General features: G+C 40.2%; 1 protein-coding gene across 2 annotated transcripts; it reads right to left on the bottom strand.

Annotated features, from left to right (window-relative positions):
- Window positions 1-140,480: 140,480 nt before the first annotated feature.
- On the bottom strand, window positions 140,481-257,278 carry ARPP21 (cAMP regulated phosphoprotein 21). Of its 2 annotated transcripts, XM_022553908.3 has the most exons (19): window positions 256,690-257,278; window positions 255,665-255,706; window positions 254,611-254,700; window positions 250,545-250,689; window positions 249,009-249,087; window positions 248,288-248,347; window positions 247,422-247,562; window positions 234,811-234,919; window positions 232,844-232,945; window positions 226,815-226,852; window positions 224,853-224,912; window positions 220,392-220,624; window positions 210,439-210,672; window positions 203,228-203,409; window positions 202,116-202,220; window positions 200,925-201,185; window positions 197,419-197,545; window positions 142,454-142,602; window positions 140,481-141,288 (listed from the first exon to the last, which is right to left on the bottom strand). In XM_022553908.3, the coding sequence occupies exons 1-19, from the start codon at window positions 256,816-256,818 to the stop codon at window positions 141,031-141,033; spliced, it is 2,544 nt and encodes an 847-aa protein (XP_022409616.1). In that variant the 5' UTR covers window positions 256,819-257,278; the 3' UTR covers window positions 140,481-141,030. The 2 variants fall into 2 exon arrangements, with proteins under 2 accessions (XP_022409616.1, XP_089775135.1); XM_089919009.1 differs by lacking the exon at window positions 202,116-202,220 and having other exon boundaries at window positions 220,395-220,624; window positions 256,690-257,276.
- Between the last annotated feature and the right edge of the window lie 31,080 nt (window positions 257,279-288,358).

Here is a 288,358-nt window from a genome sequence, read left to right as displayed (position 1 = left end):
GTCTTAAGGTTTCAGGTCTTACATTTAAGTTTTTAATCTTTTTTTTTTTTGCGGTACGCAGGCCTCTCACTGCTGTGGCCTCTCCTGCCACGGAGCACAGGCTCTGGATGCGCAGGCTCAGCGGCCATGGCTCATGGGCCCAGCCACTCCGCGGCATGTGGGATTCTCCCGGACTGGGGCACGAACCCGTGTCCCCTGCATCGGAAGGCAGACTCCCAACCACTGCGCCACCAGCGAAGCCCTTTAATCTATTCTGAGTTGACTTATGTATGGTGTAAGATAAAGGTCCGGTTCCATTCTTTTGCATGTAGATATCCAGTTTTCCAAACACCATTTATTGAAGAGACTATGTATTCTTGGTACCTTTGTCAAAGATTAGTTGATCATATATGAAAGAAGTTATTTCTATGCTCTCTATTCTCTTCCACTGGTCTATATGTCTGTGTTTATACCAGTACCATGCTGTTTTAATCACTATAGCTTTGTAATACAATTTGAAATCATGAAGTCTGATGCCTTCAGCTTCGTTCTTTGCGCTCAAGATTGCTTTAGTTATCTGGAGTCTTTTGTGGTTCCCATAAGAACTTTAGAATTGTTTTTTCTATTTCTGTGAAGAATGATATTGGAATTTTGATGGGGACTATACTGAAGGAGTATATCTCTTTGGGTAGCATTCACTAGGAACAGCATGCTGTCTTTCTGTCTACTAGGGTCATGACTGTTCTGAGAGTTTACAAATCATCTTTTGTGCCTTGTACAGTTTATTGGACTTGGTTTAAATTTCTAAGCATAAATAACTACAATGTTCAATTGAATCTGGCTTTTTTTCTTATTAACTTCATGAGTATCAACAGCCCTAGCCCACTATGTTGAGCCTTAATTAAGTATGAAGTGTGACATTTTAAATAAAAATAAAATCCATTTTTTATTAACCACAGCATTAAGAACATCCTTGAGATTAGTTCAAGATGGCGGAGTAGATAGACGTGCTCTCACTCTCTCTTGTGAGAGCACCAGAATCACAACTAACTGCTGAACAATCATCGACAGGAAGACACTGAACTCACCAAAAAAGATACCCCACATCCAAAGACAAAGGAGAATCCACAATGAAACATTAGGAGGGGCGCAATCACAATAAAATAAAACCCCATACCTGCTGGGTGGATGACTCACAAACTGGAGACCACTTATACCATAGAAGTCCACCCACTGGAGGGAAGGTCCTGAGCCCCATGTCAGGCTTCCCAACCCGGGGGTCTGGCAAAGGGAGGAGGAATTCCTAGAGAACCACACTTTGAAGGCTAGTGGGATTTGATTGCAGGACTTCGACAGGACTGGGGGAAACAGACTCCACTCTTGGAAGGCACACACAAAGTAGTGTGCGCATCAGGATCCCGGGGGAAGGAGCAGTGACCCCATAGGATACTGAACCAGACCTACCTGCTAATGTTGGAGGGTCTCCTGCAAAGGCGGGGGGTGGCTGTGTCTCACCGTGAGGAGAAGGACACTGGCAGTAGAAGCTATGGGAAGTACTCCTTGGCATGAGCCCTACCAGAGTCCACCATTATCCCCAAAAAGAGCCCGGGAAGGCTCCAGTGTTGGGTCACTTCAGGCCAACAACCAACAAGGAGGGAACCTAGCCCCACCCATCAGCAGAAAAGAGGATTAAAGTTTTACTGAGCTCTGCCCACCAGAGCAACAGCCAGCTCTACCCACCAACAGTCCCTCCCACGAGGAAACTTGCACAAGCCTCTTAGATAGCCTCATCCACCAGAAGGGAGACAGCAGAAGCAAGAAGGCCTACAATCCTGCAGCCTGTGGAACAAAAACCACATTCACAGAAAAATAGACAAAATGAAAAGGCACAGGGCTATGTACCAGATGAAGGAACAAGATAAAATGCCAGAAAAACAACTAAATGAAGTGGAGATAGGCAATCTTCCAGAAAAAGATTTTCAGAATAATGATAGTGAAAATGAACTAGGACCTTGGAAAAAGAATGGAGGCAAAGATCGAGAAGATGCAATAAATGTTTAATAAAGACCTAGAAGAATTAAAGAACAAACAAACAGAGATGAACAATACAATAACTGAAATGAAAAATACACTAGAAGGAATCAATAGCAGAATAACTGAGGTAGAAGAACGGATAAGTGACCTGGAAGACAAAATGGTGGAATTCACTGCTCAGAACAGAATAAAGAAAAAAGAATGAAAAGAAATGAAGACAGCCTAAGAGACCTCTGGGACAACATTAAACACAACAACATTCACATTATAGGGGTCCCAGAAGGAGAAGAGAGAGAGAAACGATCCGAGAAAATATCTGAAGAGATTATAGTCAAAAACTTCCCTAACATGGGAAAGGAAATAGCCACCCAAGTCCAGGAAGCACAGAGAGTCCTATATAGATTTAACCCAAGGAGAAACATGCCGAGACACATAGTAATCAAATTGGCAAAAATTAAAAACAAAGAAAAATTATCGAAAGCAGCAAGGGAAAAACAACAAATAACATAAAAGGGAACTCCCATAAGGCTAACAGCTAATTTCTCAGCAGAAACTCTACAAGCCAGAAGGGAGTGGCAGGACATATTTAAAGTGATGAGAGAGAAGACCCTACAACCAAGATTACTCTACCCAGCAAGGACCTCATTCAGATTTGATGGAGAAATCAAAAGCTTTAAGGACAAGCGAAAGCTAAGAGAATTCAGCACCACCAAACCAGCCCTACAACAAATTCTAAAGGAACTTCTCTAAGTGGGAAACACAAGGGAAGAAAAGGACCAACAAAAACAAACCCAAAACAGTTAAGAAAATGGTAATAGGAACATATATATCGATAATTACCTTAAACGAGAATGGATTAAATGCTCCAACAAAAAGACACCAACCAAAAGGGTTTGCGGAATGGATACAGAAAAAAGACCCATATATATGCTGTCTACAAGAGACCCATTTCAGACCTAGGGACACATACAGACTGGAGTGAGGGGATGGAAAAAGATATTCCATGCAAATGGAAATCAAAAGAAAGCTGGAGTCACAATACTCATATCAGATAATATAGACTTTAAAATAAAGAATGTTACAAGAGACAAGGAAGGACACTACATAATGATCAAGGGATCAATCCAAGAAGAAGATACAACAATTATAAATATGTATGTGCCCAACATAGGAGCACCTCAATACATAAGGCAACTGCTAACAACTATAAAAGAGGAATTCGCCAGTAACACAATGATAGTGGTGGATTTTAACACCTCACTTACACCAACGGACAGATGATACAAACAGGAATTTAATAGGGAAACACAAGCTTTAAATGACACAATAGACCAGATAGATTTAATTGATCTTTATAGGACATTCCGTCAAAAAACAGCAGATTACACTTGCTTCTCAAGTGCGCACAGAACATTCTCCAGGATAGACCACATCTTGGGTCACAAATCAAGCCTCAGTAAATTTAGGAAAACTGAAATCATATCAAGCATCTTTTCTGACCACAATGCTACGAGATCAGAAATCAATTAGAGGGAAAAAAATGTAAAAAACACAAACACATGAAAGCTAAACAATATGTTACTAAATAACCAAGAGATCACTGGAGAAATCAAACAGGAAATCAAAAAATACCTAGAGACAAATGACAATGAAAACATGATGATCCAAAACCTATAGGATGCAGCAAAAGCAGTTCGAAGAAGAAAGTTTATAGCAATACAATCCTACCTCAAGAAACAACAAACATCTCAAATAAACACTCTAATCGTACACCTAAAGGAACTACAAAAGAACAAACAAAACCCGAAGTTAGTAGAAGGAAAGAAACCATAAAAATCAGAGCAGAAACAAATGAAATAGAAACAAAGAAAACAATAGCAAAGATCAGTAAATCTAGAAGCTGGTTCTTTGAGAGGGTAAACAAAATTGATAAACCATTAACCAGACTTATCAAGAAAAAGAGGGAGAGGACTCAAATTAATAAAATTAGAAATGAAAAAGGAGAAGTTACAACAGACACCGCAGAAATACAAAGTATCCTAAGAGACCACTACAAGCAACTCTATGCCAATAAAATGGACAACCTGGAAGAAATGGACAAATTCTCAGAAAGGTACAACCTTCCCAGACTGAACCAGGAAGAAACTGAAAATGTGAACAGACCACAGGTAATCACAAGTAATGATATTGAAACTGTGATTAAAAATCTTCCAACAGACAAAAGTCCAGGACGTGATGGCTTCACAGGTGAATTCTATCAAACATTTAGAGAAGAGCTAACATCCATCCTTCTCAAACTCTTCCAAAAAATTGTAGAGGAAGGAACACTCCCAAACTCATTCTACAAGGCCACCATCACCCTGATACCAATATCAGACAAAGATACTACAAAAAAAAATTACAGACCAATGTCACTGATGAATAAATGCAAAAATCCTCAAAAAAATACTAGCAAACAGAATCCAACAACACATTAAAAGGATCATACACCATGATCAAGTGGGATTTATCCCAGGGATGCAAGAATTCTTCAATATATGGGAATCAATCAATGTGATTACACCAAATTAACAAATTGATAATAAAAACCATATGACCATCTCAATAGATGCAGAAAACGCTTTTAAAAAAATTCAACACCCATTTATGATAAAAACTCTCCAGAAAGTGGGCATAGAGGGAACCTACCTCAACATAATAAAGGCTACATACGACAAACCCACTGCAAACATCATTCTCAATGGTGAAAATCTGAAAGCATTTTGTCTAAGTCAGGAACAAGACAAGGATGTCTACTCTCACCACTATTATTCAACATAGTTTGGGAAGCCCTAGCCACAGCAATCAAAGAAGAAAAAGAAATAAAAGGAATACAAATTGGAAAAGAAGAAGTAAAACTGTCACTGTTTGCAAATGACATGATACTATACATAGAGAATCCTAAAGATACCACCAGAAAACTACTAGAGCTAATCAATGAATTTGGTAAATTGCAGGATACAAAATTAATGCACAGAAATCTCTTGCATTCCAATACACTAATGATGAAAAATCTGAAAGAGAAATTAAGGAAACACTCATATTTACCACTGCAACAAAAAGAATAAAATACCCAGGAATAAACCTACCTAGGGAGACAAAACACCTGTACGCAAAAAACTATGACACTGATGAAAGAAATTAAAGATGATACCAACAGATGGAGAGACATACCATGTTCTGGGAATGGAAGAATCAATATTGTGAAAATGACTATACTACCCAAAGCAATGTACAGACTCAGTGCAATCCCTATCAAATTACCAATGGCATTTTTTACAGAACTAGAACAAAAAATCTTAAAATTTTTACACAAAAGACCCCGAATAGCCAAGGCGGGCTTGAGGGAAAAAAATGGAGGTGGAAGAGTCAGACTCCCAGGCTTCAGACTACACTACAAAGCTACAGTAATCAAGACAATATGGTACTGGCACAAAAACAGAAATATAGATCAATGGAACAGGATAGAAAGCCCAGAGATAAACCCACACACCTATGGTAAACTAATCTATGACAAAGGAGGCAAGGGTATATAATGGAGAAAAGACAGTCTCTTCAATAAGTGGTGCTGGGAAAACTGGACAGCTACATGTAAAAGAATGAAATTAGAACACTCCCTAACACCACACACAAAAATAAACTCAAAATGGATTGCAGACCTAAATGTAAGACCGGACACTATAAAACTCTTAGGGGAAAACATTGCAAGAACACTCTTTGACATGAATCACAGCAAGATCTTTTTTGATCCACCTCTTACAGAGTAATGGAAATAAAAACAAAAATAAACAAATGGGACCTAATGAAACTTGAAAGCTTTTGCAAAGCAAAGGAAACTACAAACAAGACGAAAAGACAACCCTCAAAATGGGAGAAAATATTTGCAAATGAATGAACAGATAAAGGATTAATCTCTAAAATATATAAACAGCTCATGCAGCTCAATATTCAAAAAACAAACAACCCAAGCAAACAATGGGCAGAAGACCTAAATAGATAGTTCTCCAAAGAAGACATACAGATGGCCAAGAAGCACATGAAAAGCTTCTCAACATCACTAATTATTAGAGAAATGCAAATCAAAACTACAATGAGGTATCACCTCACACCAGTTAGAATGGGCACCATCAGAAAATCTACAAACAACAAATGCTGGAGAGGGTGTGGAGAAAAGGGAACCCTCTTGCACTGTTGGTGGGAATGTAAACTGATACAACCACTATGGAGAACAGTATGGAGGTTCCTTAAAAAACTAAAAACAGGGGCTTCCCTGGTGGCGCAGTGGTTGAGTCTGCCTGCCAATGCAGGGGACACAGGTTCGTGCCCCGGTCCGGGAAGATCCCACATGCCGCAGAGCGGCTGGGCCCGTGAGCCATGGCCCCTGGGCCTGCACATCCAGAGCCAGTGCTCCGCAACAGGAGATGCCACAACAGTGAGAGGCCCACGTACCGCAAAAACAAAAACAAAAAAAACACTAAAAATAGAATTATCATATGATCCAGCAATCCCACTACTGGGCATATGCCCAGAGAAAACCATAATTCAAAAAGACACATGGCACCCCAATGTTCACTGCAGCACTATTTACAATAGTCAAGTCATGGAAGCAACTTAAATGCCCATTGACAGATGAATAGATAAAGAAGATGTGGTACATATATACACTGGAATATTACTCAGCCATAATAAGGAACGAATTTGGGTCATTTGTAGAGACGTGGATGGATTTAGAGACTGTCATACAGAGTGAAGTAAGTCAGAAAGAGAAAAACAAGTATCGTATATTAACACACATATGTGGAATCTAGAAAAATGGTACAGATGAACCAGTTTGCAGAGCAGAAACTGAGACACAGATGTAGAGAACAAATGTATGGACACCAAGGGGGGAAAGTGGCAGGGGTGGTGGTGGTGGGATGAATTGGGAGATTGGGATTGACATATATACACTAATACGTATAAAATGGATAACTAATAAGAATCTGCTGTATAAAAAAACAAATAAAATAAAATTTAAAAAAACATTTTGGGAAGGGCAGCTTTTAAAGTATTCTGATAATTTTTCAATTGTTCAACTAACTACCTAAAAAGGAAAATTAGTACTTATATCTGTGTCATCTAGGTACAGACTATAATGATTTCAGACTTTTCAATTTACTTCTCTGAATATTCTCAGGAAGAAGAATAAGGAGAAAACTGAAAGAGGTTAGAAAAATTCAAAATAAAGGAAATATTTATTTTCATATGATATCTGACTTTTCTAAGATATTTCAATTGCTACTGACAGATAACAGTCAAGCAGAGAAGACAAACATTTGAAGCTACTGTTAGTGACATTAAGAATAAACTGCCACCTCTGTGTGCAAAGGTACTTTCATATATAAAAACTTACTCAATATTCAAGGCAGCTCCATGAGGTCAGTAGGGCAAGAGAAATCTCCAAAAATGAGTCTTAGTCTTTCCTTTCACTTTTTTTCAGTGTGTTCAGACATTTAGTATCAGTTGTGGGAATCGCTGCTGTCTTGGTTACTCTTGATTGAGATTATCTTCATTGGGCATTAATCAATACATGAAGAGTCTAAATAAAACTTATTACCAAATCAATTAAAGATAGAAAATCCTCAAAGAATTTCTAGAAAAGCTTCTGCTCAATGAGCAAATGGGAGCCAGGAGCTGGCTGAATAGCCAGAAGAGCAATTTGGGGGTTCCCACTCCATAGAAGCTCGAGAACACCAAAAGAAATAAACTTAGGTTTCCAATCAGAATTCTAAGTAACTAGAAAAATATAATCTGGGCCTGGTTCTACTGAAGTAAACAGAATCCCAGAGTATGAATTAAAAAGGAAAAATCCTACAGTATGAATTACAAAGGAAAAATCTTGCTAGCAATAGTCAATTTCTGGAGAGGAATTTTACATCAGTACAGCACCACCAGTGCAAGCAGCCCTTCAACTATCACTTGAATTCAGTACTCATAACACACAGATACCCTAAAACCACATGGCTTCTTGCATACTGTGGTGATATTTTCAGGGAAAAAAAAAGTTTATGTTAATATGCAAATTTTTAACTTGATTCCCAAATTGATGGCTGGTTTGAAAAATCACTAAAAAAAGTGAGGAAGAACAGATCTTCAGAACCACAGTTTCCAGTGTGAAAGCCAGAAAGAAACGTTAAAATAAAATTTTAACATGATTTTAATAATTATTAAGTTAACTTTGTTTTGGCTGATTGTGAAAGAACAACACTATCTAAATACAAATGGTGGGTGAAAAAAAGTGAAATGAAAGACAAATACAAATGTTAAAAAATGTTTTATATCTAACGCATGTAAAACTCCCTTATTTTTGACAGAAAGGAAAGAAGTATACAATTTTTGTTAATATAAAATCAGATATTTTTACTGTAGTTGATTTACAATATTGTGTTAATTACTGCTGTACAGCAAAGAGATTCAGTTATACATGTATATTCTTTTTTTAATATATTCTTTTCCATTATGGTTTACCATAGGGTATTGAATACAGCTCCCTGTGCGATACAGTAGGACCTTGTTGTTTATCCATTCTATACATATAAGTTTACATCTGCTAACCCTAACCTCCCACTCCATCCATCCCCCCAACCCCCTCCCTCTCAGCAACCACCAGTCTGTCCTCTATGTCTGGGATTCTGATTCCGTTTCATAGATAGGTTCATTGTGTCATATTTTAGATTCCACATAGAAGTGATATCATATGGTATTTGTCTTTCTCTTTTTGACTTACTTCACTTAGTATGATACTCTCTAGGTCCATCCATGTTGCTGCAAATGGCATTATTTCCTTCTTTTTATGGCTGAGTAGTATTCCACTGTATACATGTACCACATCTTCTTTACCCATTCATCTGTCAATGGACATTTAGGTTGTTTCCATGTCTTAGCAATTGTGAATAGTGCTATGAACATAGGGGTGCATGTATCTTTTTGAATTATAGTTTTTTTCCAGATATATACCCAGGAGTAGGATTGCTGGATCGTATGGTAATTCTACTATTAGTTTTCTGAGGAACCTCCATACTGTTTTCCACAGTGGCTGTACCAACTTACATTCCCACCAACAGTGTAGGAGGGTTCTCTTTTCTCCACACCCTCTCCAGCATTAGTTATTTATAGACTTTTTAATAATGGCCATCCTGACTGGTGTGAGGTGGTACCTCATAGTTTTGATTAGCATTTCTCTAATAATTAGCAATGTTGAGCATCTTTTCATGTGTCTATTGGCCATCTGTATAAAATCAGATTCTTAATAACATCTTCATGTAAATGCTAAACAAATATCCAAAGATTATTGGGTTTTAAATGATTACTTAACTTGCTTGGATTACTTTCATTGTCATCAGCTCCATATATTAAGGTTAACTTTGTCCTAGCTCAGTATAGCAGGTTCCTTATCAATGGAGGAAGCACTGATGGAACACATCATCCAGAAAACAGCACTATAATCACTATAGTGAATCTCACTGAAGTTCAAAATAAGCATCACCCAAGGCTTATAGGAATGTTATATAACTGAGAAGAGATTCAACTGTAAAAGTTTCTGCAAGATCAGTTTTCTGAATTATTTTCATAAGAACTTACTTAAAACATGAAAGGTAACCCTTTCATGGCTAGCTGGGACAACACTGTAACAGGCCCTCTCCTGGGTGAGGAATGATCCCTTGCTTGGTCCTGACTTTTCTCTTGGGAAAATCTTCCTTGTCCATTGTTCTTTGTGATCCCTGGCCCCACTCTGTGGGGTTCTTCCTTTACCTTTCTCTTCCTTGGCCATCTCTGAAGTGGGTATTGGGGAACACACTCTGCTTACAGGTGCACAACTTTCCCAGTCCAAATTCTGCTCATGATGGGTAGGTGTCCAAGACTCAGTTACAGGACATTTAAATATAGCCTCATAATATATTTGACAATAGACTCTCAAAACGTAACAGATTTCTTGTGCATTCCGTCACAGCAAGTTTCACGTGCCAGAGATTTTTTTTTAACAGATCTTTATTGGAGTATAATTGTTTCACAATATTGTGCTAGTTTCTGTTGTACAACAAAGTGAATCAGCCATATACATACACATGTCCCCATATCCCCTCCCTCTTGAGCCTCCCTCTTATCCTCCCTATCCCACCCCTCTAGTCATCTCAAAGCACCAAGCTGATCTCCCTGTGCTATGCTGCTGCTTCCCACTAGCTAACTATTTTACATTTGGTAGTGTATAAGAGAGATCTTTTTTCTTAAGAACATGTTTTTCATGTAAATTGTATTTCTTTGCTTCTTTTGTCCTCATATCTTTTTAGTTTTAAATTAGATTACCTTAGAGCTAGCAAGCTATTCCGAAAATGCTATACCCTTATTCTTATTTTTGCTTTGAGGCTTCTTAATTCACTTTGCTATTTTAACTTTACCTTCAGAGGTGATGGCCATACCTTTAATTTGGTCTATTCCAACAGATTAAGTTTTAATGGATCTTAAGACTTTTTCAATTTAATCTTTTACATTTTCAGTCTAAAAGAAATCAGCTATTCTAACTCTACATTGTCCCAAATTTCTGATACCAATTTATCTCTTTTCATTTCCACTTTCAAACTGGCCAATTATTTTAACTAGCTCATATCACTCTTTTTTTTTTTTTTTTCGTGGTACATGGGCCTCTCACTGTTGTGGCCTCTCCCGTTGTGGAGCACAGGCTCCGGATGTGCAGGCTCAGCGGCCATAGCTCACGGGCTTAGTTGCTCCGTGGCATGTGGGATCTTCCTGGACCGGAGCACAAACCCGTGTCCCCTGCATCTGCAGGTGGACTCTCAACCACTATGCCACCAGGGAAGCCCAAATCACTCTTTCAATTCCTTGCCAAATGCACCCAATTGCTTTTAGTTCAGTACCTACATGGTCCCATCCACCAAGTTACTGCAGGTTACTATTTATGAGATACCTTTCACTACAACATGGGTTTCCATTTTTCCATTTTCTAATAACAGTTTCCTTACCACTCTCGAGCCAGCAGCTAAACCAGTACCACATATTTTATATTGATATGAGATGCCATACTTCTGCTACTACCTGAATTAGACAAGGCTAGGCTACGTTTAGATTTCAGGACCAGGATGAGCTGCAAATTGTGTAGCCTTGAATTAGATATGTTGGTGTTTTCACCTCAGGGAATATTTCACAGAAATTTTTGGTATGGTTTAGGGTTTGTGGGTTGGGTGGTGGCCATTTCCTTATTTCTTTAAAATTGTATGCAATATTTAAATTTTTTAGTGGATTTAAGGACTGAGGATTAGAGCAAAAATAGTTTCACTTAGTCATATTTAAGCAGGTCTCAAAGTAATAAAAACTTAAAGACATGGGCATGTATTATGTCTCTTATCTTCCCCTAATTAGTAGAAAAGGAAGCTCCTTCCAGTCAGGCCATGGCTCTTACCTTAATTTAAATAGAATTTCAAGAATTAACTCAGCGTTTTTATATTATATCTCTCTAAAATCCCATTAAAACATTAGTAATGTAATAAAAATACATAAATAGTGAGAGCAGAGGTAACAGGCAATGCAGCAGCAGTGGATTGGAGATTTCAACATCTTTTGGGGAGATGGAATGCAGATTGGAGAGTGGAGATTCTCTACTTGAGAAAACTAGACTAGATAAACTAAATGCTTAAAGAGGAAGATCTTCCTAGTCAGAATTAGACCTGAGATGCCCTACCCATTTTCAGGATTTAGAGTCAACTGGTGTTATAGAAGTTGGAAATGGCACATGGGCTGAAAATATGGAGAGAGCTTCAAAGTTTACAAACAGAGAGCTTATATGTCCAAGTATCCTCTGCCACTCCACATGGCTAATTGATTACTACCTTCCCCCCCTCCCAACCAAAGCCAGAGAAGGTGAATGAAGAGAATCCACTGACTGAAGAACACAAAGAACAGTGGAGAAGGCTGAAATGGCATTAAGTGAAAGCCTGACCTCTTCCTCTCGCTTCCCAGCAACCAAGTATACACTTCAGACAAAATATTAGAGGATCTTCTTGTAGAGATGACAACCCAACACAAAAAGACCAACAGAGATTAATATACTCTTTCAAAACCCAACTGCTCTACAGTGAATTCTATCAGTAGATAAATCTTTTCCAGGTATGCAGAGTTTTAAAATCACCTATTTAATATCTCACTCTTAAATACAAATGGACATCCAGGGAGAATCAAGTTGAGAAGCGTTTCCAACTTGATAAACAGTCTAAACAAATGAAAAAGAACTCAGAGGAAACAAAGACTATAAAGGGGACAGAGGAAAAGAAAGATTATGATGACAACAAGAACAATAATACCTCTAGAATCCTCAAAGGGATAAGAAAGGATATTGCATCCATGAAACAAAAATATAATACAATTTTTATAAGAGCTTTAGAGAAAGAAAAATGAATTTTGAACAATAAAAAATAATAGAAATTGCTAAAATAAAATTGAGGCAATTCCAGAAACATGACCAAAAGGCCAAAAATGGAAAACAGAAAATAAATTATAAAAAATCTAGAAGATGAAAAATATAGTAGAACTATTAGAAAGACAGAATGGGTTAAAAGTGGGGGAGGAATTAAAGAAATAACAAAATCTCTCAAGATTGACAGGGATCATTTCTGCCTGTCTGCCACAATGAACAGAAAAACAACCTTCCCCAAGCCATATTATATGACATTGCAGAACATTAGGAACTAAGTAAAAATAAATAAACAAAACTGTCATAGATAAAAATATGTAAAATACAAAAGATCAGAAGTAATAAGTTTTCAGGGATTTCCCTGGTGGTGCAGTGGTTAAGAATCTGCCTGCCAATTCAGGGGACACAGGTTCGATCCCTGGTCTAGGAGGATCCCACATGCCACAGAGCAACTAAGCCTGTGCACCACAACTACTGAGCCTGTGCTCTAGAGCCCACAAGCCACAACTACTGAGCCCACGTGGCAGAAGCCCACACGCCTAGAGCCTATGCTCTGCAACAAGAGAAGCCACGGCAATGAGAAGCCTGTGCATTGCAATGAAGAGTAGTCCCCACTCACCACAACTAGAGAAAGCCCGTGTGCAGCAACGAAGACCCAATGCAGGCAAAAATAAATAAAATAAAATAAATTAATTTAAAAAAAGAGGTTATCTCTGGATGATGATATTGGGAATGTTTATTAAAAAAAAAAAAGAAGTAATAAGTTTTCAGACTTAGCAGCAGTACTGAAAAGTAAAAGAAAATACATCCAAAATTCTGAAGAAAAACCGTTTCCATCCTAGAATTCTATACCCAGCCAAACTACTCAAACTTAAGGTTAAAATAAATAGAATGACAGACAGGTGGAATCAATTTACCTAAGTACCTTTCTTCTTAGAAAACTTTTGAAGGATGTACTTTACTAAGAGGTAGAATAAACCAAGAAATGGGTAAACAGGAGCTCAACACTGGGTAATGTAGGACCGTTCTGGAACAATGTGTGCCCAAATGCCTAAAGAACAACCAGTTTAAATTAGAGAGGGAACACAAAGAAAGTCTCTAGGAAAAATAAAATGCACTGATGAATTGTTTGATGTCTTTGATTAGAAATAAAATGAAAGCATTCTGGATGAATTTGTAATAAATACATAGAAAAGAAAAAAATTGTTTTGTAATGTACAAAACATAACCATATTTCACTAACTGGAATTGACTCTTTGAGAGTGTATTTCAGCAAGGTCAGTTACTTACAGCCATAAACATAAATACTGAATATTGATTTAACCATAGTATATGAAATAACTGTATTGGCAATATAGAGAAGAAATGGTGGGGGTGGGCATTCTTTCTGGCTAAACCCTCATCAACCATAGGAATAAATCAATAAGTAACATCTGAATGGCTAACTCCACAAACCGCAATGTAAACATAGTATTTAGAAATATTAATATAAATATTATAGTATAAATAGCTAACAGAGTTGAATATTTTTGCTTCTGGCCAGTGGGACTCAGGTATAAAAAAGAGCAATTAGACTAGCATCTTTTTCACTTTCAGCCATTTAGAACAATTTAATTTTTAAGCACATTTTTAAATAAAATGTGAGGAAAGTAGCAAACAAAGAAACAAAATCCATACTTTTGCTATTAGGAGTTTGGGATTTGTTTTATAATAGCCACCTGAGAAACTAGTTTCACTTTTGCACAGGATTTTGTCAGAAGTTTAGCACTTATACTAAAGCTGCCATTTATAATTTTAAGCACAAAGGCAATGATACTCATCACAGGAAGAGTGTATCTGTTTTTGATGAGCTTAAATAAGTTGCGAATTTGTGCCAGAAGCAATGGTATGGGCATTGACAATCATAAATATTAATGTCCCGGGAGACCAGGCCTCAGCCTCAGAATGAAAATCACCGGGAGTAACAAGAAATAACACTGATAATTTAACATGGAGAAAATTAGGCAAAGGGTTTTATATGCGAGGCTGAAGAGTTGACTTTGATCAGCAAATCAACATCATCTTAAAATACTTGATATCAATTTCAAAAACTCTCTGCCCTTCTTGAATGGATTACAGTCCTCTTAGAGAGTCATGCTAAATTTCAGAAATAGAACAGAAGTCAAAGTTCCCTCTTTTATTTTTCTAAGCTCTAAACACTAAGGCCAACCTTTATTTTTTCTTCTCTTAGAACAGAAGTCAAAGTTCCTTCTTTTATTTTTCTAAGCTCTAAACACTAAGGCCAACCTTTATTTTTTCTTCTCTGAAGATCCTTCTCTTACATATGACATAATCTTCAAATAGTCTCTATTCAAGAATAATCTGCCATTAACCTACTAGGCCGTAGCCTTACTTTGTGACGACAACAGGTCAACCATCTTAAAAGGCAAGGATGCTGACATCCACATCAAACATAAACATACAGTTGTGAAGGAAGGGCAGTGTCATGAATCGTAAATGCTGTAAAACCATCTTTTTTTGGGATGCTTCTGTACACAAGGGATCACTTAGCTCCTTACCTCTCTTCTCTCAGTCTCCATCTTCAAGGAAATGACAGAATCACTGGCAAAAAGAAAACGAATCCATTCAAGAAGATATTTAAGCAAACAATGTTTCTCAATTTTCAACATTATTAGCCTTAGTAGCAGAGAGGGAACGTGGACCTTCAGGTTAGCTTTGGGGGCTAGCCTGATGTGGGCTTCTAAAATCACAGTGTCCTTGAACTTGTGTTTTGTCTTTTAAAATGATGGACATTTAATTGCATGACATGCACCATTAATGTATCCCTTTTTAATTTAATTTAAAAACAATTTATATTATTCACCAGTAAAACTGTACACCCAAATTTCTCTTAACATTTTCTAGAAAGCTTGACAACTCACTAAAAATGTCCTGTTACTACTATGACTATAGTTATCCCGCAGCTGATACAGTAGTCTCCCCCCTTAACCATGGTTTTGCTTTCTGAGGTTTCAGTTACCCGTGGTCAAACACTGTCCAAAAATATTAAATGGATAATTCCAGAAATAAACAATTCATAAGTTTTAAACTGCATGCCATGCTGGGTAATGTAGTGAAATCTTGCACTGCCCTGCTACATCCAGTCCAGGATATGAATCATGCCTTTTGCCAGAGTGTCCTGCCCCTTAGTCACTTAGTAGCCATCTCAGTTATCAGACTGGCTGTTTTGGTATCACAGTGCTTGTGCTTAAGTAACCCTTCTTTTACTTAATAATGGCCCAAAGCACAAGGGTACTGATACTCACAATTCAGATATGCCAATGAGAACCTGTAAAGTGCTTCCTTTAGGTGAAAAGGGGAAAATTCTCAGTAAGGAAAAAAAAATTGTATGCTAAGTTGCTAAGATCTACAGTAAAAACCAATCTTCTTTCTGTGAGATTGTGAAGAAGGAAGAAGAAATTTCTGCTAGCTTTGCTGTTGCACCTTAAACTGCAAAAGTTATGGCCACAAAGTATGATGATAAGTGCTTAGTTAAGGTAGAAAAGGCAGGGACTTCCCTGGTGGGGCAGTGGTTAAGAATCCACCTGCCAATGCAGGGAACACGGGTTCAATCTCTGGTCCAGGAAGATCCCACATGCCGAGGAGGAACTAAGCCTGTGCGCCACAACTATTGAGCCTCTGCTCTAGAGCTCTCGAGCCACAACTACTGAGCCCGCATGCCACAACTACTGAAGCCTGCGCGCCTAGAGCCTGTGTTCCGCAACAAAAGAAGCCACTGCAATAAGAAGCCCATGCACCGCAACAAAGAGTGGCCCCTGCTCACCGCAACTAGAGAAAGCCCGCGCAGAAACGAAGACCCAACACAGCCAAAGATAAATAAACAAATAAATAAATAAAGGTAGAAAAGGCACTGAATTTGTACAGTAAGACACTCTGAGAGACCACATTCACATAACTTTTATTACAGTATATTATAATTGTTCTATTTTATTATTAGTTTTTGTTGTTAATCTCTTACTACGCCTAATTTATAAATTAAACTTTATCCATGGATATGTATGTGTAGGAAAAACATAGTATCTATAGGGTTTGGTTCTATTTGAAGTTTCAGGCATCCACTGGAGTCTTGAAATGTATCCCCCATGCATAAGGGGGAACTACTGTACTACAGATGGCCTCTGAGAGGACTAGAGGAGCACAGTGAGCAAGCACAGATGCTGGTCCTAGTGAAGATCTGAAGTCCTTAAACTGTGGGATATTGGTGAAAACACAGATTTGGACCTCAAAAATAATGTGTTCTAACTCAGCCACTCACTTGACACATGACCTTGGAAAGTGTCTCATGTCTCTGATCCTCAGTTTCCTCTCTGAGACACCAATGCTAAGTCACTGGTAGGACTAAGTGGGTGTTAAATGAGATAATGTACCTGAAAGACACCATAAGCAAGGCCAGTGGTGGTCGTCAGGGATGGTCCTCTTCCGTGTGCTGGGCCCACTTCTCCTCCTCTTGAGCTTCCTTTCTCCAGGGTGCCTGCGGGTGTAGAATATAGATTCTCATCACATGGGAGGCAACTGGAAAGATTTCTGTAGAAGAGTGGGGTTGGACTATCACTCCTGGACAAGAGAATCCAGAACACACAGTGACATGTAATCAGGGAAAAAAAAATCTTTCTTGGGATCGGCAGTGTGACAGAATAAAATAATAATTACACTTGCATGTATAATTTTAAACATTTATCAGCATCCCTATTTCTTTAAATAGTAATTAAAGTGCTCAAATTCTTTTTGGCTAGTGGATATATTCAGAAAATAGAATGAAAAAGCTTTGAAAGAAGACATGTTTAAAAAGATGAAAAGTGAGATTAAGGCAAGTGGTCCCTCCATGGGAAAAAGTGTTGACATTTAAAGCTGCAGTATCTCAGTCCTAGAAAACCAGACACTGGGCAACACAGGCAATGAAATTTAATACCCAGCTCTCAACAGGTGGACAGACTGAAGCTATGATAAACTGTTTCAACTCTGGTGTTTAGCCCAGGAACTGGAGCAGCAAGCACCAATAGATGGAGACATTCAAAAACTATCTTTATGGAGATGAGAGAGAAAGCTGTGGAGATGGAGATGGGAGAGAAAAAGGCAGGGCAAATGAGGTTCTGAAACATAGCAAATGCCATCTCCAGATGACCCAAGATCCAAACGGGAAAACTGCGAATGGCTCTCTGAAGAAAAGTTAGCCTAATATAAAAGTCAAGCAGAACGAAACAAAACGAAAAACACTCAATACTGTTCCTCACACCAAACTGAGGCCTTCCCTACTGATTATGAGTTCCATGTGGAAAAATGACTTCAGATAATATTCTGGACCAGGGGATTCGTAGTTTGGCTTCCTGCTGCAAAATCTGCCTCTGGCCGCCACACAACGTTTTTGTTTTTCTCTCCATTCAAGCCCAAATTCTGCAGAGCAGAGTCTTATCCTATTTGGGACCCAAAGTGGGTCCCCATCTCGCAACATTCTTGAAATAATGGGGCTGAAATCCTCCCCTTGCTCTTGGTTTGCTCTCTTTTTTTTTGCGGTACTTGGGCCTCTCACTGCTGTGGCCTCTCCAGCCGCGGAGCACAGGTTCCGGACGCGCAGGCTCAGTGGCCATGGCTCACGGGCCTAGCCGCTCCGCGGCATGTGGGATCTTCCCAGACCAGGGCACAAACCTGCGTCCCCTGCATCGGCAAGCGGACTCTCAACCACTGCGCCACCAGGGAAGCCCTGGTTTGCTTCTTGATACATATTCTTGGCGTCTCTTTTTCCCCTATAAATGTTTATTTAGTGCAGCCTCTGCCAGTTTTCCATCTCTTCCACTCCTTCCACGCCCTCATCTTACCCCCTCAGATTGTCTTCCCGCCTCAGCTTCAGATCTCGCTAAACCTCTTCCGCCCCGGGGTCCTTCCTACTTCAATACTAGCAGCCATTCTATTTATCAGCTCCCCGGCCCCTGCCCCCACCCCACACACTCACAGACACCATTTGGTCTCTCTCCGTAGACCCGGAATTCAGTCCCTCACAGGCCGAGAATCGGAGAATGAGAACCCGGGGTGCTACGCTGGTTAAGTGAACTCGCAACGCGCCTGAGGGATATCACGTGACTCACCTCTGAGGTAAGAGTTCCAGCGAGATGGCTCGTCTGGTGTGGGCACCAGCCGCAGCACGAACACCCAAGAAGCCCGGACCTGACCTTCCACTGAGCTGCTACCTTTGCCCTCCGTCCAGCCTTATGATTGGACGAGCCATTCTCGCACGACCTGTAGTAGATTTCGTAAAAAGAAGAAACTATCGCGAGACGTAGAATCTGCGGCTCCTTCTTCCGGAAGGAGGGGGCGTGGAAGCAAGCAGAGCCCTTTCGTCAAGGACACCTGCATTTAAATCTGTTAGGGACCTTGTTATTTAAAAATGTAGATTAAAAAAATATATGTTGCCTTCAGGCCCCACTCCAGATTTACTAAATCACATTCGCTGGGGTTGGGCGGGGAATATAAGGATGGCTGCAGCAGTGTGGGGTGCTTTGGGGTTAGATGGTGGGCAATTATGCTTTATTCTGAAAAACAAAACGTGTTTAGTGCTTGTATTTCTGTCTTTAAAAAATATTTATTTATTAATTTGGTTGCACCAGGTGTTAGTTGCGGCAGGCGGGCTCCTTAGTTGTAGCATGCAAACTCTGAGTTGTGGCATGCAAACTCAGTTGCAGCATGCACAAGGGATCTAGTTCCCTGACCAGGGGTTGAACCCAGGCCCCTTGCATTGGGAGCGTGGAGTCATATACACTGTGCCACCAGGGAAGTCCCTGTATTTCTGTTCTTATGCAGATATAATAATAAACATATAAATGTTTACATGTATCAAAGCATCACTGTTGTATACCTTAAACTTAGGCAATGTTATATGGCAATTGTATCTCAAGCAGCTAAAATGATCTTACAGTACAAATATGACTATGTCAGTTTCCCAATTAAACATTGAGTGGTTTCCCATGGCTCATAGGATAAGACTCCAAAAATCCATACCATATCAGGATGGGGTGGTGGTTAAGAGTGGGGGCTTTGTACCCAGACAAAGCCTTCAGTCAATGCTGTGCTCCATCACTCACTGCTGTGCTCCTTAGTTAAGGCTCAAGGTCCTCATCTAATCTCTCTACATCTTTTCTTATGAGGACTAATTAAGACAATATATGAGAAGCACTTGGCAAAGTGTCTGGCGCATAGAAAATGCTTTGTAAATGTTAACTGCAGTTATTTTTAGCCATTAGAATCACCCTTCTGACCCCAGCCTACCTTTCAACTTTCACTTGGCACCATTATTTACCTTGCACTTGATGCTCTGGCCATATTACTCTTCAGTCAGTTCTTCAATAAACTATAACCTTTTTTCGCTTTAGAACCTTCATATACGATTCTCCCTTTGCCTAGAAATCCACCTCTTTTACCCAATTAACATCTCCTCAGACTTAAGATTTAGCCTCCATTTTTCTTTCTTTGTACAAAGCTTTCCTGAGACCTGATAGAAATCATCAATCTCCTTCACCAGGCTTGTGCCCCCATCTTGCAGCTGCTGTGAGTGATGACCCCGTTCTTCAGGGAACTGACGTAAAAGAGTGGATCTCAAATAATATTATGATTCATAATCACCTGGCGGGTTTGTTGACCCTCAGAGTTCAGGGCCCCATTTCCAGAGTTTCTGATTTAGTAGATCTGAGGAGATCCCTGAGAATTGACAGGTCTAACAAATTCCCAGGTGATGGAGCATCAACATCGTGATGACCATGGTTGCCCTTCCACCGAGCTAAATCCTTCTTGCCCGAGAGTTACAGCAAACCCTGCCCATCCCTCCTCCACATCAAGGACTATGACTCACTGACAGAGGGCCAAGAGAATGGCTTCCTTACCACAAGGTGCAACCAACTCTGGGGTATAACTCATCCTCCACGGTCCCTGTGGGATCAAGCTGAGGCCACTGCTTTGCTCAGCTCCTTTCTCTGCCCCACCCTGCTCCCCCCACTTTCATTTTCCTCAGTAAACCATGTGCATAAGAATCCCTGTCTCAGCCTCCACTTCTGAGGAGCCCAAAAAAACCCACACATATGTGTGGAAATACAGGCAAGTACAAAAAGCAAAATTGATAAGAAAGGAATATGAATTTGCTCAGAAAAGGATATGCAGGAGTTTTGTGGGGTGAAGCAAGCATATTTTTCCTTGAAAGCCTGAGCATAGGAAAAGATGAATCTCATAAAAATCTTAAAAGTTTATCAGCATCATTTTTAACAAGCCTCAAAAGCCCAGTTGTACCTGAGGCCCGTGAGTACTTGGAATTACCCTATCTCTGAGGTGCTAGGTTGTCATTTCATATAATGAGACGATCTGTACTTTGCAGGACCTTACACTGGGAGGCTCTATAAATTCTGCACCAGGAAGAGTGTGGAAGTATCTTTTAATGACCCCAACAACTACCATTTCACTGTCTGGGATCTGCCGATATGAGATAATGTTGATAAACTGCACTGCTTTCTGCCAGCAATAAAGCTAGAGAGCAAACAGAGTTTAAAGGCTGCAAGTAACTTTGTGTTACAAGCAAGGCCAGAGGGCAGGGAAGTGGATGGATGAGGAGACCTCAGTGACTGGTTTCTAAAAATGGGCTATGGGGCCCCACCTGGCCAACACTCTGGAATCCGTGTCATCTTTGTAAATCAGAATTAATGGGCTCAGCCGTCTTCCTTGAGCAGGTGTCAGTGCCCTCCTTCCCAAGCTGGCATGCCTGCAGTAGAGGCTGCAGCCATCTGGACTGTTGTCAGGGAATCACAGTGATGCTGAGTTTGGACCACAGGGCAATTAGCAGGGCTCTCCACGGCAGCTTTGTGTACGCTGGAGCCCTCCTGACTAGTCCGTTCCTCATACTTGACATGACAATATCCACTTGGCTACAATAATAATGAAGGCATGGACTGACTGGGCCATCTGGTAGGTTGGTGAAAGTAATAAGAAGCTCTCTGCATGGGTAACGGCCCCAATCACAAGTCAAAAGAGGAGTACCTGGTGCTGAGTCTAGCTGGATGTATTTCCAGATTTATACATTTTTAACAATAGGGGGCGAGAGGTGTCTATGTTGTCTGTAGTTTTCAGTTTGCTTGCTAAAACCCTGATCCCTTTCCTGGTTTCACCAGGTAGTTCTACCAGCAAGATTTGCAGGTGGGTGCTGTTACCAGTACCTTTACTACTCCTTGAGTAAGTTCAATAAAGACAACTCTGGGGACTTCCCTGGTGGCGCAGTGGTTAAGAATCCGCCTGCCAATGCAGGGGACATGGGTTCGAGCCCTGGTCTGGGAAGATTCCACATGCCGCAGAGCAACTAGGCCCGTGCACCGCAACTACTGAGCCTGTGCTCTAGAGCCTGCGAGCCACAACTACTGAGCCCATGTGCCACAACTACTGAAGCCCATGCACCTAGAGCACGTGCTCCACAACAAGAGAAGCCACTGCAATGCGAAGCCCGTGTACCGCAATGAAGAGTAACCCTTGCTCGCCACAACTAGAGAAAGCCTGTGTGCAGCAACAAAGACACAATGCAGCCAAAAATAAATAAATAAATTTACTTGAAAAAAAAAAGACAACTCTGGCTGACAAAATCACAAGAGATTTCATGGCTATGATAGTTCTCACAACACTGTGAGAGCAAATGCAGGCAGGATTCAGGTTTATCTTTTAATAAAGATCCCGAGCAAAGCTATAACAAGGAAAGGAAATGCCCTTTCCGTTCCTCTGAAGCATTTCACATTCCTTCCCAATTTCATCATTTTCTGAAAATAAGAAAAACTTTTGTATTCTGCTTGACAATGGGAGGAAGGAACTTTAACTGAAAGTTGATGGAACCCAACTTTTCACTGTGGCCTTTCCTCTCAGAGTTATTTATCCAGAGGGATTTCCTGCTCCTTATCTTCCAAGTATAACATCTGTTCCACGAAATACTCTAAATTAATCTTACATCTATATTGGGCAAGAGAAACATAATTCCACACAATGGAAACATTATCACTGGATAAGAAATGTAGAGTGGAACATTGTTACACTACTAAGTCCTGGAGATTTTTGACTGATACTTGAATATTGAATTCAGAAAATCCTCAGGAAACATGCAAGAAGCCATAAGAGGCTCATCTTGAAAAAAGTTTCATATGTATTAAGCATCTCCTATCTTAACCTGTTAGCAGCTGATATGTAATAGAAACTTGGGAAAAGATACATAACATGAAAAACATAGTTCACCTCTTTTCACATTATGATGTAAATGACCAATAATTTTTAATTTATTTTTAATTAAAAAAATTTTATGTTTATTTTTAAAAAATTATTTATTTTATTTATTTATTTTTGGCTGTATTGGGTCTTTGTTGCTGTGCGCGGGCTTTCTCTAGTTGTGGCAAGTGGGTGCTACTCTTCATTGCAGTGCTCGGGCTTCTCATTGCAGTGGCTTCCCTTGTTGTGAAGCACGGGCTCTAGGCCCACAGGCTTCAGTAGTTGCGGCACGTGGGCTCAATAGTTGTGGCGCACGGGCTTAGTTGCGCCGCGGCATGTGGGATCTTCCCGGACCAGGGCTCGAACCCATGTCCCCTGCATTGGCAGGTGGATTCTTAACCACTGCGCCACCAGGGAAGTCCCCCGATAATTTTTTAAAGACTGTAACATTGAATATCATGGGCTCAAGCTCTAATAATGGCTCCATCAAAGGAGGAAGCATTAGTTTACTGGGATCTTGTTTCAAAAAAAATCACATGTAGTCTTTTTTGTAAAAGACAGTTTTGCCTCAAGACTACTTAGTGACAAAGGGAAAAAAGAGAAGCTACTCATCTTAAACTGTAGTTTTCCTTCCCCACCTACCTCTTCAAAATGAAACCCCAATCTTTTTTTTTCCAACTTTTTAGCTGACAGAACAGAGACCCAAGAAATGGCATGGCAAGTTTGGGTAGCTTTCTGATTCTCACAGGCAGATGAGCAGAGCAGCTGGAATGCTTACCTGTGAGGATGCTGAGGAGGAAGTGGTCCATGAAGCTCATGTCTGGAGTGACTTACTGAGAATGTTATCCCCTCAAGTGGGTGACTGTGACCTATGGTTCTTACCAAAGAGAGGGCTGTCAGCACCAGCTCTTGACCTGTCCCTCCCCTCACATTTTTTTTCTGCTCTCTGGATCCTCCTATTCAAGGGTTTTTACTTAATCTTACAGATAACTTTCTCTCGGGGTACTCTCTCTTCAGTGCCCTGGTTATGATTAAAATGTTTACTCTGTTCAAATAGTAATTTTTCTATCATCATTTTATGCAGTTTATAGAGGCTGACTTCTGTTTTATATAGTATGTTATGTATTTGCTATCAGCCCAACAAATTACATTCTAATTAAAAAAATTTATACACAGCAATGCAGAATAATAAACAATTTCCTGCCTCTAAACAGGAAGTAGAGTCATTATAAAAACTCATCTAGGGCTTCCCTGGTGGCGCAGTGGTTGAGAGTCCGCCTGCCAATGCAGGGGACACAGGTTCGTGCCCCGGTCCGGGAAGATCCCACATGCCGCGGAGCGGCTAGGCCCGTGAGCCATGGCTGCTGAGTCTGCGCGTCCGGAGCCTGTGCTCTGCAACGGGAGAGGCCACAACAGTGAGAGGCCCGCGTACTGAAAAAAACAAAACAAAAAAACAAAAAAACTCATCTAAAAAAGAGGAGAGGCTTCTAGAATGTCAAAGATTTTCTCTAAGTATCTTCCCTCAAATAAGTGGTGGTAGTACATGCCATGTACAAGAATATGCAGTTTGCTTTTGGGAATCCATTTAGGTTATTTTTCTCCAAATGATTTTTTCATGCCCTTTTTATTGTAAGGAAGTGCCTTTTCAGAAATGGCTCTTTGGGCTTCCCTGGTGGCGCAGTGGTTGAGAATCTGCCTGCCAATGCAGGGGATGGGAGTTTGATCCCTGGTCCGGGAAGATCCCACATGCCGCGGGGTAACTGGGCCCATGAGCCACAACTACTGAGCCTGCGCGTCTGGAGCCTGTGCTCCACAACAAGAGAGGCCGCGACAGTGAGAGGCCCGTGCACCGCGATGAAGAGTGGCCCCCACTCGCTGCAACTAGAGAAAGCCCTCGCACAGAAACGAAGACCCAACACAGCCAAAACTAAAATAAATAAATTAATTAATTAAAAAAAAAAAAGAAAGAAATGGCTCTTTGTCGAAGGAGGAGCACTTCCCTTCCCATCTCTGTTAATGGAAGATCTTGCTGTCAGCTTGGAAACCACCAAGCATGTGGTGATTTGTGGAGGGCAACGTAAATGCTCCTCATTTACATCCCTTCCCCACCTGTGAGTGGGGCTAGTGAAAGGACCTGCCACTGTTTTCATCATTTGCAAGGTTCTCTTTATTGGAAAATAGAGAGCTGGTAGGATTTGTGTTGGAGGTGATTCTTCTTTCTTGAGAGGATGATAGCATGCCTAAAATTATGGAAGCATAAAAGCTGCAGGTTTTCTATAATGGGCACTGCTCAGTATTATTAATAACTGTGCACAAGGCACTTTTATGTTGGCAAGTGGCTTCAATCATTTTTATCATGTAATAGCTGCAGAGGTTCAGCGAGCTTTCCAATCTCTTCACAAGATTGGGTTCCAGTAATATGTAGTGTTTTAAGGCTAGGTGGAAATTCCGTAGGCTCACTGAAGGAATATTTTTGAATTATTAATTCAAGAAATATTTTATATACACACATACACACACATCAATATTTATCAGGAGGGACATGCCAGTGAAATAAATGAAGTCCCTGCATTATCTCATTTAATCCTTACAATAACCCTTGGAGGAAAATACTATTATTGTGCCCTTTTCACAGATGAGGAAAATGAAGTTTAAAGAAGTAAAGGAATTTTTCACAAAGATAATAAGTAGCAGAGTCTGGACTCAAATCTAGGTCTCTGATTTCAAACCACGCATTCTTATGCGAGAACTGTCTAATGAGAGACCACACATGACAGACGAGAGGATGCTCTGTGCCTCTGCCACACAACCACTCTCCCACATGATGCTTGAGCCAGAGGCCCAGAGTCTACACTAGGGTTGCAAACAGAGCCAGCCACTCTCCCACATAATGCTTGAGCCAGAGGCCCAGAGTCTACACTAGGGTTGGAGACAGAGCCAACCACTCTCCCACATGATGCTTGAGCCAGAGGCCCAGAGTCTACACTAGGGTTGGAGACAGAGCCAGCCACTCTCCCACATGATGCTTGAGCCAGAGGCCCAGAGTCTACACTAGGGTTGGAGACAGAGCCAGCCTCATATCAACATTAGCTGCAGATGTTGACCCATGTCTCCTCTCCAGGCCCCAACCCCCTCCCTGCCACTGTGCATCCTCAGCCAGGCAGAGACCATGCATTCCAGAAAATAAAAATCAAAAGGAGAGAAAGAAATCAATAAAGATAGAAATCAATAAATTAGAAAGCCAAAAGAAGAAAAACCAAGTGTCTAATTCAAGAGCTGGTCTTGGGAAACACTGATAAACAGACAAATTTATGACAGTGTTGAAGAAGAAAAAATTATTAGGAGAGAGAAATGGGATATAGCCTGAATTGAGAGGGGATGAAGCAGCTAATTATATATTTAAAAACCTATGTAGGAGACTTTCAAGATGGCAGAGCAGTAAGATGTGGAGATCACCTTCCTCCCCACAAATACATCACAAATACATCTACATGTGGAACAACTCTTACAGAACACCTATTGAACACTGGCAGAAGACCTCAGACTTCCCAAAAGGCAAGAAACTCCCCATGTACCTGGCCGTGTGGTTGACAGGGTCTTGGTACTCCGGCTGGATGTCAGGCTTGTGCCTCTGAGGTGGGAGAGCCGAGTACAGAACATTGGTCCACCAGAGACCTCCCAGCTCCATGCAATATCAAATGGTGAAAGCTCTTGCAGAGGTCTCCATCTCAACATTAAGACCCAGCTCCACTCAACGACCAGCAAGATAGAGTGCTGGACACCCTATGTCAAACAACTAGCAAGACAGGAACACAACCTCACCCATTAGCAGAGAGGCTGCCTAAAATCATAATAAGGTCACGTTCACCCCAAAACCCACCACCAGACACGGTCCTGCCCACCAGAAAGACAAGATCCAGCCTCATCCACCAGAACACAGGCACTAGTCCCTCCACTAGGAAGCCTACACAACCCACTGAACCAACTGCAACTGGGGGCAGACACCAAAAACAACGGGAACTACGAACTTGCAGCCTGCAAAAAGGAGATCCCAAACAGAGAAAGTTAAGCAAAATGAAAAGACAGAGAAACACACAGCAGAGGGAGTAGCAAGGTAAAACCCACCAGACCAATCAAATTAAGAGGAAATAGGCAGTCTACCTGAAAAGGAATTCAGAGAAATAATAGTAAAGATGATACAAAATCTTGGAAATAGAATGGAGAAAATACAAGAAACAATTAACAAGGATCTAGAAGAACTAAAGAGCTAACAAACAATGATGAATAACACAATAAATGAAATTAAAAATTCTCTAGAAGGAATCAATAGCAGAATAACGGAGGCAGAAGAATGGATAAGTGACCTGGAAGATAAAAGAGTGGAAATAACTACCACAGAGCAGAATAAAGAAAAGAGAATGAAAAGAATTGAGGACAGTCTCAGAGACCTCTGGGACAACATTAAACACACCAATATTTGAATTACAGGGGTCCCAGAAGAAGAAGAGAAAAAGAAAGGGACTGAGAAAGTGTTTGAAGAGATTATAGTTGAAAACCTCACTAATATGGGAAAGGAAATAGTCAATCAAGTCCAGGAAGCACAGAGAGTCCCATACAGGATAAATCCAAAGAGAAACACCCCAAGACACATATTAATCAAACTATCAAAATTTAAATACAAAGAAAATATATTAAAAGCAGCAAGGGAAAAACAACAAATAACATACAAGGGAATCCCCATAAGGGTCACAGCTGATCTTTCAGCAGAAACTCTGCAAGCCAGAAGGGAGTGGCAGGACTTATTTAAACTAATGAAAGGGGAAAACCTACAACCAATATTACTCTACCGAGCAAGGATCTCATTCAGATTTGATGGAGAAATGAAAACCTTTACAGACAAGCAAAACCTAAGAGAAATCAGCACCACCAAATCAGCTTTACAATAAATGCTAAAGGAACTTCTCTAGGCAGGAAACACAAGAGAAGGAAAAGACCTACAATAACAAACCCAAAACAATTAAGAAAATGGCAATACGAACATACATATTGATAACTACCTTAAATGTAAATGCATTAAATGCTCCAAGCAAAAGACATAGGCTGCTGAATGGATACAAAAACAAGACCCATATATATGCTGTCTATAAGAGACCCCCTTCAGACCTAGGGACACATACAGACTGAAAGTGAGGGGATGGAAAAAGATACTCCATGCAAATGGAAATCAAAAGAAAGCTGGAGTAGCAATTCTCATATCAGATAAAATAGACTTTAAAATAAAGAAGGACACTACATAATGATCAAGGGATCAATCCAAGAAGAAGATGTAACAATTGTAAGTATTTATGCACCCAACATAGGAGCACCTCAATGCATAAGACAAATACTAACAGTCATAAAAGGGGAAATCGACAGTAACAATCATAGTAGGGGACTTTAACACCCAACTTTCACCAATGGACAGATCATCCAAAATGAAAATAAATAAGGAAACACAAGCTTTAAATGATACATTAAAGAGGATAGACTTAATTGATATTTATAGAACATTCCATCCAAAACCAACAAAATACACTGTCTTCTCAAGTGCTCATGGAACATTCTCCAGGATAGATCATATCTTGGGTCACAAATCAAGCCTTGGTAAATTTACGAAAATTGAAATCATATCAAGTATCTTTTCTGACCACAACTCTATGAGACTAGACATCAACTTCAGGAAAAAGTCTGTAAAAATTACAAACACATGGAGGCTAAGCAATACACTACTAAATAACCAAGAGATCACTGAAGAAATCAAAGAGGAAATCAAAAAATGCCTAGAGATGGGCTTCCCTGGTGGTGCAGTGGTTGAGAATCCGCCTGCCGATGCAGGGAACACGGGTTCATGCCCTGGTCCGGGAAGATCCCACATGCCGCAGAGCGGCTGGGCCCGTGAGCCATGGCTGCTGAGCCTGTGCATCCGGAGCCTGTGCTGCACAACGGGAGAGGCCACAACAGTGAGAGGCCTGCATACCGCAAAAAGAAAAAAAATACCTAGAGACAAATGACAATGAAAACACGATGACCCAAAACGTATGGGATGCAGCAAAAGCAGATCTAAGAGGGAAGTTTATAGCAATACAATCCTACCTCAAGAAGAAGAAACAACTCAAATAAACAACCTAACCATACACCTAAAGCAAATAGAGAAAAAAGAACAAAAAACCCCCAAAGCTAGCAGAAGGAAAGAAATCATAAAGATCAGGTCAGAAATAAATGAAAAAAAATGAAGGAAACGATAGCAAAGATCAATAAAACTAAAATCTGGTCCTTTGAGAAGATAAACAAAATTGATAAACCATTAGCCAGACTCATCCAGAAAAAAACAGCGAGAAGACTCAAATCAATAGAATTAGAAACGAAAAAGGAAAAGTAAAAACTGCCACTGCAGAAGTACAAATGATAATGAGGGAATACTATAAGCAACTATATGCCAATAAAATGGACAAACTGGAAGAAATGTACAAATTCTTAGAAAAGCACAACCTTCCGAGAGTGAACCAGGAAGAAATAGAAAACATAAACAGACAAATCACAAGCACTGAAATTGAGACTGTGATTAAAAATCTTCCAACAAACAAAAGCCCAGGACCAGATAGCTTCACAGGTGAATTCTATCAAACATTTAGAGAAGAGCTAACACCTATCCTTCTCAGACTCTTCCAAAATATAGCAGAGGGAGGAACACTCCCAAACCCATTCTACGAGGTCACCATCACCCTGATACCAAAACCAGACAAAGATGTCAAAAAGAAAGGAAACTACAGGACAATATTACTGATGAACATAGATGTAAAAATCCTCAACAAAATACTAGCAAACAGAATCCAACAGCACATTAAAAGGATCATACACCATGATTAAGTAGGGTTTATCCCAGGAATGCAAGGATTCTTCAGTATATGCAAATCAATCAATGCGATACACGATATTAACAAATTGAAGGAGAAAAACCATATCATCATCTCAATAGATGCAGAAAAAGCTTTCAACAAAATTCAACACCCATTTATGATAAAAACCCTCTAGAAAGTAGGCATAGAGGGAAATTACCTCAACATAATAAAGGCCATATATGAAAAACCCACAGCTAACATCGTCCTCAATGGTGAAATACTGAAAGCATTTCCTCTAAGGTCAGGAACAAGACAAGGTTGTCCACTCTCACCAGAATTATTCAACATAGTTTTGGAAGTTTTAGCCATGGCAATCAGTGATGAAAAAAGAGATAAAGGGAATCCAAATCGGAAAAGAAGTAAAGCTGTCACTCTTTGCAGATGACATGATACTACACACAAAGAATCCTAAAGATACTACCAGAAAACTACTAGAGCTAATCAATGAATTTGGTAAAGTTGCAGGATACAAAATTAATGCACAGAAATCTCTTGCATTCCTATGCACTAATGATGAAAAAATCTGAAAGAGAATTTAAGCAAACACTCCCATTTACCACTGCAACAAAAAGAATAAAATACCTAGGAATAAGCCTACCTAAGGAGACAAAAGACCTGTATGCAGAAAACTATAAGAAACTGATGAAAGAAATTAAAGATGATACAAACAGATGCAGAGATATACTATGTTCCTGGATTGGAAGAATCAACATTGTGAAAATGACTCTACTACCCAAAGCAATCTACAGATTCAATGCAATCCCTATCAAACTACCAATGGCATTTTTCACAAGACTAGAACAAAAAATTTCACAATTTGTATGGAAACAAAAAAGACCCTGAATAGACAAAGCACTCTTGAGAAAGAAAAGTGGAGCTGGTGGAATCAGGCTCCCTGACTTCAGACTCTACTACAAAGCTACAGTAATCAAGACTTTATGGTACTGGCACAAAAACAGAAATACAGATCTATGGAACAGGATAGAAATCCCAGAGATAAACTCACACACATATGGTCACCTTATCTTTGATAAAGGAGGCAAGAATATACAATGGAGAAAAGACAGTGTCTTCAATAAGTGGTGCTGGGAAAACAGGACAGCTACCTGTAAAAGAATGAAATTAGAACACTCCCTAACACCGTACACAAAAATAAACTCAAAATGGATTAAAGACCTAAATGTAAGGCCAGACACTATAAAACCCTTAGAGGAAAACAGAGTCAGAACACTCTATGACATAAATCACAGTAAGATCCTTTTTGACACACCTCCTAGAGAAATAGAAATAAACAAATGAGACCTAATGAAACTTAAAAGCTTTTGCACAGCAAAGGAAACCATAAACAAGACGAAAGACAACCCTTAGAATGGGAGAAAATATTTGCAAATGAAGCAACTGACAAAGGATTAAACTCCAAAATTTACAAGCAGCTCAATATCAAAAAAAAAGCAAACAACCCAATCCAACACTGGGCGGAATACCTAAATAGACACTTCTCCAAAGAAGATATATAGATTGCCAACAAACACATGAAAGGATGCTCAACATCACTAATCATTAGAGAAATGCAAATCAAAACCACAATGACATATCACCTCACACTGATCAGAAGGGCTGTCATCAAAAAATCTACAAACAATAAATGCTGGAGAGGGTGTGGAGAGACGGGAACACTCTTGCACTGTTGGTGGGAATGTAAATTGATATAGCCACTATGGAGAACAGTAAGGAGGTTCCTTTAAAAACTAAGAATAGAACTACCATACGACCCAGCAATCCCACTAATGGGCATATATCCTGAGAAAACCATAATTCAAAAAGAGTCATGTAGCACAACGTTCATTGCAGCTCTATTTACAATAGCCAGGACATGGAAGCAACCTAAGTGTCCATCAACAGATGAATGGATAAAAAAGATGTTGCACATATATACAATGGAATATTACTCAGCCATAAAAGGAAACGAAATTGAGTTATTTGTAGTGAGGTGGATGGACCTATAGTTTGTCATACAGAGTGAAGTAAGTCAGAAAGAGAAAAACGAATACCATATGCTAACACATATATACAGAATCTAAAAAAAAAAAGTCCTGAAAAACTTAGGGCAGGACAGGAATAAAGATACAGATGTAGAGAATGGACTTGAGGACACGGGGAGGGGGAAGGGTAAGCTGGGACGAAGTGAGAGAGTGGCATGGACATATACACACTACCAAATGTAAAATAGCTAGAGGGAAGCAGCCACAGAGCACAGGGAGATCAGCTCGGTGCTTTGTGACCACCTAGAAGGGTGGGATAGGGAGGGTGGGATGGAGACGCAAGAGGGAGGAGATATGGGGATATATGTATATATATATATAGCTGATTCACTTTATTATACAGCAGAAACTAACACACCATTGTAATGCAATTATACTCCAATAAAGATGTAAAGAAAAAAAAAACTATGTATAACTCACCAACACGTTTTCAGAATCTCACTGAAATAGTTGCTATCTGGGCTAATACAAATTAAATGTAAAAAAGACAAAAGAGGCAGAGAGCCTTGAAAAGGAAACACATAGGAGAAAGAGAGGAGAGGTTTCAAAGAATTAAGCGTCCAAGAGGCATTAGGTTGTCACTAATTTACTGGCAAATTTTATGAAGCTTTTAAAATATAATACATTCTCAAGTTTTATGTTTCTTTGAGTGTGCCTATGTGTATGTGTTTGTATAGCTATTGAGTACTTATTACTTGCCACAAATCCTGGTAAGTACTTGGTGTGAACTATCATTTAATATTCACAATCTTATGAGGTAGATACAATTGTTATCTCTTTTCTTACAAATGGGGAACACTAGCAAGTAATGAAACTGGATTTCTAACCCCAATAGCTCACAACTGAGAGCTTAGATTCTTTTTTTAAATTTTATTGAGATATACCTGGCATATAACATTGTATTATATGATTTGATATATGTGTATATTGCAAAACAAGTTTAGTTAAGATCCATCACCACACATAGTTACAATTTTTTTTCTTCTAATGAGAATTTTTTAAGATCTATTCTCTCAGCAACTTTCAAATATACAATACAGTATTGTTAATTATAGTCACCATGCTGTATGTTACATCCTGAGGACTTGTTTATCAAATAACTGGATGTTTATACCTTTTGACCACCTTTACCCATTTTGCCCACCCCCTACTCCCCATATCTGGCAACTACCAATCTCTTCTCTGAATCTATCAGTTCGGGTGTGTTTTAGATTCCACATATAAGTGAGATTGTACAGTATTTTTCTTTGTCTGAGTTATTTCACTTAGAATAATGCCTTCAAAGTCCATCCATGTTGTTGCAAATGGCAGGACTTTTTTTTCTTTTTATGGCTGAATAATATTCCATGCTTTCTTTATCCATTCATTCATCATGTACACTTAAGTTGTATCCATGTCCTGGCTATTTTAAACAATGCTGTAATAAACATAGGGGCACAGACGTCATTTCAAGATAGTGATTTCTCTTGCTTCAGATAAATACCAGAGTGGGATTGCCGGATTGCTATTTCAGTTTTGGGCGGAAGCTTCAAACTGCTTTCCATTGTGGCGGCACCAATTTATGTTCCCACCAACAGTGCACGAGGTTCCCCTTCCCCCACATCCTCGTCAACACTTGCTATTTCTTATCTTTCCGATAATAACCATTCTAACAGGTGTGAAGTGGTATCTCATTGTGGTTTTGATTAGTATTTCCCTGATGATTAGTTATGCTGAACGCCTTTTCATGTACCTGTTGGCCATCTTGTCTTTCTTCTTTGGAAAAATGTCTGTTCAGCTTCCCTGCCCATTTTTTTTTTTTTTTTTTGCAGTACGCGGGCCTCTCACCATTGTGGCCTCTCCCGTTGCGGAGCACAGGCTCCGGACGTGCAGGCCCAGCGGCCACGGCTCACGGGCCCAGCCGCTCTGCGGCACGCGGGATCCTCCTGGACCGGGGCACGAACCCGCGTCCCCTGTATCGGCAGGCGGACTCTCAACCACTGCGCCACCAGGGAAGCCCCCTCTGCCCATTTTTATATTGGATTGTTTGGGGGTTTTGTTTTTGTTTTGCTATTGAGTTGTTAAGCTCTTTATATATGTTGGGTATTAACCCTTTATCAGATATGACTTGCAAGTATTTTCTTCTACCCTATAGGTTGCCATTTCATTTTGTTGATGGTTTCCCTTGCTGTACAGAAGTTTTTTAGTCTGAAGTAATCTTATTTGTTTATTTTTGCTTTTGTTGCCTTTGCTATTGGCGTCAAATCCAAAAAATCATTGCCATGACTGATATCGAGTAACTTACCCCTATGCTTTCTTCTAGGATTCTGATGATTTTAGATCTTACATTCAAGACTTTAATCCATTTTGAGTTGATTTTTCTGTATGGTGTAAGATAGTGGTCCAGTTTCACTTTTTTTGTATGTGGCGCTCTAGTTTCCCAACATTTATTGAAGAAACTATTCTTCCCCCATTGTATATTCTGGGCTCCTTTGTCCTAAATTAATTGACTGCATAAGTGTGGGTTTATTTCTGGGCTCTCTATTCTGTTCTATTGATCTATGTGTCTCTTTATGCCAGTACCATACTGTTTTGATTTGTGGGAGCCTAGATTCTTAACCACTACCTTAAAGTTGCTCCCAGAACATAAATTGCAACAAAGTACAGAATTTTATTAAACAAGCATAGTGTTGACACAATAATCTTACCAATAGTTATACATAAGAAAAAAATATTTGGGCAATTCTCATTTTTCAAACATTGAAACAAAAATCTTAAAATAAAATATTGGTATATTAATCATTGGAGCATGAATAATACAACATAATCAAGTATGTTTATTTCATCAATATTGGGAAATATATTACATAATAATTCAAAGGTGAAAAAATCATATGAATCATATCAATTCATGTCAGAAAAATTATTTATAAAATGTAAATTCTATTTTGATTAAAAAAACCCTTATTGTAATCTCTGACTCTCAATGGTAAAATATTAAAATACTTTCATTCAAGGTAAGAACAGAAAAATGATGTACACTCCCTCCTTCATTATTTTTATTTTTAAAGAACTTCTAGTCAATGCAATAAGAAAAAAATATTTAGATATTTGGAAGTTGCAATGGAATTTGTTATAATTACCAGCAGATTCTCCATGTGAAAATCTGAGAGGGTCAGGGTAGCAATGATGAGAAATTTAGAGGACAATTCAGCAAGTAAGCTAAATATAAAGGACTATTGAAACAATCAATATGTGCTTGGGCTTATTACCCAAATTTATTTTGAGGTCATTTTTCTTATTGATTTACTAGTACTTTGACTATTATTTTTAATTTCACAAGCCTTTTTAATACTGGATAGTGTTTTTTGCCATTCTTTAAAATCTTGTTTTAAATCCCCTGTTTGGTGTTTTGATTAAATTCTCTCATATTAGAAACACCACTCAAGGCTCTGGCTATATTAAATGAGCTTGGGCAGAAATAACCATGTGTCCAAATGCCATTTCCTCCTTCTGAACATGTGACAGATGCCGTTAATCATTTCTTCCCCAGCCCAAATGTGGTCTCCAAATCTTTCTCCATATAGCTACTACCAACTGATTGGCACTGGTTTATGCAATATAAGTGACTTTTCCTCCCCAGTCTAATAAATTTGTATCAGTCCACCCAGTGAATTTCCAACTGGGAAAGGACAGTCTTCTAGTATTCTATACAACCTCTAACTTGCTACAAATTCAACTTTATTCAGTCCTCTCAGAAAGGTCAAGGGCTATAGTATGTAATCCGTTAGAAAGTAAACCCTTTTGGAAATGGGATTAGCAGAGGATGTGACAAATTGATTCAAAGGGAACACCAAACTTTATTTCTGAATTTTCTGTAACCTGTAGCCTTAGAGTGAAAAGCTTGACAGTTCTTTTACACTTAGACTGTCAAAGCCATCATTGCTCCCAACATTCGTAGTTCATGGTCATTTTTAGCTAGCAACAATATCATGAGCTCAAGTCAGCTATTAGGGAAGGTTCAAACTTGATTAAAAATGATTAAAGAAATATCACCTGGGGGGAAAAATGGTGCAGAATTTCACACATATTCTCCAGTGAGAGCTGGTGTAAGTCATTTTGAGTGGCCTCAGCCTGCAGAGGTTTGAAGCAGGATTTTGGTTCCCCAGCCAGAGACTGAAGTCAGGCTGTAGCAGTGAGAACGCTGAATCCTGACCACTAGACCAGTGGCCAGTGACAAGGCCCTGGCCCATCGGCTTTGTAGAACTGAATTCCCTCAAAAGGACAGAAAGTAGTGAAACAAGTAAAGTGTTTACTAGGAGGAAAAAAGACATGTGTGAATAGACTCACACATGCAGGCTCAGAGAGTCACGCCCTCATAGTAGTTTGAATCACTTATATGGGGCATTTGTTCCAGGTTTCCTCTGGCCAATCATATTGCTTTGCCTGGTTCTAAGTCCATATTTGGTTTATCTCAGGGTCCTCCCATTGTGTGCATGCACATCTCTTAGCCAAGATGGATTCTAGTGAAGAGGCCTATGGGTAGGTTGACATCACCTACTATGGGGTGGTGCCCCCCGCCCTTTGACCTCCAAGGAGGCTTTCTGCACATGTGTAGTAGGGAAGGTCTCCTTGACTTTGAGAATGAGGAATATGTGGTCTCTTTATCTCTTATCTGGGCAGGGCCCAGCCTTCTCCTTGCTCCTGCTATCATCTTCATCTTGGAGTATCTGTCCACAGGGGACAGACTCCAGCTGCTCAGCCTGGGGCCCATCTATCTCCTGTCTCATAAGGATATAAGAAAATAGCCATAATGACAATGCCTATATGAAGATAGAAACGCTAACTCATTTTATCTCAGGAAATAAGCATTAAACAACTGATATTCTCAAATAATTATTTAGGCACTGTGGAGTTAAAGACATATTAAAGATAAAAGGTATGCATTGATGTATCAACCCACATCTGAAATTGGATTATAGCAATCACTGGTTAAATCTTGTAAGAGACTTCCCTTTGCACTTAAAGTAGATGTGAACTCTTTAGCAGACTGTTGAATGATGTGGTCCTGCCTCCCTTTCCACACGGATGCAGTTATACTTTTCCAGTCCATTGGTTCACTCTCAAGGCATTTTGACCTCAGGGCACCACTGCAAAACCCTGTGGGGCTCCATTCACACAGACAATGGCACAGCTTTTTACTGCATCCTTGAATGAGCTTCTTTTAATTCTTGGAAAATAGTCTTTTTTTGCTTCAAAACATTTGCCTGTGATTTTCCTCCTGCTTAGAATGTTGTTCCTCTACATTCCCATTCTTTACTTGGCAATTTCTTTTCATCTTGATGTCTTGGCTGACAGTTTATTTCCTCACCAAGGCCAACTCTGAATAATCTTCACCCCCTCCACCCCGCCCACATACACAATATGATCCTTCTTTATTTTCTCCTGTACTCCATGCTTTTGCTTCACAGAACTAGTTAAAATGTATAAGTATATATTTATTTTGAGTTTTCTTAACACAAGTAAATTGTATGTTTTTTGAGAGCAAGGATCATGTTTACTTTGTTTTATAGTCCAGATGCCTAGCAAAGTCCTTGCCATTTACTAGGCCCAGACTTAATAAAATATTAATTATAAAATATTGAATGGATAAAAAATTGAAAAAAGACATATTACCTGTAAGGCCAACTGGCCCGAGGCAGGGGAACACAATCAGATTCACAGGTTGCATCAGACCGAAATTCTCCGGACCACCCAGTTCCAGGAACTGACCTGGGGACTTTGAACCCGGCCCAGCCTTCCTGCCTTTTGAGGGGCGGGACTAACGGTCCCCCAGGATACCTGAAAAGACCACCAAATAAGGAATACCCTGCGCCCTCCCAGATTCACCACACCCCTTTCCCTTCTTCCCCTATAAAATCTTGCCCAACCCTCGCCGGGGTGCGACTTCTCTGGCCCCCTTTCTCTCGGACCGGTGAACCTCGCCCTGGAGCGCTCCCTAATAAAGCTCACTTGAAGCTTACCTCTGTTTTGCCGTGCCGTTTGTTAAGATCCGACCTTACATTACCTAGATAAATGAAGAGGAAACATAATCAGTGATGAGCTAGAGATACAGAGTAAGATTTACAGGAACTTGGAAGAGTGAGAAATCACTTCTAACTGGAATGAGGGAAAGGACTTCATGAATTTGGTGATAACTGTGATTAAAAAACTAGTTGGGAATTCCCTGGCAGTCTGGTGAGCCAGGGGCAGTGAGATCCCTGGTTGGGGAACTAAGGTCCTGTAAGATGCGTGGTGTGGCCCCCCCCCAAAAAGAAAAATCAACCAAAAAACAAAACCAAAAACCAAGTAGTATTGGGATGATGGAATATACTGAAGTTTAACAAGAACTCTGGAGTCGAAGAGAGCTCTAAATTTAAGCAAGTTGTGTGAATTTGGACAAGTCACTGAAGTCATCACAGTTGTTTTGAATGTGAAATAGAGGCTGTGATGATTAAAGCACATGAGATAACATTTGGAAACACTCAGTTCCAGGCATAAAGCAGATAGTTGATTTATCTTGACAACTATTATCACTACATAGACATCATGGGGCTTTCTAGATCAACTAGTCAACTAGACAGAGTCAGTCAAGGAAGTAGGTGGAAAAGTGAAGGGTATGGGGAGCTGGGGATTTGGATTTAACTGGAAATGGAGTTGCCTGAAAGGAAGGAGAAAATAAGATTTGAAAAAATTGTCTTCAGATATTCTTACTCTGAGGTTAGTCGGGAGTCATGAAAGGCTTCTGGTTGAGAGGGCGAAATGATCAGAATCAGGTTTCAGGAGTGTTGATTTGGTAGCTGGGTTGGGGAGAACCGAAAGAAGGGAGAAACCACTTTGAGTTGCTATAGCAATGGTGGAAGGAAGATTCTATGAGTGGCATTAATTTGAGGGAATTCAGAGTAGAGAGAGAGAAACATTTGGAAGCAGTTTGCTGGAATGCTATTTGTTGAGTGAATTTTTAAGTATTAAATGACCTGAGAATTTGAGGACCTAGAGGCAGGTTGGAATTTCCTCCAGGGCTAGATCATACTGGAGCAGTTTGACAATATCAATTAAAATATATTAAAAACTTAAGAATTTCTTTTGATGTCTCTGTTTTGGGAAATACGTGCAAAAATCATATTCAAATTAGATAACTGGCAGTGATATTCAGATATTTACATATATTTTAGATAAATAGGTTACTACTAAAGCGGAATTGGGATGAAAAGAGAAGAATGAGAGATGTTCACACATGCATCATAATGCTACCTTCCTCTCCAAGACAAATTCACATCTACATATCCATATACAGTATCTGTATGTCTGTATCTATAACTGTATCTGTGTCTATATTTTTAATATATTTCTACAACTGCCATTGGAGTTTAATTACGATAATCTATAGCACTAATTTGGACCACGCTTTTAACGGAAAGCAATTTGTCTCTATACATCCATAGCCTTAAAAATCTGATAGCATGTCCTTTAAGACAGGATCCATGGCTGAATCCCATTAGCTCCCAGCCCTAGCACCACACATAGCACTGATACCCAGATAAAAGTGTGTAAGTATCTGTTGAATAAATAAGTGAATTAGGACTTCCCTGGTGGCACAATGGTTAAGAATCTGCCTGCCACTGCAGGGGACACAGGTTTGCTCCCTGCTGGGGGAAGACCCCACATGCCGCAGAGCAACTAAGTCCGTGTGCCACAACTACTGAGCCTGTGCTCTAGAGCCCACAAGCCACAACTACTGAAGCCCGTGTGTCTAGAGCCTGTGCTCTGCAACAAGCCACGGCAATGAGAAGCGTGCGCACCACAATGAAGAGTAGCCCCCGCTCGCTGCAACTAGAGAAAGCCTGCATGCAGCAATGAAGACCCAACGCAGCCAAAAATAAATAAATAAAATAAAATAAATTATTTTAAAAAGTGAATTAGTAAATACAACTCTGATACTTTAACCCCAGTTCTCAGATTTCACTGTGAATAAGTAGTTCAAAATATGGGGAAGAGAACTTTAGAATTTAAAAATTTTAGAATTTTTGGAGAGTTTAACACTAGTTTGTAAGAATGACAACTTGGTAAAAGCATAAATACATTATCATCAATTAATGGTTAGGTAACTTATGGCATGGCAACTCATTTGAAAACAATAGAATATTTTACCAACAAAATCTATGAAGTTTAGAACAACTTGTTAAAATGTTAAGTGGAAAAGCTACATACCAGGTTTTAGATGCAGAATGAGTCTAAGTAAGACATACGAATAAAAACCGAATAAAAAAACGAAGAAAAAATAGGGAAAGTCATGCAACTCAGGTTAACAATGCTTTTTTCTTTCTTTCCTGCAGAGGGCGCTGCACTGGGACCAGCTGCCCTCACTCCGCCGGGTCAGCCCCCCGACCCAGCACAACTCCGCTCGCGCCCATGGCGGCCCCCGAAGGCCCGGCGACGGCCGCTGCTCCTGCTGCTGCTCGGTGAGTGGACTGGCCGGGGGCTGAACTCTGGGGGGCTGGGGAATTGAGTGGCCGGGCCGGGCTTGGGTGAGGTGCTGCGCGGGTCCCAAGGGATGCGGGGCAGCTTGACCGGCCGGCGGGCGCCGCGCGCGGCCCGGGAGCTGCAGGCTGGAGCCTGGCCGGGCCCGGGGGCTCCCGGGGACGGCGGCCCGCGGGTCGTCCTGCACCGGCCTAGTCGGTTGCCGGGGGGAGGTAGACGGTGGACGAGGGCGGGCCCGGCGAGGCCCTGAGGTCCCGGCACTCGTGTTCTGGGGTCAGTGGCAGTGATTTGGTGGTTTCTGAGCGGCGTGCTTCGCGCCTTGACCTTGGGGCCCCGGTAGCGGCGAAGGGCGGCGTGCGGCCGTGTAGCCACGGACACGGGAGCCGGTGGGGAGACCAGAGCGGCGCGGCCCTTCGTGCTTTAACCTTCGCCCCTTGCAGAATGGCATGGCGCTCGGATGCGTGTGTTTCTGTTGCTGTGAATTGTAATGAGATTATAATAACTTAAAGTTACCCTTAAGAGTTTTGGGCTGCCCACAGTGGACAAAAGGAGAGGCAGGCTGGGCCTGGCCTTGCAATGGCCCTGTTCATTTCTAGTGAGTCGTCGTAAGGAGCGACGCCCCTGTTCTGTGGCTGCTGGGCCGCGGGAGTCTAAGGAGTGCTCCATCAGCCCACAGAACTCGGGAGGAGGCCGTGGGTGCAGGTGTTTCACCCATTGAGGAATTCTGCTCTCAGGTGTTTGTCCTAATGAGAAAGAAACACGTGCTGACCTAAGCGGGAATCACTGCATGGTTTGATCCTAGGGCTTTTTAGAGCTCTCCCTGGCACTCTTTCTCACCCGGTCCCCAGAGATACGGGAAGATTAAGTGCCAGGATCTGAAAAGTCATACCGGAGAAAACTCGTAGGAGCTCACTCGAGTTCAGTAGACACAGAAACACGTGCCCACACGCGCCTGCCGCGAATTCTCTAAACATCTCTAAGTTTCATCCTGCTCTGAAGTTCTGTCATGGTGACAGAATGGATTTTGGTTTCAGGTTTTTGTTTTGCCTGTTGTGTAAAATGAGTTCTTGAGCTGCAAGAACAGCCACAAGGGGTGACCTTATTCCAGCGGCAACCTTGCTCTTCCTCAGCAGGTGTAATTAGTTAGGAGAGGAGCTGCTAGAACAAGTCTTGTTGCGTCAGAAGGACTCATTGTTCTTTTTTTTAATTAAAAAAAATTTTTAAAAATTGAAGTATAGTTGATTTAGAATCTTGTGTTAATTACTGCTGTACAGCAAAGTGATTCAGTTATACATATACATACATTCTTTTTTTAATATATTCTTTTCCATTGTGGTTTATCACAGGATACTGAATACAGTTCCCTGTGTTATACAGGAGGACCTTGTCATTTATCCATTCCATACATAAAAGCTTACATCTGCTAACCCCAACCTCCCTCTTCATCCCTCCCCCACCCCCCTTCCTCTTGGCAACCACCAGTCTGTCCTCTATGTCTTGGATTCCGATTCTGTTTCATAGATAGGTTCACTGTGTCATAGTTTAGATTCCACATAGAAGTGATATCATATGGTATTTGTCTTTCTCTTTTTGGCTTACTTCACTTAGTATGATCATCTCTAGTTGCATCCATGTTGCTGCAAATGGCATTATTTTGTTTTTTTTTATGGCTGAGTAGTATTCCATTGTATATATATACCACATCTTCTTTATCCATTCATCTGTCGATGGACATTTAGGTTGTTTCCATGTCTTGGTAATTGTGAATAGTGCTGCTATGAACATAGGGGTGCATGTATCTTTTTGAATTATAGTTTTGTCCGGATATATGCCCAGGAGTGGGTTTGCTGGATCATATGGTAATTCTATTTTTAGTTTTCTGAGGAATTTCCATACTGTTTTCCACCCTGGCCGCACCAACTTACATTCCCACCAACAGTGTAGGAAGCTTCCCTTTTCTCCACACCCTCTCCAGCACTTATTATTTGTAGGCTTTTTAATGATGGCCATTCTGACTGGTGTGAGGTGGTACCTCATTGTAGTTTTGATTTGCATTTCTCTAATAATTAGCTATGTTGAGCATCTTTTCATGTGCCTGTTGGCCGTCTGTATTTCTTCTTTGGAGAACTGTCTATTTAGGTCTTCAGCCCATTTTTTGATTGCGTTCTTTTTTTTTTTTTTTTTGCTGTTGATCATTGTTCTTTATTAGAAGAGCTCACATGCATTAGAACTTTCATATTTTGTTTCATGTTTTAAAAACTCAGCTGAATGAAGTGAAAAATCTGTAACTTCCCTACACTGATAGCTTGGGGTATTGTGCATGTAATAAGCTTTTAATGTACATTCCACCATATCTTTTAAGTTTTATATTCAGTTAAAAATCCAACTTAAAAAAAAACAATAATGCTTTTTCTGGGAGGGTGGGAGATGAGCCTAGGTGTAATTAATCATTATATTTTATATTTTTAATTTTCCAAAACTTCAGTAATAACTGTGCATTCCTTTGTTATAAAAAAAATACCTTACTTTAAAAGCCAACATCATCAGGAAAACCAACACATTTCTCAAATATAAATCCCACCAAGGAACGGCTTGATATTGGGGTACTTATCACTATTCTGATTTCTGTAGGATGTTCACGTCAAAGTTTTAGGGTGTTGTGTTAGAGGACCTGTCCTTGGTAAACAACATTGAAAAATGCTGGGTTAATTAAAGCTTGGGAGCATTCTTCAGTGTAGCACTTTTCCGAGCATTCAGTATGCTTGTGTGTATTTTGCACTTATTTGATTATAATCACTCTGGAAAATGTTTCCAAATCTTTCTTACCCTAGCCAACTTTCTCATATGTAATAACTGTAATGCAATTAATAATGACAATTTTTGAGTCCATACTACCTTACTACACGTCAGGTAAAATGGTAAGGATATTTACACATATAATGACACTTAATACTTGCAACAATTCTATTAGTCAGGCATCACTATCACACCTGCTTCCCATATTATACAAAAGTGAGCTTGCTGTATTCAAGACACACGAATACAAGTACCCTAAAAAAAATATCAAGTACTCAAGATGAAGAGTCCAAAACTGATTTTTCTTTTTATGGACTCACACTGCTGCAATGCGCCAAAGAACAGAATGTGTCTGACTTTCACTAACAATAGAGTCAGGTCATATCTTTAATCTTCAAAACAAATGTTTAAGCCAAAGTGTATTTTTGACATTTTAATTTATTATCTGTGTTTCAAATGGAAAAGGGATTTGAGTGCTGTTAGAGATAACTTGATTTGTGCTTTGGATAGCAAATGCAGTATCAGTCATTTAAACATTTTCCTATAGCTCTTTCCTAAATATTTGCTGTCAGGATGAAATGAATAAACAAAAGTGCAATTTGAATATAATAACACTTATATCATGGTGAAAGACATATGGTCATATGTGAGAGAAAAAAGATGTACTTTTACCTTTCCAAAGCAGCTGAGAAAAACCTGCTGGCTCTAAATGTTTGTCATTTCTGTGATATTTCACTTTGTGGGTGTGTATGTCCTTAATCGTAACCTGTTGGAGTTTAGCATAGTATCATGGCAAATTTAAAAAAAAATCTTCCATTTCAATGAAGCTTTATTTTAACTCCCATAAATAGTTTGTGTCCAATATATGCACAGCTACGAAGAAAAAGGCACAGTTTAAGCCTTCAGACTCTTACTGAAAGGAATTTATTCTGAAACCAGAAGAAAGAAATGGTACAGTAGAATATGTTCTGTGGAAGACTGGCGTCTTGCCACAGTTCAGATTGTGGGGAGGCCTGAGTAATAGCTAAGGTTTCCGTAAGTATTCTCTTCATGGAATATAAACTTGAGGTATGGAATCCAGTTCAATCAGAATTTATTTAGGGATGACCACATGGCCAGAGGCAGTGAGGGGATGAGGGAAACAGCTTTGCACAGGCTGGAGCCAGGTAGACCTGGGTCATCCCTATTCCATGGCCTTTAGTAGCCCTCAAAGCTTCTGTTTCTTCATCTGTCTGATGTAGAAGTTGTGTTATCTGTATCTAATGTCATAATGTGTCTGAGATGGATGGCACAGTGTTTGCTGTAGCGTAAATAATTTTGATGCCTCCTCCCAAATGCCTTGAACCCTCCACACTGTGGGATGGGTTTTGTGGGTGACATAGAGAAAACTGTCAGATGCAGTCACTGGGTTGTCAGTTCTTCCAGAGTAAGGCTCAGCATTGTATTTAATCTTGACAACTCTCAAGGCACAGCAAGACTTAAAAGCCCTTAATCAGACTTAATCAGAGACAGTGGATACCACTAGCAGGTTTCTAGATAGAGAAAAGGAAAGGAAGGGAGATAATGTGGTAATAACATACATATTTAAATTTTATTTAAATTCAAAATGTAAATAATGGATTGTTGATAATAAATGTAAATAACAGACTCTGAGGCAAGCAGTCTGGGTTCATACCCAGAGCTACCATATACATGCTGTGTGACCTTGGGCAACTCACTTGACCTCCCTGTGCCTCACCTTTCCAGAGTTACATAGAATATAAATATAAGTTCAAAAACATTAAGGAATGATGTAAAATATTTCACATCAATACCCAAATAAGAGTTTGGGTATTTGTCTAAATAAATAAATATGGGCATCAAATAGATTGAGGGTTTAGATTCTATTAGATGCAATTAAAGAATTTTATTTTAAAATGTCTATTTATGATATGCTAGAAATTACATATTTTACAACTAATTAGATTTATAATAAAAAGTTTTATACATCAACTCTAAATATGTAAAGAGGTACATAGTTTTTCAACATATTTTTAGGGGTAAAGCACAAATTTTAAAGATCATGGATGTAGATTTCTCACTTCCTAAAATAGTTATAAAAATGAAAATTAGCTTTTGGTGTATAGCTATTGTGGTTATATAAAACATAAAAATATATTATCTTTATTAATAATTAAGATAAAGATTCTTAGAATCTGTAAGTAGAAATTTTCAATTAAGATTTGATACAAAATTTTATGAAATCCCAAATAAACTAGTGGCTGTTTTCCATCACAGTACCTCTAGAGTAGTAAGAAACATCTGAAATGTAAAATTCAAAAACATCTCAAAAAAGTTTGACAAGAAATTGTATATTCAACAGATCTAAGGTATCATTTTGGCATTATATTCCACTGAAAATAGCAGAGCAATCAAATTATGCAGCATTTTTAAGATCCACATTAGTGATTTGGTGCTATTTTCCTGTCAGTTTGATTCTCAAACGTTCATGTTACTAACAGCCTAAAATTGATGAATCATGGGATCTTTTCACTGAAAAAAAAAAAAAACCCTCTAACATTTCGAACACCAAGCTTTTGGGGTGGGGGGATGTTAATGATTCAGTTTGTCATCACCTGAATCCAGAAGGTGATTTCTATTTTTTCACATCTAAAAGATCCACACATTCCAAGCAGGAAAAATGACAAAGAAGGTCACACAGAGGTGAAACCACAGCACCTTCCCACATCTGTCTCAAATGTAACAACAGCAGATTGAATGCATAAAGAAAGAAGAAAATATATTTTCAACTATTAAGAATGGTTTACATTGAGGGGGAAAAAACCTAAACAAGTTCATTAGAAAAAAATGTTCTCATTTTTCTCCATATACTTGTGAATCTTTTACAATAAGTTATTCATGTATTGTGTGAATAAAATAATATGAAAAAATACCCTTAACTCAAAATAAGAGAGGGAACTTATCCAAATTTCCTTTATGGTGATTTTACTTCCTTCTTTTAAAATCAATCACAATATTACTTAATTTGCTGTGCTGTTTTATGGTTTAAAAAGGTTTTCACTTATGCTTTCTCAATTGATCTGTATAACACTCTTATAGGCAGGTGTTAATATCTCTACTTAACAGATGAGAAAACAGAGGATTAGAGAGGCAGATTGATTTTCCCGTGGATATATAGCTAGTAGTTATTAACCTAATCTATCATTACCAAATTCAGAACTTTTTTCTCTAACAGAATAGAGTATCCATCTTCAAAATGGAAGAAAGCCTAACTCATAAAACAGAGAGTGAAACAGGGGTTATCAGTGTCTGGGGGTGGGGGGATTTGGGGAGATGTGGTTTAAGGGTACAAACTTGCAACTAGTAGATAAATAAATTCTGGAGATCTAATGCACAGAATAATGATTATAGTAAAAAATGCTGTATTATAAACTTCAAAGTTGCTAAGAGACTAGATCTTAATTGGGCTCACCATAAAAAAGATATAATAATTATGTGAAAGGATAGCAGTGTTAGCTAATGCTACGGTGGTAATCATATTGCAATATATAAATGTATCAAACTAACATGTTGTACACTTTAAACTTACATAATGTTCTATGTCACTTATGTCTCAATAAAAACTTTTTTTTTTTTTTTTTTGGCGTATGCGGGCCCTCACTGTTGTGGCCTCTCCCGTAGCGGAGCACAGGCTCTGGACGCGCAGGCTGAGCGGCCGTGGCTCACGGGCCCAGCCGCTCCGCGGCATGTGGGATCTTCCCGGACCGGGGCATGAACCCGTGTCCCCTGCATCGGCAGGCGGACTCTCAACCACTGAGCCACCAGGGAAGCCCTAAAAACATTTTTTTAATGGAAAAATAAAAAAGGAAAAATAGAGCTATTGCCCACAATTCCAGTTTCTCCACAGGATTTTTCAAACTAATTTTCAGTCTCTCATAGTCTGGTTCAATATTCAAGTGTCAGTCATGTTAAGGCATCTGGATAAGAGTGTAAAAGGAAAGTAAGATCTCATCTGTACTTAAATTTTAAGAACTAGAGAAATATTATAAGAATGACTTCAGCATTTGTTCGATATTTCAGAAGGTACTTGGAATTTTGCTGTGAAGTCAATATGTTAAAATACAACAAGCAAAGTCTTTAGGAAATTAGCTTGACTGGTGTCATGTTTAAAAAAAATAACAGTATTGAGCAATAGTTAGGATTTTGTTTTAAGCTCAGGGCCTTCAACTTTCCTGTTATTTTTAGTGACTTCAGTACCTGAAATATTCAATGAATTATTCATAGCTATAAGGAAATGGCTGTACCTTCTGGTTGGTGTTTTAAAATAATGACAGATTCTAGAATGTTTGCTACAGCTGAGAATGTCGGCTATGGATAGGGCAGCAGTAATGCCACCAATTTCCAGCTCTTCTCTCAATAACTGGGAAGCAAGCATGTCATTTTGTCAGGGAGGCATTTCTAACCACCAATACAAGTGGCACTAAAAACACAAGGGAGGGACTTCCCTGGCAGTCCAGTGGTTAAGACTTAGCCTTCCAATGCAGGGGGTGCGGGTTCGATCCCCGGTCGGGGAGCTAAGATCCTGCATGCCTCAGGGCCAAAAAACCAAAACATAAAACATAAGCAATATTGTAACAAATTCAATGAAGACTTTAAAAATGGTTCATGTAAAAAAAAAAAAAGGAGAAAACACAAGGGAGCTAATAGTTGAGAGGTGGGATAGTTATCATCATCATTTCAATTTTTGGGCTCCCTCTTTTAGCACTGATTTTTGGATCTGGTCATTTTAAGTCTCCTGATCTCGCAATTTTTAAATTTGAAAGATGAATATACCTGTCAGAGAATGTTGCTGTGAGAAAGTGATCAGGATTGAAAGATGGTTCTCAAAATTATATGACACCCATCTTGCTAATTACTAGCAAGCACCTGTAATTATGGTATTGAGAGAAACTCAACACCCCACCAATGTGGCTTCTGTTCCACGTATAGGCAGAGTCCTACACTCTAATGAGCTCTATTATGAGACAAGAAAGTCAGAATAAAGGAGATAGAGTTGGGATACATTCCAATACATTATTAATATAGCCAAGGGATGACCAATATTCAAAAATTTGAAAATGCTTGGATATTATTCTGTATATGCATGAGAATTTATGCAAAAATATTTGGAGAGAGTATCTTTTGTTACTACCCAATGTAGAGAATAGAATATAATTACATATATTATTAATTTTGGTAACCATTTATTTCTGTCCTACTTTTTAATAATTGGGAGCTCAGTGTCAACAAGAAGTAAGGTTAATTGAAACAGATATTTAACTTCTAGGGAGACTTATTAGTATAAGGAAGAGAGAAAAGAACTATATGGGAAGAAAGAATAGGTATTTTCAGATTATTTTAATAGTTTTTTAATATTCAGAAATATTTTCAAAAGACCCATTAATTCTAACACTTAACATTTCTTTTAGGGAACCCTGATTAAATCTTGACTTATTTGCCTTAGATGTTTGTAACAAAAGGATCATTATGTTCTTTCCTTCTGTGTCACAATTTCTACATAATGGCTGTTTTATTTTGAATGAATAAGGTGGCTTTCACAGGATTATCACTAATATACTTAAAAGCACCTTTCACAGCATCAGAACAATGCCTCCAATTCAGTTCGTAATTGTCGTCCCCACCCCTCTGCATCCCACCCGCTTCAACTTTCACTCTTACAATTCCTAATGGTAGTTTTCCTGAACACTGCCTGTGAACTTAAGTGAAAGAAAATTTATGTCAGGATGTTCTGCTGACATAATATATGCCCAGGAGAGATGCAATCTACCAGGTGGGAAAGGCGTGCAAGAAGTTAAGTGAAGAACAGGGCTGCTGACATTCTGAGTTTCATAAGCCAAGTTACAACTTCTTGAACTCACCTTAATAAGTTTACATGTCAATCTTCTTCCTTCTAGATTTTATACCAGTTCAGCCAGCTTCCAACACATACACTCAAGAAAGATTCCTGTATATTCCAACCTACCCTGTGAACAATCTACAATCCAGGTTGTCATTAATGTGTGTGAATAAGATTTCAGAATTACAGGTGATGAAATGGTGGTCGCAGTAATAGATGCTTTGTAGAAGCTTGAAAGTAGGGAGCCTTCGATGGTGAGGGAGCAGGAGAAAGAATTACCATTGCACACTAATTTAATGAAGCCGGAGTTATCTTTAATGTCCCCCTACCAAAATACAAACAACAAATGATCCTAGATATATACTTAAAATGTTTAAAACTTACATGAGAAAACCTTTAAAATAATTATTCATTATGAAAATTTGACCTCAGCAGATAGAAAAGTAATATGTTCATGGTTAGAGAGTCTAAGGAATATTGGTGAGATGTCAGTTCTTGCTAAGTAAATTCATAAACTTGTGGCATTACAATAAAATACATACATTGTTTTTGTAACTAAACAATCTGAAAACAACACTGTTCTCTAAGACAAAATTAGTTAGAAAAATCCTTAAAGAGAAGAGCAATTTGGGGAACAGCCCTTCCAAATTGTAATGCCTCTATAATTAAAACAGTATGGTATTGGCTATATGGGAATGTTCCTACAGACTAATTGGACAAAAGGTAAATCTCTGAAATATATACGGGGTATATGGAATCTTAACATATGACAAAGAAGTTATCTCAAGTTAGTGAGGAATGGATGGACTTTTTGATAAATGGTATTGGAAAATTGGATAGCCATTTGAAAAAAGATAAAAATTTGTACAACACTCCAAACACAAACACCAAATAGTTGACAGACCTAAATATTTTTTTAAAAGGTTATAAAGATACTAGAAAAGACTGGATGGATTTCATTCTAAAATGGAGTGGAAAATTTCTCTATGATTCAAAATTTAAAAGCAAAGAAAATATTGGTGATTTCATTTACATTACAAAGCATTTATAACTAAAAAAAGCTTTGACAACCCACATCCAAATGAAAATATTGGGAAAATCTACATGGAAATGTATAACAGAAAAATGTTTGAAAATCTCTAATATATAAAGAACTCCTAAAAATTAAGAAGTGGAAGACTAACAGCAAAATGGACAAAATACATGAGTAAACAGTTTAGAGAAAAATAATTTAAGATGGCCCTTAACTGTATGAAAAGATATTTGCTCTTACTGATCAGAGAAGTACAAACTTTAATGTTCTTAATATATTTCAGAAAACATGATTTTCAATTAAAAAAAGTTAACAAATATGAAATCAAATTAGGTCAAAACTTGTTCATTTGAAATTTTAACTGAAAATATTGTGACTCCTGACTTTTTTCTTTTAAAAAAATACATATTTCTTCTATGCACTTATCCACATAACTTCAAAATATATGATACAAAAACAGATAGATCTTCAAGGAGAAATAGAAAAATCTGCAATTATAGTTGGAGATTTCAATACTTCTCTCTCAAGTATTGATAGAACAAATAAGCAGAAAAACACTAAGGTTATAGATGGCCAGAACTTGCAACCAACTAGACCCAATTAAAATTTAAAGAACACTCCACCAAACTTTCTTCTCAAATGTGCATGGAACAGTCAGTGACCTAGACCACATTCTGAGTCATAAAATAAATCTTAAAAAATTAAATATGTATACATATTAAACAATTATATACATATATATTTCTTCTTTGACCATCACAAAATTACACCAGAAATCAATAACAAAAGATATCTTGAAACATTCTCAAATATTTGGAAATTAAACACATACTTCTAAGTAACCCAAACAGAAATCAGAAGGAAAAATTGTAAAATATTGATTTAAATAACAATGAAAGCACAGCATATCAAAATTTGTGAGAAGCAGCTAAAGCGGGAAAGATACACCATGCTCATGGATTGGAAGAATTAACGTTAAAAAATATCCATACTGGGCTTCCCTGGTGGCGCAGTGGTTGAGAGTCTGCCTGCAGATGAAGGGGACGCGGGTTCGTGCCCCGGTCCGGGAGGATCCCACATGGCGCGGAGCGGCTGGGCCCGTGAGCCATGGCCGCTGAGCCTGCGCGTCTGGAGCCTGTGCTCCGCAGCGGGAGAGGCCACAACAGTGAGAGGCAAAAAAATATATATATATCCATACTACCCAAGTCAATTTACAGATTCAACACAATCCTTATCGAGATACCGATGGTAATTTTTGTAGAACTAGAACAAGTAATCTTAAAATTTGTATGGAATCACAGACGACCCCGAATAATCAAAACAATCTTAAAGAAGAACAAAGCTGGAAATATCATGCTTCCTGATTTCAAACTGTATTACAAAGCTATAGTAATCATAGTAGTATGGTATTGGCATTAAAAACACACACACATAGATCAGTGAATAGAATAGAGAGCTCAGCAATAAACTGAAGCTTATATGTCAATCTATGACAAAGGAGGCAAGAATATGCCATGGGAAAAAGTCTGCCTTTTCAGTAAATGGTGTTTGGGAAAACTGGACAGCAACATACAAAAGAATGAAACTGGGCCACTTTCTTACACCATATACAAAAATAAACTCAAAATAGGTTAAAGACTTAAATAAATGTAAGACTTAAAACCAAAACTCTAGAAGAAAACATTGACAATATATTCTTTGACATCAGCCTTAGCAATGTACATATGTTTTGATCTGTCTCTTCTGGCAAGGGAAACAAAAGCAAAAATAAATGGGACTACATCAAACTAAAAGCTTATGTACAGTGAATATATACAATATATAATATATATTCTTTTTCAGATTCTTTTTTAAAAATATTTATTTACTTATTTGTGCTGGGTCTTAGATGTGGCTTGCTGGCTCCTTAGTTGTAGCACGTGGGCTCCTTAGTTGCGGCAGGCAGGCTCCTTAGTTGCAGCTCCAGGGCTCCTTAGTTGTGGCATGCAAACTCTTAGTTGCAGCATGCCTGTCGGATCTAGTTCCCTGACCAGGGATCGAACCCTGGCCCCCTGCCTTGGGAGCGTGGAGTTTTATCCACTGCACCACCAGGGAAGTCCCTCTTTTTCAGATTCTTTTCCACTATAGATCATTACAAGATATTGAATATAGTTCCCTGTGCTATACAGTAGGACCTTGCTGTTTATCTATTTTATATATAGTAGTGTGTATTTCCCAGTTTCTTGTGCAGTGTGAATTTTTAAAATAAGTCCAAGCAGAATGATAATGATACACAAACTGGGCTGCACCTTGTGTTTTCTCATACACACACACACACACACACACACACACACACAGTATTTAATGTGATATGCTATTTTGTTGACGTACCACACTTTCTTTTACCAACCCTCATTAATGAGTTTTTCTGTGGTTTCTGCTTGGTGCTACAAATGATATTGCAATTGAAATCATTCTGTTTTTTCATATATATGTAGGTATATATTTTGCTCAACAAAATATATGATATATTTTATGTTCCTTGATATTTTGAAAATCACTCATGAACATAGAGAATCCAGGGTTGAAAATATTGCTAAAAATATTTTCTGAACAGTCCAAAATATTTTAACTAAATTGTGTTTTCTTAGCTATTCCATTTCTTCATATTTACTTAACCATTAAGTTCACTTCAGTGAACTAAACACGTGATGGGTCCCTCCATGTGCCAAGCATCGTACTAGATGCTCTAAGCAATGCTGCTTAGAAAAAGACACAAACCCTGGAATCAAATGTCCTGGAATCCAAGAAGAGTGAACAAATTAATAAATACAATATGTCTAAAATACCTCTGTAGAATTTATAATTCCCTTAATGTCTTGAGAAGTTTCTTTGAAGGTGATAACAGGGCTATGCTAAGTTTGAGTAACGGTGGGACATCCAAATGGTGATTCCTACATTCAACTGATTAGAGAGAATGCTTAAAGATCTGCGAATTGTCATTAGACATCCTGTTTGAAGTATTGAGAGTATTTTCAGCTAATTAGAAAGAGGGAGAGTATTAGAGAAAACCAGAGGGCTAATGACTGTGCTTTAGAGATCCACAATTACAATGACAGACTGAAAACGCAGAGAAGGAACAATACCAGTGGTAAGAAGAGAATCCAAGGGGATTCTCTTGGAAAGTCATGGAAAATGATGACTATTCATGTTACCACCAATAGGTTCTCCTTTGAACCAAGCCAGCCGTGCCAGGTAATTCCTCCAATTGATTATCAAGCCTACTCCAGGCAGGTGCCAGGATGCTGTTGGCTAATTGTGAGCTTTGTGCTTCTGGTACTTAAAATAGTGCCTAACAATGTGGAGCTGTGAATAAGTGTTAGCTGTGTTTCCTCTTCCTTCCTCTCCTTTCTACTTCTTCCCCCGCCACCGACCCCCATTTCTCCTGGCTGTGGACCTCAGATATCTGTCCCTTTTCTGGCTTCTCCATTTGGTTAGCCCAGTTAGACTCCAAATCGCCAGATTTAGTTTGTACACTTGGATGAGCTCTGCCCATATCCATGATTTCAGTGTCCACCGTGGTTTCACCTGAGGCATTTCCTACTTTAGGCTCTGCTGGAACACTCCTATCCCTGCCGGAGAGAGAAGATCAACAGCAACCTAGAGCAATTGTGACCAAAGGAGAAAAGTGAGAAAAGAGATGTTGGACATGAAAAAATAGAGCAGGAAAAATATCTTTAGTTCATTTTCTTGACCTACCTCTGATTTTTAATAGCTTGACTTTTATGAGGGGATTTTATTTCCAACTTAATTCGATCATTGAATCATATGGAAGATCATTTATTTTTCCTATATAATATTTAGGCACATATTAATTTCATATATTTAATACTCTATGTTAAATTTAGACTTTGACCCTAAGTAAAGGGCAATATTTAAAGAAAAACTTTACTCTGAAATGTCTTTCATTTCCTTCCCATCCAGCCCTGAGCACATAAGGGTTGGCCCATTCTATAGATTTGCAAACCAATGATCAGATATAAGAAGTGTTTGAAATGGCTTACTGGTAGTGTCAAGTACAGTTTCCAGCTCTAAATCACAATTGCTCTAAAAGTTTCACGTAGGTGATAATTTTCTTTGCAGAGCATTAAAAACTGCTTTATAATAGCAACTCCCACAAAGCCTCTTCAGTTTTATGGGCCTGTTAGCATTTTATTTTAAACACCATTTTGACAGGTGTATTATGTAGTTATTATATTTTCCATGCATAGAACATTCTTGACATTTACTTCACTTGCCGTTTTCTCTTAGAAAAAGAAAAAGAAAAAAAACTGTCTTCTTGGCTGAATGAGAATGAAAGAGGAGTCCGTTTTGTGATGACTCTTTGTGTTATTGACCCAAAGTAAAACAAACCCCAAATTCATTCAGACAACTTTTCATTCATGTAGGCACTCACAAGCTCATTCACTTATTCATGTGCATTATTATTATTATTTTACCATGCATGGGGCCTTGTGCTAACCATACGGAATCTAAAAGAGCTAGTTTGTGACTGCACAAAGTTCATATTTTTATGCAGAGAATTAATTACCCCAAAGCAGCTATCAGATATGCTAGAAATAGAAGCGGTATAGACAAGGGTGGTTTCCTGTGTGAGCCAGGAAAAGCCTCACATCAAAGGTGTTTTTTCTCAGAAAGGTCATAATTCACCAGATCAATATGGAGAAAACCTTTCGAGGCTGAGGAAATTGCCTGTGCAGAGGCAGAGAGGCCAGGAAGGCTGTGGGGAGCTGGGTGGGTGAGATAGCTCGGGACAACTGAAGAGAAGCCTGAACATGAGCCAGGGGTCAGGGCTGGGAGCTGAGTAGTGAGTGGCGTCCAGATCATCAAAGACGGTGGGTGCCCCATGAAGGAATTCAGAGAAGTGGGGAGAAACCAGTGATTTCCATGGTGATGTCTTTTCATGGTGTTTCAGGCTCTGTCTATCTGATTTCTAAAGGACTTTCTTTCCACTTCCCCTTTCCCTCCCTCACTCCAGCCACAAGTACTGTTGCTTAAAGAGGCCAAGCAAATTTCACCACCTCCCCGATCCCTCCCACCTCCCCCTTACCCAGACCTTTGTACTTACTCTTTCCTCTGTTTGGTTTGTTTTTCTTCCAGTCAACCATGGTCTTGCCCCCTTATTTTATTCAAACTCAGCTGAAAGACACCTCCTCGGAGGGTTTTACCTGACTATCCCATGCAAAATAGAAGCATCTGATCATGTCTGTATGATGCTTTTAAAACTTTCTCTCGTTGTGCTATGTAATACTTTGAATTATTCATTTATTTATTTATTTTTAATTTTTGGCTGTGCTGGGTCTTCATTGCTGCAAGCAGTTTTTCTCTAGTTGGGGTGAGCGGGGGCTACTCTTCGTTGCAATGCATGTGCTTCTTATTGCGGTGGCTTCCCTTGTTGCAGAGCATGGGCTCTAGGCATGCCGGCTTCTGTAATTGTGGCACGTTGGCTCAGTAGTTGTGGCGCACGGGCTTAGTTGCTCCGCGGCATGCAGGATCTTCCCGGACCAGGGCTCAAACCCGTGTTCCTTGCATTGGCAGGTGGATTCTTAACCACTGCGCCACCAGGGAAGTCCCAATACTTTGAATTATATTAGATACGATTTGTTATTGTCTGTATCTCTTACTAAAATATAAGCCCTCCAGAGTACATGGTGCTTTCATTACCACAGCAGTAACCAAAATAGCCCCTGGGATGTAGGTGATGGTCTGTGAACATTGGCTGAGTGGTGAATGCATCAAAGAGATGTATTTTTGTGTGCACTGCACACATGTACAGTTGTTGTAGCCCCACCAGAAACACAAACATATTATACAAAAACGGAGAGGGAAATTTGGTGAAAGTTGTCCCAGATCTCATCTCATTCTAGTTTCAGTTTCTGAAAGAGCTTCGGGAAGGGCTCTTTACTAGCATGAAGTAATAAAGTCTTGAGAAAGAACCTTCTGTGCCTCAGAAACTTCTGTGCTGGGAAGTGGTACCTTTTCACCCATTATTTTCTCTCAAAGGGTGACAGCCTTTGAGAGAAAAAGAAACGATTTGATAAGCAATGGGTTTGCCAACTAATTTCTTTTCCTGAGGTACTTTGTGGAGTTTGGCATGAAGCTGACAAAAGGATGGCTATCTGAAGATCTCACTGTGGCTACCCCAGAACAACACCCATTTCCTATCACTAGGCAATCTTAACTCTCAGGGCTGAGAAAAATCCTTTGCCCCAATCACACATCAATTTTACTAGGAGTCTTCCTTAATCAAATTGTCCATCACAGGGGAAGAAATGGTTCTTCAGAGCCTGAGAAGAAGGAAAAAGAGGATTTCCTTCTTAGACTCTTTCAGCACATGTGGTACAGTCCCCGTTAATTATAAATAGTATCTTTTAGGACATCTTGGACTTTAGTGGGGTCTGAAGTTAGAAGTAGATGAAGGGTATGAAAAAGTTATGTCGGCTGACAATGATTGCCTCTAAAGTGTGGCAATATGGGTGATTGATACTTCGTTTTTTTTCTTTTAGGTTATACTCCATTTATAGTTATAAAATATTGGCTCTATTCCCCCACGTTGTACAATATATCCTTGTAGCTTATTTTATACCCAATAGCTTGTACCTTTTACTCCCCTGCATATTTCTTTATATACTTTTGCAAATTTCATTTTTTTCCAGGATAAAGATGTATTCATTTTATAATCAGTAAATAAAACAAAGCCCATCTATGCTTTTTCCTAGCCAACAAATTTAAGAATCCAGCCCTTGTGCCTCCAGGATCCGTTGATTAAAGTAGTTCTTCATTTGGGCAGAAAGGGAGCAGGAGTGACTTCTATAACTACTGGGCCCTGACTAGCTAGCTTTCTTTAGCAATAGAATTCCAGTTTTACATGGGCGCACGCCACCTAGCCAAGGTTTTCTTTTGATGTCCCCAGGATGTCATTTCTGAGAAGGGTCAGTTACCACTCTGCATTGGAAAATCAATCAAATTCTAGCTATTCCCTTTCTCCCTGTTGTCCCCCACTTACTGAATAGAGAGAGGAAAACCTGTGCGAAGAAGTGCTGGGTTTCTTGTTCTGATTCAAGCTGACTTTCCATTGCATTATTATGTCTCAGACACAAGGAAAGTTGAAGTGGTGTCCCTGGTCCTTATCTATACCCTCGATTAGTTCCAGTTGCTTCATGCTGGGTTTTCTGTAATCTCTCCAGGCTCTAACCCTCTAACCTCAGGCACATACTGCTCTGCTTCTCCTAATCTCAACCTGCTGCTTACTTTGCTGACTTGTATATTATCTTCTTTACCCGGGATGAATATGTAAAGACTATGATCCTGACTTTTCATGTTTTGGAGGGTAGCTGTCAAATGCAACAGCTTTGCAGTTAAGCAGCCTTGTTTTTACTACTGGCACGGCTGCATACTAGCTGTAGGACCTTTTGCTTGGTCCTTCTTTTCTCATGTGTGAAATGGAAGGGGGTCTGGGTAACAATAATACCTAACATATGGAATTACTTTGGAGATTTGATGACACGGCACCATTGAAGTTTTAGGATTGTGCCTGACACATAGCTGAGATTATGACATTACTAGATTTCTTCTCCAGAGTCATTACCAGGGGAATCATTGCCCCTTGTTAAGGAAATAACTACACGGAACTGCTCACCTTGCAGTACCTGTTATGTTGCTGTTCCAGCAAGGAACAACTCTGTTGCAAACCTGCTGCTGTAGAGGATGGTGGTCCAGCCTTGTGAGGTGTCATCCGCCCCCAGTCACCAAGTGAATTCCATATATGCCACATAGTCTATATTTTAAGGAAGTCTACTTAAAACGTTAACTACTATGTATAAAATAGATAAGCAACAAGGATATACTGTATAGCACAGGGAATCATAGCCATTGCCTTGTAATAACTTTTGATGGAGTATGAGCTGTAAAATACCAAATCACTACGCTGTACACCTGAAACAAATATAATGCTGTAAATCAACTCTACTTCTCTTTAAAAAACTTCTTTTTCTCCAGCCATTTTGCCATGTGATTCGGTAGCTGAAAATTTGCCATGAATTTATGTACACACAGATGATAATTTCCTGCAGTCTGTTCCCATGTGTAGATAGAAGACTCTTTCAGGTTCCTTACCTGACTCAGAGTCTGAAGATCAGTTTCTACATATTTCCTGTTACAAGAACTTGAACAGATCTTGTGGTGAAATGTATCACAAGTTCTTTCAATTATTTGGGGTAAAGGATGCTTCCGGCAGTAACAGTGGTAGAATCAGTGTTGAGCTAACTCTGTAAACACAGGTTTAGAGTGGAAATAAACTAGTGCACTGTATAAATGATAGATGCTACTTTCTGGATCCCCTGAACTAGTTCCCACCAAATGCTGAGTATGAAATTTCCATTTCAGAGGATTTCCTAAACTCAGTGTGCCTCTTATCGCCTCCTTCTGTGCCCGTTATAGAGGGAGAAGGGAAGGGAAGAGCCTGAGACAGCTAATACCCAACCCTGGAGCTGTCAGTGATGACATTCCCATTGTGTCTCCTGAAGCACCAAAGCCCATAGTCTGGCCGGCCCCTGTCTCCTATCTTCTGTGACACCCATAGAGAAGGATGTGATGATCCAAGGGAGAAGTGGCGCCTCCTCTCCTGTTAAAGCAATCAGTGAAATGGATGAGTAATGAGTGAGAGAGCATTAGCGACGTTGCTGCTTAATAAGCTCAGTCGTCTTTGCTGCATATCCCTAATTTCCACAGCTTGCTAAATAAAAGTTTAATTATGTTCTTTAGTGTAAGATAATTTCCACAAGATGAGCTTTAATAAAGTGAAAAGAGGTTCAGGGAGAAGCACTACAGGAAACTAATGAAGGCAAAAATGAAGAAGAGAAAAAATAATACATTTTTATTAGGGATCCCTGCCAAGAAACCCCCCTGTGTAAGAACAAATTATGAGAAGAGATATTTCTTTACATTTATGTGTTCTTTCTTGAACAAGGGAGGTGGGTACCCTAGCTACAGGACACTTTAAAGCACACTCCAATTCTAGCCATTCATCTTTTGTCACTCTGCCTTACCCTGCAGCTACAAATTGGTCTAAGATCACAAAAGCAGACTCGCAAGTTATTTAAGCGCCTGAAGGAATTTCACTACTCTCCAGTCCATTAATTACAGAGGCTTCGGTGTTGCCTCTGGATTACCCTCTCACAAGCCTGAGATCCTCACATCTTAAGGGGGAATCTTTTCTTTGATGCATCGGAGGACCACTGTGAGCATTCTGGGCCATGTGATCCAGATCTATACAGAGCATCCCTAATAGGACACAGGAAAGTCTTTGGGCAAGAGTGGGTTTGTTCCTGGTGGAGGGCATAAGAGTCCTGAAGACGGTACTGAGAAGGAGGCCATGGACAGGTTATTGAAGGAAGATAAATATCTGTGACTTTGATTTCACTTTGAAAATCCCTGGGGATTTCGGGGAATAGGGAAAAAATAACAAAGAAACCTGAGAAGGAGCAACCAATGGAATAAGAGGAAAACCTAGACTGGAGGCCAGGTCATGATTTTGTTTCTAGGAGGAAGGAGGGACCCACCATAAAAACTGCTACTCTAATGAGATAGGGACTGAGATTTGAACATTGGATTTAATAACATGAAGGCTATTTATAATAGTATTTCAGTGGAATAATGGGGGAAAATCACTGATTAGCCTGAGTATAAGACAAAATGAAAAGAGATGAAATGGAGACAATCACTACAGTCACCAATTTGAAGTACTGTTGATAAGGGGAACAAATAAATGGGTGGCAGTTTGAAAGGAATGTGTGTTCAAGATACTAGATTTTTAATGCAGAAGAAATAGCAGTATGTTCATATGCTAGTATGAATAATCCAGTTGAGGGAGGAAACTGATAATATTCGAGGGAATGGTATATTACTGGAGTGTTGTCCTTGTGTAAACGAGAGAGGAGGGGGGAGGATGCTTTACAAAGGAAGGCAGATGGTTATTGTATCACTAGGGAAGGCAGAGCATATGAATACAGATGTTAGATATATAGGTGAGTATTAAGAGTCATGAGAAATTATCTTCTGATTGCTTCAGTTTTTCAGTGAATTAAGAAGCAAGATCATCAACGGAGGCTAAAAAATACTGTGAACCTCAAATTGCTCTAAAAACATGAGGCCAATTTAAAAAAAAGTGAACCTAAGCCTCCCATCATATACCCAAATTCACTCAAAATGAATTACAGATTTAAATATAAAACTTTTAGAAGCAGGTATAGGAGAAATTCGGTGAGACCAAGGGTTTGGGGAAAATTCTTAATCATGATACCAAACTCATGATTCACTAAAAAAAGTCAAGGGAGTAGAGGCAGTAGTTAAATAGATAGTAAAGTTAACTCTGAAGAAGAAAGATCAGGGTCTCTAGACTGAACATATTCAGAGTTCCATCTAAATTAATCAGAAAAGGCACAGCCTCCCAGCCATACCTGGTAAAACCCGTGCTCTCTAAGGATAAAAATGATATAAACTTGCAGGCCAAAAGAAGGTACCTACAAAAAATACACAGAATTTGACTGCTATCAGATTCCTCAATTGCAAAGTTTGCATTTAGAAGTCAGAGGAAAAGTATTTATATATCATTAAAAACAAACAATTGAAACAAAAGTGTCTTAAATTTAGGAAAGATATTATTTGACAAATATATCTCTATTCTGTTTATATCTCTATCTATCTAATTTTTGAGGAATTTTAAGAACTCTTAGAATAATCCACATAGTTTATTCTCTCCTAAGAAATATATTTGAATCATGCTTCTAATAAACAAATAGAACAGAGACCTCATGGAGAAAAGAACTAGTAAATATGGGATGTAGAGATGTAGATATAGACAAAGCTGATAGTGAACTTGCTTGCATGAGTATAGCTGTAGTGGTTGTTTAAAATTATTGAAACACTTCTGTACCGCTTGGTAGCTAGCTACTAACCTGATCCCTGAACTCTCCTCCACACCTCTGACCCTTGCTACCTGGTCTCTTTCCCAAAGATCCACTGGACCATCTTATAGTCCAGCAACTAAAGGCTTAATGTCTGGACTATCAGGAGACCACTCAGGTTTATAAATTTGTTGCCATACAGCTATATAGAGAGCTGTACCTCATGTAATTCTCCTACTCTTTCGTGCCTCTCTCTCTTTCCCCTTGGTTAGATTCAATATGGGTTAATCTATTTTTTCAGTCTTCTTAAATAAACAGTGCTTGCATAATGTAACTGGAATTGATTTCTGTGCTTGCCAACAGATTCCCTAATTGATATGCTCATAATTTCATCACCCATAGATGAGCCCTGCTGCTTCTCTGACTTATTTGCTTCTAGATACAGAGACTGATAAACATAGACACAGAGAGTTCAAAAATGAAATCACATTTTCGAATGTTATGCAACCCACTTTTTGCCTTTACTAACAAACAATAAACATATTTTAAGTTTAAGTAAATATTAAAATACACTATAATTCTACCAATACAACGGTGTAATTTATTTCACTAGTCTTGTATTTTCGAATATTTAATTTACTACCAGTGTTTTGTTATTGTAAACACAGTAGTGAGCACACTTATGTTCATTTTAAATCATTTTTGTAGGGCCGTTTCCTACAAGGGCAATTTCTGAATCAACTAAAAGCATAATTTTAAATTATTTGCTATGCACAGCCAATTTTCCCCCAGAAACCAGATTCTTTGATAATTCAATCAGCAGTGTCTTAAAAATCAAGTTCCCAAGTTCATCCATCTATTAGTGAACCATCTGTTTAATAATGGGTAATATATTTTTGAATTTTATTTTATTTATTTTTTTATACAGCAGGTTCTTATTAGTTACCCCTTTTAGACATATTAGTGTATATATGTCAATCCCAATCTCCCAATTCATCACTCCCCCCAGCCCCCGCTACCGCTTTTCCCCCTTGGTGTCCAAACGTTTGTTCTCTACATCTGTGACTCAGTTTCTGCCCTGCAAACCAGTTCACCTGTACCATTTTTCTAGGTTCCACATATATGCTTTAATATATGATATTTGTTTTTCTCTTTCTGACTTACATGACTCTGTATGACAGTCTCTGGATCCATCCATGTCTCTACAAATGACCCAATTTCGTTCCTTTTTATGGCTGAGTAATATTCCAGTGTATATATGTACCACATCTTCTTTATCTATTAGTCTGTCGATGGGCATTTAGGTTGCTTCTATGACCTAGCTATTGTAAATAGTGTTGCAGTGAACATTGGGGTACATGTGTCTTTTTGAATTATGGTTTTCTCTGGGTATATGCCCAGTAGTGGGATTGCTGTGTCGTATGGTAGTTCTATTTTTAGTTTTTAAGGAAACTCCATACTGTTCTCCATAGTGGCTGTATCAGTTTACATTCCTACCAACAGTGCAAGAGGGTTCTCTTTTCTCCACACCCTCTCCAGCATTTGTTGTTTGTAGTTTTCTGATGACGCCCATTCTAACTGGTGTGAGGTGATACCTCATTGTAGTTTTGATTTCATTTCTCTAATAATTAGAGCTGTTGAGCAGCTTTTCATATGCTTCTTGGCCATCAGTATGTTTTCTTTGGAGAAATGTCTATTTAGGTCTTCTGCCCATTTTTGGACTGGGTTTGTTTTTTAATATTGAGCTGCATGAGCTGTTTACATATCTTAGAGCTTAATCCTTTGTCTGTTGATTCGTTTGCAAATATTTTCTCCCATTCTGAGGGCTGTCTTTTCGTTTTGTTTATGGTTTCCTTAGCTGTGCAAAAGCTTTTAAGTTTCGTTAGGTCCCATTTGTTTATTTTTGTTTTTATTTCCATTACTCTAAGAGGTGGATCAAAAAAGATCTTCCTGTGATGTATGTCAAAGAGTGTTCTTCCAATGTTTTCCTCTAAGAGTTTTATAGTGTCCAGTCTTACATTGAGGTCTCTAATCCATTTTGAGTTTATTTTTGTGTATGGTGTTAGGGAGTGTTCTAATTTCATTCTTTTACACGTAGCTGTCCAGTTTTCCCAGCACCACTTATTGAAGAGACTGTGCTTTCTCCATTGTATATCCTTGCCTCCTTTGTCATAGATTAGTTGACAATAGGTGCATGGGTTTATCTCTGGGCTTTCTATCCTGTTCCATTGATAGGTATTTCTGTTTTTGTGCCAGTACCATATTGTCTTGATTACTGTAGCTTTGTAGTATAGTCTGAAGTCAGGGAGTCTGATTCCTCCAGCTCCACTTTTTTCCCTCAAGACTGCTTTGGCTATGCGGGGTCTTTTGTGTCTCCATACAAATTTTAAGATTTTTTTGTTCTAGTTCTGTAAAAAATGCCATTGGTAATTTTTATAGGGATTGCACTGAATCTGTAGATTGCTTTGGTTAGTATAGTAATTTTCACAATATTGATTCTTCCAATCCAAGAACATAGTATATTGCTGTATCTGTTTGTATCATCTTTAATTTCTTTCATCAGTGTCTTATAGTTTTCTGCATACAGGTCTTTTGTCTCCCTAGGTAGGTTTATTCCTAGGTATTTTATTCTTTTTGTTGCAATGTTAAATGGGAGTGTTTCCTTAATTTCTCTTTCAGATTTTTCATCATTAGTGTATAGGAATGCAAGAGATTTCTGTGCATTAATTTTGTATCCTGCAACTTTACCAAATTCATTGAGTAGCTCTAGTAGTTTTCTGGTGGCATCTTTAGGATTCTCTATGTATATAGTATCATGTCATCTGCAAACAGTGACAGTTTTACTTCTTCTTTTCCAATTTGTATTTCTCTTATTTCTTTTTCTTCTTTGATTGCTGTGGCTAGGACTTCCAAAACTATGTTGAATAATATTGGTGAGAGTGGACATCCTTTTGTTGTTCCTGATCTTAGAGGAAGTGCTTTCAGTTTTTCACCATTGAGAATGATGTTTGCTGTGGGTTTGTCATATATGGCCTTTATTATATTGAGGTAGGTTCCCTCTATGCCCACTTTCTGGAGAGTTTTTATCATAAATGAGTGTTGAATTTTGTCAAAAGCTTTTTCTGCATCTATTGAGGTGATCATATGGTTTTTATTATTCAGTTAGTTAATATGGTGTATCACATTGATTGATATGCATATATTGAATCCTTGCATCCCTGGGATAGATCCTACTTGATCATGGTGTATGATCCTTTTAATGTGTTGTTGGATTCTGTTTGCTAGTATTTTATTGAGGATTTTTGCGTCTGTATTCATCAGTGATATTGGTCTGTAATTTTCTTTTTTTGTACTATCTTTGTCTGGTTTTGGTATCAGGGTGATGGTGGCCTCTTAGAATGAGTTTGGGAATGTTCCTTCAACTGAAGTTTTTTAGAAGAGTTTGAGAAGGATGGGTGTTAGCTTTTCTCTAAATGTTTGATAGAATTCACCTGTGCAGCCATCTGGTTGTGGACTTTTGTTTGTTGGAAGATTTTTAATCACAGTTTCAATTCATTACTTGTGATTGGTCTGTTCATATTTTCAATTTCTTCCTGGTTCAGTCTTGGAAGTTTATACCTTTCTAAGAATTTGTCCATTTCGTCCAGTTTGTCCATTTTATTGGCATAGAGTTGCTTGTAGTGGTCTCTTAGGATGCTTTGTATATCTGTGGTGTCTGTTGTAACTTCTTCTTCATTTCTAATTTTATTGATTTGAGTCCTCTCCCTCTTTTTCTTGATGAGTCTGGCTAATGGTTTATCAATTTTGTTTATCTTCTCAAAGAACCAGCTTTTAGATTTATTGATCTTTGCTATTGTTTTCTTTGTTTCTATTTCATTTATTTCTGCTCTGATCTTTATGATTTCTTTCCTTCTGCTAACTTTGGGTTTAGTTTGTTCTTCTTTCTCTAGTTCCTTTAGGTGTTACATTAGATTGTTTATTTGAGATTTTTCTTGTTTCTTGAGGTAGGTTTGTATAGCTATAAACTTCTCTCTTAGAACTGCTTTTGCTGCATCCCATAGGTTTTGGATCATCGTGTTGTCATTGTCATTTGTTTCTAGGTATTTTTTGATTTCATCTTTGATTTCTTAAGTGATGTCTTGGTTATTTAGTAGCGTATTGTTTAGCCTCCATGTGTTTGTGTTTTTTACGTTTTTTCCCTGTAATTGATTTTTAATCTCATAGCGTTGTGGTCAGAAAAGATGCTTGATATGATTTCAGTTTTCTTAAATTTACTGAGGCTTTATTTGTGACTCAAGATGTGATCTATCCTGGAGAAGGTTCCGTGTGCACTTGAGAAGAAAGTGTAATCTGCTGTTTTTGGATGGAATGTCCTGTAAATATCAATTAATCTGGTCTATTGTGTCATTTAAAGCTTGTGTTTCCTTATTAATTTTCTGTTTGGATGATCTGTCCGTTGATGTAAGTGAGGTGTTAAAGTCCCCCGCTATTATTGTGACTGTCGATTTCCCGTTTTATAGCTGTTAGCAGTTGCCTTATGTATTGAGGTGCTCCTATGTTGGGCGCATATATATTTATAATTGTTATATCTTCTTCTTGGATTGATCCCTTGATCATTATGTAGTGTCCTTCCTTGTCTCTTGTAACATTCTTTATTTTAACGTCTATTTTATCTGATATGAGTATTGCACTCCTGCTTTCTTTTGATTTCCATTTGCATGGAATATCTTTTTCCATCCCCTCACTTGCAGTCTGTATGTGTCCCTAGGTCTGAAGTGGGTCTCTTGTAGACAGCATATATATGGGTTTTGTTTTTGTATCCATTCAGCAAGCCTGTGTGTTTTGGTTGGAGCATTTAATCCATTCACGTTTAAGGTAATTATCAATATGTATGTTCCTATCACCATTTTCTTAATTGTTTTGGGTTTGTTTTTGTAGGTCCTTTTCTTCTCTTGTGTTTCCCACTTAGAGAAATTCCTTTAGCATTTCTTGTAGAGCTGGTTTGGTGGTGCTGAATTCTCTTGGCTTTTGCCTGTCTGTAAAGCTTTTGATTTCTCCATCCAATCTGAATGAGATCCTTGCCAGGTAGAGTAATATTGGTTGTAGCTTCTTCCCTTTCATCACTTTAAATATGTTATGCCCCTCCCTTCTGGCTTGTAGAGTTTCTGCTGAGAAATCAGCTGTTAACCTTATGGGAGTTCCCTTGTATGTTATTTGTTGTTTTTCCCTTGCTGCTTTCAATAATTTTTCTTTGTCTTTAGTTTTTGCCAATTTGATTACTGTGTGTCTTGGTGTGTTTCTCCTTGGGTTTATCCTATACGGGTCTCTCTGCGCTTCCTGGACTTGGGTGGCTATATCCTATATGGGTCTCTCTGCGCTTCCTGGACTTGGGTGGCTATTTCCTTTCCCATGTTAGGGAAGTTTTGAACTATAATATCTTCAAGTATTTTCTCTGGTCCTTTCTCTCTTCTCCTTCTGGGACCCCTGTAATACGAACGTCGTTGCGTTTAATGTTGTCCCAGAGGTGTCTTAGGCTGTCTTCATTTCTTTTCATTCTTTTTTCTTTATTCTGTCTCACAGCAGTGAATTCCACCATTCTGTCTTCCAGGTCACTTATCCGTTCTTCTGCCTCAGTTATTCTGCTATTGATTCCTTCTAGTGTAGTTTTCATTTCAGTTATTGTATTGTTCATCTCTGTTTGTTCTTTAATTCTTCTAGGTCTTTGTTAAACATTTCTTGCATATTGTCGATCCTTGCCTCCATTCCTTTTCTGAGGTCCTGGATTATCTTCACTATCATTATTCTGAATTCTTTTTCTGGAAGGTTGCCTATCTCCACTTCATTTAGTTGTTTTTCTGGGGTTTTATCTTGTTCCTTCATCTGGTACATAGTCCTCTGCCTTTTCATTTTGCCTGTCTTTCTTTGAAAGTGGTTTTTGTTCCAGAGGCTGCAGGATTGTAGCTCTTCTTGCTTCTGCTGTCTGCCCTCTGGTGGATGAGGCTATCTAAGAGGTTTGTGCAAGTTTCCTGATGGGAGGGACTGGTGTTGCTCTGGTGGGAAAAGCTCAGTAAAACTTAAATCCACTTTTCTGCTGTTGGGTGGGGCTGGGTTCCCTCCTTGTTGGTTGTTGGCCTGAGGTGACCCAACGCTGGAGCCTACCTGGTCTCTTTGGTGGGGCTAATGGTGGTCTCTGAGAGGGCTCTCGCCAAGGAGTACTTCCCAGAACTTCTGCTGCCAGTGTCCTTGTCCTCATGGTGAGCCACAGCCACCCCCCGCCTCTGCAGGAGGCCCTCCAACACTAACAGGTAGGTCTGGTTCAGTCTCATGTTGGGTCATTGCTCCTTCCCCTGGGTCCTGATGCGCACACTACTTTGTGTGTGCCCTCCAAGACTGGAGTCTCTGTTTCCCCCAGTCCTGTCCAAGTCCTGTAATCAAATCCCGCCAGCCTTCGAAGTCTGAATCTCTAGGAATTCCTCCTCCCGTTGCCAGACCCCCACGTTGGGAAGCCTGATGTGGGGCTCAGAACCTTCACTCCAGTGGGTGGACTTCTGTGGTATAAGTGTTCTCCAGTTTGTGAGTCACTCACCCAGCAGTTATGGGATTTTATTTTACTGTGATTGTTCCCCTCCTACCATCTCATTGTGGCTTCTCCTTTGTCTTTGGATGTGGGGTATCTTTTTTGTGAGTTCCAGTGTCTTCCTCTCGATGACTGTTCAGCAATTAGTTGTGATTCCCGTGCTCTCACAAGAGGGAGTGAGATCACCTCCTTCTACTCTGCCATCTTGAACCAATCTCAATAATGGGTAATATATTTTTCTTTTGCCAGGTTAATTGGGTAAAAATAGTGTCACGTTAGCTTAATTTGGATTTCTTGAATTGGAAACCTTAAAAATGTATTCCACGTTATCCATTCCTTTCCCATTGTTTTGAATTGGCCACTTTTCATAAACAAAATTATGTATATATTTGGGCTCTTTCTAGACTTGTACTATCACTACATATCACTATATAGTGTGTTATAAAGTAGCCACTAGTCAAAAATAGTTTTTTAACTTTACCTTTAAATTAATTACAATGAAATAAATAAAAAATTCCATTTCGCAGTCACACTAGCCATATTTCAAGAACTCAAAAGCTACATGCAAATAGGAGCCAACATACTGGGCTGCACAGCTATAGATTTCCATCACTGCAAAAGGTTATATTGGGCAATACTGCTCTTAAATTTCTGTTATACAATACTTTAAAAAGTTACTAGATTTTTATAATACTTTCAAAAATTAATATCTATTAATTTAAAATCTTTTAAGTAAGGCGTATCTTAATATCTTCAGATTCATTTGGTATCCAGTTATGTAGATTGGGTCTTTGCTTTTGAATTGTTATATATATTTTTTATGGGTTATGTGAATTTGTTACAGCGTTATTTGGGTATAAGTTATATACCGTAATATAATATGCTATATAACTTGTAAATATTCAGTTCAGTTAGTTTCAGTATATTTATGGAGTTGTGCACCCATAACCCACTCCAATGTTAGATTATTTGCTCCACCTCAGAATACCTCCTTGAGTCTCTTTGCAATCAACCCTCCAGTTGTGCGGGTCTGTGCCCTGCACCTGCAAAACCTCCAGTTCACCCACGATGAGTGGAGAGATTACAGGCCCCTGTGGCTCTCTTGTCTCCCAGAATTCACTGTTAAACCCCTGGCTAGTCTGCTGATTCATTCCCAGTCCCAAACAGGACTATTACAAGGTTAGTGGAGCTAGCTGCTGGTTTTGTTTCCTTGCCACTGAGGTCACCATTTAATTGACAGTGTTCTATTTAAGGGTTCTCTGTCAGCAGTGGAAGGAAAGCTGCTGGTGTCCACTGCCTGCTCTGCCCTGGTTGAAAGACCACACTAAGTGGGGAGTGGGGAGTGCTGGGCAAGGATGCTCTGTTCTTAGCAGAAGTTCAACAGTTTCACGAATGAATGCATCTCAGTTTGTCTTTCATCTTCTGACAATTTCCAGAACACTGAAATGGCTGTTTTTGATAGTTTTACCCAAGCTCTTTTGTTGCTTTTGGGAAAGGATGTGTTGCCCCCCTCACTCCATCATGCTGGAGCTATGTGATTTTTGTCACACTGTTTACACTTCCAGAGGGAGAGAGGTCTTGCTTAGTTTGGGGAGTTGCTCTTTGTGGGTCCTTCTGAATATTACAGATCCAGATAAGATGAGAAAAGAAATGTTTGGTTTACCAGAGTTTTGTTTTGAAATTTCAGAGATGCAGCACCTTGGCTGGGCAGGTATGGAAGGAAGTAGATATGGAAACAGGCACGACATGGGCCTTCTCTTCTGGGCTGAAGAGTTTATTTGGGGCACTTATTGTGGTAGCCAAATGCTAGCTCAGGAAGGTACCTCCTTTAGTTTCCTTGAATAAGATGTCTTCTTGCAGTTTCTTTTCCTCAGCATAAAGATTAGAGAAAAGCTGAGCAATGTGGGCATTTCCCAAATAGAATTTGTGAAACAGTCTCTTGTTCCTTTGCTGGTGGCTTATTTACATTATCATGTTTGGGAATTTGTATTGAAATGTTATATAATAGATTCATGGAACACTGTGTGGCAAATTGGAAATTTGAGAAGGTTGCTATCATCCCAGAAGCAAATACATTTCTATGAAGTGTTTCTTCATGTCTTTATGAAGGAAAGGTGGATAACCTAAGACTTAACCCACTGGGGAGTCAGTAAGAGAGTCCACAGTATGATCCTAAAAATTCCCCTGCCTGGAACCAGCAATGATGGCAGACAAGGGCAGACTATAGCAAACAGTGGACCTGGGAAGACTGGATCCTAAGATTACTTCTGGGAATCCTCAGATTACAACAGGCCAGAGGCTACAGATATAGGAAATTCTGTGGTAATTCTTACTCCTTGCTTACATTAGTGTGGAGGACTTTCTTTGTAATGAGTAGAAGAATTCTCCCCAGGTAATGCCCCCCTAATTCTGAACTTTCCCATTGCTTACTCAGAAATGTGTATACCCAGCAGCTCGTATTATTCAGGTGTAAATACAAAAAACGTGCTCACAACTGTGATGTTACATTCTATCTCATGGGTATGCACTGTCTTCCTATAAGATGGTAAACTCATTGTAGCCAGGATTGCCAGATAAAATTCAGAGATCCTGGTTGGATTTGAATCTTGGATACACAAGAAGTACATTGTTAGTATGAGTAGACCCCAGGTATTGCAATGGGCATACTTATATTGAAGGATAATTTGTTGTTTATCTGAGATTCTGATTTTACTGGACTTCTTATATTTTTATTTGCTAAATATGGCAACGTTAATTCTAGTATATTGGTCACTCATTCCCCTGGCTTCCAGACTTTTCCTAACCTAGTCATCTTTCTCTAGAAATCCCCACGTCTGTTAATAATCTTCCTAAAAAATATGATGCTTCTAAGTAAATGCAAGTGTCTTGGTGTCCAGATGCCTTGACATCATGGTAGTGTCCTCTGGGCATGGTTCCCTTTATGTGAGACCACTCCAGGTGAAGGACTGAGATCTGAGCCAGTGGTGCAGAGATGAGGTGAATCCCTCCCTCATTCTGGGACTGTATGTATGCTTCCCTAGGCAGTACAGGTTGTGTTTACTCCTTTGTTTAAGTTCTACCCTGGAAAGAAATAGCTGTGTATTTCCCTGAGAAAACAAAAGGGAACAAAATAATTTTCCAGGTCTTTCCATGTATGAGGCACCATCCTAAACACTGTTTCTGCAGTATCTCATATAAGCATCACAGCAGCCCTTTAAGGGTGAGGTATTATTATTTCCCTTTTTACAGTCTCAGCATTATTAAGTAGCTTGCTTGTACAAGGTTACAGAGTGTTAGGGACTGAATATGTCCCCCAAAATACGTACGTTGAAAGCCTAAACCCCAGTATGATGGTATTAGAAGGTGAGGTCATGAGAGTGGAGTCCGCATGGTAGGATAAGCACCCTTATAAGAAGGAAGAGACCCTAGAAAAAATTGGAAATAAATTAAAAATTTAACAAGAGTAGAGAAATTCCACATGGGATCCTGGGTTTCCTTCCCATTGCTTCTTGCCAGAGTTCACCTGCCCTGCCCAGCTTCCACCTCAGAATTTATGACTCAGGTAGACTCTCTCTGCTTGGATGTCCTTTGCTCTCTGTTTCATTGATGCTTCTGACATAACTCCATGAACTCTGGGCAAGTTCAGGCCCACCCCAGCTGTCTGAAATCTCAAGCTACCCTACTGGGTTCCTGACTCAGTGCTCTGTGCTCTTGTTTGGAAGGAGATAATTAGATGAGGGTAGAAAGAGACAGCAAGACTTTGAATCCAGGATGAAACTGGTAATGTGGAGAATGAGTTAAGAGGTGGCTTATTGTTTGGCTATGTAAAACGAAACTCGATGATTCTTAGCAGGAACAGAAGAGTCAATGTTGTTTTGGGCTGTTTCATTGCTCTTGGTGTTGCCTTAAAGGTAAAAGGGGCTATATGGGTGTAATGGCTGAAGGGGCCCATAGAGAGTTGATGTCTGACATTACAGTTTCTGAAAAGACTGATTAACTCACCACATTGAAGGGGTTAAATACATTTGCAGTATCTCATATAACAAATTGGAGCCAAGGCAGCTTGGGTATCACAAAGTTCTTGTGTTTTCTTACCTCCAAATGATAAAGACAATGACAGCATTTATTTCCATTTTAGGCTCTAGGGACAATTTCACTAAGTAAAACCCATGATGCAGAATAAAGCATAAACCCTTGAAGGATGCTCACTCCTCCTTATTGCCAAAAGAGGAGCCATGTTTGTCTGAGACACTATCACAGAGGGTCAGTCTATTCCGTGATTTCGTTTTTTGTTTTGACTTCTGCCTTCTGCTGAGTCTCTTATTCTCCTCTTTCAAAGAATCTTTCTAGCCTCCTGTGTACCCACAGAGTCTCTACCCCCGGTAAGATTCACCGAGTGATGTCAGTACCTTGGTCACCTACACTGTTGAGAGCAAACAGCAGCAAAATCATTTTAAGTTCACTTGTTGATAAATGCACTGTTAATGGACCAGGAAGACAAATGGACTCAAGCTGCAAATCCATGTGATTTCATGAGTTTATTGTAAGGGTAAGGTTAGGTCAATTTCAACGTGATATATTGAGAGCATAATTTTTATGACACCAACATTTGTACACCATACAATTGAGTTGCAGTAACACACATCCAGGGGTAATGAGGTGATTCTCCCATTTTGTGAGTTGAAATTTCAGAGAAAATGTTGTCCTCTATTTGCTGTGGCAGCCACTCAACACACTGTGAGCTGCCTTCACCTCTCCTTCAGGGCATGGCCTTCTGTCCAAGACAGAGTTTCTGGGGAACCAGAAAGCTCACAGCTGAACCTGCTCATTTGTTTCCTATAGTACATAGTACATTCCTGACTAAAACAATGGCTCTCAAAGTCCATGTTCTGTGAAGTACCTGTATTCCAAAATATGTGCAAGAGCACCTTGTATTTGAAGAAGAGAAAGTGGGGCTTCTGATTTAGGCCTTCACTTAAAAATGGATTCCAGGGCGTCCCTGGTGGCGCAGTGGTTGAGAGTCCGCCTGCCGATGAAGGGGACGCAGGTTCGTGGCCCGGTCCAGGAGGATCCCACGTGCCGTGGAGCGGCTGGGCCCCTGAGCCATGGCCGCTGAGCCTGCGCGTCTGGAGCCTGTGCTCCGCAACGGGAGAGGCCACAACAGTGAGAGGCCTGCATACCGCAAAAAAAAAAAAAAAATGGATTCCACTAATTTAAGAAAAATTTGAAAACCACTGATTTGTGGTTTAATTAGAATTTGAGCAGAAAATCCACTGAAGACAAGTGGATGATCAGATGGCATAGGAAAGAAAAAAGTAAATGACACATTGTCTGGGGCCTACAGATAACACTGAATTATTGACCCAAAAGCTCTGTGTAGTTGTCATAACAACAAACTGTGTGTGTGTGTCTGTGTGTGTGATCACTACAGGAAACCACGGAAAATCAGCCCAACAAATGGGATTTGGATTCAGACAAGACTGCCTTTTACCAGTGATGGCACCTTGGGCCACTTATTTAATGATTCTCCCTTTTCTAGTTTTCAAAGAGGGCCAGTAATCCAGTAATACTGGATAGGGGTATTGTAGGAAGAGATGATGTCACAGTTGTGAGCAGATGTTCACAAAAATAGTCACTTTGCCTTTTTCATCCCAGTTCTCAACTAAATAATAATCAAAGACCAATTTCTCCTGATTGGTTGTTAACAAATCAAGTTTCCAGGCTTCTGTGTATTCAACACCTTAAAGAAAAAAGAACACCAGTATTTTAAGTCTCAACTCAGTCATTGTGAAACCAAGAGTTCATGAGTAAAGAAGATGTGCATGGAGAAGGCAGGCAGAATTTCTAATGGGTTGCTTCAAGTCTCATCCCAGGTTGTCAGGTGATATGAGTGTGCTGGGCTTCATCTCCCAGAGGGAAGAGCTGTGCACAGACTCAATTCCTACAGGACCATAGCGCCCAAGCTCTCCACGTGATGTGCTGGGAGTCTGGCATTTCTCAGCACTGCACCAAATCATTGGTGTCCAATCTCAGACCGCTTAATATCCAAGTCCAAATGTTTATGGCAACCACTCAGTGTTGCTACCATGCCTGATGCATGAAAAAGAAGAGTCTAGGTCCCTTGGCTGGAGCTCAGCCCCACACCATATCCAGCTATCCCTCAGCCCAAGGACGACTCTCCAAAAGATGCTGGGGGAATGGGGACCAAGATACTTGTTGGCCTTTTGCCCAGAGTCCATACTGGACCCGGTAACCTTCACTGGTGTTTTTCCTGGGAACTTTGCTCAAAAACCACAGCTGTGACAATAATGCTAAAAACTTCCCTGTCTTCAAAGAGCTTCCAATTTAAAAAAGAGATGTAACAAATATCTTCTCATAGGAAAATGTGTAGGGTGTGTGGAAATTGTTCAATCAACACTAGGACTGTATTAATTGAATAAAATGTAGCTGGTGGTGTGTTAGAGGCTTAAATATATTTAAATGCCCCAACTGACATCCTTTTGATTGGAATTGGTGAAATTTGAGTAAAATATTTTTATTTTGTGCTTAATTTGTTTGTGTTATTTAGTTTAAAACTACTTGATAGTCAAATGAAAACACTGATCATATTTTAGGGAGATATGTTTAATCTAATTGGTAACACTGCTTTAAATGCTTTAGCAAAAATTTATATGTATATAAATAATTTAATATAATAATAATTTATATGTATATAAATAATTTAATATAAATTATTCTTATTGTAGCCATTAAACACAGCAGTCCCAAAGGACACTAACATGTCAGAGTCTATGAATTTAAAATAAATAGAACTTCATAATAGCATATAATTCAGAGACTTTTAAAAAATGAAAACATGCCTTTCTCCAGTGAGTTTAAAATTTTCCCAAATTCTGATTCTTCATGAAGATACATTCCTTTGGATAAGTCATTTAGTGGAGAAAATGATGGCACCTTAGCAATTTTAATGATGTTATCAGTGCAGTTTTATTTTATTTATTATAATTAATAATATTTAAGGTAATTTTATTCTTTTAAATGTTACATATATTTATTTATATCATTATTGTCTTTAGGCAGCTTGAAGTCTTCCAACAAGTGAATAGCTACCTAGTTCCAGACAAGTTCAGATAATTTCCAGGCAAAGTGAAGACGAAGTTACTATCCCTGACTTCACAGAGCTTTCAGTCCATCAGGGGAGACAAAGGTCAAACAACTGCTCATTCACTTAGAATGTGATAAACGGAATGTGATCATCTTCAGTGTATGGGCTGAAGCTAATAGTTCATTCATTCATTCAACAAAAATTAAATGAGTGCCCACTGGGTGCAGGGCATGCTAGTGACAGAGTGGATAAGAAGATGAGGTCCCTGCTGGAGCTTACAGCCTACGGGTGGGCGGGGCAGAAACAATAAACAAGAAAACAAGGTAATCACCGACTGTAATTGGTGCTCTGAAGGAAATAAACTATGCCAGAATAATAAACCAACCAACCAACCAACAGAATGAACAGGGAGTTTTAATCTATCTGGGGGTGACTATGGGAGAAATGCTCACCTATAATGATGGTTTACAGGCTGAGACCTAAGAGATGGGTGGAAGAAATACACTAGGAGAAAGGGAGGATCATTCCATACAGAATAGAAATCTCAGAAGGAGAGGAGAGGAGGCAGGAACAGAGGTGAGAAGTAGGCAGGGACCATGTCATGAGAGGGAAAGGGAAATAAAAATTAAAACACATAGAGCTTCCCTGGTGGCGCAGTGGTTGAGAGTCCGCCTACCGATGCAGGGGACATGGGTTCGTGCCCCGGTCCAGGAAGATCCCACATGCCGCGGAGCGGCTGGGCCCGTGAGCCATGGCCGCTGAGCCTGCGCGTCTGGAGCCTGTGCTCCGCAACGGGAGAGGCCACAACAGTGAGAGGCCCGCGTACCGCAAAAAAAAAAGAAAAAAATTAAAACACATAATTACTTATCGGCAGAGGGCAACTACAGAGGTCAGTTTTAAACAGAGTGTGATGTAGGATACAGATGTTCAGTAAAGAAAGTAAAAGGAATTCCTGGCAGGGGAATGGCTTGAGTAACAGCAGGTCAGGGGGGAATCTTCAGAAGTTAGAACATGGGGAGCACAGGAAAACTGCAGATTGCCTGGGACCAGATGGTGGCAGGGTTTGTATTCACATGGAGGAATTTGAATGCTATCCCCACAGCAATGGGGACCCACAGTTGATCAGATGGAGTTGAGAGAGGCTGCTCTATCAATTTAGGCTGGAGACTGAAAGAAGAGTTAGTAGATGGTAGCAGTCACCATCCAGAGTGGAAATGATGAGGGCTTATACTGGAGCACTGGAGATAAATGGCCAAAAATAGATTTGAGAGCAATTAAAAAAAAATTTCTTTTATTGAGGTATAGTCGATTTACAATGTTGTGTTAATTTCTACAGTACAGCAAAGTGATTCAGTTATACATATATATATATTATTTTTCATATTCTTTTCCATTGTGGTTTATCACAGAATATAGTTCCCTGTGCTATACAGTAGGACCTTGTTGTTTATCCATCCTATATTTACTAGTTTGCCTCTGCTAATCCCAAACTCCCAATCCATCCCTCCCCGATGCCCCCTCCCCCTTGGCAACCACAAGTCTGTTCTATTTGAGAGCAATTTGAATGCATAGAGCTGCCAAAAATTTTGACAGCTTGTATTTAAAGGAAGGGTGAAAGTGTTTTAGGTTTGTTTTGTGTTGTTTTGTTTTCTGGGAAACATTACCCTACCAAAATAAGGCTTTTTTAAAAGTTAGCCTCTCTGGCTTCCTAAAGGGCCAATTTGGAGAATTAGAGCCAGTTGGTTCTCATTTGCTGTGACACAATTCATCCTTTGGATCAGAATGTTGGGAAAACATCCTGGAAATGGCTGAAGCCAAGTTGCTGAGGCTGTTGTGGGTAATTGACTTGGCTTTTGTGTCGTGGACAACTGAGCATGGAAATCGCAACCTAGACGGTGGTCAACTAAAAGCAGCAATAGTTGTTAGGAGCTTCTGGTATTGTGGACCCTTGTGATCACAGACAGGGAAAAAGAAAACCACAACAACTCGACAACCTACGTATTCCTCTCTGACTAGCAATGGGCCTCACGAGCAGCCATATCTTGAGATTCTAATCTGTGCTATTTCCTGGTAACATATACTGAATTTTGCAATCCAAACTTAAAAGTATATCTACATTAACATCTCTCTGTTTGCTGCCAAATATTCTCGATATTTTTCGTCATCTAATGTAATACTGTACTTGTCTAGTTTTTATTTTTTTCTGAGATGAAAACTGCCATTTCCATGCTCACCGAAAAGCTGCCATTACATACCTATCATGATAATATACTGCATTTGGCATTTTTCTTTAACTAAAATTGGAAAATTATCTCTCAGAATGTTCAGATAAACTGAAAGAGACAATTCAGCTGGGAAAGGTGCTGTTTAAAACAGCAGAGGAAATACATTCTTGTTATCAGTTCATGAGACCAATTCTAGTGTTACATTCAAAATCAGTGGCAGTATCATACAGTATATGTGTCAGTCCTGATCTCCCAATTCCTCCCACCCTGCCTCCCTCCCGCCTTGGTATCCACACGTTTGTTGTCTACGTCTGTCTCTTTCTGCTTTGCAAATAAGATCATCGATACCATTTTTCTAGATTCCACATATATGCGTTAATATACAATATTTGTTTTTCTCTTTCTGACTTCACTCTGTATGACACTCTCTAGGTCCATCCATGTCTCTACAAATGACCCAGTTCCGTTCCTTCTTATGGCTGAGTAATATTCCATTGCATGTAACTAATGAGAACCTACTGTATAGCACAGGGAACTCTACTTAGTGCACTGTGGTGACCTAAATGGGAAGGAAATCCAAAAAAGAGGGGATATATGTATATGTATAACTGATTCATTTTGCTGTACAGTAGAAACTAACACAACATTGTAAAGCAACTATATTCCAATAACAATTAATTTAAAAAATAAACAACAACAAAAACAAAATCAGTGGCAGTGCCAGTGAGAAGAGAAATAAAGAATGAAAGAGTAAGGCAAGATGTGAAAGAAAAGGAATGCAAGAGGGATCCTGTAGGAATAACAGGGAGAACATTTGGGGGAAAAAAGTGTGATGAGGGGGGACTTATATGGTTATGGTAATTATTTGTTTGGATGTAAGTTACTAGAGTGTAAATCTTTGGTGGAGAAAGGCTAGGTCTCTTTCATCTTTCAGTTCCATTAGCACCACTCACAATTCAACGGCTCTGAATAAATAATAAATGAATGAATTAATAATGATTTCAGAAACAAATAAATGAAACAGATACAGAATACCAGTACTATAAGACGCTTGACTTGAAATAAAAAATTACAGAAGCTGGCTTGGCTCTGGGGCAAATCCAAAGTAAGGTGAATTGAACTCAGAATTTCCCTTCTGGGTCTGCTCCTTTGAGATGCCTAAATGTGGAGATGGTCCAGTTGAGAATCTACATGTTGCTGAATTGCAAATAACTTGTACAAAGGCCAACACATTTTCTACTTTGGCCTACTTTTGAAATCTGCACTCCTCAAAAAAAAAAAAAAGATTAAAAAGTTGCTAGAAAAATGAGCTAATCCTAGAGTTGCACTGGGAGGTAAGAGGCGTGTTAAGGTTCAGACAAAGTCACTGAGGGAGTCCATGTGTTTCCTGCAGAGAACTGAACCAGGAGGAGGCAAGCAGAGGGTCAGCAATTGTATAATCAAGGCCAGAAGCAGAGGTCATTGGATTCTGTTATGCTTTCCCAAGTCACACCTTAAGCATCTGTACTCTCAAATGATAATATTAAGAATGAAGTTACATTGAGGGCTTATTGCAGGCCACATGCTCTCAGCTTGGCATGCATGTCACAGTCATATGAAAAAAGTGATGTTGTTATCCCACTTTATAGTCAACAGAAGCTACAGAGGTTGACAGCTTACCCAAGGGCACGCAGTTGGTAAAGGTTGATGTAGAGTTTGTATCCTTTTGGTCTGATTCCAGAGCCTGTGTAAAGTAACTCACTGCATGTGGTCTCAGATCCCAACAGTGAGCTTAGATCTCAGATAGCCTTGGGGAGAATTTTTGATCATTTCAATATCATTCCTTGAAACCAGTTCTTCTCACATGTTGTGCATATGAATTATTGGGGGATGTTTAAATGTAGATTTTGTTCAGTGGGTCAAGAGCTGGGCCCAAGAATCTGCATCCTCACAGGCTCCCTGGTGATGCGGGTGCTTCTGACACAGGCCCACGCTTTGAGAAAGTAGCAAGGCTCTAAAGGACAGTCAATTCTATTAAATTGAGCTGCAGTCCAGCAGGTCACATCCACATCAGCTTGCTTTGATTGCCTGGACACTTCCAGCTGCTGTGTATTACCTTTCGGGGGTCAGCTCACTTAATTAATAAACTGCATAAGCTGTTTCATCAAGTTGCCCGCAGTGGGTGGAATTACAGAAAAGAATCTTTATCTCTCCCTGATTTCTTTCATGCTCTGGAGCAGGCTGTGAAATAGGTAATTTATGCCAGCGGTTACAGATTACACGTTTGTTTAGCAAACTGAGTGCAATAATAAGACCCCACAGGAGGTGAAACTGGTTCCCAAGTCTGTGAAATGCTGAAAATCTCTGCCCAAATGTAGCAATTATGCAGGTTTCAGTGGCCTCCTTATGCATCCCCAGGTAGAAAGGTAATCAATCCTCATATTAAATGTGAATCTGGCCAGTGACCTATTGGTGTCCTCATCAAAGGCTTTCTAGTTCTTATAGATTTTATTTCTGGGCACACAGGGAAAAAGCTGACCTGTGTAATTAATTCAGTCAACTACACATGTTGGGGAGGCTGCAGCAGCCCTGATTACCTCCTTGTCCTGTGTGGGACTCAGGATGAAAGAGACTGTCTTATCCTTGGCTGTTTCGGCTGCTGCGGCTCTAAATTCCTTCTCTGGTAATCCCTTACAGCATTTATTTTGTACTGATGGTGGGGCAGGGAGGTGGGTGAAACTATGAGAGTGTTAGCTGCTTCCTTGGACATTTTGTCTGTATCTCTCCAGGCAAAGCTGTCTCGGGGTGACACCACTGGACAGATAGTGCCTGTGATTCCTTTACGCTCAAAATAAGCGGGACAGAACAATAACAGAGCCTATCTCTAGATTGGAGACAAGAAATGGGGCACGTTTGGCTTCTCTGTTAGCCTTGTAAAATTTGGGACAGTTACCTTTATGAGGAATACAAAGTTAGATACAGACCTTTTTTTTTTTTTGGCGGTACGCGGGCCTCTCACTGCTGTGGCCTCTCCTGCCGCGGCCACGGCCCACGGGCCCAGCCGCTCCGCGGCACGTGGGATCCTCCCGGACCGGGGCACGAACCCCTGTCCCCTGCATCGGCAGGCGGGCTCTCAACCACTGCGCCACCAGGGAAGCCCAGATGCAGACCTTTTGATGGACCTGTGCAAGGGAGGGACTCTGAAGCTTAAATGTAATCAGCTTTCTGGTCAGTTCACCTCTGCCTGTACTCTTCCTCTTTGATTTATCTTTGGTTTCAAGGCCTTGTTTTTTCATTACCCTTCTGCCGCTTACTGTGTCACCTGAGTATACCTTCTTTGCTTGTCTTGTCACTTCATGATTCCTCATCTCTCCTGGTGACTCTTCAGGCCATCAGCATCTGTATTACCCAGAATGACTTTCTGAGGTTTTCAGTGGCTCCAGGGACATTAAAAAAACTGAATTGTTTCAGGCTTTGTTACCTCTTTCATTCACTCAGTCTTCTGTAAGTTTTTGTTTTTGCTTTCATTTTCCCCCCCACTTCCCTCCACAAGCCTAGAAATCAAGGGAAAATTTTATTTACTTCTAAAAATGGATTTAGTGGAGCAATATTTAATTTGGTAGCTTCATTTTTTTCCACATTTCATCTTGGATCCAGCCAGGCGTGTCCTGCCATCTTCTGCTTTTTTTTTTTTTTTTCCCAATTAACCCATTGTGTGATCAACAGTATGGAAAGGTACCCCAAGCACTTTATGTGTAATATCTCATTTTTTTTTAAATATCAGACTCAAAGAACTGTTACTGATCCTGATTTCCTTATACATGTTCCCTTGTGGACCTGAATGAGAGTTTCTTGGTGTATTTCCAGGAATCTAATTGTATCCTAGAGTTTTGAGAATCCTCAGTTCCGTACTAACAGTGCCAGATTCTTCTCCCCCTGGGATTGCCCTCTGTACATCCCTGCTTAACCAGTACGTGCTTCACCTACACTCTACTCACATGACTGACCTTCCTACTTTCTTGCCCCTGTCCCATCTAGTGATTGTTCTAATCTTAAATCAGAACATCTTCACCAGGATAGCTTATCAAAGGGGCAGTGAGGGGTGTGCCCCTCTGCTGGTTTCCTTGGTAACCAGTGAGCCAACCAGATGTCAATTTCCTCTATAACTGGTAACCTTCCTCTCCCCCGGTAATGAAGACTACTGCCATGTCCTGCCATACACGGTGGGGATTCGCTCTAGGACCTTGCTTTAGACACTTAAGATCACCCAACCATTAAACCGTTGATGTCTCTGTTGCTGACTCTTCCGTCTTGAAGCTGGCCAGGCACGGGACTTGCAGGCCTGTGGGGTGCAGCCCAACATGGTGCCCGTTTATATTCCCACTAGGAGTGTAAGAGGTATTGCATTTCCTTACATCCCTGATAGTATTTAATATCATTTCAGTTGTCGAATTTTTGTCAGTCTGTAAGGGTATACATTGGTGTGTCTCTTTTTATATGTTATTCTACTGCTTCTACTTTTCAATCATTTTTAACTTCTTGTTGAAATATAATAAACATAAGAAAAAGATAAGTATCCTAAGTGTACAGGTAAATAAATTTTTAGAACAGAACACACTCGTGTAACTAACCTGGAACAACAAAGTCTCAGTTTTGCTTTAATCCACATTTCTCTGATTACTACTAACATTGAATTTCCTTATACTTGTTAGCCATTTGGAGTCTTCTTATTTCATATCCCTAGTCCATTTTCTGTCGAATTCCTTCTTTTCCTTTTTCTGCTCTGCAAGGTGTTCTTTTACATTCCAGAAATTAGTTACTTCTTTTACATGTTACAAATGTCTCCTGCTGGTCTGCTTTGTATCTTTAGGTATTTTTAATGTGTAAGGGCTGTAGCAGATGGGGAATGGGAGACATTTGTGTTTCAAAAACTAGTGTGCACCCATAAAAAGTCAGGGGCCTGATCTTTTTTTTTTTTTTTTTGCGGTACGTGGGCCTCTCACTGTTGTGGCCTCTCCCGTTGCGGAGCACAGGCTCCAGACGCGCAGCCTCAGCGGCCATGGCTCACGGGCCCAGCCGCTCCGCGGCACGCGGGACCCTCCCGGACCGGGGCACGAACCCGTGTCCCCTGCATCGGCAGGCGGACTCTCAACCACTGCGCCACCAGGGAAGCCCCAAGCGGGGGGGCCTGATCTTTAAAGCAGAAAACTTTTCCACCCCATCATAATACAAATAGTGCAGACTCCAAGCAGCAGAAAAATTATATAGGGACTTATTTGGTCATAAAGGTAAAAAAAAAAAAGACCATCTTTATGAACTTTTCCAGAAAAGCTATAGAGAAAAAAATTGACATAATCTTCAGCTGATCCAATGTAACACCTGTTGCTGTTCCTTTTCATGAAATAAAGTCTTCTACTTGGCAAATGTAATTGCTTTACTTTAATCGTATTGCTCTTCTATCTCTTCACTGAAGGGTCTCTGACTGACAGCTTCATGGCCACTAAATGGGTTTTCTTAGCATTAGACCCAAGTGAGTCCACTAAATTAATTGAAAGGGCTGTAGATTTTAGACCACTTGTTCCTCAGCTGTCTTAAGCTATGAGCATGTCAGATAGTCTACTGGGTTTAATTTACCTTCTTTCTTTTTTTTTTTTTTTTTTTTTTTTTTTACTTTTTGTAATTTGAATTTTATTTTATTTTTTTATACAGCAGGTTCTTTTTGGTTATCTATTTTATACATATAAATGTATACATGCCAATCCCAATCTCTCAACTCCTCCCACCACCACCCCCCAACAGCTTTCCCCCCTTGGTGTCCATACGTTTGTTGTCTACATCTGTTGCTCTATTTCTGCCTTGCAAAACGGTTCATCTGTACAATTTTTCTAGGTTCCACATATATGCATTAATAGACAAGATTTGTTTTTCTCTTTCTGACTTACTTCACTCTGTATGACAGTCTCTAGATCCATCAACGTCTCTACAAATGACCCAATTTCATTCCTTTTTATGGCTTAGTAATATTCCATTTTATATATGTACCACTTCTTTATGCATTCGTCTGTCTGTGGGCATTTAGGTTGCTTCCATTACCTGGATATTGTAAATAGTGATGCAATGAACATTGCGGTGAATGTCTCTTTTTTTTTTTTTTTTTTTTAACATCTTTATTGGAGTATAATTGCTTTACAATGGTGTGTTAGTTTCTGCTGTACAACAAAATGAATCAGCTATACATATACATATATCCCCATATCTCCTCCCTCTTGCGTCTCCCTCCCACCCTCCCTATCCCACCCCTCTAGGTGGTCACAAATCACCGAGCTGATCTCCCTGTGCTATGCGGCTGCTTCCCACTAGCTATCTATTTTACGTTTGGTAGTGTATATATGTCCGTGCCACTCTCTCACTTCATCCCAGCTTACCCTTCCCCCTCCGCATGTCCTCAACTCCATTCTGTACGTCTGCATCTTTATTCCTGTCCTGCCCCTACGTTCTTTTTTTTTTTTTTTTTTTTTAAACATCTTTATTGGGGTATAATTGCTTTACAATTGTGTGTTAGTTTCTGCTTTATAACAAAGTGAATCAGTTATACATATACATATGTTCCCATATGTCTTCCCTCTTGCGTCTCCCTCCCTCCCACTCTCCCTATCCCACCCCTCCAGGCTGTCACAAAGCACCGAGCTAATATCCCTGTGCCTTGCGGCTGCTTCCCCCTAGCTATCTACCTTACTACGTTTGTTAGTGTGTATATGTCCATGACTCTCTCTCACCCTGTCAAAGCTCACCCTTCCCCCTCCCCATATCCTCAAGTCCGTTCTCCAGTAGGTCTGCGTCTTTATTCCTGTCTTACCCCTAGGTTCTTCATGACATTTTTTTTCCCCTTAAATTCCATATATATGCGTTAGCATACGGTATTTGTCTTTTTCTTTCTGACTTACTTCACTCTGTATGACAGACTCTAGGTCTATCCACCTCATTACAAATAGCTCAATTTCGTTTCTTTTTATGGCTGAGTAATATTCCATTGTATATATGTGCCACATCTTCTTTATCCATTCATCCGATGATGGGCGCTTAGGTTGTTTCCATCTCCGGGCTATTGTAAATAGAGCTGCAATGAACATTTTGGTACATGACTCTTTTTGAGTTTTGGTTTCCTCAGGGTATATGCCCAGTAGTGGGATTGCTGGGTCATATGGTAATTCTATTTGTAGTTTTTTAAGGAACCTCCATACTGTTCTCCATAGTGGCTGAACCAATTCACATTCCCACCAGCAGTGCAAGAGTGTTCCCTTTTCTCCACACCCTCTCCAGCATTTATTGTTTCTAGATTTTTTGATGATGGCCATTCTGACTGGTGTGAGATGATATCTCATTGTAGTTTTGATTTGCATTTCTCTAATGATTAATGATGTTGAGCATTCTTTCATGTGTTTGTTGGCATTCTGTATATCTTCTTTGGAGAAATGTCTATTTAGGTCTTCTGCCCATTTTTGGATTGGGTTGTTTGTTTTTTTGTTATTGAGCTGCATGAGCTGCTTGTAAATTTTGGAGATTAAACCTTTGTCAGTTGCTTCATTTGCAAATATTTTCTCCCATTCTGAGGGTTGTCTTTTGGTCTTGATTATGGTTTCCTTTGCTGTGCAAAAGCTTTGAAGTTTCATTAGGTCCCATTTGTTTATTTTTGTTTTTATTTCCATTACTCTAGGAGGTGGGTCAGAAAGGATCTTGCTGTGATTTATGTCATAGAGTGTTCTGCCTATGTTTTCCTCTAAGAGTTTGATAGTTTCTGGCCTTACATTTAGGTCTTTAATCCATTTTGAGCTTATTTTTGTGTATGGTGTTAGGGAGTGATCTAATCTCATACTTTTACATGTACCTGTCCAGTTTTCCCAGCACCATTTATTGAAGAGGCTGTCCTTTCTCCACTGTACATTCCTGCCACCTTTATCAAAGATAAGGTGTCCATATGTGCGTGGGTTTATCGCTGGGCTTTCTATCCTGTTCCATTGATCTATATTTCTGTTTTTGTGCCAGTACCATACTGTCTTGATTACTGTAGCTTTGTAGTATAGTCTGAAGTCAGGGAGCCTGATTCCTCCAGCTCCTTTTTTCGTTCTCAAGATTGCTTTGGCTATTCGGGGTCTTTTGTGTTTCCATACAAATTGTGAAATTTTTTGTTCTAGTTCTGTGAAAAATGCCAGTGGTAGTTTGATAGGGATTGCATTGAATCTGTAGATTGCTTTGGGTAGTAGAGTCATTTTCACAATGTTGATTCTTCCCATCCAAGAACATGGTATATCTCTCCATCTATTTGTATCATCTTTAATTTCTTTCATCAGTGTCTTATAATTTTCTGCATACAGGTCTTTCGTCTCCTTAGGTAGGTTTATTCCTAGATATTTTATTCTTTTTGTTGCAATGGTAAATGGGAGTGTTTTCTTGATTTCACTTTCAGCTTTTTCATCATTAGTATATAGGAATGCCAGAGATTTCTGTGCATTAACTTTGTATCCTGCTACTTTACCAAATTCATTGATTAGCTCTAGTAGTTTTCTGGTAGCATCTTTAGGATTCTCTATGTATAGTATCATGTCATCTGCAAACAGTGACAGCTTTACTTCTTCTTTTCCGATTTGGATTCCTTTTATTTCCTTTTCTTCTCTGATTGCTGTGGCTAAAACTTCCAAAACTATGTTGAATAAGAGTGGTGAGAGTGGGCAACCTTGTCTTGTTCCTGATCTTAGTGGAAATGCTTTCACTTTTTCACCATTGAGGATGATGTTTGCTGTGGGCTTGTCATATATGGCCTTTATTATGTTGAGGAAAGTTCCCTCTATGCCTACTTTCTGCAGGGTTTTTAGCATAAATGGGTGTTGAATTTTGTCAAAAGCTTTCTCTGCATCTATTGAGATGATCATATGGTTTTTCTCTTTCAATTTGTTAATATGGTTTATCACATTGATAGATTTGCGTATATTGAAGAATCCTTGCATTCCTGGAATAAACCCCACTTGATCATGGTGTATGATCCTTTTAATGTGCTGTTGGATTCTGTTTGCTAGTATTTTGTTGAGGATTTTTGCATCTATGTTCATCAGTGATATTGGCCTGTAGTTTTCTTTCTTTGTGACATCCTTGTCTGGTTTTGGTATCAAGGTGATGGTGGCCTCGTAGAAGGAATTTGGGAGTGTTCCTCCCTCTGCTATATTTTGGAAGAGTTTGAGAAGGATAGGTGTTAGCTCTTCTCTAAACATTTGATAGAATTCACCTGTGAAGCCATCTGGTCCTGGGCTTTTGTTTGTTGGAAGATTTTTAATGACAGTTTCAATTTCAGTGCTTGTGATTGGTCTGTTCATATTTTCTATTTCTTCCTGATTCAGTCTTGGCAGGTTGTGCATTTCTAAGAATTTGTCCATTTCTTCCAGATTGTCCATTTTATTGGCATAGAGTTGCTTGTAGTAATCTCTTATGATTTTTTTTATTTCTGCAGTGTCAGTTGTTACTTCTCCTTTTTCATTTCTAATTCTATTGATTTGAGTCTTCTCCCTTTTTTTCTTGATGAGTCTGGCTAGTGGTTTATCTATTTTGTTTATCTTCTCAAAGAACCAGCTTTTAGTTTTATTGATCTTTGCTATCGTTTCCTTCATTTCTTTTTCATTTATTTCTGATCTGATTTTTATGATTTCTTTCCTTCTGCTAGCTTTGGGGTTTTTTTGTTCTTCTTTCTCTAATTGCTTGAGGTGCAAGGTTAGGTTGTTTATTCGAGATGTTTCCTGCTTCTTAAGGTGGGCTTGTATTGCTATAAACTTCCCCCTTAGAACTGCTTTTGCTGCATCCCATAGGTTTTGGGTCGTTGTGTCTCCATTGTCATTTGTTTCTAGGTATTTTTTTATTTCCTCTTTGATTTCTTCAGTGATCACTTCATTATTAAGTAGTGTATTGTTTAGCTTCCATGTGTTTGTATTTTTTACAGATCTTTTCCTGTAATTGATATCTAGTCTCATGGCGTTGTGGTCAGAAAAGATACTTGATACAATTTCAATTTTCTTAAATTTACCAAGGCTTGATTTGTGACCCAAGATATGGTCTATCCTGGAGAATGTTCCATGAGCACTTGAGAAAAATGTGTATTCTGTTGTTTTTGGATGGAGTGTCCTATAAATATCAATTAAGTCCATCTTGTTTAATGTATCATTTAAAGCTTGTGTTTCCTTATTTATTTTCATTTTGGATGATCTGTCCATGGGTGAAAGTGGGGTGTTAAAGTCCCCTACTATGAATGTGTTACTGTCAATCTCCCCTTTTATGGCTGTTAGTATTTGCCTTATGTATTGAGGTGCTCCTATGTTGGGTGCATAAATATTTACAATTGTTATATCTTCTTCTTGGATCGATCCCTTTATCATTATGTAGTGTCCTTCTTTGTCTCTTGTAATAGTCCTTATTTTAAAGTCTATTTTGTCTGCTATGAGAATTGCTACTCCAGCTTTCTTTTGGTTTCCATTTGCATGGAATATCTTTTTCCATCCCCTTATTTTCAGTCTGTATGTGTCTCTAGGTCTGAAGTGGGTCTCTTGTAGACAGCATATATAAGGGTCTTGTTTTTGTATCCATTCAGCCAATCTGTGTCTTTTGGTGGGAGCATTTAGTCCATTTACATTTAAGGTAATTATCGATATGTATGTTCCTATTCCCATTTTCTATATTGTTTTGGGTTCGTTATTATAGGTCTTTTCCTTCTCTTGTGTTCCTTGTCTAGAGAAGTTCCTTTAGCATTTGCTGTAAAGCTGGTTTGGTGGTGCTAAACTCTCTCAGCTTTTGCTTGTCTGTAAAGGTTTTAATTTCTCCATCAAATCTGAATGAGATCCTTGCTGGGTAGAGTAGCCTTGGTTGCAGGTTTTTCTCCTTCATCACTTTCAGTATGTCCTGCCACTCCCTTCTGGCTTGTAGGGTTTCTGCTGAGAGATCAGCTGTTAACCTTATGGGGATTCCCTTGTGTGTTATTTGCTGTTTTTCCCTTGCTGCTTTTAATATGCTTTCTTTGTATTTAATTTTTGACAGTTTGATTAATATGTGTCTTGGCGTATTTCTCCTTGTATTTATCCTGTATGGGACTCTCTGTGCTTCCTGGACTTGATTAACTATTTCCTTTCCCATATTAGGGAAGTTTTCAACTATAATCTCTTCAAATATTTTCTCACTCCCTTTCTTTTTCTCTTCTTCTTCTGGAACCCCTATAATTCGAATGTTGGTGCGTTTAATGTTGTCCCAGAGGTCTCTGAGACTGTCCTCAGTTCTTTTCATTCTTTTTTCTTTATTCTGCTCTGCAGTAGTTATTTCCACTATTTTATCTTCCAGGTCACTTATCCGTTCTTCTGCCTCAGTTATTCTGTTATTGATCCCATCTAGAGTACTTTTAATTTCATTTATTGCGTTGTTCATCATTGCTTGTTTCATCTTTATTTCTTCTAGGTCCTTGTTAACTGCTTCTTGCATTTTGTCCATTCTACTTCCAAGATTTCGGATCATCCTTACTATCATTATTCTGAATTCTTTTTCAGGTAGACTGCCTATTTCCTCTTCATTTGTTAGGTCTGGTGCATTTTTATCTTGCTCCTTCATCTGCTGTGTGTTTTTCTGTCTTCTCATTTTGCTTATCTTACTGTGTTTGGGGTCTCCTTTTTGCAGGCTGCACGTTCGTAGTTCCCGTTGTTTTTGATGTCTGTCTCCAGTGGCTAAGGTTGTTTCAGTGGGTTGTGTAGGCTTCCTGGTGGAGGGGACTAGTGCCTGTGTTGTGGTGGATGAGGCTGGATCTTGTCTCTCTAGTGGGCAGGTTCACGTCTGGTGGTGTGTTTTGGGGTGTCTGTGGCCTTATTATGATTTTAGGCAGCCTCTCTGCTAATGGGTGGGGTTGTGTTCCTGTTTTGCTAGTTGTTTGGCATAGGTTGTCTAGCACTGTGGCTTGCTGGTCGTTGAGTGAAGCTGGGTGCTGGTGTTAAGATGGAGGTCACTGGGAGATTTCCACCGTTTAATATTATGTGGAGCTGGGAGGTCTCTTGTTGACCAGTGTCCTGAAGTTGGCTCTCCTACCTCAGAGGCAGAGCCCTGACTCCTGGCTGGAGCACCAAGAGCCTTTCATCCACACGGCTCAGAATAAAAGGGAGAAAAAGTAGAGAGAATTAGTAGAAGTATGAGGAAAGAAAGAAGGAAAGGAGGAAAGGAAGGAAGGAAGAAAGAAGCAAAGAAGGAAAGAAAGGAGGGAGGGAGGGAGGAAGGAAGGAAGGAAGGAAGGAGGGAAAGAAGGAAAAAAGACAGAAAGAAAGAAGATACAGTAAAAATAAAATAAAGTATAATATAGTTATTGAATTAAAAAATATTTAGAAAAAAAAAAAAAAAAAAAAAAGAGGGACGGATAGAACCTTAGGACAAATGTTGGAAGCAAAGCTATACAGAGAAAATCTTATACAGAAGCATACACATACACCTTCACAAAAAGAGGTAAAGGGGGAAAAATCATAAATCTTGCTCTCAGAGACCACCTCCTCAATTTGGGGTGATTCGTTGTCTAAAGGAGGGAAGGACGGAAAGAAAGAAAGAAAGAAAGAAGGAACGACGGTAAAGTATAATAAAGTTATTACAATTAAAATTAATCGAGAAAAAAATTTTTTTTTTTTTAAAAACCATGGACGGATAGAGCCCTAGGACAAATGGTGGAAGCAAGAGTATACAGACAAGATGTCACACATAAGCATACACGTACACATTCACAAAAAGAGGAGAAGGGAAAAAAATCATAGATCTCGCTCCTAAATTCCACCTCTTCAATTTGGGATCATTCCTTGTCTATTCAGGTATTCCACAGATGCAGGGTATATCAAGTTGATTGTGGAGCTTTAATCCTCTGCTTCTGAGGCTGCTGGGAAAGATTTCCCTTTCTCTTCTTTGTTCTCACAGCTCACAGGAGCTCAGCTTTGGATTTGGCCCTGCCTCTGCGTGTAGGTCGCTGGAGGGCGTCTGTTTTTTGCTCAGACAGGACGGGGTTAAAGGAGCCGCTGATTCGGCGGCTCAGGCTCACTCAGGCCGGGGGTGAGGGGGGGGAAGGAGGGGCACTGCGTGCGGGGCGGGCCTGCGGCGTCAGAGGCGGCGTGACGTTGCGGCAGAGGCCGGCGTGACGTTGCACCAGCCTGAGGCCCGCCGTGCGTTCTCCCGGGGAAGTTGTCCCTGGTTCCCGGGAACCTGGCAGTGGCGGGCTGCACAGGCTCCGCAGAAGAGGGGTGTGGAGAGTGACCTGTGCTCGCACACAGGCCCCTTGGTGGCGGCAGCAGCAGCCTTAACGTCTCCCGCCCGTCTCTGGGGTCCGCGCTTTTAGCCGCGGCTCGCGCCCGTCTCTGGGGTTCGCGCTTTTTGCCGCGGCTCGCGCCCGTCTCTGGGGTCCGCGCTTTTAGCCGCGGCTCGCGCCCGTCTCTGGGGTTCGCGCTTTTAGCCGCGGCTCGCGCCCGTCTCTGGAGCTCCTTTAAGCAGCGCTCTTAAACCCCTCTCCTCGCGCACCAGGAAACAAAGAGGGAAGAAAAAGTCTCTTGCCTCTTCGGCAGGTGCAGGCTTTTCCCCGAACTCCCTCCCGGCTAGTCGTGGTGCACTCTACCTTCTTTCTTGAAACCAAACTATCAATCAAATTTGTAGAGTATAGGAGGAAAATGCAGCATTTAATTGGAAACTGAGCAAGGACAGACCTGTTGGATTCCAGAGCAACTTTGGCACTGATTCTTACAGTAAGTCACCATCCAATGGAAAGCAGTATGTATGTCCAATGAACAGTGTCAACAGCTGAAAATTACTAGATGAGCTCTGAAGGGAGAGCTACCTTCCCCAGGCTCAAGCAGTGTCTGAAGAGTACATGAGCATCTCTCATTCACGTATGGAAGGCTGCTAGGTGTAAATGCAGACAGCACCAGGGAACTAGCAGATGCTGGAATTGCTGGGGAGTAAACACCGTTTCTGTTCTAAGGTCTCTGGAGTTCCTTGGGCTGGGCTTCCATTCCTCCCAGGCACACCCATAGAGATTGGCACACCTGCCTTCAAAAGTGCCAGCAACACAGAGCTCCAAAACGTGCAGGGAACTGAGACAATTCGATTTATTTCCAGAAGTAGTGTCTTTAAATATTTTTATGAATGACCTGTCTGTGCTCATTATTCACATTTTCAAGTCTTTAAAAAAATTTTTATTTTATATTGGAGTATAGTTGATTTAACAATGTGTTAGTTTCAGGTGTACAGCAAAGTGATTCACTTATACATATATATGTATCTATTTTTCAGATTCTTTTTCCATTTAGGTTATTACAGAATATTGAGCAGAGTACCCTGTGCTATACAGTAGGTCCTTGTTGGTTATCTATTTTAAATATAGTAGTGTGTATACTATATTTTCAAGTCTTGAAAAAAACTAAACATTTTATTTTGAGTTGGATAATTCCTGTATCTATAATTTTTAGGCTCTCATTGTGATGTCTGTTGTTTCTGATGACTATCTTATGTGCCTTGTTTGTATTTTGTATTCCCCCCGCCCCATGAGCTGCTACTATATGCATGAGGAGTTTTTGAGGCCTGGAGTAATGTGGGTTTTTCAACAGAGAACTTTCATCTGCTTCTATAAGGTGCCTTGAGGGTCTACTCATCAAAAATGACTATAAATTAAATACCTGTTTTAATTACTTTTGGTTTACTCAGGGAGTTCATTTGAGTTTCCTCTTCTCTAAAGTACCTGCTTAAGTTATTTATCCATTTTTGTATTGGATTTCTTGTGTCTTTCACATGGAGATTCAACTATTTTAGATAAGAATACTATTTTTTGTTGAATATGGCACAACTACTTTTTCTCAGTATGTGACATGTCTTCATTTCCTTTACAGTAGTTTTTCAGACATGGAGGTTATTCATTTTAATAGTCAAATTTGAGTATTTCTCTATTTTGTTTAAGGACTGCTTCTTTACTGTTATGTGATAAGTATAATTCATATTTTTAAAAATGTTTTATAGTTTTGCCCTGCACATTTAAGCAGTTTATTCACAAAGTTTTTTGTAAAATGTAGGACTTGCAATTCTATTTTCCCCACATATATAACTAATGTATATAGCACTATTCATTGAGTAATCCATCCTTTCCCCAATTATCTGCAATACCAGGGTTGACAAGTGCTGTTTCTATATTGTCATCAGTTTGTTCCTGGAATTTTACTCTGTTCCATTGGTCTATTTGTTTGTCACTAAGTCAAAATCATGCTGTTTTTATCAATAGCCTTTAAAACTACTCTAACTTGTTAATAAATCTTTGTCCTGTTCCCTACCTGGTCATTTTCCTTCAGTATTGTGATTTTTTTGGACTTCAGCTTTCCCAGAAATTTTAGACTCAAATTGTCAAGTTCTGTTAGTCATCTCTTGACTTTTCTATTGAACTAGATTAAATTTTAGTTGATTGTAAGAACACTGACATCTCTACTTCATCTTCCAATCTGTGAGCATAGTATGTTTCTCCTTTTATTTAGATCTACTTTACTGTTTTTCAAAAACATATAATTTTATCTCACAAAGCACTATGCATCTTGTGTTTTATGCATAGATATCTTCATATCTTGCCTGATATTTGAAACATGTTTCGTTTCTGATAATTAAAATACAACCTCCTATGCTTCTCACTTGTCAACTTGTGGATAGCTTTGATTTCATTATACCTGATTAAAGGTTCATGGGATTTTAGTCTCTAATGCTTTGATGCATTTTTTTCCCCAAAGAGTCAGGCATTTTTCTACAAAATAGTTTAACAATTAGGCATACAGCTATAATAATGTACATAACCAAGGAATAAAAAGGTGGTTGTTTGAACATTAGGATAGCAGGGTCCTATAGTATAACTAACTTGAACACCCCTCCTTCAATGATGTTAAAACATCAGTCATTATAGGACAACCTCTAGTTAAAAAATTAGGAGGGGAGAGGGATAAATGGGGAGATTGGGGTTGACATAAACACACTACTATTTATAAAATAGATAAATAATAAGGACCTACTATATAGCACAGGGAACTATACTCAATACTTTGTAATGACCTATATGGGAAAAGAATCTGAAAAAGAATGGATATGTGTATATGTATAACTGATTCACTTTGCTGTACAGCAGAAACTAACACAACATTGTAAATCAACTATAAATAGATCAACTATAAGTAAATCAACTCCAATAAAAATTAAAAAAAATAATTAGGAGAAGCTTGGGTATGAGATTTTTAAGTAAAAAAATTCTAAACTCAGAATGAAGCCAAATACCTAAAAGGCTAAGCATCATTCTATCTTAGGCTGCTGACTCCATCACATCACCTATAGGTTACCTATGCAGTAACAGAGTCATGTTGTAGTGTTGCCTACTTTTCATTCAGTTGTGTGATGTTGCCTCCGGCCCCCAGGATGCAGAACCAGGCCATTGTGCAGTTTCTTCTAGCAGTTTCCAAAATTCAGCATTCAGAAATTTAAAGGAGAGAATGCAGAGCTCTTGGTGTTGCGGCACACATTTCTTCATTCTTATTTTAAAATACAAAATAAAATTGAACAGTGCACCAGGTATTCTACAGTGTGCCTTTGCCTACTTTTCCATCATATTTTCCTTTCCTGTCTCTCGCCCTTGATCCTTCCATGTACCCAGGCATTCATGAATACTATTCTTCTGGCTCAGCGGTTTCTGTTTGTCTCCAAATGTGTCTCTTTGTTCTCAGCTGACTCTCTCTTCTCCCTCCTTCCTGAAATAGCTACATTTGATCTTATATTATTGAAATTTATGGCTAAAACATCTAAGTCCATTTGATGTTGTGGATCCGTCTCACCAAGAGCTGAAAAATAAAACTTTAAATGGGGAGTGAAACTATGATTATGTATGATTTGCTTAAACTAAAGGTGTCTCCTCTAGGAATCCTGAGATGTACCACTTCTCTGAGACTGACTCTTGCTCAAAAATGAAGCTGAATTTATTTCTTCTAGCCCTGGTTTTTCTAATGCTAAGTTGAGTACTAGAGGGCTAATAATAACAACAGATCAAAAACCTAAAACCAATCTAAAAGTTTCTGCTGCAGCAATTCAAAGCCGAGGAAAAGTAGTACAAGGATGTTCAGCAAATATTCAGTCTCTTAGGGAATTAAAGGAAATATTATTTCCAAGGACAGCTTAACTTTAGGTTGAAAAATTTAAACCTATTTTAGTAGCTTCAGTTCATCTTAGAACATCAATTTTCCCCTTTCTATTTGTAGCATCAACATAGCTCAGCAACTTTGGGGGAAAAATCTAAACCAGAAGTAATTATTTTTTTTCTCTTTCTACTTTACAAATACAGTGTGAACTTAGACTGTGATTTTTGGAAGTCAGTTGTTCTGACTCAATTTTATACGCATGGTCCCTCTTTTAATGTTGTATTTCTGTCCTTATTTTCAACAAGTATTTACTGAGTGCCTTTTCTGTATCAGACACTTTTGTAGGGGCCAGCATAGAGAAAAAAATTCAGACATATTGTCCTACTCTTAAGAGGATGCAGTCTAATAGAGGAAGAACCAATCAACTTTTGGCCCTTATGTATTCAGAATTTGGTTTGTGAGGGAAAATCGTTTCTTGGCATTATAAAAAAATAACCAACTATGAGACAGTAAACTCAGCATGTGCCTAAAATTATTTTAAATGTTCTTCAGTAAATAAACCTAGCTAGCCACAAGTCTTGGTTCTGAAGATACAGTGGGGATTCAGTCATGGTCCCAGAGTCAACTGGAAAGGTGAATATCTGAACAGACTATTGTAATACCGTTTAGTGAAGGGAATCCTCACCAGCTTAGGATGGACCAAACAGGATTTCACAGAGTAGGTATCATTTGAACAGAAAGAATGAAATTGTATAGTGAGTTCAGTAAAGGCAAGATTTTCCATGTGAACATTTCATGGGGAAGGGAAGGAGGCAGGCTGATAAGACCACAGGGGCCAGCCCCAGATTTTCTGAGGAATTACATTAGATTCTACCGAATGACAGAAAGTGAATGTCTAGAGTAAGGATTTTTATAAGAGTATGTTTCTCTCCATAGATAAATATTTCAAACAGCACCTGACTCACAGAAATAGACCAGAACATTGTCTCCAGTGAAGGAGAAACTGACTTCTAAATAGCTTTTAATGTCAAATAACGTTTTGTAGCTGTCTGCTGGTGTGCATAAACTGTCAACTCTCATTCATGTTTCCCTGCTCCTCGGGGTCTCTCTGTTTAGATACTGTGATCCTACAACCAGTAGGTTACTCCCGAGGAGGATGAAGATCATGTGCCAACTGGAGACTGTATGAGTCCCTTTGCTGTCACCTTCCTGTTCATTTTATTTAAATAAATAAAGCTTCCTAGTCTAAGGAAGAAAGCTTTGAACACTCCAAGTCTCCCGAGAGACTAAAAATGGCACTAAAATTGCTTTTGTGTGGAGATAATAAATATAACTGCCAGGAGGTTGCCTGGTGAGCTATGCAGGGACTCAGCTGTCCCTGACACCACCCTTTATAAATTACCTGGAAAAGGAAATGAGAGAGGGAGAGAGAGAGACAAGAAAGGCTAAGGAATCAGAAAGTAAGGAGCAAAAACAGAGAGGCTTAGAAGATACTTTGCAAAGTTACACCTGGGGGAAGAGTCACACAGATTTAGTACAGAAGAATTGACAAGATGAAACAGAACTAATTCATAGCAAACCTCTTAGAGCCTAAGTTCACTTTTTTCCCCACTGAATATCAGCATGGTTTTGCACAATATTCAAGAATGACAAGCATCCGTGTATTTCTCAAGCAAAAACTCAGCATTTCAAAATAATTATTCAATACAAGTTATCTGCTTATATAACAGACACTGTAGATGAACAAGGCAAGTCCTGTACTTCAGTAGGCTTATAGCTGAAGAGAAAGTAAGAAAGACACTCACTCATCCATTCACGTAACATTTATTACACTTAGAGACTCTTTTTAAGAAGGGAGGATGTATTAAGGAATATAAAAACAATAGGTTTTCTGTCTATAAGGGATTGCATTCTAAGAACAAAGAGAGAGAAAAGATAAACATATAACCAAGAAAACCTGCGTAATGTGGTTGTAGATAGTGGCAAATGCTAGCGGAAATTAAAAAACAGAATGATTGGGTAGATACACTGGAGGCTACTTGAGACCAAGTGGTCAGGAAAGTTCCTCTGAGAAGACAATTGGGTTTTGACTTGAAAGATTGGAAAGAATCACGTCTACAAAAGAGTGTCTAAGGAAGTCAGAGTTGCTAGTACCTGAAGAGTAAACTAGCTTCACATGTTTGCAGAACAGAGCGAGGCTATGGAAGTTAGAGTTTAGAGAATAAAGACAGTTTCATGAGAATTTCAGGGAAGTAGCCAGAGATTTGTTCACGTAGAGTATGGGTATCTGTTGAGAATTTATTTTTTTTCAAGCTCTATTGAGACATAATCGATATATAACATTGTGTAAATTTAAGTTGTATGATGTGATGATTTGATACCACAATATGGTTAATTAACACATCTTCACCTCTCATAATTATCTTCTTGTTGTTGTCGTTATGGTGAGAACATTAGAACTCTACTCTCATAGCAACTTTCAAATGTACGCTTTAACTGTAGTCACCAGGCTGTACCTTGCATCCCTGCAACTTACCTGTCTTATAATTGAAAATTTCTACCCTTTGACTAACATTCCCCCTACCTCTGTTTCCCCTACCTCTCAGCCCCTGGCAGCCACTATTCTACTCTGGGTTTGATGTTTTTATATTCCACACAGAATTCAGTGCAATTGAAAACAGGAAAACAGTAGAGAAAATTAATAAAACAAAAAGCCGTCTCTTCAAAAACAATAAAATCGAGAAACCTCTAGCACGACTGAGAAAAAGAGCAAAAGGCACAAATCACCGATATCAGGAATAAAACAGGTGGCATCACAACAGATCCTGAAGTTATCAAAAGATAATAATTGAATACTACAAACTATTTTATGTTCCTAAATTTTATGACTTAGAAGAAATGGACCAATTCTTTAAAAACTGCAAACTACCAAAAGTCAACCAAGTGAAATAGATATCCCACATTATTCTGTAACTATTAAAGAAATTGACCTTTCACTTAAAAATCTCCCCAAAACAAAATATCCAGGCCCAAGAGGGTGTGGAGAAAAGGGAACCCTCTTGCACTGTTGGATGTAAATTGATGCAGCCACTATGGAGAACAGTATGGAGGTTCCTTAAAAAACTAAAAATAGAGCTACCGTATGACCCAGCAATCCCACTACTGGGCATATACCCTGAGAAAACCATAATTCAAAAACAGTCACGTAGCACACTGTTCATTGCAGCTCTATTTACAACAGCCAGGACATGGAAGCAACCTAAATATCCAATGATAGATGAATGGATAAAGAAGATGTGGCACATATATACAATGCAATATTACTCAGCCGTAAAAAGGAACAAAACTGGGTCATTTGTAGAGATGTGGATGGACCAGAGTCTGTCATACAGAGTGAAGTAAGTCAGAAAGAGAAAAACAAATATAGTATATTAACGCTTATATGTGGAATCTAGAAAAATGGTACAGATGAACCTATTTGCAGGGCAGAAATAGAGACGCAGACGTAGAGAACAGACATGTGGACATAGGGAGGGAAGAGGAGGGTGGAATGAATTGGGAGATTACGTTTGACATAAATACACTATCACGTGTAAAACAGATAGCTAGTGGGAACTTGCTGTATAGCACAAGGAGCTCAGCTCGGTGCTCTGTGATGACCTAGATGGGTGGGATGGGGGTTGGGGGAGGGAGGTCCAAGAGGGAGGACATATATGTATACATACAGCTGACTCACTTCATTGTATAGGAGAAACGAACACAACGTTGTAAAGCAATTTTACTCCAATAAAAAAAAAAAAATCCAGGCCCAGACTGTTTCATTGGAGAATTTTACCAAACATTTAAAGATGAATTAACATTAATTCTACACAATTACTTCCAGAAAATGGAAGAGGATGGAGCACTTCCTAACTGGTTTTATGATACCAAAATTTTCCTGATGTGAAAATCATAGCATAAAAAAGTAAACTATAGATGAATATCTCTAATGACCTTAGATGTACAAATCCTCAAAAAAATTAGCAAATTATATCCAACAATATGTAAAAAACATATATCAGGACCAAGTAGGACTTAATGCCAGGTATGCAAGGCTGGCATTCCATTCAAAACTCATTTAGGGATTATGGATGGGGAAGCAGGAGACCTGTGGAGGTATAAAGCAGTAGCAAAGGAACCTCATGGTAATGGTACAGGTAGGGATCTTGTTTGCAACAGTGGTTATAGGAAACAATGCATGATAAAATTGTATAGAGCTACACACACACACACACACACACACACACACACACGAGTGCATATATAACCGATGAACTTTGAGTAAGCTCTGTGTATTTTATCAGGAAATTATGATTAGAATAGGACAGGCAATGTATAAGGTAAGAGTAGCAAAGATTATTCAGAAATTAAAGTCACAAAGCTTCATATAAAGAAAGCACAGGAAATCTCGACCATGGTAAAGAAAAAGAAATCCACACCTAGACGCATAGTAGTGAGACTGTATGCAACTAAAAAAAAGAAAATCTCAGCAGCTGTTAAAAAAAGTGATCATCTAAAGAGAAATAAGACAGCTGCTTTCTCAGTAGCAAAATGGAATGTAAAAGATAAGTCAGTGATATCACAGAAGTGCTGAAAGAAACCTAAAGTTGTTCAAAGAGGACAAAATAAAGAAATGTCAGAGAAACAGAAATGAGTTTTTACCCAAAGAATTTCATGGAAGGGATTCCAGAATAAAGGAAAATAGTCATAAAGGTACTCTGCGATGCAAAAGGAATGGTGAGGCAAGGAATCCATGGGTAAATGTTAATAAGCACTGACAGTATAGAAGAATATTTTAAAAAAATATTTATTTATTTATTTGGCTGTGCTGGGTCTTAGTTGAGGCATGCAGGATCTTTAGTTGTGGCACGTTAACTTTTAGTTGAGGCATGCAGGATCATTAGTTATGGCACACGAACTCTTAGTTGTGGCATGTGGGATCTAGTTAAGCTTTGACCAGGGATCAAACCTGGGCCCCCTGCATTGGGAGTGCAGAGTCTTAGCCACTGGACCACCAGGAAAGTCCCTAGAAGAATATTTTTAATGTCTAATTTACAGGGTTACAAAAATACAGAAAAAACACATTTTTAATATCTGATTCGTTGGTAACCAAAAATAACACAAAGTACAAAATGGAAGGCAATGTTTGGAGTTAAAACTGTCTAAGGCTCTTGTTTGTTTAAGAGGAGTATAAATACACTGATTTGATTCATTTTTTAAGTTATGTATGTTAATCAAAAGTAACCATTAAAGAGATATAAAGTGAATTGAAAATTTTCAAGCCAGTGAAGTGGAAAAATAATTAAAGCCTCTATATATTAAAGGAAAGAGAAAAGTATGAAAAATTGAAGGCAAAAGGAAAAGAAAATGCAAATGTTGCTGTTGTCACAGTAATAAAAATGCATTAAAATATTTCATTAAAAGATACAGATTGTCACATAAGGTAACAAAAAATATAGCTATATGCATGTTTAGAGATGTATATAAAACATAAGGACAAAGAAAGGGCCATAGTAAGAGAAAGAAAAAAGATGTATAGAGGTGTTAATGGGCTAAGGAATTTGGACAAACCATCACAGAAAGAATGATTTAAAAAGCTGTGGAGACTTCTTTCTTCTGTTTGTTTGTTTGTTTTTTTTGAATTTTATTTTATTTATTTTTTTTATACAGCAGGTTCTTGTTAGTCATCAATTTTATACACATCAGTGTATACATGTCAATCCCAATCTCCCAATTCATCACACCCCCACCCCCACCCCCGCCCCTTTCCCCCGTTGGTGTCCATACGTTTATTCTCTACATCTGTGTCTCAGTTTCTGCCCTGCAAATCGGGACTTCTTTCTTCTGGCACGATGGAGTGAGAAGGTTGAAAAGTCACTTCCCCAGAAGGCATCTAAAAACTCGGAAAAAATGGTCCCAAACAACCATGGCAATGCTCAGAAATTCACGTAAAGGCATGCAACAAACTAATATGTGTTTATCAAAACTGCTGAACTTGAGTACGAAGAGTATGAGTATGTGGCATTCTTGCCTGGAGCTGCCTCCTTCCTCACCAAGCTCAGTCAGTATGGGTTTTCAATCACAGCAGGTGGGCTATGGAACAATAAACAGAATCCAATTTTTCTCCCTTCTAAACCCAAGAGGCTGTCAGGTATACTGCGTAGCTTCTCAGTCTCTCTCTTCTGAATTCAGCAAAGCCTTTGGGAGAAAAGGAGCTTCAAATGACAGTCTTACCCATCTGAGTTTTCATTTTTTCCTAGATCTTTTGTTCTGGTAATTCTTCACGAGCTTGTTATCAATCCAGTCACTTTTAGGCTTTGTTTCCAGTGATTCTAATTGTTCTCAGCAAGAGAGTTGGTCTATGGGCTTCCCTGGTGGCGCAGTGGTTGAGAGTCCACCTGCTGATGCAGGGGACATGGGTTTGTGCCCCGGTCCGGGAAGATCTCACATGCCGCGGAGCGGCTGGGTCCGTGAGCCATGGCCTCTGAGCCTGCGCGTCCAGAGCCTGTGCTCCGCAACGGGAGAGGCCACAACAGTGAGAGGCCCCAACAGTGAGAGGCCCGTGTACCGCAAAAAAAAAAAAAGAGAGAGAGTTGGTCTAATTTGCCTAGGCTGCCATTTCCAGAAGCAAAAGCCACTAATACACCAGTTACAGTGTTCAGAGCCCCTGATCAGAGTGAAACTTGTCTATTAAATACACAAGCATGACTTTTCAAGGTCAGAGCCTTTAGGTCATCTCCATCTGAAACATCCAAATTGTGATGTTCACCATTTACTTGGGGTTCTCGTCATCTTCATGATGAGTCCCTAGGGAGTTCATGAGATAGACTGTGTGAATAATTTGGGAATCATTAAGCTCAAAATAGTCATCGGAATATCCGTTATCAGTAGGCGCCACTAGAGTAACCAGAAAGGGCAAGGTGAGGGACTTTCAGCTTTGGAGGCCATTTAAGGGGAAAATTTTAAAGGATGGTGAGAGAAGTGTCTTTGATAAGCTTCAAAGAGGCACTTGAAAGAAATGGGAAACATGCTGACCAGGTGGGTGAGTAGAGGTCTCATGGTCCTGAGGGCAGCAGTAAGATATTCAGGAATATGTAACCCCAGCAGAGAGACCCGAGTAAAGGAGCACAGGGATCCAGGCGAATGCACAGAATTTGTTTGCTCCATTTATTTTTTGCTTTCTATTGGCTGGTGGTCAAACACTGACCCTTTTGTAATGGCACCTCTAGATGTTTTACACTATTTTAATGTAGTCTTTAGTCTCAGAATGTGTTACCATGAGGACCTGAATTCAGACAGACTTTTTTTTTTTTTTTTTTTTAACAATGAGATGAAAGTGTTTTCCATTCAGGACATGTGATAAAGACCTCAAAATCCCCCCACGGTGAAGTTCCAACCCATGATTCATTTAGAGTTTGAAAATAGTAACAAAGATATTACAGATATAGAGAGACCAGACATAACCGTGTGCCATCACATCTCCATTATCAAGCTTTACTCTGCCTCCCTGATACTTGTTCAGTCCTATCCATTCAACTGCACCTTAAAAACCTTAGAAGCAGCCAAAAAGGCAAATTGTTTAGAAAAAATGAAGAGAATTCTAATCATATTCTCAAACTCACACCACTTGAAAATGCATTTCTCTATAGACTTAGAATGCTACCTTTAAAAAGCCAACCTCAGGTACACCATAGTACTGGCCGTGGCTTTCAGGACCTTCAGAGCCTGGGTCCGCAGGTGGGCATCCAAACCGGCTGTCGTCACCACTAGCCCTCAAGGCACCTTTGTGAGAATTTGAAATCACACTCTCTCCCTTTGTGGAAACACAGCTGCATTGACATGTGGCTTGGGTGAGTGGACAGTGGATGTGTGTGAATTAGAAAAAGGATCTATGGACTGATGCTTGGCAAGGGAACTTGGACTAGATTTCAGCTGCTACTCACCCCCTCAACCAGATGTCCTTGTGAAGTGAATTACGTCTGGGATGTCCCTGGAAGCAATCTTATACAAATTTTAGGAGTTGTTCATGTCACTTCCCTGGCACATGGCTCTGGCAAAGTCATTTATCTTTGTTGTTATAAAGCCTCATTTTGAGGTCCAATTATGGGCTAGAAGATTACATTTCAGAAGGATTCATAATTTTTGCTATAAATAGTGGAATTTTAAACATGAATTTCAACACAGTAGTGTTGGGATGTTTACTATTAATACAACTACTACTATGACTTCTAAAAATAATAGCTAACTTTTATTTATTTATTTGTTATTTATTGTAATAATCCCTCAAGCCAGAGTGGAAAGCACATAATGCATGGACGCTATAGGCAAAATATGGTAACTTAACAATATCTGTTTTTCCTACTTCAAATAGTCTGGACCAAAGACCTTGCCCATATATAATATGTTTTCAGTAATTGTTGCTGTGTGAAGGAAGGAAGGAAGGAAGGAGTGACAGAGCAGGACAAGTATCTCTGCCACATAGCCATCAAAATAACTCACTGTCTCTGATGGAATAGCAAAAATCAGAGTTGCTTTGAAATTGGGCAAATCTGGATTTGAATTCTGTATCCAGGATTTATGAACCAGATGGCTTCAGGGAAGTCATTAGTCTTGCTAAACTTTAGTTTCTTTACTTGTAAAATTGGGAAATAATCCACCCCCCACAAAGTTCATTTGATATATGGTAGCTTTTATTTTTAGCTTTTTAAAAAAAATAAACAGCGTCTCCCCTCTCTTTACCTGTGGTGCAAACATCCACCTAACATTGAAGGCCAGAGATCTAGGATTTGTTCTTACGCTTCTTTCCTTGCCAACCCCCTCATACTCAAATCAGCCCCTCAAAATGCTACACGGCCAACGCAGTCATCTTCCTGAATTCTGTCCTGACCAATCTACACTTTTGTCTGCACCTTCAAGCTGCCCATCCCCCGTCCATTTCCTACAAAGCAGATTGCAAACTTTTAAAATAGCATTCAAGGCCATTTATTGTAAATCCAGTCTTGCCTGTTCCTTTAGACTAATTTTCTGCCTTTCTCCCATCCCTGCACCACCCTTAAGCCAAGAGACTTTTGTCCAGCTTAAAATTCTGTAGGCTTCATTATTGAAACAATGGCTGTATTAAATGAGCTTTTTAAAACTACTTGTGCCTGCCTCTCTCATCCCCAAGAGGTTTTGTGATAATCCCTGGGTGTGTCTTGCATCACTCCAGTTGATTGAGATTCACTGGGTTTTGATTTTCCAGCATGCTTTCCCCATGTGTGGAATTTCTCCCATCTGCTTCATTAAAAGCAAAAAACTGATCCAACATGCATGCACCTAAAGTCACAGGTTTCAAACTTATTTTAGCTCTTCAGTAACGAGGGTTTCTCCATATCTCTCTCTCAGAGAGATTAGGGGAAAATGGAAATATTGTTGCTTCTCTTTATCAGGAAGATGGTGAAAGTCATCATTAGTTGGCCTTATAAAAAGTAATGAAGCTGGAACACCATAATTTTTTTTCCACCTTTTTTTTTTTTTGCCTCTAATTCATTGTCTGTCTTTTGTTTGCCCTCAGAAGCAATAATCCCAATGGAAAAAAATTTTCTCTTTGATCTGTCTTGACAAATCAGTTTGAGGTTTCTAAAACAGAGAAGTGGATATGGATGAGAGAAGAGTCAAGTCTTAAAACGGTATTTGATTTTTATCACCAAGGCTACAACAGTTAAGACTATCCTGCCTGTCTTTTACAAGCTCTTAAATAGACAAATATCTTCTTTGGACAACTTTATTTTAGTTATAACCCAGCCACCAGCAGTAGGAAGAGGACGGGAAGGAAGAGGAGGAGGGAGAGGAGGAGGTGGGGGAGGGGGAAGAGGAAGTAGGAGGAAAAAGGGGAGGGGAGGAAAGGGGGAGGGGAGGAAAGGGGAGGAAGAAGAAGAAAGAGAATATAAAGTAAGCCATTTACACTTGGAGAACTTGTTTTTGTAAGATGCCCAGGTTGATTTTTCCGCCAGAAAATGCCATCTGGGAATTGTTATCCATTTTAGCAAAAGGACATGGAGGATACAGTAGCACTCCAAGAATGCAAACAGCATACAAATCCCACTGCTTTCTTCTATGGGAATTTTCCGTGAAAACTGTGTGAAAAGTGGATGAGGAACCCTCACTATTTTTAACTTAGGAAATTACTACTGTTTTGATTCTAAGAACATCTTCTTCAAGATGAACAAATTCACTGTAGTTTAGAAGAAATAACATGCAAAGAAAGAGGTAAAGGGCTTGTTTACCTGATTCTTAATGATCAAGATTGCCTAATCGGTTTATTCAGGTTTACTCAGCATATTGAATGGTAGCTAACTTACCAAAAGAGAAAAGGAAAAAGTCTGATTTAATTTCATCATCCATTCAAAAGGGAACAAACAGTCCACTAATCTGAAAGAAAAAAATATATATTTTTTCACAATTTAAGAGGAATTTTCTCACTAAACTCTAATTGATTTTAAGAGTCTCAAGTTCTGTTTTTCTCTTAGATCATCTCTACTTCCAGCAACTTGTTCTAGACTGCAGAGTGAGAAGACGGTGCTTGAGGGCAGGTCCTGGAAACCCCCATGTATTAGGAGACCCGGACAGGGAGAAGGGATTCCTTGATCGCCTCTCAAAAGGAAAAACTTCTCATGTTGGGATGAGATCTTTACTTAGCCATTGGAGTTGAGGGCGTGAAAAGAAATTGTGAAGTAGCCAGTCGCTATGTACAACTAAAATTTTGAGTTTTAAAACGAAAAGGCAGGTTTACTTTTTAGAAATGCAAAGCTAAGCAGTGCTGAGGAATGAGGAAGCTAGGAAGGTTGGGTGGCAGCAGCCTTGAGAAGGTCCTGTGGGGAGTGACAGTCCGAGGCTTCAGCCTTGTCCTCTGTCAGTTCTCAAAGATCTATATGAAGATTGTGTTTGCGCTTTGGCTTCGCAGAAACCCATGGAGGTTTTTCCCTTCCTCTTGGGAAACAAGGTTTTTCTGGCTTGAGTATTTTGGCAAGGATGAAAGATGGGTCCCCCGGCTCCAAGTCCTGTAAGAAATAATAACTTTTACTCCAACAAAGCCTTTGTTACCTTGTTTCTCTGACTCAGCCTGATTCCAGTGTGAAAATTCATGAGGATTCACTCCCTCTCTGATTCCACAGGGGGTGTCCCAGAAATCTGTACCATAATCATGAGAGCTTCACTAACCAATGAGCTTAAAATATCCCCTCAAATAAGCCAGTCCCAGGGTCCAAAGTGAAGGGAACTGTTTTCCCCAGGACCCAACTTCCCTTGGGTACACTCTTAGCTTCTGATTCTAATCCAGGAGAATGTTTGAGAATAATTGATGGAAGATAAAGAAAAATTCTTAAACATTCTAATGTAAACAAATACATTTACTTCACTTCCTCTTAAGCTCCAGTAAGATGGAAGTAAAGCAATAAAAATGTGGATAGGTAAAGGAAAAAGAAAAGTATGTGATATGAGAATTAGTGAAGATGCAGCAGCTTATTTAAGATGTTATTTCAATTAATTTTGGAAGCAGGAAAGAATATGGACAAGTGAAAACTGACATAGCAGAGCTGAAAGTGTGCAGTGGGGGAGCCTTTAAGGAACAAACTGATTCATGCCACAGAGCTCTGGAAAGGCTCAGAAATTGGAAGTTCCAGCTACCTTTGAAGGTGGATTCCAAGGCTGGTGTGTTGGGTGGAGGGACAGGAAAAAGGATGGAAATTTTGTTTAAGGATCAGTTAGACCTATCACATCATTCTCCAGATCCATACAACCAGGTAACAGCCACTCCATAACCCCAGGACACATTAGGTTTACTTTCTGGAGAAGCTGCAGTTACGGATCATGTGGTCATGACATGGCTAGTGTGATAGAAATTCCCAACTGAAAACACATGAATGATGAGAACCTCTGCCCTCTTCCCCTGCTGAGGCCACCAGATTTATCCACTTCAGGCAGGACTGGAGATGTTTCCTCAGCCCCAGAGACCATAGATACAGAGAATGACATTGGGGGAATCTTAATTAAAAATTCAGTTTAACTCCTTATCATTCTACATTCAAAACCACCTGTCAGTTTGCCTTTTGCATGGACTGTCAGTTCAAGGAAGATTTTTAGATTTTTAGTGACGCAACTGCAAATTTGAACAGACAGCCAAGAATCAGAGGAAAGCTTAAAGTGAAGCCTTTCTTTATGAATTAATGCCAGGTTATAGAAAATTAAACAAAACAGTAAAGCTGTAAGAATTAGCTTCAAAAAAATGAAAAAAATACATAGTTTAATAATAGAATATGGATTGGATATAAAAATATTTAAATGGTTATAACGTAAATACTTAATATTAATTAAACCAAAATTTGTGGTATTACCATAGCAGGGAGATGGAGAAGGAAATGCCTTTATAATCACTATAAAAGAAATAAGTGGTCATTTTCTATAATATAGAGTTTCCTGATAATGTTCACTTTTTAAAAATTCAAGAAATACCTATAAAAACATATATGAATTGACTCATCCATGCCTGATACATAATTCTCTGTTTTCAAGATCATGCTAATTTTAAATCTAAATGGACCCTGATCACGTGTATCCCTGATAAGGGTCTCCACTCTCTTGATTATTCTACATGGACATGAAAAAATGTATTTTCTCCTAATTAAAAAATTGTAATTATAATTTATATAATACTTACTATGTGCCATTTCCTGTCCTATGTGTCTGAGTTCATACTCTCAGTTAATCCTTAGAACAACTAGTGACAAAGCTATTATTGCTACCTCATTTTACAGATAAGACCGAGCCTCAAAAAGTGTGCATAATTTCCTTTAATTGGTTTTGAGATGATGCTAGCTGGAAATATGGAAGCAATTTCCAGGAGAAATAGCAAAAAAGTTTAAAATATCTGCCTCTAAGAGTAGGAATTAAGAATGGAGAAGGAGGTGTATCAGTATTCACATGCTGTATAACAAACCACCTTAGGGGCTTAAAAAAAATGAACATTTATCTCTTGAATCTTCAGTTTGGGCAGGGCTTGATGGGAAGAGCTCTGCTCCTTGCAGGATCAGCTGGGGTGGCTTAAATGGGAGGATCTACTGTTGCAGCAAATTTGAGAAAATATTAGAAAATGGAAATATTGGAAAGCATGGACAATTTAGGAAAGTGCATTTATATATGTTTATTTGCATTTAAACAGCAATATTTGCTTTTCATCCAACATCTGATTATCCAAAGTAGGACTGCGTGGTAAGAATTGACCATGACATTCTGGGCTAATGTCAGCCTGTCCTAGACAACCCCAGCCTTGAATTCCTGTGATGTTAGAATTCACAACTATAAAAGGTTTGCAACTGTTGCAGATAAATAAAGAACACATGTGAAATTGAATATCAGAGCCAAATGCAGTGGTGTTACATGTTCACCTTTCAATGATACATCCAAACAGGTGCAAGCAGAGCTGAGACTATGAACATCAATCAGCAGGAATCATAGCTGAGCCCCCAGGATCCCTGACACCAGCATAGCATACAGACAAGATTCTGCAGCTGTCAGAATATCTGGTGCTTGAAGCTGCATTCCATGACTTTTCACTGATTGACAGGTCTCTTCCAGATGCCTTGGGATTTTATTGCCATCTGGCATTGTTCCTGTCCCTTATCTTGGGAGTGTTTTATGATGATTAATTGATTACACTCCAGAAAGGCAGTATAGAGGAGAGAGGAACAAGTGGCAATCACTCTCTTTCAGTTAAAGGTAGAGAGGTAATCAAGCATTGGGAAGTTAGATGACTCATACAAGGTCATAACATCCCAGATTCTGATACCAGATCATATGTTCATTTATTATTTCATATTATTGAACAATTGTATGTGCTGGGATCCGAGCTTAGGGGAATGAATAAAATGAAAGACTGCCCTTGTGGAGCTCCCAGACTTACAGAGAAAAATATATAAATTCAAAATGTTGGAGGAGAGAGGCATGTAAAAAGCACAGTGAAAACACATGGGAGCTTGCAAGACAGGATTCAAGAAGGCAACATCTGTCTTCAGTTGTCAGACATGAGTGTGAATTTGCCCTTATGGTGGCCATGTATTGTTTGTATGGGATAAGGGGAGGGGGAGAAGCAGTCTCAGATGTCTAGGAAGCATTGTGTAAAAAAGCCGAGGGGCATGACATTGTACTTCCTCTTGTCTGAACATTCTTTGCACCAAAAAGTCGGCTGTGTGGCTGGGCAATATATCAATTATAATTTGCATTTTCTGAACCACATGGGTTAGACCAGAGTCATCGTAACATATCTAGAGAAGAAAGCATTAAATAATTATGACAATTTAGTAAAAATGGTTATGTCATCTATAAAATACATGATAAACTTTTTGCTGTAAAACGTTATCTTGAACAAAAGGAGAAAAATACATAGAGAAAAATCAATGCTAAGAGGTACAGAACCAGAGGATCTAGCGATGGCCCATGTTAGGCTTCTGCTCTTTAGACAAAACTGGATGCAGAAGTCATTTGAACAGCTTAAAGTTAAAAGTAAAATTGGAGATGACCAACTACTCCTCAATCATGGGGTCTTTTTATAAACACACCCAACTTGCTCTGGCCTAGAAACGATCAAGTCCAATCTATTCTTTGTTCTTCGCAGATTAACATCTGCACTTCACTGCTAAATTCCTGATCTCAATAGTGTTCACCTTCCTCTACTCACCTTTGTCTTAAAATTCGTTGTAATCTAGCCAGGGGCCCACCTCTCTATTTCTGCCCCAGCCCCCAACACTCATACACATTGTATCACTTATCCATTGTCATGTAATGAACTGCCCCAAACTTGGTAAAATGAAACAAAAACAATTTGTTATCTATCACAATGCTGGAGGTTAGGAATTGAGGCCGGGCTCAGGTAGGTGGTTCTTTTGTTTTCGGTGATGCTGACTGGGGTCACTCCAGTGGCTCCAATCAGCTAAGAGTTAAGATGGAACTAGAACATCCCAGGTGGACTCTCGTCATTTAGGGTCTCTTTTCAGATGTTTTCTAATCATTCAACTCATTAGCTTGGACTTCCTTAGACCATGGAGGCTGGGCTCTGAAAGGCAAGAAGCAGAAGTTACCTGTCCTCTTAAAGCCCATTTTTGGAAGTCCCAGAATGTCACTTCCACTGCGTTCAATTGATCAAAGAAAGGCAAAACTGTAGTCTCTACCCCTTGATAATGAGCAGTGGCATTTGTTTACAAGGAAGGGAGGAACTGTTGGCAGCTATCTGGAGACTGTCTCCTAAACACATACACTCAAATGAAGCTGCTCTCGGAGATCGCAAATGGCATGCTCCCAAATATATTATAAACCTCTTTTCTCAGACAGTATCCAAGGTTATTTTTTTAATTTAATAGGTTTCCTAGGGATGCCATAACAAAGCACCACAAACTGGGTGGCTTAAAACAACATTTATTCTTTCATAGGTGTGAAAGCCAGAAGTCCAAAATCAGGGTGTTGGTAGAATTGGTTCTTTCTGAGGGCTTCAAGGGAGAATGGGTTCTATGCCTCTTTCTTAGCTTCTGGTGGTTGCCAGCAATCCTTGGTGTTGCTTCGCTGGTAGATACATCACTCCAGTCTCTGCTTTTGTCCTCACATGGCATTTTCCCTGTGTCTCTGTGTCCAAATTTCCCTCTTCCTATAAGGATACTTGCCCTATTGGATTAGGGCCCACCCCAATGACCTCATCTTAATTTGATTACATTTGCAAAGACCCTATTTCCAAATAAGGTCACATTCTGAGGCACTGGGAGTTAGGACTTCAACATATCTTTGGGAGACATAATCAACCCATCACACGCGTTACCAAAAGTGGCACCAGGACTGACATCAGCAGCAACTGAAACTATTTAATACCACCTACTACTATCATGTCCAACGTTCCACATTTTTTTTTAACTTACTCTTGAGAATCTTGATAGCGGTGTCTTGTTTTCCATTGCATAGCTCCTAGCTTGGTGCTAAACAAATTACAAGTACCTATTGAATCTAGTTGATTTTGATTACGTGACCTCCTGAGTTCATGGGTAGCAAAGAAGAATGGGATCATCCCCACCAGGGCTGCATAAATACATAAATATGCACATACAAAATCCTACACAGTTGAAATTGTCTGACAAAGAGCAGTTACAGAGCTCTAAGTTCAAGAGTGAATAGTTGTCTGCTCTGAATATAGCTGCTTCACCCAGGTAGGAGGTTGGCTTCAGGCTTATTTCAATATGTTGTGTTGGAGGGAAATGATTTTATGGAGACTACTGGAAACAGACACATTGTTTCAAGCTGCACTTATTTTATAGTGCAAACTCTTATCTATCTTACTGGCAGATGAATAGTTTAGATCTCTAAATACCAGGCTATTCAAATGTCAAAATTGCTCAGACGAAAACAGAGTTCCTCAAGCACTAATGGTCATCGGTCATCACCATCAACTGGAAGATGTGTTAAACTGCTGATTCTGTTCTAATCAGCCTGGTTCTACTGTCTTTGTTCTCTCTCAAGGCCATGGTCTCTAGGCATAGGAGTGGCACCCAATCAATATCTATTGAATCAATATTAATGTCATCAACAGAAATAATTGTAGGAGTAACATCATTTTTTGAGAAGTTTTTCTCAGGTAATGTGCTCCGTACATGATTCATATTAATTCACTAATCACCTGTTAAGCTTTGAATAAAATTCTATTATTATCCGTGTTTTAGAGAATGAGAAAACTGTGGTTTGGCTGCGGTAAGCAATGGAGTCAGATGGGTCCGGCTTCAGCCACACACTACTGGCATTTCAACCTGCTTAGCACAATTCAGTCCAGATCTTCCTTGACTTAGGATCAACCCATTACCAGTTGAAAATATTGTTAAGTCGAAAATGCATTTACTACACCTACCCTACTGAACTGCATAGCTTAGCCTAGCTTACCTTAAACGTGCTCAGAATGCTTACGTTAGCCTAGAGTTGGGCAAAATCATCTAACACAAAACCTATTTTATAATAAAGTGTTGAATATCACATGTAATTTATTGAATACTGTACTTAAAGTGAACAACAAAATGGTTGTATGCATTCAGCCCGTACAAATGGTCAGTGTATGGGCTGTTTACCCTTGTGATCACATGGCTGACCGTTCTTCACCGTGAGTCATGAGAAGGGTCATTTCTTCCTTGCTTATCATCCATGCATGATATTTTCTTCCCTCTGGACCTGGCTATACTCCTTGACATGGTTTCATATAATTGTCAATCTACAACTTTCTAGAACATTGTTGTTCAAAATGCAATGTTCCAAGTACTGCAAATGGTCTATGGTTCCCCGATCACCTCATTCCTTTTAATGTATCTTTGTTAACAGCACTCTTTAACAATGTGACCTTAATTGTTATTTGTATGAACCTCTTCTCCAACTCTGCTTGAAGTCAAAGATTGGGTCTAATTCATCACCCTTTGTTTAGTGTATACCTTGCATGTAGTAGAAACCGATATACTTTCACTGAATTCCATTTAGCAACTTCAATGTGTTCTTTCCTCACCATGTTACAAGTCTTCATGCTCCTTTGTTCAGTGCAGAAAATGCCATTGATGTGGTTAACTTCTAAAGCAAGCCCCATTCTCACTATCATATTGCCTGCAAAAAATGATTAATATATGAATATATATTAGAGGTAAGAGCTTCTCCTTCTAAAGATTCTGAGTGGCAATATGGCAGGGAGATGAAGATGACAATTTCAGTAGGCTTGGGATTGAATCCAGGCTCTAATACTTATAAGTTGTTTGTCCTATATGCTTTCTCAGCCTGAAATGGGGCACATTGCCAAAATGGGGATAATAATGCCTATTGTACAAGATGACAAGGGTGACTAAATTAGATACTATGTATCAAGTGCTTAGCTCCATGGCTAGTATATAATTACAGCACAATAAATCATACATGTTACTACTACTACTGCTGCTACTGCTACTACTGAATACAATTCTAGAGAGCGAATCTCAACCTGCCGTCGCTGCCTTAGTAACTGAAAGTGCATTAGAGGATGGCCTGGCTCAGAAACAAAGGTTGTCTGCCCTTAGAACAATCATGACAGTGCACATTTCAGATTAGCTGTGATTGAGGGACAGGGGAGGAAGAAATCATATTTTTACAAACATAGAGTTACAAAGTTAGTTAACTCATGGTTCCCAAGAGCCCTAGTGTTATCTCATTTGGTTCAGGAAATGGAATTAGCTTGCCAAGGCAGATTTCATTACCATTGTTCATTCTGATTTAGATTGAGAAAGGGGGGGAGGAAGGAGGAAGAAAGTGTGTGTGTGTGTGTGTGTGTGTGTGTGAGAGAGAGAGAGAGAGAGAGAGAGAGAAACTGTCTTGAAGCCTGCATTTTACAAATGCACCAACAGCTATATATTGCCATGCATCTTGCTCTGTAGCAAATACACCAGGATCATTGTAGGCATTTGGTGTAAACACAGACAGAGACACACACACACACAGTACATCTTATTTGACACAAGGGGAAAAAACAAGAGAAGAACTCTCCAGAGCTTCAGAGACATGGACAGCTTCATCTAAGAACTCAGGGAAAAACTGAGAATTTCAAATTTTGGTGAGCAACTTATTTGTTCAGCCTCACAAAGTCCATTTTTCTTCCTGACTGATCTCATTTCCAGATAGAATCATCCCATGTCCAAATGCAATTGCCTAAATTGAATATGTGCGACTCACAGCCCTGTTTACGTAGTATTCTTTCAACTCCAGGACCAAGATAGTGATTTTGTCATCATCACGGGGACTCAACCAGTCACCGTCAAGCATCCAGGACTCATTTGTACTCATTAAGAAATAAAATTACTGACCACCTGTGCCACTGATACACATGACTAAGGAAAAGGTGCAAAACTGCAGAGAGTTGGGGGAAATGGCGCATAGGCTTTCAAAAATAATGGTTTCTGAGTCTTACCAACCTATTCCTTTTTTTTTTTTTTCCCAGTACGCGGGCCTCTCACTGTTGTGGCCGCTCCTGTTGCGGAGCACAGGCTCCGGATGCGCAGGCTCAGCGGCCATGGCTCACGGGCCCAGCTGCTCCGCGGCATGTGGGATCTTCCCGGACCGGGGCACGAACCCGCGTCCCCTGCATCGGCAGGCAGACTCTCAACCACTGCGCCACCAGGGAAGCCCTGACTATTCCTTTTTACTTCTTTATATTGCAGTGATCCCATACCCATGTCAGAGTAATTTCCCCAAAGCACAGTTCAGATCCAGCGATACCCTGGTCAAAAGTCATCTCTAGTATTTTGACTCTCAAGAAGTGATTTGTAGAGAACTGGCTCCTGTGGTATTGGTAGGTTTCTTATAGGCTGGGGTCCTAATGGAGATAATCCAGGGGAAGCAAAACAGCATGAACAAACAGAGGAGGCAGAAGGAGTTTGGGAAAGAGCAAATAACTCTTCATCGTTGAAGCATAAACTTTCTCTAGTCAAAATAATACTGCAATGCTAACAGTTTTACCTTTGGAGCTCCTTGATTTAGATCATATTAGATACAGATAGATGATTGATAGGTAGATAGATAGATAGATAGAATGAGCTAGATTTAAAGAGAAAAGAGAGTAGAGAGGGGAGACAGAGAGTGGGGGAAGATATAATAAAAGAAGAGTAAGACATTTAAGCAGAGGACTATAGGGGCTTCCCTGGTGGCGCAGTGGTTGAGAGTCCGCCTGCCGATGCAGGGGACGCCGGTTCGTGCCCCGGTCCGGGAGGATCCCACATGCTGCAGAGCGGCTGGGACTGTGAGCCATGGCCACTGGGCTTGCGCGCCTGGAGCCTGTGCTCCTCGGCGGGAGAGGCCGCAGCAGTGAGGGGCCTGTGTACCACAAAAAAAAAAAAAAAAAAAGAATCCGCCTGTCAATTCAGGGGACAAGCGTTCGCTCCCTGGTCCAGGAAGATCTCACATGCTGCGGAGCAACTAAGCCCGTGTGCCACAACTACTGAGCCTGTGCTCTAGAGCCACAACTACTGAGCCCACGCACCACAACTACTGAAGCCCGCGTGCCTAGGGCCCGCGCTCTGCAACAAGAGAAGCCACTGCAATGAGAAGCCTGTGCAGCACAACGAAGAGCAGCCCCCGCTCGCCGCAACTAGAGAAAGCCTGCACACAGCAACGAAGACCCAACACGGTCAAAAATAAAAAAGTAACATAAATTTATTTAAAAAAAAAAAAAGTACTATACAGAAGCAAGTCCAGGATCATGAAGAACGTCTCAGATTACACGGACGCTTGCTTCTTTGCATTTTAATCTGTCTTCCACAAGTGAGGCACCTATTTATGGTTATTGGAAACTTCAGTTCATACTGGAAAGTACAAACTTCTCTGAATTATTTTCTTTCACTTTTTCTAGCCTGCCTTTATAACTGCTGCAGAAGTTAAAAAGAGTGGGAAAACTTTTGAACTCAATGCAAGAAATTATCTTTTGTGTGTGAATTTCAATCAAGTATTAGGGTCCCTGCCCTGGTTCTGTCAAACACCTGTCCAGGGTCCCTCTGACCCCACTCCTCTCGTTCTGTCTCAATTAGCCCATCAGCACCTACATGTTCAAATCCCTGCCTCATGCTCCAACTTCATTCAACTTCATCTCTTATTACTCTCCCCCAACTAGCTTCGCAACAACCATACTGGCCTTCTTGGAGTTGCTAAAACAAAGCAAACTGAACCTGATTCAGAGCCCTTCACTCCTCAGTCTCTTCTCTGCAGATCTGTTTCCGTGAACTTGACAGGACTTCCTCTTTCTCTTCATTCAGTTCTCTCAAAACACATCTCCTTGGGAGACCTGCCCTAATCACACTGGCAAAACTCACCCCCAGTCACCCTCTACTATAGATCGCTATCAGTTATCTCCACTATTTTAAATGATCTTATCTACTCTTGTCTACATGCTGTCTATTTTGTAAATAATGATAACTGACTGTAAACTTTAATGGAAAGGAAAAAAACCTTGACAAAGCATCAAAACATGGAAGAGGAGGGGCTTCCCTGGTGGCGCAGTGGTTGAGAGTCCGCCTGCCGATGCAGGGGACATGGGTTCATGCCCCGGTCCGGGAAGATCCCACATGCCGCGGAGCGGCTGGGCCCGTGAGCCATGGCCGCTGAGCCTGCGCGTCCGGAGCCTGTGCTCCGCAATGGGAGAGGCCACAACAGTGAGAGGCCCGCGTACTGCAAAAAACAAAACAAAACAAAACATGGAAGAGGAGCAACGATGAAGAGTGAACACTGATATGGAGGCTTTACTGTAAGACTACAGTAATCAGGACAGCATGGTATTATTGACAGAACAGACTCATAGATCAATGGAACAGAATCCCATGCCTGGAAATACACTCACACAAATATCGTCGACTGCAGAAGGTCTGCTCCCAAGGAGGTGGAGCATAGAAACTTCCTCAAAGAGTATGGAAACAAGAAAAAAACATGAAATAACTTTACTGTGGATAAACCTGACATACACTGTTCAGCCACGTCATCAACATTACGGTAATAAGCTATGTTGGTTGTATGCACACTTCATATGATGTGATGAAATTGACACTTTACCTTGGGACCTCCTCCCAAAACCCACACCCCAGTCTCATTATGAGGAAGACATCAGAAAAACCTCATTGGAGGGATATTCTACAAAATACCTAGGCATCAAATTTCAAACCTGCAAAGGTCATCAAAAGCAAGGCAAGACTGACAGACTGTTATAACCAAGAGGAACCTCAGGAGACACAACTACTAAATTAATGTGGTATCCTTGACAGGATCCTGGAACAGAAAATATGTGAAAACTAAGGAAATTGGAATAAAGTATGGGCTTTAGTGGATAAGAATATATTAATGCTACTTCATGAATTGTGATAAGAGTGCCATACTCATTGAGGATTTTAACCATGGGGGAAACTGGGTGTGATATATACAAAAACTCTGTGTATTATTTTTTCAGTAATTCTTACAATCTAAAACTGTTCCAAAATAAAATTTTATTAAAAAAACAGCAGGGCTTCCCTGGTGGCGCAGTGGTTGAGAGTCTGCCTGCCAATGCAGGGGACACGGGTTCGTGCCCCGGTCTGGGAAGATCCCACATGCCGCGGAGCGGCTGTGCCCGTGAGCCATGGCCGCTGAGCCTGCGCGTCCGGAGCCTGTGCTCTGCAACGGGAGAGGCCACAACAGTGAGAGGCCCGCGTACCGCAAAAAAACCCAAAAAAACCCCAGCAAACTCTACAGTGTCTTCCTTTGTGGAATTAATATGAACATAAGAATATTAAGATCTTTAAGAAGCCCTCCAAAAATCAACAGATTGACAATGGAAAGCATTAGTACCACCCAAGGGATTAGGACTTTCTCACTATTGCAATCCCTCATTCCACGATGTGTTTAGGAACCACACGTTCTAGAATGTTAGGTTGTGAATTTTCCCCTATAAGTTTTCATATATGCTCACTCTTCACTGCCTCCCGGTCTTTATGTAAGTTGCTTCTTGTACTAAGAATAGCCTTCCCCAGTAACAGTGAGAAGTTAAACTCTACCAGTATCTTAAGACCCAGCAAGAAGGCTGCATCATCTTCCATCCACTTGCCCCTAATCCTCCCATCCAGTCTTCTCAAGTAGGAATAAAGCTCCTGAATTCACCACAACTGTAAGCATTTTTCAGTATCTTTCACATGGCATGACTTTTTTTCTCATTTTTGTCCAGGTCTTATCTTGTCTCTGAAAAGTATAATCTTGGTTGCAGGACCCAAGGCTGATTCATCTTTATATTCTCTCACAGCCCCTTGCACAAAGCAGAGAGTTACTCAACTGGTGGGTATCGGTATTCAATAGATTACCTGCTCAATTTATGAAGGAAAAAGCATAGTTCGATTCTATTAGATTATACAGATGTTCTCAATTGTGTCTTAATTTCTAACCATACAGGATAGCTGGACCCTGAGAGATTAATTTTCTTTGAACAAGGCGATTGATGTCAAAGGAACAGCAACAACAAAAAAATCAACATGGGCGTCACTTCTGATTTTGACACGTGTATTTTCTTGGGCCTCTGGGCATCAAAGTCTCCCTTGCAAGCTTTGATGCATCACTTCACCACTAATGAAGATCTTCTTCAAACTCTTCTTGTTCACACATCCAGCTTCCCCTGCAAGATCTGAACAAATGTCAGTTGCTTCCTGTTCCAGTTAATCACTCAAGATGTGTGACAGCATCCGATTTTAATGAACGCCACCAGAGTGCCCGGTCCCTGTAATGCAGCTAGCTCCCCTTCTTGGCTCACAGCCCACGTTAACACTGCTTTGATGATGTGGATACAGCAGAGTCTGTTGAACAGATGTAATCACAAGCTACCCTCCATTTAACAGTCAATCATTTCAGCTGACATGATGTCCTTTTGGCTAGGTGTTTATGTACTTATAATGTTCTCGACTGTCTGTAGAATTCTTAATCAGATTGATCGGTTGGTTGAAACATGTGCAGGGGTTATGTTCCTTGTTCTGCCATCCAAGGTTTAAAAAATTTCTCATTATTTATCTAAATTAAATAAGATTGAATTCTGAGCCTATACTCCCCTGGGTGACAAGAAATTCAAACCCAGTCATGTTTGAGGATTCCCCTTTTCTGGGGCTGCCAAAAATTGTTGAGTGACATGAGGGTATGGTGTAGATGAGTTTAGAGATAAGTTCATTATCATTGTCTCCTAAATGCTTCTTATCTGAACTCAGGAGTTGCCTCAAAGATGGCTTCCCCTGCTTTTTTAAAAAAAATTTTATTTGTTTATTGAAGTATAGTTGATTTACAGTGTTTCGGGTGTACAGCAAAGTGATTCAGTTATACATGTATATATAAATGTATGTATTCTTTTTCAGATTCTTTTCCATTATGGTTTATTACAAGATATTAAATACAGTTCCCTGTGGTATACAGTAGGGCCTTGTTTGTTTTATATATGCTAGTGTGTATCTGTTACTCTCAAATTCCAAATTCAGTGATAGAATTCTCGCCTGCCCCCTGCTTCTTAAATAGGCATCTTTTGAGGTAAATCTCACTGCTACTAAGAAACAGCTACATAATTTGTGGGGCTCAGTGCAAAAAGAAAATTCAGGGCTTCTGGTTTAAATTTTTTAAGAGTTTCAAGATGGTAAGAGCAGAGTTTTAAAGCAAGTGCAAGGCCTTCTAGGCACGGGGTTCTGCAGGGCTGCACAGATGGTGTTTCCATGAGCCTGCCTTGCCACTCCTGTGCTTTATGTTAGAACTCTGGGTCATCCCTAGTCACCCGATCAGAGTTCCTGTGAGTCTGGCTCTCTAAGGAAATAGGTAGGTTCTTGTTAATTCCAGGATCCACAAAACCCAACTGCTCTTTTCTAGGCTTAGGAATTTTCTCTTCATTCTGGAAACTTTCCTTCCCTTCTCCCACCCTGTTCTTGCAGCAGCAATCTGCTCTCCTCCTGGACAATCCTGCTCTTGTCTTCTTGAACTTTAGGTTGTGGGAGCAGAGCATCTTCAGCTTGCCCCGAAGCTTAGGGAGGTGGCAGTTCTCTGTGACGGTGGGGCTCAGTGGGGTCCGGCAGCAAAGCCATCCCCCAGAAGCTTGTTAGAAATGCAGAATCTCATTATCATACTAAGTGAAGTAAGTCAGAAAGAGAAAGACAAATATCATATGATATCAATTATAGGTTGAATGTACAAGTTGATACAAATGAATTAATTTATACAACAGAAACAGACTCACAGACTTAGAAAACAAACTTGTGGGTACCAAAGGGGAAAGGGGGTGGGGGAGGGAAGGATGGGGAGTTTGGGATTAGCAGATGCAAACTAGTATATATAGGATGGGTAACCAACAAGATCCTACTGTAGAGCATAGGGAACTCTTCTCAGTATCCCGTAATAAGCCATAATGGAAAAGAATATGAAAAAGAATGTGTGTCTATGTATAACTGAATCACTTTGCTGAACACTAGAAGCTAACACAACATTGTAAATCAACTGTACTTCAATTTGAAAAAGTTGCATGCAGAATCTCAGACCCCAACCAGACCTGCTGAATCAGAATCAGCATTTTTGCAAGATCCCCAACTCTGGGGCTCAAGGCATTGCTAATTCTTCTTGGGATAGGGAGGTGCAAAAGATAATTAGTTCTTCTGTTTTGTTCTTCTGCACTAAGATAAATATACAAACTAATTATCCACCTAATATTGGTAGCTATTAAATTAATTGGCAACAGAATTGAGCCTTTGGTATAGAGCAGGAAGTTACAAAGTCTCATGCTTCCAAAGGCCAGGAAGGATGTGGGCAGCTGATTGTGGGTGAGGTGATGGGGAGTGCCGGGGGAGGTACAGGCTGGGGAAACATTCTTTCCCACAGCTGCTGCAATGAAGCTGCAGGCATCCAGTGGTGGGGATCTTCTGATGCTCCAGAGAAGGTGGGAATTTGGACTTTACTTGAAAGCTGCAGCAACTAGTGCAAAACTTTGAAAACACTGTAAGGACCAGATAACGCACATTTTAAGATATATTTAGGTGGCAGTGTGATCAGTCATGTAGAACTTTATAATAGATGGTTTTGCACAGGCATTTGGAAGGCAGCGTATTATAAAAGAGTAAGTCTCCATCACTCATTGTAACCTTAAATAGATTACATGACATCCTTTTTCTTTGATTTTTCTCATTCATGAAACCTAACCCAAACTATGGTCGCAAATTAGAATAAATGGTATGTGTGTGCAAAGAGCTCTGGGTTTCTGGGGTAAGCATCGGTAGATGGTTACAAAATTGTCAGCAGTTACTCCCCTTCCTGTATCTGTACTCCATATGATGTAACTTTGCAGCTCATCCCATCAAGAGGTGAAGACTATTTCTCCCCTCCTTGAACCTGGTCTGGCCTTGTGTTTTGCTTTGGCTAATAGAATGTGGTGGAAGTGTGTCGGTTCTGAGCCTTACTTCTTCCTCTTTTGTCACCTCCTTGCTGCCTTGAGAATAAGCAGGATAGCCTGATGGAGGATGAGGGACCACATGGAGCGAATACAATCCATCCTAGCTAAGGCCATCATGCACCTTCCAGCCCTGTCGACCCAGCAGCTGATCAAACTGATCCATCAGCTCAGCCAAATAACCTAAAACATTGTGTAATCTTCTTTGTATTAATCTTGTTTAGCTTTTGCCTAGCTTCTTGAATCTGTGGGTTTATCATTTTTAGCATGTTAGGAAATAGCTTGACAATTGAATCTTTAATTATTGCATCTTGCTATCCTCTAAGATCTTCTAGGACTACATTTACCTGTATGTCAGACCGTTTGCATCCTACACATTTCCTATGCTGTCCTGCCCGTTCCATCATTTTTGTGCGTTTATGCTTTAATTTTAATATATTTATGTATCTGCTTGTGGGTTCACTAATTCTGTCTTCTGCTCAGTGTATCTTTCCATCCATCTAGTAGTTCTCAGTTAATAGGCAGTATATATATATATATATATATACATATAAATATATATATATAAAAAAATATATATATTTCAGAATATCCACTTTTATTTTAGAATGCCCATTTGATTCTTTTCTGTAGATTCCATATCTCAATTGAAATTCTTCATTTTTTCAGACATTTAAAAATCTATTTTTTCTAACTTATTTATGTGGCCATTTTAAACTTCCCTATGTACTTCTATATCTTATCTTTGGATTTGCTTTTATCATCTGATTATTTTTTTAAAAATTCTTCTTGCATGTCTTTAAAATTTAATTTGGGCATTGTCGATAAAAAATATAGAGACTGATGATGAGATTATATTTTTCCCAGCGAGGGAAAAATAATGAAGTAAATTCATTTTATTTTATTTATTTCTAAATTTTTGGCTTCATTGGGTCTTCGTTGCTGTGCGTGGGCTTTCTCTAGTTGCGGCGAGCGGCGGCTACTCTTTGTTGCAGTGCGCGGGCTTCTCATTGTGGTGGTTTCTCTTGTCGCAGAGCACGGGATCTAGGCTCATGGGCTTCAGTAGTTGTGGTGTGCAGGCTCAGTAGTTGTGGTGCATGGGCTTAGTTGCTCTACGGCATGCAGGATCTTCCCGGACCAGGGATTGAACCCCTGTCCCCTGCACTGGCAGGCGGATTCTTAACCACTACGCCACCAGGAGAGGCTTGAAGTAAATTCATTTTAGAATTAATAACTACTAAGATGAAAACTAGAATATCTGGATTCTACTTCTGACACTGTCACTGTGAGCTTTCAAAATTCACCCTCAGGGGCCTCTGCTAACATTAAATGCTCTCTGCAGTCTTGTTAGATGCAAGAGATTACAATTCAGTGATTTCCTCCTGCTACAGTGATGTGTCAAATCTCTTGGAAAGGAGAAGAATAAACAACGTTTAAGCTTAATAATACCTTTCTGAGATGAGAAAACTCGAGCCCCAAACATTTATTAACTCGCCTGCAGTTGTAGAAATTACTCAGAGCCTTCAAAGCAGCTTCAGTAGCGGACATTTGGGTATATCAAGAAAATCAATCAGGACCCCAAAGAAGCACATTTCTTTCAAGAAAATCCTAAATATGGTTAATTCAGTTTTTCTGTTAACCTATGGTATTGGCATTCAATGGGCATTCAATGAGTGTCTAGTCATTGTTATTTACAGCAGTCATAGAAATAGGGATGAAATGTTATTTGAACTCAGCTAAACACAAAAGTACCAAAAATACCCAAATGTCCAAAAAGTTCTGAGAAATTCAATCTGACTCATCTTGGCAAATAATCCACAACTTGAGACATCTGTCTCTCTCTCTCTCTCTCTCTCTTTCTCTCTCTCTCTCTCGCGCACACACACACACACACACACACACACACACACACACACACACCCCTTCTTTTCTTCCATTAATATAGCTTTAGTTCTGCTTTCTCTGCTAGGAAAGTCAAAAACCCATAGGCAGCTGTATCCAGGTGACCATATGAAGTAACATTTCACCTAAGAGGCAAAAAAAATGCTACCACTGCTCATGGATGAACTATTAAACTTCCAAACATTTATCCTTTACTACACTATGATGTTTGTAAGAAGAAATGTAGGCTATTTCTCAGTTATGAAGTCTCACCAAACTCAGAACTAAAGTGATAAAACTACAACAAACAACAACAAAACACCTTTTCCTATGTCTTCAAATAATGTTTACTTTGAAATCTCAAGGTTTCAGGAAAATATAGAGAATAAATTTTGCAAACAGTCAGCTCTTTAACCATCTATTTTTTGTGTCATTATTGTTTTTACATTTCATTCCTATTTTATATTTCAGATCAATTTGAAGCTTCTAATATAAATATGCCCTTTCCATTCTTCACCCTCTTCTTCTATTATGAAGCAGTAGTCTAAATTTACTATTATTCACCTGCATATTTTATTGCACATTTTAAATTATACTTTATCCATATTCATGAACCACAATATTATTTTGAATGTTTTCAAGTTTATTTAAGTATTATATTTTAAATATTTCTTTTCTATTTGCATGTTTATCAGAAATTTGTTTTTGAGATTTTCCCGTGCTGATATGTGCAGCTTTAGTTCATTCATTATTACTGTTGTATTTCATTTCATTGTATCAATGCATCAGTCCATTCTATTTGTAGGAATTTAGGCTGATCCCAATTTTTCTCTTTTAAAAAAATTGCCATTAGGGACTTCCCTGATGGCGTAGTGGTTAAGAATCCGCCTGCCAATGCAGGGGACACGGGTTCGAGCCCTGGTCCGGGAAGATCCCACATGCTGCGGAGCAACTAAGCCCGTGCGCCACAACTACTAAGCCTGCGCTCTAGAGCCCTCATGCCACAACTGCTGATCCCACGTGCCACAAGTACTGAAGCCCACGTGCCTAGAGCCTATGCTGCACAACAAGAGAAGGCACTGCAGTGAGAAGCCCCTGCACTGCAACGAAGACTAGCCCCCGCTCGCCACAACTAGAGAAAGCCCACACGCAGCAATGAAGACCCAACGCAGCCAAAAATAAATAAATAAATAGATTAATTTTTAAAAAATTGCCATTAATCATTCTTGTGTGTTTTTGTTTACCTGTACAAGGGGTACTCTGGGCTGTTTTTCTACAAATGGTATTGTTGGATGCTGGATAAGCTTATTTCCAACTTTACTACATAATGTTATTTTCTTTTCCAAAGTGACTGTACCGATTTACACACGAATCCAACCCCCCACCCCCAATTGTGGATAAGAGCTTCTCATTCTCACGTAATATTTATTGTTGCCACATTTATTCATTTTTGCTAATGTGATTGAGAGTAAAATGGTATGTAGAAATTTAAATCTATTTCCTGACCACTAGTGATACTGAGCCTTTATTTCAATATGTATATCGACCATTCAAGTTTACTCTTCTGTAAGTTGATTGTTCTCTATTTTTATATTGGGTTGGGTGTCTGTTTTATCGATTTCTAAGTGTTCTTTATATTTTTTGAATATATACAATATCTTCTAGTCAATAGCTTCTCTTTTCACCTTGTCATGGTGACATTTCTTTAGAGGAGTTTTAAATTTTATGGTGATCAAAATTCATTAATACTTTTTCTTTACTGTGATTTTGCATCCTCATTAAAAAAAAAATCAATATATAACCTGAGGACCTGAAGATGTTCTTCTGTAGCTTCTTCTAACATCTTATGGTTTTGTATTTTGTATTTAGAATTTTTTTCAGCTTTACTGAGGTATAATTAATAAATAAAATTATAAGTTATTTAAGGTATACAGCATGGTGATTTGATATGTGTATACATTGTGAAAGACCTCCCCTCATCAAAGAAGTTAACACATCCATAACTTACATAATTAGGATTTTCATCTACTTTAATGTTATTTCTCTGTGCCTTGTGAGATAAAATATTTAATTATATTTTTTTCATAGAGATTACATATAGTCTCATTCCCATTACTGGATAAAGTATCGTTTTCCTAGAGTTAGTGTTGCATTATTTTTATTTGTGGTTGTGTCTGTTTCTGGACCCTTTATTTTATTCCTGCAGATATATTAATTTGCTGGTGTGTTAACACCATGAAATGTTAACTGTATATCTTTATTATTTTCATCTTTATTGGAGTATAATTGCTTTACAATGTTGTGGTATTTTCTGCTGTATAACAAAGTGAATCAGCTGTATGTATACATATATCCCCATATCTCCTCCCTCTTGCGCCTCCCTCCCACCCCCCCATCTCACCCCTCTAGGTGGTCACAAAGCACCTAGCTGATCTCCCTGTGTTATGCAGCTGCTTCCCACTAGCTATCTATTTTACATTTGATAGTGTATATATCTCCATGCCACTCTCTCACTCCGTCCCACCCTACCCTTCCCCCTCCCCGTGTCCTCAAGTCCATTCTCTACGTCTGCGTATTTGTTCCCTTCCTGTCGCTAGGTTCATCAGAACGATTTTATTTTTGGATTCCATATATATGTGTTAGCATACGGTATTTGTTTTTCTCTTTCTAACTTACTTCACTCTGTATGACAGACTCTAGGTCCATCCACCTCACTACAAATAACTCAATTTCGTTTCTTTTTGTGGCTGAGTAATACTTCATTGTATATATGTGCCACATCTGCTTTATCCATTCATCTATCTGTGGACACTTAGGTTGCTTCCATGTCCTGCCTATTGTAAATAGTGCTGCAGTGAACATTGTGGTACATGTCTCTTTTTGAACTAAGGTTTTCTCAGGGTATATGCCCAGTAGTGGGATTGCTGGGTCGTATGGTAGTTCTATTTTTAGTTTTTTAAGGAACCTCCATACTCTTCTCCATAGTGGCTGTATCAATTTACATTCCCACCAACAGTGCAAGAGGGTTCTCTCTTCTCCACACCCTCTCCAGCATTTATTGTTTGTAGATGTTTTGATGACAGCCCTTCTGATCAGTGTGAGGTGATATGTCATTGTGGTTTTGATTTGCATTTCTCTAATGATTAATGATGTTGAGCATCCTTTCATGTGTTTGTTGGCAATCTGTATATCTTCTTTGGAGAAATGTCTATTTAGGTATTCCACCCAGTGTTGGATTGGGTTGTTTGTTTGTTTTTTGATATTGAGCTGCATAAGCTGCTTGTATATTTTGGAGATTAATCCTTTGTCAGTTGCTTCATTTGCAAATATTTTCTCCCATTCTGAGGGTTGTCTTTTCGTCTTGTTTATGGTTTTCTTTGCTGTGCAAAAGCTTTTAAGTTTCACGAGGTCTCATTTGTTTATTTCTGTTTTTATTTCCATTTCTCTAGGAGGTGGGTCAAAAAGGATCTTGCTGTGATTTATGTCATAGAGCGTTCTGCCTATGTTTTCCTCTGTGAAACATGCCATTGGTAGTTTGATAGGGATTGCATTGAATCTGTAGACTGTTTTGGGTAGTATAGTCATTTTCACAATGTTGATTCTTCGATCCAAAAACATGGCATATCTCTCCATCTGTTTGTGTTGTCATTGATTTCTTTCATCAGTGTCTTATGGTTTTCTGCATACAGGTTTTTGTCTCCTTAGGTAGGTTTATTCCTAGGTATTTTATTCTTTTTGTTGCAGTGGTAAATGGGAGTGTTTCCTTAATTTCCCTTTCAGATTTTTCATTGTTGGTGTATAGGAATGCAAGAGATTTCTGTGCATGAATTCTGTATTCTGTCGCTTTACCAAATTCATTGATTAGGTCTGGTAGTTTTCTGGTAGCATCTTTAGGATTCTCTGTATAGTATTATGTCATCTGAAAACACTGACAGTTTTGCCTCTTGTTTTCTGAATTGGATTCCTTTTATTTCTTTTTCTTCTCTGATCTCTGTGGCTAAAACTTTCAAAACTATGTTGAATAACAGTGGTGAGAGTGAGCAAGCTTGTCTTGCTCCTGATCTTACAGGAAATCGTTTCAGTTTTTCACCATTGAGAATGATATTGGCTGTGGGTTTTTCATATATGACCTTTATTATGTTGAGGTAGGTTCCCTCTTTACCCACTTTCTGGAGTGTTTTTTATCATAAATGATGGGTGTTGAATTTTGTCAAAAGCTTTTTCTGCATCTATTGAGATGATCGTATGGTTCTTTTTGTTTGTTTTTTTCTGTTTTTAAATTTATGTATTTATTTATTTATTTTTGGCTGTGTTGGGTCTTTGTTGCTGCGCTCGGGCTTTCTCTAGCTGCAGCGAGTGGGGACTACTCTTCGTTGAGGTGTATGTGCTTCCCATTGTGGTGGCTTCTCTTGTAGCAGAGCACGGGCTCTAGGTGTGTGGGCTCAGTAGTTGTGGCAGCAGGCTTACTTGCTCCGTGGCATGTGGGATCTTCCTGGACCAGGGCTTGAACCCATGTCCCCTGCATTGTCAGGCAGATTCGTAACCACTTTGCCACCAGGGAAGTCTGATCATATGGTTTTTATCCTTCAATTTGTTAATATGGTTTATCACATTGATTGATTTGTGTATATTGAAGAATCCTTGCATTCCTGGGATAAACCCCACTTGATCATGGTGTATGATCCTTTTAATGTGCTGTTGGATTCTGTTTGCTAGTATTTTGTTGAGGATTTTTGCATCTATGCTCATCAGTGTTATTGGCCTGTAGTTTTCTTTCTTTGTGGTATCTTTGTCTGGTGTTGGTATCAGGGTGATGTTGGCCTCGTAGAATGAGTTTGGGAGTGTTCCTCCCTCTGCTATATTTTGGAAGAGTTTGAGAAGGATGGGTGTTAGCTCTTCTCTAAATGTTTGATAGAATTCACCTGTAAAGCCATCTGGTCCTGGGCTTTTGTTTGTTGGAAGATTTTTCATCACAGTCTGAATTTCAGTGCTTGTGATTGGTCTGTTTATATTTTCTGTTTCTTCCTGGTTCAGTCTCGGAAGGTTGTGCATTTCTAAGAATTTGTCCATTTCTTCCAGGTTGTCCATTTATTGGCATAGAGTTGCTTGTAGTAATCTCTCATGATCCTTTGTATTTCTGCAGTGTCAGTTATTACTTCTCCTTTTTCATTTCTAATTCAATTGATTTGAGTGCTCTCCCTTTTTTCCTTGATGTGGCTAATGGTTTATCAATTTTGTTTATCCTCTCAAAGAACCAGCTTTTAGTTTGATTTATCTTTGCTCTTGTTTCCTCCATTCCTTTTTATTTACTTCTGATCTGATCTTTATGATTTCTTTCCTTCTGCTAACTTTGGGGTTTTTTGTTCTTCTTTCTCTAATTGCTTTAGGTGTTAGGTTAGGTTGTTTATTTGATATATTTCCTGTTTCTTGAGGTAGGATTGTATTGCTATAAACTTCTGTCTTAGAACTTCTTTTGCTTCATCCCATAGGTTTTGGGTCATCGTGTTTTCATTGTCATTTGTTTCTAGGTATTTTTTGATTTCCTCTTTGATTTCTTCAGTGATCTCTTGGTTATTTAGTAGTGTATTGTTTAGCCTCCATGTGTTTGTATTTTTTACAGATCTTTTCCTGTAATTGATATCTAATCTCATAGCCTTGTGGTCAGAAAAGATACTTGATACGATTTCAATTTTCTTAAATTTACCAAGGGTTGATTTGTGACCCATGATATGTTCTATCCTGGAGAATGTTCCATGAGCACTTGAGAAGAAAGTGCATTCTGTCGTTTTTGGATGGAATGTCCTATAAATATCAATTAAGTCCATCTTTTTTAATGTATCATTTAAAGCTTGTGTTTCCTTGTTCATTTTCATTTTGGATGATCTGTCCATTGGTGAACGTGGGGTGTTAAAGTCCCCTACTCTGATTGTGTTACTGTCGATTTCCCCTTTTATGGCTGTTAGCATTTGCCTTATATATTGAGGTGCTCCTATGTTGGGTGCATAAATATAGTTGTTTTATAGTTGTTATATCTTCTTCTTGGATTGATCCCTTATTCATTTGTAGTGTCCTTCTTTTTCTGTTGTAATAGTCTTTACTTTAAAGTCTATTTTGTCTGATATGAGAATTGCTACACCAGCTTTCATTTGATTTCCATTTGCATGCAATATCTTTTTCCATCCCCTCACTTTCAGTCTGTATGTGTCCCTAGGTCTGAAGGGGGTCTCTTGTAAACAGCACATACATGGGTCTTGTTTTTTTTTTTTTTTTTTCCGGTACATGGGCCTCTCACTGTTGTGGCCTCTCCCACTGCGGAGCACAGGCTCCAGACGCACAGGCTCAGCGGCCATGGCTCACGGGCCCAGCCGCTCCGCAGCATGTGGGATTCTCCCGGATCGGGCATGAACCCGTGTCCCCTGCATCGGCAGGCGGACTCTCAACCACTGTGCCACCAGGGAAGCCCTACATGGATCTTTTTGTATCCATTCAGACAGTCTATGTCTTTCGGTTCGAGCATTTAATACATTTACATTTAAGGTAGTTATCAATATGTATGTTGCTCTTACCATTTTCTTAATTGTTTTTGGTTTGTCATTGTAGGTCTTTTCCTTCTTTTGTGTTTTGTGCCTAGAGAAGTTCCTTTAGCATTTGTTGTAAAGCTTGTTTGGTGGTGCTGAATTCTCTTCACTTTTGCTTGTCTGTAAAGGTTTTAATTTCTCTGTCAAATCTGAATGAGATCCTTGCTGGGTAGAGTAATCTTTGTTGTAGGTTTTTCCCTTTCCTCACTTTAAATATGTCCTGCCACTCCCTTCTGGCTTGCAGAGTTTCTGCTGAAAGCTCAGCTCTTAACCTTATGGGGATTCCCTTGTATGTTATTTGTTGTTTTTCCCTTGCTGCTTTTAATATTTTTTCTTTGTATTTAATTTTTGATAGTTTGATTAATATGTGTCTTTGCCTGTTTCTCCTTGGATTTATCCTGTATGGGAGTCTCTGCACTTCCTGGACTTGATTGACTATTTCCTTTCCCATATTAGGGAATTTTTCAAGGATAATCTCTTTAAATATTTTCTCAGTCCCTTTCTTTTTCTCTTCTTCTTCTCGGACCCCTATAATTCGAATGTTGGTGCGTTTAATGTTGTCCCAGAGGTCTCTGGGACTGTCCTCAATTCTTTTCATTCCTTTTTCTTTATGCTGCTCTGTGGTAGTTATTTCCACTGTTTTATCTTCCAGGTCACTTATCCGTTCTTCTGCCTCAGTTATTCTGCTATTGATCCCTTCTAGAGAATTTTTAATTTCATTTATTGTGTTGTTCATCATTGTCTGTTGGCTCTTTAGTTCTTCTAGGTCCTTGTTAAATGTTCCTTGTGTTTTCTCCATTCTATTTCTGAGTTTTTGGATCCTCTTTGCTAACATTACTCTGAATTCTTTTTCAGGTAGACTATTTCCTCTTCATTTGTTAGGTATGGTGGGTTTTTGCCTTGTTCTTTCGTGTGCTGTGTTTCTCTGTCTTCTCATTTTGCTTAATTTACTGTGTTTGGGGTCTCCTTTTCGCAGGCAGCATGTTCGTAGTTCCCGTTGTTTTTGGTGTCTGCCCCCAGTAGGTAAGGTTGGTTCAGTTGCTTGTGCAGACTTCCTGGTGTAGGGGACTGGTGCCTGTTCTCTGGTGGATGAGGCTGCATCTTGTCTTTCTGGTGTGCAGGACCGCATCTGGTGGTGTGTTTTGGGGTGACTGTGACCTTATTATGATTTTAGGCAGCCTCTCTGCTAATGGGTCAGGTTGTGTTCCTGTCTTGCTAATTGTTTGGCATAGGGTGTCTAGCACTGTAGCTTGCTGGTCGTTGAGTGGAGTTGGGTCTTAGTGTTGAGATGGAGATCTCTGGGAGAGCTTTCAACCTTTGATATTGTGTGGAGCTGGGACGTCTCTGGTGGATCAGTGTTCTGAACTCGGCTCTCCCACCTCAGAAGCACAGACCTGACACCTGGCCAGAGCACCCAGACCCTGTCAGCCACATGGCTCAGAAGAAAAGGCAGAAAAAATAAATAAATAAATAAAGTTATTAAAATAAAAAATTATTAAAAATAAAATAATTAAAAAGTAATAAAGAAAAAAAGAAGAGAGCAACCAAACCAGAAAAGAAATGCACCAATGATAACAAGAGCTAAAAACTATACTAAAACAAAACAAAGCAAAAAAAACGGACAGACAGAACCGTAGGACAAATGGTAAAAGCTAAGTTATACAAACAAAATCACACAAAGAAGCATACACATACACACTCACAAAAAGAGAAAAAGGAAAAAAAAATGTATATATATAAAAAAACAAAAGGAAGAGAGCAATGAAATCAATAAAGAAATCTACCAATGATAATAAACTCTAAATACTAAACTAACAAAAGGATAAAACTAGAAACCAGTCAGTCACATACAGCAAACCCCTAGTCTACAGTTGCTCCCAAAGTCCACTGCCTGAATTTTGGGATGATTCGGTGTCTACTCAGGTATTCCACAGATGCAGGTACATCAAGTTGATTGTGGAGATTTAATCCGCTGCTCCTGAGGCTGCTGGGAGAAATTTCCCTTTCTCTTCTTTGTTTGCACAGCTTTGGAATGGGCCCCGCCTCTGCATGTAGGTCCCCTGAGGGCGTCTGTTCTTTGCTCAGACAGGACGGGGTTAAAGGAGCAGCTGATTCGGGCGCTCTGGCTCACTCAGGCCGGGGGGAGGGAGGGGTGCGGAATGCGGGGCGAGCCTGCGGTAGCAGAGGCCAGCATGACATTGCACCAGTCTGAGTTGCGCCGTGTGTTCTCCCAGGGAAACCGTCCCTGGAACACGGGACCCTGGCAGTGGCGGGCTGCACAAGCTCCGGGGAGGGGAGGTGTGGATAGTGACCTGTGCTTGCACACAGGCTTCTTGGTGGCTGCAGCAACATCCTTAGCGTTTCAGGCCCGTCTCTGGTGTCTGCGCTCTTAGCCGCAGCTTGCGCCTGTCTCTGGAGCTCGTTTAGGTGGTGCTCTGAATCCCCTCTCCTCACGCACCCCGAAACAATGGTCTCTTGACTCTTAGGCAGGTCCAGACTTTTTCCCAGACTCCCTCCTGGCTGGCTGTAGCGCACTAGCCCCCTTAAGGCTGTGTTCATTAGCCAACCCCAGTCCTCTCCCTGGGACCTGACCTCCGAAGCCCGAGCCTCATCTCCCAGCCCCCGCCCGCCCTGGCGGGTGAGTAGATAAGCCTCTTGGGCTGGTGAGTGCCAGTCGGCACCAATCCTCTGTGTGGGAATCTCTCTGCTTTGCCCTCCGCACCCCTATTGCTGAGCTCTACTCCATGGCTCTGAAGCTTCCCCACTCCGCCACCTGCAGTCTCCGCCCGCGAAGGGGCTTCCTAGTATGTGGAAACCTTTCCTCCTTCACAGCTCCCTCCCACTGGTGCAGGTCCCGTCCCTATTCTTTTGTCTCTGTTTTTTCTTTTGCCCTACCCAGGTACGTGGGGAGTTTCTTGCCTTTCGGGAGGTCTGAGGTCTTCTGCCAGCATTCAGTAGGTGTTCTGTAGCAGTTGTTCCACGTGTAGATGTATTTCTGATGTATTTGTGGGGAGGAAGGTGATCTCCGCGTCTTACTCCTCCACCATCTTGAAGGTCTCAACGCTCTCATCTTGTTCCTTCATATTTATTTGATGTTCTTAGCTGTTGGCTATTCTACATGAATTTTAGGGTACACTTTAGAAGTTCCTTAAAAATAGGTTGAAACGTTGTTTATAATCAGTTTGAGTTCTTAATTTAATATGTGGAGAACTGAAGTGTTAGTCTGCTAGGCTGCCATAACAAAATACCTCATATGAGGTGGTTTAAACCAGTGGTCCCCAACCTTTTTGGCACCAGGGACTGGTTTCGTAGAAGACAATTTTTCCATGGACTGGGAGTGGGGAGGTTCAGGTGGTAATGCCAGCAATGGGGAGCGGCAGGTGAAGCCTCACTCACTTGCCCGCTGCTCACCTCCTCCTATGTGGCCTGGTTCCTAACGGGCTGCATCCTGGTACCAGTCCATGACCTGGGGGTTGGGGAACCCTAGTTTAAACAACAGAGATTTGTTTTCTCACAGTTCTGGAGGCTTCAAGCCCAAGATCAAGATGTCGGCAGGTTTGGTTTCTTCTGATGCGATCACACATATACATATTGTTGGGTAGCATTTGTTAATATTTCATCGCAAATATTTTGCATCTGTTTTCACGAGTGAGTTTGACTGTGATCTGACTGTCTTATTCTTTCCTTGTTTTGTTCTGATTTCATGGTTTTAGCAGACTTGTATGCTATTTTGGGAATGGCCTTTAAAAAAATATGTAAGAATGTATATAAGATGGCTTTGTGGGAGTCCCTTGTAAATATTTCTGAGTCTGGTGTTTGGGGATTGGATATCTTTAACTGTAAATTATTTTAATCTGTTATCTTCTTACTCAGGTTTTGCATTTACTTTTGTCATTCTTGGTAATCAATATTTTGCAAATACAGTATCTGCTTTTAAAACTTATTTGCATAAAGTTGTTCAGAGCATTGACACTTTATTTTTGATTTATAGTGTGTTTGTAGTTAGGCCCTGTTTTTCCTTTCTAGTATTGTTTAATTTTTCTTTCTTTTTTCATCATTCATGCCATCAAAATGATGACATTTTTGTTAGCTTTCCACTCACTTTTTTTTTTTTTTGCGGTACGTGGGCCTCTCACTGTTGTGGCCTCTCCCGTTGCGGAGCATAGGCTCCGGACGTGCAGGCGCAGTGGCCGTGGCTCATGGGCCCAGCCGCTCCGCGGCATGTGGGATCCTCCCAGACCAGGGCACGAACCCGTGTCCCCTGCATCGGCAGGCGGACTCTCAACCACTGCGCCACCAGGGAAGCCCTCCACTCACTTTTATTTATTCTAAGTGGCAGGAATGACCCGCTGTCCATCAAAGGCGTTTCTTGTTCTTTATTGTAGACTTCTTGCTGCTAAGTGGCCCCCAAACCAGGTACACATTTCTCAGACTCTCCATTCAATGAAGTGCATCCTTGTGAATAGAGGTATGTGTGTCACTTCTTCTTTTTTTTTAATTGAAGTCTAGTTGATTTACGATGTTGTGCCAGTCTCTGCTGTACAGCAGAGTGAGTCGGTTATACACATATAGACATTCTTTTTTAATATTCTTTTCCATTATGGTTTATCACAGGATATTGAATATAGTTCCCTGTGCTATACGTTAGGACCTTGTTGTTTATGCATTCTAAATGTAATAGTGTGCATCTACCAATCCCAAACTCTCAGTCCATCCGTCTCCCTCCCTCCCTCCATGACGTGTGTCACTTCTCACTCTTCTTATCCACTGGCTGAATGCAGAGGACTTTAGCCATACAGAAGGTTGAATTGTCAAGATGGAAGGACTCTGGGTCTCTGTGTGTGGCAGCCATAGGAATGCACCTCTCATATCTCTGACTGTGGGGACTCTGAAAACCATCACTGCCTTTACACCAAGGCAAACACACTGCCCAAGACACTAATGAGCTCAGCAGAGATGCTACGGTAGGCTCACTCCTGAGACGTGTGGGTCTCTGACAGAGACTTTGATCTGAGGACCCCCCCGTAGATCTCGATGAAACTTTCTTTAATTGCACTGAATTCTAAGACTTTTCCTCTCTCCTCCACAGAGGTCAGACTTGCATCAAGTCAGATGACTCTGATGGCTTCCTGCAACTCCCCACACATTTTTTCCTTACCGAGTTTTCCTTCTGAATCTCTAAAAAGTCTAATTCCATCTTCGCATCTGCTTTTCAGAGGCCTGAACTAATACAGGTGGTGCCAAGAGTGGTGTAATATACCGTCCTGAGTCCCTTGACGCGTGCTTCCCTTGCTAAGTACTGCCCTGGTGTGATGGGGCAAAGCATCCCTGTGGGGGAAAATGCCCTTGAAGGGATGATGATTCAAGCATATGAAAGACATGAGGAGAAAATGCCTGCAAGGCAGTGGAGAGGGGGCTGGAATTATTGCCAAGTTGCATGGACACTCTGCAGAGGGCTAACAAAGAACCAAAGACCATTCACAGTTCAAGTCTTAAGGGTGAGAGCCAGAGGGCCTCTTTGGGAGCACACAAAAAGGCTTCAAGCTTCTGTTGTAGAAGAGGGGACACAGCTGAACAGGAAACAGCAAACATAAGATCTCACAGTTTCAGAGCTCCAGAGACATTGAATGCTCAGCTGAAAAAGTCTGCCGTGCTAAAGTCGGGGCCCTGGTTAAGAAAACCAGAAATCCCGAAACGTGGCCTGGGAGCATCTTGATATATGTACCGGGGGATGTTGGTTCTGCAGGCCCCTCTGGACCTTCAGAGTGCATGGAGGTGGCCTCTCCCCAGCGCTGGGCTGGGAAGCACCGTGAAATCCCTTCTCCCCCTCAGCAGACAGCCTCCCTTCCTCTCCTGGCTGGTAGGCTGGTAACTAGTGTTAAATCCTTACATAAACTGGCTGGAAAATTGCTGGTCCTGATAAGGGAGGAAAGAGATTAAGAAAGGAATAGCAGGGGCTACCCTGGTGGCGCAGTGGCTGAGAGTCCGCCTGCCGATGCAGGGGACACGGGTTCGTGCCCCGGTCCGGGAAGATCCCACATGCTGCGGAGCGGCTGGGCCCGTGAGCCATGGCCGCTGAGCCTGCACGTCCGGAGCCTGTGCTCCGCAGCGGGAGAGGCCACAACAGTGAGAGGCCCGCGTACCGCAAAAAAAAAAAAGGAATAGCAATGATTAGAGACCTGTACAGGCGGGACCCAGAGGTTAGTTTTTGAGGGTGCTTGATCATGGGAGCTAGGATTCAAACGCAAGACGTTGGACATCAGGTAAAGGATGCTTTACCCCCCACGCTGCATGCATAGCATTGTCTGTGTGAAGGAATAATTGTGTCATGTATCCTCATGGCCAGTCATACTAACTGATTAATGGCCACCAGTTTGAACAGGTCAACCAGTTAGTTGCGGGAAGGTTTAAGTAAGATTGGAGAGAGAGAGAGGTGTGCATGTGTGTAAAATATCCTAGGACACTGACACACAGTAGTTTTCGAGCAACTAGAGCCGTCTAGGTTCTCCTTGCCTTTTTCACTGATACTCCATTTAGAGCTCTGTCTACATTTTTGCACAAAGAAAAATAAATACAGACATCATAGACCTCTGGCACCATGCAGATCCTTCCTTGATGGAAGGTAAGCTAGCTGAGCCTGGGAAATCTCGTGAGTATGACACGCAGGCAGAGTAAAGCAATAAATCATAAAACGATCCTCCAGCAGCCTCAGCTGCAAGTGTTTTTTAATCTGTTCACTTTTAAACAACTCTTCTTAATGGTGCCTCACTGTTTCTCCCTTAGGAAATTATTTCATTGTATAATTGCCCTTGCTTCCAGTGAAATTTTTCTTAATGTCCAATTTAAATTGCTGCTTTTTTCTGTCTCAGGCCATTGCTCCCTATTACATTACCGTTAAGCACCTTAAGTGACTCCTCTCTCTTTTGAAAACGGTGAAATTGGCTTGTGCATTTCATCTGAAAATGTGGTCTCCTTCTTGTAGACAAAAATATTTAAACACTTGAAAATGACAGGTGATTGTCTTGTTTCTTAAAAAGAAAAAAAAAAAACATGTTGTTTTCCTGCTTCTGTGTTTTTCATCAGTTTAGAAACAATTCATGGGACGGCTATAAGTGACCCAGATGTCATTATATGCTTGGTGTTTCTTCCAGTCACCCCATAACAGGATGGTACGCACATTCGTTTCTTCAAGGAAATGTGAATCCTATATGAGCTGAGGTATTTTATACAAAAGGGGGATGTTGTAAGTGCCCAGACAGAAGTCCTACTGACTTACTTGCTGGAGAACCCAGAAGAGTCAGCTGCAAATTCTACGCAAAGGAGTCGAATTACAAGAAGGGGGGTGTTTTATGATAGCATTACGGCAATGCAAACAGCAATGGTTTCCAAGCTATTAATACAATGAAAACTTCGGGGGTACAGAGAGATCAATAAGGCCCTAAGTTGCCCCCATATTTAACCAGATCTGTTTTCTTGGGCCATTCTTATGGGGACGCTGCATCTTTTAGCAAGAAACATGATTCAGAACTTCAAATAAGCTGCCCTACTTTTTTTTTGGCTGCTTTGGGTCTTTGTTGCGGCGAGTGGGGGCTACTCTTCATTGCAGTGCGCAGGCTTTTCATTGCAGTGGCTTTTCTTGTTGCAGAGCACGGGCTCTAGGCACGTGGGCTTCAGTAGTTGCAGCATGCGGGCCCTAGAGCACACAGGCTTCAGTAGTTGTGGCATGTGGGCTCAGTAGTTGTGGCGTGCAGGCTAAGTACTTGTGGCTTGTGGGATCTAGAGCGCAGGCTCAGTAGCTGTGGTGCACGGGCTTAGCTGCTCCGTGGCATGAGGGATCTTCCAGGACCAGGGATTGAACCCGTGTCCCCTGCATTGGCAGGCGGATTCTTAACCACTGTGCCACCAGGGAAGTCCCAACTGCCCTACATTTTTTTTTTTTTTTTTGCGGTATGCAGGCCTCTCACTGTTGTGGCCTCTCCCGTTGCGGAGCACAGGCTCCGGACGCGCAGGCTCAGCAGCCATGGCTCACGGGCCCAGCCGCTCCGCGGCATGTGGGATCTTCCCGGACCAGGGCACGAACCCGTGTCCCCTGCATCAGCAGGCGGACTCTCAACCACTGCACCACCAGGGAAGCCCTGTCCTACTTTTAATTCCAGAATCTCTATACTCTATGCCTCATCTTCTCCCCTGCACCTCTGCATGTCTCCCCCATCCTCTGTATATACCAGACACCAAAGGAGTGAAGTCTTGAACATTCAAAAAGCGACTCTTCCAACAGGATGCTGAATTGGTCTGACCAGTGCATCAGTGGCACACACATTATCATGAGTGCCTGCTCGGTTTGCTCCTTGACTGTCCATCGAATCCGGTTTCAGGACTCACCCCCTTCAGATTTACGTTTCCTCCTGTTTGCTCAGTATCTGACCTCTTCCGTCTCCTTCTATGACAATACTGAGAGTAATATGGAATAAGGCAGTAAAACAAATCAAATAACGAACCCAAATTTCAAAGCATTCCCTGAGCTTCTGCAGTCAGGGAGCTGGTTATTATTGTCTGAGAGGAAGCAACCTCATGCCCAGTAGAAGAGTCGGTTCTCTGTTAGGACATCAATCAGAAAATGATTTTCCTCTTCAGAAGAATAGTATCAGATGCCTCTCACCCCCACTGTGTACACAATGCCAAGAGGAGCAGAGAACCCAGCTCCAAGAGTGAAAAGCTCTTGCCACTGGTGACACATAATAGTGGCAGATCTTTTGAGGGGGAGAAGACCAGCGGTTACAAAACTTCACAGAAGGCAAGTGATAAAGATTTGAATTTGAAATAAACACTACAGCTGAGAACTATTGGAAAACAGTGTCAAAGCCCTAAAGAGAACAACTTTCTCAGTAAGGAGGGTTTTGGACAGAATCGTATGGGAAGAAGCAAAGATTTCTGGTCTTGTGTAGAAGTGGCATCCAGCAAAGTACAGAAAACAAAAAATGTTTTGTGAGTCAGAATGGATAAATGTCTCACCATTTTTTTTTTAAACAAGAGGGACTTACCCGATTTCATTGCATATTGGGTATTGGTACAGAATATGTCGTGATGGAGACTTGGCAGCCCTCCTGTGCTGTCTCCATGTTCTGTTCAGTCTCATTTGTTTTATCCTGATGGGTTATAGGAACTGTGCCTTGTGATGCAGCTTAAGACAGGGCACTTACATACAGAAGTTTCTGTCCAAGAGGGAAAAAGAAAATACATGCCGCTAAAGCTTTGCTGCACGTAAAATAGAATTGCTAAGAGTTAAGAGCTAGAACTGCTTTGTCCTTCCATCCTTTCTTGTGAAGCTGCTCTGGCTCAGAGGTACCCCACTTACTTTGTTATGGTGATTTACGACTTTATCTAAATCCTCCAACTATACTTATAATTAATGACATAAATCCATTTCCATAATGTTATATAACACACTATCTTATCCTACCCCACATCCTGGGGAACGATATTAAAACAATAAAATAATTATGGCTGAAATTCATCGGTATCCTAGTTAGCACATTTAGTTACAACTATCACAGGATAACCAAATGTATGATAAAACTTACAAGAATAAATCTATGGGCGTGAAATTTATTTGCACTTTTATTTTAAAATCTGCCACATAATTAGGATATAATGAAGTATGCGATAAAACTTTGCTGAATAAATGAATGCATAAGTCACTTGTGTTCTCTTTTACATTCACATGGAGGATCATTAGGGATGACTGTATATCTGCATATGTATGTATCTATATAAGTTTATAGACATATATGTAATATGTATTTTCAAAATGTGATTGTAATAAAATTTTAACTAATGTGAAAAAAACGGAATGTTCTCCTGAAGGTAAATTAAATTCTGGAAGTGCTTCACTAATAACAACTGTCTTTCTACACCAGCAGTCCCCGACCTTTTTGGCCCCAGGGACCAGTTTCGTGGAAGACAGTTTTTCCACGGATGTGGGTGTGGGGCTGGGGGGGATGGTCAGGCGGTAATGAGGGCAATGGGGAGCCTCCTGCTGTGTGGCCTGGGTTCCTAACAGGCTGCGGACCGGTAGGGTTGGGGACCCGCACTCTACACAACCACCTTGAATATTCAAATGTAAAAAAGACAGTAAGCATAACATGAGATTAGGAATAAGGTAATGCTGGATACAAATATTTCGTGAAAGTAAGGAAGATGCCTCAGCTTGGAAACAGTAACCGAAGGGATTTATGCAATAAAGTCAAATGTCTAAATATGAAAGAGTGTAACACATTTGGAGAAGAATGGCCAACAAGAAAGAAGGTCTGTCTTTATTCTTATTAGCATGACGTATGTTTCAAATCCATGGGAAAGAAGTCTCAATAATTCTAAGAATCATTAAAGAAATGCTCAAAATTTCTCAGAATTGTATGAAAAGAAAATAAACATTCAGACTCATATTTGGATCCTTGAGTTTGGGATCACTGCCAAGATCAGAGGGCTACATGGGGAATATATTTAAAAATGAATCTATATTGGTCAGCCCCCTCCTTCTATTAGGGGAAGATATTAATTAGGCAAACACATAGCTTCTTCTCAGAGCAGCTCTTGGTTTAAAAGCTACTCAGCCTATTGGTTTAATGGCTCAATTAAAAAAAATGCAACATCCTCTTTTTATAACGTTTTTCATAGGGTTTTACTTATTATGAAGAAATCAGTAGACTGAGATTTGGGGAAATGGGACAGACTTTTCACAAGGAATAAAACTAATGATAGTATGTGTAAAAAATCCCCTTTAAAGGAAAAATACAACAATAGTGTAAAATTAAGGAACGGTAATCTGGGAGGCTGAGTTTTTAACTAGCTGCCTAACTCTATCTCCAGCTAAACAACATGAAAAATCTAATATAGAGAATGTGATAATATGAAAAACAATGGTAATTATCCAGATATACTTTCCAAATCCTTCTCATTGGTAATAATGGTTTTTAGGTAAAGAGTATAAAATACAAAACTGTTAGTCATTGTACTGCCATAGCAAAGTGAAAGCTGTGGGGTTTTAGTCTCTTATTAAATATCTCCTGGAAGAGGGCTTCCCTGGTGGCGCAGTGGTTGAGAGTCCGCCTGCCGATGCAGGGGACACAGGTTCGTGCCCCGGTCCGGGAGGGTCCCGCGTGCCGTGGAGTGTCTGGGCCCGTGAGCCATGGCCGCTGAGCCTGCGCGTACGGAACCTGTGCTCCGCAACGGGAGAGACCACAACAGTGAGAGGCCCGTGTACCGCAAAAAAAAAAAAAAAAAAAAAAAAAAATCTCCTGGAAGGGCCAAAGATGGTATACAGAGTTCTGATATTATTTTTCAAAGGTTGTCATAAATCAGTCTTACCTGCAGAATCTATAGGGAGTTAAACATTTTGGGATTAGACAGGAACAGCCTTCTTCTAATTTTCTTTCTTTTTTTGTGTGTGAATGTTCTGAGTATTTGTAAACAAATTGCAATATTTTGCCTTGTTTTCAATTATTAGGACAAACAGCACCTTTGAGATACTGACCTACTGTCAGTATTAGAGGTACGTTACATTGTGTGACCCAGTATAAATTAGACTGTGCCTCTTTTAGTCTCCCTCTAAGCAAAGATATCTTGTTTTCCAGGTAGGTGATGGAATTTGAATGGAGGTGGATCAGGGTTTGGTATAGAGTTTGGTGTAGAGCTGTTGTTACCAAGGATACTCAGGTTTTCCTAGTTGGTGAAGTATAGCTACATGCATTCAATGGGCCTAAAACTAAAAGCAAGGTACACATTTCAAAAATGTGAAGTCAGTGAACAGATGAGATGAATGTTGCCTGATTTTCAGGACCCCTGTAGTATTCGTGACAAGAAACTACAGCTGGTTCAGTGTTTGCCTACCAAGGTGATGCCAGTTCATCTACAAACACCTGGAACATCTTTTCTGTGCATTATTCATGAAATAGTGCTCAAAAGGGATAACAGTGACACATAAGCCAACATATATTGGAACAGAGAGTGAAGCAAACTGGTGGTAAAAACATGACCTTCCTCCATAAGGTCAAATAGTTTTATTTTGATTAGACACTACAATACAGTATATATCCATTAAAAAAAGAAAACTCTATAGTGTATATAAATTATTCCTTCCATTCATCAGTTCTTTTCCATTACAGCTTTGGTACAATGTGATTTCAGTATATAATTTTTAAATACTTTTAGCATCACAAAGTCAACACAAAGTACAAAACTAATAATCCAAATTAGGGATATTATCATCTACACAGTGGTATTCAGTGGTAGGAGAAAATCTTACCTTGATGAATTCATGTCACTAGCTAAGCTAGAAAGGCATACCTAGCAGACATGACGGAAATATGCACCATTAACCAGCTAATGTGTGGATTAGTCTTTGTTTTTTTTTTTGTTTGTTTGTTTGTTTTGTTTTTTACAGAATACCAGCAGCAGTCATTTGGGTGTTGAGTGAATACTTAAGTCCTCAGTGAGTTTTCGCACCTTGCTCTTCCTCCCTTAAAGGCCATGAGTAGTATCTGAAGACATGTACCATGGCCAGAGTGCTCAGAACTTGACCTGCCACCCAGCATTGCTCATACTGGCACAGTTGGTCCTGCAGCTGGCTGACATCACGGGGACAGTGCTGGAGGGACAGTGAGCGCCCATCAGCCTAAGGTTGTTCTGAGGGGTCGGCGGTGTGACGTTACAGTACACAGGCATTCCAGTGGCTGGGAGGGACCCTTGGCCTGCCTGGTTAGGTAGCATGATTGGCTGTTGGTATGACTGCTGGGGCAGTCCTTGAGAACCCTGGGTCATTGGCACCTGTAGAAAGACACAAGACAGAAGCCTGTATGAAGAGGTTATTTTGGGGTGTCCCATGAGCTACAGTGGTGTCATCAAAAACAGTCATGCTTTTAGGTTGGAATCCCAGCTCTCCCTTTTATCAGCTGTTTCACGTTGGGCAAGTCACTTAACCTCTCTGATTCTCTCCTGAGTCCATCTGCATAATGTAACCTCCTTCAAAGTGCCCCTGAAAGGACTGCTGGGGTGTACAGCTCTTGGGACACATCTGGCTAGAAGTACATGCTCAGGAGATGTTAGTTCTGAGCCTCCTTCCTTCCTCTCTCCTGGCCCTCGAGGGACTGCCATCTGGACCTCCCACTCCGGATTTCTCTCTGTTTTGAAAAGCCATGCTCCCATTCCGGTTTTATGCAAAGTGGTCTGGAGCCATCGATAGTAAAAGGGGATTCTGTCCCAGGAACACCAGCTCACTCTCAACCTGCAGCTTTAGAGAACATCTCCTTTCCAGTTGGAGGTAGAAACTGATGCAGTGTGAACAAGGATTGTCAGGGCAGGAGGACCGAGGATAAGTTCTCCAGGGCCAGAAGTACCTGATGCAGCTAAATTTAATGATTAAAGTGTTTCACCAACCCTTCACTGCCCCCTGCCCCCTGCCAGGGTATTTCAGGATATACATTACAGAAGGGGGCATGACACTTTTTAAATACCCAGTGTGGGTTTAGTCTGGAAAATGCAGCTGTCAGGTGCAATAAATGCCCTTTAAATGAATCTTGAGATGCCATTTTAAAATCCCTTATAAGATAAATTTGTGGTGAAATGAAGTTTCTTTGAGTGTGACCAAAAACAAATGAAAATTTGCTGTGAGGACTTTCTCCCAGTAAGTACAATTTCAACAGAATGCCCGAAGGTCTTCATGAATAGAACTTTAAAGAATTTTCTTCCATGAATACAAAGTCTATATGGAATCACACTTAGCAGGGCATTCAAAAGCCACAGTAGTTACAGAAGTATACATTTCCCATTTTCTGCTTGTCTATTATAATCTTGACTCAAAATCAGCCGTCAGCACTGGCTGGGCCTAGCACCTACCACCCAGCCAACCAGCCGATGTGGGGACATACCCACAGCCTGTACTTAGGCAAGTTCTGCTTTATAAAACACAACTTTCCAAGTTACTGATATGCACCTGATAATTAGACACGGTTGGGTAGGAGAGCATCACGCTTTGCACTGGAGTTCCCTGGTGGCTGCTCATCATGCCCTGACTCTGAGGCGGCTGCTGTACCCCCATGAGGCCTTGGAACCCCTGTTGACCAGACAAGAGCGGCTGGTAACCTGTGAAGAAAGAACACCATTTGAACTGGTTGCACCAAGAAGAACAATGATGATATTGTACGGGATGAGAGCACTTCTTCACCAGGCAACCTGCAGACCTTTCAATCTCTGTATCAGGATTGTGTATTTCCTAATAACGCATGTTTTGCTTCTTAGGGCGGACAAGGGTATGACTCCAAAAAATTCACTGATACGTCCATCCTTAAGAGTGGTCCAATCAGCAGGTTGTGACAGTGGTAAATTCTTCATGGTGCAAAGACGGGAACCTGTACTGACATCGGTTGACTGCTGTAAATTAAACCTTTCAGATCTATCTTTTGCTTTGGTTTCAATGATACTTGGAGAAGTCACACATTATCAAGTTTTTTCCTAATTAATTTGATTCATTCTCTTACCCTCTCGCTTTTCTGCATCACCTCACTTCACACACAGATCACCAAACAGCCTGTTAACTTAGGATGCATTCTGTTTTCCATACCCTAGTGAACAAAATGACTCCCTACTCTACATAATTCAGCGTTCATTGACTTAGACAAAAGGTAACAACAGCAGGTGTGTCATGCTTTTATTCTGTGCCACCACTAGCTCCCAAGAAAACGTTCTGGCAAAACACTGCCATGAGGGATCATGTACATATCACAGATAATGCAGAGTACAACATGTAAAGAAGGTATGTGTTTATGACCTTCTGGATGGGTCAGTTGGTAGGTTTTCTTTTCCTTCTTTTTTAAGTGGACCAGGATTTATTCTAATTATCTTAATCCCTACTACAAGATGTGGTTTAAAATGCATTCTTAAATGAAGGCTGTGAACTGTTCTTACAAATATTGGGAAGAAAGTTGTAATGTAGGTGAAAATGACATGGTGATAGAGAAATAAAACAGATTTACTTCATGCTGTAAAATAAGGTCCTTCCAGAGCTCATACTATTAACTGTGCTGAGTGCCTGGAAATCAGTGGAACTGCTGTCTTAATACAATGCCCTGCGAGAAAGTCTTTACAATCCTAGATTTTCCTAACGCAGACACTGTTTTACAACCACATTTTAAAAATTGAAACAAAGGGTAAAAGATTCCTAATCAATCCACATTGTTTATAAATAGACCTTGTTTTGAGTGCATGTGAGAGTTTTAGCTGAGAAAGGGTAAAATTACATAAAGACTATAATGTAATTTAAAAATTTTTTTAAAGGGAATTCCTTTTATTTTTTTATTTTTATTTATTTTTGGCTGTGTTGGGTCTTCGTTTCTGCGCAAGGGCTTTCTCTAGTTGCGGCAAGTGGGGGCCACTCTTCATCGCGGTGCGCGGGCCTCTCACCATCGCGGCCTCTCTTGTTGCGGAGCACAAGGCTCCAGACACGCAGGCTCAGTAGTTGTGGCTCACGGGCCTAGCTGCTCCGCGGCATGTGGGATCTTCCCAGACCAGGGCTCGAACCCGTGTCCCCTGCATCGGCAGGCAGATTCTCAACCACTGCGCCACCAGGGAAGCCCTATAATGTAATTTTAAACAGACAGTACTTCGCTCTCCTTTGCTCTGGAAAAATGTGTTTTCACTCATCTTAGAAATACTGTGGAAACGTGTCTCGCAGATAGTCACTGAGTTAAAGTCTGTTCATCTAAGGAGATGGAGATAAGGTGTGGTCAGCTTGGAACACCTGAGAGAGCAAACTTGGGGATGAGCCGAGTTGGGAGGCCTGGAATTGTGCCTGCATTGATTGGTAAGTGGAGCAGGTGTGTAATCTGGAAAGTCATCCTTTGACCTCCTTTATGTGTCCCATTTTTTTCACGTTCACATTACTCTCCCTACTCCACTGTCATAATGGTTTTCCTTACTAGGGTATTCTACATTCTCGCAAAGACACCACATATTAAGAATGTAAGTAAGGGTCCTGACTACCTTTCCTCCAGTTACATTGTGTTGGGGTAACACAGTCAAAGCCTCCCTTACATACGCTTTGCGGCAGTTTATACAGTATGGAAAAATCATCAGGCTTGGGGGACAAGAAATGTGACTTAAGGCCATGTCATGGCCCTTACTTACCTCCCAGAATGCCTTATATGCAGGGAGAAATTAAACATTAATTGTAAAAAAACTGTTTTCTATGATTTCCCATTGTCTAGATCTACCACTCTTATTCATATACCCGTTGGCCCTAAAAAAATTCTGTTGCTCTTTTACTATTATTATGACGTTACTCCTAGCCACGTCAAATTCACTGTCATATGAATTGTTGTATATGTTAAAAAAATAACTTGGCATGACTATAGAAAATTTATGACCACAGCCTTCCTTACCATTTCCTAGTTCTACAACAAAGAGCAGTCAATGTGAACACACTTCCAAGTCTGTGTAATGGTGCCTTATTTCTGGCTGAAGATTCAAAGAACAGGTTGAAAATGAGAGAAATGTCTTCTAAAAGTCTGACTTATATTTGGTCTTCTGGTGAAAGCCCAGTTAGCCTCAATGGTCCTGTTGCAGAATACACACGGCTATTATGTAAACAAAAAGAGGAGAGGAAAGGAGGGGAGAGGGGAGGGCAGGAGAGGTCCAGTGGCCTTGCATCTAAAGATGATGTATTTGCTTATTGAATCGTTCCATCCTTTCACCGAGTCATCTTCAAAATGACTCTGTTTCACAGAGTCTGTTCAAAAATAAATTGAGGTGGCCTATGGAAGAGTCATTTATAACATCAGCTCTATAAACCAAAATTGGGGTGAAAGGAAAAATAAGTCTGATGATAACAGAGCTGTTAAGACATACAGAAAACAGAATGTCTTGGTAGAAAGGGGAAGCAACTGTCAAATAATATTCAAGGAGAGAAAAAGAGTGAGGTTGGGTGGCCTCGTCCCAGTAAAGGCGCACGGCCTGGGAGGGTGTGATTCATCTTTGCTGAGCACACAGATGCAGGGACACTGCGATGTCGCCCTCCCCAAGCCCCCTCTGCCTGATGATTTGTGAACTTTAATATTCAGTCATGCATAGCAATGGGCTACCAGCTGTGCACTGGGATTCCCACAGTAAACACACTTAAGGCAAATAAAGATTTATGTGGGGAGCGAATCATGCCATACAATTTCCAAATGAAAACTTAAGTGTAAGGAAAGCCCAAGCCCAATTTATATTCATGAACCCCATTCATTTCTCAATTCGCTCTCCAGGCAAGAAATGTACACCTGGAATGGTTTAATTGGAGGGCTCCATTCCTTTACATGATGCTACAGAAGGTAGGCAGCAGAATGGTCCTTGAGACAGGAGGCTATTTGGAATGTGAATCTGAGCTCCGGTCCAGGAATAGACAAATAGAAATGTGATAGCAGTGACCTAAGCACGAACTAACAGGGTCTACCGGGGACACAGCTCGCCTGAAGGCAGAGGTGGCAACGCTGGCTGGTGGCAACCTGCTTATCTCGTCTATTCAAATGAGAAATGTGTTCCAGTTTGTCAATTCTTAGCTGTGAAATGATCAGTTTTTCACATTTATTGAGGATTAGTCGATAGAATGCATCTGACAAAACAGAAATAGCAAAAGTAACTGCCCTGTAGGCTTGCTATGGTGATCATAAAGACATGAGCTATTGTTATTATTCCTTTTTCAGTTGAGATTAATTCAGTTTTCAAGTCACACGCATCATTTATTTTCTGAAGGTAAAAAGGTTAGGAAAGGACAAATGCCTCCTAGCAAATAAATGAGTACCCTCTACTAAGACGGAGGAGTTATAACATTTAAAATGTCTGGAGCTTACAAATCTGAAAATTTAATGTTGTTTTGACTAAAATACAGCAGTTATTGAATACTGTTTGTAGTCAGAGGATAATTCATTAATATTCTGTCAAGGAAACATTTCGCTGGATGTAGCATATTTATGAAGAATCAGAATGTTAATTGGGATTACAATTTAGGAATTATAAATTGCATGATTGTGACTGACATTATTTTAACTCTTATTTGAATACACTGTTACAGAGCCAACATTCTGGAAATGAATGAATGACAAAGCCGTAACCTGTATTTTGAGGGTTTTGATTCCCTGGTTGTTGTTGGTTATAAAGGTTGACGATGAGGAAGGGTGTAGTTAGGAGGGCAAATATCTACAGAGCAAAGTAATTGAGAAGCTAGACAGTTCTCATCACCTCCCCAAACCCACCCAAGCAGTGTAATTTTCCTGTTGGGTTTGTTAAGTATTCTTAATATGGTAGAATGCCTTTTCAAATGATTAAAGTTAATAATCTGCTTAACAGAAAATATGACTTATCTTGGATGAACCAACATACACACATTTCTCCAGGTTTCTAAGGAACCAGCTAGCTGATTCTGAATTCAAATTCTGTTCTTTGTACATGGTATTGAGATGGAATTACAGTAGTTCGGTTGTGGCATGGCTGGTGAGGACTATGAAAAAGAAAAAAAGTGCTTATCCAGGGCTGGCTTGTCCCTTTGCTGAATTTTTATAGTTCATGCATTGCACACACCACTGCCTAATATCTGCCCGGTTCGGTTTCTTGGTTTCCTATCAATTCCTCTAAACTTTCATCTTCTTTAAAGATTTTCCATTTTAAAGGAGCTAACAAGCTATATTTGTTGATCACTTACTCCGATCCAAGCAGTAAATTAAGCACTTTTACTTTATTGTCACAAGAATCCCGGGAGGCAGTCAGTGTTATTAAACTCCTTTTGCAAAAGAGACAACTGTGACTTAGATGTAGACATTGTCAGGGTCACACAGCTAGTAGGAGGGAACGCTAGAAATTAAGTTGTGGTTTTCTCACTTGGGCATCCCTGCTTTTACTCCCTAAATTGTAGTTACTATTTATTATACATTCTTCCAACTTTCATAGCTTAACGTAAATCCCCTTAGCATGGCAGGTACTCAATGGCTGTTCATTGCATTAATTGTTTTCTCAAGTAAGTAAAGAGGACAAGAGTTATGATCCATAGTCTGTTGAACAAGATCTTGCTGATATCAAAGGAAAAAAATCAAAGGTAAAGCATAATTGCCCGACAAAATCAACTCAGACCATGTAATAACATTTTAAAGGTTTGTTACTCAGATACTGGGACGCTAGACAGGCAGTCAGGTTGGAGTAGGGTCAAATGGATTCTAGTCCCTTCATTTACTTAATTAGTTTCTAATCAGTGGAAACTACAGTTTTCAATTACTAAGACCGGTTCAAATAACGCTTCTCCTCACAATCTTTGAAGACTCTGTATATTTACTCTGGATTGTTTTCTCAAAATATAAGGTAAAAATAACTTATTTGCACATTCAGTGTAACATCAGTTCTGTTATTTGACTGCACCAGGCAACTTGCTGCCCCTAGGAAAGTCACTTGACCTTTGGAAACAAAAATAGTATCTGTAGTATTTGAAAGATAAAAGTGGGTAAGAGAGAGACGATACACAGAAACTCTGCGAAACAGCCTAGGCTGTCAGAGAAATCAAAATCCCCCAGGCCACTTAGAGGCGGCTGCACGTTCGGAGTCTGTAGACTGCTCTCATCAGTGCTCTAATTCTATGAATACTATGGATCTGTTCCCCAGTTTTACTTCGTTATGAAGGCACTGTCTTTAAGGCAGGGGTCCTTTCTGGCCTCATCTACCTACAGCACCTTGGTGCGCAAAGTAGGCTTGAGTAGGGGGAACAGATGTATCCTGTGGTATCACGATATCGCTATGGTTTCCTGAAAGAGGAACCACCACCTCATGCTTCAGAAAGTGGATCTGGGGTACCGATAGCCCCTCGCCCACCTCAGGTAGAATGGAAGATGCCCTCGACAGTTCCACTGACGTTGAGGCCTCCCAGAACCGGGGGGTCCTCTGGGACTAAGGAGGCATATGATTTCACTGGCCTTTACAGACACTGTCCCACTCTTACTCCTAGGTGCTGACTCCCTGGTGTGACAGTGTAGGTGAAGGGGGGTCCACTTTGAAAAGCAAGGTGTGTATCTTTTGAAGCGTTTTGCCTCTACGTCAACCTCCCAAATTATGTGACCTGAAATGCCACATAGGACTTTCAAAACAAGAAAGCCGTACAGACTGCATCCGAAGACACTTGTTTTCAAACGTGTCCAAAAATTAAGATACAGGATAAAAATATCTAGCCTGGACATCATAGTAAGATACTGTTTTCTTCTTAATATATGAAGTAAAATAGCATAAAAAAGTCAAAAAGAGAAGTATAAAAAATTGGTTTTTTTGGGGCTCTTGAAGCCCATTATGACTTCTTTCATCTTTGTGTGTCTGCCTGCATCTTATTTACTGGCAGACTCTGCATCCATCCCCTTTCTCTTCCTCACCATTTATTATTCAGTGGTTTCATTCCTGAAAAACAAGATGCAGAATGAGCCATGGGGAGGCTGCATGGGAATAGAGGGAAGCCCAGTCCATCCATATGAACTTGAGGAAAGCTGTCACAGGCCGTAAATGGAACTACACTTCCTGAAGCAGTACCTTTTCTTCCTACTTGGTCTTTTGCTCGTTAGCTTTCCTACTGCACAGAGTGTAATTCTTAAAAGCCTCTTTACTGTCCCCCTTGAATGTCCACGCGTGGGTCAGTTTCTAATGGCCGTACACATCAGATGAACCATCTATTACTGCAGGCTCGGGGCCTCTTCATGTAATTAGACCATCCAGATCCATGTTATCGCAACTACAAAGTTGGTTTTCTTTCTCTCTTTCTTTTTTTTTTTAAATCAGGGCAAACATGAGAGACATTGTTAAGTGACTACAGGAATGGCTCATGCATGGAATTTCAATGAATGCCTCTGAGGGAAGCCGGCATTGAATTCCATTTTAAAAGGACGAGGCTGTCATATTATTGAAGTAATTCTCTGAACTTTCCTGGCCCTGAGTGCTGTGCTGACAGCCAGAGAGCCTCCACAGCCCAGAGGGAGAAAACCTGCATGAGCCTCACAAACGTTTTACTTTATTAATGAGGCCCTGTGGCTTAGAAGATAATACGGCATTCCTGCGTTTCTGCACATCTACCGGTGTTAATTACGGATGTGTTCACACCAGGCTGGGTGACAGCGAACTGTTGCTGAGGCAACTTGGAGGAGTTCTTTCCCCAGACTAAGCTCGGGGCAAAGTCAAGACAAAGATGGGTCTAATCATTCCCCACAGTAGCATTCCCTCTGGTGGATATTTTCACTGACGAATTGCTTTTGATCAGCTGGCTAGAACAGGACAATCGTGAGGTCAAAGGTCATGGGGTCAATACCATTGTGATCATATTACTGTCACTGTCACATAGCTACAGGCTGTAACCTAGCCCTGGCCAACTTTTTTTTTTTTTAAGATTTTTTTTTGATGTGAACCATTTTTAAAGTCTTTATTGAATTTGTTACAATATTGCTTCTGGTTTATGTCTTGGTTTTTTGGCAGGGAGGCATGTGGGATCTTAGCTCCCCAACCAGGGATCGAACCTGTACCCCCTGCATTGGAAGGCGAAGTCCCAACCACTGGACCATCAGGGAAGTCCCTGGCCAAACTATTTTGAAAGTAAGTTCTATGGTCATAGATTCAATCTGTAGAAACCCACATCAAAACAGAAAAAAACATAAAAAACCAAAAACCACTTACTTTAGAGTCAATCAGAAGTGTTCTGTTTATATAGGAAAGTGTTATACGTTATTTTTCCCAATAGTCAAAGATAACTATCTTCTTTTCTTCAATTCCAGACTGGCAGGGTTCTTAACTAAACTTTATTCTAGTGGTAGATTTAACAATAACATTGTTCCACTGGTAAAGTCTGCTGGGAGGCAAGAGCAATAATCTAGGGCAGAGACAGTAAAGACAGGAACTAAGGCAGAGATGGTAGGATGACAGAGAAGGGACACACTGGGGAAATACTTAGGATGTGAACTGCCAGACACTGGCAGCTAGGAGTTTTAGTGCCATCACATGTTGGATGAGTTTGTACCATAGTCATGAATGTCCGTTGTCCACGTGTCCACTAGAACATGAACTCTCTGATAAACAAAAGCCCTGATTTGTAGTGCTTGCTGATTTCCCTGGTGTAACTATTCCCACTGTGGCCAATTTCAAGCTATAAAGGGCTTAACAATCAGCTGGCAAAATTCCTGATGTTTTGAATGTTGCTCGTGTGGGCCAGAACAAGAGAGCTCTGGTACACCACTGACCTGAATTCAATGTCAAGCAGTCCAATTTTCAGTTCATTTAAATTTTGTTCCTTTTATCCTTCCTTCTTCAAACCTATTGACTATTTGTTCTCTGACATTTCTTGTAAGAATGACTGTAAAAGCCATTCATAGGATTTTATGAACATGGAGAAGACAGACACTGGACTGTACATTAGGCTGTACACTGGACGTACACTGGGCTGTACACTGGACTGTACACTGGACGTACACTGGAATGTACCCCGGATGGTACACGACCGTACCCTGGGTGTACACTGGGCTGTACAATGGATGGTACACTGGACATATGCTGGACTGTACACCAGATGTGCACAGATGTGCCCTTGGACTGCACACCAGATGTGCACAGATGTGCACTGGACTATACGCCAGATTGCACTTGGACTGTACACCAGATGTGCCCTTGGACTGCACACGAGATGTACACTGTACACGTGATATGCACTGGACTGTACACGATACACTGTACACTGGAATATACCCTGGACTGTACACTATATACTGGAATGTACCCTGGACCGTACACTATACTGTACACTGAGATGTACACTGGGCTGTACAGTGGATGTACACCGAACTGTGAAGAAACTGAAGCACCAGCATGATGTTTTCTGGTACATTGTGGACACACGTCCTTTGAACATATATATGCAAAATGCCAAGCTCTAACTGATTTCAGGATTTAGTTTCTTCTGATTTTTCCTTGCAGTCCAGTAGACACATCAGTCCGTTCTCAATCTCAAGATGCCAAAAAAGTTTAAAAGTCAACTTGCTTACATTTTATTACAACCAAAGAGTGAGTGATTCTAAATTATATAATGTATAGCTCAAAAACAAAAACAAAAAACCCACAACTGAACTTGGTATATATGTACGTATTCTATCCATAACTAATGTTTTCCAAGGAGAAAATATGGGGATAAACATTTGTAAAGTTCTCATCATAGGGTTCAGGGACCATAACTCCTGATTCCCTTGTTCGCTGTCTCTTTATCAGTTTTCCGACAGATGGCCCCAAAGTAAAGCTGCTGGGCACCAGATGATGTCACAACTCTAAGCAACAATAAAGAGATACTTTCTGTTCACCTACGTAATCAACACATGATTGTCCTTGTTAACAGCAATAAGAACAATCTTTAATCTCACCATGCGGGGAGCTGTTATTTAAAAGTGTTGCTTTTATCTGGGTTGAGACAACAATTAGAAATCTACAGGCTTGTCCACACAAATACAAATGTGCTTATCTTTTTAGCTGGAATCAGAGTATATGGTCCACACTTAAATCCTATTTCACAATAATTAGAGTAAAAGTAAAATTGAAGGACAAATGGTCTTCCGCCCAAGGCCCGCAAGAGTAAAACTCACATTTCATCATGGTTAAATGCTTTATAAGCACCCAAATAGAGCATGAGCATTTTAAGATAGATAGTCACAACCTTTGCTGCCTGCTGACTTCAACGTAATGAGAGGATGCAAATACGCCGGGTCTGAGAGAACCAGCGAAGGCCTCAGGTTCTGTCCGTGGCAGGACACCAGGCTCTGCTGAGAGTGTGCTAAACCAGGGCCATCCTTCCGAGCAAGGAGTGTATGCTGCCTTCTTGGAGCTTTGGATTCTCAAGGTTTTTGCCACTTAGTCCTGCCTCATCATCCTGTCTCCATGTTTGAGTGCCTGCTTCCCCGCCCAGCTGGAACTCTTTTCCCTGGTCAGTGGTTCTCAACATTTTCCTGTCTCTGAATAACCTGGTTAAAGTGACCAAGTTAAAACACACATATTCCTGGGCTCCAACCCCCAGAGGTTCTGATTCAGTAGATTTGGGTGGGGCCTGAGAATGTGCCTTCCTGACAAGTGCCCATGGGATGCTGATGCCACTGGTCTGGGGACCACACTTTGGGAATCACTGCTGGACCCTGGGTCTCAATAAATACTTGAATTCCTATCGTTTAACCCGCTTACTTTTCCCTTCATAGAGTGGGTGATGGAATCTGGCACATCACATCCTGTGGGGGGGGCCATCTCTCCTCTCTGATTTCATTTTCCTTATCTGTAAAATGGGGACCATCCTTTCTCAAGGGGTGTTAGGATGGTCCAAGATGCACCTCTTGTAAGACAAGTCCCAGGGACTGAGCACCTGGCAATGACCAAGATATGTGACTGCCCTGCCTCTGCTCTTTTCACTTTCCACCTTGTATGAACTTGAATTAAATTGTATTACTGATTTAGGTCCTGCTTCCCAGGTAGATTATAATCCTCTGGAAGAGGAAGCGTATCTTATACATCTGGGCCTAGCCCCGTATTCTACATTCAGTGTCTCAAGAACATTTTATCAATGATGTTGATAAAAAACCATCCTCATTGCATTCACCCTAAACGACTCTTACCATGCCACATTACAGAAAATAAGCCAACAAACAAAAACGTCAAGGAAAAGAATGAAGAAGCAAATAATGTACTCAGAAGAGAGAGCCCCCAGCCCTGCCCATGCGTGAGGCAGGGCCAAATGGAAACAATTTATCACCATCACAGTAGAATAAAGACAAAGACGACTGGTCGCCAAATGTTTTCTCTTAGCCCCTTTGCCTCTGGAAAAAAGAAGTTCCTTCCAGCAGCAAATCAAGAGGGCACAGCACAGTTTTCCACTTCCACCTGATGCTAATGGGACAGGCATAGGGAGAGATCCACAAAAGGAAAGGAGAAGATGCGGGAAGGAGCTGAAATAGGGAGTGGGAGAGGGAAGGAAAACCCATTGGAGACACTGTTTGGCCTTCTCAAACCTATCTGCTAGCACTTGGTGAGGCATCTAGGAAAACAAACCAGATTTCTGTAGCCTCATGTCTTTGGGACATAACTGTGAGTTTGCTAACCCGTGGTTATGCTCCCTTGTGACTGTGTCTCAATCTTCGTTTGGCCTAAAAAAAAGGCAAGCAAGAAACCTGGACCTCACCTACTTTCCCTCCTACAGCATACGGCTGGAATTCCTTGCTTTTCTAAATCTCTTCCTGGCCCCCCCCGCAAGCCTGAAGTCCTTCAACCTGAGTGGGAACAATGGATCGGAGATCTCCTGGCCCAACAAGCTCTGGGTGGTGAAGCTGGGGTTTAGAGGGCTAAGTAGGCACAGGATCACACGCAGAATTTCTCAGAAACTGGGGACTAAATCCCATTTTCCTGTTAGTTAGTCCCTTTGCTAGCATATATGCTATATAGTGCTTCCTCCAAATAAGACAGACTGGACCGCTAGGCATAGTTCTGTTTCCTAGCCACACATGCGTTGGCTCTGTTGCTGTTACCATGTTATTACTAAGAGTTTGGAGAATATAACTTGTGTATGTGAACTGGAGTTCACCAAGCTTGTTTCTAGGAGCTACCAACAGACTTTTCTAAGATAACCCACAGTAGGGCATTAGGGAAAAAGAAAAGAAAAGTTTGGAGATTCAAGGACCATGTCATGAGCTGCAAAACCCAGAACCAAACCATCTCTTTTGAAACTATCAGCCTGGCTGTATCTCGATGTTTAGGTACAGATATTAGCAGTTATTTTACCAACAGGCAACATTCCCAGGAGGGCATATAGTGGGTTAATACGGACCACGCTTGCATTAACTCAAACCAGGAGAACAAGCATTTGTTCCCCCTTCTTTAGCCAAGCTAATAGTAACCTTTATGGCCTATGCCTTACTGAGTTAAGCACTTGTGAAGCGGGTGCCGTTATGACTCTCATTTTACACAATGAAAATGAAGCACAAGGAATCCAGGTAGATTGTTTAGGGCCATGCAGCCTAGAAGAACCAGAATTAAGTCAGGCGTATCTACTAATTTCTTCCCACCTCCAGCTCAGGGTCCTGGCAGGCAACAGAATTGCACCCCAATGATTCATCTGAAGAGGTGTTTGTTAATAAAGAGAGCATTGCCAAATGAGCGGGCAAGTTACGTGACCAACAGGCGAGCGAGGGGCACCCAGAGCCTAACGACAGGAAGGACCGTTCTCTCCCTTCAGCCTGCAGGTCTCAGGGGAGGAGCCAGTGTTACCAGAAGCCAGTAAGAGCCTAGGGGCCACCTGGAGAACAAACTGCACTGCAAGGGAGGGAGGAGCTGAAGAGACTCTGATCTCCCTCTTCCTCTGCCCTCTGACGCCTTCCATTAGCAAAACCCACCTGGAAGCCACAGGACAAGGGAAGCTAACAGAAGGATGCAGAATGGCTATGTGATGAGAGGAGAAGCAAACGGAATAACCAGCACACCCCTTCCCTTCAAAAAGTACAAGGAGGGCTTCCCTGGTGGCGCAGTGGTTGAGAGTCCGCCTGCCGAAGCAGGGGACGCGGGTTCGTGCCCCGGTCCGGGAAGATCCCACGTGCCGCGGAGCGGCTGGGCCCGTGAGCCATGGCTGCTGAGCCTGCGCGTCCGGAGCCTGTGCTCCGCGACGGGAGAGGCCACAACAGTGAGAGGCCCGCGTACCGCAAAAAAAAAAAAAAAAGTACAAGGAATACACTCCTATGTCAAGCGGTGAATTTCCCCAAGCCACTGCGCCAACCTGATCAAATGAAGATTTTAAGGAGAGGTGGATGATAATTTTAGCAGAGTACTGTCTCTTGGTTTTATAGATGGGTTTTTTTCCCCTCAGAAATTATCTTTTTTTAACACCTGATGATGTGTCAGACTATGCACTTAGCATGACTGCTTCAGCAATTAAGTAAATGTTAATTCTCAAATTTAGATGTCATTGGCTATTAGGGCAGAATATTTGACTCTCAGCCCTAATGCTTGCCTTTCCATTTTGAGGAAATGGCATTGTTTGTAGGAAACTGATAATAACTTAGGAAGTACTATTAAGTTATGTTACTGTTTCAATATCCTGTAGGGTAGAGAAAAAAAGTTAAATTATGATTCAACTCACTCAAGCAGTACTACTCATTTTGTTGAATTTGACATTTTCCTTTGCTGGCTGCAGAACCAGATGGCTGAGATCAAATGGATAACAATGGGCAAAGGATATTTCGGGAGAAAATGAAAAAGAAAAAAGGAGGGTCTAGTTTATTTCCACAATGACCTTAACTGATCTCCGCATTCCCCAAGCATATTTGGCTTAGAAAATGTTCTGCTATATATTAGTCTCAAGTTTAATACATTTAGCCATAATTGTTTCAGATATTTAAAGGAATTATCAGCAAGATGAAATACTGTAAAAGACTACTTAAATGAGACTTCAACTTAGCCTTCTGGTGTTAAATCTAAGTTTCTGCTTCCTAATAGAAAAATCACAGGCTCCGTAATCAGACAGACAAGAGGCTGATTGCTAAGCCTTCCACCCACTGGCTCCGTGACTGGGAAGTTATCTATTATCCTTGAGCTTTGTCTTGCTTGCCTATTAATTTCCAACTTCCCAGGGCTTTTATGAAGATCAAGTAGATATGAGTCACACGTCTTCAGACACGGCATTGACTACATGGTAATTGGCATTTGTCTCCACCAAATGATGCTATGTAAAGTGAAAGTATTTTCACTCCCTGCAGAATTGTACCTTACATGAAGAACAAACTGGGTGTTGATAGTACCAGGAAGGACTCCAAATGCCAAAAAAAGTTCCTGGAATTGCCCCATCTAGCTCACAATGTTCAGGCTTCACTACCCCAAATTTCCTATGAGCCAAGACACAGTCACCTGGACATGACCATGGGCGCTGCAATGAATGTGCTCTTCTGACCTGGGTTTATGAGGAAAGTGTAATCTCTAGTAGCAAAAAGCAGCAGAGGGCTTCCCTGGTGGTGCAGTGGTTGGGAGGGTCCCACATGCCACGGAGCGGCTGGGCCCGTGAGCCATGGCCGCTCAGCCTGCACGTCTGGAGCCTGTGCTCCTCAGCGGGAGAGGCCACAGCAGTGAGAGGCCTGCGTACCGCAAAAACAAAACAAAACAAACAAACAAAACAAAACGCAGCAGAAGCAGCTCTGAACGTGAAGGTAGGCAAAGCACTCAGTATAGCAGGGAGTGGAAGAGGCAAGCTAATCATACCTGGGGAGGCTGTGTGCAGGTGGGAATCATTTGCCAAGGCCTGTGCGTCCAGACTCCAAGCACTGGCGCAGCACTGATTTCTAGGCTGTAACTTTAAGACAGCCAGGGTGCTGTCTATCCTTTGTTTAGAGGCTCTGCTCCATGTTTATCACCAAAGACTCAGAGAAATGTGAGGCTTCCTTTTGTTCCCATATAAGAAACAGACCAAGTTTCCCTCTTCTCTTGTGTCCTAATCTAAAGCTGTCTCAGAGCAAAAGAAGACTGGGGGAAATCTGGGTTCAAGCACGTGCCTTTCCATCTTTTTTTTTGGTGACTTAATTAATGAATGGAGCCCCCTCTCATCACATCAAAGATAAGATACAAAGCGTCAACCCCTCCTCTGCTTCCCCTGGCCAGCTGCTCTCACTGTGGGCCCATCTCCTAACTCCTTAGACTATTACGATACTTCCCAGCACCAAGAACCCCTGAGATCATTGCAGAGGGACAGAGAATCTTCCACTTTAGGAATATTTCTAACCTAACCATTCTGTACTATTTTTTATGCAAGATGATTAAGCAAGCAGTTTTTAGGAAAAAAGTATATTTTCAATGAATATATTATTGATTATACTACAGTATTCTTTCAAATGCAATATTTAATAATATTCATGATATATCTGGACCAATTTTACTTCTTCCCATTTAACAAATGACACGTGATGTTTCATTTGTTTTCTATTTAACTATGTGAGGGGAAAAAAATCATGATTTGTGAATAAATATCTTTCAAAATGTTCAGCTTGGGGACCAATGAATACTAAAATGGGCATTTAAGTTAAAGGCATGTTAAAGCGCCAAAACAGATTTTTAAAATGCTTTTTGACTTGATGTTTCGAAATGTTACAGTTTATGCAAACTACAGGCCAATATCACTGATGAACACAAATGCAAAAATCCTCAACAAAATACTAGCAAACAGAATCCAACAGCATATTAAAAGGATCATACACCATGATCAAGTGGGGTTTATTCCAGGAATGCAAGGATTCTTCAATATATATAAATCAATCAGCGTGATACACCACATTAACAAATTGAAGGAGGAAAACCACATGATCATCTCAATAGATGCAGAGAAAGCTTTCGACAAAATTCAACACCCATTTATGATAAAAACCCTGCAGAAAGTAGGCATAGAGGGAACTTTCCTCAACATAATAAAGGCCATATATGAAAAACCCACAGCCAACATGGTCCTCAGTGGTGAAAAACTGAAACCATTTCCACTAAATCAGGAACAAGACAAGGCTGCCCACTCTCACCACTATTATTCAACATAGTTTTGGAAGTTTTAGCTACAGCAATCAGAGAAGAAAAAGAAATAAAAGGAATCCAAATCGGAAAAGAAGTAAAGCTGTCACTGTTTGCAGATGACATGATACTATACATAGAGAATCCCAAAGATGCTACCAGAAAACTACTAGAGCTAATCAATGAATTTGGTAAAGTAGCAGGATACAAAATGAATGCACAGAAATCTCTGCCATTCCTATACACTAATGATGAAAAATCTGAAAGTGAAATTAAGAAAACACTCCCATTTATCATTGCAACAAAAAGAATAAAATATCTAGGAATAAACCTACCTAAGGAGACAAAAGACCTGTATGCAGAAAATTATAAGACACTGATGAAAGAAATTAAAGATGATACAAATAGATGCAGAGATATACCATGCTCTTGGATTGGAAGAATCAACATTCTGAAAATGACTCTACTACCCAAAGCAATCTACAGATTCAATGCAATCCCTATCAAACTACCGCTGGCATTTTTCACAGAACTAGAACAAAGAATTTCACAATTTGTATGGAAACAAAAGACCCCGATTAGCCAAAGCAATCTTGAGAACGAAAAATGGAGCTGGAGGAATCAGGCTCCCTGACTTCAGACTATACTACAAAGCTACAGTAATCAAGACAGTATGGTACTGGCACAAAAACAGAAAGATAGATCAATGGAACAGGATAGAAAGCCCAGAGATAAACCCATGCACATATGGTCACCTTATCTTTGATAAAGGAGGCAAGAATATACAGTAGAGAAAAGACAGCCTCTTTAAATAAGTGGTGCTGGGAAAACTGGACAGGTACATGTAAAAGTATGAGATTAGAACACTCCCTAACACCATACACAAAAATAAGCTCAAAATGGATTAAAGACCTAAATGTAAGGCCAGAAATTATCAAAGTCTTAGAGGAAAACATAGGCAGAACACTCTATGACATAAATCACAGCAAGATCCTTTTTGACACACCTCCTAGAGAAATGAAAATAAAAACAAAAATAAACAAATGGGACCTCGTGAAACTTAAAAGCTTTTGCACAGCAAAGGAAACCATAAACAAGGTGAAAAGAGAACCCTCAGAATGGGAGAAAATATTTGCAAATGAAGCAACTGACAAAGGATTAATCTCCAAATTTTACAAGTAGCTCATGCAGCTCAATAACAAAAATCAACCTAATCCAAAAATGGGCAGAAGACCTAAACAGACATTTCTCCAAAGAAGATATACAGATTGCCAACAAACACATGAAAGAATGCTCAACATCATTAATCATTAGAGAAATGCAAATCAAAACTACAATGAGATATCATCTCACACTGGTCAGAATGGCCATCATCAAAAAATCTAGAAACAGTAAATGCTGGAGAGGGTGTGGAGAAAAGGGAACACTCTTGCACTGCTGGTGGGAATGTGAATTGGTTCAGCCACTATGGAGAACAGTATGGAGGTTCCTTACAAAACTACAAATAGAACTACCATACGACCCAGCAATCCCACTACTGGGCATATACCCTGAGAAAACCATAATTCAAAAAGAGTCATGTAGCACAATGTTCATTGCAGCTCTATTTACAATAGGCACGACATGGAAGCAACCTAAGTGTCCATCATCGGATGAATGGATAAAGAAGATGTGGCACATATATACAATGGAATATTACTCAGCCATAAAAGGAAACGAAATTGAGTTATTTGTAGTGAGGTGGATGGTCCTAGAGTCTGTCATACAGAGTGAAGTAAGTCAGAAAGAGAAAAACAAATACCGTATGCTAACACATATATATGGAATCTAAGAAAGAAATAAAAAAGGATCATGAGGAAACTAGGAGTAAGACGGGAATAAAGACAGAGACCTACTAGAGAATGGACTTGAGGATATGGGGAGGGGGAAGGGTAAGCTGGGACAAAGTGAGAGAGTGGCATGGACATATATACACTACCAAACGTAAAATACATAGCTAGTGGGAAGCAGCCGCATAGCACAGGGAGATCAGCTCGGTGCTCTGTGACCACCTAGAGGGGTGGGATAGGGAGGGTGGGAGGGAGACGCAAGAGGGAAGAGATATGGAGATATATGTATATGTATAGCTGATTCACTTTGTTATAAAGCAGAATCTAACACACCATTGTAAAGCAATTATACTCCAATAAAGATGTTAAAAGAAATCAACTGACTGGTTTTGATAATTTTTGTGTTTTGTTTCTAATTGATGAGATAAAAGGATTCCCGCTGCTCGCTGCAAGCCCTTATCCACAAAAAACACATTGTGGATTATAGACAGCCTTTATTCTTCCCAAACAAAAACCCAAATTAGATATAAATGTCATTATTTCCCTCTCTTAGAATTTGGCATGTATTTATTTATTTCTAATCATCAGTTTTTATTTAATACATATTGTCCAAAGGGGCACAAAATTAAGATTAAAATCTAACTCCCTCACTTCTAAAACTTTTTTTTTTTTTAGTAACCGAGCAAATACTGCATTTACATATAAGGTGACCACATGTGTCTACTAATGCCAGTTACTCTAGTGTAATTATCAATAGCCTTCCTTTTCACTCTCAAATCAGTATGGGTTCAGATGAGAAATTTTGCAGTTACTATATATAGGTATATACATACACTGTACACATTTACACACATATATACATATATATGTGTCTGCATGTGTATGAATATGCGTATATGTATACATAAATATATTTTTTTAGGAACTGAGTGAAGATTTTTATGATATGAATTTAGAGAAATGTCACTCTTTTTGTGCTCCGCATTTCTTGCATTGCAACATTGGCTGTTCTCTCTCTTCCTGTTCTGTTATGCATATAAGCTAAACAATGTATAGTTTCAAACTGAAACTATTTAAATCAGTTTGGCAGATAACTAACTGGGTTCAGAACAGTGCCAAAAAGAATGAGTGACTGAGTCATGGCAGCTCTCTCATCTGAGCTCTCCTCCCACTCAGAGTGCATCTGCTGAATTCCTTTTGTTGGGGGGAGGGTGGGAGATGGGGGATGCTTATAATAATTTGATGTATTAATCTTCTTCAGATTGACATATTTGCTGTTTTTAACAGCAGAAACTTCCAGAAGCCCTAATGTCGACAGTTTGGGAACTGCTGCTTCATTTCCTCACTAACCTTTGAAAGGGAGGCAACAAAACAATAGGCACCACTAGGAAGTTTATCGATCAAGGGCACTGACATTTAACAGTTACCGAGGATTATGGATCACACTGGTAATTTACTGAGAGTCTTGAACCCGTTTTCTAGTCAGTTTTACCTGGGCACATACAAAAAACATTTTACATAAAATTCCACTGGTTTCAGGAACTCCAGAAACCCAGTCACAAAACCCAGAATTTAAAACTCCTGATCTAGTGGAAGAAATGAGCAATTCTCATTCTTTATCATTCAAATATAACAAACATGATTTCAAAGCAGTCAACTTCTCAATACACTCTTCCAGCAAGATCCTAACTATTAAAAAGGAGTGGAAGATAGGAGTGGAAGAGGGGGCTTGAGGAATTCACAAGAAATAAATCTGCATTGATGAAGAGCAATTCAGTGTCTTAGACAAGTTCAGGCATCTATGACTAATCCAAGAGAGATTACCAACAGATGTAGGACGCTCCACCCTCCTACACTGGTGGTGGGAATGTAAATTGGTGCAGCTACTATGGAAAACAGTATGGAGGTTCCTTAAAAAACTGAAAATAGACCTACCCTATGATCAGGCAATCCCATTCCTGAGCATATATCTGGACAAAACTATAATTTGAAAAGATACACACACCCCAATGTTCACAGCAGCACTATTTACAATAGCCAAGACATGGAAGCAACCTAAATGTCCATCGACAGATGAATGGGTGAAGAAGATGTGGTACATATATACAATGGAATATTACTCAGCCATAAAAAGAATGAAATAACGCCATTTGCAGCAACATGAACGCACCTATAGATCATCATACTACGGGAAGTAAGTCAGAAAGAGAAAGACAATTACCATATGATTATCACTTATTTGTGGAATCTAAAATACTACACAAATGCACATATCTAGGAAACAGAAACAGACTCACAGACATAGAGAATACACTTGTGGTTGCCAAGGGGGAAAAGGGGAGTGGGGGGAAGAATTGGGAGTTTGGGATTAGCAGATGCAAACTAGTATATATAGAATGGATAAACAAGGTCCTACTGTGTAGTACAGGGAACTCTATATTCAAGATCCTGTGATAAACCACAATGGAAAAGAATATGAAAAAGAATATATATATATATATATAAAAAACTGAATTACTTTGCTGTACAGCAGAAATTAACACAACATTGTAAATCAACTACAATAAAATAAAAAATAAATAAAATGTTTCTCATTATATTTCCAGCCATGTTTTTAAAAAAATTGCTTGTCCTTAGGGAAATCCTTTCTAATCTGTTATTAAATCGGTAAGTACATTTTGGGGGGACATTCTCCATCCTACCTCAGCCACATTAAAATAAAAACGCCCTGCTGGGCTGTTAGGCTTTTGTACCTCCCCATCAATAAAACTGTCTACCAGCAAAGGCAGGACACAGACACCATCTTCCAAAAGTGTTCGATTGAAATGGAGTGGGCAGAACCTCTCCCAAAAACATGCGCTTAGCTGACAGTGTGTCTTCATAATGCTGCCAGGGAACACAAGGCTACAAATGTCCATATTTAAATAGATGTAGCCAAAGACGCAGCCAACCATGATAATTAGTTTCATTATTAACTCACCAAAAAAACACATAGAGCTGTTTCTCTTGAGAATAAAATTTTAATTAAGGAGAGTTGGTGTTTCAGCAAGTGAGAGCCCCTGGAAAGCTTATATGATGAAATTTCATGACTGATAACTCCTGAGCAGCCTAGCATTACTAACAAGATCATGATGAAGGACACAGTTGAGCAGTTTAAAAATAGATGATTACAACTGCTTTCCTTAGGTGTGAAAGAACCGCTATTTGATATCTAATACCCAGGACCACACACCTAATGATATCTCAGTGGATACAAACATCTCATCCGAAGACCAGTAAAAACATTTCTTTGGGAGAAAGCAAAGATGATTACTGTTCTATTTTGTAGGCACAGCTGTCAAATCACAGGAGGCAGTATATATTACAGTAAAGACCCAGCCTTGGGTGACAGACTCCTTGTGTCTCCTAGGGCAGTTACTTCCCCTTTCCAAACCTCTATTTCCATCATCTGGAAAGCGGGGGAGGTGACACAACTGATGACATCAATCTCATAGGATTGGAGTGAGGATTAAGTAGTAATACACCCCTAAGCACACTGTCTGGCATATAGAGAGAAAACAGTCAAGTTGCTTTAATTTATAACTTTAAAAATGATGTGAAGTTAGAAATTCACTTGCTGCCAAGAGTACGCCACCCCCCAGGGTTTGCCCAAAAGGCATCATACTCTAATAAGATGCTTTACCCTCAAGATGATATACTTTCTACTTGTTTTTTGAGACACAGTTTCGAGTCCCTGAATAAAAAGAAACTCAAGGCTTATGCTGAAGATATAGCTAAGAAAGCTGTCTTTTAAAAGTATAAAATCCTTTCTTTCTCATTTCCATAAAAAGTAAAATATCTGTGAGGAACAGTGGCTGTAAGCAAAAATAATTGTAATCTAGTGCGAGGCTTTGTTACAGAGGCGCCCTTCCAGAAAGAAGAGCAGCTGAGCCAGGTTCCAGCTCGCACCCTGCACTGCAAGGCTGAACTCAATCAATGCATTAACCCAGCCGAAGCCTGTGCAGCTGTTCTCGGGTATCCAAAGCCCTTTAATTTATCTGCAGCTAAGAAATCTGTGATCACCACACAGATGATTGCCCAAAATAAAGTAGAATAAAAAAAAGAGGAGGATTATATCTAGTAGAGGTAAATCCACTGGACTGGAAAGAAAACAGGCTGGCTTTGAGAAAGGCAAGACTGAAATGTGCTGGTGAGCCTGAGACTGTAGGAACCACCCAGGAGGCCACGGCCTCACGTCTGGATGCAGAAAACATCCTGATCTCTGAAACAAGGTTAGCTGTGCTGATCACTGACCAGTTGTATGGAAACCTGAACTTCAGCTCTCGACTTTTACTCCATTGTATGGCTCTGAGCAAGTGACTTAACCACCCTTGGCCTTGGTTTCCTCACCATGAATATGACTGTCAAGCTAGGGCCCTGAGCTAAACTGGATCTGTTTAAGAGCTCTTCTAACATTCTAATATTTAAACAGGATTGCTTTATGGAAGACTTAGTAAATAAGCATTCTGTCACCAACTTTTGAAGCTCTGGAAGATGTTTCCTATTTAAATACCCTTTCTTTTTATCCCACTTCCAGGAATAGCTGATATGGACATTGGATACTTCAACAGATGCCTCCAAATGCTTCAAATTCAACTTGCCAAATTCATCAAAGGTTCCATTTCTCACTGGGTGCAATAACCAGCTGCAACCAAAATTAGGACTTTAATGGATTCAGAGAAGAGCTACATTTGCTACTTGAAAAGATAATATTGAACCTGAACCAAATCTGATACTAGGTTTGTTTACAAAAATTTTTTTTGCCTAATGTGAGTTGGGTTTTCATGGAGTCTGTTAAGGTCGGTCTGTTCAGATCAGTTTATATCAATATTTTGGGGGAGAAAATAAACAGACCAAGAAATCCTTCTTGATTTGAATACAGTCCAAAAGGCCTTTAAAAATATTTTGCTAATGTATATGACTATGCAATAATTTTAAGAGTCACTTTTCTTCCTCTTGACTGAAGTCCCCTTAAGAGACTGCTTCTATGTTATCATTTGTCTTTGTTACATGGCTCCCACTTTGCTTACCCCATACTCTCCATGCAGTAACAATTCCTGCACACAGCAGATGCTTTAATAAATGTATTGTTATCGTTAAGTGAAAGTTGATAGATAAAACAGCATTAAGCCTTGATGTTACGTAACCTTCCACCCAGACATCTTGTTTCGAAAGGGTAGAACCCAGAGGCCAACAAGTAAAACAGGTGACGACGGACACCAACGTGCATGTGGGCAAGGAGACTGGGAAACACTGTGGTCCTTAGCTCTTCTGACTTCCCACCTGGCTAAGTGTGACTCTAGCTCCAAGGCACAGGCAGCTTCCAACAAAAGTAAGAGAAAAGAAATTCTCTCCCAGTGGAAGGTCAGGTCACACACAGATGAACACCGAGGCTTTGGGCAGAGCACGTAACTCACCACACCCCATAGGTGAAGAATGAGAGTGCTGGACGATTCTTCCAGTTCCAACAATTCAGGACCTTTATGTTTTGTCAATATTGACAGACACTCTCCTGCTCTCTTTGAAAACCCTGGGTCTTTATTGATGATTAATTCTATTTGCCACACCACACAACCATCTGCTGACTGAAATAATATATTACAGCAGTGATTCCTCCACATAACCTTCCCATTGTCAAGTAAATTACATGAATGACACAAACAGCCTATTAGGGAATAAAGAATCATGGCATGGGAAGACCCAGCAGTCTACTGTTTGTGATGTTAACATTTTATGTTTAATTCTTCTGCAGGCTATCTACCAGGCTCAAAAATGATGTGGCATCAAGGGAAGTTGGTAGAGTCACTGCCCACCTGTGAAAACTCATAATCAAATAGTTCGCGTTCCGAGGGCTGGGGCCATTCTTTAAGAATCTTCTAAAACCGTGGCAAGAACTGTTTCACCACAAACAGTCAATGCTGTTTGTGGTAAAAAGAACCACACGCTACTTCCTAATGCTCTGTCCCCAAGTCATGGAGATGAAAGGCCACCATTCCAACAGTAGAGGCAGCTTGAGCTATAAAAACATGACTCCCAAGACTCAGAACCAGTTTATTAATCTTACTAACATACACCCTTAAAGAAACTACTGTTGGTAAAACCCAGCCACTCTTTCCTACACCAAGCTGGTGAAAAGAAAAGAAACGAGTAAAAGGAGTGATCTGAGACATCCAGAAGACTAAGGGCATTCCTTCTTGAAGAGAATTTAGAAGGCCAATTTGGGGCTAGGCTGAGAAGAACATCATATAAAACAGGTTTGGTTCTAATCCCAGAGACAACAAAAAAGAAGTACATTTCGGATGACCATTTGGCAGTTAATGAATGCTGCGGTTGAGAAGCTTTCCAGCTGCCTTTATGTTTACACGGGTGCAATGGGTTCCATGAACTGTGACAACACCGCAAATTTAAGTAGTGAGTCCCCTGGACTGTGAAACCTCTCCTTAGTGGTTTCCATACCACCACACTCCTGCAGAGTTGTACAATTATTATTTTTGCAGTTTGGGGGAAACTTTTGTGAGTTTTTAAACCAAATTACCACATGTTTTTCCAAGCAATACCTCTACTCCCATGATGTTTCCATATCAATTGCCTTTCCTGTTTCTCGGCAAGGCAGGATTGCTTTGGCTACAGGAATGTATACTTTTCTAGGCAGGTGCAAAGAAAATTTGCCCCAAATGATCAATCAAAGGGGTCTGGGTTGATGGACAGAGATTGTCTTGGCACAATCAGCCTAAAACTACCAAGAAAAAAACCTGTAATTTGATAAATTATTACCCGTTGCAATGAGGGAGGCCACACAACAGAGGAACTTTAGGGTGTCTTACCAACAAAGGACATAGGAAAATATAGGTCTCATAGGGAGTTTAGACAGCATTTAAGTGAAGCAGTTTTAATCGGTTTAAAACAAAGCAGAGCTGTGTAAGGAGTTAACATCCCCCTCTCTGGACTGCACGCACAGTGGACCTAGGGTCCTGTCTCCTTTCTCTTAACCACAAGGTTAGATGTGAAATGCTGTGTCCAGAAGCGTCTGTCTGAACCCCTGCACATGGGTTGTAAATCAAGGCTGCTTCTCTATGTTACAGTGACTTAGGTCTTCCAGGTGGGAGTGGGAAGTTTTATTCTTCACTGATGTAACTTTACATAGTCCATAATGTAAGAGGACAAGATTTCTCCGTGAATAAGAGGGCAGCACTCACTCACATAAGGGGGTTATTGTGACTCTAGATTTCCCTGTCCTTAGGAGACACATATCATGTTAATGTTGCCCCTGCTGTTCTCTGTGTCTGTTATTCTAGCCTGATGAATGGCTGTGCAGAGTTTTACTTTCTCAGCCTGGGCTAATTTTTACTCTCTCAAAATATAGATATATAAGCATATATTGGGCTGGCCAAAAAGTTCATTCGGGTTTTTCCTGTACCATCTTATGGGAAAACCGGAATGAACTTTTTGATCAACCCAATAGAACGAGAGAGAGAGAGAGACAGAGAGAGAGAGAGAGACAGAGACAGAGAATGCATCATTTCTTCATGGATTCTCAATAATCATTCCCTTAACCTTCCACCTGGATTTGACACAGGTTGAAACCCCCAAGGAGAAATTCCTTTATTCTAGCCCTTTCTCATTTCCATAACATTCCTAATTATTTAGTAAACTATGCCTAGACAGTAAACTCAGGATATTGAAAAATATCATGCCAGGATTTAAGGAACACAATGGCAATATGATAATAAATCGCAAGCATTTAATGATAAAATAATTATAGTAATAATACTGTAACACTGCAATAATTTAGAAAAGGACGCAGGCGGCCTTTTGGTGAAAAGATAGATAAACGAGAGTGAGTCATGCTCAATTCAGCACTTGAAAAAATGTAAAACTCAACATGCTCAAATGGAGATTTTTTAAATAAAAAGCAAATATTTGAATGGGATTTTATATAGAAGTGTTGCCAATTAACTTTCTAAACAATCATCTATGATAGCATACTATATTTTATTGTATAGCTCTTTTCTTCCAAAGATATACTATTAAAATTAATGATATAAATAGCAACTATCAGTTGTTTTTCTTCTTTAAATGAGTGTTTATAAAATAGTGATAGCCCCGTAAATAACTGGTTTTCTAGAAGAGGAATCATTAAAATCTCAGTGTTAGGCATTGCCCCGTGTTTGGTGAAAATGAGCAGATCTTCCAAAAATTATAGTTCTCTTTCCACTTAAACTGTTGGGAGCAGGATTTGCCAACTGAATCCATTCAGGGGAACAGGAAATTAGCTCCCTTCCATGGATTCAAAGAGAGAAGGCAGGAGAGGTTAGTTCAAGATGGCAGACTAGAAGGCTATGCTCTCACTCTCTCTTGTGAGAGCACTGGAATCACAACTGCTGCATGATCATCGATAGGAAGACACTGGAACTCACCAAAAAAGATATCCCACATGCAAAGACAAAGGAGAAGCCACAATGAGACGGCAGGAGGGGCGCAATCACAATAAAATCAAATCCCATAACTGCTGGGTGGGTGACTCACAAACTGGAGAACACTTATACCACAGAAGTCCACCTACTGGAATGAAGGTTCTGAGCCCTACATCAGGCTTCCCAGCCTGGGGGTCCGGCAATGGGAGGAGGAAATCCTAGAGAATCAGACTTTGAAGGCCAGCAGGATTTGATTACAGGACTTCGACAGGACTGGGGGAAACAGAGACTCCACTCTTGAAGGGCACACACAAAGTAGTGTGCATATCAGGACCCAGGGGAAGGAGCAGTGACCCCACAGGAGACTGAACCAGACCTACCTGCTAGTGTTGGAGGGTCTCCTGCAGAGGCAAGGGAGGGGTGGCTGTGGCTCACCATGAGGACAAGGACACTGGCAGCAGAAGTTCTGGGAAGTACTCCTTGGCGTGAGCCCTCCCAGAGTCCTCCACTAGACCCACCGAAGAGCCCTGGTAGGCTCCAGTGTTGGGTCGCCTCAGGCCAAACAACCAACAGGGAGGGAACCCAGCCCCACCCAACAGCAGATAAGTGGATTAAAGTTTTACTGAGCTCTGCCCACCACAGCAACACCCAGCTCTACTGACCACTAGTCCCTCCCACAAGGAAACTTGCACAAGCCTCTTAGATAGCCTTATCCACCAAAGGGCACACAGCAGAAGCAAGAGGAACTACTGTCCTGCAGCCTGTGTAACGAAAACCACATTCACAGAAAGATAGACAAGATGAAAAAGCAGAGGGCCATGTACCAGATGAAGGAACAAGACAAAACCCTAGAAAAACAACTAAATGAAGTGGAGATAGGCAACCTTCCCGAAAAAGAATTCAGAATAATGATAGGGAAGATGATCCAGGACCTCGGAAAAAGAATGGAGGCAAAGATCGAGAAGACGAAAGAAATGTTTAACAATGACCTAGAAGAATTAAAGAACAAACACAGAGATGAACAATACAATAACTGAAATGAAAAATATACTAGAAGGAATCAATAGAATAACTGAGGCAGAAGAACGGATAAGTGACCTGGAAGACAGAATGGTGGAATTCACTGCTGTGGAACAGAATAAAGAAAAAAGAATGAAAAGAAATGAAGACAGCCTAAGAGACCTCTGGGACAACATTAAATGCAACAACATTCACATTATAGGGGTCCCAGAAGGAGAAGAGAGAGAGAGAAAGGACCTGAGAAAATATTTGCAGAGAATACAGTCAAAAAATTCCCTAACATGTGAAAGGAAATAGCCACCCAAGTCCAGGAAGCACAGAGAATCCCAGGCAGGATAAACCCAAGGAGAAACATGCCGAGACACATAGTAATCAAATTGACAAAAATTAAGGACAAGAAAAATTATTGAAAGCAAGAAGGGAAAAACAACAAATAACATACAAGGGAACTCCCATAAGGTTAACAACTGATTTCTCAGCAGAAACTCTACAAGCTAGAAGGGAGTGGCATGATATATTTAAAGTGATGAAAGGGAAGAACCTACAGCCAAGACTACTCTACCCGGCAAGGATCTCATTCAGATTTGACGGAGAAATCAAAAGCTTTAGAGACAAGCAAAAGCTAAGAGAATTCAGCACCACCAAAACAGCTCTACAACAAATGCTAAAGGAACTTCTCTAAGTGGGAAACACAAGAGAATAAAAGGACCTACAAAAACAAACCCATTACAATGAAGAACATGGTAATAGGAACATACATATCGATAATTACCGTAAACGTGAATGGATTAAATGCTCCAACCAAAAGACACGGGCTCGCTGAATGGATACAAAAACAAAACCCATATATATGCTGTCTACAAGAGACCCACTTCAGACCTAAGGACACATACAGACTGAAAGTGAGGGGATGGAAAAAGATACTCCATGCAAATGGAAATCAAAAGAAAGCTGGAGTAGCAATATTCATATCAGATAAAATAGACTTTAAAATAACGAATGTTACAAGAGACAAGGAAGGACACTACATAATGATCAAGGGATCAATCCAAGAAGAAGATATAACAATTATAAATATATATGCACCCAACACAGGAGCACCTCAATATGTAAGGCAACTGCTGACAGCTATAAAAGAGGAAATCGACAGTAATACAATAAGTGTGGGAGAATTTAACAACTCACATCAATTGACAGATCATCCAAACAGAAAATTAATAAGGAAACACAAGCTTTAAATGACACAACAGACCAGATCGATTTAATTGATATTTATAGGACATTCCATCCAAAAACAGCAGATTACACTTTCTTGTCAAGTGTGCACAGAACATTCTCCAGGATAGATCACATCTTGGGTCACAAATCCAGACTCAGTAAATTGAAATCATATCAAGCATCTTTTCTGACCACAATGCTATGAGATTAAAAATCAATTACAGGAAAGAAATATAAAAAACACAAACACATGGAGGCTAAACAATACACTACTTAATAAGCAAGAGATCACTGAAGAAATCAAAGAGGAAATCAAAAAATACCTAGAGACAAATGACAACGAAAACACGATGATCCTAAACCTGTGGGATGCAGCAAAAGCAGTTCTAAGAGAGAAGTTTAGAGCGATACAAGCCTACCTCAAGAAACAAGAAAAATCTCAAATAAACAATCTAACCTTACACCTAAAGGAACCAGAGAAAGAAGAACAAACAAAACCCAAAGTTAGCAGAAGGAAAGAAATCATAAAGATAAGAGCAGAAGTAAATGAAATAGAAACAAAGAAAACAATAGCAAAGATCAATAAAAGTAAAAGCTGGTTCTGTAAGAAGATAAACAAAATTGATAAACCATTAGCCAGACTCATCAAGAAAAAGAGGGAGAGGACTCAAATCATAAAATTAGAAATGAAAAATGAGAAGTTACAACAGACACCACAGAAATACAAAGCATTGTAAGAGACTACTACAAGTAACTCTATGCCAATAAAATGGACAACCTGGAAGAAATGGACAAATTCTTAGAAAGGTATCACCTTCCAAGACTGAACCAGGAAGAAATAGAAAATATGAACAGACCAATAAAAAATAATGAAATTGAAACTGTGATTGAAAATCTTCCAACGAAAGTCCAGGACCAGATGGCGTCACAGGTGACTTCTAACAAACATTTAGAGAAGAGCTAAAACCCATCCTTCTCAAACTCTTCCAAAAATTGCAGAGGAAGGTACACTCCCAAACTCATTCTATGAGGCCACCATTACCCTGATACCAAAATCAGACAGATACTACAAAAAAAGAAAATTACAGACCAAAATCACTGATGAATATAGATGCAAAAATCCTCAACAAAATACTAGCAAACAGAATCCAACAACACATTAAAAGGATCATACACCATGATCAAGTGGGATTTATCCGAGAGATGCAAGGATAATTCAATATTCGCAAAACAATCAATGTGATACACCATATTAACAAATTGAATAATAAAAACCATATGATCATCTCAATAGATGCAGAAGAAGCTTTTGACAAAATTCAACACCCATTTATGATAAATACTCTCCAGAAAGTGGGCATAGAGGGAACCTACCTCAACATAATAAAGGCCATATACGACAAACCCACAGACAACATCATTCTCAATGGTGAAAAACAGAAAGCCATTTCCTCTAAGATCAGGAACAAGACAAGGAAGTCCACTCTCGCCACCATTATTCAACACAGTTTTGGAAGTCCTAGCAATGGCAATCAGAGAAGAAAAAGAAATAAAAGGAATAAAAATTGAAAAAGAAGAAGTAAAACTGTTACTGTTTGCAGATGACATGATACTATACATAGAGAATCCTAAAGATGCCACCAGAAAAATACTAGAGCTAATCGATGAATCTGGTAAAGTAGCAGGATACAAAATTAATGCACAGAAATGTCTTGCATTCCTATACACTAATGATGAAAAATGTGAAAGAGAAGTTAAGGAAACACTCCCATTTACCATTGCAACAAAAAGAATAAAATACCTAGGAATAAACCTACCTCGGGAGACAAAAGACCTGTATGCCAAAAACTATAAGACACTGATGAAAGAAATTAAAGATGATATCAACAGATGGAGAGATATACCATGTTCTTGGATTGGAAGAATCAATATTGTGAAAATGACTATACTACCCAAAGCAATCTACAGATTCAATGCAATCCTTATCAAATTACCAATGGCATTTTTTACAGAAGTAGAAAAAAAAATCTTGAAATTTGTATGGAGACACAAAAGACCCCGAATAGCCCAAGAATTCTTGAGGGGAAAAACGGACCTGGAGGAATCAGACTCCCTGATTTCAGACTATACTACAAAGCTACAGTAATGAAGACAGTATGGTACTGGCACAAAAATAGAAATATAGATCAATGGAACAGGATAGAAAGCCCAGAGATAAACCCACACACCTATGGTCAACTAATCTATGACAAAGGAGGCAAGGATATACAATGGAGAAAAGACAGTCTCTTCAATAAGTGGTGCTGGGAAAACTGGACAGCTACATGTAAAAGAATGAAATTAGAACACTCTTTAACACCATACACAAAAATAAACTCAAAATGGATTAGAGACCTAAATGTAAGACTGGACACTATTAAACTCTTAGTAGAAAACATAGGAAGAACACTCTTTGACATAAATCACAGCAAGATCTTTTTTGATCCACCTCCTAGAGTAATGGAAATAAAATAAACAGATGGGTCCTACTGAAACTTAAAAGCTTTTGCGAAGCAAAGGAAACTACAAACGACGAAAAGACAACCCTCAGAATGGGAGAAAATATTTGCAAATGAATCAACTGCCAAAGGATTCATCTCCAAAATATATAAACAGCTCATGCAGCTCGATATTAAAGAAACAAACAACCCAATCCAAAAATGGGCAGGAGACCTAAATAGACATTTCTCCAAAGAAGACATACAGATGGCCAAGAAGCACATGAAAAGCTGCTCAATATCACTAATTATTAGAGAAATGCAAATCAAAACTACAGTGAGGTATCACCTCCCACCAGTCAGAATGGCCATCATCAGAAAATCTACAAACAACAAATGCTGGAGAGGATGTGGAGAAAAGGGAACCCTCTTGCACTGTTGGTGGGAATGTAAACTGATACAGCCACTATGGAGAACAGTATGGAGGTTCCTTAAAAAACTAAAAATAGAATTACCATATGATCCAGCAATCCCACTATTGGGCATATACCCAGAGAAAACCGTAATTCAAAAAGACACGTGCACCCCAATGTTCACTGCAGCACTCTTTACAATAGCCAGGTCATGGAAACAACGTAAATGCCCATTGACAGATGAATGGATAAAGAAGATGTGGTACATATATACAATGGAATATTACTCAGCCATTAAAAGGAATTATATTGGGTCATTTGTAGAGACGTGGATGGGTCTAGAGACTGTCATACAGAGTGAAGTAAGTCAGAAAGAGAAAAACAAATATCGTATATTAATGCATATATATGGAATCTAGAAAAATGGTACAGATGAACCGGTTTGCAGGACAGAAACTGAGACACAGATGTAGAGAATAAATGTATGGACATCAATGGGGGAAAGTGGCAGGGGGTGGTGTTGGTGGTCGGATGAATTGGGAGATTGGGATTGACTTGTATACACTGATGTGTATAAAATTGATGACAAGTAAGAACCTTCTGTATAAAAAGATAAAATAAAATTTCAAAAAAAGAAAAAGAAAGAAGGCAATGTGGTGAGGGCCTGGGGAAAAGGAAGAAATAGGAAGGAGAGAGGCAAAGTTCTACCTGCTTAAATCTGAGTCCCATCTCTACCTCCATCCTCCCCATCCTTTACCCCCCCCGCCCCCGCCCCCCCCCCACAGGAATGCATGGTCATCTAGCAGGGTATGAGCCCGGAGCTGGGGTGGGTTTGCCTGGGTTTGGCATCAGAAAGGCAAGGAGGTGGCTGGTGGAGCCAGAAACCATGTAAGGGAATGGGAGTAATGAGAAGATGAGAGTCATGGGGATGCATCCTGAATAAACTGCAGATGTTGGGGGAACTGATGCTGACCTGGACACTGATGATTGAGAATTGGTGAGCATGGAGTTCTGCTTAAGGGGCAGGATGGGACCACTACTGGTAGGTTGGAAAACACTGGTTTAAAGATCCTGTAATCACGCAAAAAGGAGGGGTTTATGACGCTCTTAACAACAGCTATTGGGCAGTCTGATATAAAAATAAACAGCATTGTTAACTCGAGAGATGGATGGAAAAATCTAAAACTCCGTGGCAGGATGTATAAGTCCCCTCTTGGTAATGAAGACAGAAAAAATTAAAGCGAATCCAAATATTGTAATATGCATGGGAAAACACTTGGCTTTGAAACAAATAAATTAGTTTCTAATTATGAAACCTGGCTTCTTGACAAACATTGTTTTCTCTGCTTGGAGTGAGCTACCGAGGCAATTATGAACAAAAGTATTTTCTTATCATGGAAGAAGTGATGGCAAATTAGTTTATAAATATTTAGCAGTTACTCAGTCAAGCCAATAAAAAAGAGCACATTTTATTGTTCATCATGTTGATTAGAGTCCTGAAGTTGTATTAAAATTAGGTTATGTTTTCCTCATCGGGATCTTCAGACATAATATTGTTATGTAATACATTTCCCTCTCAGGCGTCTAACGGGTTCAAATCAGGTTTGAATTCGGGTTTGGTCATCATGAAATAAAGAGGAAACTGGAAGTCAGTCCCAGAGATCACTATGGGCAAAAATTTGATTCTGCAGCCTGATTTATTGGAATGACTGCTAATACAGCTGTCAATAGAAACAAATATTTATGAAATATCAGGTTTCTCCAACTTGTTCCTGGCTGATCCAACGGGAACCATTTGTGCTCAGTCCTATTTCTTTGTGGACTGGTTTTACTGAGACACTGGAGCAGTAAAGAGCTAAATGAAGTTTAACCCCAATTGCAAGTATTTAATGCCCACATCATTACAGTAATAATAAAGAAATAAATTGCTACTATAAAATAAGCAGGATAAAAATCTCCCCATTTCTTGGTGAGCCTAAACGAGTTCCTTGGAATATTTCCTTGCATCTTAAAAAAAAAAAAACATATATATATATATATATATATATATATATATGTGGCTTCCTAATTTCATTTTAGGAAATGGGTTATGATGCATTACAATTTACACAAATAAAAGTCTTGGAGAGCACTGCATCTATAAAGCATGAAGATAACTTATTGTTCTGGCAAATGATAAAGCTGCTTACAGTGGCAGCTGTGATTTATTGAAGCAATTCAAATGCACTTGGAAAGTATATTAGCTTTGCCTCTGCCCACAAAGGGTGCATTTGAGCAAGGTAGGACACTCCAATGATAAATTACAGACCAGATCCAAGTGAAGGCAATTGGCACATCAAATGCCTAAAGGCTCCAAATTATAGCAAGATGTGTTTTCCATGATAATCTCACATACAGTGGCATCTAAGGTGGGCAAAGAAACAAATTAGTGCCTCATTGTTTTCTTTTGTGTGAGTGTTTTTGTTTTGTAATAACGAAGCTTCTCTTGTTTTTTATCAGTAAAGAGACTGGCACCCCCATACTGCATTCAACATTGGCTTAGGACTGTGTGCCATTAAAAGTATAACTGGTGGGGATTTCTCAGTTGATTCCAGAATTAAACTTGGCAGAGCCACGTACCTATATTTTACCAAAGAATCCAAAATGCCCAGTTTCCTCTTTAAAGAATGAAAACATGACTCCAGCTGTGTGACAAGCATTTAAAATCTAGAAAGCTAAATTCCTAATGGAAGAGCACTGAGTGGAACATTTCACTGCACTGGATATTAGACATTCCCCCTACATAGAAAAGAGGTACCTTAGGACAGAAAGTCTTCAGAATCAGTGCCCATTTCTTCCACAGGCTCAGTGAGGTACCCAGAGCTACATGACCCATCCGTCACTGTGATCTGTGTATCAAGCACTTAGTTCCCACAATTTAAGCAGTCTCCTCTCATTACTGCATTAATGAGTAATGAGCTAGTGCTAGGATTCCCTTCACTTTACAGATGAGAACACCAAGGCAGGATGGTTAATTTGCCCAAGGTCACACAGCTACAAATGGCAGAGATTTGAAGCCAGGTAATCTAACTTCTTATTTCTAACCATTCCATTATGCAGGACAAATTACTTACGTGTAACAATTATTTAGACTGATCTATTTTAAAGGACTAATTTTTATCTTTTCCATCCTTTCCATTTTTTTTTCCATCCTTCCCATCTCTGATCTCAGTAGGAAGAAACTACTTAACACTCAATCAATTGAATAAGCATTGAAAGCGCTTTACTTTCATTTACATTTTCATGTCACCTCTGTTTCTTGGAATGGCTGAGCTTTGTTCCTTGTCTGGAAAGCATGCAAAACTGCATCCCAGCTATGCCTAACTGACAAGAAGGATTGGTGATGGATTTTCAGTGCACTGATGCTTCACTTAAGCAATAAACGGAAGGACCCAGGGCAAAAGAGTGGACCCAGTTAACTACTTGTTACAGCATTTCTGTACTAAACCCCAGGCTTTTCGTTCTTAGCTAAGCTCTTAGCTATCACTCAGAATCAATCTCAGACATGTCTCTAACAAGCCTTGTTACCACTCTCTCAACCCAAGTCAGAGTAGAAGAAAAAAAAATGGGGCGGAGGCAATCCCGCTCAGAATTTGACATTTTGACAGACAAAAATCAGCAAAAAGAAGCGTAGTCTTGGGATATTTAGGGTGAGAACAATGCTGTGTTCAGTGTATATATTCTGTTTTGTCAGGTGGGAAAGTGAAATTACTTCTGCAAAATTTCTATCCAAAATTTTAGTTCAATGGCTTAAAAGGATAATTTTCTTTTCTTTTTTTAACTCACCTAAGCAGAATTTTCCTTGTCCTTCACCAATAGTACATACATGAGACAATAATGCATTTCTCATGATTTTAATTCTGATGCTGTGGCTTTATATTTAGCCAAGAGAACAAAGAGAATTACTTCAGATCCTGAGAAGTGAAGAGGTATTGGAAATAATGAGTGTTAAACTCCTTGCCATAACTCAATAAGTAGTTAAAAAAATCCACTCTAGACTTTGTATAACTATGTATATGTATATGGATTTTGATCTTTCACATACAAACAAGAGAACTGTAATATTTTAGTAAGAGTGGTAGACTTACATTTGTCTCTCTGCAACCATTTAGAAAACCAAAATGCATGTATATGCAAACAGAAAACTAAAGCCCCACCCCACCCCCCCAAACGTTATCTAAGGTCCCTTTTTTGCCCAGTAATTCTGTGCTCCTACTGACTTCTTTCGTGACCAAAGAGAACTGCTTGAGACAGTCACCTAGAGTTAGGGATGAAGGTGTGACACTTTCTGAGACCAATTCTTGACTTCTACCCACTGTGGCCTGCTTTGCTACCTCCCCAAAGGATGCATGGAGGAAAGCTACCCACTGTGTCCTGCGTTGCTACCTCCCCAAAGGATGCATGGAGGAAAGCACCGAAAGAGCCACATTTAACCTAGAAAACTGAGGGCGTATATCAGCCCTGGAAGAGAAAACAAAACAGAATACATGGAGGAAAAAACTGCTAGAATCTGTTGCCACACCACTGTACGCTGGTTACAACTGTTACATTTCTAGTGCAAGCGTCAGCTTTTAAAATCAAAGCCACAATATTAAAAATAAATATTCCTAAAAATGCTCTTATTATCATGCAAAAATATGCATGTAAAACAGCTCTAATTTTTCTTGACAAGTATGTCTAAGAGGTTTCACAGGGACTGAAACTATTCTTTTTCATCAACATTATTTTTTTTAGCTTACCAATAAAGGTTAAAAGGTTCACCATGGTCTTTCATGGGACAAGAATAGACACTGACATTTAATTGCCTAAAACAAGTTAATTTTTTAAAAAATGTACCTTTTTATTTTAGTCATCTGTAGCAATTTATCCCCTTCTGAAAATCCTATTCGGACTACACGATAGTCATTCACAAAATTTTACTGTTGATGAACAATTTCTGAATGTTTCCACAAATATTAGAAGGTGATGAAAGATTTGGAAAGGATACCACTTAGCACATGATTTCTATACTTGGACTGGGGGTTGCCCCTACCTAGGCCTCTACATTTCCACTGACGTCAGTTATGACTTCAAACTCAAGATCAATATGCTATATTCACTTCTGTAAAATGTATTAGATTTTAGGGTGATCCCTAAAGGACTTATGATTGCCAAGTTACAACTGCTGGGTTACCATTTTGGTGATTGGACAAGCTCCACATGGTTCCATGGGATTAGGAAATAGCTCTCTTCCTTCACAGATGGAAAAGCATGGGGCAGGGGAGGCAGCCATTACCCACCTCCTCACCCTTCACATGGAATGCCAATGAGAGGCAGGTGGATGCTACACGTACATCAAGACTTTTAAAGAACTTTATCAGATGTACAACCAGCAGTGCTGGGCAGGATTTCCTCCACGGGATTTCAAGTCACAGTATGGTGCTGACTCTCTGATGAGTTGTCCTGAGGCTATGCCAGCATCCCACCTTCCACTAAGATCCTGGTTACAAGGGGCAGGAATGACGCAAGTGGGAGAACTCAATCAGAATCACTGGGATGTTAATACAACCAAAGTATGTCAGTTAATTATATTAGAGAACTTTTGATAGGTTTCCCCACCCCTAGCTGTGTAATCACAGCCTTAAAAAGACATACAGCACCACTAACCTTAGAACTACGTCCCTGGGGTTTTTCTCTACCATATCTAATTGTTTGGCTCTATATTTGTGTCTGCTACTGAGGCCTCTGATTCACTTCTCCAGTGGTTATTTCAAAGATATTTCAGAGAACCTGGTCTGTCTAAGCATTAGAATCTATAACATTTAGTAAAAGAAGTCATTGAGGGACAGAGGGGAAATGACCCCTCCCCACTAGAACCAAGTGATCCTGGGAAATGATGCTGCTTTATAGTTTTCTTGGCTCCAGAGGCCAATTCTGGTTCTGAACTTCTGGCCATCAATACAATGCTGAATTAACACTTCACAAAACCTCAACATATGCAGGTCTTTAAATTGGGGTTAAATTAGACACTTAGAACCATCTTCAACATTTGGTCTTATTGTTTTAGAAAATGTTGCCATCTGTTCATTCATTCAAAAAATATTGATTGTGTGCCTGCTATGTGAGGTTTATATTGACACGACTGGTCTCAACTGGCAGTAAGAGGTCAAGGATGCTTTCTTTCCCCAGCCCTTCAGCCTTCATGAATCTACTGTTTATCAGAAGTAAGTAGATATTATGATGAGAGAACATATATGAGGAGCTGAAAGTCTCAGACTGAGGGTTCAAATATACTAATAACCAAATAGTATCACACCTGTGTATCACATGTGAATAGTATCACATATGTGCACACAGGCAGTGCCTGTTGCCAACACTGAATGTGAACGAGTAAATAAGTAAACACTGAGAAATAGTATCAGCATCGTCTTATCAGCATCACAAATATCATTTTTTAGTGTTCAAAGGATATTCTACCTTGGCTATCAACACAAATAAGAATATTTTCCATGACAGAGTATCTCTGTAATTTTACTTATTCATTTAATTTTTATTTTATACTGGCATATAGTTGATTCTCTGTAATTTTAGTTTAAAATATATGTGAAGGAATAACAACTGATTTTTGGAAAAAAATTTATGTGTAAGATTAATGTGTAAGAATAATGATCTATTTTCCATATGCGTGTATGTGTGGTATGTGAGTGTGTCTCCGTGTGTGTGCAGGTATCATAGTTTTTGATTTTGATGTTGAGGGCTCTGTGTCTGGAAGAAGCTCTTTGTTATTTAAACATGTTGTAAAATCACAACAGATTTGAGAAGATTCGTGAGTGGGTGGTGCAAATGGCCTCAGTGTGAGATGACACCAGGTCTGTGTCTCCAAATATCACCGGATTCCTGCCTGGTCCTATCAGGGGCTCAATAAACATTTGCTGAATAAATAAATGCCTGATTACAAAACCACCTGGAAATTAAACCTGTACGAGCAGAACTCATGATACACCTGAACAAACGTTTTGGTCATTCACATCACTGGTGATGTTAGTAGTGTCAGCGCTACTGACTAGCAGCAGTGCTAATCTTTCCAGTCTCCACATACTGGAAATCCACAATATTTTAGCTCCCACTTTCCACCATTTAATAATTAAAAAATCACATTGGTTCTTAATTCCACTCAGATAAGTTTTCCCTCAGAGAGGATTAAAATATGCTCTTTAGAAACAGACTAGAACGCCAACTTTGCTGACAGACTCGATGGGACAGCTCCATGGGCATCAAGGCACAGAGAGGAGGAGGTGGTACAGGAGGAAGTATTCTCCAATAGCAAGTCCCTGGGCTCCTGTGAGCGGTGACTGTATAACTGTATCCTGTTACTATATAGAGAGCAAACACCCATGAAGGCACAGAGGTCACGTGAGTCGTTTATAAGTAGCTTTGCCTTATAAGCAGTCAAAAAATTCTGGTCACATTTTTCGTGTACCTTTGCCTACCCTAACCACTCTGCCACCTCTTCATCTTAATCACCTCCGAACACATCCCAAAATACAGAGAAAGCAAACATTTGCTGCATCAGACAGCATTCTTGACAACAAAGACATCCTTGGAGATGTGGATGGAAATTTGCCGCCAATTTGAACCCGATGGTATTCCTGCCCATAAGGATTCTTTAGAACATAGAGAAGCAAATAAACATCAGAGGAATTCTCAAAGTAGATTAGCTTTAGGGCAGTGGTTCTTAAAGATTAATGGCACAAGGACATGGAAGCAACCTAATGAATGTGACAGATGAATGGATAAAGAAGATGAGGCACATATATACAGTGGAATATTACTCAGACATAAAAAGAAACGAAATTGAGTTATTTGTAGTGAAGTGGATGGACCTAGAGTCCGTCACAGAGTGAAGTAAGTCAGAAAGAGAAAAACAAATACCGTATGCTAACACATATATATGGAATCTAAAAAAAAAAAAAAGATTCTGACTAACCTAGGGGCAGGACAAGAATAAAGCCGCAGACTTAGAGAATGGACTTGGGGACACGGGGAGGGGGAAGGGTAAGCTGGGACGGACTGAGAGAGTGGCATTGACATAAATACACTACCAAACGTAAAACAGCTAGCTAGTGGGAAGCAGCCGCATAGCACAGGGAGATCAGCTCGGTGCTTTGTGACCACCTAGAGGGGTGGGATAGGGAGGGTGGGAGGGAGACACAAGAGGGAGGGGATATGGGGATATATGTGTACATATAGCTGATTCACTTTGTTATACAGCAGAAACTAACACAGCGTTGTAAAGCAATTATACTCCAATAAAGATGTTAAGAAGAAAAAAAGATTAATGGCACATTAATTGCTTGAGAATGCAGTTTGGAAAAGCTGATCTGTCTGAGCATTAGAATAAGTTGCACTTAGTTAAAATCAAAAAAAGCTTTTAAAGAGACTGAAGAAATGCACCTTCCCTACAAAAAGAGAGTACCCCTTGGGGAGAGGTGATGCCTAGCTGTCAACAATTCAGGAAAATCCAGTTATCCGCATTTTTTATAAGCTCCCCTCCCCAGCCTAATGCCGATGGAACATCTCTTGAGAAACAGTGATTTAGGAGTGATGAACGTGCATTTTTCCAATGGGAAATTTCTATCGCATCACCACCTTTTCTGAAGATGAGTAGAGTAGCTACAGTTCCGTGATGGGGTCTTTAAAGTTTCAAACTGCTTCCAAATTTTTCCAGGTACATAATACTGTCCTAATAAATCAATGAAATTTATCTCAAGCCCCTTGAAGACCAGCAGACATCAAACTCCCAGCTGATTTATTTTTTTACTTCCTGCTTCGACTTCCACGCCTGTTAGTTCCCAAAATAAAGCCATCTGCAGTGATTTCACAGAGGTTCTGGTTTGCCTGGAGACTCTCAGATCCCCTCCACCCTACAGAGGCTTCTGCTGCAAATCTAGCAGAAAGAGCCAGATGGCAGGTGTCGTTGTACAAGTGCTGGCTGTCACCACCAGGCAAATTTACAGGATTCAAGTAGCCGGTCTTCCCGACAATCCTGCGGACCCTCAGGGCCACTAGTGTGAGCTGGAACAGGAAGAGAGCTTGCGGGATGCTGAGAGCTGGAATTACCGACTCACATAATTTATAGTCAGTTGCTGTCACCACAAACCAACAACAAACAACAACAAAGGGGGGAAAAAGAAAAAGAGAGAAAGCTTTTGGTGTCTTTTTACTCTGTTTCACAGCCTCTTGAATAAGCCTGGCATGCCCTTTTAGGTTTTAAATCTCCATTTACAAGCACACACAGGTACAATGTGATGTTTAATATATGCCGTCTAGGTCCTGAAGGGATAAGGTAGTTCCTGCAACATTAGAGTAACTCAAAATGGGAAGCAACACAGGATCGCTGCTTTTGTTCTGGTTAATTTTAGCCAGTGGTGGGTGAAACAATCCAACGTGCTAGTGCTTGTTGACAGCATTATAAGAACTCTTTGGCAAAACACACTGATTTTCTGCACTTAATATCTTTTTTCAATTCTTCACTTTAGAAAGAATGGACAGATTTCTGCAAGGAGAGAGGCTTCAGAAGAAGCCAACCTGCCAACAACCTGACCTTGGACTTCCAGCCTCCAGAGGGGTGAGAAATAAATGCCAGTTCTTTATCACACACACACACACACACACACGCACGCACACGCATGCACGCACACACACACACGCACGCACGCACACATACTAACCCTCTTATTTTTGCTACTTGCGCTGAAGACTTGTTTCTGAATAAGAGACACTAAATCTCTTGGCAAACTCTTAAATTCCTTAAGTTCCAAGTTGAACAGGTGGTTCAATTACCCGGAAAAAGAAGCAAAAGCCTACAGCACACTAAATATCCTTAACTAGCTGACAAGCTCAGCAGCAGAATAATTTAGAAATCAACAACTATATATGCATATTCTCTATCATTGTTCTGAGGAAGGAGAAAATACAGATAAGAGGGATGAAGTGGGTTAGGAAGAGGTTGAGTTTTGGATCCAGACTGATAAAGGTTTATTGATTTCCTGGGGCATAGTGAGAGCTTAGGACTGAAAGTCACCTCAGCTGATTCCCATACTTGCTGAATGATGTCCCTGGAATCGGACTTCCTAGGTTCACCTATCTATAAATTCACATGCCTATATTTGTCTTGCCATTTTTAAGAGGGGGAGAAAAACATTTTGAGCTCTTGGGGGCTTATTTAGAAGCATACCTAGAAAGTATGTCATAAGTTCTGCCAAATTAATACATTTTCACACTAGTCACCAAATATGCCATTACATCCTGCCAGAGTTTGGAAAATGCCTATTATGCAAATTTCAGAACTGAAAATACATGTAAAAATAAGTGCTACCACTCAGTCATTTAAATTCAGTTTATTTGGACAATCACATTCGTACACACACACACACACTTCTTAAAAACCCAATTTCCCTTTCTCTATTTGGATGTCTAGAAAAGACCAGCTAAAGGCAATAATGAAACAGTGTCCATTTCACAGATGAGCTATTTTCATGAATGGGAAGACAGAGCAAGTGGTTGGTAGTGGGGTCAATGGCTAAATGAATTGACAGCGAGGACAAGTGTAGTTTTTATGCCTGACAGACAGCAGTGCTGAGGAGCCCCAGGGAAGGAGGGAGGGAGCAAATGTTTCCATGTGTTTTCCCCCACATTCCTGTTGCCAAGGAAACCTCCTCTGTGTGGCACATTCCCAGAGACTCTTGAGGTAGACTCCAACCCAAAGATTATGAGCTCCTTGAATTTTGCCGCTTTAACAATGGGAAATTAAAAAGACATGAGTGCTTGACAGAAGGCAGAGAAATACCCTGAACTTTCTGTGGAGTCCTCCCTGTTTGGGGAGAGAACAAGCGAAGCCAGTAACAACAGTCTGTTATGAAATAGTCCTGGGATATGGACATTAAGGAAGATAGATAAATGAAAGATTTGAAAGCTTTTGTTCCGCCACCACATGTACTTTCTTATCAAACAGGAAACCAGGAGTGCAAGGGCTGCTCTGGGAAACATTCCATGTTGTAAACTGCTGTTACTGTGCGAGATATTTCCGAGTGTTTGGGGTTCTCCTGAGTAGTCCTGAATGACTGAGGCAAGGTTGGACCTACAAGGTTGGGAGCGGGGTGATTCATTATTGCTATTAAAATTATGCCACATATTATTACAATTACATTTAAAATTTTTCCATTTGTTTGCTGCCAGTATATACAAATACAATTAATTCCTATATTGTGTCCTTGTATTCTGCAACATTGTTAAACTCACTTATTCGTTCTAGTAACTGTTTTGTAGACTGTCTTGAATTTTTTTATTTAAACAGGCACGTCACCTGAAAATACAGTTTTGCATAGAAATATGGTGTTCAGAACTGTTATGAGAATCAGTTTACATGCATGTATAAAATAATAAGGTGTTTTCAATAAATAAAAACATTGTATTAATAAGAAAGTGGCATGATCTATGATTATGTGCCTATAACATGCATATATATAAGCTCAAACACAGAAAAAAAAGAAGGCAAAAAAATCATTGTTCTGTCAGCATGGAGTTTTTGTGTCTTGCAAAACATTCTGGGCTTCCCGGGTGGCGCAGTGGTTAAGAATCCCCCTGCCAATGCAGGAGACATGGGTTCGAGCCCTGGTCCGGGAAGATCCCACATGCCGCGGAACAACTAAGCCCATGCGACACAACTACTGAAGCCCACGTGCCTAGAGCCCATGCTCTGCAACAAGAGAAGCCACAGCAATGAGAAGCCTGTGCACGGCAACGAAGAGTAGCGCCTGCTCACCGCAACTAGAGAAAGCCCGCACCCAGCAACAAAGACCCAACGCAGCCAAAAAAAAAAAAAAAAAAAAAATTTCTTCCCTGTAAGTACTGTGTTGTTTTCACAATTTATAAAACGTTTCATATTCTAAATAAAATGACAAAAATTATTATGTTAGGACTGAAAATTGCCACAATTTTCAGCTAGGCAGGAGCTTTACTCTCTTTTTTTGGGGTCCTTGGATTGTTCTCTTTGACTCATCTCCCCAGTAAAAACTGAGCCTTTCCTCCAAGATAGATCTAGTTGGTCTCAACTGGGGAAATCAAGGTGTTCATCAAAATTCACTAAAGAGTATCTCAAGCCCTCTGACCTGTATCATGTGATACCACACAGCCCGGTTAACACCATCCATGCAAAGATGAGTACTCAGAGTGATATTTATCTATAAACTGTTTTCCTTGGGAAAGAAACACAAACCCACTTGGAGCTAGTTTGACATATCCTACTGCGTATTCTTACAGTCCCTCGAAATGTGTACTCCACTGCAGTATCTTGCATTTTGGGGGCTCTATTCTAACTCCTCTATCTGCCATTTATTTTTTATTCTCAAACAGTTATGACCCACAATGGCTCATAAAAAGTGCAATGGCGTTGGACCTACTTCAAAAACAAAAACAAAAACTGACAGAGTAAGAGCATCTGAGAAAACGTTAAAAATGCAATTTTAATGAATCTCTAGGTGCCTTCAAGGAAATGGTGTGGGAATCAGGGAGAAGATGTCAGTGGGCAATTAGGGATTGGTGGCGGTCCTGGAAGGGCATCAAAATCCTGGCTACAGGGACTTCCCTGGTGGCACAGTGGTTGAGAATCCGCCTGCCAATGCAGGCGACACAGGTTCGAGCCCTGGTCTGGGAAGATCCCACATGCCATGGAGCAACTAAGCCCGTGTGCCACAACTACTTGAGCCTGCACTCTACAGCCCGTAACAACTACTGAGCCCACATGCTGCAACTACTGAAACCCATGCGCCTAGAGCCCGTGCTCCGTAACAAGAGAAGCCACCACAATGAGAAACCCGCACACCACAACGAAGAGTAGCCCCCGTTCACCGCAACTAGAGAAAGCCCGTGCACAGCAACAAAGACCCAATGCAGCCAAAAATAAAATAAATAAATTTATATAAAAAAAAATAATCCTGGCTACAGCCAGGGAAGATGGGCTGACAACTGTGAAGTGCACCTGGATGAAACCACGCAGTGGGGCTGTGGCCTCTTCAGGGATCTGAACAAGAGCATGAGTGTGAAGCCTATTGCATGTTGCTCTTCTAATGAACAGCCGTGCAAAAATGCCTCTGCCGTGGAATCGGGCTGTAACAACTGAAGTAGTGACCCTACATGTAAGCATGCGACCTCCACCTGCTTTAAAGAGGGTATGGGAGCCACTGCGCTTCTTTGAGCATTATATTAACTTTCGAGGCTCCTACAATCCCGCAGCCTTCCTGGATTGCTGTCTGGACGCAGAGCTATCACGTTCATGTGCCATCGTTTGGACAGAAGGGCCAGTGGCACTTCAGAGCGGGAGGGGGTGATTAAAATTTTGTTCTTGCGCTGCTGGTCCAGGGAAGGGGCAAACTAGGATGTCATGAATAAAGTACATCCATGCTGATTGGCTTGGCTGAATTGATATTGGTGTCCCTACAGAAAATGGTCACATCTGAAGACCGTGGAAAAAAGAAAGGAACATATTTCACGGCTACTTACTTGGAGGTAGTGTCCTTTGAATTTAGTGATCTGCACACTGTTTTCAATTCAAAGTTAGAAAAAAAAATCAATAATTTTAAGCAATAGTAACCCCCTTGGAAATGACAAATTTAAATACCAGCCTAATCATTTTTTCTGTAGAGACCATGGCAGCTTGGAATCTGGGAAGCAAGATAAAAATAACGTAATTCAAGATGCTCTTCACTGTTTTATCACCACAGATTTCTAAGTGGAGTCAAACCCTGACAGCTAACTTGATGCTGGCTTTAGGGACAGCAACGGGAACAAAAAATAGCCTAGTACTTTCCATGCTCTGCTTCCAGAAGGTTGGGAAAATCTAGAACATTCTTCTTAATCATTTGAATGCTAGATTGTGAATGTCTCTGAAAGAATGCAGTATCCTATCTCTTAATGGAGAGGGATGTGTAGGGTGGAAAGAAATGATATCGATAAATTAAAATAAAGGGGAAGGGACTTCCCTGGCAGTCCAGTGGTTAACACTTAGCCTCCCAATGCAGGGGGTGCAGGTTGAATCCCTGGTGGAGGAGGTAAGATCCCACATGCCTGGCGGCCAAAAAAACCAAAACATAAAAGCAGAAGCAACATTGTAACAAATTCAATGAAGACTTTAAAAAAAAATAAAGGGGAAAATGCAGACAATGAACACATGAGATGAAAGGCACCAAGCACCCAGAGTTTGGAGTGAAAATCTTATTTAATATAAGGAGAAAGAAAAAGGAAAACAAATGAGACAGGGAGAGAGAAAGGGAAGGAGACTGTGTAGAGTTAAGAATTAAAGATAGAAAATAAAATAAGAAAACAGATTTGGGGATGGGGAGGAAATAGAGACCTTGAGGAATTAAAAAAATGTTTCTAAAGAAAAGTGGGGCTGAAAAATGAGGTCATTCATAGATCTAGGTGACAGCTGACAGCAGAAATTGCTAGCAGCAAATTCACAAGACATAAAAAGAGCAGAACACAAAAAGGGAGGGTCAAGACTGCACATGGCACAAAACATCCTAACTTCTATTTGTGTGTGTGTGTCTGTGTTTTCGGTTTTTTATTTATTATTATTATTTTTTGTGGTACGTGGGCCTCTCAGTGTTGTGGCCTCTCTTGTTGAGGAGCACAGGCTCCGGACGCACAGGCTCAGTGGCCTTGGCTCACGGGCCCAGCCACTCCACAGCATGTGGGATCTTCCCGGACCGGGGCACGAACCTGTGTCCCCTGCATTGGCAAGCGGACTCTCAACCACTGCGCCACCAGGGAAGCCCCCTAACTTCTCTTAATTTACTTTGGTTAAACCATCAGGTAACTGACACCTTGGAACAAGTATAGTTCGGGTTCTTTGGATTTTTCTAATGCATTCAGATTCTCTCTTAGGACAACTATATCTCTCTTAGGAAAGATGTTAACAGTTTTCAAAAACACATGTATGTGTATGCTTTTCTTGCCACCTTACAAGTTAAGCTTTCCACTTTCTGTTGCATAAGACAAAGGAAACAGATTTTTTAAAAAAGAAAACAGATAATGCTATGATCTGTCTTACTTCCTATCTTTACAGAAAAGCAGAAATCCTAACCATCCTGTAGTGCTTAAATGCATAACAAATGAGTATGTTAACACCAAAACATAAAATGCAAAGTGTTAAAGTAACTATTTCAAACACGTTGAATAAATTCTTTTACCATAACCTCCTAGGGGACAGATCTATATTGTTTTGGGAACCTGTAAGATTTTCAGACCTAAAAATAGCATAATTCCTATTAATGCTCCTAACAGTGTTAACCTTTCTCATAATCTCAGCTTAATACTTCTCATTCCCATTTCTGTAAATGGAATAATTAGACCAATTAATGAAAGAAACACATGAACATTTCCATAGAAACCTTTTCCAGACCAATATTTTCAGGACAGCATGTTCCACAAGGATTTATCCATGTGACTTCCACTGATGTTAACAGAAATCAGACAATTAAATCCTCCTGTAACTCTTTGATAATTTACCCCCTCTGCTTTTAGGAACATAATAATGCAGACATCCAAAGTGCAATCACTTCCTTAGAGTTGTCAAGTGTAAAAAATTTTGCATCGCTTCTCTGAGTGATTATCAGTTATATATTCTTTCTCAAACTAAAAAAAATTCATGGGATTTAAAATATTAAAATGTATGGAAATTATATGTAGGGTAATTAGGCAAACAGTTCTTTTTTAAAAAATCATCAAATTTTGGAAGGCAATTTAAGATAAAAAGAGAAGATCCCACTGTCTATAAATGAACATCTCTTATTGGTCACACTGGTGTACCACATTCTTTCTTTTTTTTTTTTTTTTTGCGGTATGTGGGCCTCTCACTGTTGTGGCCTCTCCTGCTGCGGAGCACAGGCTCTGGACGCACAGGCTCAGCGGCCATGGCTCACGGGCCCAGCCGCTCCGCGGCATGTGGGATCCTCCTGGACCGGGGCACGAACCCTCGTCCCCTGCACCAGCAGGCGGACCCTCAACCACTGCGCCACCAGGGAAGCCCCACATTCTTTCTTTATCTCTGATCTCTGATGCTCCCTCTCCTCATCTGAGCCAATCCTAAGAGGGAAAGAAGTCAAGGTGAAGAATATCATCCTAAGAACAAAGACAGAGAAAAGGTTTTTGCAGATAAAATCCCTCTCAATTACATTGACAATGACTGCTTAATAAGTCAGGCTAAAAATACAGAATTCACTGTCAAGTTTACTCCACTGCACTGATTAGATAAATTTATAGACTCCATTAAGGTACATTCTGCCCCATCCCAAATGTGTTTCAGAGCAACAGTAAAGAGGCAGCAATCCTCTTTCTCACTAGGAGCTGTTAATATGAACAATATTCTATTGCAACAAAAAATATTACTCCTAAAAGAAATAAAAAGCTAAGACGTTGCTTTTCCTATCAGGAACAGAGGCTTTTGTCTATTTTCAAATATACACGGGTCACAGATAATTTCTATCTTCCTGCCAGGAATGCCACCCAATCCATTCCATCGTTGTGCATTCACAAGGCAACTAAAATGATTAAAGGAAAGCTAGGGCCCGAGCTCCACAACAAGAGAAGCCACAGCAATGAGAAGCCCGCGCACCGCAACGAAGAGTAGTCCCCGCTCGCCGCAACTAGAGAAAGCCTGTGCGCAGCAATGAAGACCCAATGCAGCCAAAAAAAAAAAAGAAAATCAACCAAACAAAAAAACTAGCCCTGTAAAATGAGTTTTGATGGAAGTATCATTACTTTATTTATTTATTTTTTTGGCTGCATGGGGTCTTCCTCTAGCTGCGGTGAGCGGGTGCTACTCTTCATTGCAGTGCGCGGGCTTTTCATTGTGGTGGCTTCTCTTTGTTGTGGAGCATGGGCTCTAGGCGTGCGGGCTTCAGTAGTTGTGGCGCACAGGCTCAGTAGTTATGGCTCGAGGGCTCTAGAACACAGGCTCAGTAGTTGTGCCACACGGGCTTAGTAGCTCTGCGGCATGTGGGATCTTCCCGGACCAGGGCTCGAACCTGCGTCTCCTGCATTGGCAGGCGGATTCTTAACCACTGCACCACCAGGGAAGCCCCTCATTACTTTAAATGTATAGAAATTCCCAAATTGCTAAGCATATGAAAATCCAAACATACTATATCCCTGAATGTGTATCTGTAACATAGTCCTTGGATGTTTGAACTTTGAAAAAAATGTGTATATTCGTTTGTTAACATGGATTGGTTGGTTAGGCTGTCTTTTACTTGATTTCATAACATTTAATTAATTTGCTCTTTTTGATATTTAAATTCGAGGGCTGACAGGTTTCCATTTAACGTTTTAAACTTTCCCACATTCTCCGCTCTCTCACTCACAAGCACACGCTCCCTGTACACGTGAACATAAAATAGGTACACATATCATTCATTCTTTCAGCACCTGTGAGTACCTGCTATGTAGTAGAATCATGCTCTATTTATTTTCTATCTCAAGATTTGCATTTGTAAGCTTTAACCTGTTTATTCTAAATACTCACTAGCTGTAATTCATAAGATCACATATGCTGACCAGGAAGTATTAGATTTATGCCTGAGATATAAATAATGTTGAATCAAAGAGTGAATCTCGGTAGGTCCTTTCTCTTGTCAGTAGCTGGTCTACAAGATAGCCATGGTTAAAAATGTACCATCTACTACATTGCTGTCAAGATGGTAGAGCAGTAATACCAGCATCACCTGGAAGTGTGTTCGAAATGCAGAATCTCAGGAGTCACCCAAAACTACTGCATCAAAATACACATGTGAACAGGATCCCAGGTGCTACGTATACGCCTGAAAGTTTGAGGCACACTGGCTACAGTCACCCTCCCCCAAATATCCAAAATGGATGAGGGGGCAGACATTGCATTTACAAAATCTAGTTAAGGAATATTCAGAGACCTAGAGTTGATTTGTGTGTGGAAGGAGCTACAGGGAGTTGAACTGCTCTACCTAAAGAGTAGAAGATATTTTGGATTTTTGTTCCAGAGAAGAACAGAAAAATCTAATGGCCTATTATATCATTTGTATTTCTGACAGGCTGACCCCCTTGAACTCTACCTTCTTCACTGAAGAACTTTCTACATATAAGTGGTTTTCTTCCTAGATAGCATGGAGGTTTGGATCAATGAAATCTATATCCCAAAGGTCAGAGTGTCCCCAACAGATTCCTGGATTCTACTGTTATCCTGTCATCAGTTAGCAAAATAAAACAAACAGGATCTCTACTCCCTCACCTGGTTTCCTCTTCCCTCACCATTCTTCTTGTATACCTTTTATTTACATATATTTAAAATAAATTGCAACCTTCTTTATCTGCATCCATCATTCTTCACTCTGATTAACTGGACACTAGGAGGCTTGCTGCAAGGTTTATTTCCAGCTTCTCTATCAGGGCAGGGAGAGATGATGCCCTAAGAGGTAGGGAAGCTCCAGTTTTTCTCCTATGAATAGGGAGGGGTGATAACACTTCTCCGAGTTATCTGGATGTTATTTTTACTCCTGTTCATGTGCCCTCCTTACCACCTGACATGCTAGTTGGTTCTGAGTTCATACAGTCAAGGGCAAAATCTCACAAGTCAGCCTGAATAATCCTGCTGAGTGTCTGAGAGCTGCATCGGTTACTAAATCTGTAAAGACTGAAGTAGCAGAAGTCCCCTTTCTGGCTCTGACGAGAAAGACTCCACATCGGGTAGGAGGCTGACCTTCCTCAGTTTCCTCATTTAGCAAAACTGTTTACCTTCCATTTCTATTTCCACTATTTAAATATCATGATGGCTGACGAGCAGAGCATAAGAGAAAGCCCAAGTGAGGTTTATCTTAAATCCAAGTGAAAAGAGTGAGTAAAGTTCAAAAACTTCTGAAGACCTCCACCATTGCCTCCTGTAAGAGATTCCAACTCTACCGTCACCAGGCAGGTTGGAGCCTCATGGACCCAATCCAGAGAACTGAGCAGAGCAGAAGTAAATAGGTGAGCAGAACCCCACAAAAGCTGCATGGAGTTTTGCAATACAATGCATTTTTAAGATTACCTTTTCATGGCTTCCTTTTAAACTATGATTTGAAAAGTAAAACATTGTCTTGGGAAATGCTCTATGAGATTGGTTTTTACCAAAAAATGAATCATTCGGCAGATGGTTGGGAGTGGGGGAAGGTGGGAGAGGAATGGGATTTTAGAAAAGCAGAGGTGAGAGGCATCCCCACAGTTTTCAGAATCCACATCAAATGATCTACTGCAGTTATAATCTAATCTAAGGCTCACGCAAGTTTCATGTTTTTCCCCCTTCCTGCTCTGCTCTGAAGCCATCCATGTTCTCTTCCTGTTGTTCTATTTTCATTATATTCAAGAATACAGAAACATCTGCTCTATTAGGAAAGCAGAACTGTTGGACTGTCTGTTGTAAACAGTCACCTACATGATTTTTCTACCCAAACCTAAAGTAGTATTACTGCCCTTAAGCAACAGGGCTGAAAGCCTGGCATGTGAGAGACGTGGACAGCAGCTTATAGGAAGACCTTACCCAAACTTCACTGGTCAGAGGGCTTTTACCTTCCAGACTGCTTCTATGGAACGTTTCTAGCTTCTGTTAGGGAATGAAGCATTTATTGTTTATTTGGGAAAGGAACCAACATGCTCCAAATAGCTACAGTCTCCCCTTCATCCTTGGACTTCAGGGATACGGGGGCAACCTTTGTCTTGAGATTCATTTCAGGACTTTAGGAAGTCTTATAGTTTGAGTCACGAATATCCACCTCTCAGCAACTGCCAGAACGAGTAAACAGGAAATCAGCAAAATTACAGATGATCTTAACAGCAAAGTAAACTAACCGGATTTGACTGACATGTATAGAACATTCCACCTAACAACAGCGGAATACCCATTTTTTTCAAGTGCTCAAGGGAACATTCACCAAGATAGACCATACCCTGGGCCATAATACCAACTGCAACAATTTTATAAGAATTGAAATCATACAGAGTATGTTTTCTGACAATAATGGAATCAGCCTAGAATCAATAACAGAAATACAACAGGAAAATCTCCAGACACTTGCACATTAAACAACATACCTCTAAAAAATCCACCGGTCAAAGAGAAAAATCTCAAATAAAAGAAAAAAATATATAAACATGAATCAAAATATGGCATCTAAAAATATGTGGGACACAGCTAAAGCAGGGGTGAGAAGGAAACAAAGCACAAAATTCTTACATTAGAAAAGAGAAAAGGTCTTAAATCAATAATCTAACTTCCTACCTCAAAAGCTACAAAAAGTAGGGCAAAATAAAACTAAAATGAGCGGAAGGGAGAAAAATAAAGACAAGAGGAGAAATCAATAAAATTGAAACAATAAAACAATAGAGAAAATCAGTGAAACAAAGAGGTAGTTCTTTGAAAAGATCAATAAAAATTGATAAATATAGCAAGATTTATGAAAATAACAGAAAATTTAAAATTACCAATATCAAGATAGAACAGAATATCACAACATATCCTGTAGCTATTAAAAGGATAATAGAGGAATACTACTGACAACTTTATACTCATAAACTCAACAACTTAGAAGAAGTGGGTCAATTCCTCAATGGCCACAAACTACCAAAACTCAGCAAAACTGAAACGGATAATCTGAATAGTCTTATAACCATAACGAATTCATACTTTAAAAGCTGCACACATTATCTTCAAATAAAAAGTAAAAAAAAAAAAAAAAAAAAAAATTCTGCTTCTGCAAATCCCCAGGCCCAGACAGTTTCACTGGAGAATCCTACCAAACACTTAAAGAAGATTTAGCACCAATTTTACACAATTTCACCCAAAAAATAAAAGAGGAGGAAACACTTCCTAATTTATTTTATGAAACCAGTATTATTCTAATACCAAAATTCGGATTTATTCATTCCCAAATACCCATTTAGGAAAGTATATGGGACTTCACAAGTTCATTTTTGTTGTTTTTAGGACATGTCCAAGATCTTGGAGAACGAAGAATGAAGCTATATACATATATATGTAGAGAGAGAGAGAAAGAGAGAGAGAGAGAGAGCGAGCACACTTTTAAGTCAAACTGAAAAGGGAATTTGGAGACATGATGTAAAAGGAACGCTATTTTGTTCCTTCCCAATGTGTGATTTGTGCACGAATGTCTCAGCTGCTCCCTGCCGTTTGTTACTGACCAGCTCTGCAAAATAACATGGAAGCCCATGTGAGTCGGGAGACAAAAGTCCAGGCTCTCAATGTGTTCTGCTATTAAGCCGCCCTGTGTACTTGAATAATTAATTAAATGTTATCTACCTCTGTAACACGCTGGTTTAGTTACAGCATGTTAAGTTCTACAGGATCAACCATGCGAGGAAATAAAGGCAAAACTAGTAAGTATGTTTATGTCATTATGATAAACTGGTTAACACACAGGCTTAATTAAGAGGCTCTTTCCTCTATGAGGCAGTCCACGGACATGGAGTTGTTCCCCCAAATAACTCCTCTATGTATGTCCCTTTGGGAAGTTGCTGATGGTGTCACTAAGCTCAGCGAAAAGCTTCCCAGCTGGAGGGCCCAGAGCCCCCTTCCACCGTCACAGAGCCATCGCCAAGCTGTGTTCCTTGGATTTTATTGGCAGAGGTGATTCTCAGTGAGATCTGGGGACACGATCTGCCTTCCCAAACACTCAGTAAACTCAGCAGAGGTGGAAGCCCCAGGGGGATTTTCGGCCTGATGTCAGCTGGGATGGCCACCACACTAGGAGCACAAGGGTCTACGTGTGTATACTGATATCATCACTCTCAAGGAAGATACTGTGCATGTATCATTTTGCATTTCTCAGCTCCCCACCCTCACAGGCACATTAGCTGCCACTCACTTCCTTGACACCTGAAGCACCAGCTGCTATTTTGAGCAAGATACTGACTTAGAATGCTTTCTTCTAATTACGTGTCGTTAACTTGCCTTGGGGTGGCAGTTCCCTGGTGACGTGGGGCATGGGACAAGTCAAAGCCACTGGGTTGTCATAAAAGCCATGAGTTGGGTCTCCCCAAGATGGGGAGGGTGGTGTCTGCATCCCCAAATTCCCCTACAGTGTTTTAAAAAGGGTAAGAAAAGGTCACGTGGATTCTCCTTTGGGTTGACATGCATCAGTGAAGGTAGCGGGGAAGAGTCAGTGGGGAGCCCGAGGCTTGTTCTAAATCTTATTCTGTTGCCCAGTTAACATATTCATCCAACTTTCTCAGCCCCTCACACAGACCCAGAGTTCACGGGATAGTGGGATCCCGCACGTCTGGACCTGCATTCCTGTATGTGAACTATACCCTAACACAAGACAAATATCCTTCAGAAAACTCTCAAACAGTGGCACTAAACTAAATAAAAAAAAAAATCATTACAATTAGATATTGGCATCTTTCTTCTTCTAAAGGCAGTGGCAACCGAAAGGAAAGCTTTGCTATAGCCTCTGGACCAATAGCTAGAAGTTTATAAATTAACTCTTTGATAACATGAGCAGGAAAAAAAAAAAAAGACGGTTCAAAAATGCAAACAACACGTTACTAGAGTCTGTATCTGAATTGATAGCACAGTTACCACCAGAATGATAGAGATAATACCATTTTCCAACAGTCAGAGAAAATATGGCCAAATGCTTGTCTTAAAGTAACTAATAATTAGCAATCCTTTAGTGCTCTCATTACTGTAAAGGGTAAAGCCAATTCAGAGGTCAAAATATATTCTTCCCCAAACTGATACAGTGTTGAAAGTAAGACATAGTCTGGTTGGCTGCTATATGCGTCTCCTTCTTCTCCCACAGACTTTAAGCCATGAGATGAACTAAAGAATATACAGCTACCGCCACCACGGAGGAATTAAAGGACCCCTCCAAGGTGACAAAATGCTAGCAGCATCAGCCTGATCCCCTAGCGGGGATCGGTATTCATCCTTGGCAAGGATGGTGCTTTTTGTCATAACGTATAAAAACTGTCCATTTCCTGTAGATATCACACAGGCATATTGTACACATTACAGATGCACATACATATATCCAGTGCAGAAATTGGGTGGCAGATGGGAGTGTGGGCTCTAACATGCTGCCCTACTCACGGAAGGCAGGGTGCCCCAGCCAGGCGGTCTTCAGCAGGACCATCAGCGGTTTTCTCTGCCGAGTGGGCAGCAGAAAGGACACAAATGTCTCCCTAGCACAGGTCGCTGAGGCCTGCCGGCTTCCTGCTGCTGTCGGGGTCGCGGCATCCCATCAGGAGTGTGACACAGTAGGGAAAGAGACCGGTTCACTGTGAGACCTGCTACTCACTCTCGGACAGTGCCTCGGCCCCCCTTCCCACTGCACAGCGGCTGCCGCAGGAGGCTGTGGCCCTCCGGACCATAAGCCAGGGTCTGAGTTCCATCGGGACACAGGCTGCAGGGTCAGTGGCCTTCTTCTCAAAACGCTGCTTTCTGGGATGCTACGGAAACAACCTAATTTGGTGCCCTAGCCTTACGAACAGGGGAAAAGCCTCTTTAGGTTGAAAAGAGGGAAAAAAGTATGAACTAGGAAGATAGGGGTGCAGCTGGCTCTCTGCTTTCAGAGAAACTAAGAGGATCCTCAAGTCATTTACGGAGACCGCGTTTCACGTGCACGCTAGGAATGCTGGGGATGCTAGGGATGCTGGCGTGACATGGGCTTCTCCTCCTTGGACCTGTCACTTTTCCACATGGAGTTAATCATAATGCTCCTTTATCTTCTCTGGGGAAGGGAAATGAGCTGATTTAAATTGCCAAGCTTGGATACTCATCCAAAGAGGACAGCTGAGAGATTTATGTGCAAAATAACTGAGTTGGAGGAGAAAATGGGAAACGCATTCCAAGTACCTGCTTGCTGTGCTGTCTGTGGCATCTGCTGGCCTCTCGGAGCACTGAACTGAACAGAGGCCATGGGCCGGTACTGCTGCGTGGTTGAGGTAGGGTACTGACCAGATGGATAATAATATACAGGCATCTGTGGAAGAAAGGGAACAATGGCAGGAAATGAGAGCTGTAAATGGAGTAACATTTTGAAACGTAAAATATTGTCATCTTATGATATAACGTGAGTACAGTAGATTGCAAAGACGGCCACCCTGCCTACGTGTGTGTGCGTGCGTGCGTGTGTGTGTGTGTGCGCGCGCGCGCATTACTGTTCCCATGAAAAGGTGAAATCTACTCCCGAAAGCCATGAATCTGAGCTGGATCTGTCTTGCTTTGACCAATGCCATGAGACAGAAATGATGACTTCTGAGACTTGTAAGCCTGATTCTTAAGAAGACTTGCAGCTTCCACTCCTTCAGGACAGAACCCAGCCACCAGGAGAAGTCCAGGCTACCCAGCTGGAGAAAGAGGCCGTGTGGAGAACAGAGGCAGCCCAGCCAAGACCCCAACACTGCAGCATGTAAGTCAGGCCACCTGGGATCTTTCAGGCCCAGTCAAGCCACATGTGGTGCAGAGGCGAGCCATCGCTGCCAAGTCCTGCTCAAATTGCCGACCTGGCTGTGAGTAATACAATGGTGATTGTCTTAAGGTGCTGAATTTTGTGCTTTTTAAATGAAACAAGAGTGAATGAAACAGTCATCTACAACAACACATTTTTACGTAGTTTTAAATATGGTCATTAACTTGAATTGTTTTGCTAATGCAAACACAGGTGGGTCATGAAATCTGCTGATCTCCTGCCTAAAAGAATCAGAGGATGAAATTATGAAATAGGGGGAGGCCCAGCAAAGCACTTTTCAGAGTGATTGGCACATAGCTGGTATCCCAAAAAATGGATGTTCAGTTTTAAAAGGGACATTATGTTAAAAATACTGTTCATGTCACCTTCTGTCACTTTCTAATGACTAAGAATGATTGAAAATACTCTAATTACTTCCAATAAGATTCAAATCAAATGTCTCCTGACCTGGAAAGACTTCCTTGCCTGCCTCAGGTCATTTATATTAAGGCTGTTTTCTTATTTTTTAGAAATTTATTTATTTATTTTGGGCTGCGATAGGTCTTCGTTGCTGCACGTGGGCTTTCTCTAGTTGCGGCGAGCGGGGGCTACTCTTCCTTGTGGTGCCCGGGCTTCTCATTGAGGTGGCTTCTCTTGTTGAGCATGGGCTCTAGGCGTGCGGGCTTCAGTAGTTGTGGCTCACAGGCTCTAGAGCGCAGGCTCAGTAGTTGCGGTGCCCAGGCTTAGCTGCTCCGCGGCATGTGGGATCTTCTCGGACCAGGGCTCGAACCCGTGTCCCCTGCATTGGCAGGTGGATTCTTAACCACTGCACCACCAGGGAAGCCCTGTTTTCTTATTAATCGATTACTTTTTTATTTACAGGCCTCTGACTTTTCTTCTATCAGCTTCTTTAAAATGTAAGCAGAGGCGTGCCAGTACACAGCCTGCAAGGATTATCTGCTTAGAATAACATTAGGAGCCACCTGTTTAAGAACTGTGAATTTTATGGCTATTTTATTTTCCCTCTTTGCCTTGTCCATACATTTTTTTTTTTTTTTTTTTTTTTTTGCGGTACGCGGGCCTCTCATTGCTGTGGCCTCTCCCATCACAGAGCACAGGCTCCGGACGCGCAGGCTCAGCGGCCACGGCTCATGGGCCCAGCCGCTTCGCGGCACGTGGGATCCTCCCAGACCAGGACACGAACCCGTGTCCCCCGCATCGGCAGGCGGACCCCCAACCACTGCGCCACCAGGGAAGCCCTTGTCCATACATTTTTGCTTCACCCTTCCAGTGGGCGTCCAGAAAGCATTCACCCAAATCAGACAAAATTGACCTTTAAGGTTATTAAATAGGTCATTTTCTGCATAAACATAACGTATTTCCATATATGCCCATGGACTGTATCTCAAGTGTTCTTTTCAACACTATACATAATTGAGTAACTGAGTTTTAAAATGTTTACTAAATTGACAATCACTGTGGGTTATATCCTATCCCTTTATCTGTGGTACTTTTACAAAGAAGTTCACAGCTGTCCAGACTGCTCATGAGCATCTGTTTTCCTTTTTTTTTCTTCCGTCCCTCTTTCTATTTTTAAATCTGTTGGAGAGGGAATGAAAGCATTTCTGTTGCAGACACACCAAAGCTCTGAGTTGTCTTTGCTCTTGTAGTGCACTAATTATTGAAATTCCTTCAATCAAGGAAGGGCATTTTTTAAAAAAAGTCTTCAATTAAATATTCTGCCAACTCTTCTCTTTGACATCAGAAAAGGGTGACACTTAGATGCTCTTTAGGCTAAAAGAGTTAAACTATTTTTCCCTGATAATTAAAGTAAATATTTATTAGTAAAATAATTAATATATCAATGGGGTCCTTTCTCCTGTAACTCAAAATTATTTTTAACATCTCCTTAAACCCTACCAGCAACATTACTACATTACATAGAAGGCAACTAAAGATTGACTATTAATTATCACTCAAAATAAAATGAACAACTGGGTGAAAATCATTTCATGGTGGAGGATTCTGCATGGCTGGAAAAGAAAATAATTTATTCAAGATGTTAAGGCAGTGCCACACCACAAATGATACGAAGGTGACACTGTATTTTAAACGGCTCATCCAATGCAATATTTCATAATTAGGATGGAATTTGCTTGGGATGTGCATGCCTTGAAAATGGACCAGAAAACGCTTCTGTGCATTTTACATCTTGACAAGTAATCACTTGCAATATTCTGCAAGGGATACCCAGGAGAGCCCCAGAGATGTTTGGCGGTGAAGAGTAACACATAATCAGTCTTTGAGAAGACAGTAAAAATCAGTGATCTGTGGTGTCTTACATGCTCAAGTCAATTAAATATGATTAATGGCTACCTGTGAGCATGTGCAGGAGCCCCGCTCCCCAGGGAAATGGAGAGGACAGTGGATGGGGCTTAGCTTCCTCCTTTATATTCAGAGAGGAGCCCCAGAAAAGCTCCAGAAAATGCTTATGAATGGATAAGAAAGGAAACAACATATTTCCAGAGCAGCAGCAAGAGAGATGAAAGTTCCCCAGGAGCTGGCCTTCCCCTTTCTTCCCCGAGGCTTTCCCTCCCTGGGCAATCACCCCAGTGAGCTGACATCCTGCTGGAGGGCAATGCTCTCCCACGGCCTCTGCACAAGCAGCCTGGAAAATGGGCCACTTCCCCTGGTACCAGGGACACGGGTCTGCGTCATTAAACTTACATTCTGAGCCCCCAAGACTTCACACAACTGATGAATGCGACAGACCGGGTCCTGTAGGCTGGGAATATCAGTATGGACCACAAGAGCGAGATTAGTTGAGCTGGTGATATTCTACATGGAAACAGAGGTCAAGATGCACCAGCAACCAGCCCTGGGTCACAGGTGTGAGAAAAAGCACACTTACCTGTGTGGGTGGAGGCTGTTGCACAAATCCCTGGGGCGAGGGAGGGGGCTGGAGGACTTGCTGGGAGATGGGAGGGCCAGAGCCCGAGAAGCCCCCCGTTGGGAGCTGCTGGCCTGTGGAGGCGATGACGTAGCTTGGCTGCTGGGTGGGCTGCGGCAGGAGGGACGGTGTGTAGACAGGGCCGGCTGGGGGCTCGGGAGTCTCCCCCGAGGACTGCCGGCTCAGGTTCATCTGGCCAAACTGCGTGGTCACATCCTCTCTCTGCAAGCCATGGAGAGAAACCAGGGCGTCAGCAAGAGTGGCTGAGGAATGGGAATGGCAGACATAGGACACAGGCTTGTCCTTATGGGAGACGGAGGGAGAACAATTTGGAAAAAACAAACGAAAGGAATTCTCTGTTCAGAACACCAAGAGAACATAACAAGAGAAGACAGATTTTAATCATCTTGAGGATTAGAGATGGCAAACAGTTTGACCCATATCTCCCTCTTTCAGTGGAAACAAATTATTATTTTTTTCACTGAGGGCTTGGGATCCTCAGGATGGCACTGAGACAAGAAAGATTTGGGGCTCTGTCCTGGAGGGTCATCTGGTCTACCAGCAGTAACCATAGGATCTGCCTTCTGGAGGACACAGAAGGACTTGTGCTGCCCATGGCTGCCACAAAAATCGAGCCAGAACTGGTGTCATCAGTGGGGTTTCATTTGCACGTTAAAGAGTATTTAGTCACTGGCCTGGCCTGATGTTCAGGGACAATGCTCAAGTTGTCCAAAAGGACCTAGTACATTGAGGAGAAATGAGAGGCGGTTGGAGGATTGGGATTCTAGGGGAACACCTGTATCAGAAGCACAGGGTGATGTCAGTTACCATCTGGATATTGACTTTTAAGATATTTCCCAACCCTCACACCAAGTTCATGTGTCTCTCTGTTCCTGACATGTAACTCTGAGGACATTCAATTCCCACTTAGCTTGCAAACTCTTAAAAGGGTACCACTGCAGAGGCACTAAACATGGGACAGATGACAGAAAGGAAAGCATTATTTTGGAGAATGAGACATTCACACACCACCTCCCCCCTTACAGTCAGCCCAGGGCACCCACCCAGCATCAGCCTGCCCTGCACAAGAAAGCAGTCAAACCAGTGAATATGCTCTCCCAGGTGAAAAGTCATCCCCACATGACACAGTACCATGGGGAACTGCGGCGTCGGAGACACGGGCAGGAGATGCTGGGAAGCAAAAGACACAGCTGGGTATTGCACTGACTGGGAGGAAGCCTGCAGCCCCTGGACAGACTGGAGGAAAGAAAAAGCTGGTCAGGTAACAGGGAAATACTGGGGGTTGAAATCCCACCGGAAGGCGATCGCATCTGAAGCACACCACCGTCCCCCTCATAGGTCCTCCTGGTTCAGTGCACTCCAGAGAGGGGCACCAGCCACCAACAGGAAGCCAATGCAGGCAGACCAGTGCCAGCCAGCCTTGAGGGAGGCTTGCTGCTCAGATATGAAGTCCTGTGTGTGAAACTTTTGAAAATTGTAAAGCACTATAGAACTTAAAGAATCTTTCGTTCAATTAAAAAAAAAGAAGTTACTGTGATACTTTTCATGTTGGTGGTGGTGGTCAGGTCCCTGGGTCTAAAAATATAGTCCAAGTACTAAAAAGTAAGAAAAAACAAACAAAAAAAATGAGGTTCAGGGGACTTCCCTGGCCATCCAGTGGTTAAGACTCTGCTTCCACTGCAGGCCCAGGAGCCAAGATCCCTGCATGCCGCCCACTGTGGCCAAAAAAAAAAAAAAAGAGGTTCACCCTGGCAACCTGCCTGGAACACTTCAGGTTTCTGAACATTTCCATGTGTTGCCCTAGAAAAGGAGGACAGCCCAATGTCTCTCCAAGGGACAAATGAACAGTCAGGCCACCTGATCTGCATTAGGAATGGGTGAGCAAGGTGACACAACGGCCTGGATGGGCTTGAGTTCAGTCCCCTAGACAGTACAGGCTCCTTGACACATAAAAGCAGCATCTAGATCTAAGACAAGACTTGTCATTCATTTTCCCAAGTACCATGCCTCACCATGCGAGTCACTGGACGGGGCCCTCATCTCTACCTAAGCTTAAGGCTCCAGCTGAAGTCCTGTCAACCTGAAACCAAGGGCTCTAGGCTGCCAGGTTTTATTATGGAGTTGAGTGGATGGGGCTGGCACCCATGGAAAATATCGCCTCTTCCTGATGCACCGCATCGCTGAGGCTGGTGCAGTCTGCGTCTCCGAGCACTTCCCCTCCCTGCCTTCCCACCAGCTCTTACCTGAGTGACCAGTGGGCCTGCCATTTGCGTCTGGGGTGGCTGGGCCTGCTGCTGGGGCCGCGGGGAGGGCTGCTGCTGGGGCTGCTGCTGGGGCTGCCCCACCATCGCACTTCGCAGGGGCTGCTGGCTGGTGGGGGGGTTGTATATGGCAGGGGTTCCATCGGGATTCACGAAGGGCTGGCCTGCAGTGGAATCACACCTTGGTCAAGGTAAACTTCTCAAGCTCTCCTTTGGCACAAAGAACCACTCCGACAGATACTCAAAAATGGAACCTAAAGCAAAGGGGCAGGGGAAGTCCAGGACACTGGAGCCTTTGCCAGTGTGAAGACTTGACTGTTTATGACCCATCAGGCTGAGCGAGGTAACAGCGTAAGCCCACAGCAACTTAAAGAAGCCGCAAATGAATCCATCACCTTCAAGGCAATTTGCCAAAGCTAAGTGCATCTGTACAGTGGCACCCAGTGCAGAAGGCCTGTGGAGAAGCAACCTTCACCAAGTCCTGTGTCTTGCTGCCCTGCACCTCACAGCTACCAGCGAGATAACTTACACTGAAATATAAGGGCTGCTCTCCGTTTATACGGCTCTGGCGACATTCAGTTACTCAACGTTTACCAATATATTTGTTTTGCTTCCACTAGGCTGGTCACCAACTTAGAATCATTGTCAGTTCCACAAATATATATACAACCAGGATATACCACATGCATTCACTCACTTCTCTCACAAGCAGAAGTACACAGGGGAGGGGATAGAGATTCTGAAGGTGATGCATAATAAACCCATCACAGAATCATCTTGTCATGGCAGAGCAAATATACATTATTTTGCCTTTTGAGATAATGGCTTGCTTCACTGTTATTGTTCCTACTATTTGAGGAGTATTTTATGGTTTACAAAACAGTATCACTGGAACCTCACCGGGCCTCTGAGGAAGGTAGGTATCATCTCCCTATGTTTCAGAAGAGGAAATGAAGGCCCACCAGGCAGATTACAGGAATAAGGAGCTGAAAGGAAGAGATTAAAGGGCAGCAAATGAAAGAGAGAGAAAGGAGGTAAGGGAGAGAAGAAATGGATTTCCAATATGGAAGGTGCAGCAACAGGCACCTTACATCCATGGTCTTCTCTTCCAAGACCCCCACAGGTGTGCAATCTCATTCCACTTTAGAGACAAGACAATCAAAGTTCGGAGGGCCCAAGCAATTTATTCAGAAATACACAAAGCAGTAAGTGAGACACCCAGGAAACGGCCCTGGTCCATTCACCTCCCATCATACCACACAACTTAAGTGAATTATCCAAGTTTGCTTAATGAGTACATGGTACAACGAGGTACCATGAAAAAAATCCAATTGTAACTGAAAATTATTCATCAACACATGAGAAGTTAGGAGAGGTGGGGGTCCATGTTTCAAGGTGGAATCACCCCCAGGATTGGTAAATAAAGAAGAATCAGAATCTGGGGGAAAAGATGGGCAAAGTGCTTACAGCGAAAGAGCAGTGGACTTGATTTCAGCTCAGTTAGGAACTGACATGAAAGCTTTAACAGTCCCCAAATTTTCAGTACCCTCCCAAATATTTATATACATATGTATGTGTGTATGTATGCAACAAGTAACCTTACATGCTGCATATTCATGAACATACCTGCCACAACCACAGGAGTTCTAACAAGTTTCATAACCAATCACAACATGATGTGATGGAAAAGCAAATGTGCCAGAATTTTAGTCAGAGAACAATGACTAAATTTAGAAGTTTTTTTTTTTTTTCAATGTTCTTCATAAGCACTTGTTTTCCTATCACTGTTACTTAATTTTAGCTATATTTTATTGTTTTAAATTATTGTTCTTCTTTCCAAAATAACTCTTCTGAATTTGAAATCTGCAACCCATTTTTTTTTTTCCCTGCAAAACCCAGCAATTTGGGAAAGGATGAAAAAAAAGGTCAATTTATAAAAATCTATTAGCCCATTTGGGGTTCTAATCCTTACTTGTCTCCTTTTTTGTATCTTAATAGGGAAGATGAAAATTTTAGGTACCTAACATTTAAAAAAAATTATCACAGCAACTTCATACAAAATAATTTTAAAGTCAACCTCACTCTAAGCTCACACACACACACACACACACACACACACACACGGAAAATTAAAAAGAAAAGGCTCTTTACTATGTCCGTGACTTTTGATTTACCCCAGTGAGAATTAAGGAAGTGTGAAAAACTGACCATATTTAGGGTGAAAATATAACAGCAAAATATTCAGATGCCATTTTCAATAAATTTTAGACCCTCTGTTTAAAATATTATTATTGTGCTGTGGACCAGAAGAAAGAAATATTTCTAAATAACCGCATGTGGAAAGTACTAAGAATTCACTTGGGTAGAGAGAGATGGCAGGTTCTTCTAGAAAGAGAAGGTAGTATAAAAGGTTGATTCTTATGCTCACCAAGGAGTGGTGGAGAGAACTGAGGAAAATGAAAGAAGTCAGATGGATGCCAGGGAAGAGACCAAAAACAATTTTCTAAGAGGGCCGGGATGACTGACTGTTGGTTTTCAAGTCAGGCTATGGTGGCTTCTCGGTATTCTACCTTGTTTACCAATCCAGATGCAATTACGACTGAATCCAGACAATTAGTTTGAATGACAGTGGCTGAAAATCAAAAGAGAAAGACACACTGGCTCTAGGACTATTCCGCTTAGCAGAGGTTTTCATGCCAGAACTGCAGAAGCGTGTCCAGCAGGCCTTGGAATGGGTGTTAGCAGGTAAAGAGAGTGTAGTGACAGAGGTAAGCCAGTGTGGCGAGCTGAGCCAGGGCAGAGAAAAGGATTGAATGCAGAGCGTCCGTCGCTCTCAAATACATAACTTTAGGTGAAAAACGTCTCCACTATTCACATCAATGTGTGTAATGTGCAGCAGACATTATGTTGCTAATATATAATGATTGAGCCCCTGCAGGGGGACTAAAGCTTTGTTATCCATTCCAGGGACGCAAAACAAACAACGAGAAACTAAGTAGGACTCCTCCTCCCGAAGAGCTTACCAATGTGCCGGTAATAAGGAAATGAATCCAAGGGCAGTTCACACTAGAAGCAAAGTAATCGTATGCTCTTGGTTTCCAATACCAAAGCACTGCTACCATGTACCCGGCAGAAGGGTATTATTTAAAAAGAAAGGGAGGGGATGATGGGAAAAACATTTTCCTTTCCTAGTCCTTAGAAGGTGAGCAATCAAATCATTAGGGAGCTGATCATTATGGATAAGCAAAGACTGATTCAGGCCTTGCAAAGATACCTTTCTAGACAGCACACAAAACCTTCATGGTGCATTTAATCGAAAGGTGGAAGCAGTTTGGATAAATCGATGCTACAAGTCCTGTGAAAAACAAAAACAGCATAGTGTTATGGAAGCCCATCAGGAGCATTTGAACGAGACCAGCCCTCAAAGGCGGCTCAGAGTCAAGTCCCTGCAGATGGCGTGTTCTTCCATCTCACGCTCCTGGACTCCTGCCAGATGAAAGCAAAGCAAAATGGCAAAACAACACACGCGGCACTAACGAGCACTTGAGGGATGCCAACACCTGTTGACATCTCTGGATAGCACTGAGTTGAAAGAAAATAGCCGAAGATGAGCTTTCAGCTAGAAATTTCCAAACTGAGGCTGAGTCCAAGACGGCTGGAGGAAGATCATTCTCAAGAGTCAAACCCAGGCTTGCCTGGCAAGGATGAAAATGTGGTCCAGGGATAACTTTGAGAAAGAGCCTCTGACTCCCTCATCCAGATGCCTGCAAAGCAAAGAAACAACAGCCAACGCAGGTTTAGAGTTGGAAATGGACCAAATGGGAGCTGAGTCTAAAGCCAGGCGAAATAAAAAGTCCTGGTTGTATCTGGGGAGCCACAAGAATGTATGTGAGTGGGTTGGTTTCAGCTGCCAAATATTCAGTTCCTAGTAAGAGCCCGGTCAATTGTGCTGACAAAGGAAGTTTCATTTTTGTTTCATTTAATAGACAAATGACTGGCAGGCACCTTAGTATTTCAAATCATTGCTTGTCTTATTACTGCTTAAGACACATATTTAATCAATCATCGTTTTACATATGAGGGACATTCTCAAATATATGACATTGGATGAAAAGCTGCTCTATGATCCACATTAGCACATATGATGAATAGTAGATATTGTTTCAAAAATATGTAATTGTTGAGGACCTTTGTTATCCACTCTAGGGAGGCCAAAAATGTAACCAAGTACGGTTCCTCCCCACAAGCTCATGAATGTGCTGGTAACAGGGAAATGGATCCAAGGGCAATTCACATAAGAAGCAAGGTAGTCATATGCTCTGGGTTGCTTATACCAAAGTGTTCCTACCACATATTTGGCAGAGGGTATTTAGGAAAAGGTAAGAGGTGTGGATTCTAGGGGGACACAGCAATGCCAGAGAAAGATGAGTTCCAGCCCAAAGGAGGCAAATTTCCAGTTTCAACAGTAGAGTCAAATAAGTGATCAGATAGCCTGATAGACAGACATGCACATGACTCACCACAGATACACATATACATACATATATATGATACATGATAGATGTATATGTACATTCATATGTGCTGGCATATATATATATATATATGTGTGTGTGTGTGTGTTTCACATGACTTGCAGGATCTTAGATCCCTGACAAGGGATTGAACCTGGAGCCACGGCAGTGAAAGCCTTAAGTCCTAACCACTGGACCACCAGGGAACTCCTGTTCATATATTTTTTTAATTAATTAATTAATTTATGGATGCATTGGGTCTTTGTTGCTGCCTGCGGGCTTTCTCTAGTTGCAGCGAGCGGGGGCTACTCTTCATTGCAGTGCGCGGGCTTCTTATTGTGGTGGCTTCTCCTATTGCAGTGCATGAGCTCTATGTGCGTGGGTTTCTGTAGTTGTGGCGCACGGGCTTAGTTGCTCCTCGGCATGTGGGACCTTCCCGGACCAGGGATCGAACCCGTGTCCCCTGCATTGGCAGGAGGATTCTTAACCACTGTGTCACCAGGGAAGTCCCCCCACGCATATTTTTAATTGACAAAAATAAACACATTCTGGGAAAAAAGAGATATCACAATTCACCTTACATCGCACCACTCAATCACAGAATAGAATAGTACATCTTCCTCCTGGTCGAGGGATAGTTTTATGTCTAGCATTTGTCAGATCAGAGATGTGTGTAGGGAAACTCTGTTGTTCCACAGTATTATCGGATCCTTTTCTTTAGTTAGGATCCTTTTGCAAAGGATAAATTTTAATAACAGCTCCAAATTACTCATTCCAATTTGTAATTGGGGCTTGGCACCAAGAGCACATTCTTTCCTTTTCTATAAACAAGATTATAGATGATAATATACACATACACACACACATCCACGCTTTCATTACAAATCATATTCCTGCGCTGTACCCTAAAAAATACTCTTTTGAGCTTTCCCGAAATACTCTGCAATTTTGGTTAAAACGTAACACTCAAAACTACGCTTAGTGGCTACTCTTGTCTACAAACCTTCCATCTCAATTAAAAGTGAAAGAATTAAAGCTGACAGAGTCAGATCATACTTTGATCTGTGCCCAGAGTAATGAATATGATCCTGGTTTTCTTTTCATTTCCTTCATAGTGCTTACACTGATCCAGATATCTAATATTCTCCTTAGAAGTATCTAATCTGAAAGCTTTCAAATGGTTTTCAATAAAATGATTATGCCTCCTTTTCCCTCAAACTTATGGCATTTTCAAAATGTCTCAATCGAACACCATTCCTTAAGAATGTGCCATATGTTTTCATGAAAATGTGGCAATTATTCAAGTAACTATTTTACTGTCGTGCTTCTCTGAATTTCCTACTTATTAGTAGCACTAGACATGTGAGAAGATTGAGCCAGATCACTTTTACGAGATTCTCATCCAGCGTTGCATTTTTAAGTAATCTAAAGCAAACCTCGGATATATTTTGAGAAAATTCATTTTTTTTTTCAATCTCTTTCAAAGGTTTCTAGAGAAGTGACTTGTCAAATCAAGCCTTCTAACCCAGGGTTTACCAGCCCTGGCACGGCTAACATATTGGGCGGGATAATCTTCCTGTGTCAGGGGCTGTTCTGTGCATTGTAAGATGTTTAGTAGCATCTCTGGTCTCTACCTTCTTAGATGCCAGTAGCAGCCCCTCCTCCCTAGGTCACGATAATCAAAATATCTGCAGGTATTGCCAAATGGCCTTGGAGGCACGGAAAAATTGCCTCTGGTTGAGAAGTTTCCCCCATGAAGCAGGTGTTCATCAGTCTATTTGCCCAATGCTCTGCGTCCTCTGAAATTAGTGTGGAAGTTAACTGACCACAGGAGAAATTAAAAAAGTAAAAAACGTAAGATGTACAAACTGTTAGGTATAACACAAACCACAAGGATATACTGTAGAGCACAGGGAATATAACCAATGTTTTACAATAACTATAAATGGGGCATAACCTTTAAAAATTGTGAATCACCATATTGTACACCTGTAACTTATATAATATTGTAAAACTATACCTCAATTTTAAAAAAGTAAAAAAAATGGCCATTCGTCATGAAAGAAACAATAGTCATGAAGTTACCGATTTTCCAAACCCCACCAAAACCAGTCTAATCCTAAAATCCCTAAAATACATAAGAACTTGCCCTCTGTACTCTCTTGCCACTGCTGTTCCTTATTTCCCAGAAGGAGTTGCATGGAGTTCTAAGGTGGGAAGTCAATTTCTGTAGTGAAGAGTCTGCTATGTGCTCCAATCGAGATCTTAAGTTCCTGAAATATCTTGGATGCAAAAATGCTTTTGACACAACAAGAAGCTAACCATGGATTTGGTCTGAGAAACATCAATTTTCAATTAGTACATCCCAATTCATCACTCCATGGTTTCTGATCTTAGCTCCTGGGAATACGTGAGAGACACTGTGCTCGAGGAAGAGGACAGAGAGAAAAGTGGATATTTCTGGGGAGTATCAGTATTTCGACTTACATACCAATATTGATAACGATACAGAGATATAGATTCCAGCTCTCTATAGATCTGCTCTTCCGAAATCAAGACCCTACACAACAATCCATGCACCAGGAATTTTCAGAACACTTGCTAGCAAATTTATAAGCTCAAACACAAGAATAAACCTCTGATATTATGTCTCAGCCAAAGCAGAGGTAATGAACGAACCTGTATGTGGATTAAGAAGGATGCTTCCGGGTGGGATGCCTGTGGCAGCTTCGAGTGGAAGGAGGATGTAGCTGGTGCTGCTGTGAGCGACCTGGCCTCCCATCCCATTCTCTGGGTAGGTCACACAGCCAGGAGAAGTGGCTGCCACGCCCGAGACCAGCGGTGTGCTCTGGAGAGGTGGGTGGGTACGCGACAGCGACCCTGACGAGCCTGCACTGCTGGAGGACTCAGAACCTACCGGAGAGACACAAATCAACAAATCATTCCACATGGAGGAGAGGAGAGAAACCACTACTTAGTGTAAAGAATCCATCACTAAAGAATCTGAGGTGAGCACTGCAGGATGAGATTAACTAATGCCCCTCCCACATTTGATTGAAATATTTGCTGCATATTTTTCAGATGTGTCAGATTTCTAGGAAAAGAGAGACTAAGAATGAGCTCTCTCTTTCCGGCTTCTCACATGCCACTAGGGTGATGAATTGGTAAATGGTACCATAAAGCTGGGAACTCAGGGCCTGAAAACTCCCATCTCTCTGAGTAACTAATGAAGTGGAAATGTCTCACTGAGCCGGAGTTACGACAGTAAAATGACATGGATGGAGGTTAAAGAGACTGCAGTTTAAGGAGGAGTCTGTGGTCACGCAGATGGTTCTAAAGTACTGGTTCTCCAACATCCGTAAAGCTGTATTTTGAAGGGTCATGGTCAGAAACGATCTTTTCCCTCAAATGTGAGTAGAAGAACTCGCTCATTCCTATTAGAAATGCTTAAGAGCTGCACTGTACCTCCCATACTCACAGAAGTCTTGTTAATATGACCAAGAGGTGAACCAAGGAGGGCTTGGCCATCATGATATTGACTGAGCATCCTTCAGATGACACAGAAGAGTGGAATCATGGGGAGATTTGTGGACTGTAGATTCCTCAAATATGTAAGTAACTGGGTCAGTGTGCAGAAGCTCCCAAGATGGAATCCAGCCCTAATCATCTCCCTTTCCCTCCAATGTGGACAAGAAAAGCTATAGCCCACGTCCATTAGGCACCAGCCACTCTTCACTGCAACCAGAACCAAGCAGCTCCAGCACCCTTGACTGTGACTGTTCTGGGCTCTGAATATTAACCAGAGCCTCAGAGAGAAAATGCACTGAGCAAAATTTCTGTATCTGTGAATTCAAACTAACAGATGGGTTGAGTGACATCATAGTTTGAAAGAATGGAGTATAAGAAACTTTAAAAACTATCAGCCCACATTATTGATTTATGTCATTAAAAATGCATTATTCTGTGTCATTAAAGGTTAACACATATAGGGAATAGTTAAGATTGTTTAGAAGATTCTAAAACGTGCCCTTAAACTGAAGACCTTTTTTTTTTCCCTGAACACAGATTCTTTTATTAAACCATTTTTTCAAAGTGATATTTAGTATAATGCCTTATAAATTATCTTTCTGCAAAACATAAAGAGGAAAAATATTCTGTACAGTGGATACTGGGAAGAATATAAGTAACAAAATAACATGTGATGAAGTTTATCTTTGAAATGATACGGCTTTTAGTTCTACTATCTGTTTTTGTTATGTTCCTTCTAAAATTCTCAGCATTTTTAATAATAAAAAGTGTGGCTGACATATGAATTTCAACTCTACAGCCCTAACTTATTCCAGTACTAATAAGTGGTTAAAGGAATAATAAGTGATTTGTCATCTTTAATGAGAATATGGAGTTCTAAATTATGGTAAACTGAAGACCTTTTTATTTTATTTTTATTGAAAATTTTTTTATTCTATATTGGAGTATAATTGATTAACAATGTTGTGTTAGTTTCAGGTGTACAGCAAGTGATTCAGTTATACATATACATGTGTCTACTCTTTTTCAAGTTCTTAAATAAATGAGAGGAACACAACATGTGATTGCAGAGAAGAGGGGCCATTGGAGAGTGTGGTAATTTTTTAGAAGGACAGTGATATTTACTGAGCACTTAGTATGTGTGGGTACCTGATAAGCATTGTAATTATAAGGACTATACTGCCTAGATAGGTAGGGAAATGGAAGCACAGAAAAGGCAGCTAACTCAAGTCAACTCATACAGGTAGACAGTGACAGAGCTGGGATGTGATCCAGGCAGAATGATCTAGATTTAACCATGACCCAACACCGACTGCCACCAGTGTTCTCAGGTGGGAATCTTCTCTGCTTTTCCCATGACTTTATTATTCAGAATGATAAAGTTTCAGATTAATTCAGGATGTTCCATCTAACTAATGCTGATGGGTTTCTGAATAATGTATGGGCAGAAAAATGAAGGATAAAAGGAAATGTGGAAATACTAAGAGTAGTTTTCAGATCACATGGCTGACACGTCTGATCCTGCAGTCACTGTCCCAGTGCAAACTATAGCATGCGTTTGTGGACTTGTGCCCATGATTTGATGCTACAGTCCAAGTTTGACACTTAGCAGCGTCAACAACAACAGCAAGAACAGTAATAATACAATAACACTTCCTGACCCCAGACAATGAAGCTCGTACACAACTGACTCAGCCCACATCCAGGAGGAGGGGTTAGACAGTAAGAAAAAGTCGGGGCTAACGAGGCATCTAGCACCATCCTGGGCGTGTGTGCTGGTGGTGGAGATTGATACACAGAGACTAACGTGCCTCAACAAAATCCAAAAGATGACTTCATTTTGGCTTTTGGAAGATGGCCATTCATCACTGATTGACAATATTTCCTTCTACTGGCTGAGAAAAAGCAGCAGCTTCAACGGGAATAATGAGGAGACAAGGTAAAGATAATGGAAATGATTTGATCCCACAGGTTAAAAGAAGGGAAGAAGGAAAATTAAATTTGGCTTAAACTCTCAACACTTGCAAAGATGGAGGCAGTCAGACCTCCCTGGAGCGATGGCTCAGCAATCACCCTGCAGGCTGGCTGGTGTAAAACCAGCTCTGACCAGTTTCTAAACATCCATCACCTAGAATCAGGTAAAGCAGTATTCGACACGTAGCCAGCATTACTGAAATTCTTGATCAAAAATGGCTGCTACCAATGGTGATAAAAGGCACAGGATTAGAAGTGTTCACAGATTTAAAAAAAAAATTAATATTTGAGAACTTTACTACTTTGGGTGCTGAGAGTGGTTTGTGCTTCCTTGTTTAGGGGCTTAGTGACAGCAACGGCAATTATGTCAACAGTATGTCTATGTGACAAACAGTGTTAAGCACGCTATATGAATTATCTAACCTACCTTTCATAGCAACCTCATTTTGCAGCTGAGAGCTGATCCTCAGAGACGTTAAGTAAATTTCCCAAGTGCAGTTAGCGCGTGGAGGAGTCTGAGTTCAAACCCAGGCAACGCAACTTCAGGGACCAAGCTTGAAGCCTGCAGGTCATGTGTTTACCCTAAAGTCATTCCAGCAAGAACCAGGTAGGACCAGGGCCCTGACCAGGCCTATGCCAAGTTCTAGGAGATACTGCACAGAAATTCAATGCTACTCACAATGGGATGCTCAGAAATTGAAGCTGGACCCTGAGGGGCAGCTGGTGGGAGGTATAGACCGAAGACACTAGGGTGGCTGGGTGAAAGCCTCAGATGAACCCTCAAGAGGGACACAGGAAAAGGGAAAAATGGGAAGAGATTGGAAAAGAGATCATAAGGCAAAGCAAAATGGAAATCCAGGAAAGGGATGGGGCAGAAAGGAAAGGGCAAGGGAAGAGTCCCTTGGAGGAGGGAATGAGCATTCACTCCCCAGGGAGGGAGCACCCTGAGTTTTGGTTCCAGTTCTGCCAGAACTAGTTGTATTTCCTTCAGGAGGTGACATTTTCTTTAGACCTCAACGTCCTCTTTTGTAAAATATAAGCCACCAGATTAAATGATGAGTAGAGGTGAGGATGATGCCCTTGCAGTTCCCCTCAGCTTAACCATACTTTAAATAGGTTTCTTTCTGATTACAGGCCCTTTACCTCCCTTTTCTCAGCGCATCTCTGCTCCTCAATAGATGCACAGAAAGCTTTCGACAAAATTCAAACCCATTTATGATAAAAACCCTGCAGAAAGTAGGCATAGAGGGAACTTTCCTCAACATAATAAAGGCCATATATGACAAACCCAGAGCCAACATCGTACTCAATGGTGAAAAACTGAAACCATTTCCACTAAATCGGGAACAAGACAAGGTTGCTCACTCTCACCACTCTTATTCAACATAGTTTTGGAAGTTTTAGCCACAGCAATCAGAGAAGAAAAAGAAATAAAAGGAATCCAAATTGGAAAAGAAGAAGTAAAGCTGTCACTGTTTGCAGATGACATGATGCTCTACATAGAGAACCCTAAAGATGCTACCAGAAAACTACTAGAGCTAATCAATGAATTTGGTAAAGTAGCAGGATACAAAATGAATGCACAGAAATCTCTGGCATTCTTATACACTAATGATGAAAAATCTGAAAGTGAAATTAAGAAAACACTCCCATTTACCATTGCAACAAAAAGAATAAAATATCTAGGAATAAACCTACCTAAGGAGACACAAGACCTGTATGCAGAAAATTATAAGACACTAATGAAAGAAATTAAAGATGATACAAATAGATGGAGAGATATATCATGTTCTTGGATTGGAAGAATCAACATTGTGAAAATGACTCTACTACCCAAAGCAATCTACAGATTCAATGCAATCCCTATCAAACTACCACTGGCATTATTCACAGGACTAGAACAAAAAATTTCACAATTTGTATGGAAACACAAAAGACCCAGAATAGCCAAAGCAATCTTGAGAAAGAAAAATGGAGCTGCAGGAATCAGGCTCCCTGACCTCAGACTATACTACAAAGCTACAGTAATCAAGATAGTATGGTACTGGCACAAAAATAGAAATATAGATCAATGGAACAGGATAGAAAGCCCAGAGATAAACCCACGCACATACGGTCACCTTATCTTTGATAAAGGAGGCAAGAATATACAGTGGAGAAAAGACAGCCTCTTCAATAAGTGGTGCTGGGAAAACTGGACAGCTACATGTAAAAGAATGAAATTAGAACACTCCCTAACACCATACACAAAAGTAAGCTCAAAATGGATTAAAAACCTAAAATGTAAGGCCAGACACTATCAAACTCTTAGAGGAAAACATAGAACACTCTATGACATAAATCACAGCAAAATCCTTTTTGACCCACCTCCTAGAGAAATGGAAATAAAAACAAAAATAAAATGGGACCTAATGAAACTTAAAAACTTTTGCACAGCAAAGGAAACCATAAGCAAGACCAAAAGACAACCCTCAGAAAGGGAGAAATTATTTGCAAATGAAGCAACTGACAAAGGACTAATCTCCAAAATTTACAAGCAGCTCATGCAGCTCAATAACAAAAAAACAAACAGCCCAATTCAAAAATGGGCAGAAGTCCTAAATAGACATTTCTCCAAAGAAGATATACAGATTGCCAACAAACACATGAAAGAATGCTCAACATCATTAATCATTAGAGAAATGCAAATCAAAACTACAATGAGATATCATCTCACACCGGTCAGAATGGCCATCATCAAAAAATCTAGAAACAATAAATACTGGAGAGGGTGTGGAGAAAAGGGGACACTCTTGCACTGTTGGTGGGAATGTAAATTGATACAGCCACTATGGAGAACAGTATGGAGGTTCCTTAAAAAACTACAAATAGAACTACCATACGACCCAGCAATCCCACTACTGGGCATATACACTGAGAAAACCATAATTCAAAAAGAGTCATGTACCAAAATGTTCATTGCAGCTCTATTTGCAATAGACAAGACATGGAAGCAACCTAAGTGCCCATCATCAGATGAATGGATAAAGAAGATGTGGCACATATATACAATGGAATATTACTCAGCCATAAAAAGAAACGAAATTGAGTTATTTGTAGTGAGGTGGATGGACCTAGAGAGTCTGTCATACAGAGTGAAGTAAGTCAGAAAGAGAAAGACAACTACCGTATGCTAACACATATATATGGAATCTAAGAAAAAAAAATGTCACGAAGAACCTAGGGGTAAGACGGGAATAAAGACACAGACCTACTAGAGAATGGACTTGAGGATATGGGGAGGGGGAAGGGTAAGCTGTGACAAAGTGAGAGAGCGGCATGGACATATATACACTACCAAACGTAAAATAGATAGCTAGGGGGAAGCAGCCGCACAGCACAGGGAGATCAGCTCGGTGCTTTGTGACCACCTACAGGGGTGGGATAAGGAGGGTGGGAGGGAGGGAGATGCAAGAGGGAAGAGATATGGGAACATATGTATATGTATAACTGATTCACTTTGTTATAAAGCAGAAACTAACCCACCATTGTAAAGCAATAATACTCCAATAAAGATGTTTTAAAAAAAAAAGATGCAAATCTTCTCCCAGACTTTTATCGGTTTTACAACCCGGGAAGGTCTTTCTTAAGGACTTGGGAGCCATCCCTTTGAAGTGAAGTCCTCAAGAAAAATGGTGCCTTTCTCTGCAAGTCTCAGCACCAATTAGCAAACACAGGCGGTCTTATCAAATTGACCAATCACCTCTTTAAGGCCCTCTAGCTCACTGACAGACTCTCCTGCCGTTGTTTCAGCAGGGTTGAGTTTAGTTTCTCTCCCCTACTGCAACAGTCTTGACCTCTATCGAATCAGTTATGGGTAAAGTCTTCCCTGCCACTTTAACTCATCAGATGCAATTTTTCTTTTACAGGGACCCTGAACCATGAGTATTTTTTTCTCCTGAGTTTGAGAAAATGTTTCCAGATCCAAGTGTCAGAGTTCAGTAGAATAACCTAAAGCTTCTGAAATTACGAGGGAAAAAGAATATCCAGGATGCATTCGTGTAGTGACAAAAATAAACACGGAGAAGAGGAAGTGATGGAAAGATGAGGCATCTTGCACTGGCTCCAGAAATACCCCAAGGCATAGACCAGGAAGGTAACAACAACAAGGATACCCTTGTCTCCAGAAAACAAGATGCCAGGCCATGTAAAATGGTGAAAACAAAACGGAAGGCTATCTTATTTCTCCAGAGCAGTTGTTTCTCAAGCTTGGTTTGTAGAGAAGCCATCTGTGCTTGAACAAATTCTTCTTGTGAGTCTGATGCAGCTAAAGTCGAGAAGCCCTGCTCTGGACATCAAGAGGGAAGGACGGTAGTAAAACAACATGGTGTGGCCAGTGTGGAAAGAAACAGATATCACACACTTATTTCTCAACCCCATATTCATGGCAGCACTATTTACAATAGCCAAGACATGGAAGCAACCTAAATGTCCATTGACAGATGACTGGATAAAGACGATGTGGTAAATATATACAATGGAATATTACTCAGCCATAAAAAGACTGAAATAATGCCATCTGCAGCAACATGGATGGACCTAGAGATTATCATACTAAGTGAATTAAGTCAGAAAGAGAAAGACAAATACCATATGATATCACTTGTATGTGGAATCTATAAAAACAATACAAGTGAACTTATTTACAAAACAGAAACAGACTTCGAAAACAAACTTATGGTTCCCAAAGAGGGAAGGGTGGGGAGGGATAAATCAGGAGGTTGGGATTAACAGATACACACTAATATATATAAAATCGATAATCAACAAGGACCTACTGTATAGCACAGGGGACTCTACTCAATGCTCTGTAATAACCTATATTGGAAAAGAATCTGAAAAAGAATTCAGTTATATGTATAACTGAACCACTTTGCTGTACACCTGAAACTAACACAACATTGTAAATCAACTATACCCCAATATAAAATAAAAATTAGATTAAAAAAATCCAAGCAACCAACCAAACAAAAAAAACCAACATGGTGTGATCAGTGTGGAAAGAAATAGATATCACACACACTTCTCTCTCAACCCCATTGCCACTACCAAGAAACAGCTGGGGTCGCAGTGCAAGCACCATTCAAGTCCTCTTCCCAATGAGGATGTGATGAAATCAGCTGTCTCCACAGGCCTGCACTGGACCCCTGATAGGTGACCACTGCTGTGCTCAGTGCAGGGGGTACAATAAGGGAAATACAGCCCAGATCTCAAGAGGATGTGCTTGTGCATTCTGACTTCAGTTAATATGCTTTTCCCCAAATGTAGCAAAACATGTTTCCCACCTGGAAAGAGTCTCATTATTAACTATTTGAAGCTATAACCTATGTAATTAGAGGAGGAGAAGAATAACTTAAACGTCACAACTCCAGACTTAGTTTCTAAAAGGTCAAAAAAAGTTTGCCATTCCACTGTGAACAATAAAGTAAAAAATCAGAAACTTGTGTGGTTCTGAAGCTCCATGACAGCAAAATTGACAGCTTTGCTTCACAAAACCATCTTGGGAGATTGTAAGTTTGTTTTGACATCCTATCTTGATCCCCTTTAATTTTTTTTCTTGCCATTCCTGTACCCTGACAGGCTTTCAAATGGAGACACTTAGATGAAAAGAAAAAAAAAAAATGTCTGAAGCACTTACAATTTCTAATCATTCTTCAAAGAACACGGCATTTTAGCATTCTTGAAGTGTTTTAAATGTTTCCAAAGAGCTTTGCTTTGGAGATGATTGGTGGTTGGTGTGTGGAGAAGGACGATTAATTTAAAAATCTTAAGAGCTCTTTGGGTGTGCTGGAATTTTTAAGTGCACCATTTAAGGTACTTCGTTTCTGCGTTTGAAGGAGATTTAAAACTCTTTAACCTGTCTTAGTTTACAGGAACTCAAGTGTACCACAGTGGATTTTCTTGACTTCAGTTGCTGCAATAGTGGGATATAAGAGCAATTAATTAGAGGAAGAAATCAAGAATTCACCAATTGGTGAATAAAGATGACAGAAGGCAGTGCGAGCCCACCTGAATCTTTCCAAGAAGCAGGATATATACATAAAGTAGTGGCTGAGACTAAATGCTATTAATTTTCTGCCTATGTAGGAAAACACAAGATAATTTCTTAGGAAGCACTTGTCAACAACATAATTATGTTAAACCATTAGCATAATGAGCCGAGATTTCACAAAGAGGCTCCCAAGCGTTAGTGAGAAGCTTGGTTGGGAAAGTATTCACAGTGGAGGACTGCCCGTGTTTTACCTCTGCTTGGCGTTGTCCATTCAGCATTTCCCCTCGGGGCCCTGGACTCCCACTCACTGCACATGCAGGCTATGAATGCACCAGTATGAATGCAAACTTCAACTACCTATGTCAAAAGATCACTATTCGGGCTTCCCTGGTGGCGCAGTGGTTGAGAGTCCGCCTGCCGATGCGGGGGACACGGGTTCGTGCCCCAGTCCGGGAGGAGCCCACATGCCGCGGAGCGGCTGGGCCCGTGAGCCATGGCCGCTGAGCCTGCGCGTCCGGAGACTGTGCTCCGCAACGGGAGAGGCCACAGCAGTGAGAGGCCCGCGTACCACAAAAAAAAAAAAAAAAAAAAGATCACTATTCACTTACAAGAAAAAAATGGGAAAAAAGAAGATGCATGCACCTAGCTACTTGGAGACTTGAAAATTTCTGAGGCTCTGTTTCCTTATCCTATTCTTTATCTTTAAGGAATAAATCATAATACTGAATTTTTAAAAATAGCTAACCTTGGTTAAATAGCCGCCTTGTGCAGGTGCCTTGGTAACTGATTTTCTATAAATGGTCAAATTTAAACTTACAATAGTCTACTGAGGGGAGTTACAGTATCATTCTATTACCATCCACATTTTATAGATAAGGAAATTGAAGATTAGAGAGGTTAATAATTGGACCCAGGCACACAGCTCGCAAGAGGCAGTATTGTTATTGCAATTGCACCTTCTGACTTTTTTGCTATCCCAGTGATTAATATCATTCACATCATTATCTTTACTTCAGGGAAGTCAGTGAGAGCGCTGACTGTACAGCTTGGGTGGAATCAGAGGAAACTATCACAGGACATAAACCCATTCAGTACTAACTACCTGTTTTGGACAGCTTCCCGGTACTCCTGCTACTGGATGTGCTGTCACCCCTGGTCAGCACCGTGATGCCCCCAAAACTCGCCGTCTTGGTCATGGCAGGCTTGAGATTGCGGTTGGAGCTGTCAGAATCTGTGCTGCTCCAGGCTCTTTGGTGGTCGGACCACTTGAGTTCATTCTCCGAGCTGCTCTGCCGACTTCCAGATGTTCTCCCCGAGCTGTCTCTGTTGCCCCTGGAGTGTGGCCATCAGAAAGATGCACGGGACAGCATTAGATTCCGAGAGCAGAACGGATACAGAGCGGGACCTTTCTTGTAAGAACTGTCTACACAAGACCCTTCTTGTCAATCCTTTCCTTGACACCTGTCGCCTCACAAACAGCGCACAGACACCTTGTTGATGTACAGACAGACAGGTAACACATCACACAAACACTCATGCTACAAACGAAAAACCAAACCTAGAAATGTCACATGGTCCCTCTGCCAGTGAAGGGGAAACAACAAGAAAAATAGGATATAAGATATAATTGGTAACTTCTCTTGTGGAGAGGAGAGAGGAAGGTAAATTCTCCTGACCGAAATCAACAATGAAGCAGTGTTTGAAAGCAATTATGATGTTAAATGATCCTAAAAAGCAACTCCCACCGAAGAAGAGTTTCCTCTTTCCCTTTAGCATTAAGTAAATGCTAAAAGGGACCATGGTAAAATACACAGTTTCAAAGAAGCCATTTACTAATTTAGTCGCTAACTATATCATATACATATTAAGGCTTTGGCAGACAGCACAGAGATCACAGGAATTCCTCTGTTAACCTTTGGTGAGAATTTTGCCCAGTGAGTTTAACCTTCACGGGCAGAGAAAAGAGCCCTTTAATAACTTTCACATAGAAAAATTCGTGATAATAACAACAGTGCAAACACTACACTGACACGAAACTTTCCAAGGAGATCAATGGGAATAACAAAATCGCTCCATAGATGAAATGACACATTTGTTCAAAATTCAAATAGAAAAAGATTGAACTTATTGGAAGAGATCCAATAGCCAAAAGTCATTTTTGAAGACTACAGAGTATTTCTAAGCAGTGTGCAAAACTGCATGTATTTTATAGAGAAAGTTGATGAAATTTGCATTTTCATTGGTTTCCAACTGCTTAAAGAGTGACTTGGTTACTATTTTTCAGAGGCTTTTCTGCAGTTTGGAAAAAATGGATCATCAAAATATTCTAAGATTCTCATGGATTATGAATAAGCAAAGGGGACAAAAACCATGGGCAATAGATATAACCCCTAATTTCATAACACTGTGCAATGTGATAGAAATCTTGATCACAGTGGTGAATAGCAGTTTTATTAATATTAATATTCTTCTAAAGACAATGTCTTCTAAAGACAATTAATATTCTTCTAAAGACAATTCTTCTAAAGATTGTCTTTAGATTGCTAGAAGTATACATATCTGATTGAAACACTCACCCACCAAATTGTACAGAAGGTATACAGAAAATTTTAGGTTTTGCTTCAACTTTACTTACTAAACGTTTTCTTTCATTTTGTGAAAACTTAAGAAGGTCAATGGATCCAGGAGATAATAAAGATGAAACAGCTAGTCTCTGATAAAGACTTTGTACAGTGAGGGGAGGAAATGCAACAGAAAATTCACAAAACAAAAAGTACTCAGCGCCCTGCTGTCCTCTCTTAATGTTTTCTTACAAACATTCTCTCTGTGTTCCGTACCTCGGGGATGGCTGGTTTTAGAAACAAGGACTATTTAAAAAAAAAGACTAGTTTGTGAGTAGGAAGTATCAGACACTCACCAAGGGCCAGGTGTCTTTAGTTCTTAAAACCTATGAAATTCAAACAGCCTAGAGAAGACTGGGTGGAGAAAAAACAGCCCTTCAAGGTGCTCTATTCCTGATTGTTTCCCTTTAAATCTCCAAATTCAGCTTCATTCTTTTCTCATATAATTCTGATTAATTTGACCCACCCTTGACAAAGCCTGACTAAATCATTATTTAGCAACCATGAATGTACCAAGGGTGTGACAATAATCTCTCCTGTAGATAACGCAGAATATTTATTATAGGAAAAGATTTGGAGTGGGGTCCTCAGCATACAGGATGCATCAGAAGGCAATTCCCCATATAGAGGCGATCATCACTAAAGTCTGCTTCAATTATCAACTCTGCACCTCCATGGGAGGAATTCAGACTTCCTCTAAATGCCAGAGTGGCTAAGCCTTTCTCTGCAAAGGAGGTGTCCACCACTATTCCTAAGTGCTTTTTAGTGTGTTTCTAAAGCACTGGGTAGTTCCTCTAGGCTCATGTCACATCCCATAGCCAATAAGGCAACCTAAGATTTCCTTAACTTCTTCTACCTCTAATCCACTGGCTCAAATCCTCATCTCAAGTCAAGATCTGTGCATTTTATAAAAAATGGAATTTAAGTTGTTGCTTTAGAGAGTTAGCATTAATGAGATTCAAAATAATGCATTTAATTTATGATCTCTAGATACGGATACACTGAAATCATATCTTTTACTGCTCTATCAATCATTCACCTTAACACTGGCAAGGTAAGGTCCAGAACTGAATTTCATATCTATTTGGGTGTGGAATCATAGGTATCATATCCACAACTGCCTTCCTATACTTCCTAACAAGCCCAGTCCTAGTCTTCTTCTATTGGAAACCAGGAAGACAATGATAATGAATATCTGGCCATCAAGAGGCGTTGGCCCTCTTGTACATAACTAGAATTTGACCCCAGAGTAGTCACAAAGCACATACTCTAAGTTCTGCTTCTGTGCTGATGAACATAACTGATAACTTTTATGTCCTTCATGACTGGACGTGACACTTTTTTATTTTTATTTTTTTTACCAAGTTAGGTATGATGTACATTTTGAACTGCTTTTATCAGTGTGTGGATGGCTTTGTGCTAAGTCATATTCCTGAGTTTCTGTGCTTGGTAATTTTGGTGGGTTATAGCATCCGTATTTGGGATGGTTGACTTCAGTAGACAGTAGCTCTGGCTAGGGACCAGATTTGGGGCTATGTAAAACTAAATGCCTCTAGGGGTCAAGAACCCACATTTTATCTGTACTGGTCTAAACAAGCCAGGTCATGGTGTGTGACTGCAAGAGCACAGATACATTCTAGAAGTTAGTTCAACCTAGAAAAGTAAAGGAAGTTAAAAAAATAGATCCTGGTCTTTTTGTTTGTTTCTGCCAAAGTGTAAAAAGAAAAGAAATTGCTCTAACTTTTCTAAGGATGAGGTCATAAGTTCAGATTTACAGCAAAAAGATATGTTCTAAGCACAGAATTCATTTACTTCTGGGCATTTCCTTTTTTCTCAGTGGTCAAGAAGTTCTGTTGGTTCGTTTGTTTTGCCTTTCCTACAACAGAGATGAATCCTAATATTCATAAAAGCACTAGCATATTAAATATATATTAGGTAAATATATGTATTAGGTATTGAATATATATATACACATATACATATAAAATATATATAGCACTGTGTATCCATTGCCCTATAACGGATGGTAGAGACACATTTAATAAAGTAATGAGATAAAAAATTTTTTTAATTAAAAAAATAAAGTGGGCTTCCCTGGTGGCGCAGTGGTTGAGAGTCTGCCTGCCGATGCAGGGGACACGGGTTCGTGCCCCGGTCCGGGAGGATCCCACATGCTGCGGAGCGGCTGGGCCCGTGAGCCATGGCCGCTGAGCCTGCGTGTCTGGAGCCTGTTGCTCCGCAACGGGAGAGGCCACAACAGTGAGAGGCCCGCGTACCGCAAAAAATAAAAAAAATAAAATAAAAATAAAGTAATGAGAGAGCAGGTATAGTACCTCTGCTTTCATGGCACTCTCTAGCCTAGTATAAAACTTTATACATATTATATATATATATAAAATCTATTCTCCTTATCCCACACAGATCTTGATTTAAGTAGTTCATTATAATTGGAAACAATCCCATATCTTTCTTTAGAAATAAAATCTGTGCTTGAAAAAATATTGTTTGAAATATTATGATGGATAGTAGTGGCTAAAAATCAACTACTCAAATAGAGTTTTCATTGATTTGTTTTCCAGTGTTGGGAACGTATACACAATTGCAAGCTATAAGAGAAATTTTAACTCAGTGTAATTCACCGAAGTTGATTTGGGAATGTGAAATCAGTGTGCTGTCAAAGTTAGTCCTGGAGGAAAAAAACCCAGAAAATCAGAGGAAGAACCCTAAAGGACTGTAGACAAAGCACTTGGTTTCCCAGTCCTGTATCTCACAGGACCCCGTATGGCTTCAACACTAGCTCAGTAACAACCTTTACAAAGAGATAACCAAACATATTTTATTTCATGAACAGAGATATTTTATACTAATACACTTATATTTAACATTGATTCCACCACATCATCTGAAAACACAGTTTTAAAAAAGTAAACCATACCAACCGAAAGAGCTGTCTTTTCTTATAGGTCTCACTGCATATGTTATTGTCTTCCAAGAGCCTACTGGAAATGAAAAACATGGTTTTTATGATATAAAATCTAAGGGTACTAAATGCCCTATGTTAAATGGATGTGTACTCAACTACAGCACACCTGTCTTGCAAATCAACCCTATATGCTACGGTTTATTTTCAAGATGTAGAATTTTGCCCTAATAAATTAATGGCAGCCTGATTTTTCCCTACCCTAGGATAAAGTACCGATGCTAGACAGGGAGAAAGAAGGGAAGAAGAAACAGATGGAATGGAAGAGGAGGGGAGAATCAAAGAAATGGATATAGATATAATAGACATTTAATTAATTAAATATATCGGTTGCAATTTTTTTCTTTGGGTAATGTTATTCTTTATATTTTGGGCATAGTGAAATATGCCTTCCAAAGGCAGGTATCAAAGACATATATTTATTTTTGTAGGGATCTACTCAGAATTTTGCTTTTGGGGACCATCAATACTTCTTCACATATGCAATGCATATTTGTGACCAATTATTGTATTGATGAATATAATCCAATTTGAATATTAGGGACACAAGTGCACTAGCAGTCTTTTCATACAAAACACAAGTATATGACGAAGATTAGGGAGTAAGTAGGGAAAATGACTGGCTAGAAGACTAGGGAATGACACGTCCTACTAAACTGAATTCTAAATGCTCACTTCATTCTTTGGGTAAGGATATAGAATTCTGGATTGCTTCAACATCCAAATGTTGCATCCAATATCCAAATTCAATTTTGGATATAGAATTTTGGATTGCTTTAACATCCCTACGATGGTAAAGCTCACGGATTCTTAATTTACTGTAAGAAAGGAATACTTGTTGAAAACTGTATGGGTTTTTGAGGATGCTTTTGGATGCCTTGTAAAGACCTGTTCACTACTTTCATCCCTTCTTCTACAAGAGGTTATTCAGTTGAGGGTAGTTACTTGACGTTTTCTAACTGCTGCTATGAATGAGGGCATTTTTTAAACCAATCCTCTTGAATGCCAGGTTTAACTTTTCTCTAAGTACTGGAATTTAATTAAATAGCCTCTATTTTAATCGATTTTATAGGGATACCCATTAAGCCAACACCTGAAATGAAATTAACCACCACTCTTTTAATGGCTACCATATTTCCAATCCAAGTTGACCACTGTGATGCATTTTAATGTGATCAGTACAGCTAATGAGGAATTCCTTAATTCCCCTTGAAAACGTGCAATTAAATCAATGGAGCATTTTAATATCTATATCAGTTTAGAACTATTTTTAAAAGGTACATGCTAAATTTGAGAACTTCTGCTCTTATACTCAAGACTTTGTATAAATGTTTTAACACATTCATGTCATAACCACCACCTTCTCTACTAATACCCAGCCAGGTACACTGATAAATCTAGATTGGTTTAGATAAGTTTTCCAAGTTCAGCCTTTTATGAAGACAGATTATTTAGAATGAGAAACATAAAACAATACTATTCAGATTATCATCTGTGTAGCTACATATAACGATAGGGCACAGGAAGAGGCCAATAACACCAAATACACAAGTACTTTTAGCAGCCTATTCAATAAGCCAATGAAACTGCAAGTTCTCGTCTCAACATTTATACTTTTCAATGCCTGGGGAAGGTAACAGGATTATACCTTTGGAAGGACCAGAAGTTGAGACTTTAAATAAGGAAATTGTTGAAACTTATGTTTGGAAGTAATGGGGGGAATTTTTCCCCAAAGTTAAATAGCTTTTAGACATGCTAAATAACATATATGTGTGCATATATACGTGTGTACACATAGATATATGTATTTATACATATATTCAAGCACACACTTATATATGGCATATGTATATCTATGAAAAACAAGACACATGACAGACTTTGTTCCTCTAAAGACATGAAAAAGCAAATTTCATTTTACCTGTTTTCCACAAAAAGGCTTTCCTGGGAGCAAACTGACTGAAAAATAAAAAAAAGCATTGTATCAGATGTTCTGGATATGCTGAGGGAGCCCAAATCCTTGCCTGCTTTTCAAACTACTTTTCCCCTCCAAGAGGAAAAGAATTAAGAAAAATATGTACCATTTTCAGAAAAAATGGAAATAAAAAAAAGGAAAAAAAAAACGGTTAGAGTTAGAAGTGTAAACCATTCTCATGCAGCTCTTTTCCATCACGGTGTCTCCAGGTTTCAAACAGATTTAGCCCGTGTAGCGCCAAGGTCAGAAGAGAGATGTTGTGAATGAAGCTGCTGGAGAAACCTGTGAGCATCAGGTCCTGAGCTAGTGGTTTCCTCTAGGGCTGCCGAGATGCAGCCGCCATCAGGAGCCAAAAGGACAAGTTCAGATCAAGGCAGAGCGTGCAAACTTGGCACGATCCACCTGAGGATAGGAGAGCTGTAAAGCCACAATCCTGAAATTATGACCTGGCTACAATAAACTCTCACAACATAAACAGATGACCTGCAAGACTCTCAAACTGAAGAGATGCTATCAAACAATCTTGGCGGGGAGTTGGCGGGGGCAGCGGGGTGCTCAGAAAACAAGTGAGAACAAAATGAAGTTAATTGGGAAAGAATATCAAGCTCCATCTAATATATCTTAGTTTTTCACACAAAAAACCCAGTGACTTTCTTCTTAGCTTGCATTTTCTAGCACACATTTCTCTGCTATCTTGGGTTTAATATACAACTTAGGGAAGATAAAATTCCATTATCATATGTGCTCGGGAAAGGTAGATCAAATTAAATTTTAACAGAGAAAGAGAAGTCTAAACAAAATATGGTGCAACAGTCCTAAAATACGACTGTGTTTAGGAACTAATATAAAACCATGTTCAAAGTACTAAGTTTGTAAATGTAAATTTACAAATGTAAAATTATACGTGTGGATTTTCTAAATGATGAATAAGTCACCTGGCTAAAGGGGTAAATAGAGACTTAATAGGTCGATTTTAAGATAAAATAAAACTAAAGAAATAATAATGACCTTTCAATATTGAATTTTTGAATTAAAAATGCTGCTAATGTAACCACTGCTCAGAGATGCCAGTAGGATATTGGTTTCTTTCTACATTTTACTGGAAAAATCATTTCCTTCCACTAAGCCAAAGGGCTAGATTGGGCATAAATGTTTTTCTCAGTGGTCTGAGCATTTTAATGGGGGCATCTCTAGAACGATTTCTGTTTTAACCTCTGTGCATTTAACATGCATCCCGAAGACCAAGTGTGCAAAAATTTTATTAAACAAAAGGCAAAAACAGCCAACTAAGAAAAAAGCTTTTCAGAAAAATATCTTTTTTAAAAAATTTGACATTTAATTTTATAAAAGGAAACAAATACAGATGATGTGCCCTTGACATTATTCCTATGAGGATCTCTTTAAAGTAAGCTAAATATTCCATTGTCTTTATTTCCTTTAGTTTGGTTTCCCTACGGGTTTGAGTCAAGTTTGAGCCAAGTCCTGGTATGTGACAAAAGTGAGATTGTGTCAGATATCCACGATGAATTTAATACTTTGTTATTTCTCATCTGTTGAGGTTGAAAAGAGGTCAATTATATTTAGGATGTTCTGGCTGGTACCGAATAACTGAGACTCAATTACTTCTTTGAAAGAGTTGATCAAAGACATGCTGACCTCTTCAGACTCATTAATCTAATAGCATTTGGGGGAAAGTGAAGCAGCCCAAAACTCTTTGAATTAAAAAATAAGTCACTTGCAAGTCAAAGATGATGTTCCCCAAAACCAATCTCCAGAGCATCTGCCTGATTTTTGTGGAAAGGTCCTAAAAAATCATCTCATCATCCATCTACCACATTTTCATAAATAAGACAAGAGACAGTTATGGGCTACAATTCAGTAACTGATGAAAATGTGTGTGTGTGTGTGTATGTGTGTGTGTGTATAAAGTAGCATTAATAACTTACAAATTTTAATAGCAGAGAAAGATAAAATTGTCACAGTAATTAAGCCCAGCATTCAGAGCTGTCAGGTATATGCATTCTCAGATGTAAATAAAGGTCTTTTTTTTTTTAAAGGAGGAAAACGTTTTTGCCGATGGCTTACAGAATTCTCTTCCACATGACACCCCCAAGCCAGGTGGTGCCTCACACCCTCACCATCAGCTCTCCCTGAAGAATCCCAGCACATGCAAAGGAGACCAAAGATGAGGTCCCCCCCGAATCCTTATTTATACATAAATACCCTTCAGAAATCACCCTACAGGCAAAACAGGTCTCTCTCAAATATATTGCTTTATCAACTTAACCTTCCTAAAAGGAACAACATTGCATAGGATTAATCATAAAACAAGTTGAAATTCTTGCCAAAGGAAACAAGAGCTATATTTCAAGTACTTCTGACAACAAAAGTACATTTATTTATTATTTGAGAACTAAATTGTTGTGTCCTCTAAATAACATTTTAGTTCCCAAATAATAGATAAATTGGTCTTATTTCAAGATACCAAAATTCTCCAACTGTATTTGAAAAACGTTTTCTAGAAAACCCTGAAGGAATCTGCATATATTGATCGTGCACCTATGTACAAAAGCACACGCGCGCACACGCGCACACACACACACACATCCTTAGAAACCAAGATACATTTGTAAAATATTCAAGAACGCTTCTAATTTTAAAACAAATCTGGATTTTGCTAAAGTGTAAATACCAGGAAGTATTTTTCTATAAATCTCTGTTGTAACTTCAAGTAGAAAAAAAAATCCTACTTAAGTGTATCGATATATGAACCTGTTTGAACTACTCCACTACTTAATAATTGGCAAAGGAAGCTGGTTATATTACCTCTGTTTTTAAATTATGAAGATGCTAAATTAAAGACCAGCTAAAAAAAAGATTAGATGCCTGTAACTTAATTTCCTTATGCTGGATTCTTTGCATTTGTTTTACAATTGAGTTAAGATACTTTAATTATTATCTTGTGAACCTCGACAATTTGGGCAGCAGTAATGATCGTTTGGGAATCTGGAATTGCATAGGTGAAGGCTCCCTAAAGGGTCCTGTCTTTATGTTACTATGTATATTCGAGAAAGTTCATATTGCTGTTATGTCCTTGAGTTTGTGTTATCCTGTTAGTACAGGGTGGCGCCCAGTGACCCCTGCCTTGTGTAGCACCTCCCACATGCACCAGGGCTGGTCTGTGTGCCAACAGAATACAGCAGAAGGGAAGGTAGGTCACTTCCAGGATCAGGTTATAAATGACTGTGGCTTCCAATTGGGATTCTTTCTTTCTCTCTCAGATCACTTGCTCTGGGGGAAGCTAGTTGCCATTCTGAAGACACCTGTCAAGTCTATGGAGAAGCCCACATCACTATGTGGGAAGTGAGATCTCCCGCTTACAGCCAGCAAAGAACTAAGGTCTGGAGATACTCGAGTGAACCTGGAAGCAGATAACCACTTCACCAAGCCTTCAGATGAGTACAGCCCCAGCTGCCAGCTTGACTGTAACCTCATGAAAAGCCCTGAGTCAGAATCACTCAGCTAAGCCACTCCCAGATTCCTGACCCATGGAAACTGTGAGAGAAGCAGATTTTTGTTTGTTTGTTTTTTAAGCTGCTGAATTTGGGAATATTAATAGCTAAAACAGAGAATACCAGTGGTATGACTGCATTGTCTCTACAAGAGCTATCAGACTAGGGAGAAAGACATTTTGTTTTCCATCTAGGAAAGCGGCTCTTAGTGGCTCATTTAAGCATCATGAAAACTTATATAAGAATATGATAAACACTACAGATCTTATCCTTAGAAAAATGCACATATGCTCATGAACATAATATTTTGCAGGTAATATCAGGGATTTTATTTGATCTCTGAAGCCCTTTATGAGTACACTCTGGGTACAGCATGCTGATTAAAAAACTACTGCCCTAGGAGATCAAGTGAAAAGCAGTGTCAGAAACAGGCAGTTTCCCACCTGAATCAGTAAAGCCAGAAGTGCTGGCCACCGGGCGTGACAGCCTATCAAAGGAGCTCATGCCTCCACTCCCATAGGGAGAAGCAACCACAGCATTGTAGAGAAGGCTGCTGAATGATTTCATGGAATAAAAAGGCTATGACAATAGCTTTGCATTTAAGCTTTCTCACATTTAAGTCTGCTTTTACTTGTTAAAAAAAGTTAATACAGCATGTGGCCATAGAGGCTTTAAACAGGAACCCTTGCCTCCAATCTTTAGCCTGGAACCCAGGTCGCTTACAAATAATCTCCTTAAGATGGATGTGAGGAAATGCAATGTGTAAAGGGAGTCACGCTGACCCCTTCTCCCTTTGACGACCTCCCTATGGACACGAGAATACACAAATGAAGTACAGCAGGGCAAGTGTCACCCCCATCATAGGCATGCATCAGTGACGTTACTTACTGTCACCTGGCTCTTGAGTGTCTGGCAATGTGGCACAGCTTTGGCAAGAAAAAAAAAAGAATAATGTTGTTTGTATATTATGTGGGTGATAAGTATTTGTTTATCAATGTAACAACTCATTCATAAACTATATGACTTGCCAGAACCAGACTAAGAGGGAAAAGGTGTGTGTGTGTGTGTGTGTGTGTGTGTGTGTGTGTGTGTGTGTAAGAGAGAGAGAGAAAGAGACAGAGAAAATAGAAAATAAACTAGCCTTCAGAAATATTTCTCTTCTTGAAGGTCATCAGACAGGAACATTCTACCTCCAGTCCACAGTTGGCATCATTATAGTATCATGACTAGAAAAGATCCTCTCATTACTGCATTCTTGTATCCAGCAAACATAAGGAAAGGTCTACCATGTGTCTTGCTGTCCTATGCACCCTCAATAATTCTGACCATAATAAAAGAATTTTCTAGAATCTTCTAGAATTGTACCTGGACATCAGCCAAATATGGCTACCTCCATCTCCTTCTCTCACACTCCTCTAATTCCCAAGCTCTGGGCCAGATTATTCAACTGAAAATTGTGTTTTAAGAAAGGCAGAGAGGATCTAGAGATCAGGGAGACTGGCTTGGGCTTAACACCTCTAGGGAGAGCAGTCCCCCTCCATGCTAGGCTGGCTTTGTAAGACATCCAGGAGCAAATCACACAGGAGGTCAGACACTCCACCTGACTTAGTAACGCCAGAGGTGTTGGCAGCAGAGAGTCTACACAAAGGTGCTCACGGCTGTACCTCTGCAGAGAGAAGAGGCCACAGCATTTTAGGAGGGTGCCAGATGAGTTCATGGAAGGGAAAGCCTATGGCAATAGCTTGTCCTTTTCATTTCATTGCATTTAAATCCAGTTTTTTTAAACCTTTTAATTTGTATTTAATTTAATTGCATTTAATTTTGGCCACACTGAGGAAAAGGATAAAAAAAAAACAAACAACCACATCTTCTTTGGGATTTGAACAATAAAAATTGTTTTCTGACTATATACTTGAAAATTGTTCACAGAACTATTCGATCTGAAAATGGGGTGGGGGGGATGAATATCACTATTTAACTTTGATATAATAAAATGTCCATACTTGCTAAATTGCAGAAAATTCTGTGTGTGTGTGTGTGTGTGTGTGTGTGTGTGTGTGTGTAAGATCAACGACTCTTCTTTCTTTTCCTGTAATTCTTTCCTGTGTACAATGTTGGTCTTAAAAAGACAACCGTGTGGTATCTGCTGGCTAATATGAACGTGAAGGGATTTCTGCAAATCTGGCAACCTCTCTCTGTACTTACAGTCTATTTCATTGACCAAAATGGTATCTCTATTTCCCCACAGGTCATACCCTAGAGAACACATGCAAACCCTCGGCCCCTCCTCCATCACTTCCCTGAAGCAGGTCCTCTTCCAGAAACACCTCTAGTTTGCTGCCCTTCGGTTTGTTCCCTGCCTCCAGCTTCCCTCGTCCCTGCCAGCTCCCTGTCTGGGGAATGAGGCTGCCTTGCTGCTGATGGAAGGACCGCACTCAAGAGGCAATGAAAACAACTACTCACATCGTGTGCAAATATTCTCTCCCTCACTCTCTGATATTCCTCTTCTCTCTCTTCAATTGATTTACTTCGTCTGTCATCTCTAAATGGATGCATTCTGTTTTGCTGAACAGAAAAAAGAAATCAGGAGGGTTATCCAAGTTGAGCTGTTGGAAATCTGCAGTTAAGAAAAACTGTCAGCTGAGAATAATAAATGTTCACTTAAGCAAATGGGGCGTGAAAAGCCTTACTCCCTCTGGTCCCTAAGGAAGCCGTGGTGGGGTATGTGTGTGGTGTGTGTGCCATGCTATGGCAGGGGATGCTTGTTACTCCTGCTTGCTCCCTTGCTGGATGCAAGTAGCATGGGAGTTTCTGGAGTGTAAGCTCCTGAATGTGCCTCAGGTATTCAGTCAGTTGGCTACGTGATGGGTCATGAGTCATGGGCTCTGTCTCCTTAGCAAACCTGTGTGATTTTGACTCTCCAAAAGGAGGCAGAATGGTGGTGAGAAAAGAGGAAGTGGCTAGTTCAAGATGGCTAAGAGAAGAAATGGCTTTGAAAACTTGGCGACCGGAGAAACAGAGCAAGGCGGTAAAGAAGGGAACAGGCAGAATGGAAGATGTGGATGCTACTTCTCTGCATCCTAACTTGTATTTTTATTCACTCAATGACTTATTCTGTGAATTGTGTCTGGGATAAAAAGAGGAACTAAATTCAAAAAGCTTGTCTGCTGATTAAGGTCGATGTCAAGAAATCTAACAATTCAAAGAACCCAGCATGAGGACTGCTGTTCTTCCCTCTGAGCCACTTCCTGTGTCTCTACCGCCCTCCCATCTTATTCCTGCCGTTCCTCCCCAAACGCCCTGCACTAACCACGTCCATCCATCCATTCAACAAACACCCACTAAGTACAGGACACGGGCACATGTTCCAGAGTCAACTCGAGCCATGGTGTGGTTTGATGGTGGTGGCAGGAAACGAGATACAAATGACGAACGGGTTTTTTTTTTTTAAAAAAGTGCGTCAGAGATGCACACACAGGCTCACAGTGACTCACTGTGGGTAATTAAAATAACAACTTGAGTGAGACGCAGATTGTCTTACCTTTCAGCATTCTAAAGCAAAGTCATTGCCAAAAAAAAAATCTATTTGATTGTCAGAGACATAAAGGGTAACTGTAATGACATTTATATGACTTTCTACTGTTCCTCTTATCATTAAAATTTTGTTTTCTTTTGCCATTTACTTAGTTTTCTTCTTAATCACCCTGGATCCCACCCCCTCCATCCATAGAAAAGTCTCTCTAGCCTTGTTGAGGTCCCATGAGTAAGGCTACTCTAGAACAATGTAATGTTTTGTCACAAGCAAAAAACACGTAAGGAGGAAGTTCTGCTCCAGTTCGTGCAAAACAAGCAGACAACTGACATGGACGATAAAACATGGGAAGGGGAAGGGGTGGGGGACTAAAACCTGAACTCAATTCTTTGTTGTGAAGACTTATTTTAGGAGAGTTTGCAAAATCCACCTGGCCTCACCATAACAAGGTTTGTTGTTTACAGCTACATCAGTTGATCAGCGGTCCGTATTGACAATCCAGCTCAATGTGTGCACAACGGAAGGATAAAGCTGTAGGGAGGGGAACGACTGCCAGAGTTACACAGACACCTGGAAATGCAACTGACAAAGCTCTTCCCATCAGCTCGGAGCCTGCGGCATCCCAACCCCCCAAGACATGCAGCAGAGCCTGCGCCAAGCACCACCCATGCAGCCCAACACAGAGCCATCGCTGAAGCAACCAGGATGTGGTGTTTTGCTACCCACTGAATGCCAAAGAGGGAGGCAGGGGGGAGGGGGGCAGGGGATTGGGGGGGACAGTCGTTTCAGAGGCAGGGGAGATTTGGGAGGGGGAGCGGGGACAACAGAATGACAAGAACATCAGGCAGCCCACCTTCAAAAACAACAACGTCAGCCACTCTCAAACTTGAGAACCAACCTGAGTGTCTTCTTTATCAATACTAGAGTTATCTCGCTTCAAGATAAACCGCTTCTGGGATTCTTCACCTTTTTCATCTTTTAAATGTTCACAAAACCTTTGCTCTGGTCTGCCAGCAAAGTAAAACATATCAATAAAAAAAGTTTTTCCCCCTGTTTAAAGTTATTTCTTAGTGTTTCCCCCCCACCCCGCACAGTGGCATTCAACTTTAAAAAAAAGTGTACACGTGGTTTTGATAGTAGAATTGCTGGCAATATACAGGTAGGTAATAATATGTCACTTCACAGGTGTTGTTTGAATACCTTTGGTTGTTTGGAATTCGGAGTCTTGTTTGCTGCATGCTGTTCACCATGGCTGAAGTTAAAAAAAAATTTTAAAGGCCTGAAAATATATAGTGTATAGATGTTTTCTATAGTTATTTTGACCTCCATCACTCCTGAATTCAATCAAGTCCCTGCCCATATTCTCAAGCAACTATACATGCTTAGAATTTGGGATTACCACATTCATTCACCAATGTCTGGAAACTAGGAGAACACTTTCTTTTATATCTTCCTATTATATCTTCCCTTTCAAGAGCCTTCTAAATCTGTAGTGAGAGAGAACCATCTATGAATTATTTCCGTCTTTCTTTAATGACAAATGCTCTGGAATCTGGCTCCAGTAGACTCTGACATCCTTGACCATGTCTTATAAATCAGTTCAGTAATAGGGGAAACTGGAGATATTTAGTTTAAACAACTTAATGTCTGATTAGCATGGGGAAAATGCTCCAAGCAGTTATACACTATTGATTAGTCAATTGATTTTTTTAAGGTCCTCTTAATCATTTTGTATTATTACAGGAAAGGGCTCCACTTCCCTGTTAATTTCCCATGGGCATCACTGCACACCAAAGAACTCAATGAATGACTTGGGCTTGGGTTCATCCCAGAGGAAGTGCTAAAATGTTCATTCCCCAGTTTAGGAGCAGTTGTAATTTACGGCTGTCATTAAAGTGTCTCTCATGTCTGACGTATTACTCCGTAAGTCCCCTGGGTTCAGTATGTATCCAGTCATTGGGAAGCCATGTGACAGCATCTATTGTTTAATATGACCAGCAATTAAGGTGACCAGTAATTAAGGGAATCACATCATTAGCTCCAAAATAAGCAAACAGCACTTTGAAAACAAAGGAGCAGTTTAACTGTATAATTCAAATCTTGATGAGAAGCATCGTCTCCTTAAACGCACATACATAAAGTATAATAATAATTGGGGAGCAGACAAAACCAGAAAACTGAAATAATACCAGTTATAGCTTCTAGAATTGTATATAATTTCTGCAAAGTGATATCATTATCTTACTCAATCCTTGCAAAAAAACTTTGATGTAGGTAAAGCAAATATTTTTTGCCTCTTTTACAGATAAAGAAACCATCCCTCGCTAAATCTTTTGACTCCAGTTTACAGATTCACCCACTAAGCCACAGGCATCAAACAGCCTATTCACATCCTTGCAGAGAAGTGATTCAGTCTCTCTCTGCTTCTGTTGTACTCAGTGGGTTGGAGGGCCTCACACCTCAGGATAAAGAACAAAAAATCTGCATCATATCATCTTCAATATCAATGTAAACGTTTTCCATCAAAATTAAGATGTAATAAAATATAGCAATCTGGAAGTGCGAATGTGATATTTTAACATCAGAACAGAGTAAATTTGCACTTTATAATGAAGAGGTCATTTACAGTAGAGAAATTAAATATATTTTGGTGGAGCACAGTCACAGGTCACTTCAATTACTTATTACGCTATAAAGTCTGACAATACTAGTGTGAATAGCTACAGGTCGCTGTAAACGAGAAAAATTCTCCAGGAGCTTTTCTTTTTTCTTTCTTTTTTTTTTTTTTAGGAGCTTTTTTAAAGCTTCCCAACATTTTCAACCACTTAGATGTTGTTATATTGTTTTCTTTCCTTTCTTCTTAATTGACATATAGTAAATGTACAATATTATATAAGTTACAGGTGTATAATACAGTGATATCCAAATTTTTTTTAAAAAAAGCTTTTTTAAAGCTTCCCAACATTTTCAAACACTTAGATGTTGTTGTATTGTTTTTTATGTAGCATGTAAAATTAGGATATTAACTTAAGTACAAACGTTGATAGTATCAATACTAATTAAGCCTCTTCTAATAGCCCCAAGTTCTGTAAACCTGATAAACTCTAGTCATTGAAATGATTTGCTGACTGCTAAATATACAGATATATTTCTTTTATTTGTTGCTAATCATCTATAAATGTTCATTTAGAAATGAAATGGTCTAAGAATGTGAACTTTTGGATTCACGAGCATAAGGTGAATTTGCTTCAGACTAAATTCTTCTTTAGGCAGAAAATCATTTAGAGTGAGATTTCAGCGTAGTAACCAGAGATAGAATGCAAGTTCCATGTGGGTAGGGACCTTGCTTTTTAAAAACTGAATCCTTAGTGCCTAGAACCATGCCTGGCATATGGGAGGCATTTGGTTGGATGAATAAATTACTCAATGTATGAATGAATGAAAATTTAGCGCAGCTGTATATAAATCACAGTAATTCAGGGACAGATCAAAGAATCACTGAGTAAGATATACAGTCACAAATGTTTATAAAACAGAACAGGAGAGAGTTTGGTTAATAGGAGCATAAATTCAAATTTAGAGGGACTTCCCTGGTGGTCCAGTGGTAAAGAATCCGCCTTACGATGTAGGGGACGCGGGTTTGATCCCTGGTCTGGGAACTAAGATCCAACATGCCGTGGGGCAACTAAACCCGCGCGCCACAACTACTGAGCTCCCGCGGCTCAACTAGAGCCCCCGTGCTGCAAACTACAGAGCCCGCATGCTCTGGAACCCGCATGCCACAACTACAGAGCCCACGTACCCTGGAGCCTGCCCGCCACAACTAGACAGAGAAAACCCGCCTGCCACAACTAGGGAGAGGCCCTCATGCCGCAACGAAAGATCCCGCATGTCTCAATGCAGATCCCGCGTGCCACAACTAAGACCCGATGCAGCCCAAAATAAATAAATTATAAATCTTAAAAAAAAATTTAGACCATTAGGAACATCTTTAAAAATCAGATTTATGTTTGGCTTCAAGTCAATTGTGTTATTAAAGAAAAGCTTTTCACATTTGAGGATATCTTGGGAAAAGAGGTGGACATGGGAATTTTAGCTTTTCTAGTTTGGGAACTTCACAGTTAAAATGTCATTATAGTTACGAGAGAGCTATTCAACCATTATTTTTGAAATGTCATCTGCGTTTCTTCATAGTGCTGATTTTCTTTTTTTCATAGCAGGAAAAATACATCCATCACATAAGCAAGAGTAGTCAAAGGAGCTTGTTTGAATCAATAATGGAAATATTATTTAGGACAACAATATTTGTTACTCTGATATAAATTATGCAAACTGCATCTTGCACGACTGCTTTTCAAGTATTTTGTTTAAATTTGTTTTCAAACATTAGAAACTAAAAGTCCAAGTTACTAATCCCTTCTTGATTCTCCAAAAATATTTTGAAAGGTTAGAAAGTAACCATTTGAAGTTTGCATAAAAGGAATAAAATAAACCTAATAAGATTTTTCCAGGTTGATTTTATAGAGAATTACCTAGAGGTAAGGAGTAATTTTAGGTTTAAACTCACGCAGGCTATAGTTTATTACTGAAGTATTATATGTGATTACACTAAAAATTACTGGTAATGCACCATTATATTAGCGCTTTTAAAAATCTTTTTTACCACTACTTTAACATTATAGCAATATTATTTCTTAGCCATAAAATGAATGGAACTAAAGTAAATATATCATGGACCTTTATTTAAAATGGTAATCAATTATTTTTAATGTATCAAGATGTAACTCTAAGAAAAACTCCTCAAGGCTTCAAAAGGTCAAGGTATTTATTAAATTAATGATAACTAGAGTTTACTATGTATCTCATGGCCATGCATTATACATGCCTACATTTTTTTTTCCTGGAACATTTCAGTCCATGAGTTATTATTTTTAGCTGTCTCTTTATCATTATCAAAAAGCAGAGAAAACAAATTTAATGTTTCTTCTTTTTTATCAAAATTTATTTATTTTATTTTATTTATTTATTTTTGGCTGTGTTGAGTCCTCATTGCTGTGTGCGGGCTTTCTCTAGTTGTGGCAAGCGGAGGCTACTCTTCCTTGTGGTGCATGGGTTCCTCATTGTGGTGGCTTCTCTTGTTGCAGAGCACAGGCTCTAGGCGTGCGGGCTTCAGTAGTTGTGGCACGTGGGCTCAGTGGTTGTGGCTCACGGGCTCTAGAGCACAGGCTCAGTAGTTGTGGTGCATGGGCTCAGTAGTTGTGGCTCGCAGGCTCTAGAGTGCAGGCTCAGTAGTTGTGGTGCACGGGCTTAGTTGCTCCGTGGCGTGTGGGATCTTCCCGGACCAGGGATCGAACCTGTGTTCCCTGCATTGGCAGGTGGGTTATTAACTGCTGCGCCACCAGGGAAGTTCCTAATGTTTCTTCTTGATTAAAAAAAAAATAGTTTCCTCTTCTTAAGTTTTTTAAAAAAGTGTTTTCCCACAATTCATAGCAGGTGTCTACTGTGACACTCATTGATCACGTGTGGTGAGCAGTACTGGCATTTCCATTCTGTCTCGGCATCCCCAGTCAAACCTTTCAAAAGTTAGAACTAACTCTTCATTGTTCCTTATTAGACAGAGCTCATGAATTGACAGGCAGTATGGCTGAGTGAAATACTGTGTAAGACCATCAAACTCTATCTTCTCGTCAATTGATTCCAATTTTAGTTAGATTTCTTTCACCTGAACCTTAAAAAAAGATGAGGATGCTTTATTATTTTTAAAAAATCTTTTTGATCTAGAAGTATTTTCAGTGGTTTACTCTCACTGCCATTTGGTTTCCATTTCTTGAAACCAAATGTATTACTTCTCATCCAAATAGTTCAGTTTAATCCCCGCCCCTCACATACGCACAAATGAAGAATTCAATTCTGCTAAATGCGGAGGAGCACAAAGGGACATCTTTGAATTTCATACTGAATAATGGAAAGATGGTCATCAATATGCATGAAAGGTTGCTGTGCACAGCAGGGTGAAATACTTTGATGTCAAAGACATTCGTCAAAAATATTTTAATAGTCAAACATATTACAGAAGTCTGAGTGGCCCTGTTCCCTTAACACGTGGAAATATTCAATTACGATACTGACAACTGATATCTCTTATTTAAAAAAGAAAGTCCTATGTTCTTTACATATTTCATGATTTCCACTTCCACCTTATCATTCTATACCATTTTATTCTCTTTTAAATGAGACTACGCCTTAAAAATTCAGCATTCTAGCATTTAAGTTTGGAAACCAAACATCTTCAACCAACAGACTACAACTTCTCTTTCTACTCTATGCCCCAATTCCACCTTTCCTGAAGTCATGGTGACACACTCACGGCCTCTCCACTAGCAGAAATCTTTTTTTTTTTTTTGGTCATTTGTATATGTTCTCTGTTGAAATTTCAGTTCATTCTATTGACCATTTTTATTTTTTGAATTTTATTTATTTTTTATACAGCAGGTTCTTATTAGTTATCTATTTCATACATATTAGTGTGTATATGTCAATCCCAATCTCCCAATTCATCCCACCACCACCACCTTTCCCCCACCACTTTCCCCCCTTGGCGTCCATACATTTGTTCTCTAGAAATCTTAAGATTAATAAGACACAGGAAATACACCAGAAGATTCATCATACACAACCAGGCTCTGGCCTTCAAGTATGCCCTACAACTTCCCCCAGGGAGAGTGCTAATGTGACTGCTCCTACTAAAGGTAGATCTAGAAGCAACAAAGCGAGTCTGCAGAAACTGGGCCTAATTCTGCTCCCTATAGGAGGCCAAGGTGCTGATGGAAGGAACCAAATCACTGTAATCTGGCTCCCTCCAAACTACTCTACATATAGGAAAAGACTATATGTAGTATTTATGTGTATAGTGAACCTCCCTCTAAACTGTCCCAAACTGTATAATACAGATAATGTCTTTACACATTTATACACACAGGCTTGCACTTACACACCATGTAAACCTCAGTCTTGGCTGAGTGGCAGTAGCCGTGGATTTCAGTCTTGATCTTCTGTGAAGTGACCAGGTAAGATCAAGACACGAACCTCAGTTTTCTCTTCTGTAAAACAGTCTAGCTTTATCTACCTAGAATGTTGTGAGCTAGACAGATAGTTAGATAGATATACAGATATTTGGAAAGTATTATTACTGCATGGGAAAGCTCTTTTTAAAAAAAAGTTATATTAAGGATATTAACATTATAGAAGGTACGTGCATGTTTCATTTCCAAAATGAAACAGTAAATTATATGTTCAACACTCAAAGGCCCATAAATAATTTCAAGTTGTGAAAGGAACACAGCACACTTATTTTCTGTCCTCACAATGTATGTCTGTCTATCTACAGACACATGTTCTCTGAGGTATTTGAGAATAATAATATGAGAAAATATATTTTGAGAGACATGATGCAGAGTTTGACCAATGTTAATAAATAAATGTCTGAACTTTGAGCTGGACTATTGTTTAAAGAACTCGGTTGTCTGTTCAGTAAATAAAATCCCACGGTTTTCCTGAAAGTGATTCTTAGTTAGGTTTCTGACCTTTGGCTTAATTAAGGTCAGATGATTTTTCAATGCTATTCCTATAAAAAGTGCAGAGTAAATTTGTCCTGTTTAGAAATGACGGGATGCCAACCAACCGCTCACAGATTTCCAAGAGGCACTTGAAGTGATGCTTAGTCCTCTTCAGAGGGTTAGTAAGCAAGCGTCATATCAGGATGCTGCTCAGTTTATTCCTGGTGCCACTCACATTCCGAGACAAAGGAAAAGAAATACAACAGACGTGGGAGGAAAAGTATGGGTTTTTTTGGTTTGTTCTGCTATAAATGCACTCCATCACCTGCAGGGAGTGAGTGCTTAAGGGTCAAGAACCGATGACTCCCATCTTCAACCTGAGTCCCTTCAGGAAACTAAGCAGAACAGATGTCCACTGACCCTGCTGTGCTGCTGGCCACTCCTCTCTGGTCTGCCCCCTGAGAAGGGGGCAGTACCCCAGTCCTTTTCATAGGGCAGTCATCACCCATCACCTCAGGGATTCTTAGCAAAGTCAACTGGGCTCAACTGCTTCACTCAGAGAGAGGCTTTGCTTAGCACCAGAACAAGTTTCATGGTTCTTGTGATTTACCTAATAGCCAGCTCAGTGAATCATCCTTTCTGCAACAAACAAGCAAACTACCACAGTCACCATACGCCGCTCATCACTCCAGGCCAATACCCACGTCCACACCTCTCAGGAGTTGGGACCTTGTGCTCTTGAGCACTGGACTCTTAAGGTGTCACCCCCAACCTCTGCCTTTGAGCCACTATTCTTGTTTCATGGGTGCAGGGGCCTGTATCCTCTTTCCGCAGTAGATCTGCCATTTCCTTTCCTTGCTTTGCACTCTTAAGAGTAGGGGATGGGAGGCAATGACAGTGGGTGGATGTGAAAGACAAAAGAAAAAAATATTCAAGAGATGACAACATTTTAACATGAAAATTATCTGGAGCTAGTTAAATGGTTACTCTGACATATGCAAAGACATTCAGATACACGTGGGATTTTCTCTGCCTATGACTGATCTTGGCCCTTTGGAAAATACTAGTCAAAGTAGATGGTTTCTCGTCTCCATATGATACACCCTGAGCATACATCTTTTCTCTAAGAAGGAGAAAATGGGGGGGGGGCGGGTAAATATTATCTAATAAGAGAACAATGAGCTGCTTTGGGCTAAACACGTAGGAAAATAAGCAAAAGAGAAAAAGTGAAGATCAGAGAGAGAAACAAAGAGAAGAATAAAGCTTCTCATAAAGAAAATAGACCCATATATTTGTAACATTTAAATATTTTTAAAAAAGCACTATTCATCTTTTAGCCTCAATCCTCAATACTTATCAAAAAAGTAACATGATGGAGAGTGAATACATTCTAAATATCACTTGCACTACCAAACTGCACAGACCCTAGTACCTCTGCCCCAGATTTCCAAGGGGCTCATTTGGTGTCACCACCTAATCTGACAGTTAACAAAGAATGTCAACAGAAAAAATTTAAAAGTGCTAGAGAGTGAAACATATTTCTAGCAATAAACGGGGGAAAGAGAGCCCAACAAAAGCTGAAAAAAAAAAAAAAAAAAAACCACGTAGTGAGCCTCAGCTCAAAAACTCTGTTATTTCAACAAAAAGCAGTCAATTCTAATGAGAGGCATCCCCAACCATTCAGATCCAACTCGTGTAACAACAGATGTGCTGGATGGCTGTAGGTGACATACACTCACCTGGTTCTCACCCTGGCTAGCCCTGAGAATCAACAAGAATGCAGTGGTGCCAGGCTAAGGTGACTTTCCTTTGCTAAAGTCTCTAAAGTGCATCAGTTCACTCAGAAGAAGGCACCTTTTTGGAACGTATCCCAAATGAACATGATTCTTATTTTCTACTCTCTCAGGACTACTACATCCTTAACCCCATGCTCCTGTGGCTATGACATGAAAACATGCATTTGGACAATTGAATTGCTTGGAGCAGTAATTTTGTATTAACACAATGGATACATTTATCTCCTGTACCGACATTATCCATAAGAGTAGCTTTTTCATTCTTGAAAACACAGATCGAAATGGAGTATAGGAAGTTTCCACTGGATGGCTATCACCCCCTACCAAATACGGCATCTTTTTCTCCCCAAATATCACATCTTGTAGCAGTGATAAATACAGAAAATCTGGCAAGAACTATCATTTTATAGGAAGTCTCTGTTATTTATTGACCCCGCTGAGTTAATCTTCAAAAAGATCTTCTCCCTCAATCATTGTTTCTTATCAGACAACAAAAGACTTAAGAGTTGAAAATCCCAACCAATCCCGGAGAGCGTGAGGGTTTTGCCCAAGATGTTTTGGACGTTTTTACTTTAAAGAGAGTTAGATTATTTAAGAAAATTGTTCTCAGCATTAGACACACTGGTTTAGACCCCAGCCACGCTGAGCACTGCTTCTCTGTAAGTCCAAAATTGAACTTGAGCTTGTGCTTAATGTTCTTCTTCTGTAAAATGAACCTCTAATGACTTATGTTATATGTTGTTAATATTAAATGAAATAATATACATTAAATAAGAGGTAAAGTACCCAGTGCAACTGAACGAACATTAGGTAATGTTCGTATAAGAGATTATACCACTTAACTAACTGAGAAGTCTGAGATAAGTTTTTTCCATCATGAAAGGATGGATGTATTATATCTGAAGACATTAGAGAAAATACTAGAAGTGAGTGTGGTACACACACGTGTATGTATTATCCTCATAGTCTGCTGTCGTGACTTAAATATTTTGAACTTCAGGTGAAACTATTTTCTCTCCATGCAAAACTTAATATTTTCAAGTCACATTCTATAATTACTTGAACTGCTGACAATCTAGAAAAACAGGGATTCTGGAAATAAATCCCAGCCAATATCTAGCTGATATGCATCCACGCCAGAGGAACACCTTATATGCCAGCTCAGTGTCATTGAAAAAGAAAAATTAAAAGTTAAATAAGAAAGTGTTTTCTCTCCCTCAGCCCTCTGGTTCATTTTTGTATCTTCCATCCACGTTTTTCTGCATTTCTCCCAAGCTGCAGTGCCATTTAAAATATGCATTTGTAATGTATTTGCTTCAGAATAGCATAAAACTGTACACATTGAAAAGGTATTCCTAAAACACAAAACCCACAAGGAACCATCTGAGGAATTTCCATCTCAGCCTCCCTCCTTTATAGAAATGGAAACATTTTCATCTAATAATATATCTAAATCAATACGGTCCCCACGACCATCACATGCCAATTGCGCTGATGGCACAACTCCTGAAATTTTCAAAGAAACGCAAGACACCTAGAACTTGAAGAGGTGTTCCCTTTCCAACTTCAACTCCATGAGAACATGGCAACAGACTTCAAACATCAAATGTATCATTTCCCACAGAACAATATTTATTTCTCCTTTGCTGAAACTGCCCAAAGTGATTCAGGTCCTGGAAATGTGACTTGTTAAGGACATTTGTAAAAGGACATTTAATTCTTCCTTTTCTCTTGTCCTAAAAGATATTAACTTCCCCCAACCCCATCTCAACCCCGGCAAGAGCCACTCAAATCGAGGACGGTCAGAAAGGCAGCGGGAATAGGACAGTAGGCCTTGACAACTGTGGATGAAGGACTATTAAGCTCAGCTCTTCAGAAAATACCTTGATTGTCCATGACATACGGTCATTTCTTTTTGTTTAGGACTCACAGAGTGAGGATCAAGAGCAGGAACCAGGCAAAATGTCTAGCAGCCTGGGCATTTTGTTGTAGCAGCAACACCTAAAGGTGTACGCTGCATAAACTCTCCTTCTGCTCTTCTTGGAGGCATGAACACATGGGGTCTATTGGAAACTGGCCATTTAAAAAAAAAAAAAAGAAAAAGAAAATCTAGTGCTCTTTTGGAAGTGAAGAAGTCTGATATTATGATAATATGATGCTCATTGGCAGAAAATAAAAGGTTTAAGGGACAAATTATGTCGTTTAGTGGTATATGGAAACTTGCAAGAATCATAAGGATTTCGAGAAGAGCTGACCAATAGAACTTTCTGAAGAAATGGGAATGTTCTATATATGCTCTAACAGGTGCACTTGAAATGTGGCTAGCCTGACTGAGGAACTGAATCTTAATGCTCAAATTTTATTTAACTTTAATTAATTTAAAATGTAAATAGTCATACATAAGTAGTGACTACTACATCGAACTGAGCAAGTTCAGAGTCATCACTCAGAGTTTACTGAGAGCCTTTATACACTGGTTTATTTTCTCAAAAACTGTTATACAAGGAAACAGGTCTCAAACATGTGTATTAATATTTATGACTATGCGATTGCAAAATCACAGTGAATTAAACATAAATGCACTATCTCTACTCGTTGAAACTGTACCAATCTACTTGACCTATGGGTTTTTTCCATGTCTGTTATGGCCTTACAGAGAAAGAGGTGAAATTAGAAGGAAAGAGTCACTTGCTTGCCTATTTTGCAATCAGTGTGTCCCTGCATTAGTATCAGAACGTCATAAGAAAAACCAGAATGGAGAGTGAAAAACAACAGCAACAACCAGGAGTATCTGATGGAGAGGGAAGATGTAAAGGATTAAAGGACAGTAATCTTTCATTCCTACTACTGTTCAGAATAGGAGGTCCACGTGCCAACAATCAGATAAAGTGGAAAGCTAATACATTTTAAGATGTATTTTGCCAGCACAGTAGAATGCAACCACAGGACCCAAGAATTCTGAAGCTCCAAGGGCCTTTAAACATTATCCGTTTCAAACTCTCCTGCAGGTAAATAAGTAATTTGAAGCCCAGAGAAGTGAAGTGTTCAGTGTTCCTGAGATAATAGCCAACCTCAGTCCCAGATCTCCTAGTCTGAGCTCTCTCCACGATGACTTTCACTCTCATTCTGCTGAACACAGACTGAGTCTTGAGCAGAGAAAGAGCCTCATCTCCATCCCAACAAGTCCCAACCTCCAGTGAGTAGAAAATAATGTTTTAACCATGCTGCTGTGCTTGATACAAAAGTTCCCTTCACCAACACGGCATTCCTAAAAACCACGCAGTTTACACAATTTACCAAACACTGTGAAAAAAGAAATTATAATACACAGATGTCTTAAGAGAATGCTTTATATAGGGACAGTTTTTGAGTTTAATGTGTATTTTTGTTATGAAGGTGGTTTGTGCTGTACTTAAAGGAGACATGAGTTCAAGAGAGACAGTTCCAAATTACCAAAGCAAATGACTGTTCATCTTATGCTTTTTGGTGACTCAGTGGCACCATGAAAAGTCATTAAGATAGAAGCAAACAATTACTGAAAGGAGCAAAACCAAACAAGCAACCTCCTTTTAGATCTAGAACTTACATATTAGCCAGCTCAAAAACTCTCATTTTACAGGTGAAAAAACTGAGATGGCAGATTTTAAATGACTTGTTTCAAGTCACACAGCTAGTAAGTAAAAGAACTGGGTCTTAGAGGCAGGACTTTTGTCTCCAGGTTTGGAATTTTTTGTTATTCTAAAAACCACACTAAGATCGATGTCTATAAAACAGAAAAACAAAGAAAAGGACAATTATCCTATGTATGTCATTATTGTTTTAAAATGTCTGTCATTTTTCATTGGAGGTATATTTGACATAACACGTTCCATGTTTTGTATGTAATCACAGGGATTACTGATGGAAGGAAGAAAATTGCGTTTCACGAGTTATGTAAAAGATCAGGCAATAAATACACAGTACGGCCTAAATTTTATCGACTTTCCTGGTCCTCAGACAATCTTCTACAGATAAATGCCACTACTGCTGATAAGAGCAAGAGATAAATAACACTGCACATTTTAAATGCCATGTACTTTGAATTTTATACTGTGCTCTTATAAATGAATCCACAAGAGAAAAAGCAAATGCTAAATAAATACAGTGGTGGGGCTTACATTCTTGTGTTGCTGGTTTTGTTGATGATGACAGATTTCCCTGTTTGATCCACGTTGTGATCCAACCCAAAGTAAGCGGCCACTCGATGGACAAGCATCCTCTGATAGGACGACATCTGAGGAAACTTTTTATAATGATTACTGGAAAGGAATACAAGAAACAGCAGAATCAGCATATTCGTTTCTGGCCTGTAGTACATTTTAGAGGCACACAAACAAAACCATTTCTTTTTCATCCAAACCATTAAGCTTATTTCATTTCTGGCATCACGTGAGGTCCTCATTTCCAGACACATTTTCCACTTACAGATGTATTGATTAAGTTACAATAAGTGTTTTTGTTTTATAGTTGCACATTTCTCAGACCACAGAGAACTTAATGTCCACTGGAAAGTGTTCTGTTTTGGTCCAGGATACCTTATCAACAGAGCCAGGCACAGGACAAATGACATGACATAATACGGGACTGCAGATGCCTATCTGGAGATATGTCATTACATGGTTGACACTGAAAGCAGTACAATTATTTCCAGGCATAACTGACTACAGCCAGCTGGTGCCCATTAAAAAACTATAATAAAAATGAAAAGGGTCGCTTCTTGTTACTGCTACTCTATGCTAATCAGTGGCCCCCTGTTTATAGCCATTTTGTCAGGAATTTAACAAGCAGGAGCACACACGGTCCAAGCAACAATTCCCATCAGCACATCGCTCCTAACTCCAATAGCATCTCTGTTTAATGAGTCAGCAAACACATTAAATAATGTTTTATCTATCCCTAAAAATCTTTCCAGAATGAATAATTAAACCCAAATACCAAACTAAGACATATCAGATTAATTAACCGGCATTGCAATTTAACATACTTGTTGTCACCAATGAAATCAATAATTTCCTGCTCCATTTTCAAGAGTATCATCCTGTCTCTGCAAAATAAATGTTAAAATGAAAAGGCTTTATGTACTTTCCATTCCCAAAGACTTAACAATTTCATTTATATGTATGGAAAAGATTGTTTAAATCTATGTGGCTACAAATCAGTATCTAACTCTTCTCTGGAATATGCTGTCCAAATACCTGTAATTCCATTCTGTTTAAGATTATTTCTCATCTCATTTGTTAAGTATTTTGTAATATTGAAACTCCTGTAGTTTTTAATATTAATTAAGGCATGCAAGGTATTAGGCCCATAAAACACATCAAGTAAATTTTAAATTGATAGGAAACTGGAACAAAGCTAAGCCTAAGTAGTTGGTTCTATAGCTGTACTGATGCATATTTGGTTTATTTGACATTGATTCTCATCCTCTATTTTTTCCCCTTAATCAGTATCTCTTTGTGACCAGAAAAGCAGAACTTGTAAACTGTAATTTATTCATTGGCTAAGTACCCAGGAATTAAGACTATTTATAAACAGTACACATGCAAACTATTTGCAGAAAAAAGAAAATACAAGAGACAGTTTAAGACATCAGAGAAGAAGCCTGCCTTTTACAACTCTCTTCTTAGAAGTGTTTGGATTAATGAGTTTGATTGTAATATTCTACTTGACTCTTCTAGAAATGAGAGGTTTACTTAATAATTTACCTGGAATTATTCTTTAATGTGTTAATCAGAAACTCGTGTAAGTCTATGCCTGTAGAATCCGTATATTCTTGGCTGCAATCTGAAACAAATAGCAGGATGGAGTTGTCAGAAAGGCCGATGGGGAGGTGGGGTGGAAAAGGTTTTCCCAACCTTTCCCGATCCCTTTTGCTCAGGTAAACTTTAGGTGAAGCTATTGGTGTGAAAGATACATGTTACAAAACTAGCAACCTGGTAATATTACATCAGGATGAAAATTAGATTCGGGGATTGAGAACACCCAGTAAATTCCCAGTGTGGAAAGACCCAACTGTCATAGGAGAGGAAGTGGGCACAGTCTGGGTGGGTGGGTGGAGTCAAATGTCATGTGTTCATTCTGTGCTGTCAATCAGCAAGGGCACGACCTCACCGTGACAGTGAGGGGTACTCCCAAACCACAGAGAGAGCTCTCAAGAGTTTGAGATACCATGGAACTCTCTTTCTCTTAAAACAGAGAAGGCAAAAACTGAAAGTTCTGTTATAAGACTGTCTAAATAATAATCAATACAAAGTATAGGAGGGCACTAAATATTTCCAAGTCTTTCAAGTCTTTTGATGCTGGCTAAAGCTTAATTTCTAAAGCCATCTTAGGAAGCTGTACTTCTTTACTCTTGGATACACCTTGGTTTTAGATATTCAGCAGCAGAGATAATCATTATAGGCAGATATGTGGTTATAGAGCATAATATGAGAAGTAGTTGTCATTTCTCAGCTGATCAGATGCCCTATGCTCCCTCAGTTATTTTTTAAAAAAATAGTCTACTGCCAAGCTATTTATTCATGGTATTCTTCATTTCAACTTAGTTTTGTTTTTCTCTCGCTCTCTTTTTTTGGTTTTAGTTTTGTATAATTATACATAAGGCAACAATTTGAAAAGCCCGGATTGTAGATTTGGGGTTTTAGAAGGAATAACTTTTGGGGAAGAATTTTTATTGAAGTAGAAGTGTGTATATTTTAAATGAGACATTATGGAGCAGTATATGGGTTGCAGAGACCAAATTCATCTGTGCCAGATAAAATGTTAATATGTGTTCCATTGACATTGGTATATACATCTGTGCTTTGGGGATAACAACACTTACCACTTATCGACTGAGAATTGCTAATCCACTATCTGTTTTTTAAGATAAACATGAAAGTTAAGATATAAAACTGGGTACTATTACTGATCATCAATTCGAGTTAACTGCACTAATAAACCTGAATTAAGAACATATTTATATTCACTCCCTTGTACAAACTTCTCATTGAAAATAGGATATCCAAACGAATATCCAAAGAAATATGTGATCCTAAAAGTAACCTTTCTAGATACACAAAAATGACACCATGAACAGAAAAAAAAAATCAAGGTCACATCACCTTTTACACACACACACACGTACACATATAAAATTATATGCAGAATTTGGTGGGAGGTGACATGTGTGTAAAATCTATAATGTATTCTGTGACTATTTATGCGTCCAAATTAAGTTAAGGAAACATTTTCACATTCACCTTTTGATAACATTCTGATCTTGGGTTTTTCACAGGTTTTATCTTTGTTTTTATCCTTTTCTTTTTCTCTTTCAGAGTCATCTTTCCTAGATTTATCATCCTCTTGCAGGCTGGGAAAACTGGAAAGCTGTAAATGAATTGATTCCTGTTGGGGAAAAAATATAATAATTTAGGGCCAGATTTAAGAATCTCTGTCTGGTTTCCATTTTGCATAGAGATTATTAAGAACAGGAAAATGAAAGCCAGGTGCAGATTTTTTTTTTTCTTAAATGGTAAAAAATTAAACCTGTCAGAAAAATAATTGCCCTTTAAGGTGAATTAAACTTCAGAAGTCAATGGAAGGTCATGAGAAGTATATAGTACTAAAACTTTGCCTCATGAATATTAACCATAAGCAAGTTAAACTTCCGTAGATAACAACACTGATTTTCTCTACAGGTTTATTTTTAAACACCTAGGAAAAATTTTCTTTATCAATAAGCTTGCATCACAGCTCCTGTCATGTCTCAAAAAAAAAAAAAAAAACGAAAAAAAGAGGCTTCTGCAGTTCTTTTCTATAATTCCTTGTAAGGAAAAATTGGCACAAACACAGACAGACAGATACTATGAATCATAATTACAGAAAAAACAGACATAAATAAAGGCCATGACAGCCAATTTACAATTAAAAATCTGCTTTAGAACCATATCAATAATGATTTCTATCACTATGAAAACTCAAGATATAGAATTGCAGGAATCCTAGGTATGGGTTATTACCATACATTGTTTACAAAGGCTATTAATAAATCATCGTAATATATGGTTACAATAAGCACTGCCTTTTAGAAAAGGTAGAAAATAGGACTATATTTTCCATCAGTTATACATAAATATTTAATATTATTTTAATTCTAGCATCAGTTAATCCTTTCCAAGATGTAAGATTCTCTTGAACTGATGCTTGGTTGACCATTTACAGTATTGGGACTGGATCCACTTTTATATTTATTGATTTTTCACTGAAAACAGATCATTTTGTATTAACTCATATATCAGCCATTTGGTTGATAGTATGTTCACTGTTTTGAAGAAGAATGAGCCAAATTATGTTTTTCAGTTTTATGAAAAAACTACACTATGATTAAAACTATGACAAATGAGCCAACATTAAGCCCACTGGCTCTTATGTAAGAGATGATTTGATGGGAAAGCTTTCTTCTACTAGCGACATTAACATTTATGACGTAGGAAAAAAATATTCCCAATGACTAATAGTGTTTCTCACTGATAGCTAAACTAATGCTCCTCTACATGTGACTAAACTATGCCTCTACATCCTCAAATTACGGTCAATCTGGGATTCTTAATGGTTCTTGGTAAATCTAGCTAATCTAACAAGCAGAAAACAAAAATCCTCCAAAGCCAAATTTCTTTTTTGGGAGAGGCTCCATTGTGTATTCCAGGCTGGAATAAAAAGTCACCATGTTTGGAAAGATGCATGATACAGAGGATGAAATAAAACACCTTCTCATGGTAAATATTTATCTTAGCCGGGTTTCCTGATATCCACATGTTTATCCTCGGGATGGACATATACAAATTATGTAAAATGGAGTGTAATTTGATTGTAAGGTCTTTTATCACCGGACTTGGGACAGAAATGTCTCAGTCTGTAAAGATTCAGGCAGACTTCGGGGTTACGGTTTGCTTCCACTTGTTAAGGAAACAGCTGGAACATTTCTGGCTCTGAGTGGGGAAGAATCGATTCGACAGTGGATCAGGGGAAAAAAGTGATGGTACCAGGCCATGGCAGTGGTCTCATTGCTTCTTCAAAACCGATTGAACCATCCAGCCTCGGTAAGTTTGAATCTAAAATCAAAGAGGCTTGGAAATATAAATGTAAGAGCACAGGCTAAAGGACATCATTTACCAAAAATATGTACAAACTCATGCTGTGTGTTGACAAATACCATACTCAGAAACATACCTGTCTTTTCTACACATTCTGGTGTTGAAAGAACACACAAAAGTGCTATAGAGTTGGTAAAAAACAATCTGTTCTTTTTTAATATTTTTATTGATATGCTCAATAATAAAATACAAGTATTAATAAATACATCGGTACAGGATAAGTTTATATCCAACAACAGGAAAAGAATGATTCAAGTTGCAGTAATACACTGATAGGTAAATAGTATAACATTAGAAAAGCAAAACTCCTTTAACTTAAGGACAGGCTGAACCATCAGCTATGGGTCTGAGATCAAGTAATACAGGTAGCAAGAGTTTTTCCCACGCAGGAAAATGAAGGCAGTTTTCCAAATACTGTGAATATACAAACATTGGGGAAGCAATACAATCCGTATACTGTATACTTCGGCCAGTGTTCTCAGGGATTCAGTTCCCACATTTTGTTTAAGTGCCGGTAGTACCTAATGAAGGCATTGCATTCAAGCTCAAAGGTCTGCTTCTTTATTTTCTAAAAAAAGTAGCACGGCCACTCGCTTATTTGTGTGTCTATCAGCCCCCTGCTTCCACCACACCTCAGCCAGTCCAAAGAGAGGCTTGCAAGCTCTAATTTCTACAAAGCTAGTCTTAGTTACTCAGCTTGGAACCAGCAGGAACAAAGCACCGTTTGCCTCTTATTTCTCTGCACCAATTGTATGGAGAACCTAGACTTAGGTCCAGGATGGGCACAATGATACAGATGATCTCTTAAAAAATTTCCTCCTGGTACTTGTCAAATAGGATAAAAAGCAGATGAAATCTATAAAGGCTGTCCTCCTCTGCCTGGCATTAGAAGTGGGGGACCACTGGGGCATTACTTCTCCCAGGGTCTGTCATTCTGCAGTGTTAACATATATTGTGTGCATTACATCACAAGCCATCAATCAATGTTGAATAATATAAGCTGTGATATTCACATTACTCCCCCTTTTCAATCTCCCTTAAAAGAAGAAGCACAAATAAAATGCTGAACAAAAGCCACATATTTCTCAGAGCCCAAGTAAAATAAAGCCTGTGTATGAAACATAGGGATGGCTACTGAAAGCTAGCCTGCCCATGGCTTACGACATGGGTGGCTTATTAAGGAAATGAGGCTAGGGAAAAAAAAATACTCTTAGGACAAAATCTATAAGGAATTTATTTTTGGTCCTTTTAAAGAAAGTGCTCTCAATGCTCTCTGTACCCATGAGGAGAATTTAGACTATTTTAATTAAAGTAAAAAGAGCGAAGCAAAACAAGGCCCAACAAAAATAATGCTATCTTAATCAATTTTTCCTCCTCTGGGCTCAGATAAATCATTTTACTTGTCTTGACTGCTCTCAGCCTCTGATGAAATAAGGAAAATTTTTTAGCAGCAAGACCATTTTTATAAAAATGAATATGATGCCTGAAAGGCAAACAAAAATAAATATGATGTGAAGTTTCCCATTTTGTCACAGAAGGGTTTTGTTGGAATTTGAATTTTTAGAGCTTAATAGTCTTGCTATAAGGAGCAAAAATAGGTATAAGGATATGCAGCAATGTATTAATAATAGTAACTCAAATTCACCATCATCTCAGGTTTATTTCTGGACAATTTTTCCAGTAGTGAGAAATCTCCACCAAAGGCCATAAAAGTATGTCTCCAAAACTCAATGCACCTTATTCACTATTTCTGAAGTTTCATAAAAGCCAAGATTTGTTTTTTTACAGGCAAGTGCATTTTGGGGAGGTAAGAATCTCCAATAAGGAAGGAGATGGGATACTTGGGACTATATTTGGTTCAGTTTTATCAAGAGAGAGCCTTTGAGGAATATCAGCACGACTGTGCTTACATTTTAAGTTTTAATCTAAATTTCTTTTGAATTCCTTTCCATTTGCAGTTTTCAGAGGGTCTGGAAAAAAACAAATGTAATACTTTGTGACAAACTGTTCAACTAATATTGAATGTCTCAGAAACAGAGGATGAAGCCAGAAGACTTTTTCCTTCTTGAACTGTTTTTTGCTCCCCCAAAACACTATTTAATGCCAAATTAATACTCATGCACACAAAGGTAGATCCCGTTCATGCAATGATCCATAACGACGGGGGGTATACCTGGTCCTGAAGACTTTCCCCTCCTGGTCTGGCTGAGGATTCTTCACAGACAGCAAGGCTGCGAGTCAGTTTACCTTTCCCTGCTCCTGACTGGGGAGGGAAAAGAAACGAGAAGGAAAGGAAAATAAAGAAAACACCCCCAGGAAATATCCTCAGGCTGTCGAATCATCTCCACCTTCTCTGGACATTCCCAAATCAGAGTTTTAAAAGCAAGCTTCAGATCCACTGCTCAGTGCTGTCTACAACGGCTCCAAGCATCACCCCCCTGTGTTGATGGGGATGCAGTGTCTACACTGGCTTAAAGCATCGGACCCCAGTGTTGATGGAGATGCAGGTGGAGGAGAATGTGGAAGGATGAATTTGAGGAACACGCCTAGCAAACTGTGCCCATCACACTGGAGACGTACAAAGAATGAATTGCTGTCTTTTCATGAAAGTACAAGGAGAAAAAGATAACACAAATTAATTTCTACTAAAACTGGGTTTGGAAGTGACTTGACTGAGAAGATGTTTTAAAAGTTGAAGATTGTGTCCTAAACACCAGAACCTGTTTACTTCAAGGCAGAAACTAGTTAGACAGACGAAAACATTTCCCCCAAACTTGATTTAAAATGAAAAGAAAACAAGCAGCTATGTGTTTGTAAAGCACTGTCAAGTCTGCCAGGATCAAATATATACACTGCAGCTATGTGAACCCTAAATGCTCTAATTAAAAAGCCTACAGAGGGACTTCCCTGGCAGTCCAGTGGTTAAGACTTCACCTTGCAATGTAGGGGGTGCAGGTTCGTTCCCTGGTCAGGGAGCTAAGATCCCACATACCTTGTGGCCAAAAAACCAAAACATGAGACAGAATTCAATAGACTTTAAAAATAGTCCACATCCAAAAAAAGCACATAGAGCAGAGAGGCATCAACACGACCCCATTAAATGCAGGCAGCACCGGTGCAGCCAAGATCCACATACAGCCATGTGAATCGTTGGCAAATTCTCTAACCCTGATGTTAATCCACGTGCAACCATGATATCAGGTCAATGTAGTATTCCAGAACCCTACCTTGGATTTTCTTCTCTCTTGGTTCTGAGCCGCCAGTTGCCTCTGTATGTTAGAAACAAAATCAAACAAACAAACAAACAGTCCACCAACAACCAGGAGAGGGGAGGGGAGAGAAGGAGAGAAAAAGATGTCACCAGAGTTGAAAAATCAATAAGAACAGCAACAAGGTATTATAACCACCAGGGAGGACTCCCCCAGCTCTTGCTTCCCCAAACTTTTGACCATTTAGCTTTTCTCATTCCCTCCTTACAGCAGCTCCTGGGGAGGGGAAAAGCCGGCCTTGAAGGCTTTTTTGGCCATTATGCTGTTATCAGCCTCTGCTCCCTTTTTATATAAAAAGAGTTAACACTTTTGTAGTTTGGTTTAAAGAAAATCGATACAGGTTATTTGCAAGTACAGTTTGTTTTCCTTCTACCAAATCTCCTTCTCTCATAAATCATGAGTATTTAATCATATCACTTTTTCAGTACCGTCAATCACTCCCAAACTTCCCCCTACCCCTTCTAGAGCATTCTTTCTCCCTCTCTCTCTCTCTCTCTGGCTGGGAATTCTAGGCTTTTCTGCTAATAAGAATCGAAGCTTAGCCTGCCCAGGAAGGTCAACAGAGCTCATGTCTTTGATTTTTCTTAGTCTGTCATGAGCTGTATTCCATGGACTACAAACCCATTTTTATAACTCAGCTAGTGTAAAGCTGCCTCAGGAGAAGTCCTCCACAGGCTACTTGAGTTGATCTGGAAATTAATATGCAGAAGCTGTGGGCAAATTCAGTCATTAAATATGTTCTTTGGATTTTTTTTTTTTTTTTTTCATTTCAAAGGGCATTTTGACCAGAATGCACTGTTTGGTCAGAAAAAAAAAAAAAGACTAATAATTGGGAAAGGAGAAGATTCATTTTATGGATTTCCTATTTATTTTACTAGTCAAACTCTTTACAAGCAAAAAACCCCCAAACCTTCAGAGTATCTTCAAAATGAAAGAAAGGGATGCACACAGTGGTATGAGAAATGGGACTTCTCCAGGCTCACCTGTAATTCCAGTTTTTCCTCCTCGTCCAGACTTTCGGATTTAACCACGCCATTCTCTGGAGTGGCCGTCTCCTGCTCAGGCCCGCCTTCCTCCACTATGGTCTGACTCAGGTCTCCTGGCTCAGACATTCTCCCAGATGCAAATTAAAATAACAAGATTTGACACCCTACAAGGTTAAGACATCAGAAAGTAATGTCAGCACAGGGTGAAGTCTTGACCATTATCCTTGAGATATTTGATTTTTCCCTTTGTACTCAAATTCGAATAAGCAACTCCAGCCTCCCTGACAATTTTATACAAAAGGAGAATAAAACAAGATCAAATCAAGTACCCAAGACAAACACAAGAGGCAGATTCAGTTGCCCTGTCCACGCCCCTCCAAACACATAAACATGCTCTTGTGAATACACCTTGCCGTCAAGGTGGGTCAATACATCTTAAAATGAGACATCAAAGTCCCACACGTCTCCCGGTTCCTATGCTCCTCTACAAAGTAGAAGCAAAAGAAGAAGAGAGTATCTCCCCAATTCTTCCTCCACTTCTGAGTCGGGAGGTGGTACTAGGTTCTGCAGCATCTCTAAGATGACTCATAAATCATTTGCAAATTTCAACCACAGACATACCTTCCTGGGTATAAGGGATTCAGTACACTCTACAAGGGGCAGAAGTCAATGTAAGAGGTAATAATTCAGTATACACATAGGATCTAAATTTGGCAGTAAACCGTTCAGGGACAACAGTTTCAGGCTTCAAAGTAACAGTGACGCTATTAAAAGCAGAAGCCCTCCCCAAGCCCTGTCGGTGACTGATGCTGGAGATTCTGCAGAAGGAAGCTATCACAACTGAACTCCGATGCTCCAGGCTCACAAGAGACGACTACACAGACACTGGAAATGGCTTTTCAAAGTGTAAGCCTGTTATTAGTACTTTTTTCTCCCTTCTTCCATAAAGCCCTGACACTTCCCCTTCTGATGTGCTGTCAAAGGGGGCTCCTCAATAATTTAGCATTTACTTCCTCCTCAATTTTTTTTTTAAGAAAAACAAGAAAGGAGAGAAAAGAAGGAAGGAGGAAAAGAAAGAAAAGAGAGGAACGAAGGAGAAAGAAAAATAAGAGAAAGACCTTGTAGCCTAGAAAGTCAGTTTTTTCACAAAAATTCCCAAGTAATGACTGCCCTGTTCCTAGTCATTACAATGGTAACTATTACTGGACAAATCAGTGTCTTGACATGTTTCTCTGGGAGTGTTTATCATTTACTAGTTCAGTAACTTTATTTCCAACTGGACATAGGAAGCACGAGAAAAATCTAAATTGCAGTAATTTCTGTTGCAAATTTGCTAAGACCTACCATGACAGGACAAGCTCACTTGGCAAAGGATTGTGGGAATGGAAAAGGAAGTTTTCCTCAAGGATGGTACTTGGGAGTCTGTGAGGGCCTGGTGAGCAAGGCTCTTAGGTTTGGGGAGGTTTGAGGATATCCATTCAGTGTATCTGACAGATCTCTTGTATTTCAGTGACACCGGGGATGTGTGTAGTTAACCAAACAAAAAGTTCTGTTTCCCAGTAGCAAATAGTTTGTTTCTCAATGTACTGAGTGGGGGCAGGAGATGGGACTTCTGTTGCCCTAACTTTTTTTCCAGAGGGTTTCAATAAAAAACAGATTGTGGCCAGCTTTAAAAAAAAAAAAAAAAAAAAGAACAAATTGAGCTCTAATTTTACAAACACTAAGGCAGTTGAATCCCTGATACAGATCCTGTCTGTTTTGGTTGCCTTTCATGAACTGTTTTATGCAAACAGGCATATTTATAGAATGAGAAAAATATACAGATGAGATGATAGCCATCTGATGACAGCCCTTTACCTTTTGCGCAGAATTTCTGCTGTCGGTCTTGGCGACTTACGAGCGGCTTCTGTCCTTCTACGCTGGGAAAATCCACACGAGGGATCAGAGACAGCGGGAGTCCCATGTCCCCATTAACAGTTCAAAATGCCCATCTCCGTGCGATTCCCTTACACAGCCTGACACATCATCCACCTGAAAAAAGACGAAAAGTCAATAGTCACAATAATTGCAACAACCATGGTAAGGGTGAGGGACGAAATAAGCAAGACTGGGTTTCTAACACTAATGACCGGCCTCCAGCAAATCACGTTCACAGCTTGATCCACTCCACCTGTCCCGAGCTGCCTGCTTCTTCTCTAATGAAGGCTACAGCCGGCTGTTCAAGTCAGAGCGGCACCCACGCAACGAGCTAAAATTAACAATTGCATTATGCACCGAAGATTACTCACTTCAATTTTAACCTTTTTTAGTGAAATCTCGCACTTTATATTAAAAAAAAAAAAAACAAGTTTGTGTGTTTGCCTCAATGACAATCCAGATCACCTATGAGCAAAAGTCTTGCCTCCGTTTTTAACCAAAGCTTTTGTCTTAATTATAGATCAATATAATCTACCTGAGTGCTGTTCCTGTGACTCTTTTCTTCTGAAAGTTATCCTAAGAAGGCTGAAAGATTTTTGACTTAATGAGGCATTAGCTATAAAAGTGAAAAACACAAAGAAAGGAAAAAGAAAACTTTCACAGTGGTATTGTTGAGAGAGCTCTTTCCTCTCCACTGACAGTTTGAGAAGAAGAATTCCGAATATTCTCTTTGCTGTGTGAGCATCATTTACCCGCCACCTACTGGCCCCTCCCAATCAGGACTGCCACCGTCAGCTGGGCATTCTGTTTGACAGCAAAGCAACACTGTCAGAGGGATTCAACAGATTTGCAAACTTTGAGCCTGTTGAAAACAATCCCTGCTATAACGTGCACTTTCTTTTTCTCACAACTCCTACAGGAGCAGCGGCAAATACAGCTTGAATGCAAAGAGAGAGACAGATTCCTAATAACGTTTGCCAAAACCAAGCTGTATCTCTCTCCCTTTGCTGCAACTCTACCCTGGCGCACATCTGCTAAATCCAACAGCCTGCGCACGTGTTCCACCATATACCCGACTTTGAAAACACTAAATGCATCTCAGTTATTTACTCTGAAGTTTAGAAACTCTCTCTGCCTCCCCCTCGCTGCCCCCTCCCAAGTTGACATGAGCACAGCTGGCTCCTCATCGGATTTTACTGCAGCTTTATCAACAGCCTATTGGGTTACGACACCATTTGTTGTGTAAGAGGAAAACAACTGTTGAAAATTCAATCGCTTATACAGTCAATCATTTCTAGCGTTATTTATGTCTTATTAAAATGGATACTTTGGCTGTAAAAAGTGTTTCTTTTGTCGTTAAAAATTATATAACTATGGCGAAGGAAACATGAATTTAGGGATCAAATGCGTTGCTCATCAACAGTAATTTTAGTTTCTCAATTTTTATCAGTTTCACATAATGAAAACTTGATACTAAATAGAAGTCAACATGCCTTAAAATTAGGATCTATTTAAGTAACCAGCTCAATATCTAACATGTCTTAGAATAGGCACCTGTGATGGATGGATTTACCAAATGCTTTTTGGATTCTGTTTTCCTTTTCCCAAAGAAAATGAAGTTATCAACGATCACCGCAGCCTTCCTGTCTCCTTTTTCTGATGTTCCTATTTGTACAGTGGTGGTTAATCCAGCCGGTGAAATGGCCATGCAGTTTTCAAATCTAAGCCTTAGATGCCTTATTCCAGCCCCAGTAGGTGGATGCAAGATATAATTCTTTCCACGAAGAAAGAACAAACTGGTATTCACGTAACCATCTCAAAGCGTGAACAGCCTGGATATGTGTGCGTGCGTAATTACCAGGACACGTTTGGAAATAGCACTGTGCTCTAAAGCCAGCGAGGTATTATTCTTGCCTCCCTGAATCATAAAGTCATCATCCACCAAGATAAAAGAGAATATGGGCATATGGGAACGAGCAGGGAGGAACATATGGATCACAAATATTTTTGTAACTGATTAAAACTGTTCTCTTCGCTAAGAAAGCAGTGCCAGGGAATCAACCCTAGTCCAGCTTTCCATTCCCCAAACTAACCCAACTCTTCCACTGCTGTTTAGTCTTCATCTGTCCCAATTTCTCCCATTTTTCACAAAGAAGCAAAACCATGTCTAACAAATATGTTTTACCCAACATTTGGTTAATAGATATCCTGGCCAAGTGTCAATTGTTATGGTTGGAGGTGGGGAGGGAGAAAAAGGAGACTCTATACAAATGCACAAAATAAAAGTCACTGCAGTTCTTTCAGTGGAAATAATATTTTAACCATGGTTTAGGGGGTGATATTGAGGAAAGGCAGGCAATAAGTAAGCTATAGGAAATTGATCAATGGTGTTGTCAGCTATTTACAATGAGGAAAATGAGTAAAATAATGACTATTTTAGATTATGTTGTTTCTTATTTTTTGGGCTGACTTTAGAGTTGCATATAGTAGCAACTGGGTTTGTGGGAATGAGAAAGAGAGGGCGAGAGGAGAGAAGCACCGTGCAGAAGACCAAATATTCTGTCTTTCATCATTACCAACAAAATAGGCATGTCCTAATTGTGTGCACACACGCGTGTGTGTGTGTTGCATACATTAATCACTGGGCTGTCATGTGGAGAAAGAAAGCTTGGGGTTTAATTCAAATTCCAGCAGTGATTTAGTTCTCAGAGGATATCTAAAATGAGACATTAAATTCTATTAGCAAGTTGGGAGGGCCACTTTATTAGTCACTTTTGTCACAATCCTTCTACTCCAAATTAGCAGAGGATGACTAATCTTATCCTCGATCAGTATAGGTACTTTATGATGAGACAACACAATCAAGATTTACTTATTTGAACAACTGAAATGTTTTCCCCTTATGCACTGTTCCTTCTTCTTTTAGCTAGTCACAGTTCTGCAAACGTAAGCCACTAGCAAACTGTGATATTAGGGATCTGTCAATTTTCTGCATAAGGTATTTAAATGCTGCAACCCCTTATCAACCAAAGATACACCCTAGTCTCAAAACAGTTATTCTGTTAAACGAGTTAGTTTGAACATGTAAGATTAAGTTTAAAGACTTAAAAAACAAAAAAAAGAGAGAAGAAAAGTAATTGGAGGGCTTCCCTAGTGGCTCTGCAACAAGAGAGGCCACCGGAATGAGAGGCCTGCGCGCTGCAACGAAGAGTAGCCCCCGCTCGCCACAACTAGAGAAAGCCTGCACGCAGCAACAAAGACCCAAAATGCAGCCAGAAAGGAAGGAAGGAAGGAAGGAAGGAAGGAAGGAAGGAAGGAAGGAAGGAAGGAAGGAAGGAAGGAAGAAAAAGAAGGAAAGAAAGAAAGAAAGAAAAGAGAAGTAATTGGAATGTAATCCTTTCAGAAATGAGAGCAACCATGGCATCATGGCATGAATAGAACATACAGACTAATACCTTCAGCAAGCTTGAAAATTTCCCCAGGTAACAGAAAAACATCAATAAGATAATTTCACATAAGTTTACTTTCCAAAGAAAAATGTCTCCTTCAATACATGTATAAGAAATACTCAACCAGGAGTTCTACCCTTTCATTAAACATTTTTTGGTCAACTCAATGCACAGGCATTCTGTAAAATTCTTGAACCACCATGCAAATGCCAAATTGATCAGACAACTGTTTTGGAGGAAGAACCTAAGAGGATATTTAAGAAAAGGAATTTTCATACTAGGGGTTTAAAGGTAGAAGTATTTTACATGAATATTCTTACTTCAACTTTGATAGCTAGGCAGTTTATAAACATACAGTACCTCATATGTAGAATATCACTTTTTCTTCCTTATTATTATAGCAAATTGGACACAAACATAACCTACATCAACATTTAGCAGACTTCAGTAACGGAAAAAACTGATGTCAAAGCTTTGAACATAAGAACAGCCCCACAATAATCACAAGTGTCTTTAAAAATAAGAGAGGTCTGATCTCAGTAAAAACATCTGAAGGAAAAAGGCCAATGTTTCAATTCCTCACTTTTATAACAACTGTTTACGGAATCTCTACCACCTGCAAGGATGCTGTAACACAATCTCAAAAAATCCTCTTTTTTTTTCAAAAAAATAAAATAAGATAAAAGTTAAATACTTCTAATGGATCCACATGAAAAATTTTAAAGACGGGTTAAACAATTTCATCATCCTTTTCTTGATTATTCATGAACTGGAAAACAAAGATGACTTCTGCTTTTATAATTCTTAAATGTTTTCTCAGTGTATTTCAAAGAAAGACATAAACTTGGGAGAAGTAAATAATGTACTGGGTCCCATAATAAATATTTGGATATCCTCAGAACTAATTGATGAAAGTAATAAAGTGAAATGTAGCAGGACAAAAGATCTTACATTTGGGTTCTAAAAAATAGTTGCATAATTTGCAATTTTTAGTTTAGACAAGAGAAGACTTAGGGAGGACAAAATAGCTATTTTCTAACGCTATTTTAAAACATATTCAGAGAACAAGGAATTGGCCTTACTTGGTGCTGCTTCAAAAGTTAGCACTAGGAAAAAAAATAAGAACCTACCTTTCTAAACATAGAACTACCATATGACCCAGTAATTCAACTCCAAAATATACATCCAAGAGAATGGAAAGCAGGGACTAGAACATACAATGGAATATTATTCAGCCTTAAAAAGGAATGGAATTCTGATACATGTTACAACACGTATGGACTTTAAAAATATTATTCTTAGTAAAATAAGTCAGACACAGAAGAACAAAGATGGTATGATTCTGCTTATATGAAGTACCTAGAACAGGCAAATTTATAGGGACAGAAAGTAGAAGGGAGGCTACCAGGAGCTGGAGGTAAGGAAGAAAGGAGTTGTTGTTTAATTGGTTTTTGTTGGGGATGATTAAAAAGTTGTGGGGGGGGGAAAAAAAAGTTGTGGGTACAGATGTGATGGTTACACAGTTCAATGCCACTTAATTGTACACTTTGGAATGGCTAAAATGATAAATATTATATTATGTATATTTTGTCACAATAAAAGAACCTAAAAAACTTTTTTCTTCCTGAATGTGATATAAATGAAAAATAGACAAATCAATATATACACAAACAGATCAAAGGCAGAAAATGATAGTACAAGAGAGGAACTGGCCTACTCTACAAAACTGCTTCTGGTGTATTGATAACACATACGTAGAAAGACAAGTGTGGTGGATGTAACCTGCCTTGGTTTGTACTGATTCAAATAGGTACCCAATAAATGGGGCCATCCTCCTCCTCAGCATCATCTTAGCAGTCTCATCTTTGGCAAGATAAGCTCTGCTATTTAACCATCCAATGTGGACACTGCAAGAATAAAAGGTTAGGATGCAGTGATGTGCTGAGAATTTTCTGCTGCACCTCTACTAGAATCAGTGCATGTTTGGCCAATGTGTCCTCATCCACAAATGGTAACAGAAACCACTTCTAACTGCACAAGACAACTCTGGGCGCATCTTAGTGCAATACAAACATGAGCTGTCAATCATCTGAATGAGAGAGTTGCCGGTAATGGGGCAGCTGATCAGCTGCTTTGTCACATCACTGACTGAGTATTTTGCATATTTTTTTTTTTTTGCGGTACGCGGGCCTCTCACTGTTGTGGCCTCTCCCGTTGCGGAGGACAGGCTCCGTACGCACAGGCTCAGCAGCCGTGGCTCACGGGCCCAGCCGCTCCACGGCATGTGGGATCTTCCTGGACCAGGGCACAAACCCGGTCCCAGAAGCCGGAACCCGGAAGCCCTGCATATTTTTTTATTGCAGATAAGGAGAATTTTCTGACCACAATTAATGCCACAGAGAACAGGGCCAGTGGCCCCGCTGTCATGTTAGAAAACAATCCGAGACTGAGAAAGCACTGAGGCTTGTTTAGATTTGACTGGGTGACCCCTGGGACCAGTCCCAGGATTTTAAAATAGCCTCAACTTTCATAGGCCATGCAGGCTAATCACCACCTTATGTTTCCTACCTCAATCTGTTAAGAGTCTAGGTATGATTTATCCATACACAGGGTAGCATCACCAACCTCCAGCCATGTGCAAACTTAAAAAAAAAAAAAAAGTACCCAGAGAACCACAGCCCTGCAAAGAACCTTGAAATCAGCTAGTCTAGCTGATATTAAACCCAGTGACTTGGAGAAGATCTACAAACAGATAGTGGCAGAGCTGGGTAAGAAACATTGTCATTTTAACTGGGGATCAGAGCTGTTTTTAAAACTCCGTGTTCCTCTAGCGACTGGGGGCTCTATTAGAAATACAGACGAGGCTTATCTAATCTGTGCAATTAGTTCCTGGGATATTGCAAGAGACACCCACACATTGTTTTTCCTTAGACCACTACTGCCCTTCCTGTCGCATGAGCCAACAAATACTGCCCAGAAACTTCATGAACAGTTTGTCTGATAATGGTACGTGTGTTTCTTTCCCGATCTTATCCCTAATATTTTATGGACACATGTGTGTTTCTAGACGTTGTGCTTCATCTTTTTCTTTGAAACTCCTGAAAGCCCATAAGCCATAGTCATCAGAATGACCTCTAGATGTCTGCTAGTTATCTGCCCCGTTTCCTCCTTCACTTCTAGAACTCATGGTACCTGTCTTTCCAGAAGCCATACAGAAAATCACATGCCTGCAAGATTCCCAGATAAAGTGTGCCCAGGGTTTTCAGAAAGCATTTTACTTTTTTTTTTTTTAAATATGGAACAATGAATTTGAATTTACTGGTGCCAGAACACATGTAACATTTAGAAATGAGTGTCTCCTTAATGTTTAAGCAAAGAGCCAGGATCTCCGACTTGGGAAGTTGCTTTTTTATTCCAAGTGTAACTAAAACAAATTTTCCGGGAAAGTAAATAACACTGCTGGGATCTTGTTGCCGATGATACCACATAACTTTGTTCAAACAAAAATGTTTCTAAATAGTTAGATCTTCCAGGAATCTCACCAAGTTACACAGCTTATCCTAAATATTTCCCTCGGTATCACTGTACCATGATCTCCTGGGACAGACAACACTATTTCAGGGAAGGGAGAGGGGATGATCAATTGAAATGATACCTTTGCTTGAGCATTGTTAATCTCACAGATGTCAGAAGTTCTGTATTCTCAACTCAGTTCAATTCAGTTCAGTGCAATATTTTAAGATGTCCTCTTTCGGAGGATCTGGATGCCAAGAATATAATCCATAACTTACGTTCAGTTATGTATACTGGAGACACCTTGTAACGGAACAAGGATTTATCACAAATGCATATTTTCAATTCTGGCTTAAAGAATTCAAAACTCTAAAAATTCATCATGAAGAGAAAAGGCACTTCAAAAAAAGGGTGGGGAGAAATACTAATTTTATTCAGCGTATCTGATGTGAACTCTTTTGTCCTTTATTCCTACAAGAAGTGAAGGAAGAATCTGTCATTTCAAATGCAATGAAACTTAACAAATGTGATGCAGTTATAGGTGCCACAGGGTGAGCTAAATGTGTGTGTCATTAAAACCTTTCTTGCAGAAAAGAAGGAAGAGACATTTAGATAAAATGAGTAAAAGCAAAGATAAATCGATAAATTGTTATTCTGTCAGTTTTTGAAATGGCGATAAGGTTCGTGTTCTATCCATATATAAACTGGGAAAAATAAGAGGTTTTCGCGGCCACGATGCCACATTATCTTTGTTTTCCCTTACGTCAAGGGGTATTACTTGGTGCCACAGCCTGTGAATATTTCATGCCTTAAGGTTGCCTTTTCAGAATTATTACTAGCTAACATCATCACTAAATCTAATCAAAGTGAATCAACATAGAAGTTTAAATTACCCACCCAGGACCTCAGCTCTGCCTCCTTCCACCCCCCTACAACAGCAGAAGAATGAAAAGATTTTCAAGGGGAGCAAAGGAATTGAAGGATGTTCCCCCAAAATAAAAAGCTCAAGTGTGGGTCTTAAGGGTCTGTGACCGCAGGAGGCGAGTTCTACACCTAAAAGGGAGGGAGAGAGGCAGGAGAGAGAGATTTACCAGAAACGGATGTCTGCTGCCATCCCAAGTACAGCAGGGGGAATTTCAGGAGATTCAGGAACAAAGGGAGTTTTAGTTCTGTCGGGTGACTCTGGGCTACAATTGTGTGTTAATATATTGATAGCAAGCTCTTTCTACAAGATCCAACAGCCACACCAATAAATGCTTTTAGTATTTACTTCCACATGGGTGATTTTGGAATGAGTGTTTTCCATAGATTATTACATTTTATCCTCACATCAACTGCACTATTTGTTGCTAACCTATAGTGGGCAAGACCACGCCCACTTATCTTGTCTCTTTAGTGTTAGGGCAGCTGGCTACTGGCTACTTCGATCACGGAAATCCCCAGATCTTAGACACTCAGACAAGTCGCTCTTTAACAAGGCTCAATATTTGAACCAAGTAGTAAAAATCATTCTCCCCCGACTATTACATAAGCTACACAACGATGGAGATTTGTGCCTGGTTAGTTTACCTCTGTATTAACTCAGTGTTGAGAACGGTGCCTGACACACAGCAGGACTTGTTGTCACTGTACTATTTTTTCTGCTTCCTCCAACCCCTAACCCTCCAGAGACCTATTAACCAATGTGGCAAGGTTAAGGGAAAACGCCCAACAGCCACTAATAGGGCAAAACCATGACACGCTTCTGGATGGGAGGGTCTCAAGAGGGCTTTGGTGTCACTGAGCTCTGTGTGTCTGTGATAATGGACAGTCCATTCAGAGAAAGAGTCCAAGCTTACCTAGAGAGCACCTACACTTGTGTGGCCTTTTGGACAGGACACTAGAGAAAGGAAAGAGATGGCGCTTGCCCCCCGGGGACAGCTAACAACCCAACTAGAGAATTCAGCGGACAAAGGGATTTGAGAGCAAAGCAATCCCATCCAGAGGACTAAAGCATACAATACAAAAACGCACACCACTGCCAACCTTAGACCTAATGTTTCCTCAAAGTCTTCTATTCACAAAGGCTAATTTGAATGCAATCTTAAGGGAACTAATAGATACAAGTGACAGAAAACAGACAATGGGCAGACGTTTTCATTAGATAAAAGGAAAGCATGGAAACCCTGAACTGAAGACTCACATGCGGGTGAGTTTCTTTAGGGCCTTGATAGTGTCTGAGTTTTCATGAAAATGATGGCATCCAACAAATGTATGAGTTATTACAATTAAACTGGCCAGACAGTTAGGCCTTGCTCACATTTCCAGACTAAAAACAAATACAGAAGTAGTGCCTCTCATTCCTTCTAAACTCCATTTTTTCAGTTATTACATCGAGTTTCTTCCATGGAGTCTCGTCCAAGTGCTCACTTCATCAGGCCCCTCACCTGTGTCATCTGGCCCCTCAGGATGACATGCCCCCACTGCAGTGCAATGGTGCTCAGCCCACATAGAGGAGGATAATATATGTACATCCTACCGGCCATCTCTGCCCCTTCTTGAATGCGGGGAACTTTATTGCTCTTGTTTTTCCTCTTTCTCTACGCTGCCTAGTACAGCACGACACAAAATTCCATACTGACACCCCTGCAAACACAGTCATGAAAACCAGAAAGCCACGGGGCTGAGATCAACAGATTTGCTAGAGAAGAACATAAGTGTTCAATAAATAATTCCTACTGTCCTCAGACTTCCTGGGAGAAAATGCACTTGAAATGTAGGATACATGAATTCATTTGACATCCGCATGTTTTTAGTTTTAATGGCTAGCAACGCGGTGTTGGAATTTTTCCTCACCACAATGAAATCTCTAGAAAGACTATGTAAATTGTAGGTGTGGGAGAGTGAGTTAACAACAAAACCACCAAAGGATGTTCGGGAATGGATTTCGGGAAAAGAGTCTGCATTGGGACCTCAAGTGCTGGAGAAAGTGATGGGAAAACATTTCCTGCGATGCTTCCTTTCCTCGACGAGAAGGGAAGCAGGCAGGGAGTGAAACCTCTGTGGCTTCAGAGACAGGACTTACAGAGACTCAGGGAGAACAAACGTCTAGGAGAAGAACGCAAATATGCAATATGGTGTCTCAAAGCCTTGACTTCTAAGCCATCGAGGGTTTGGCTTGTTTTAGGATCCTGCTTTAAATATAAACCATCTAAAGCATTCCAGGTGGTAAACATGGGTGGGAGAATGACTAAATTCCCTGGACAGAGGGCTCTTGGACCAGTGTCTCTGGGAGCATGGATAATGCCTCACACACAGCAAAGAACACAATCTGTACCAATTTGCCGGGAGGAGAAATGGATATATTCCTGGGAGGGAAACATTTTCAGAAAGCTTACGACACATTGGTGGAACAGAATCTGTCTCTATGCCAGGTGTCCCAGGACTCACCCGGCAGGTAATTTCCTACTTAAGACATATGAATGTGCATGTGCGTGCTTCCCCAGGTCTGGGGCCATCTATGGCAATGGTGATTAAAACCCGAGGTGCCCTGCTTGCAAAGTCACCTACAGGGAGCTGTGGTCGGTCACTTGAAGGATAGGGGCTGCCCTTTAAAGTTGGCCTGTGTGCCACCATTCAATGTCACTACTGCAATCACATGACCACTGTGTACCTCAAAAGCTTGGCCAGACACCCATGACCTCTCCCCTGCTCCCTGCCTCAAGCCTGACCTCAAAGCTTTTTTTTTTTTTTTTTAAAGAAAACATTCTTGCTTTAAGGGGCTGTTAGAGAGTTAGTTGCATTCAAGACTGCAGTATTTTGCAGGTGAATGCCTTCTACTTCGATAGACTCTCCTATTGGGATGCTCCCTGTTCAAACTTTCCAACATGTCCCTTCAATCCAGAGAAGCCCAGGGAAAACAGGTGTGTGCTTTTTAAAATTCTCTATATTTTAAAATATCTAATACATTTGGATAATCTTACAAAACTATGCATTGCTGTAAGCTCTGTGAGTTATTAGAGCCTGCTAGAGTTACCTGTCGTGGGAAAAAACAGGTTATCAAACCATCTATATAAGGGAACTGGCAGAAATCACTGATGAAATTCAGGAGATACATGGTCACTTTCAACCCAGGTGATGAGAGATGTGGGCCTGAGATCCCAGGGCTGAAGGGTCCCATGACTACTGGAAGAACAGGGTTAAGCTGTATGTAAAAATTCTTTGAGGATTCCTGATGGTGAAGTTGAAGATTTGGGGTCATTCTATTCATGGGGTGTATAATGCTTAAGCTAAGGGTCGGGAAGGAGCTATTAGCCTTGTACATGTGTCGTATGATTAGAAGAAAATAGCCTTGAAACTAACTTGATTTTCAGAGACTTCAAAAAAGGGGGACTGCGGGTGGACCTAGTGCAAACGGACATTTTAGGAAGAAAGACGTGAGGCTAATGCGCGCACTTTGATATCTCTAAGGTGCAACCTTGAAGTTAAAAGTCAGATGGGATGTAGTATCCCTGCAACACAGTAGGACAACAGGATTCCTGAAATGGGGGCTGGAAATCTGGTATTGGATCAAAGAACAAAAACAAGCAAAATGAACGAAAACAACTTTTAAACAACAGCTGTTTAAAAGTTTGCAAGACTGTACATCCAAGCCTCAGACGTGGAAATGGCCAGGATGAAATTATCTGCAAAAGAATCAAATTTATGATTTGATCTATTGTAGAAATGAAACATCTGTCAGTCTTATGTAATGTGTAATATTCAGCTTTTGAGCCACTGGCTTATTTGTGATACCTTCAAGATTTTAAACATAGATAAGAGAAGTTAACAGTTGCATCATAATATATAGCAAGGCATGCTCAGAAGTGGAAACAGTTTTGTTAGATACAATCTCCTTAATAAAAAGTCCAAGTCGTAAACATGGGGAAAACTATACAGAGCGGGAAAAAACATAACTTTTTTTACTCATAACGAAGGAGGGAGGAAGGGAGGGAAGGAAGGGAGGAAGGGAGGGAAGGAAGGAGGAAGGGCAGAAGGGAGGAAGGGAGGAAAGAAAAAAAGGTAAGGAGGAAGGGGCAGGCCAGCCCAACTGTCAGAAAAAATCATCCAAAATTAATATGTGAAAGTAGAACATGGAATATTTGGAGGAATTCATGATGGAGCCTGAAACAAATTTTAATTTTCATAAATAGACTGAAAACTAGGAAGACAAAAAGAGTCATTCACTCATTATTACTAGCATCTAAGCAAAGACAGGATGGTTCATTATTATAGATATGTTAGGAGAGCATTTTTCTGTATTTGTTAAAGTATGGTATATACAAAAAAGGGTTCTACACTTCAAACAATTATGTAATTTCACTGAAAAGGAAAAGATGTGTAAAGAACATGATGGGATCCTGTTGCCTCACAAATCACATACATAATGATAAGAAAGGTAATCTGAATCTGTTAGTACCGATGGATTCTAAGCATGTCAACATACATGACTACTTTTACCCTCAAAAGGTATTGTTAGTATCCTAATTTAAATATTAAGATTTTATATATATATATGTGTGTGTATATGTATGTGTATCTATGTGTATATATGTATACATATATACACAGAGAGAGAACACACATGTGTGATTTGTACAATCCCAGGTCTCTGAAATCCCTTCTGGTCTGAAACTATCCTTATAACTTGCCTGTGAGTGTTTCTGCTGGAAATTCTGTGGCCTGATCATTCCCATGGGGGGCCTGGTCACACCTGCAGATGCCAATTCCAGGTGAGGCCATAATTTTTCTCAACTTCAGAGACTCCAGAAGGAGAAAGGGGAGAGTGACACAGGGACAGAATCCACTGGCTATTCCCTCCACAGGCCATCCACTGGCTCACCAAGAAGCCGAACTTCAGGAGACTGTGAAAAACTGAAAAGAAGAGCTGCCTGTCTAAATCCTCCCGGCCTGCTGTATCGTGTATACATGAATTCAGTTGGTCAATTCTGGAAAACTTTGTTTAAAAAATAAATGCTCTTGGGCTTCCCTGGTGGCGCAGTGGTTGAGAGTCCGCCTGCCGATGCAGGGGACACGGGTTCGTGCCCCGGTCCGGGAAGATCCCACATGCCGCAGAGTGGCTGGGCCCGTGGGCCATGGCCGCTGGGCCTGCGCGTCCGGAGCCTGTGCTCCGCAACGAGAGAGGCCACAACAGTGAGAGGCCTGCATACCGCAAAAAATATATATATAAAAAATTAAAAAAAAAACAATGCTCTGGTTATAAGCCAAACCTACCCTTATTTCCTGGCTTTCTCTAGACAGAACCTAGTTGAGTGGCCTGGGCTTTACTGCAGATTTTGTGTCTGGCAACATTCTTAAAAACTGGTAGAAAATTTAGGAATCTTTCTCTTAACACGTATTGTGATGCAGCATTTTCACATATTTTATTTTGTCAAAAGTTCTGTATGCAAATTAGGAGTAAATTTTTTCTGTTCACTGTTTTTCTTTTCTCTTTAAAACATTATAACTGCATTTGGGGGGGGGCAGGTTTCTTAGTGGATTTTGAAAGACAATTGCAGCCTTTAAATAAACACTGGAGCAAAAGTTTGTTTTCTGACCAGCAATAATAAGCTATTGATACTGTATTCATCATGGTCTATGTGAAGTGTAGTCTCTACACATCTTAACCTCTCTAAAGATACACATTCATATACACAGAAACACACACACACACACACTCACATCTGGGCTATATATGAAGAATGCAATAAACAATATTTATTAGAAGTAATATTTACAGTTTCACCCCTAAAAAAGGCTTTTAGGTTCTCTTTTTTCCCCCCTTTTTTAGTATAGATATGCTCAGGCAAAAATGAACACTTCTATATTTAATGAAGACTACTTCTCACCCCAAATGGATTAAAAACAAATTCAGAGATGGTACAGGGATGCTCCAGTCACCACTACTGGTACTCAGCCACTATACTACCAGTATGTAAAGGTCCTCCTTTTGAAAATCAGTGTCTACTCAAGAATGTATACGCTGTCAAGATGCCTGTGCCATGCTAGTTTTCAGAGTGCATTATTTAGGAGAAATTTCATTATAAATTACATTTTTGTGCATTATAAGTTCCCGTTTCAGATTAGATATTTTCCTTTAATTAACTTTAAAAAAAATCTTACATTGCTTCTTTTTCTTCTTTTAATCCAGCACCTCTCCAAAACCTATTAAGAAGTAAGCCAAATGGGGCTTCCCTGGTGGCGCAGTGGTTGAGAGTCCACCTGCCGATGCAGGGGACACGGGTTCGTGCCCCGGTCCGGGAGGATCCCACATGCCGCGGAGCGGCTGGGCCCGTGAGCCATGGCTGCTGAGCCTGCGCGTCCTCAGCCTGTGCTCCGCAATGGGAGAGGCCACAACAGTGAGAGGCCCGCGTACCGCAAAAAAAAAAAAAAAAAAGAAGTAAGCCAAATGGAGCCCAGCTTCCAATGGACATTGAAAAAAAGACTGTCAAGGTTCAGGAAGAATCTGTAGATTCCTCTGTGAGAGAGAGAGAGAGAAGTAACAGATTCTTACTTATCTCTCTCACTCTCACATAAGTTCTTTAAAAACTGGGACTATCCTTACTTTTATTGTATGGAAACATCTGGTGTTCAGTAATGGTTTGATGATGTACTTATTTAATGAATTAGTGAATGAATACATAAATTTAACAAGTCATGAGATTATGGTACCTAGTCATAATGCAAAACCGCTGAGGTCCCACTTTCAAACTAGCAATTATTTCCTCATTATCATTATCACTGCCATAAATCACACTGCAAAGAAAATGACTTTTACTATGATACAATTAGAGATTTTACATAAAAAGAAAGTTTAATGCTAATGTAAACAGAGCCGATTGACAACAATTTCAATACATCCACTGCTCACTGTGTACCTGACATTATTTCGATTAAAAAATATAGGATAAAAGGATTCACCCTCAAATGTCCTATTTTTGAATGGAGGAAACAGCTACAGAGGCATTAAGTATCATAGCTAAGATTTTGCTCTAGGACAAGGTGGGGTTAGAGTTCAGATTCTGACAGACTGGCCACAGGACTTCAACTTCAACCACAACACTTTCAAATGAGTGAGAATAACAATCACCACATGCCTGATAATAAGTAACCAAGGCAGCCAAAGTGATGCTTTGGAATCCATGGGATGAAACCACAGGATATCTGAGGGTACATGCTTACCCCAGTCTTTCTAAATTTTCTCAAATGAACCTATTTTAGCTTTACAATCAGAAAAAGTAAACTGAAAGATTGAGAAGACACCAAAAAATATTGAATGAGTTCAAATAGGCTACTTGCAGTGTTAATTGCACAGTGAATCCCTTTTTGGTTGCCATGAAATTACCCATTCAATTAGAAAACATGAAAGTAAAGACAATGCAATTGTTAACAAAACCAAAAGTAGAGAATAAGTCCATCTAATCAAATGCACAGTGAAAGGAGTTAGTCTATGAAAGGCATGTTTTAAATAAACTTCAGGGACTCCCCTGGTGTCCCAGTGATAAAGAATCACACCTTCCAATGCAGGGGATGTGGGTTCAATCCCTGGTGGGGGAACTAAGATCCCACGTGCCGCGGGGCAACTGAGCCCACGTGCCACAACTACTGAGCTCGTGCGCCTTGACTAGAGAGCCTGCGTGTTGCAAAAACTACAGAGCCCCGGCGCTCTGGAGCCTGCATGCCACAACTAGAGAGAGAAAACCCACACGCCACAACTAGAGAGAAGCCCACGCGCCACAATGAAATATCCCGCATGCCTCAACGAAGATCCCACGTGCCGCAACCAAGACCCGGTGCAGCCTAAATAAATAAATAAATAAAATAAATAAATAAACATCAAAGATAAACCTAAAGAAAAATACCCTACACATGAACCAAATTGTTTAATAAAATTTTTTAGAACTATTTTAATAATGCCAGAAGAATCTCAAAATGAGTTAGATAAACACTTAAATTATCATAAAATATGTTTTGTTCTTGAAATATTAAAATCAAAACAACTCAAATGCATTAAAAACAAAGTCAAAAACAATTACAAGTCAGACTGGACTTAAATGTCTTAAGAATTCAAGGATATTTTTATATGGAGCCATTGACGTGAATATTGGGTTCTGAGCTTACTTGCTTCTACAAGGAATCAACCAAAAGTTTTCAATGAAAATGGACTGTTCGTGGGGAAACCCTGTAACTTCATTAAAAGAAATGTGCTTCCCTTCCGCTTTGTAGGTTTGGATTCAGGGAATGGTGCCCGGGTGACATCCGTCATCATTTATAGCATTCTCCAACTATACCATCTGTAGTCCCTTTTACTCAGCAGCCACCTATAAGTTTGTCACTTTTAAACATCTCCTGTCTGCAGCCACTCTTCTTTCAGGGGCAGGTTGGAGCCAAGGGTCTGGGAAGAAGGGTGAAGACCAGCGGAGCTGTTACACGGTGAGCGACGATCTGGGTTTTTTTGTTTTTTTTTTTTTTGCTGTATGCGGGCCTCTCACTGTTGTGGCCTCTCCCGTTGCGGAGCGCAGGCTCCCGACGCGCAGGCCCAGGAGCCATTGCTCACGGGCCTAGCTGCTCCGCGGCATGTGGGATCTTCCCGGACTGGGGCACGAACCCGTGTCCCCTGCATCGGCAGGCGGATTCTCAACCGCTGCGCCACCAGGGAAGCCTGATCTGGGTATTTTTAAAACCACGACAACACACATCATCATCACATTTCCTTTCAAAAGCATAATGAACAGGATAAACTGAATGCCTTTTCATTTCTTCTACATACTTCTAACGAGCACCTTGATAGGAACAGGGGGTCCAAAGATGACTAGAATACACCGCACCCTCTGGAGGACCCAGATTTGAGGAGGATTTTGTATTAACTGCATAAAAAAGCAGGTAGAGTTCATTAAAGGTGGCTCTTCGTCAACAGCAATGCTTTCAAATAGGAGGACAGATTCAGGAACTCATGAGATGCTTACGCAGATAATTCTTTTTCTGGTTTCTCAAATATAGGAAGTAACAAAATCCTAGATGTTTGGTAGGATCTCTTACCTCCAAATGGATATGTTTACATTACATAAAACAGCTCTATGCTAAGCCATTTTAAAGACCTATCAACTATTGCTGTGTAGAAACAGATACAAAAATACACACAACTATATATAAAATAGATAACCAACAAGGATCTACTGTAAAGCACAAGGAACTAGACTCAATATTTTGTAATAACCTGTAAGGGAAAAGAATCTGAAAAAATATATATGTGTGTATAACTGAATCACCTTGCTGTACACCTGAAACTAACACAACATTGTAAATCAACTATACTTCAATATAAATAAAGGGGAAAAAAAGAAATAGATACTGTGTGTTAACTAAGTACACATTTTGATTCTGTAGACTGTTAAAATTTGATTTTTTGGCATTTTGCCCAAAACTTTCCACTTTCTTTATTTGTTTTGCTTCTCCAAAAAACACTCATAATTTGATCTGAGAGATTTATTGTCTTCAGTTAGCATGTTAAACAAACAAACAAACAGCCTAGGCTGAGAACAAAGATGGTGTCCAGAATCACATACCTATCTTTGTAAAGGCCACACAATCACTAGGACTCAGTACTTCTTGCTCCTGGTGCAATATCCTTGCCAAGCTGCTTCTGTGCATATATAGAGATGAAAATGTGTAGACCAAAACATGCTTGTATTAAACACATTCTGAGTTAGGATGGTACCCTCAGCTTTATGTTTTAAAGTAATTCCTTTAAGATCTACAAATCCACTGACCCCCCCCAAAAGTGAACGCCTTCTCCTTTTTTCACTGAGCTACATTTTTTTTCATGTAACTGGGATATTAGAAAAGTGTCACTTAAATTAAGCCACACACACACACACACACACACACACACACACACACAGCAGGTGGGTTAAGTCACTCAGAATATGCAAGTGACACCCCTCCCGGGCCCCTCCCCAAATGCCAGATCAGGCCACACTGCAGCCTGGAGTTGATTCCAGCTCAGAGAACAGAGTAGCAGCTGCTGGGAGTTGGCTGCAGCTCAAGTCTCAGCTGTATTCTTGGCCTCCTGCCTCTTCCAAGCGCTTAGGAGGGGCACGTGACCAAGGAAACAGCTGAGTCCCCACCTCAAAGAGGAAATGCAACCGCCGCCACCCCCACTGCCACCTGCGCTGGGGCCAAACAGCCACCAAGTCCCCACTGCATCCGCGGGGGCAGAGGGGACTGCTGACTCACTCCCTGGCATGCCAGGGCTGCTCCGCTCAGGACAGAGCCGGGCCCAGCGCAGCCTAAGGCTTGGGGCCTCATCCTGGACACCCTGGAAGACCCACCTGGGGACTCGAACTTGCTAGGGAATCAGAAATGGTCTTGGAACTTCAGGTCACGGGTTCTAATCAGATCCCCGATTTGGCTCTAGATAGTCTCTGTACGACTTCCCTACGATGCTCCTTTCCTAAACTGAAATTTTGATTTTGATGTTACATTGGGCTGAAATATTGCCAAGAGCACAGCAGGCTGGCAGGTCACTTCCGTGTCCATCAATTTTCAGGAGGCCCCTCCACACAACAGCATCACGAAACTGAAGCACAAGAGTTCCATGCACCTTTCTCGGCCTGTGACTCCCGGTGTGGGCTTCTTGGGTTGCCATGAACATTGTTGAGACAGCCTCAGGCATCAGCCCTCATTCCAGGCCCAAATCTAATTCCCACTGCTGAGCTGCAGAGGCAAGACAGTGGAAATGTGAGTGGCTGGCGGGGCACTGCTTTGAAGATCTGGGGGTGGTGAGCAGGTCGCTTCCCGGAGCCATGGATCTGATAACTCCAACTGCGTTCACGTCAGTGCTATTAAGAAACATTAGTGACTTCAAACATTGTGAAATCTCACCCTGCTCTGAGGACACACCCGTCAGGATCTGTCTCAGATGAACCCAGGAGGCTATGCTTTATGCATTAGAAATCCCTCCGGAAGGAGAAGGGGAAATGTGGACACTCCCTGATGCATACATGGGGGGTTGGTACTCAATTATCGTTATTTTTTGTGCATGTTTTAAAGGTCTTCATAATAAATTCCTCTGGGATTAAATAATATAATAGTATCAGACAGAAGTACTGTGCACCCGAACGGGGCTTCAGTCCAGGTGGGAGAGGCTCTCATTCACAGATGACTGATGGTTATCGCCAGGGAGAACAGGAGAGGTCTGAAAATCTCTCAGATCCACAGCTTCTTTGAAATAAACGAACCCATATCTAGTTAAGGCTTTTTTCCCCAAGGAGTGATATAAGACAAGTTTTATGCAACACTGGGGTACACATTAAAATACACTTGTTCTAGGGCACTGTGGTGGTCATTTTTTAATCTTTCTGGTCAACCTTGGTAGTAGAGACAGAATCCTCTTCAAGGAAGGACTTGCTGCCTCTTGAGGGGTTATTTCGACTGCAGAGTCTGAGGCTCCAATGCCACACTCTTCCTAGGACAGTCCATATCCAATAAGTGATTGACGTGGGAAGGTAAGCATGGCCATCTCCAGCCTAGGCTGACACTCAGGGCCATCCTAGCTGCAGGGCCCCGGAGCTGGCCAAGGCTGATCTCATCCTCAGGCCTGAACTGTGGTTCACCGCTCCCTCTGGCCACTCCTGCTCCCTTCCCTGTGTCCCTCATGGTGTTGGTCCCAAGAACCATCCTGAGTAAACCTCCTGCACACTGAACTCTATCTCAGAGGCTGCTCTGGGGACCCTGCCTGCCACACCTCAGGACTTCCCTCTGGAAGGCTGAAGTCGCATCGTGGTGGTAACAAAACGCACCTTCTCTAACCCTGGACACCTCACTACTGATCCAAATCTTGCAATACGTGTAAAGGGACTGAAACGTGTACATACTATGTGTATCTGTATATCAATCTGTACTTCCGAGTAACTGCTTCTTATTGGACCCCATATTTAATTCTGGTCAATTAAAAATCTATAACTCTCTCCAAAGTTATGAATTTTCATCTAAACATAAAATCTGATCCTATTTTTAACTTCCAATTCTCAGAGGCCACTATTAGGTTACACAGTCCTCTAACCTCAAATCTAGCACACATCTACTTGCAGGCACCTCTGAAAGTGACATTCCTAGATGTCATTTCAAGACCACCAGCAGCTAACACCATGCCTGATACACAGTAGGCACTAAAGGTATCATGATAAACGGCTTATACACATGATATCATTTACTCTGTCAGAATCGCTAATACTTAGCTGTCACAGTTTCCATTATACAGATGGGATAACTGAGACTCAGTAGGTCAAGAAAATTGCCCGAGATTATACAAGTTAGAAAGTGTTGACCATGCCTTTCACCACAGGAAACATGTATTACTGTTGTCTATCTAAAGTACTCTTTGGAGGAATAGGCAGGACATAATAAGGTAAATTAGAACTGAATACTGTTGATTTAAAAATTTTTATAGCTGGCCATAGGAAATTTATAAGTGTTCTGATTTCCCCTATGCAGAGCAAGTATGTTAGCACTTCAAAGACACTAATAAAGGAGCAGTCTAAACAATTATAATAGCAGCTAATGCTTTCATTGTGGTCCTATAGGCTGAGCAGCATTCTATAAACTTTACCAGTGACAACCCACAGAGTCACTTTATCTCTTTCCCTCTTTATGTGGCATCCTTCACCACTTCTCTTTGTGGATAGGCCTGGGGGGAGGGGAAGCTGTAACAGCATGAATCGTTATTCCCACAAACACAGCTCAATAACTGATTTTCATACTACGACAATGAATCAATATGAGAATAGTAAGTTGTATTCAGCATTTGATGTTTTACAAGGCTGAGAAGATGTGTACTTAAATCAGTCTAGGTAAAACATTTAGTCTCTTGGAGGACCCCACTTTAATTGCCCAGACAATCCGTGTGTGTGATCATGTGTGTAATCAGGGCTGTTAATGCTAGTGAAATGGATAAACAATTATTTACTCAGCTCCTACTAGGTACAATCCAGTCTGCTAGGAATTGTGAGCCGTGCAAAGATTGATATGGTCCAGCCCCTGCCTTCAGGAAATTTACAGTCTGCTAAAAACGAGGAGTTATTCAACTTAGCGTTTCAAGGACTTACCTTCTCTGTTTTTCAGCGAGTATGCTAAACAACGAATTCCAAATGAATCCTTACTGGGTAGTTCACTAAGCTTCAAGGATAACAGATTAGACTAATCTATGATTTTGAAGAAAACATCCTCTCAGCCAATGAAATGAAGAAAGTAGTATCCTCCCAGTAAGAAAGGAAATATTTACCCAAAGTCCTCAGTCAAGAGTTAACAATTCTCCTTTTGAGTCTGACAATTATTCGCCAAGTCGTGAACTTTAAGAATGAAGCCGGTCATTATCTGAACCTGTGGTTCCACACCCTGAAGGGTTGGGAGCAGCCTCCCTCTTGCCCTCCTTGAGAGCCCAGGCCTTTCTCCAAGGATGGGGCAGCAGAGATCAGAAAGGAGGGCAAAGGTAACAGCCGGCGGCCAGGATGATTCGAAGGGGCAGAGGAGCAAGGTCAAAGTAGGGATGCGCACCTCCGGTGTGGATGCAGGAGGCGGGGCAGAGGCAGAGTTCCACTGCTCACGCTGGGCGGATTAGACCAGGATACGCTGCCGAAGTCACAAGCAAACACACAGTAAGTGGTCCTTTGATGGCTGCCCACCCCCCGCCCCCGCCTTTTCAGGCCTACAGATCATCTTGCTTGTTGCTTAGTGTGGATATACTAGCCCCACCCCATGTCCCACTGGAGAAACTGAAAAGAACCATTTAAATGTACACATTTAAAAGAACCTTCACTAATTTAGAAGAGATACCTTATATTATTTATTAAACCACCTCTGGCCTTGAACCCAGTCAAAAAGGGAAAGAAGTCAAGGTCCATATAACCTGAGAACCCTGCGAAATATGCCAGTAAGGCCTGTCAGGGCCAGAACTTCAATCCGGCCCTTGGCAATGCTTCTCATATTCTTCCAGTGCCAGCAGATGGTGCAATGCACACCTGTGACACTTGTCACAAAACAGCTCTCCGATGTTTTTGTTACAAGAACTAACACGAATTTCACACATCCGGGCCTCATGGTCATTGTGTACCCATGTGTTTCTTGGTTGGGCTACTCTGGAAGGGTATAGGGCTTTGGGGATAAAGCAGAAAGCCCCTCCATCAGTTGGCGGCGAGGGAAGGTGACCCCAGCCACCTCCACTCTCCAAAGGAGAAACTCATTTTACATGTGAAGGATCACTGCTTTAAACCTATATATTAACCAGCAAGATGAGATTCGAAAGTCACCTCTTCCCCATCAAATCTCTGGCTCTGTCCCCACTCCCCACGGTCTATTCCTCCTCTGTGCTCACACTGACCTCCATCAGAGGACACATCTCCATTCCAGCACTTATCAGAGGGTCCTGAAGTTATCTGAGAGTCAGGCGTTAGTGCCTCTAGAACAGGGACTATGTCTTACTTATCTCTAGGTCTCCAGAAACCACGAAGGTATCTGGAACGTAACAGGAAATTAACCATGGTTTCTAAAAAAGATAAATGTCTTCTGCGAATGTCTTCTAATCATCTTAACCAGGAATGCTGTATTAATTTTTCAATTGTTTAAAATATTAACTGTTTATATTATATTCATGGTATAAAATTTTAAAATGTGTCTTTAAGACTTATGTCTTTAAAAAACCTGTGTTTTTTAAACACATGCAGCTGTGGCTGCATGAAGAACACAACTCAGACCAGCAAACATTTCCTAGGAATACACAGACACTTTGTTCAGGAAGTCCCTCTTCTGGAAAAACCGGATATAGTAGGTAGTGACTCATACTCATGATCTCCAAAATAACTTATCTGACTCATCAATAAGTACATACTGAGTGACTAGAGGTCATTATTGTCTTAAAGGGGTACTAATTGGCATTTATTCGGTAGAGTAAATCTGGACATATTTGGATCATTGTATTGTGATCACACGAAGCTGAAGATCAAAAAGACATAGTAATGCCAGACGTACTCCTTTCTGCAAATACTTGGAGAGCAGATAGAATCCAAAGTCAATTTATATGTAGATTAATGCTTTTCAAACTTCAGGTTGTGACATGTTAGTAAATCAGAAAGTCAAATCATTGGTTATAACTTGAATTTTGTAAAGGAAGTAAACAGAACATAGAATGGAGTGAAATGAGATGCACTAGAATAGAATAGGTAAGAATTAGAGTACGATACCCTAGGGAAGGCTATGCCTTATTTTGTAAACTCGAATTTCGCATCTGTGTGTGCAGGTGTTTGTGTGCTGGGGTGGGGGGGGGGAGGGGGCGTGTCTGTGCATGTGTACGTATAGATGTGTTCTGGGAGTTCACATAAAAGGCATTCTTAAAAATAGGTCTGTGTCCAAAAAGTTGCTGGACTAGACCACATAATGTTTTTATAACTGTTTGAAGAATAATTTGAAATATACCTGTAACTCATGCCTTGATTCCCCAATTAGGGAGAGAAAATACAGGCTGTGACAGGGTTCCTCCTGTGAAACCCACACATGATTTGTGAGATTTAAAGAACTTATCATTTAAATACGAGGATTGATGCCTCTGAGGAAGATAGAGCATCTTAGTTAAAACAAGCAAATGATTATCTTGGACAACAGTGTAAACAAGACCCTAATTCACCAAGCGGCTAATTGCTGTTCCCAGCTGCAGAAGATTGGCCGGTGCTCTGTCGCTCACACGCAGACTGTGCGTGACAGTTGTACACTCACTCTTGAGATTCAGCCCCGCACAAGTCCAGCGACACACACCAGAGCCTGGGGGCCAAAGAGGGGTTAGTTCAGAAAGAACCTGTCTAAAAGGCAGCTTCTTAAGACATCAAGTGCTTTATTTAATAGACATATTTGCCTCTACGGTTGTGCTGGAGTGAAACTTATATTTGAATTACTTTATTTCCTCACGAGACTTACTGATAAGTCACCAGAAGAGCCTTGGGAGCATCCTTCGTAACCAATGGAAATTGATCCTCCATATCATTTTTTTTTTAAAGTAAATCACAAAATTGTTATCTGGATAATGATAGTCACAAATTTCCAGAGTTGTTCATATTTAATTCAACTTATGCACAGATGCACGAACTCATACTTTAAAAAATAATAGCCACCATGTTTTCTTATATTATGTGCCAAATGCTGCAAGAAATACTTTACACGTAGTGTTTTTAATCTTCACTACTGCTAATCTCATTCACATATTAATAGAAAGAAGGAAGGAAGGAAGGAAGGGGGAAGGGAGAGAGGAAGGAAGGAAGGAAGGAAGGAAGGAGGAAGGGTGGGAGGGAGGAAGGAAGGGGAAGGGAAGGAGGGAGGGAGGGAAGGAGGAGAGAAACCTGAAGTTCAAAAGGGATAGGTCCCCTGCCCAAGGTCAAATGTCACTGATATTCTTCAAATGTTGGTCTCAAAAACTCACCTCCCCTTTGACATAGCTCTGTCCACTGCCACCCATAACATTGTTCAATCTGTGCATTCGGCGGTATGCATGCACCAAGGAGTGACTGCAACACCACACATACAATCACGGGTGCTTATTCCAGAAAGATGGCAAACCGCACAATAACTACACCTTTTATCGCAAGAGAGGATCATTTCTGCTGTCCCTAGCCAGAAACCTGCAATTACGTTTCATCAGTAGAGTTGCCTTGGATGTCCCACTACAATACAAAAAAGCATACTGAATACTTGATTCTATAAAATCTTAAAAGTGAGAAGCAGATGAGCTACAGAAGAGCTGTTAGTGTACAATGGATGCATGACCTGTGGTCCATGCCAATGTTACCCCACCCAGGGGAAGGACTGTTTCTAAGGTTCATGAGGTCTCACCATGACCACCACGCTGAAATTCAGGCACAGGGATTTCTTTGATGCATGGAGCCGACCTCAAGGCGGTACAACCTCAATCCACAGCTGTCTTTGGGGACTGAGTCGACTATCTCTGATAAGGAGGATTTCTGGGGGAACATCACCAGAGTCCAGCCTGAGAAGGAGCTGGTTAGCAGTGAACCTAAGGAAAACCTCTGTATTTCTAAAGTCTAGATTGGATTCTTGTTCTCCTCTGTCTGCTCCACAAGCTGCATCAGAGGAAGAATGAGGAGAAGGAGTCTTCTCTCCATTCCAAAGTCAAGTTCTCCTCGGCTCACCCAAGGTGGTTGGAAAAGCAGATTCCCTAGGCCAGGAGCAGGCTTCTTGGACAAACTTCTGATTTAACCAAGCAGCACTCGGGCCTGACCGACGTGAGAGCAGCTTCCAAGTACTGTAAAGTCTAGGCATCCAAAGACCAGAGACACCGTATTGCGGAGCTTGCCAATGTGTATGCGTCCACAAGAGCAGCGTACTGCTTCGGGTATCAGCAGGCATTTTGGCTGCCCTCTCCCTCTGCCCACAGCTGTAACTCGACTCACACACGAGCTTCAGGTAACCAGTGGCATCCTGTGTGATTGGGTTTAAACACTAGAATCTGTATGTCCTGCCCAGTTGGTACAACAAGGTCATTTGTGTACAAGAGTTAATGAGGGACCTCGGGGTTGGTGGTCACATGGAAACTGAAAGGCACCATTAACACAAATTATCAGCCTGTCCTGAAAAGGAGAAAATAGAGGCAAAATCAAGACATCACAGAGCTTTACAGTTGTGAAACTGCTCGGACTCTGAAGCTAGATGTCCAGGGATGAAGCCTGACTCTACCACTGACTGAGCAATTTCCTTACGTGTCTCTGTGCCGTCAGTTTCCTTATCTGGGAACCCAAATAATGAGACCCCCTGCCCCCCCCCCGACGGTTGTGAGGATTAAACCAGTTAACGCATGTGAAGCACTCAGAAGAACACTGTCACTCGTAATTAGCATTCTATGTCCCATTGAGACAAACATATGCATCCATTCAACAGATACTGATATCACCTGATTAGAGCCTGGCTAATATTAAACCGTCAACATTTCTGCAGAGCCAGACCTTCTAGAGACATCAGTGTGTCTAAAAAATACAGCTACTTCCAAACGGTTTTGACATCCTTCCAAGGCTCCCAGGAGCCATCACGGGGTTATTCAAGCTGTGGGTGGATGGTGATTTCTGGGGGTTCATGCGTATATGTGGGAGGTACGTGGATGACAGTTCTGGGGTTGTCGGTCTTTTTCAGCTAATATAAATTAAATTCAAATGCCCTTGAAATTCATTTTGAAAGCAACAAAGCTTACAGAGAAGGTTTCTAAGAAAAAGGAAAAATGAGGAAATGAGAGAGAACTCCTAGAGGGGACACAGGTCAGGACGGTGTCAGGCAGGTTTTTCCAACTTCCAAATTTTCCTAGGATCTCTGCTAGCAGCAAACGACCTTAACCATTTATGAAGATCCCTTTTCATGAAAATCACGTTTTTGTTTTTGTTTTCCTTTCGCTTGAGGTAAAGCATTTTTATTTCTTTAAATACACTGGTACTTTTACCTGATATAATTGTGCAAATCCAGTTACTTGGTACGAATAAAAGATAGCACTATTCTGATTTTAATTTTTTTAACTTTAAAGTGATCATATAGTAAATTTGACTTCTTGGGGACAGGGGGCTGTATGGTTTATGAATCTTAATGCCTGTATGTTTGTGTAACCACCACCACAATCAGGCTAGAGAACAGTTTCATCATCCCAAACACTGCCTCACGCCATCTCTTTCCTATCACACCTCCCCTTTGACATAGCTCCTGGCATTCACTAGTCTGTCCTCCTCTCTGCCACTATAATTTTATCATTTTGAGACGTTACACAAATGGGGTTATGAAGTCTGTGATGTTTTGAGATTGGATTCTTCCACTCAGCATAATGCCCCTGAGATCCGGCCAAATTTTTGCAAGAATTAGCAGTTTGCTCCTTTTTATTGTTGAGTAATATTCCATGGTATGGATGCACCATGTTTTATCCAGTCACCTTTTGAAACACGAATCGCCCAGTTTGGGGCAATTATGAATAAAGCTATTACAGACCTTTATCTACAGGTTTCTGTGTTCATAGTTTTAACATCTGGTGCTCACCAAATTTTATTCTAAAGTTTTTCTTGATCCTTAGAATACCCAATCTTGTGAATTTGGGATTATTCTATGTCCATGGATTTTAGATCCTACACTGGAGATTCTTAGAACGTACCCTCATGGGAAAATCTGCACCTTCCTATAGTCATCCAAAACAGAGGCTCCTAACTCTTTTCTGTTTAGTGGAATTTGGAATCCTCATCTCTTCTTTTAAGATGCTATGCTTAAAAAATAATTTTTAAATCAGAGTAAATCAAAATTTATCCTGAGGTTTTTTTTGATATTTTACAGTATTCTTTAATACTTCAGATTATGAAACATCAATCATGCAAATTCTACATTCTGACAAAAAGTTTTATGTTTTAGATCAGTGGTTCTCAAATTGTGGTCCATCGGCCAGCAGCGTCAGCATCGCCTGGAAACTTGTTAGAAATGCAAATACTTGGGCCTCACGCCAGATCTACTGAATCAGAAACTCTGGCAGTGGGGCCCAGTGATCTCTGTCTGAAGAAACTCTCCGGGTGATTTCAGATGCTCGTGTAGGTTTGAGAACCACTGCTTTAGGGATGAACGACTCTGGGCAGTACAGAAAAGAATGCCATAGTCCAAGACTTCCCCTCAAGATGACAGACTGACTTACACGTACTTCCTTCTGTAGTAGGAGTCACTTAAAAATAAGATGGCTCATTTGTGTTCACATAGGAGCCCTAGATCACCCACTGACATTTATAACACAGACAGTGTGGTTCACTTTGGTCACCGGGGGCAGAGCTATGGAATCAAAACCTGAAATGTACAGAAATCCCTAACTCCTCAGTTGAAACAATGAATTCATCGCCCTACCTTCTATTTCCGTCTTGCCATTTTATCAGTACTGATGGGTAGAGAACAGGGGCAAATGCAAGTTTCCTCTCTTCAATGGCTCTGTTCTGTAACCCTGTCCTTAGTGGGATATTGTTCATCAGCAGTGAGGTAAATGAATTCAGAAGGAAAATGAAGTAGAAAAGCAGCTGGCTTAGGTCACCTCACCACAGAGCTCCCAAAAAGAGGGATTGCTCTTTTTATAATATAACCAGATCCCAAATTTATATATGTACATATATATATATACACACACACACATATATATACATATAATATATAACTTATTATATATGCTATAAAATGTAATATATGTGTATATGTAAATGTATATCTCATTTACAGCAATTACTAAAATTAAAGCATTTAATTAATAAAAAGTAAGCATAATCCTTAAATTTCTCTGTCCAAATATTTTAACCAAGCCACTGCCTTTGACAAATAATTAATAAATATGTTTATTATACCTACTACACTTATCTTTTATTTCAGGGGAGGGCTGAAACTACTGTTAACCTCACTACTTCCTTTATCTGAGAAACTGACTCCCTGAGGGTAGCAGGATAAAAAGGCCCCTTTGATCCTGTACATCTGCCAAAGGCAACCACCGCCCTCTACGCAAACACACGGAAAGCACAGGCAAAGAACGAGTGGGTCTGTGTCCCAGGTGTCTGGGGCTCGCTAGGTAGAAAACGAATTGAGGACAAACCATCTATGAAGAAAGCTCACACTGGCTCATTCTAACTTAGGTTTTCCGGAATATAATTTCAGGGAAAACGTATCAGTAAAAACTGATAACTTCATCTTCAATATTAGGAAACTGCAGAAATATGGGTTGGCCAGTGGACCTAAAACAGGTTTATCTACCTGGTATCAGTTCAGGAAGAACTAATGGGGAACATGAGACAGAAGGCAGAGCGTAAATAAACTTTTCCCCAACCTGACTGAGTGATAGCTCAGAACACATATTTGAAGAGCGAGGCAATATACCTGAACTATAAGAATCACAAGTGTACCGTCAAGCACGCGCTTAAAAGCCCAAACCTCGTGACTCCATGAGAAAAAAAAAATGGAAAGGCAATTTTTCTTGAAACTCCACTCCTCATTTAATAAATATCTTCAAAACCATTATCTATTTACTAAAAGTTTTTAATTAACATTTTGTTCCTTAATCAGTTATCCTTGGGCATCTACTTGTACTTAAGTATGAACCACTGGGTCCCTTAAATCAATAACATTGTTTCAGACTAAATTGGGTGGTGAGTAAAGATACAGGTTAGATGTGGTGTAGTTTTTTTTTTTTCATTATTCTTTTCCTTAACTATGCTATATGTATTGTCAACATTGTATAAAAGCCAAAGCAAAAGAATCCCACCATGGGACTTCCCTGGCAGTCCAGTGGTAAGACTCTGCGCTCCCAATGCAGGGGGCACAGGCTTGATCCCTGGTTGGGGAACTGAGATCCCACATGTTGCACAGCATAGCCAACAACAACAAAAAAAATCCCACCACCCACCAAAATAATTTTATCTTTTTTTTTCCAGTAATCTGTGGTCAGATAAAATACTTGTGACTCAAGCTTCGTAGCATTTTTAAAACAAGTATTGATATATCATTTCATTACATGTGCTCTTACAGGTTTCAATGTTTTAACGGATTAATAGTCAGGCCCTGTAGGAGGAAGCAGGCTAGAGACAACATTTCTGTTTGTGGCTAGCATTTTACGTATGATAATTCATGAAGAGAGTTTTGTTGCGGACATCTGGAAGCTCACAGTAGTTAATTAACTTGACTAGGTCAGTGAGAGGCGGGGACCGAATTCAAACTTAAGTCACCTGGACTTCAAG

The sequence above is a fragment of the Delphinapterus leucas genome, chromosome 10 (genome assembly GCF_059928025.1).
Source record: "Delphinapterus leucas isolate spDelLeu-1000000601 "Yukka" chromosome 10, BTC_Dleu_Yukka2, whole genome shotgun sequence".
Taxonomy (NCBI): Eukaryota; Metazoa; Chordata; class Mammalia; order Artiodactyla; family Monodontidae; genus Delphinapterus; species Delphinapterus leucas.
This window is presented reverse-complemented; position numbering and strand designations above follow the sequence as displayed.

Coding starts and splice junctions, on each gene's coding strand:
- ARPP21 (XM_022553908.3), bottom strand. CDS start 256,818: ATGTCTGAGCCAGGAGACCTGAGTCAGACCATAGTGGAGGAAGGCGGG. Junction 226,853..232,843: donor AGAGAATATTTGCACACGAT/GTGAGTAGTTGT, acceptor TTTATTTTTCAG/TCAGTTTGCTCCCAGGAAAG. Junction 203,410..210,438: donor CCTTCTTAATCCACATACAG/GTTCGTTCATTA, acceptor ATTCCACTGCAG/GCCAGCCCTTCGTGAATCCC.